The following is a 288358-nucleotide window of genomic DNA, read 5'->3' as shown; positions in this document are numbered from 1 at the left end:
AAAATAAAATAAAATAACACTAAAAGCTTTAGAAGGACACAGATTTATGTTGATGTTGGGATAGTCCAACATTCCAATTTCCAGTGCAAGGATAAAAAAACCCGGGGAAAAAGGGAGGGCAACCCCCCCATAACCTCCTCCACCAAATTGCTTTTCCTTACCAGTTTAGGTCAGCGTCAAGTAGGTCACAAGGATGTGTGTATCTTCAGAATAAAGTCTTTAATCGGCTGATGGATATGAAAAAATAAATTACAGTGGCAAAATGTAATAAACGTTAAAGGGAAAATGATGAGGGTAATATAACTACATTGATTTAACTAGGATGATATAGAGGAATTGTCTGGTTTATAGGTCTTTAGATGTCTATTAGCGGCTCGGTATTAAGGAATGGGGCTGTTCTCTTGATATACTTAAGGGCTGTGGGTAATTCCTATTTCACAGTCGGCTGCTTCAATTCGGCGAGTGCGACGCAGCCCCCGCGACCCCGTCCCGGGCTCAGCGGAGGGCGACGAGCACCAAACCGCTTGAGTATTTTGTATTTTGCAATGAAGCAGCTGGATTATTCAAACCCATCCGCTCCTCGGGGGCTGTGGTGGCATTTGTTTTAATAACTCCTTCCTTAAACTCACCTTGTTGTTTGGGGAAAAAGACCCTCGAGGTTTCAATGTCCAGGGTCCAAATGTTCTTTTTTTTTCCCCATATATCTGCATTTTCAGAGCGTTAAATGATTTTGTTACATGTGCCTGATTTCACCCCAGGGGTGGGGAATTGGTCCAGCTCTCCCTTTATTTCTCTTAATGAGCATTTAGTTACTCCAGCCTTAATGAAAATATAAAAATATGTTTCCAAAGTAGATAGGAAAACAGGGAAAAAGGAGCAAATTCACCTCCTGGCCCTGCCTGACCCACTGCAAATTGGTCCTTGTCCAGCTCTGGTGACCCATCCACCTGTATAATTTGGAAAACATATTTGTAATTGAGAAAATCCCAACAAAACACTGAATAAAAATATACATAAGGAGGGTTTGAACCCAAAATTGCCTCTTTTTTTCGCTTCCTCACAAGAGATAAACATTTCAAAAAGCATCAGGAACATGATGGAAAGTTGTTTTTCTTGATATTTCATAACATTTTCACCCGCAGCATTTTGGCTGCTTTCTTTTTTTTATGTCTTACGACTAAAAGAGGTTTTTATCGAAAATCTGTTTTTCAGGAACAAGAAAATCAATAAAAATATATCAGTTCGAGCCTTTGTTAAAGAACCGGGAAAGGTCCCCCTGTGCAAAAAAGGAAAACTAAACGTCTCGTTCAGATCAGATACTGAACTTCTGAATGTCTTGTTATGCGAGACGAATCCTGAGCTTAATGCAGATTATTTGTTGCATAAGGGTTTGTAAAAATGTCGGTGCTACCGCGCGCAAGTCACAAGCCGCATAAAAAAGGGCCCGAATCATCGAATAACTGGTTTGCAGTGATTTATTTGGCCAGTTCCAGCCATAACCAAATTCCTGAGGCTTTGATAATCTCTTTAGCATCGTCAGGTGGGGCTTTGCGTGTGACAGCTTTATCCGTTACCATTCTTTTTACTAACAAACATAGAAATAGGGATGCAGTGCCCCGGATCTGGCATTTTTTGAGCATCTCCTGCCCTCCAAGTCTCGATTTTTCCCGGCGCATGTATCAGACTCCTCAGGAGCCATTACAGGGAGAGATTCACTTTGCTTCAGTAAATCCAGCAACCATTAACCCCCCTGAGAATATATATTAATACATATATATATATAATTTTCACCGGCTCCAAGTCCCGCCAGGGCGCTGAAGGACAAACTTGACTTCTGTGTTTTTAACATATTAATCTCAACTGTTCTTTGCTTTCTCTTCCCAGGGATTTTCACATCTATTTCCTTCTTTTCTTCTTTTTTTCTGGACATATTCCAGGATGTGTTTGATATTGCTCCTACCGGATCAAAGCATCAAAGTGCACAAACTTCAGGGAAGTGTGGAAGGAGAGCAAAATCTATTTTCATCTCCAAATCACCCAGCATCTGACCTTCTCTCTCACTTGCAGCTCCCTCCTGGTGCTTGCACCTCACCTCTGGTGCTTGCATGTCACTCCTGACTCTTGCATCTCCCTCCTGGTCCTTGCATCTCACTCCTGGTGCTTGCATCTCTCTTTTGGTGCTTTCATCTCCCTCCTGACACTTGAATCTTGCTCCTGGCACTTACATCTCGCTCCTAGCATTTGCATCTCCCTCCTCAGGCTCGCATCTCCCTCCTCAGGCTTGCATCTCTCTCCTGGTTCTTGCATCTCTTCCCTGGCACTTGCATCTTGCTCCTGGCATTTGCATCTTGCTCCTGGTGTTTGCATCTCTCTCTTGGTGCTTGCATCTCACCATTGGTGTTTGCATCTCTCTCCTGACACCAACGTCTTGCTCTAGGTTCATGCATCTCTCTCTTGGCGCATGCAGCACACTTCTGACACTTGCACCTTACTCCTGGTGCCTGCATCTTCCTCCTGCTGCTTGAATCTCCCTCCTGGTGCTTACATCTCCCTTCTCGTGCTTGCACATCACCCATGGTGCTTGCATCTCATCATTGGTCTTTGCATCTCACCTCTGAGTGTGCATCTCGCTCCTGACACTTGCATCTTGCTCCTGAAGCTAAAGAATGAGGACCAACAAAAAATGGGGGAGAAAAAGAATCTCCCCGAAAACCTCTGCCATCAAAGACCTAGATGGAATGCAACATCTTGCAGAGCAAATATATAGTGTGGAGAGGAATAGCTACATGTAATGGGAAGTATATATAGGCAGAAAGAAAATTGTCAGCATCAAGCTGTTCTGGTGAAATACTTAAATATTTGTGAACACTAATGTTGCCTTTCTTAAAAACATCAAAAAAAAAAGGACACAAAGTGATGCTTCATGTCAAAAAACTTCTGGTCCAGGTTCCCAAGTTGGGATTTGGGGTCCAACACCCCCCCGGCTGGAAATGGAGCCAGTTTTTCTGCTCTAACCAAAGGCAAAAGTCCCCGCCTTGCTCTGCTCTCTGCCAGTTCACCCATCACCCCAGTTAAAGAGTATCCAGCGGATGAGAAAACCTCCCTGGTGTTAATCACAGTGGTGACAACCTGCGGCGTAATAGGGTCACATCCAGGCAGCAGAGTAACCCGCTCCTCCTGTCACCTCTCGCCAGCCCTTTCTCCCCAAATGACCTTTAATTAAGGGTCACTAAAGACTTCGATCCTGAGCCCGGGTTGATATCTGCAGCAGAAGGAACGGGCATGGAATTCTGCAGCGAGGAGAAGGAGCAAGAGGCTAAAAATGCTTCTCCATTAATGGACATTAATGGACATTAAAATGAAAATCCCTTCCTCTCCCGCCCAGGTCTTCTCCATCAGCTACGCATCCTTTCGGCACTGCCTGCCTTTCGATAAATAAAACATCAGGTGGACGGAGCTTGGGTCACATCCCAGCTTCCCCTTCCCTGTGCGCTCAGCTGCTTCCCAGGTGCTGACTAATCCATTCCTTATTAGTTCATAACGAGCGATGCCCATTAACGGCGGGGACGGCATCTCCCTCCGCTTTGTGCTGGGCCAAACACACCGGATGAATAAATAAGGTTGTGAGGAGGCGTCTCTATGGGACAGGGATGTGTCTGCCCCTTGTCCTGCTTTTGAGGACATGTCCAGATCTTCTTCTCTCCATGTTGCACCTTCAAACGTTGTGTCACGGTCAAAGATGCTGGGAAAATTGGGATTATGCCCCTTCACGGCCAAACAAAATTGGACCTATTGAGGGCAGCCTTGTATTGGAAGGTGACAAAGTCATGGTGACAGTTTTGTACTTCAGATAAGGATCATTGACCTCATTACGAGTGATGGAGATGAGGGAGGGAATGGCATATCTCATTATGGGGCATTAAGGACCTACCTGGAATAAAACCTCTGGACATCACAACGTCCTTGGTTGTGAAACGAGATGTGCAACCTCATGGAACATAACTCTCCATTTTCCATCTAGTGAGCAAGCCCAATGTGATTTCAAAAGCCACATATCAGTCTCAAAAATGTATTTAGTTAAGAAAAGAATGACAAAGATCCTACAGCATGGAGGAGAAGGCTGCACTGCAAGAGACTCCCCACCAGAAGGACGTGCAAACACCTTGGCCCCAAGGAAAATTCTAGAGGACCTCAAACCTCCTTAAAAATACATAAACTGAAGTAAAAAATCAGAAATCTGGAGAATCTGAGGGTATCAACAGCAGTAAGTGGACTGGAGCTGGTTGCTCCCAGGGATCACATGCTGGGAGACGCATCTTGGGGCTGGTGGCATCTGGGAGGGGAATATTGCAGGAGCTCCACGGGCTCATCAAGCACCAGCCGGAGCCTCTTGCCTCAAAGTGGTTGGAAAATTGAGTGAGCTTGAGAGAGAGACACGTCTGTGGTTGAACATCTCGGGCCTCTCGAACTGCCGAGCTGCCGGAGAAACAGATGGCTCCAGGTTAAATGTGAATTGCAAACCTAAAAAATAAAAATGGCGTTTGTGCCCTTCCCTGCACCTTCGTGATATATAAAGAGGCACGAAGCGGGTTTATTTCCTTCAGAGAAAAATTGTTCCGATTTTTTGTTGTTGTTGTTATTAGGTCTGGGAAATTTTTCTTGCATTCAAGAAGTAAAAAAAATAGCAGATTTTTGCCTGCTATGAGCTGGGGAGCTCAGCTGCTTTTTGGGGGTATTTCAGTGCTGCCAAGAGGCAAAACTTGGTTACAAAGCCAACCAACCCAACAAAAACTGAAACAAAACCCGAGGATGCAATGTGATTAATTGCATGAAACATTGAAATAATACAAACTAATACACAATGGGGATGCCAGGGTCCATTTTCTAGATGTGCAACATTTTTCAGAAGAGCAGGAGAGAGATGGGAGGATCTAACAGGCTCCTTCTCCACCCTGGCAAGCCCAAATTGGGGACCAAAGTGGGAAAACAGCTGCTTGCATCTCCCCGAGAGCTCCAAAACAATCACTTTTTAGAGAGGTGGCCATAAGGGCCCTTTCCTTCTTCAGTGGGGGATTATTAAGGTAATTAAGGTGGCATGTCAGAATAATTACCTCTCCAAACCAGGGAGCTTGCGCCTGGCTCCAATTCATCCTCCTGGAGTGGAATTAGCAGGGAAATCATTTGTGAAGGGCTATGTTTTTATTTGGGTTGGTGTCAAAGTAAAAAACATCCCTTTCAGCCCCATTTTCTTCTTCTTCCTGATTTTTGGGGGGCAGATTTATTCCCTGTGACTGTCACTTAAATGCCATATCCCAGTTATTGGCTTTAAATACAGGTGGGACAATTAAACAGAAGAATAAGATCATGGTTTCTTCATACAACGGGGTGTTTAAATATCTTTTGTTAACATAACGATCGCTATTCAGACAGAGACAAAAGAAGCTTCGTGGCTTTTTGGAAAATAAGTCTTGTACCTCTTTTTTTGTTTTTTAATGCCATATAGGGATAAAATATATTATTGATATGGAGACAAGGAGCAGCTGAAGGGTTTGCAGCTGAGGTTGTGCCTGCAGGTTCACAGCGAGGTGCTGGCTGGGGATGCTGCGAGGAAAAATCAGCATCGGCGCAAGAAAAGAGGTAAAACCCATCGTAGTTTCACCCAGATACTCAATTTCCTCTCACCATGGGTGAAACCGAGTGGTTTGGGTTGGTTTTGTCAATTAATTAAACTTCTGGTTCGCCTTTGAAAGAAAGGAAGGGGGGGAAAAAAGCCTTCTTAGGAGCTTTCAAAAATGTCGCAGCAAAATGTTTTGGCACTTGTGAAACAAAGGCTTTCACTTCAGAGGTACCGGGATGAAACATCGCAGCGTTTTTCAAAGGCTTCCTGCTCTTTAATTCTTTTTTAACCTGAAATTATGCATCTCATTAACATAATCCTGAATGCACACCGCTCTGGTCCTCCTTGAACATCATTTCCAGCAGATGCACAAAATGATTAAAAAAAAACGAAACAAAACCGTTCACAGTTTATTGACTTAAGGCCATAATTTTGCCCATATTCACACGTTATTTCTAACTCCTAATTCCCTGATAAATTAATTATATATATCAAATGATGATGGGTTATGCAAGACCATGAGAAACCCATCCTGGGTTCCCAAGATGACCTGACAGGAGCATCTTCCAGTCCTGGGAACGATGGGGCTGAGGTGGGAAAACACGCTCCTCAACAATGCTATAAATATAAATATGGGTGCCTGGCGCTTGCTTTATTGAGATAAATTCCAAAGCGGTTCTGCTGGCTTCATATAACACGATGGTGTTGTATGTTTACTTCTATCTGTCGCTGATATAAATACATATAGATAAGGTCCATCTCGGTTTGGGTGCATCCTCATCGCTGTATGTGCGTCACAATAAACTCTGCATCCCTCAAATGTCTTTATGTCCCAAATGAATGTCTATACCCACAGCTGGGTTCATTCCTTTGAATTTTGTATTCATGTCCATTTGATTTTGGATGTGGATCCTCCAGCTCGAGAAACTTCTGGGTCTCCATAAATCACCATTTCTTGGTGTGTGGAAAGGCAGGTTTGTGTGAAAATCCACGAGCCGAATAAAACGCTGCAGGCAGGGAAGGCCCTTCTCAGTTGGTCAAAACCACTTGGGGCTGGGTATAATTCCCTGGATTTAGTGAGAAATGTGTTGAAGAAGCTCTCCCAATATGAGCAAGAGTCTTGCTGTGCAAAAGGACTGATGCAAACTGGATGTCACTGGCATGGTGGTGGAACAATTGGAGATGGCACAGGGTGATGCTCATCCCTGCAAGTGTAGGAGTTTGCAGGGGGGTAGGCAGGTCACCAGGGGGGTACTTTGGGGTGGGAGTTTGTGCACACCGCTCTTATTTCTTTATTATTGTGGTGTTAAATAGCGTAATGGTCTCAGCTGGCTCCTTTGGGACCAGCCGAGGTGTTTGGGGAGAAGGGATGTGCCAACTCAATGTCGGTTATGAAATAAGCCGACGGCATCTCGTTAGCTGGAGAGCTGGGATCTCATTTTCACTCCAGGCTCTCCAGGCTGTAAACACAGCTCCCAGAGCCGTTTTCCATTCCGAGCAGCTCAAGTGTAAATGAGAATCAGGCCCTCCAGTGTAATTTATTTTCTTCCAAAGAGGAAAAAAAATCTCCTTGACTACCGGCAGTGAAGTGGATCAAGATGGTTTGGGGTCAACTTGAACCTCCTTGACACTGTGGTGGGTGATGGATCTCCTTCACTTGAGAGTGGAAATGTTGAAGCTCCTTTCCAAGGCAGAGGTAGTTTGCAAACTGAGCCACAACATCTGCAGAAGAGGGAAGATGCTTCCCCATCACACCAGTATTAGAGCAAAGAGACTTTCCCAGTTTCTCTCTAAGAAAAGATCTCTGAGAAGCCGATGCTCAAGGTCAAGGGACTCGTCTGGTCTTCACTCGGAGAAAAATGACATTGCAAAGACGTGCCCAGCAGACAGCGGATTCTGCTGCAATAATCTCCCTGAATTTTGTGCTCCGTTGCTCTGAAAGAGGACACAGTGTTTTGAGCAGAGGGAAATAAATCTGGGTGCACTTGTAGCTGCGTGTCCTGGCGTTGGATGGAAAGGTTCCCAGGAACCACAGTGGTGAAAAGGAGATGAACCCATCCATAGCATAAATACCTGGGGGTGGTATTAATGAGTGCAAAAAAGAGCAGGAGGAAAGAGTGATTTGGCTGTGATACACACCAAGATGTTCATCTTCTATTGAGTGGGTAATGAGGCTGTAACAAATTAATATCTGGGGCTGGAATGTGTTCAGATGAGGTGATGAGGACATGTCAATGCAGGTTTTGGAGAAGGGGCTTTCAACCCCCCACCAGAATCTTCAGAAACTCTTGGTAAGGTCACTCTGACCCTGCTAATGACAGTAATGAGGACACCCCTTTCCATGGAGCAAGCCCGTTCCCCTCGCAGAGATGTCCCAGCACCCGCTGACACCTGCTCGGTGTTGGGGACACCAAACCTGTCCCTGCCATCCCCGCTGCCGTCACTCTGTGTTGATGGAGCAATGGGATGAGACACTTGCTGATTCATCGCCTCTCCTGTCGATGCTGAATGAGCCTCTCAGGAGCTTCCCTGAGCACTTAATCAGTGAAGAGCTTGTCTGTGGCATCTTAAGGACTTCCCAGGTGAGACACATCCTCTGCTGAATAAAAAAGCGAGATAACATACAGGTGGGGGAAGGACAAGAGGTTTTTTTACACTGCAACTCTCAATACCTCGTTGCAGCCTTTTCCCATGATGAATGCATGGAGAGGTGATGCCAGATTTGGTGCACAACCTGTTTACTGACTTTTCATCTGTACAAGGTAAGACAGAGTCCTCCTTGCTACAGGGACCATGTAGGAAGAAGTTAAGTGACTTGGCAGGGGTTGCAATGAATCTAACTCTGATTTCCCTATAGAAGCCACCCCAATTATTAGGCTAAACTATCACCAAAGGGCTCTGACCTCGATATTCTTCCTTTACACCAAGGAGAAGGTGCTGGAGGAATCTGAAATTCAGATTTTTCTGCTATTGCTTGTGTACCAGCAGCTTGCAGAGCCCAGTGGAATCAGCACCCCCTGTTCTGGATGCTACATCCAGCACTTCAGTTATTATCATTGCTATTGTTATGGAATAAATCATTCCTTAAGCTTCCTTCTTTCATTGCAAATTGTCCATGAAACACTCACAATCTCTACAGAGAGACACCTGGGTTGACAGACTAAATCAGATCAGTAATCAAATCCAGATCCCATCTCCTGCTACCTAGGATGAGTTATTAGGAGCAGAAGGTGTTGAAGGAAAAGGCAAGAATCTCTGCAGGAGAAAAAAAGAAATGTACAGGAAAGGTTTCTTCTGCTTAGATCTCAACTAGAAAAATCTGGATATGTTATTTAGCCAATGATATTTACTTTTATTTCTAGATATTTGTGGTCTGGGGCTTTAAAATTGTCTGATGTCTGCAGCAACCAGACCTTGAGTCGGTGAGTTCCACTGCTTAACAACACAAACATAGAGAAGGAGCAGGGACAGGTAGGGCCAGCAAGGATGGAGCAGGAAGGCAGCTCCTTAGGTTACTCCTAAACCTGCACAAAAACTATTCGAAGTCATAATTTGTGCAAAAAAACCCAACGATCTATGGTTTGCAAAACTTATCCTGAATGACCTGTGTGCTCCATTTGGCACACTGGGATATCAAGGTGAAATTTGCCCTCAATCAACAAGATCTCCATGTCTTTTCATTGATTGTTGTTTTCCTGGAGATTTAAGTCTCTTTGCCCATATTTTCTGACAAAGGCATCGTTTTTTTCCCCGCTGGTGACGTCCCTGCCCAGCACATCCATGTCACCGGCTCCCACCCTGCTCCGCGCTGGGGTCCTTCACTGGTTGCTGTCTTTGGTAATTGGACTCCTGGTAGAGACAGGAGGAAACGGGGGCTGCAAACTTCACTTGCCCCTTCTCCTGGGAATTTTGGCCTCAAAAATCTGGACAAATTGTTTTTGCAGAGGCTGAGGATGGGGAGAGGGCAACGCATGTTGCCCCCCTGCAACTCCTTTTTAATTATTCAGTTGGGCTACAAACCAGCATTCTCTTCTTTATTGCTGAAGATTCAAGGCAAGATTTTGTAATATATATATATATATATATATATATATATTTAGTGTATTTTGTCCCATTCCCCAGGTGCTTTGCTTGGCAAAGCTGCCTGGGCTGGCAGCCCCTGCCTTCTTGCTGCTCCAAAAGGCAGAGAAAGCAAATGGGAAGAGGGATTTCATTTTATCCCATTTTAATAAAGCGACAGGGAAGGAGTTGGATGCCTCACGACATGCAGCAAAATCCAAAGGAGCTTGAAGCTCTGCGCTCTAGCCTCCTTTTCACATTTGTTTTTATACACGCCTGAGCATCAAAGCATCAGGAAAAGCTTCGAAAAGCCCTTTTGCTGCAAAAAATGTGGATCAGAAGTGGGGGAGATCGAGCACCCTGTTTCTTCTTGCACTCCGCATGGGTTTGATCCCTGCTCCTGTGCAAATATTTCCACCAGCTGGATCCGCGCTGCCTCCCACCACCTTCCCCACTCTGGCACTTGTGTCAAAATGGGATTTAAACTCCCCCATCCTTATCGCAGAGTGCTGACAGCTGACCAAAGCCTAAGGCTTATTCTTCCTCACTCTTGAAAAAGAAAAGCATGTCTACATATATATATATCTCCTTTTTTTCCAGCCGCTTTATCCTCTCCCATTCGCACTTGCTCATTCTTGGAGGTTTTTCTGCATTTCTTGGTGAGCAGCATGCATGTTTTAAACCACTGCAGCGGTGTCGCAGCTCGGTTTAGCAGGACTAAACCTCGCAGGTATGGGCTCTGGATTTAGCCCAGGGCTTTGCAGGCTCATTCCTGCACCCAGGCAAAAGCCCTGGCAGCTTCAGCCTTTCTCCAGCCTCTTCCCTATGCAACGTTCCCACCCACAGACTGGGTTTCGATCACCTTCATGTGCTGAAACTTGGGTGCAGGACCTGAATTAGTGTTCTCAGCATCGTTCGGGAGGCGCTTTGGGGTTGTTTCCAGGGCAAACCTGCTCAGTCTCTACAGAGAGGTATAGGTATAGATTGTATGGATATATAGATTATATGGATATAGATTATATGGATATGGATGTGAATGATGCGGATTTGGCTACAAATGTACATACAGATATAGATGATATGGCTATGGATGATATGGATATAGATGATAAGAATATATATATTGATATAAATATAGATGAAATGGATATGAATATGGCCTTTGATATAGATGTTATTGATATCAATATGAATGTGGGTATTGCTGTGGATGTAGATATAGACATAGGTATAGGTAAAAAGAAAGATATAAAAAGAAAGATATAAAGATAAATATATAGGTCTAGGCAAATATATAAAGATAAGGATAAAGATGATAAAGATAAAGATAGATAAAGATACAGACCTAAACCGAGATAGATGTAGATATAGATATAGATATCCAGACATGAAATTGTGAGAAACGCAAGTTATTTTGGGGCATTAGCACCAAGTTTGAGCAACTCAGACCCTGCTCAGTGCCATGTGGGGAGAAAAACGCATCCCCAAGCTGAGAGGTAAAGAGAAGGGGAGAAAAGTTGAGTCGTCCTGCTTGAAGCTCCTGCAGAAACCCCTGCTGGGACAAAAAGCATTTGTTACATTAATCGGTGCTGGAGATAGTACCGAACAAATGAAAGTTATTAAAGGGAGGGAGATGGATGGAGCTCAAGTCATCCGTTTGTTTTGCCAGCACCAAATTCGTTTCCAGAAAAAGCCCTTATCAATTCCCAGGGAATGGTTTGCCCTGTCAGCGCCGAGCGGGTGTTAATGTTCTTTACGGCTCCGTTCGAGCTGTGCAGTGACACCAATCTAAATAAGAGAAGAAGGAAGGCTTAATCAGCCTGTCACTGACCAGTTATTAACATTTTAGAACAAGGGCATTAAAGGAGAAAATTCGGAGAGGTCAATTTGTACTTCAGGAGAGAAGCCAAAGAGATAAGGAGGAAAAACCAGGAGGAGAAAAGCAGCATCTGCCAGACAGGGGTGGATGTGCCTGCTATTGGGGTACCCACAAAATGACTTACGGTCTGTGCAATTCAGCGGGGCCACATGCGATTGCTCTGCAAAGCCCTGTGGGATGAAAGCTGTGCGCTTCGATATGCTTTATCCCTTCCAACCCCTGATGATAAGCTGGGATTAGTCCTTCCACTCTATGATTACGTTTTGCCCACTCGCTTTGAAACGACACCACTCTGGCCCTTTTTTTTTTCCCCTGCAGCTTGTCCCACCAACCCGTAGGAAAACTGGTTGCCAGGCTCTGATTAAACTCTGCTCGCAGCAAAATCCCACCAGGATCCTAAATGACTTTATAGACGTGTCTCTCAGACTGCACCAAACCTCCTCCCTGCATCCCTCATCACCTCTAACATCCCCATAGGGAAAAAGTGCATACATGCATCTCCCATAAGAAATAAGCAGCTTTGCTTATTGGCTTCTGGCCATCGCTCCCCCGGGCAGCTGGATCTATAGAGAGACATCAGTTCGGGGCAGGGGATCAGCCAGGAATGCAGCATCGCTGCTCCTCATTAGGTTTATTCGCTTAGATGTGTTGCTGGGCCATTAAAGGAGCTGTGTGATCGCTGTCGGGCTGTTTGCAGGAGCAGCGAAGCAGCGGGAAAGGCAGCAGCCGTCCCTCAAATCATTTCTCCAGGGGGAATGGAAAGAGAGAGAAATAAAAAATTTAAAAAAATAGATATAAAATCTGCAGCAGATGAGTCAGAAGGGCCAACTTTTCTAGTGTATTTTTTTTTTTAAAGAGAGATTTGGTTTGTTTTGTTTTCAAGCTTGTTATTCACAGGGAATCTGGCTCTCTGGTGTCCAGACTCTGGCAGGGCTGGGGATGCTCTTTAGTGTGTTAGTTTAGGCTGGTGGTTAATGCAGGTCCCACCAAAATAAACACGGGGAGGGACACTCTGCTGGGGTTCAGTGCTTCTAGATGTAGTGTTTGCATCATGGAGTTGCCTTCAGTTCTGTTATACCACTAATAAATTAAAAAATACCCCTACATCCAGGGTGTGTGAAGGAGAGGAGTTAATTGTGATGGGTTTTTCTGCTGTGAAGGTGGCTGCAGCATCTAATCCCTCTGGTCCAGGCTTTAGCATCGCCTTGATATACCCAGAAGGGGTCTTGAGGATGCTAAATCCAAAGAAATTCATTGGAAGGGTGGTAAAAGTAACACTGAGCTTCCAGTCCCGGTTTTTGCTTCTCCAATGTCCCCTCTTGCAAGATGATTTTAATACCCAGTGTGCCACAGGGATATTTATTTGGTGACAGCTCGCGTTAAAGTCAGCTGGCTCAAATCCACTTGATAAATAAACTGATGCTGAAAGCTGGGCTCGCCACAATGTGCATGGGAGGAGAGCAGAGGAGATGGATGGATTTTATTATTGCTATTATTATTATTAATTGGGCAAATGGAAGGAAAAGCAACCCTTTCTCCTGGTCCAAAGGCCCAATTGCCAGGGCTGGATGGAAATGACAGAACTGGTTAATCGCTGTAAAGGGATTCTGGAAGCTGGGGAAATTTGGGATAATGGTACCCAGAGCATCCCTTGGATACAGGTTCCCCTGGGATGGAGCATCAGCTGACGAGTTGCTCAGGTTTTCTGCTGCTGCACACATGCTTTAGTCCCTTAAAACAAGAACAAATGATCCCCTTGGATTAAACAGGGCCATGGCAGTGAAGTTCATTTGAAAGCCATCACCATCAGCAGCATCCAAGTGCCCTGAGCCCACTGGGGCATGTCGGGGAGAGCCACGTTACCTCCTCAATCAGCATTAAATCCCTGCTCAGCCTGGCTGGTTTTGAAGATCTCCCGTCGAAAGGTCAAGAAAATTGACTGCTGGGGACAGTGAGGGACAGCACTGCTGGATGTGAACGCTCTCCGTTTTGGGAGGGATTTTCCTGATGCCCAAAAAGGGACAAACAAAACCCCGAGCATCGCCAAATCCAGCAAATCTGGAGTTTCCTCTAGAAAACAAAGTCTCTCTGAAAAGAAAGTGATGCTGAGCAACAGGAACATTGCACTGCCCAGAGCAAAAGCCTTTGTTTGGAGCAATTTCCTTTCTATATATCTTACGTATGATATTTTAGAGGAAATAGGACTTATTTGGATCCAAAAGCTGACACCATGCAGTCAACAGAAGCAGGAAAACAGCAACCAGACCCCCTATAACCTTCTACAGCAAACCAGCCACCCACCTGCCACCCGCTTCCCTCCACCACCATTAAAAAAAATCACAGCAATTCACTCCAGCGCCCCTGTTTTTACCAGGCAGCTGCATGATAACACGCTCGGCCCGTTAGCAGATTAGTTATATTGCACCCGGTGAAGCCATCAACCAGGCACTTATAGAATTAGGAACTGGCGTTTAATCGCTTTGCTGGTGGCTGAGTGTTATTAAATTCCCCTGAGTTCAGCAACTTTGTGGCCTGGGTTGTTTGGGTTTTTTTTTTTAACAAGGCTCAGAGTTTCATGGGTGTTCAAATCCAGAATTTCGTCCCACGCCTCCATCCCTGTGCTCCGAAGGAAAGCCAAAACTGAGCAGCTTCATTTAGAAATAGAGAAAAAAGCAGCAAGAGCACAGACTAGAAGAATATTAATATTTAATCACAGCAGGCCAGAGGTTGCTGAGGCAATCACTGTTAAATGTTATTGAAACAAAGCATTCATATTCCCACTGTAGGGGTAGCTTTGAGCTGTCTTTCTCCAGTCTGAGCTCAGGATTAGTGCCACGACTAAATCTTCCCACTAGGATTTTTCCTAATGGAAGGGTTTCCCAGAAAAAAAAAGAAGAGGGGTTCAAAGCTGCTTTTTGGCTTTGAGGAGATCTGGATTTCCAGCAAAAAGCAACAAATATGCTGGGGAAAAAGTAACAGCCCCATTTTTGGGGTCTGAGTGAACCAAGAAAGGTTTTCTTCATTTAGCTCCCCTACCAAACGCTCCTTCCACCTCCTCTTTTCACTTTCTCCCTACCAAATATCATCTTAAAAGAAAATATCATTAATTAAGTCATCCATGGCTCTGCTGGAATTTCACTCCTCCACTTCTTTTTGGTGGAAACCTGCCCACAATTGCTGAGCCTCAGGCCTTCGGAAGCCCCAAGGAGATGTTTTTGGAAGGAGCTTCAAGGGTTGGTATCACATCCCAACACCTTGAAACACTGCAAGGGGTTAAGCAGCTCCTCACCACCCGGTTTGACAGGTCATTAGCAGATTCGATATCTCACTTTACAGCAAAGTGGGATTTCTTCCCCGAGAATTAGTTCTTATTTTTCTCTCTTTTTGCCCGCACACAAGTCATTAGCCTGGCTCTCCAAATGAAGTGCTAACATTTCCCGTCACCTCCTGCTCCTCACTTCCCGCTATTCCTTAAAGCCACTGCAATCAAGACCATGAAAAGCTAATTAGTTAGGCTCCGATGTATCAAGAGCTCACGAGCCACTATGAAGAACCCAACACATCATTACCTGGCTTGTGAAATTTCTGCTTGAAGAGCGGATGGGAGGAAAGCAAAAACATTTCGTGGCCCAAGGTCTTTTTTTGTGCAGCGCAACCTTCACCTCGGTGCTCATGGCTGCGTCATCTCTAAATTCTCAAGGGCTTTATGACCAGGAGATGACACTTGTCTTTTTCCTGTTAACAAAGGGAAATATCAGGCGTAGGCTGGATCTTCCATTATAGACACATTGAGATGCTGGTTATGCTCCGGGTGATTTCATCATTCCTATGTGGTGTTGTTTTTTAATTTCCTTTGGAAAATCTCTTTGTAGATGAATGAGGAGGTGTTTTTTTCCTCCTTTTTGACTGAAAAACCCCCAAATCCTACAAAACACCCCCCTCTAAAAACCTCCCCCAAGCAGCTCTGCTCCAAGCCACCAGACTCAGCCAACCCTTCCCCTAAAGTTAAATCCAAGCATCTGCTTCCAAACACTAAATACAGAGCTCGCCTGCCCTCGGATTTTAGAACAGAACACTTGTCTCCATGGAAACCCACACTTTTGAATTTTTTTTTCCCTTTTTTTTCCTTTTTTTTTTTTTTTTTTTTTTTTTTAGTTCAGAAACCAGAGCATCAACGCATGGAGGAACCCAAGTGGGGAGGGAAGAGTGTCCGTTTGAGGTACCTCTTTGGGTGAAATTTGGAGCTCTCTCTTCGGTATCCCCTCCAGGTCATTCTTAAGGATGCCCCAGTGCCTGACATCCTTTGAGGCTTCATCTGATGGTCTCAGCCAGGATTTCTTTTTCCATAGATGCTTCCTCCTGCCCTCAGGAACCTGTGTTTCAGGGCTGCCATCTCAGTCACATACGACCTTAACATACACACACACACGTCTGGTTTCTAAAGCCTCTGTTTTGTAGGATAAAAGCTGCTGTATATTAATACCATTATCAATAGGTCATGGATATAGCTGGACTTTCTAATTATGCCTGACGACAGGCTAAATGACAGAAGCGAAGCTGAAGGTCAGCCACGGGAAAAAAAAATCAACAGCGGCTTCTGGCTCTTAAGAGGACAGATGGAAACCGCAAAAATGGGTTTAAAATGTTGGCGAGGCAGCCCTGACCTCTCTGTGCTGTGGTCGGACCCAAGTTTCACGGCTCTGCTCCGCCTCGCACAAAATGTTCTGGAGCGAGACGCATTTCTCTGATTTACGAAGTTTGCCACGGCCCTTTCCTGGCAAGGAATGTTTAGAGGTGAAAACGCTGGGTGAGATGTAGAGGTAAGTGGTATTTATAAGTACATATGCAGGGAGATGTTTACACGTGAGATACTCATGGGTAATTATAGATTGATACTTCAAGGCAGAGTAAATAGAGAGGTAAAGGCCCTTTGCTGGTATGTTACAAATAAATATTTAGATATAACTGAAGCACATAAGTATGTGTAAGTTATATGGAAGAGGTAAAGATTAGAATTTAGATGGAGCCCTTTCATAGGGAGGCGAGGCTGCACCATTAGCAGCACAGCCATAACTCAGCAACACAAGAGCAGCAGTATCAGATCAGCCCCCCGTCCATCAAACCTGGTGTCGGGTTTCCAAAAGCAGCTCCTGGCAGAGATGTGAGAAAAGAAGTGAAGGTCAGAGTAGTCTTTTTTTCTTTCTGATAAGGAGCCCTGATGCTTTTCCATCCCCCCTCCCTTGCACAAAACCCAGGACCGGAGCCATGTGATGCTCTTCCGGCTCCCTCCGACTCACTGCATCCCGAATCTCCCCTGCCAATTGCGGGGCAGCTCATGTTTGACAAAGTTCAGCCAAGCAACGAGCAGCCTGGAAGACCCTGAGATCCTGTAGAAATCCCCATCCAATTTATCAAGTCAAAAATTCAGCCAGGTGGGAACTGGCTGGGATGAAGCTCTGATGAAGGGAAGAGATTACGGCGGAGCCGGTTGCACAAATCACAGCTCTGACGCGGGGGAGAGGGGGCGAAGAGAAGTTTTTCCAGAGCTGGGCATAGAGATAAGAACCTTTTGTTGGTAAATAAAAATGCTGGGGAATCGCATGTCTGATCTCTGTCCATTCCCATCAGGCTCGCAGAAGCTGGGAGCGTTATTTCCAGGCTTTTCACCAAGAATACTAAAGGGCATTTGGAGAGGCGAGAACAAAGCTACAACTTTATTTGAGAGCAAAACAAAAGCAAACAAATGCATACCCAGAAGACTGAGCCTTGAAAAGAGAGAGATAGACTATTGAGCCACCAGCTGAAGCGGGTCTCGGACAGCTTGTGACTGCTAAAAAGTTTCCCGAAAGAGCAAAATGCTTTTCTCGGCTGTTTGTTTGTTTGTTTGCAGGGAGAAAACAAAATGAGAAGGTTGCTGATGCCTTGAGTAGTAAATGAAGACAAATATCCCCCAGCCGCAAAGATTGCCAGAGTGGGAAAAAGAAAACAACACTGTCTGAGCGACGCTTTTGGAGTCCTTGGGCTTATTTTCCAAAGATGAGCTCTTTCACCCCAAATCCCCAGGGGACGCTACACAAACTGAAGCTCTCAGCATGGCATGTTGGGCGCCCAGATCCTGCTCTGAGGATGTCAAGAGCCTCAGATCCCCCATGGTTTCACATCCTCCATATTTTGGAGAAAAAAAAACATGCAGTTTCTCACTTAACTTTGCTCTGTCTCCACCTCCAATATATTTGTTCCCATCCTGTTTTACCCTGAGGGTTTAAAGAGCCCTTTAGTATCTGATATTTTCTCCCTCTGAAGCTACTTAGATGTGGTAATCAAGTCACCTCTCTGTCTCCTTTTTAATAAATTAAGCAGATGGTGCAATTTAAAGCCTTTTTTTTTTTTTGGCCAACCCTGGAATTCTTTTTTTTTGGCTCTTTCCCATCCCTGGTTTTCCATCCATGGCAGAACTCAAATGAGGGCAGAGCCACCACCTCTCCATCCCCATCCTGTTGCTGTTCGCTCCCCGGGTATCAGGGTCAGAAAGCCTTGATCAACCTCAATGAGGTTTTATAGTTTCAAACCTCTCGCCGGTCAGACACTTCAGACAATGCAGCTCATTAAATGAAAAGCAAAACTTTAAATTTACTGCCGCCGTCAATGTATAAAGCCCTCAGGTTCCCGACAGCCGACATTATAACGTAATAGTATTTTTTTTTTTTTAAAGGCAAGAGATAATAATTAAAGATTGCATTATGAGCTAGCCCGGCATCACAAAAAAGACACAACTCCATCGTATTATACAGCATCAAAAATTAATTAGAAACGCATTAATCTCTAATCTAGGAAAATATTGCCGGATCTCTGGCCTGAAAATCACATCCCCCCATCTGCTGACTGACAGCCTGGCCCTTTGAAAGTCTCCCCGCATCATCCCTGCAAAGAAACCTCTGCGCAACTCTGTGCAATCAATGTGGCTTTGATTAGTAAGAGCTTCCAGACGCTGTGGCAGACGAGCTCCCACGCCGCCCGCTGCCCATCGCCTTTGTGTGCGCGCCGAGAGTTGTTTTAACAGCAGGTCCCGCTCCTGCTCCGCTGGCAAATCATTGCTGAAAAAGCTTTGGAGTGCGTATGAAAGTGTCGAAACTCGCATTGATCACTCAATGGGGTTGGGGAATGGAAGGGGAACGCGGGTGGGAGAGGCCGGGCTGGACATTGCGGGGATGCAGGTGAGATTTTTCCAGTAATATGCTGCTTTCTGCTTTGTTTAATTGAGCCACAGCAGGAGCAAAGTGGCTTTGGCATGGCACCGGTGATGCTTCCCACTTCACCCCATGCTTGCTGGGATTTGGGGACTCTGCTGAAGCTCCAGCTCTTGGGTTTATTTGATTTTCCAGACTCATCTCTTGGTTGCCACCACTGAGATGCTGAGCAGGGGTCTGGTCCATGAGCAAGATGTGGGTCCATGTGTCTCCTCTCCAGGAGACCTGAAGATGGATTTGTTGACTGGGAGGTGCTCAAGGATCACTGTGCTACGTGTATTTAATCTCAACAGTCAGTTATTGGAGCTTCGTGGACATCTGAAACAGTGCCTGGAGCATCACGCAGAGCAGCAAATCAAGGACATCATCATAATCAGAGTTTTAGCAATATTCTCTCTCATTTATAAAGGAACCACTAGATTTGAGAAGCCTTGAAAAATTTGCATTAGGGACAGGAGGGCTTGAGGTTGGGAGGATTTTGAACCCCTAAGGAGCAGTCTGGACCTCAGGCAACATCACCTCTCCCTCTTTCAGCCTTCCAGCTTCATTTAAAAAGCTGAATTCCCCTTAGGATCACATTTTATAGGGTCACCTGCCACCATCCTGAATTCACAACCCACTGACCAGTACTTATATTTCCCACAATAACCTGGAAGAAGCAAGGAAATGGTGGTTGCTCAGCATTTTTCATGCAAGAAAGACAAGAAGCTTTTGTGTAATTGGCTTTGCAGAAGTATTTACGTTATTCAAGTGAAAAGGGGCTCAAGAGGAAAGCAAAGGAAGTAGCCCGGGAGGGTAGGACCCCTGAGTGATGAGCCGGGAGATGTTATTCAGCAAAGAGAAATGCAAGGTAATGCGATGTGGGAAGATCGCTTAAACTATTGATGCACTGCAGTGGTTTCGGAATTAATTGTAGCCTGGCAGGAAAACACCCCGGCATCCTGCTGGAGAACCTGACGGAAGGATCTGCCATTAACCAAGCAGCAATTAGGAGGGGAAACAAATCATTAAGCTGCACTGAAACAGGGATGTAAAGTTTTAATGCTACTATGTTGGTCAGTTGGGCTAATTTGGTGGGGAGGTTGATTCTTTTCTTGTTCATCTTTGGAACTACCCACCCTAGGATACCCATAGGACATTGGTCCCCATCGTGCTGAGGTGGGATTGCCCATGGTTTGATGCAGACATGCTCAGTGCCTGCCAAAAAACAAGATAAATCTGAGGACCCGCAGGCTCGTTGCTGCCACCGAGACAGATGAGGTTGCTCGGATTCGGGCCCCGATGTGGCACGTCAGCTCCTGGAGCTTTATGGAGTCAGTGAGACTCCTTCCACCTCCCCCAGCCGAGGACAGGTGTGGTAGATTGAAAAGGCTTAAATTTGTGTCTGCAATTTGGGTATTGCATTTCTTAAACCACAGGGATCAGTTTGTTATATCTCGGGGAGATCAGCATGAATGTACACACATAAATACATATGAGAACTTCTGCATGTATACGGTTCCCTGTCCCTGCTTTAAAATATCCTGTCAGCCTCCCCTTGATCCTAATTGCTTCTACACATTGAGTTTATATCACAGACATAAATATGTATTTATAATCTCCGGGACATCCTCCTTGCTAGCTGATAAATTCAAAGATGCGTAGATCACCCTTTGGGTGTCACCTACTGTCACTTGACCTTTACGGAAGAATAAACTGCAGCTATTTCTCTGCTTCATTTTGCACATGCTGATGTTACTCCTCTGTAGTATTTGAGCACATGGTGGGTTTTGCCCACAGTTTATATCCTTCAGGATGCCAGGGAGTGGGTGGGAAGCCAGAGAGTGGGGCTGAGCGATGAGGGGCTGCTGAAAAAACATTTCGAAGGGTCGGAGGAACACATGGAGAATGATGCCGCTTCTGGGCAGCATCTCTGACAGGTCTTACAAAGGTGGGTTTGCAGGACTTGATTGAGAAAATCCTTCTTGATTCCATCCAGCATCCTTCAGGGCATTTATCCATCCCATTTCATCCCATTCCATCACATCCCATTCCATTGCATCCCATCCCATTTCATCTTATCCCATCCCCATCCACAAATTCCTTCCCTACTGTCCTGTTTTCTAGATCCCTGACAACCCTTTTATCCTGAAAATGCTGCCTTGGGTGGAGGGGACTCTGATTTTGGGGAGGAAAAGGGCGGCAGCAGTAGCATCTCATCCATCCATCCATCCATCCATCCATCCCTCCCTCCTTGTTTCCTTGGATCAAAGTAGACAAGGACAGAAAACCCAGTGCATGAAGCATTGTGGTGTTTGCCACAGCAGAATTTGCAGCTCGAGGTCTCACCCCGTACAGACGAGCCCAGTTCCTAGCGGGATCCATCCTCAATCAATAGCAGAGAGGCAAGAGGCCGGTTTACCGATACAGTCTGGATGCAAAAGCCGAAGGCAACCGAAATATTGACTGCGATGCTCCCAAAGCTCTGAGCAACTGCAGATTTACAGACCCCAGAAGCTGCCAGGTCCCAGCCCTCCCTGGCTGGAAAATGCTATAATTAGGGAGCTGCTGCACTCCAGTTCAGAATTTTTTCTTATTTAATGAGCCTGTGTGTCCGTGTGTGAATGTATTCACACGCCTCCCACTGTAATTACTCCTCAATCGTCCTAAACATGACATTGATACAATATTTAAAGCACGTGGCTGGTCCAGGATGGGCTGATGGGCAGTGCTGGAGCTGCAGCAACTGGATCCAGTTTGGCTGGAGACGCATTTTTGAGTTGCAAGCAGCTTTTGAAGGAATATACCTGATTTAAGGCCATTTTTATCTCATAATGTCTGCCCAGCGAAAGAGCTGTAGCCTTTAGCGTGCTCCATCTTTGCTGTATTTTCTTTCTGACTATGATGGCAAAGCAGATCTGGTGTGAATTTGGGGTTAGATCCCTGCAGAGCTTTGCCAACTTCTGCCAGCTGGTGGTTTGGCCCACCTTGGGTTTAATAATCTCTTTTGTATATCAGATTTTGTGACTAATTATTATCACCAAAAAAAAAAAAAAAATACACACGAGTCATAAAATGCAGCTGAATGAGAGTGATTTGATTTACAACTCTCTTCAAAATCTCTTGCTCGTTTCTGGTGACTTCTTCAGGAAAAAAAAGGGTTTGTCTTTATTGGCTGCGCTCGTTAAAGATCCTGGTGGGGGGAGAAATCCTGACATGAGTTATTGGGAAACTCAGGTGATGGAAGAGGGAGAGCAAAAGGAAAAGGTGTTTTTTTTTATTTCTCCCCTGCTGAAGACAGCAGGAATTGGGGAAGGATCGACTTCACGCTATCCATCAGGAAAAGACTTTCCATCAAAAAGTGAGTAAGAAAAATAGCACCTGGGAAAAAAAACGGCAAGGAGCTCAGCCCCGAACTCTCCTCAGAGGTCAATAAAGTCTTTTTGGGGATGTAGGCAAGTGGGTGGGGAAGGCAATAAGAAATCAAACGATATAAAAAGAGATGAGGGTGGAAGAAAAGAGGAACCCCCGGAGCGCTTGGGGAAGAGAGATGTTCTTCATGTGGGATGAAAGGCTGTGCCGGAGGGGGGGCAGGTTGGGAATGGGGGGGGATACATCGGGTTTGGTGGCTCTTTGAAGATTCATCTGGTCGCTCAGAGCTTGGAAAATGATGCTGTGGGTCTGATTCGGCCCTGGGAACAGGCAGCTTGGGGGGTTGCGATGGAAACGTCTGTACTTTAGCTCAAGGCTGGGCTCCGGTGGCACAGTGATGCACAGAAAGCCGTAAAAAGGGGGGGTCCAACCACCTATTTTTGCAAAAACCTCATCTCAGGTGCCCTACAAAGGATAGAGCTGGGATGGTTTGGGGCAAGAAAAGCTGTGGAACAGCAGAAACTGCTGCAAAGAGCCGACACGGCCCAGCAGGAACAGAAAAGCAGATTTTTTTCCCCAGGATCCCAGAGGAGAACTTGCAGAATTTGTTGCAAGCCAGGAAACCGTAGAAAAGTTGATGGAGTGAGGCTGAATTTGAAGGCGAGGATATGCCCTGCAAGGACAATGAGGTTTCTTACCAACTTTTTCCATCGCTCTGTTTTGTTCTGTGCTTTCTCCAGTTTAATCAGTGCCTGGGACTAATTGGCTTTGCTGTCACCCCGCGGTGCAGCAGGGACAACGCTCCCTGGAAGGACAGAGCTCAACCGCATCCAGACCCAACGTTTCACTCCTTTCAGGTCCCGTCGCCATCCGCACAAAACCAGCCACGGCATTTGCATTATGCAAATTTGGCATATGCAGATCAGTCCTTCCGAAAATAATATGCAATCAGGCAATTAACCATCGCCTTGTCTTTAACTTGCAGGTAGTCGCGACTCCTACAACTCTTAATTTTGGATTGCCCAGCTCTGCAACCTTAATAATTTCATTTTAACTCCCTGGTAGCTATTTTAAGATGGACTTTTCTCTTTGTTTTCCTACCCCAAGCTCCCCACCAGTTGCTTTTCCCTCCAGAGATGATGAAGGGCATGACAACAGAAACACTTTTTTCTCACAGCAGATAGTACAGCCATAAATTTCACTTATATCCAGTAAAACACAGGCATCCAATTAAACTCATAATCCTATAAACCTGCCAGCAATCAACCACACTTTTAAAAATCAAGACCGACAGGTGCTTTAAATCAATACATCCAGGTAACAACTCACAGTTTGTAGGATCTTCTGACACTGCTTTTTTTGCAGCTCCATCACTGAAAGAACAAATATTTCAGGTTGCTTTCATGTTTTTTCCCCTTTTTAGCTTCACCAAAGCAAATTCTTGAGTGGTGAGTGATGATGGGGGATTGAGGGGAATCGGGAGGAGTTGGGGTCTGGTGTAAAAAATCACAGTCAAAGCTTGAAACAACATCACATCCCATATTATGAGATATCACCGCTTCGAGGCTTCTCTCCGTTGGAGATGTCAGGGGGATGGATGGTTTGGGATATATTGTTATCATTGGGATTTTAATTTATGGTTTTAATTTATGACGTGCTTTCCGATAACAAGCTGGAGGCTCTGCCAATTTTGGAAACCTTTTCTATTGAGCACGGTACAAAGTGTTTGGCAATATGAAGGGACAGGGCGGGTGATGGATGCTGAGGAGCATCGTTGCCACCGGGAAAAGAGGAGTCATGGATTTTGTGGCCATTCGTCAGGTTATCATAGATAAATTGCTGGCTTTCTTCTGGTTTTGGGGAGATTTCACCCCAAATTGGTCCAACTTGCTGCCTCCCGATGGTGGAGTCTCCTTGGGGCTCTGAGGACCAGTGGCTGCTTGTGAGGAGTGCAGGAAAAGACAAAAATAAAAGGTTTTAGTGGAATATTCAGGCATTGAATTAAATTCCAAATGAATATGGTTCAGCAAACCCAGAGGGTTGAGAATCACAGCACCAGAGTTCATCTCCCACCCCAGCCACAGGTGCCAGCTTTTAGGAGATAAAAGAATGTATTATGGGTGAGAGGATGCATCAAGCGCCTTTTTGGCTCTGTCTCTATACGATGCACCTTGAACTTGCTTGGAATAGCTTGGAAATTATGTTTTCACCTTCATTTCTGAGGTTGCCTTGGCAAGGCTGGCAGGCAGGTAATTCCCATATTCTCCCTGCCCGCGCCTATGTTATATTTTGTGCTGTTTAGTGTTAAAAATGGTTGATTTTGCCAGATGGGAATCATGGAGAGCAGGAAAATGAGAGTCAGATGGATTTTTCCACCCCTAATGCTCCCAGGAGCAATACCTGAGCCAGCTGAAACCATGAACAACCTTCCAGCCACACCAGTAGCTTTGCTGGGAGTTTAAAAGCCATGCAGGGAAGTATTTTAAGCTTATTTAAGAGCCCTTTAAACAGCTTTATTGGGGCTATTTTTTTTGTATCCCTTCACCTCTAAAACCAGGTACTTCCATCACGAGAGTCCAAATGCAATAAGTGTGGCAGTAGTCATAAAAAAATCTTTTAGGCTGACCTGGAATAGCTTTCCTAGACCTCACAAAGTCCTGGCTTTAAAAAAGTGGATATTTAGACTTTCAGTTTGCCAGGAACAAGCTGCTTAACCACATGAGGAAACAGCACGTGCCCCAGCCCAATGGATGGCACATTCTCTTTTTTTTTTTTAATTCTTTTTAAAAGTCTTTTCCAGCAATAAACCGTAAACTTGAAATTAATGACCACTTTGTGGAGAGAAAATGTAGCCATTGACCTGGGACTGAACTTCAGCCATTCGAGACAAAGCATTTGCTACCATTCAAAAGGTTCATTTTCAGGAGCTGCGGAACAAAACCTTGATCTTCTGAATCCCAAATGTCGCTAATGCCATCAAGATGTTTCATCTCTCATCCTTGAAAGTTCATTTTGTGGGGAATGCTCAATATTTTTTCACTAATTTAATACCAAAAGGTGGCCAAAGAAACCTCCAGTACAAATTTCCTACGTGGCTACAGCTCTGAAATATTATTAAGTCAGTGGAATAAGGATCCAAGTGATACCCAAGTCAAGGATCCCTGGATCTTTATCCCAAAATCCACAATCTCAGCATCTCTCTGGTTATAGGAAAAAGCCATTTTCTCTTTTAACAGGTTATTGGCATCTGGTCAAAGCATCAGCCCAGTGTAGAGTACATGGGAAGTGACTCTCATATTCGTCCTTATTAAATACCGTATTAACAACGGACATCAAGAAGAAGATCCACCTCATCTGGTGCGTATAATCTGCTGCAGACCTGGAGTTAAGAGGGGAAAAATATAAATCTGTCATTTAAGGAGTCCTGTTTTCTCTCTTGGCTAATAGGGTTATTCAAAAATGCTTTAAATCAGAATCCCAAGGCCTGTTATTGGTTTTTAAATGAGGCTGGGCCTTTCTGGTGTGGCTTTTTTTGATCTTTCCGCTGGGTGTTGACTCCAAATCAGAGTCACAAACCTCTTTGGGGGTCATAGGCATCTCTGAGACAGAATGCTTGGAAAAAGTGCGGTTTTGGGGTCAGAAAAATCACTGATTATTCCATCTCAGAACCCAGGGCTGCAGGAAAAACATCTCAAGGTCTGGAGAGTTGGTTTTAGCGCAGCAGATTTTGGTGAAAATACTGAGCTGCTCCCATCAGTCCCAGGAGATGCACCCGGTAAAAAGAAAATATGCGGAAAAATTGGCAGGAGTGCAAAGAAAGGCCCAGAAATAACCCGCGGGCCAGAGAAAAAGCCTTAAAGTGGGAGACTTAAAGAGCTTCCCCTCTTTATCTTAACAAGAAGAAGAATGAGGGCAACTTGATTACAGCACACAAACACCTTCTCGGGGAGAAAATACTGGGCATGGCAGAACCTCTTTAATCCATTAGCCAAAGGCACGACAAGAAGGAAAAGCTGGGAGCAGAAGCCAAATCCATTCAAATTAAAGATTAGGCACTGGCTTTTTAAAAGCATTCTTATTTTTTTTTTTCTCATCAGCGTGAATGATTAACCATTAAGACAAATCATCAGTGAAACGGCGCATCCTCCTCTACCACTGCGGTGCTTTGTCGAGGCTCGATGGGGATCAGCAAAGGTGGAATATTGGGGTTGATTTCACTAGATTTGGGGGTGCTGTGCTTTGGCAGCTGGGATTTCTATACATTTACAAGGCAGGGGACGGCTGCAGATATTTCCAAGCCCTACCCAACTCCACGAGACGGCAAAGTTTGCCACATTGCAGCCTGCAGATGCATCTGATCCACCCTGCAGATAATGATAGAAAATTACAGTGTAATAAGATAATGGGATTTATTTATAGAATTTGCTTTCCAATCACGCCCACATGATATATGTATCCACACATACACATGCACATACACACAGCACTTTCTATGTATGTATATTAGCATAAGTGGTTGGCTTTGTGGAAGCAAAATGCCACCTGGGGGTTGTCGAAATGTTCCCAAGTGGTTCAATACCAAGCGGAGAAGGGTGCTGGCACATCACAAATAGTCCCCTCATCATCATAACAATGACACCATATTTCCATGACACTTTTAACTCAAAGCACTTGAAAAAATAAAAAGGAGGAAAAAAAAAAAAGTGAAATAAATGTAAACCGCCACACAAACCCCAGTGTGCGCAGAGATGAGAATTGAAATGCAATGACAGACTGAAGTGGAGACAAATCCCGTCTCCAATAGAAACAAGCCAAGGGAAATTTAAGGAGGCAGCACGTAATTAGCTGGGAATGGTCAGCTCAGCAGGACTCTTAACGAACTTTCTCCCCACAGGGCCGTGCTCGGTTTAAGAAAATTAAGGTTGGTGGGTCTCCAAAACCCAAACCGGCGTGAAGAAGCTCAGCAAGTGGAAATTGAGGATGATGAAGCACCAGAACAACTGAACTGAGGGTGAAGAGGTTGTTTTTAGTTTTCCCATGAGCATCACGAGGCTCTTAAAGCTTCAGGATTCGCAATCTTGGAGATTTCATCCTCCTGCTGTGAGGCCACTGGATTTTATTATTTCTTTCCCAATTCCTACAGCAGCCTGCACCCTGAAATCCAGCTACGGGGTGAGGAAAGAAGCTGTTAATTGAAAGGCGCTGACTTTTTGGGTGAAATACCCAATTTTAGGGGCAAAAGGCCATTTTCAGCACCAGATAATTTCTCAGTAAATGCATTTTCCCCATGTACTTCACTAAGATATCTACATACAGCGTCAGGACGGGATTATACCTGCCCATCCGTGGTGTCTCATTAACCAGGGGTGAGCATCCCTGCCCAGCATCCCAGACCCAGGGAGGAAGAAGATGCTAAAGCATCATCTGCAGAGAAGTGCAATTATTTTCCGAGGGCTGCTGCGCATCTCCACCGAGCCAGCTTCTCCGGGGAAGATCAAAGCCAACCTCTGATCAGGAGAGCCGAGCGAGATCTCTTCAATGGTGCAGGAGAACAGGGGAGGAATGAAAAAAATATAAAGAAAAAGGGGGATGGCTGGGAGCAAGGTGAAGGATTTTATTATTGGGGATGGATAAACCCTAAACAAACCCTGCTGTGGTTGGTGTCTCACCTCTAACGACTCCATCACGGCATGACTGGGTTTTCAGAGCCCACCAAGGAGCTTCTTGGTGCCAATGGGTGATGTAGGGCTGGCTGGACCACACTGAGCTCAGCTATTCCCTCGTCCTCCAGCATCCCCAGCCCATCTCATCTCAGCTTTGCCGCTGGGGTAACAGAAGCTTCAAGGGCTTTTTTTGGAAAAAAGGACCAAGAGGACCCAGCGCATCTTTTATAGATGCTGTTGCCTCCGGCAGAAAAGCCAAAGCAAACTCCAGTGCTTTGATTTTGGCACTTTTAAGCAGAAAGGAGAGAAAGATTCCCAAACCAGACCAAACCCTGCAGATAACTGAGCCGAAGTGGATGCTCGAGGATGTCCCACCATCGCATTCCCTCCTGCCAATCATCCAACAGCAATAAACTCATCAATGACAGCAATTTTGGGGCTTTTTCAAGGCCCCAGTGAAGGGAAGGGAGAAGGCGCGCGACTGGCAGAGGTTCCCTCTCCCTTCAAATTTAGTTTGTGCTCTATATTCAAATGGCAGTTTAATGAGCTTTTCCTAATTTCCAGCAACTTTATCACATCATTAAAGCATAGAGATGAATAATACATCTAGCGCCTGGATTAAGCTGAACTTCAGACCCAATGCAGCTTCAAACGGAGGAGGTAAGAGAAGCGGCTGGAGGACGAGGTCATTGCCTTAAAAATGAGGGAAATTGGGTAAAAAAACCTGATCTGGATCACATGACACTGCACCCAGTGCTGGGTCAGGTCTTGGCCGTATCAACCCGTTGCCAAAGAGGAGCACTGGTCGCATCTACATGGATGGATGGGCAGATGGAGGTTTCTGAGGTAGGATCTGTGTCAACAGCACCCAGGGGTGTCCTGCACCCCAAGGTGGCCTCAACACGGGCTCGGCACCCCAAGGAAAAAAACAATCTCATTTATTAAAGTGAAACATCATTTAAATCAGGAAGGGAAAGAAAAAAAAAAAAGCAAGCAAGAGGCCCAAACAAACCATCTTTAGTTCAAGATGCAAAGCGTATTCTCCTCAAGGGAAAAATAAGCAATTAATGCTGGAAAGATTCACAGATTTTGTTGTTTGGGGCTTTTTTATGAAAAAATTGTACTCATCAAAGCTGGTCTTTTGATATATATATTTTTCCCTGTTGTTTGTGGGCATTGGTATATTTTTCTCTTATTCTTTCTGATTGTTATATTTGAGATGGTGCTTACTGATGTGAAAAAAGCCATCTTGTGCTGCTGATAAGTCTGGAGGTAACTGCAGAGGTCAAGGAATGGATGGGGAAAGAGAAGAGGGGAAGGAAAAAGAAGTTTCAGCATCTCCAGCTCCATCCTCACTCCCTCCAAAACCTGCAGAAAAATCACATTGAGTGGCCCGGAATGGTTAATTAGATGGATTTTCCCCAGGGCCAGACTGGAGGGAGAAACGAAGGAAACAATTTAACTGTATTTCCTTGTTATCTGATCTCAGTCATTTTAATTTGTGCTCTCTTTGAGGTTTCTCCTTTTTTTCTTCTCCTGTCGTGTGTGTGTTCAGCTGAGTAATGGATGACATTGCAAGAAAACGGGAGGCTTTTTCTTGTCCGGCCCAATAACCACTTCCAAGGTCACACGTGATGGAGGGAGATGGCGCTTTCAAGGTGAGGCAGAGAGGAGGAGAGAAACTCTTCTCTTATCAGATCTTCATAAAATAAATGTGCTGCCTTATTCCCATCATGAGCCAAGAGCAGCCTCATCCTTTCCTATTCTTTCCCCCTACAATGATGGTAAAGCCGGTCCTAAGGGAACCGAAAATGTAATTTCTCGGTAAGAGGGCTCAGTCTTTAAGGAGAGGTTGAAGAAAATTGTGTTGGACACCCAGGGCAAAAAAAATAGCCAAAACCAACAACAGTGGCACCCTAAAGCTGGAGGAAAGTCCTTTACTCAGTTTGAGGGGTTTTTTCAATAGAATTTTGAAGGAGCAATTCGGTAAAATGGCTCTTAATTATGCCTGCCTTTGTTTGAGCAATTAAGGGGCCGTTGCACTTATGGGAGAGCCCAGACGGAGCCTGAATGAGGTCAAAGCAAAGCAAAGCGAAGCCACCTTAAGCTTCGCTTAATTGTCAAAGCAGTTAGCTGTTTGAAATTTGGCCTCTGGAGCTGCATTTATTTGCGAGCCCGAAGGGAGAGGTCTCTGCATCCTAAACCGTTCAGGGCAGCAAAAATAAGGATGTGAACAAACCTCTCAGAACCCAAGTGATGGCAGCAGCAGCTGCCCAGGAGGAATCGCAGCCCATGGAAGCCTCGCCGGCATCGGGACAACATCACAGTGCCAATGTGGAGCGAACCTGAGCCCTGCAGCTCTAATTAAAAGGGCCGCTGTAGCTAATGATCTGCCCAGCGCTAATTAACTTCAAAACGTGGCGGCTCAATACGCTTTCCGCTCCGCTGCTGGGTTCGTTGTTGTTCATGCATGCAAGGGTCAGCATTTTTCCCTAGACGTCCCTGGGATCATCTCCCAAGGAGGTATAACTAAATCTTTGCAAACCTTCAAGACATCTCCTCCTCCTTTTCCTCTCCCCTTGAATAATTTCTTTATTTTCTTTATTTAATTTGCCCAATTCTAGTTCCAAGGTTCAGGAATTGGTGACTTATAATAGAAGTGTCTTCTCAGCCATATTTCTAGCATCGCGCCAGCATGACGCTCACAAAAAGTTGAGGTAGGGATGATAATGTAAATTTAGCATAGGGAGGCAGCAAGGATGCTGCTGTGTCCTTCAGGAGTGGATTTTTCCTATTTTCTGCCCAAGATGGTTATGGATCCGTGCACCGAACCTCCCCCACACTGCTTGGTGAGGATGATTTTGGATGTGGGATGGGACACGGTCTTTGCATCCCAGCTTTGTGTTGAAAATCAGGTCTCCACGTTGGTGTCAAGTGGAAAAACCATCAGCTTTAAGAATCAGATTTGTTTGTTTGTTTGTTTTTAATGTGATTGCCTGGCATAGGTGAGAGGCTATTGCACAAGGGAGAAAAAGGTTTTCCAGCCCAAAATACTGACCTGTGGGGTCTTCATCCTTTGCTTTACTGGTCCAATCCCATCCTATCACCTCCTCCTTAGAGAAACATGGGATTATGGAAGCGTGACTGGCAACCAGCCTTTGCCATCTGCTCCGGCCTCTCATTACAGATTCCCAACCAACATATGTGACAATTAGATCTGTAAAAACATCTCGTTGATCATATGCGATTGGAGTGAGGGCATATGCTCTCTGCCCAATAAATCCCACGTCTGAGCTGGGTTAGCTCCTGAAGATGACGCCGAGGAAGAGGGTTGAGATGTTCTCCTCACTTATAGAAGAGAAATCCTGCTCTTCTAGAAGAGGAGGGAAATAAATGATGGTGAGTGAGGATGCTTGGAGATATCTTGGCCTTTATAAGGGGCTGAATCCTTTTAGAGATTAATTCCCTAAGGCAAAAAATGTGGCAAAAATCATCCTTGGAGAAAAAAAGGCACCTATCAATTCTCTCCATCTGCTCTTTGGAAGAATCACTCTCCTTGACATCTCATGATGCTCAATAGATTCCTCCCACCACACACCTGCAAAAATCCACCTTTTTCCCATATTTCCTCTGCCAGCCCTGGTCCTGCTCTCTGCAAAATTAAAAGCTCTCCTTTCCTCCTCCTTTGCCTTCCCTCTAATAATGACGATGGGGAGAGAACCCCATAAATAGCTCCTTGTGTTTCCCCAAATTGCCGTTTCATTACTATCACCTGGCTTTGTTGTAGCAATAAATTGGGCGTGCGGCATCTGCACATCAGCTCCTTTCAAGTGCTTTGATAAAGCAGGCCTCTGATACCATTATTTTTAGTTCTTTCCTGCCCGGAAAAGGGATGTGCCATGCTGGGGGAAAGCGATGCCGCGGCGCTGAAAGGCTTTGCTTAGTTAGTTTTGGTTTAAAAGTTTGAATCATCACATCCCTGGAAGATGTTCCTGGGGTGAATCCAAAACAAAGACTTTGCCAGGGATTTCTGCTTTTTAGCAGCTCACTGGAAAGAGAAACGCTGGAAATCCCAAGCCGATGGGTAAATACAGAGGCACGTTGGTATTTCAGGAAGAGATTTCCTTCTTTCCTGAAGATGAAAACATGGAAGAATGAATAGAATTGGTTATCTGCGATTTCAGTTTTTATGGAAATAGAGACAAGCCCCATGAAGGGGGAAACTGAGGCAAGGGGCTGTTTCTCCCCTGACCTATGCAGAGGATGAAGAGCCAGTGCTGTGCAAAGAGCTGCATCTTCCCATCCCGCGTGATGCTAAAGAAGTTTCAAAGCAACCCAAAATTGTTCCTTTTCAGGGTATAATCTGCATAACACGAAGAGGAGCCATGGATATATGGATGAAACACTGGACAATATTGTGCTCAACCAACTGCTGCTCCCTGGGCATCACATGCTGAAATAGGGGCAAGAATCCAAAAATTCTGTCTCTTCACCCTCATTCCACCCCTTTTTTCCTCTCCCTGTCCCTCAGCAAATGCCACCGTTAAATATCACACAAGGAAAAAGGCTGAAGGAAGAAAAACAAAGTCACTGGACTCCGAGACAGATCATGGCAACAGAGGAGATAAATCCTGAGAATACAGCCCACACGAGGAGAAAAAGACAAATACTGAAATAAATATGAAAAGAAGACAAATTTGGGCTACAGGGAGCGTGTGAGCCAGAGGAAATTGCACTAAAATAGACGAGGTTTCCTGGAGACAAAAGTAAAATTGGGAAAAATGAGATCTAAACTGAAGGGGGATAAATCACAAGAGCAGCAACGACTGAAAATTATTGGGAATGAAGCTTTCCCGGTAAGTGAGACATCCCCTGCAAGAGCGATCTGCTGCGAGCGACAAATCCAGCTGCAGTGTCAAGGACAGAGCTGGAGGGGGAGAGACTAATTCGTTGGGTGACCCTGACTCGGCTGCTTCTCCTAAAGGGACTTCTGCAGCCGCATCCCCAGGTGGTTTGGGCTTTAGTAATGTTTCCCCCCAACAAAGCAAATTTTTAGGGAGGAAAACTCTATGGAGCAGGTATTTTTGCACAGGGAAACGTGTCTCTAAAATATCAGAAACTCTTCATTTCCCCCCAAAAAACCATTTTCTTTGGGAAAGGCCTGCTCAGGTCACAGCTGCATTCTCTGAAGTTTGACCATGCAAATGGAGACAACGCTTTTCGGCAGAAAATTTTCCTTCTACAGCCTCTTCCCAAGGAAGAAACATCCCAAAATCTAAATTCACCCTAAAGCCACCAAATCCGCCATGGAGGGCCCAGCACTGGACCACAAGTGGCACCTGAACTCCAGCAGGATTTTAACCCTCAGGCTCAAATCTTGCTCCTTATCTAGATGACACCGCCCAGATAAATAGTCCCCATGATCCTAAACTGATATCGCAACATGCTTTATGTTTCCGTGTCGCACTGCAAACAAGGAAAGCTCTCCCCAGGCTGTAGGAAGGCAGCAGGGGATTGTTTTATTCTTCATCCGTGCCAGGCAAAGCTGTGGCGTGAAGCCTACAGCTTGTTGCAGGCTTGTTGTTTTGTTTCTCCCACATCTCCCCCACTTTGCTTTGGCAAGAAATGGAGTTTTCAGCTGGGAAGAGCCTGTGCCGTGCCAAACACACCCCCAAATTTCCACTGGGAAAGCAGAAACCTGCACACCAACGTGCTGAAACTTGGCAGCTCTGTTTTATGGAGGCTGGGCATTAAAAAGCCAATGGTTTCTATAGAGAAAATACTCTGTTTCCCACCAAAAATCAGCTTATTTCTTGCTCATAAACCCATTGTTCATTTGCAGCTCTTTGTGGCTGGCGCAAGGCTCTCAGTGCGGTTGGTGATGGAAATTCAAGGGGTTTTTGAAGGTGGGTTTGAAGCTGATCTAGATGGGGCCAACAGGGTCCCCTTGCTGTCCCCAAAGGCTCGGGGACAAGTTCATGGTCGGTGCGTTCCCCCCGCAGGCAGCACCGGGGTTGCATTTTCCCAAATCCCCCAAGATTTCTCCAGTGAATTTGCTCTGGACCTGAGCATGGAGGGGAAAATGCGTGAGTCAAATAAAGAAACACAAAAACCGGTTTCAAGGCTGAGCTCAGCTCATCCAGCAGGTCCCACTGATGCGCCCTTGTGTTTGCACATCCCACATCTGCTTCCTCGCATCCAGCTTTTTATTTGCCCATATTCCCCCTGCGCTCGTCGCTCTGCTGGCCTTTCCCCTCTCTCCCTCCCTCTGATTCATATAATTTGAAGTCCTGGCTGGGAGCTGATATTATGACACGTCCAGACTTCAAAATAAACCTCCCTCTTGATACCGGGTTATTTTATTGGGTGCATCAAGGCTGAAAACAACCTCATTCATCTTAAGAAATGTATTTTCCCATTTGCTGTATAAATACATACATGTTTCCTTGCATTATTCACCTAGGCACGGCAGATGGATGAGTAGCAACAACAGCACCACATTTTTATTTCTCATTCTGTAACAGAAAAGGCACCAGGGAGGTTTGTGGCAGGAGCTTGGCAGCGCAGAAAAATCATCTGGGGTAAAGGGTGGGGGGAAAATTGAATGGAGAGGGGATACCCCACTCCAAGCCAAAGTCCGCTGGGCATGGGGGCAAGTTCTGGTCTTCAGGGTCCTTATCCAGGTCAGAGAAATGGCCTGGAAACCCAGGAAATACATGTGGAGAGAAAGGTGAGGGACAGATGAAAAATAAGACAAGGAGGAAAAAAAACTATAGGTAGAGAAGAGGGAGGGATGACGAGAGAAGGGAAAAAAATGAATAATTGAACATCTGTTATAAACACTGTATAGACACAAAGGAAAAATGCCGATGTGAAAATGTAATTACTGGCTGTATCAATAACCTCAGCGCACAAAACAGTCTGCGCTGGGGTTATGTCCAAAACAAGCCGTAAGTCTTGTGAACGCTCAATTCAGAAGCGCCTTAGAAATCATCTGAGTTAAGGTCCAAGCGTCTTAATTCCCCTAAACCTCCATGATGATTTCATGAAATAATAAAGGGGAAATTTAGCCTGTTTTTTGCATCAGTTATGGGGCTCATACAGGACTCAGAGCCCTAATGGGGTTTAGTCATCATTCTACTGGTAGTGTAAATACCAGGTTTAGGGAAGGTGTCTATGGCCAACAGTGAACGCCAAAAGCCCCCATGGTCAATGTCCCAAAAGATCAACAACTCCAATATTCAAAAGTACCACTGGCCAACAGCCCCCATGGCCAACAGGCCAGGGTTTGCCAACATGGCTCGGGGATGTTCTTCATCACTACTCATGGAAGATGATTTCAAGTCATGCCTTGCCCTGACAAAGCAGAAAGTGCACCAAGAAAATTAAAAACCCACTTCCCTTCCTTTTGAGCCCAAGAAGACTTGAAGGCTACATCTGCTATTTGTAAATCACTGCGGGGGATACACAGAGGATTTCTCTTAATTGGACATCATCGCCAACTGTAATGAGTCCAAAATAAGACTCTCACTTCATTACCTTCCTGCGTGCATTTGGAGTTTCATCTCACTGCACCAATGACCCTTTCTTACCATGGGTAACACATGGGGTACAATGGGATACAGGTTTCTTAGTAACACCCTGAGTACCAGGGTAGGAAAATCCAGATTTTAACCCTAGAAATGTTGACCTGCCCCTTGTGCAGCCTGGGGGAGTCACTGGCCTTGCAAATTCATCATCTTCTGAATAACTCAACCCGGTGTGCAGGCATCCTGTGGTGGTCCCGCTTCCTTTAATCTCACCCATACCAAGATCCAACTGGGAGTATATCAGCCCCAGGCGGGTGTCTGTGCTCCTCCAACCTGTTGCAATGCTGCTCCATCCTTGCACCAGCCTCGCTTGTACCCAGGAGCCCCGATAAACCCACCAGAGATGCAGATTTAACATTATCGGGAGATGCAGGGCATGTTTAGCAGGAACTTGAAGGATCATAGCAAGAGGTCTGAATGTAATCCAGGCTGCAGCGGATAAGGAACTGAAAAGCCGCTGCTGCTGCTTCTTCTTACTTTCTTTTTTCTTTTTTTTTTTCTTCTTTTTTCATTGGTTCAAGATTGTAAAGAGGCTGAGAGAGAAGAAAGGGAAACACAGGGACCCAGTGATAACGGGTGATGGACGTGATGCCGTATCCTCGCCGAGAACACCAGAGATTGCAAAGCATTGAGAAATCAAACTGACAAGTGGGAACACAGGCTCAGCATAAGAAACGGCGGCTCGTTCAGAGCTCCTGCAGGCCTGGAGAGCTTTTTGCTTCTCCTCGCAATGGATTAGGTGGATGTTGGCGATAGATAATTTTGAACTCCTTCTGCAATGTGTTCTGGCTCGGCATATCCTCGGGGAGGACTGGAGCTGGAGAGACAAGCGCCCAGCGTGATGCTCACTCAGCTCTCATCAGTCCTGGAGAGATGTGGGAATTTTTGGCAGGTTTTGGAAGAGAAATAACCCCAAAGTCCAAGCTGCTCAGCCCCAGAAGCAGTAGGTTGCAATATAGCGAAGAAGTGCTCCCTCTCTGCTGCACTCACCCTCCGTGCCTCAGTTTCTCTCCCAACCCAAGGAAATATTGTTCCTGCATCCTGGGGTAAGGCAGTGGGTGAAGCTGAATGTCAGGAAGAGATAAGAGAGGTAAATCCCAACATTAAAAAAAAAGAGGTAAAAACCTCCCAGGATTAGGCAGGTGCAATGATACCCCAGGGGGAAAGCCACCCTGACAACAAAAAATATAAAATACAGTCCTCCTTCCTAATTATTTTGTGGTCCCATTAGCTCAGTTCCAACCCTTGCTCCCCAGGAATTTTTTTTAAGCCTTTCATTCCTTCTCCTTTCCCTGTATCACTTTCCCCTTGGATGAGTTGAACCACTTTCTGTGGTCCAGGGGATGCTCTGAGTGTGGATCAGAGTCAGAGGCCGCTTTGAAAATCCCCAGGGCAAAGGACGGGGCCGAAACAGGATGAGCCGCCATCCACTTAAAATTGGCTGAGAAATCTAGCAGCTTTGATGAAAAATACCTTCCTTTGCCTGTGACACTCCTGTCCGAGCGGCGTTTGGTGCCGAGCTGATAGCACAGCTTTCACCTGAAGTAGCAGCAAGAAAGAAACATGCTCGGATAGATATTGTGTGAACTGGGAGCAATTATAGAGTATGAGGAGTTTTTAATGTATAGGTTCAAATACAGCGGATGCTGGAAAGTGTCTGTAACCCAAACGAGAAATAAAGGTTGTGATGTGAAAGTTCCATCCGGATAAGGCCAAGCTAAATATTCCTGGGCCAAAAAGACAGGGTTGCAGTGAAAATAGAAATGTTTATAGACATTCCATAAGCACACACTCAACTTTACATCAAAACCCATGAGATTTCAGAGCGTCAACATATTTTGGGGTGTTTGTGCACATGATAAACATATTATTTGGTTTTAGCTGTTTTCTGCCTATTTTCTCCACTGCTTGAAAGAAATTGCTTCAAACCTCATAAGAGCAGAGTTGAAATATCTTTGAAATTTGATTAATAACGCCCTTTCCATATGGGATGCATACTAATTTGATCCCCACCTGTGCCACCCAGGCAGATATAGGTCAGGCTGCGATACTGATCTCCAATAAACCCTTGAGCACTGGGAGAAATCCAAAAACCTGAAAGAAAACGAACCTTGTGCCAATATGTAGGAAGGATAAACGAGATGACCTGTGTAATTACAGCCCTGTCGGCTTGACATCGATTTTGGGCAAAATAATGGGATGTCTGGTACGGGACTTGTTTAATAAGGAATTAAAGGGAATAACATAAAGGATGCCAATCAGCGGGAATTTATGGGGAATAAGTCTCGCCCAACTAAGTTGATATCTTTTTTTGATGAGGTTATAAATTTTGGCTGATAAAGGTGATGCTGGCGGTGTAATGTACTCACGCTCCTGCAAGGTTGGGTCCTGTGTGACATCTTGATTAAGAAACTGGGAGGGCAGAAATTAGGTGGATTAAAAACCGAAGAGTTTCAAAAGGTTCCTCTTCAAGTGGGAATCAACGGGGTCTTCTGCTCCCCACTGCCCACGAGGGCTGGATTCCTGCTATTTGACATTTTTATCAATGACCTGGAAGGAAACATCACATCGGCCCTGATAAAGTTTGCGGCTGACACAACGATCAGGGGAACGGCACAGGAAGAAGAGGAAAGGGCATCGATACAAGATGCATCTTAATAAAATCATTTGGCCAGCACCAGGGAAAAAAGGCTCTTCCCTTGGCAGTGGGGATGGGAGATGGGGCTGATAGGCAGACGGACAAGATTTAGAGGATGAAATGCAATGCTTTTCAGGCTGAAAAGCATATTTTCAAGCTTTCTTATATGAAAAGGTAGAAATTTTGGAGCAAAGCCCATTTGGTTCTCCCCGAGCAAGCCACGCAACACCCCTGCTCATTGTGCACCGGCTCCGCGATGCTCGCTTGACTTCAGCTCGTTTCTCCCCCACTTTGCGGGATTTCAAGGACTTGCAGCTCTCAGACCTCACTGCAAATCCCACAAGGCACCTGCCTGAGCCTTTGGGCTTCCAACTATATTAAAAACGTGGCCTGAAGTGACTTGCCTGGAGCCAGGCACCGAGATACTGATGCTGCTCAGCAGATCTCTGCTTTGTGTGGGCTTTGGGCGATGTGCAGGGAAGCTCAATGCTCCCTCCTTGCTCTCATTTGTCCCAGAATTGTGTCTTTTCCCCCAAAAAAACCCTCTTGCAAGCCTCAAGTAGCCACAGCCACTGTGATTTCGAAGCTGCCTTCTGCGATTTCTCCCAACGCCAAACACAGGCGACACTTCAGGGCACTTCATTGCTGGTTGGGTTTTTTTTTGGCGGCTCCTGCAAATCCAGTGCCCGAGAATAATGGACAAGCTTCAGCCGAGGGAATTTAATTCTGCTCCCACTCCTTGCGGATCAGAGCCCGTGTCAGCGGGGTGCTCTTACAACAAGAGACTTTATTACAGCTTATCCAGCACTTGGCAAGTTCTCAATCTGGAGAACCGGTTTGTACAACAGAGATTGCTGCTCCGCGTTGCATGCTAATAGACATCTATAGCCGCGCCTTGTACATATAGGGGAAAAGATGTTTTTAAACCCTGTGGTGGTGAAAAAGCACGCTGGAAAACTTTGTGGAGGTTTGAGGTCGGTTTGCACGGGAAGATCTGCATCAGGTACTGCGGTCTAGCTGGAATTATCGAGCTGAATAATTCCTTTTCATCCAGCTGCTGCCATCCATGAGAAAAAGAAAGAAGCAACTGCACCAGAGATGTACAAAATTCCTCAGGAAAGGCTTCCGGTCCCAGGTCCATAGAGCATCATCCAGCACTGCACTGGACCCACATAGAGACACAAACCCCTCTCTTTATTCATTTTTTTCCCTAGTATGAGCATTACGTTCACCTGCAGAAAAGCCCTGGGAGCAAATTGACCTGCGCAAAAAAAATGACTCACCTACCCAAACAGCTTGCAGCAGCTCTCAAATCTAGCCTCCCATGATTTTTTTCCTCTCATCTATAGTTTATACTTCCCTGCTGAGAATGAAACCCAGGAACCCTGTTTCCTGGGATCCTGCCTTGCCAAAATAGAGCATCTTCTCTTTTTTCTGCTCTGAGCAAGCATCAAACTCCCTTGAACTTCAGCAAATTCTCCTCCGGCCCGGCCGGGGAGGTAACGTGAGGATGCTCGACTTGTCACTGCGGATGCCACATGCCTCTCTCTCAGGATGTGGTATAATGAGCTGCTTCGTGGTCTCCCAAGGCAGAAATGTATTTATGGCTCAAGGGGAGATTTATATAGGGGTTTTTTTCTTTCAAATCTGTCAGCTAATAATAGTTGTGGCTGGGCCTGGGCTGGTGTGCAGGTATAAATCAGGGCTGTGCTCTCCACACCATCATTTTCCCCCATTTGGGAACCGAGGAGATAACGTCGTGTCCAAATATTTGCAGCAAAGAGAGGAGAAGGGTAAGAAAATACTCCAGCTGGGCTACCAAGGCTTAATATCTTATCTATATCCTGCACTTCCCTGCCGGGCGTGCACCTGGATCACCGTCTTGCAGACCAAAAATCGCTTTCCAAGGCAGGGATACCCCAGCAAGGGGAGGCTATTCCTACTTCAAATTATTCATTTTTACCCTGCCAAGTGACCTATATATCTTCGGCCTCAAGCAGCAAGCGAAGTTGATAAAACACCTCCCCTTGTCCCCTGGCATCACGCAGCCTTGAATAGTACAAATGCCCCAAAGACAATTTTTTTTCAAGCAAAATAGATGCGTATTATTTTTCTTTTGGTCCGTCGGGGTCTGAATAAAATAGCTAACAGGTTCCAGAGGGATGGTTCCTGTTAATTCCACTCATGATAAAGGTCTTTTAAAATGCCACTGATGCCTGAAGCGCTGATGAGTTTCCAGGTTTGCTAATTTGTGGACCGTGGGCTCCCAGCGGAGCCCATTAGGTGCCCTATAGATGGATGCACAGGCACAATATGCCAGTCAAAAATTGAAAAACATTACTAAGCAATCCTGTGCATTTCCCAGCTCCTGCAACAAGGCCAAGCGGGGGACGGGTTTCTGAAAACCACAGCAGATCAGCTCCTTGTTTTTTAGGCTTCGGGTCATGTTAATTGTTTTAATGTGGAGCTCAAAGCGTGATGCTGGGGAGGAAGAAGAGGGGGATGAACCAGCTACTTCATGCTGTGATGCATCTTGCATTTTCTTCACCCCTTGCACCCGAAACCTCATGCAACCCACTTTAAACTTGATTTCCTTCAAGCCACAGATTTGTGCAAGTCCATCTTGAGAGGTTCTCACTGTAATGTCACCGTGTCCACCTCATTTCTGCTCCGAGCTGCTTCATTTCTTCCTGCAAGCCCAGCCCGAGCTCGGTGGTGGACAGTGTAATTCAATAGGCTTGCAGATCTGTCTCGGGTCAATTTTAATTCTATTTAAAGGACAGTCAATAGAGCCATCTCAGGGGTTTTCTGAGATGGAATTTCATCTTGTGTTTAATATGCACTGAATGCACCGGCCAGGGAAAAAGTATTTCAGCGTCGATGAGACATAAAGGATGGGACGGGAAGCGCTTTGCAACCTTTCTCCTTTGCTATTTTAGGCTTTGTGAGACCTTTGTGAGCTGGTTCAGGGAGGAGATGGCATGAGAAGCACCCATGTGCTCTCCTGATGCTCGTGGAGACATGAATGAGCCCCTTCTTGAGCATCACCACCCAAAATCCCACCCTAACTCCAGATTTACACCACTATGAACGCACCCTTGGGGCCCGGGGGCAGGGGGGTGATATGCAACAAAAAGGAGATAATCCAAATTGCACGAGATGTGAGTACTGCTGCATGACCATTACAGCCCGCTCTACCTCCTTCTTCACCATAAAATAAGGGGCAATGTCTCTGAGAAGAGCTGGATATTGATAAAGAAAGAGGCTTGCAATGCTGATGCTCATCTCCAGCATTCCCTTAAGTGCAGGATGAGACGTTCAAGCACTAAGACACGGGCTTGATGCAACTTAATAAAAGGGGAAAATGATATCACCGCTGGAAAATAAAACAAAATACATGTAGGGAATTGGATTGCATCGCTTTACACACAGATCAATCCCAAAATTGCGTTGCACAAGCAAATGGGGGAGTTATCAGCATTCAAGGAAACCTTTGCTTGGATATTTCTGGGGGGGACAAACCCCATCATTCCAGATGGAAATATTTCCCACCAGAAAAAATGCCAGATTCACCCAATAAACCTGCTGCTGTAAGATAAACTATTAGTGATGCATTTAATGAGCATCCAAATGATAGACGTGGATTCATATCAAGGAATAAATCTGCTTGCCTCACACCAAGGCAACGGCAAACCAGAGGTTAAAATATCCCTCTGGATTTTGCAATATGATGGGGGGAGAACCCGCTCTCATGTTCTTTCAGCACGTCACGGGGTTCGTTCCCGTCGCGGGGAGCATCCAGCCGTCTGCTGCGGCTCCAAATGAAATCATCCGTTCCCTGTTGGAGATAATTAACGTATATCAGAGAGGAATTTAGCTGGAGTGGCTATTTCAGTAACATGCAGCGTTCTCCCCTAGTTTGGGTTTGTTTTCGAAATTGCACATAAAGTGCAACTGCGGCACATTTACTTTTCTATTATGCCTCCGAAATTAAGTTAGATGGCCCTAATAATAGCATTGCCTTTAAAATAACGTTGTGTTTAAAGAACAAACTCTCCAATGTCGCCGGCACAGCATATTTGTCTTGTGCTTAATTTCCACTTGCTGTTGTATTATTAGACATTAACATGATAGTTTTGTTTAATCTCTGGCTCCGTCGCCCATGACTGACTCCAAACCAATCACTCGCCCCCATTGATGAAAGTCCTAATTCATCCTCGTTAGTGCAATTAGGAGGAAATTGGATAACAGTGCCACTTCTCACAAAAGGTCTGGGAGAGGGTGAGTCTCTCCCCTGAGAGGTGAAGCCAACAGCAAGTTCTTGGCTGCAGGAGGATTAGCTGGTGACGAGGACAAAATGAATTGCGACTTTGCGATGTTTTGAAATGGAATATGATGGGGTTTGTTGCTCTTTTTCCCAGCACGGAGGTGGTAGGAGCCCACTCCTGAAACCTACTGAAGGTCATTGTCATTTCGAGGTTGTTTGGAGCACACCTACGCTAAGGATGAAAGAAAGGTGAAAATAATGTGATTTTTCTTTTTTTCTCCCAAAAAACTAAGTCTTCAACAGCTTTCAGGAAAGTGGCTGTAGTTTGGGGGGGTTTTATTATTATTTTTTGCAGCGTTTGCTCTTTGTGGGCATCTTTCTCCCAACCATGGACACGAGCACAGAAATGAGATTAAATTATCTTTAATTGTGATGCTGAAAATAATGTGCACGTTTGTCAAGCAGTTCCTCCAACCTCTTCCCCTCCTGGTGTGATTTTTTCAAAACTCTTATCTCCTTTCCACTGAGTTTCTGGGTTCAATGAACATCTCCACACCTAAAGCCACCTGCAGGCCCAGGGCTCGATTTGGGTGTTGCTTCCCATCCTGGTCAACGTGGGACCTGCAGCAAAATCCATGTGGGATCAGGAAATCTTGAGAATTTGCTGCCCCTCTGCAAAAATTACGCTGACAGGCCCTAGTTCTTGGAATATCAACTTTATATTACAGGTTTTTTTCATGAGATGAGGGAATTCAAGGCAACAAAGGAGGAATTATTGTGGCTCTCACCTCACCTGGGTTCTCACCTTCCTGTGTCTCACAAAGAGAATTAAGCTAAACCAGACAAACGAGCTTTTATTGCTTAATGAAGTTCATTCCTCATGGGTGCAACTAGAAAAGGTACAAAGGCTTTTATACCAGAGGCGATTAAATAACTCTGGTTTCTCACCTCTGAAAATAGGCGGCCAAAGGGGGATTTGATGGAGGTTTACAAACGGCGGATGGCACGGAGAGGCAAGAATGGAAATTCTCATTTCTGCAAGCGACTTCAGATTGAAGAGACACCGGTTAAAATCAGCAAGAGGTGAGTTTAAAGACAATGATCGGTTTAACTGCAGTACTGGTTTCCAAAGGAATTTGTGGCAATCCAAATTATAGATGGGGTGAAAGTGAAGGGTTGGATGAATGTGTGGAAAATGATCCATTCCATTATTAAATATGCAGATGCAGTCATGGCAGGAGTACTTATTTCTGTACTTTATTCAGAACAATTTTGAACGTACATTCCTCATTTTTTCTGCCATTGCCAGATCTGGTCCTTCCAGCAAGCCCACAGGGGAATATGTGTCAATACGCCAAGGGTTAAAAAACATATAGAGGTATATTTGGGTGATTAAACCCAGAGATTTCGGTATTTCCTGGTAGGGTTGGGGTATCTCCCAGGCTCTGTACTGGCTATATTGCTTATTTTCGGACTTTAGGATTTTGGCACCATCAACCCAGCCAGCCAAAGAAAACCCAACCAGTCCCCCATAGGATTTACAGATGTCCCCAGTTGGTACCATTGACTCTCAGTTCAATTCTCACCAAAAACTACAGTGAAAACAATAAAATTAGATTAGAATTTGTGTAGACAACCCCCCTCTGCTCCATCTCTGGCGATTCTCAAGCTTTTGTATAAATCAGGGTTTATTCACACATTCAGGTGGGCTCGTTATCCATGCAAACAGCCACAACAATAATCTTTTATCTTTCAACAAGGATTTCTTTGCACGCTTGGCAAAACATTAACATCCAGCTCCTTTTCGATGGGCTGGGGAGAAACAGGTTTGGACAGTGAAGGGTGGAAGGAAGAAAAATGTGGATAAATGCCTTGTTGTCATAGTCCTATTAACCTCCTCTGGGTCTAATCCTGTCTTTAATTGACTTTATTCTGATTATATTCTCAATAGGCGACGAGTGATGAGAAGGATACAGAGTGAGCTGGAATATATATGAGTGCACGAGTGTCTGCTTTTTGCAATAGCAAATGGAAGGAAAATCAAGTTAAGACTTCCAAATAAAAGGATAAAAAAAAGAGAAATCTCCCCCCAGAATGAAAGCTACTGTTTTAATAATTAAGAAGCTTTAAACTGGCTGTTTAATACAGATGGAAATACCATCTGCAAGTAATAGGGAGATGATTCTTGGTGCCTAATCAGCTGTCTTGGTGAAGCAACATCAGGCCGTGTCTGCAATCAGTGACGGAGCGGAGGCCGCGACGCCTTCGAGTGGCTCTTGGCGAGGGCTCCATAATTGCAAGAGTTTCCCCTGGTGCAGAGCGATAAATCAGGGATAATCATAACTCTTCCCCCAAATAATCCTCAGGTGGAGACGAGGGGAAGATGGTGCCAAAATGCGGTGCCTGGATCCAGGGGTCTACAAATACAATGAGTCTTACCCATGCGTCCACTTTGCCATAATATATTTTTATTAGTAGTACTCTCCTGTAAGATTTTAGATTTTTTAAAATCAATTTATTTCCTGACTGGTTCTTTTGCAAAGCAGCAGCTCGACAAGGCCCAATTCAAGGGTTCCTTGAGCTCCAGCATCTTCTCCACCCACTATTTCCATCCATCGGAAGTAAAGCCCCAAGAAATCCTACCCTGTTACCCCAAAAATAAGACCTGCCCCGAAAATAAGCCCTAGCATGATTTTTCAGGATTTTTGAGGGTGCTCAAAATATAAGGCCTGCTCCAAAAATAAGCCCTAGTTACAGTTCATGAAAGAAGTCAGTTTAAACATTGTCCAGGCAGCTATACATGTAAAAAAAGGCATCTTTTGGAGCAAAAATTAATATATTATTATTAATAATAATATACAATTATTTATTATTATTATTAATATACTATTTTCAGGGAAACAGGTTATCTGTGGGGTGCGGAATCTGTCAAACCACCCAACACCCGGCTGAGGAAAAAGCCAGCAAGCATGAAAAAATGTCATCAAAGTACCTTTCTGGTTTTTCCTATTTATTCATTCCTTTATTAGTCCTGATTTTTTTTCTTTTTGCCCAAAAATAAAAGAAAAAAAAATAGTGTGTGTAAGGTTATTTCAATGTTTTGAAGCGATTCTATTTACTCGGGAGATGAGAGGATTGATTTACAGCCAGGTGATGAATGCAGAGAGGGGCGGAGGGAAAGACCCGGAGCAGAGCAGCCGTGTTTGATTTCAGGGCTTTGAGGTGAATGTTAATGTGAGGAGCAACTCCAGGCCCTGGTCATCTCCAAAGGAAGGGCTGGGGATGGTTTTGCTGAAATTGGGGTAAGAAGTGAGGCGGGGGGGAAAGAAACAAAGCATCTTGCTGCCCAAGAGACCTTTTGTGAGAGCGTCTTGGGGAGAAATAATCAAGTTTTAGTGTTTTATAAAAAAGGTCGGTTTAAACATTGTCCAGGCAACTATACATGCAAAAATACATCTTTTGGAGCAAAAATTAATATATTATTATTACTAATAATATCAATTATTTCTTATTATTAATATACTGTTTTTGGGGAAACAGGTTATCTGTGGGGTGTGGATAACCTGTTTCCCCTTTGAGGCTGTGTGGGGGGGTATTTCCTCTTATATTTTTATTTATTATGCTTTAAGAAGCAATGGAGTACAGGAAGGAAATGTCATGGAAGTGAGTTTTTATTTGAAAACAAATACAAAGCAAAGGAAAATACAAACATTCAATTCAAAAGTTGATCCTTTAGTATGGTGAAAAGTTGCAAACAAACCTAAACCGCAATTTTTGGGGGGTAGTTTGCTTTCCAGGACACATATAGGACATTTTCTGGGAATCAGATCTACTCAAGAAACTTTGGTTGGGGTCTCTAGATCTTAAACTTCCCAGCCTCAGCATTGAGGTTAAACATCCCACTATATAAACCAAAGTTCCCAATATGACCATCTCTGCGATGGCAAATTTCACCCCAGTCAGCTAATGGAGCTGGAGTAGCTTATAAGGGAAAAATAAGTTGATGGAAGTGCTTAATCTGGGATGGATGAATTCTCCCAGCTTTACCTTTGAATAAATTGCTGTGCACACGTGTGTGTGCATGTCCCAGCTGCATCCCCCTGCTGAGCCTTTTTGTTTTTATGAGCTTTAGGTTTTGAAAGAGGCTCTTGGCAAAGGATGGGAAGAGACAAAGGGAGAAATGATCAAACCCAGCGGCTCCTGCCTCTTGTCTCCTCCGCTCGGCCCCTTTCGCAGCCCTGCGGAGGAACCCTGCTTTTATACAAAAGCTAAACACTGTCAGTGGGAGAGCAAAGCAGGATCGCTCTGAAATGCAAATGCCTTTTTTTGAGAGCAGCCAGCTTTGAAAACAGGGATCCTGCTGACTCATGTGTCGGAATTGAGGGAGAGAGCCCGTTCCTGCGCCCTCTCCATCTTCCTCTCCTCTTTAGCCATCATCTTCCTCTCCTCTTTATCCATCATCTTCCTCTCCTCTTTATCCATCATCTTCCTCTCCTCTTTATCCATCTTCCTCTCCTCTTTATCCAACTTTCTCTCCTCATACCAGGGATACAGATTAATATAATATAATTATAATATAATATAATATAATATAATATAATATAATATAATATAATATAATATAATATAATATAATATAATATAGGTCAAGTGGACCATACAGATGAAAACAGGGGACAGGATCTGCAGCCCAGCCTTGCAAAACCATCAGTTGCTCTTCCAGCAAGGAATAACACGATGCTGGCGTAGCGGAGGATTTAGTACGGATTTCAGGCTTGATAAATCACGTGGATTTGGAAGGGCAGCTCTTCAAACCTCTTTTCCTCCCCTTTCTCACCCACAGCATCTTAATTTTCCCTTTTTTCCTGGTCATTGCCCAGATCCGCAGCCTTTCACCTTATTTTAGGTCGGTTAAGGTCGAGCCTGCACCCAGCTCCAAGATCCAAGGAGGCGGAGAGCTCGCAGAGGGCAGAAGCCAAATCATTGGCTATTCCAGCATTTCTTTCTGCTTTTAAATCTCCTTTCTTATTATTTTCAAGAGCAAACTGTCAATTTTGGCAGCTGGTTTCCCAAGACCTGCTTTCCCAAGCCATGCTCAACCTTCAAGGGGAAAGGAGCTGCATGACTGTGACCCGAAACATTTGCAAATGTTTGTGAAAGATCTCTCTGTTTCTACGTGTGCACGGTCCATATTCTCCCCTCTAACTTTCGCAGCATCGCTTTATCCATTTCTCATTAATATAAACCAATAAACAGCGTGTCTCCAATCCAACGCAAAACTGTTTTTTCCTGAGCGATAAGCAGTTGATAGCAAAGCTGTATAAAGTCTCTGGTTCCTGATACGCACCCACAGACACCGCTCAGACTCACGTGGGTGAAACGTCCCCAAAATCTGAATCAATGTCACAGGGCGAGTGGCCCACATCTCCAATCACGCCCCAGACGAGCACCCTGCGATCTGAACTGCGCGTAGGTGGGGTACCTAAAATCAAATCACATCACAATAAGCAGAGCGATAATGGAAATACCGCGACTTGTAGTGATATTGCGCTCCAGGGGCACAAAGGAAATCCAGACTTCTTTTTCTTTTTTTTCCAATGCACTTCTGCTCTAATAACCACTTTTTTCTCCCCTCATCGCTTTTCATCTGCAAACAGCGGCGTGCGGCACCAGCAGCGGCTGGTCGAGGCTTCACCCGTCCCGCTCGTTATCCCCCATTCTGCACAAGGGGAGACGAGCAGGATTTACAGCGCCCAATTTCGCACAAGTGTTGCCCAAAAGTGAAATACCCGCCCGCGTCTGCTCTTGGAAAAGCCGCAGCTGCGCTGGGCCTAAGGCTGCGAAAGGAGAGACTTTATAGGGCCAAATAAAATGTTTTATTAGACCAACTGATCTAGCTGGAAGGAGCAGACAGGTTTTAGATACACAGACTCATTTTTCAGGCTTAGGTTGTCTCCATAAACCCCAGAGATGCGGGAGATGAACTAACACCACCCTGAAAAGCCTCCAAACCCCTGTCCAAATCCTTCTCTGGCACACCAAAAAATCTCCATCATGGGGCTTTTGCTGTTTTCCAACCCATTTTTCCCTTGCTTTGGAAACCCACCTTGCAGAAAATGATGCTGAAGGGCAGGTAAAGAGGGAATATTCTTTCCTTTTCTCCTTGTCTCATATATTAATTCCACTGAGGAATTCCCTCCGCCTTATTTATAACTGCGTCAGGCATATCAATAAGATCATTGTCTTTTTTCTTTTAAATAATAAAAAGGATTGATCCTGCTCATAATTTCTAATAATTGTAGTAACCTGATAATAATTTCCAGCAATTAAGCACAATACTAATTCACTCATTTACTGAGTAATGTCTTTATTTATGGGGGCTGCGCCGGAGCATAAATATCTTCCTCACTTTGTTGGCTAATGAAAATTTACGAAGTAGCTTTTTGTTGTGTTTTTTTTTTTTAAAAAAAAAGAAAAGTTTATTCATTTTACGCTATTCTATTCTTAGCAATCACGTGCAAACCAGGAGTAATTGCTTGACTTGGGGATGGTAATTAGAAAGTACTAAGTCATTGTTTTCCTCTTGCAAACGGATGGTTTGTTTAAGTGCGCATCTGCTCTCCCGGCATTAATTTAACTTGCCAGCCCCTCGTCTTCCGCCTGAGCACCCGGGGCCGCATCCTGATCGCTCCCAACAAGAGTTTTGCAGGGCTGGGGATGCACAGAGTGCGATTTGAGGTGTCCAAGCGGCTGCAGAATCGCTCGATTCATGTTGTTGAGAAACCCTCCGCCGGGTCTTGGCGGAGCGGATCCATCGGCACGCAGAGTGGGATTTGCCTCTGCTAATCAGAGTGGGAAAGCAACTTTCAATTTAAAACAAAAATAAAAATCCCATCACGAAGCAACCGGCTGTGAAATACTGAGCCGGTGTTGCAGCCTCGCAAACCTTCCGCTGCTTCTTTCCCTGCCAAGGAGGTGGGAGCTTCTCCTAAGATGGGGAAGAGGCATAAATGAAATAGAAATGGGAAGCATTAGTGATATTCATGTGCAGCCTGCTCCACTTGGGTTACTTGTGGAAAACTTAAGGAAAAAAACCATTTCTTTTCCAAAAGCAGCCAGAAAATATGTGGCTTTTTGCAGCGTTAGCCACAGGACTGGTGTATTACAGCTTTGCCAAGCCCATATCTGAGAGATGTCCATCCACATCTCCAACCGCAGCCCAACGAGGTGAATTGATGTGACTTAACGCACATTGTGCCTCACTTTCCCCATATGTAAACTGGCGTGAATGGTTCTACTCCCCTTTGCGAAGAGCATCAGGATGTCCTGGGGAAGGACCGGGCTCCCACATTGGGTTAAGAGGCGGTCGCTGTGGGGGATATTGGGCATCGCAGCGTCGTTTCAAGGCGGTCGCCACAATCTTTAAAAGCACCGAGCAATTTTTAAGTGCTTCTCCGAGAGCATTTACAGGGCCTGATTTACTGAGTGCTCAGAGCAGCCTGTTCTTGCTGGAAAACAAAGCCTGAGATGCAGCCGAGCATCTCCAAACACCAGCTTTGCGCTGGCTTAATCTCTGCCTTTCTGGTCTCCCATCTTTAAAAAGGGAAAATCCTTCCCTGTTTCATTCTGATGTGATAGCAAACTAGGGGGAAAATCCCCATCACGTGTTCCAGGATAAGGAATAAAACGCTGCAAACGAACCTGCAGGCTCATCCATCAGGTAAGGAGGGTTATCAGTGGTATTGGTATATAGTCTATACCTATAAAATACATATCTCAGACATGCCTAGCAGCCAGGGAGCCAAAGGAGGGGTCAAAACACCACTTAGGGGTCTTAATCATCTCCTTCTCATACCAAGGTTCAGCAGCTTTGTGCAGCACCTCCCAGGGCAAATTTTCATGGGGACCATTTGCATTTTCACATCCCTGTCTCTTTCCAAGCATCCCTTCCCTTCTGCATCACCTTGCTTTGAGATTACGTGGTTGGTTCTGTCTCCAAAACTGCAAAATTGCAATAGGATTGTACTTTAAGAAATAAATAAAATGCCTTTTCCAGCTCTCTTTAGCAGCGCTCCTGCTGGGTTTGGTGTTCCATGGGTGCGTAGGAGCCGGCGCGAGAGGAGAAGGCAGATCCAGGGCGCCTCGATAAATCCCTGCAGGGCTCCGGTCCAGCACGCCTGCTTCTCGGAGATAAAAAGAAAGCGCGGCTGGTCCGTGGCAGGAGCACCGGGCTAATCTCTCCATGTACCGGGGCTGTCACCGTGTCACCAGGAGCAGAGACGGGCCAGGGAGGGAGGAGGCTCCGAGCATCCCAAACCATTCGAGGGAGATCAGCCCCAACCATCTGCTTGGGGAAGGAGAGAGGACTTGCATTTATTCTACGCATGGAATTGGAAAGATTTATTTTATTATATTTTATTTTTTTAATTTCAGAGTGGAAAAATAATCCTGCAGACAAGCCCTGGGGTTTGGGGATGTTATTGAGGTGGTTTGAGATATATCTTAAGGTGCGATGCGGCTCTGGCCGGTCCCATGATGGGGATCTGGGAGGACAAAGAGGAAAATTGCAGATGCTGGAGGAAAATCACTCGATGAGCCAGAAAAAAAGGCAGCTGTAATGATATATAAGCAGCTTCAGAGGGAGAAAATACCGGGCAGGGAAAGAGAAGCAAAGTGCTGCTGCAGGACCAGACAAATTCACATCGGAATTTTAACAGGGAGGGTGATCAACCCTGGGAAGAAGTTACCGAGCAAAATGAGAAATGCTCCACCTCTTGATGTCTACGGATAAAAACGAGGTGATTTGGGGGAGGTTTTAGTTGAACTCGAAGCCCTGAGGTCCCCAAAGGAGACAGTTGAGCTGATGGGGGACATTTTCCCACCCTGTGAAAGGAACGTCTGCCAAAACAACAACAAAGTTCATTTACATTTGAGCGAAACTTTGCATTTCCTTCAACCTTAGCCCTTCTCATAAATTGTAAATGTGGCAGCAAAGACTTTTGGGGCTGAAAATAAAGACGCCAGCAAACTCCAGCGATGTCCCTGGAGGTGAAGGTCTGATGTTGTGATGTTGTCCCAAGTCTTATATCTCCTGAGACCATCTGGGGGGTAATTCATCCAGCCCAGAGCACCCAGATGGGCATGACAGTGGTCCCCAAAATTCACATTAATCTGTAATAAGCCCAGCTTGGTCCGCAGCCCCATCAAAGCCAGAGCTAGGTCAGGCTTTCTTCAAGCAGCAAAGAGCTAAGGGAGGGGAAAGAAACGCTCAGAAAAAAAAAAGCAAAAAGCCATTTGTCCCTTCGGCTTTATTCCGGCTGCCGAGCCGGAGCAGCTTGTAGCTCCAGAGAACTTTTAATAGAAATCTTCGGAATGAAATGGGCTACAGCTGTTTGCCTTGATAAATATATTTTATGCTACATGCCTCAGCCGCCATCTGTTTGCTGATATGAGCATTTCTCTGCTGCAGCAGCTGAAGAGAAGCCATCAAAGGGGATAGCGGGAGATGGGTTTTGTTGCAGGTAGGAGGGGAAGAGGTGAAGTGGCCCGTGCAATGGAGTTATTCCGGCGGCTTTAATGTGGCAAAGCCGTCAGGACAACAAGAGGGAGACGACGGGTGGGCCAGGAGTTGGGGTTTTGCAGGAGGAACCTGTTTTTTTCTGCTGAAGAAACGGTCTATATAATACTACAGGTCAAGAGTTGGGCTTCTGGAAGACATTTAGATATTTAGAGATGCTTAAGAGGAGTTGCAGAAGTTTTGGTGCTTAATGATAATTAAAAATTACCACGCTGCATGGGGAAATGCCACGAGGTGGTTTTAGGCACCTCAGTAAAAGAAGTGGTGGGACTTGGGCTCCAACCCTCGTCTCTCTTGATCAGCACCCAGGAAAACTCCCCTTCTACAAGAGAACCAGCCCCATAAACCACCCGCATTGGTGTAAAAGCCCAGTGACCATCATTTTGCTCTCACCCTAAGAGCATCATTTCTCCAGCAGAGACATCCAGCCCTCCCTGCTTCAGAGGGACCAAAACGCTCCCTGATTCACGGATATTCAGCGCTGGGGTGACCTCCAGACATGAGCCACGTTGTCGGCAATTCAGGTTTTGTTTTCCTATTTCCCCTCCTCTCTTATTAACACCCAGCCCCGACACCACGACACTTAGGTATATAATAGCTGGTTGTCACCGTCACCCGCATGCCTAGGTGACAGGCGCCCTAACCAGAACACAGCTTGTTATGATGATTATCACTATCATCACTATGATTATCAGATTATTTTCTGTTGCCTGGGTGGCTCAGCCAAGGTCAGGGGTGTGTAAACATATAGAAAAAGGGAGACCCATGTCCAGAGGGGACTTGTCATTAGGCAGATGGGTGACAAGGTCTGGATCGGGGCTGGAAAAATTTGTGTCCACCCTTTGCTATGTGTGCAAAACGCTCCTTTTTTTTTGCCCTGCATCTCTTTCTCCCTCTCCCACTCCTATTCTTCCACCCAGAAAGCTTCAAGCTCGCAGCACTTGAAAATTCAAGGGGATTCAATACAATGCAGGAGGTTTTGTATTTTCCTCCTCCTCCCTCATCTCCGGCATCTTTCATACAAAGTGTCTCCGAGCTGGGGGAGATAAAGGCTGAGAAAAACCTTTTTGCAGAGCTGGACATCTCAGTGGTTCAGAAAAAACGCCATAAAGCAGCGAGCAAGCAAGGAAGGTGATGGTTTCAGAGTGTGGGCTCCCCACAGATCCCAAATCAGGGCTGGAAAAAACAGGGGGTACCCCAGGAAAGGAGCCCCCGCTTCCCTTCAGCATCACCCAGAGCCCTGGATCTCAAGTCACCCATTTGCCTGCATCTCCTTGACCTCCTCCCTGCCTCCATCCTTCAAGCCATGCTGAGAATTTGAGATAAAAGGGACTATTTGATTATTCAGCATCCCACATTTTGGTCCCCAACCTTTGGACCACCGCAGAATCCCAGGTTTACTCATCTCTGTGCTGCTGCCACTGAATTTCGACCAATCCAGGAGCTTCCATCCATCAACTCACACTAAGAATTAGGGCTAAAAGAGATGACTTGATCACTCAGCATCCCACATTTTGGTCCACAACCTCTGGACCACCCCAGCGTCCTAGGTTTACCAACCCACGTGCTTCTACCACTGAATTTCAACTGATCCAGGAGCTTCTGCTGGTGGGAACTTGTGGATTTAGGAGCATTTCTGTCAGCGCACACTTACTCCCATGAGTGATTCCTTGCAGCAACGCCAGGCACTGAATCACTGGTCTGTGATCCTGTAAAATTAACGTGCCCCGTTATAAATAACTGCTCTCTAATGGGCTATCATGCGACGGCTTTTCGGCTCGTGCGAGGGAAAGTTTTAATGACTGTAATTGAAACGAGATGAAACCCATCAATGTTGGGCTTTCCGTGACCCACGCTAGGACAAAAACTATCATGCATCAGGGAAAAATTACCCCCCTTGGGACACATCAGGGATGATGAAGCCCATGTAGATCTGAACACGCTCTAGAAGTGCAACCAATATTTGATTTTTTTGCATGGTGTACACTCAGAATTTTCCCTTTTCCATTTAATTCCTTGTGGGGTGGGATGTGGTAGAGAAGCTGCCGGGTCTGGGAAGCACCGATGCGCAGAGGATGCTCAGAGCTGGACCACGGCCCAAGCTTTTCACTTAATATTGAAGAAGAAACACAAATTATCATGGCTGTGGGTAAAACAAGGTATGTTTTGCCCCAGCAAACTGATCGCAGCTAGGTTGTAATTTATTGTGTGTCCAGGTTGGTGTTTTGTTCTCTTGCTTCTTCTCCTCCCAAAACAAGACGCTTGGGCTCCTTGGGGCTGCAAACCCCCTGTGTCCACCCCTCAGATCACATCATAGCCCTTGGGGATGGGATAACAAGTCCCCGTGTGCATCTCGCGTGATTCTTGCACATAACAAAACATCTTCCCTCCCAAGACGAGGCGACAAATTAGAAGATGCCAAAGTGCCCCAAAAGCGCCGCTTTGCCCTTGTCAAAGATGCCGCTAATGAGGTGGCCGGGAAGGGCGGCACCGCTATGGGGTTTGGGTTTGTTCCTAAGAGGAAAAGAGAAGAAAATGGACTTTATTTTGTTGGGTTTTTTTTCAGTCCTAATAGGCGCCAGTGATTTTCCGGCACGCAGAGACATCCAGGGCGATGCTTCGCTCTCATTACCCGGGGAAGGCACAGCAGGGAGGCGAAGGGGAAGATCCTCGCACCGCGGTTTGAGTGGTTTCCACAGGATTTCTGCAGCAAAAAACACCCGGAGCACATTCATCAATTGCCCAGTGAGGCGCCTGTTGTGTTCTCGGGGAAACTGAGGTACAGGATGCTTCAACTTCTAGTCCTACAACCCAAATAGCAACTTTTGGGGGATGCAGAGCTTTGCAGCCTGGCCCCAAAACCTTGGTTTTTTAAAAGGAAATGCAATTTATTGTGGCTTCAGGTAAAATAAAGGGTTCCTTCCATCCCATTGGAATGAAATTCAGGTTGTTTTTTATCTATTAATTGAGGAGATGGATATTTTGGGGTGGTTTTTCCATGTGAAACTTCTCCTGGCACACAACATACTTCCTATGACGAAGATTTTGACTTCACTTGGGCAGCTTTAACTGTCTTTCAACTTGCAATTCATATTTTTCACTTTAAAAACTAGATATTAAAGTAGAGGCAAATGTTTCCAAAACCCACAAGGAAACAAGAAACCTGAAAACAGAAAAGAATCAAGTGGCTCAGGGCTATTGGAGTGAACTGGGTGGTTGGTCTGCAAGAAAACATCATTTTAATGTAGCACTCGCCGAGGAATTTTTAAAGGATTGGTTACCATCCCCTATCAGAGACAATGTTTTTATTCCGAAATTGCCAGCAAACCCAAAAAATTTCATTTTCCTCTCTCTCTATTTGTAAGTGAATATTCAGAGGGGTATTTGATAGCTGTAATTTACTCTTCAAGCTGTGTAATTAGCCACCTCAATCAAATGGCATCATTTCTATCTTTGCTCGAAGAATAAACCATTCCACTGCAAAACAAATGCCTTTTTTTTCCCCTGGATTTCAGCAAATCTCAGGAATGGGCTGAAAATTTCGCAGCCAGTTTTTTTGCTTTGTCCTGGGGTCCAAAAGCTTTTGGGGAGGCAACAAATAAAATAGAAATAAAGAAAATATGAGGCTGAATGTTGACTCACAGCTCTCGCTCATCCCCCATAGTAGCAACCAGCTTGGAGAGATGGGAGCAAGGATTTAACTAGATATTTAGTGAATATTTTTTCCCCAATATTGCAAATTTTGGGGCTTCACAGCATGGGAGAAGAAGGGGAAGGAGCTGCGTTCACCCGAAGGTTCTTTTTATTGCCAGCACAAAGATAATTTTTCAGTAATTTATTATTTCCTCTCTCTTTTCCAGCAGATAAAATGACCCTTATTTCCAACAGAGAAATCATTCCCCCACAAGGTCAGGAACCGCAAATCTCCGCTGTCCCATTTACATCCCCTTTATGCCCCGACTTGTCTTTTATATCTGGGTGTAAAACCCGGCTCAGCCCAACTTCTCTGCTCATCTCGGTTTAAATTTTAGGACGTAGCAAGACTTCGGTATGGGCACTATAATCCGGGCCTATTCTTTACCAGTCGCGCTTATCTAAAACCAGTCTCAAGAGATTAGGAGCCGCGAGCCGGAGTTACGGCCTCGGTGCAGTAAAATTGAAGGAAAAGAGGGAGATTGCCTTATAAAAACCACAAGGACTTTCAGCTTTCTTCTGTTTTTTATGCTGAAGTTGTTAAATTCAAGGCTGACTTTGGAGCTTCGGCTCGTTCCTGGCAGACTTGAGAGAAAGGAACTTTTTCATTCCATATTCTTCTTAGCATAACAATCCCTTGTTAACATAATAAGATTAATTTTTGTGCTGCAATCCACTTTCTCCGAGCCCTAATGAATATCGTTCCCTTGCCACATCTATAAGGTAGTGGGGTTTTTTTTGCATCGAAAGAAATAAATAAATGGAAATCTTGTAATCTTGAGATAAATATAACGGTGTGGAAGCTTCGCATTCTCCTCCAATCTGATTGCAGTAGCAGCAAAAGGACGTGGGCCTAATTAAAGTGCCAATCAAGCAAAAATGGGATTCATTGTTTTTATACAAATGCCGCATTTAACCCTTTGCGGTTTGTTCATTTTTGCGGGATTTTTATACACGCACCATTACTTTTCGCCAGCAAAAATAGACCAAGCCGGGTTTCAGCAAGAGCTTGTGGGGTGAAAAATTAAGAAGATAATAATATTACTAGGCGTATAACTGGCAAAGGGGACAGGGTCTGTCTGTGTCCAGCAGCCTCATCACAGACTCTAATTTGCATGTTTAATTTGCATGTTTAATTTGCATTTTCCCACAGGCTCCTCTCCTGGAGGCCACAGGAGGAGCTGCGGAGGTCCTGCCTGTGCTCCCAGTTCCATGGGACCTGGAAGAAGTCAGGATCAGATGGTGATTCTTAGCAAACACTAATGCATCCAGTCTTTATTATATTATTATCATCATTATCATCATGTTCAGACATGTGAATAACACCCTAATCCAGAGGTTTAATTGTTTTTGCAGTAGGTTGAGACAATCTGCCCACATCTGAATATCCGGGTCCATTGTGTTCTTGGGGAAACTAGGGCATGGGACATGCTGATGGTCCTACATCCCGAAAAGCAACTTTTTGGGGATGCAGAGCTGGCCCCCAAATCCTGATTTTTAAAAGGAAATACAAGTTATCGTGGCTCCAGGTAAAATAAAGGGTTATCGCCAGCTCGTGGGAGTGAAATTCAGGTTTTTGTTTATTTACTGATTGCTATTAATTACTATTTGTGCCCATCCGCGCACAAACATTGCAGCAGGTTCAACTCGGCTATTTTAATCTTGCAGCACAAGCAGCGGGACGGAAAAGCATTGAAGCAGCTGAAAGCAAAGCACGACATTAAAATAACTTGGCATTCAAAGACCTGCATGAAAAGCTGCATCAAAGCATCCCAGGGATGGTTGCAAGGACGATCTTGATTAATTAGGAAGGCCTAATGAGGCCTAACGATGGCACTTGGCTACTTTTGGAACTTTAATTTGTCCCCATTGCGGTGTGGCGCAACCCGCTGCGCCCAAAACTATGGGGACAAAGCAGAGTGAAACCATGGGGACAATTGGGGAAAACTCAAGTATTTTATTAGGATTTGTGTGCTGGACACACTCCTCCAGCCTTGGGGACACTTTTCAGGGGACACCAGTTTGGTGTAGAAAGCCAGGCTGCCTTGCTGTCCCCACCTGAAACCCAAACGACCCCAAAAACGCTTTTGTTTTTCAACTTTAAGCCGGGAAATCTCAGCGCTTCTCTCTTTTTTCCAGGCCCTGCCTCTCTCTGCCCATATTACTCCCAGAAAAAGAGCTTTATCAAGTGCCACAAGCTGAGATTTTTTGGCGGCTGTCCATCCCGCCGGGAGAAAAATAAAGGAGACAAGGAGAGAAAAGGAGAGACAAGGACCAAGAAAAGAAACAAGGAGATAAAATAAGAGCTCAGGCCTCTTGCTCGGCTTCCCTGGCCTAAGCCTGCGTTGTTCTCTCTGGGGGGAGATGTAGCACTTTTTGGCACTGAAAAAGAGTCTCGAATCTGTCCCCAAAATCTCAGAGGAACCTCAAAAGGCTTCACTGCATCCCACCGTCCCCAAGGATGCTCCTTGGCATGTCCACGACACCAAATTGGCCGTGTGGTCCCATGGTGTGTGCATCCCATTATTTAGGGGAATAATGCTCTTTCCTCCAGCCCGTTACCCAAATAATTGCCCACTATCCAGGTGATTTTGCTTTCTAATTAGGAGACAGCACACACCTTGCCTTGCAGGGGGGGAAACTGAGGCACGGTCGGATGAACTTCCCAGCAAGAGCAGGGAAAACCTCCCGTGTTTTTACAGCAGCGCTACGCGCAGCTTTCACTTGTCATATGTATTTTTAAATGACAAGGCAAAGATGTTATAAAGCCGGGGAACGCGTGCTTATTTCCCCCTCTCTCTCGCTCTTCCAGGCGCTTGGCTCAGCTTTGCAATGCACAAGAATGAAATCCATCGCAGTTGCTGTTGTCCTGCTGTTTAAAACTCCATTTTCTGTCAATATTGCTTCATTTTGATCAAGTTGCTTACATGTTTTATATTATTCTCTCTCTTTTTTTCTCTCCCCTCCCATTTTGCTGCAGCAGTTGAGAACATTTGGTTTCTTGCACTTCTCGGTAAATAGCCTGGAAGTAAGCGAGTCAAAGGCACGCGGAAAGTATTTGCTTTCATTGTTGTGATGTTTCACATCTATTGCACTTGTCAATGTGGAATACCAATAAAAGAAAAGAAAAAAAGGAAGAAAAATAAAGAGAAAGGTACCTGGTTTATCCTTAAATCGAGGGAGAGGTTTATCATCTGCTCTTCCCAGCTTCACGCAACGCTCTTTACTGTTAAATATTGCAAATTACACGGAGGGGTGCAATTGTGGTCAAGGTCTTGATGCAAAGGGACCCGATGTGGAGTTTCCACCTACAAACCTCCCCAAGGAGAAATCAACCTTAACATCCCGTTTCACTTGGCTCTGTGATTTTTTTTTCCTCAGCTTTTTAATTGCAATGATTCATTTCCCTCCGCAAAGCACGGCGGATTTAAATGAGATACCTGAGATGAGCGTTTAATAATCAGTTTGCACTCGCGTTGTTCTGTCTCCTGTAATAACGCCATCGTGCAGGTAAAGGAGAAATCATCTTGCAGGACAATACTGGGAGCTGCAACACTATTTCAGCTCCAGCAAGCCAAAATTATATCAGAACTTGATTTTTATATGTGCACAGTACAGTCCTTTAAATCAAATTTGACTACCAAAGTAGTCGAAGCCGCAGAGGTAATCAGTTAATAAAACTTTGCACTTACATGCTACTTCCATTCAAGGATTTAAAGCCCTTTGCAAAGGTCAGTATTGCAATGATGAGAATTTTCCAGCTGAAGTGTTTTCGCTGGGAAGGAGAAACAAATGAAATATATTCTCCTTCCCTGGAAGTTAAAAAAACATTCTGCTGGTTTTAATGCAGGCGAGGAACAGTATTCTTTATGAAAATTAAAAAAAAGAAGAAATTGCCATGAAAATGTTAACGGTGTTTTGAAGCTTCACTGGAAAGTTTCACTTGTGTAGCAGCCTTAACATCCATTAGTACCCCCGGTCTGTAAGCAAACAACGTTTTGCAGAATAAACTAAAACACGACAGGGAAAGTCTTGGCGTTATTTAGTAAACTTATTCCTGCTGAAACCTGACGTTGAGAGTTTTATTCAATGTGCATTTTAAATCAGCTCCGCTGACGGGAAAAATCCGCCACCTGCAAACTGGGGAGCCCCACAAATACCTTGGTAGCCACAAACATACTTGTGTAGCCGCCAAGGGTCAGAGTCGGTGTCACTTGTCCAAGGCGAGCTGGTGGCGCAGGGAAAACACAGCCCAGGAGTGTCACTTTTAGCCCTGCTTTAAAGTGCAGGAACATGATAATTTGCAAGCAACCGTCCGCACTTTGGCACCTTTTTCTCCCCAATGGGTTGACAGGTATGCAAACAGACAGGGATGGGAAGACCAGCGTGCACGGACAAAACGAGCTTGATTTCCTGAGGGATGCAAGCTAAAAAGAAATATATATATATAAAATCTTTATTTCTAGGGTGACTACCCCTCTGCAGAGAGCAAAGCGTGTGTGCGCCAAGCTCAGACACTTTATTAAACCTCAGTTCACTGCTGCTCCTAAGCCAGGTTTAACCCACCTGGCATCGGTTTAGCTTGGCAACACAAAAGGGTAATAATCCCCGCTTAGCTAAACCAGCACAGGCAGCCACAAAGCCGAGCTCCATCAAGGCAAGCAGGCACTCGCAGAAGCTCCCAGCACGGCACCAAGAGCTGTGGCAGCCCCCTTTGAAGTTCACCTTTCAGCGCAGCGGTAAGTAATTAGAGTCCACAGCTGTAATTACTTTCTAATGCTCGGGTTTATAATTGCGCTCAGCGGCCCTCCACTGCCCCTTTCGGACTCGAGAGATGGAGGTGAGGGAGTCTGTGGCCTCGGTGGCTGCGCAAAGCGTGACGGTAAGAGTTGTTTTCATTTATTTGTGTATTTTGAGCCCCTCTGTTTTGTCGCGAACATTTTGCTAGGTAAAAAAAAATAATAACTAAATGAATATTTGTTTATTAAGAACAATAAAAGCAAGCCTAAAACTCTCAGAAATGATGGGTAGAGAAAAGAAAAGGCCTTTTTCTGCCTTTTTTGTTGTGTGGGGGTCGCAGCAGCTTTTGCAAAATGTGCCCCCCGACCCCCCCAAGAAACTTTATTTTGGGGTTTTTTGGTGGATTTTCCCCCTCCCAGCTCCGTTGTTTGTTTGTTTGTTTGTTTTTGTTTGTTTTTTTTTTTTTTGGGGGGGGGGGTGAGGGGATGAGCCGCTGCTCCCCTGGGGGTGGGGCTGCTATGGGGGGCGCTGGACGAACCTTCCCCCCCATGACCTGTGCAAAGCGTAGGTTGTAAGGACGTAACTTAGCCCTGGGAGGGGGTGAGTAAGTTTTTGGGCCCCCTTGGCTGGACCTCGGGGTGATTCTTTGGCTGCTTCATCCCCCCCAAAAATCGTGCAGGTAGGTGAGGATTGTGCTGAGGGGCGGGCAGCGACCCCCCTCCAAATTTAGCCGTATATATGGGGGGGGGAGAAGCCACATAACTGCTTGATTCGTTGCTTTAATTACCTTGTTGGGGCAGGGAGCAGCACTGGAGGATGGTGTAAATTGGGGGGGGGCGGGGCTGTTAATTAAAGAAGCGATGTAGAAGCAGCGGAGCCCCTTTAATTTGCACCCCACACCGTGTGGCCAAGCGAGCGCTTGGCGGGGGGTGTGGGGGTGGGGTGGGTGGGGGTGCGCAAATGCCCCCCACCTTGCAAAAGGGGGGGCGTGTGCACAAATTCCTCCGACCTTGCAAAAAGGGGGGGGGGGTGCACAAACACCCCCACCTTGCAGAAACCGGGTGTCTCCCCCACCTTGCAAAAACCGCCTCCCCCACGCCGTGCATCCCATCCCGTCTTGTGGGGCTGAGCCATCCCCGGCTGCGCGCAAGTTACTCCCCCTGTAACCATCACTTTTCTTCTTCCCTCCCCTTTTTTCCTCTCTCTCTCTCTCTCCCCCCCTCCTCAAAAAGCCAGGCAGCGCCGCCGAGCTTCGCTCCGCCAGTCAAGGCAGCGCTGCCGGGGGAGGAGCTGGGGGGGCGGCGATGGAGCCGGGCGAGCGGAGCCGGCGGGCGGCGGCCGCTTGAACCCCCCCCCCCCATCTCCGGCATCCCCGGTAACGGAGCCCCCAGACCCCCCGGCGCCCGGAGCCCACCCTGAGGAATGAGCGCTTTCCAGGCAGACCTGCTCCTCCTCCTCCTCGGCGCCTTCCTCCTCAGCCACGGTAGGGACCCGGCACTTAGTTGGGGGGTGTTGCGTGTGATTTTTGCTCTTTGGGGAAGGTGGGGGGGAAGAAAAAGGGAGGATTGCAGAAGGTTTTTTTAATGCGTCTCTGCCGAGGCAGCTAGCTTTCTCCTTTTTTTTTTGAGAAAAATCTTTAGCATGCAAATGAGTTCTTTCTGCTCCAGCTCCGTTAATTAGATCGTGTTTGTGTGTAAACACGGGTTTGCTCAGCAACAGCACCTACCCCTCCCAGCCGGTACCGATGGAGGATGAATTTCGGTGCTTGGGGGCATGAAGCCTCTTTGGCTGGTGGGAGAACCCGCTGGCTGCACCCAGGAGCCTGCGGTTGTAAAGCCGGGGTAGGGAGCGATTTGCTCCGGGAGGGAGGGATGAGAGGAGAGTGGAAGAGTTGCTTTGAGTGCAGCCAGCACAGAGAACCCCTGTGGTGGCTTTTCTGGGGGTGTCACAGCCAGATCCCACCTCCCCAGCAGCGTGGGAGCTGGGGCAGGAGCGTGGGAATCAGCCTTGTAACTTTGCTACTTGCTTGTGTGCCCCCACAAATGAAAAAAAAAAAACAAAAAGATTGGGGGGGGGTGCATTTTGGGAAGCCGTGTTTGTCATGCTGCTGTATGCCTGGTCCATGGACTATGTGTCACCTGTGGAGGACGCTGAGCGACAACCAGACCCAAGCTTCGTGGACCTGCTGCCCGTCCCCTCGCGACGCCGGTGTCAAAGACCATCTGTGTCACGCCGCCCTGGTCCTGGAGCCGGCTTTTGTGAGGGTAGGGCTTGGGGTTGCTTTAAAACAAAAACCAAAAGAAGGAGGGAAAAAAAAACCACTCCCGAACCCACGCAGCTAGTCCATCTGTTGATTAAATGAAGGATAAAACTTTTGGAGAGAGTGGTACTTCTCAATGGGCAGCTGCTTTTTTGCGCAGCCAGACATTATTGCTGAGCATCCCCCACCATACGCTGCGTTTCCCCCTATTCCCTGAGCAGGGACGTTGCATTGAGAGGCAGCTGCGCTTCTGCTTGTCCTCAGCTCTGCTTTTCCTGGGCTCGGATGCGATACTGGGCTCCCACGCTGCCCTCCCTTCCCCTCTTTTTCCTCTTTCCCCTCTCTCTGCTTGTACTAATATTCCTTCAGGGAGAAAGCTGTGTTTGCATTTGCCTTTGCTCCTGCACAAAAGAAACCCACTGTGCCTTCCGTGTAGGTTTCTGGCTGAACAAATTCGAACTCTTGCTGGTGCAGCAGCCGGTCTGGGGATATACCAGCAAAATTTGGAAGCTGATCCTGTCCTTCTGCATCTCTCCCTGTTCCTATGAACCTCTTGACTTCCCGCAGGTCAAATGGCAGTTTGTAACCAAGATGAGTAAGTTTGTGTCTGAGATCCAATGGGGAATTGATTCCTTTTTTTCCCCCTCCTCCCTTTTGCAGCCATTATTTTTAATAAGGGCTAATGCACTTTTTTTAATAGCTCCTGCGTTAAAAGCTGCTGTATCCTGACCTCGGTTGATTTGTTTCCCTTGTCTGTACTGTCAGGAGCGTGCAGCTGGTACCTTGCTTATTCATGCTGGGTTACGAGGCAGAGAGATCGTGTCTTGCAGAGGGTTTTTGGCTCTTTTCTCCCGTCAGAAGAACCAAATGCATTTACATGGAGTTGCTGCTCACAGTACATGAGAAAAAGGGGCTGTCGACAGCATAGTAGCTTTCCTCTTTGGGGTGAAACTGTGTGAAGGATCCCTAATAGGATTTCATGCAAAGGATTCCTTAAACCACATGGTACTTTGGGGGGCATGTAAGAACTGAAGCTTGTTTTCCAGCACATGTTGTGTTTGCCTCCCCTTGAGCAGCTGCTGTGGTTGTCCTGATGTGTCCAGCTGTGGTGGCATTTGCTTTCCATATGCAAAGATGCTCCTAAGGACTGGTGGGCTGTGGGGTTGGGATGTGTATACCCAGAAAGCATCCATGCCTTGCTGTGGAGGGAGCTGGTGGGCCAAAACCCATGAGAAAAAACAGCTAAAAATCACTTGACCCTGCCTGTCAGGAGTTTTGGTGGCTGCTTTTTGTGGGCAAGGGACAGGCAGGGCTGTTGTTTCCTTGCCTGCAGCACCAAAAGTGCCTTGAAGGGATTTGCCATAATAAGGCGGGCAGGACTTATATTCCCCTGAGCCAAGGGCAGGAGGGATGGGAGGAACTGTGGTCTGGATATCATCTAGTTTTTTCAAAAAGCCTTGTGAAAAAGGCATTTTCCACCACTGGCTCTGTATGCCTCTGCCCTTGGGTTTGTATTTCATGGGCTTCTTTGTGGCATCCTGCTGGTTTCTTGCAAACTGTGCAGGCTGAAGCTGGGCGCTCCCAGCTGAGCTTGCAGGAGGAGCGAAGGTTTTTGGCTCCTTGGCTACACCTGGGTGTACACGGGCATTGCTCAGCCCAGGAGAAGCAGCATCTCTTTCTTGCAGCTGACTCCTGTGCTTCTCTTGAGTTGATCTCAGAAGAACAAATTGCCTTTCCCTTGAGCATCCTCTGCCTTTCACCCTTGCAAGCGGCTGAAACAACCTGTGCTTGCTCTTGCTGGAAGTCGATAGGTCTTGTTTCTTCCTCAGGGCTGTGTTTATGGGGCTTTTTTTCCCCCTGGCTTTACTTGTTCTTTCACCCACCTCCCCTGAAAGCTGTCAGGACCACAGTTTTGGTGGAAGGTGAGATCAAGTTGCAGCAGGATTTGCCTCATGCAGAGACTTGGATCTCTTGGTGGAAAGAAACTGATGCTGCCATGAAACTAGTGAATAGTTTACCCTTCCTTCCTCTGCTCCAGCAGCAGCCAAACTGGGAGAGGCTGGAAGCAACTGGGGAAAGAGCCTCAGCTGCAGGAAGAAGGACCACAGTTGTACCTACAACCACCACCTCCTCTTACTGCCCTGTACCAACCTAGATGAATTTGGCAGGATGTGAAATTTACCTTGGACGGGGAAGATTTGTGCCTGCCTGGGGCTCTCTTTCTAAAGTCGTGTTTGCTTTCCCTCAGGGTGATGAATACCAAGTTCTCTGGGTGTTGCAGGCGATGTTTTTCTCCTTCACAGTTCACTTGGTTCCTCCCTGGAAGCAAATGCTTTGCAATCTTCTGTCAGAGGGGTCTGTTATTAGCAGCAGTGGCTCAAATTCCCAGTTCCTTGTCATCAGCCCCCAGGTGAAAAAAGGGTAAAATTATGCTGGTTAAGAGAAATCAGGCCAATTCCACCCACCACTGCTGGCTAGGACTAGGAGATAAGGATTTTTAGCATCTTGGGGGTGGTTTTTAGGTGCTGTGAGGTATGTGTACAAGGGTTGGTGGCTTTGCTTGCTTCTTGGGAAGCCAGCGAATTGCATGTGGTGCTGCAAAAGGAGTGAGTGCTAATGGGCTTTGAAAATTAAGGCAAGGAAGAGTGCTCGCAGCAGAAGTCGCAATTAAAAGCGAGTAGAAGACAGTAAAGGTTTGGAGAGGTTTTGTGGGGGTGGGAGGTGCTGCTGGTGGAAAGGTGTGGGTTTGGTGGCACCACAGGAGTTCACAACTGGGAAACCAAAGTAAACCTCAAACTAGAGCTGGGAGCCCCCGGTCTGTGTTATCCTGGGGAAAAAAGTGCAGTATTGCCTCTTGCCATGTCTGATTTAATACAATTTAGAGCTCCCCATCTTGAGTCTGTACCTCCTGCAGTGAGATTTGCGGGAGGACCACAGATGACTTTGTTCAAACTGGCTTTTCTTGCAAGGTTTGAATGATTTGAGAAGAACAAGAGGGAGGTGCTGTGGGTTTGTTTTCTCAAGTGCACTTTGCCAGAGGGATGAAAGTGAGGAGAAACACCTGCCCTGATGCTACTACCAGATTACACAGAGATTCCTGGAGAGTTTGTGCACAGCACATCTGGGCCAGATGTTGATGGTTTCTCTGCTTTCCCATTGTTTTAGGGGAGGACACCAAATGGAGTAGAAATGCACACACAAATCCCTGACAGCTCCTGGACTCTCTGCAGTTAGACTGCACTGTTAGAATAAAAAGGCTCAATGCACTTCTTCCTTTTGTAGCCCTAAATAAAGGGGAGAGGCTGATGTGCCCCTTAGGTTGTGAATTGGCTGAGGATCAAGGTCTTTGAATAAACTATTTTCCTACCAGCGGCTGCAATGGAAAGCGTGGCTGGCTTCAAACCTCTGATTTAATGATTGGGTTTGCAAATTTGCATGGTTCTTCAGGCTTTCAGCTCCTCAGTGTGGTGCTGGCTGGAGGAGACTTCATGAAAACGCTGCTGGAGAAATGGGTTTACATCACTTCCAGGATCCTTCCAGTAGGATTAAACAGCTTTTTTTCTGCCTTATTTTAAAGCCCAGCAAATTTATAACCACAATTGATGAAGGCCCTGATCCAGCCTCTTTTTAGGAGCAATACAGGTCTTTGACTTCTTTGAGAGCTACCTCTGGCCAAAGGGAGACAGGGCAGCAGTGACGGTTTACAATCTTATTTTATAAATCAATAGGTAGTGAAACCAATTGGTGGTAAATCAAGTCTCTTATTTGCTGAGATTTAAGGTGGTTGACAGATCTGAGAGTCTGTTCTTAAGGCTGCCTGCCCTCCCTTTGGGGCTGGCGGTTGTCCCAGCTCTCACAGGGGGTGTGAATCCCTTACACACAGTATTAATTTCAAAGGTGCTAGGAGACGTGTGGGGTTTTCGTTTTGGCTGGGAAGAAGTGAAGTTTAAAGCCTGCACTGCTGTTTCTAGGCAAGGGTTGAATAGCAGAATCCTGATGCTGCTCAGGACTCCTGGGTTTCTATTCCTCTGCTCCACTGCGCCTCGAGAAACATCTATAATCCAAACCGCTGGAGGAGGGAAGAGGAAAATGCCCCTTTCTGAAGGGTGCATTGTGGTAGGACAGAGCAAACGCTTCGTTCTGGTCTTGGAAACCGCGGCCCGACAGATGTCCTGGTTCAATACGCCTTTTGAGCGCCGTCAAGGCTGTTTATTCATCGCCTGGTTGGCAAGAGCCATGCTCGAGTGTTTGCCTTTCCCTGGTGGCAGCAGCAGCCTCCAAAGCGGAGCAGGAGGAGCTGGAGGTCGCTTGGCTGCTACGTGGCTCTTCCTTTATTGAGTTGCATTAAACAGCTTAAAAAAATAAATCTAAATGTGCTTTGAGCGTACCTCTTAGCGAAGGGCCTCCTGCCTCTTTTAGCATCATCACATGCTAAGTAGGAGGTGGAACGCTCGTGTTGTTAAATTTGGATGCTAACTTCGGGATCTTCTCTTAATATGTTCATTCAACGCCCCCACTTGCAGCAAGAGCTTTTGGTCTGGTGCTTTTTGGGTTCTCAGAGTGGAGCAAGATGGGGTTTTTTTGAGGGCTTTGCCATAACTGTTGCTCATTAGCTGTTGACAGAAGCACATCGGACTTTCAACTAGGATAATAGATGCTGTCTTTTGTTTCCAATTACTTTGTGTTTGGTGGGATTGCTGTGCTGGTTTGTTGTCCGTGTGGTCAGATGGTGGCTAATTCGCCTCTTAAGTGCCAGTGAATTTATGTTCTTGGGTCCCTTGCTGGCGTTTTCAATATGACATGTGGCAAAGCTGTGGTGTGGATGCCCTACCTGGGTGTGCCAGGCTTTGGCTGGATGCTGCAGCACCTAAAGGCTTTTGGCTGCCTCTGTGGGAAGGGAAATACAGAGAGAGCTCAGTGATGTTTTTTTCAGGAGCTCGCTGCCCAGCGGGATGCGTGCTGCAGGCTGGGGGAGACTGGTTCTGTGATTCTGTAATTATAGACAAAATAAGCACCCATGAACTTTCTCAAACTTCCTCTTGGATGAAGGATCAAAGCTTTCTGCTGTGGGCCCAATATTACTTTTATTTTCCCCCAAGCAGAGAGTGAGTGGGAGAAGGCATTGGATTTACAGTCCCACCTTGCATTTTGGGCAGGTATTTACTCATTAACTTAATATTGCCTAACTCATTAAAAGATCAGAAATGAAGGGCCTGAATCCTCCTCAGGTTTTCCCTGTCTCCCCATAAGTGTAAATGAGTATTCAAGCTGTATGTTGCCAGTCAGTAAATGTCAATATTGGATAAGTGTTTCCTTCATATCACTGCAATTTAGCATAAGCTGCTTGGAAACAAATGTCTTCCATAAGCATGAGGTGTTTCAGTAAGTACACAGTCAACATTACTATGAGGATTAAATAAATGTCAGCCCCACTTGTGTGCTCAGCATCAAGTTCAGACAGCCCCAGCTGCATAATAGTGATGACAATGGGAGGGATTTTGTGAGTCTTTGTGGAGAATGTAGGATGGAAGGAGACACTTTGGGTGGATACCAAGGGGATGGGGATGCTCAGAGGGTGCAGATGCACCTTTCAGTGGTGTGGAGAGCAAGGGGTGCATGGACTATCCTCCAGAATAACAGGGCTGCTCTAGAGAGAGCCTTTTTTGGCACTAGCTGGCAACCCAAAGCCAAAAGCTTGATTTAACCAGTTGCTGGCTCAGTATGAGCATCCTTCTGAAGATCTGCCCAGGCCACCAGTGCTTGGCTGGACCTACCTCTGCTGTTTCCAGTGCAAACTGGGAGTTGCTTGGCTGCAATGGGCTTAGCACCCCTCACTTTGCATGTTCCCCGGTCACCCTGAGATGTCACCGGATGCTGCCTCGGTCCATGGAGGGCTCTGCAAGCAAAGAGAGAAAATCTGGGAGCGCGGTGGGGGGGCTGATCTGGATGTATTTCCATTTCCAGCCATGCAAAACTGCTGCTTTCTCCCCAGCTGGCAAGTAGTTGACTGTAGCCACTCGTTCCCAGCTGCACAAAAATAACTGTAGACAAAATCGTTAGCAGGCAGATGAGCCTTATCAGCTCCTCTAATGCCTGTCTCTGCTTCTGGTCTGTGTGGACTCGTTACCCTGCAGAGTGTGTATTTTAATGACTGGCCCTTGCTGTTCCAGGTGACTTGAGCAGAGCATCCCAGTCGTGTCCTAGCAGCCCTGGCGAGTAGTTGTGAAGGTTTTTGCAACTCGTTCCTAGAGCCGAGTCTAACCACGGCTCTCGCCTCGTTAGGCTACGCATTTACGGTGCTGAAGAAACAGCTTGCAGACACGTGGGGTGTCTTAATAATTCAGGCTAGAGGAAGGGGGTGCAGGGCAGGGAAGGAACACCAGAAACACCCGAGTATTTCAAATCTCAAATCAGGTCACCTCGCAGAAATAATGCAGCTTTTCTTCTCGCTTTTCCGCTTCAGCCTGGCGGTGGCAGCAGCAGCGCTCGCATGGAGCCGAGCAATCTGTGTAGGGCTCTTTTGTAGAGGTGCAAGGTACCTGCTGGGCTCCAGCTTCTCGGGGAGACTTGGGGTTCAGCACCCAAAGCCATTCCCCTCACTGTGCTGCAGAGAGGTTTTTGGAGGGATGGGGTAGGGAGGAGACTTGGGGGACCCCTCCTGAGGAGCAGTGGTCACCCCATTGTATGGCTGGACACATCTCCATGCAACGGGGCAGATCTCGAGATGACCCTGCCAAGGGGAACATAAATGCCATCAGCTCGCTCAAAAAGCAGTGAGGGTGAGGGTGTAGAAGGGGAATGTGGGGCTGTGTCTGACCCACTGCTTTTTGCCCCCTCCCTGGTGCTAAACTTATTTTTGCTGATGCCACACAAGGAGGTGATGAACCCCCCGTGGATGCAGCAGCAGGGATGGATGCTGTAGCTGGTCAGTGGTGCCTTTGTTTTATTTATCTTTCTTTTTCTGTCCTCTCTCGCAGGAGCTAATCCCTGGAGTCTGATTTACCACTCCTCTCTTCTCCTTCTGGCTGTGTCTTTAATAAGCTGGGAGTGACTGGGGCACTGTCTTGGCCCCCCTCCTGGCTCCCCCCCGTAAGTGCTGAAGAAACTGAAGCACCAGATGCTAAATTTAGGCACAGCTGTTTGGAGTGTTTTGTCCTCCTGATCACACAGTCTGACACTGTCTATGCTTATTCCTCATCTTGTCCAGAGACTGAAAAGGTTTAAGATATCAAAGCTCTGAGTTGGCTGTAAATTAACTCCTGTTTAAGCTGAAGCCTTGACTAGTAGATGGGAGATTTCTTGTGCTTTCCTTTATTTGCACTTATAAAAATGGAAATTACCCGGTAACCTCGAGAAAGGTGTCTTCCTTCTGTACTTGAGAGATGGTACTGCTGGTTTTTCCTTTGCTCATGAGCTTCCCCACCAGAAACCAAGGGACACATCTTCAGCCCTGCTGCCCCTCAGCCTTTTTATGTGCCTAAATCCAGTTCTCAGGTGCATCTTAAACAAGCTCAGCAGTCCAGCTCAATCTCTGCATGCCTGAAGCTGTCCTGATCCAGTACCATGTCCTGGATATTATGGAAGATTTAATGATTGCTTTTTCTCATGTTTTTTTCTCCTTTTCCTCTTGTGTGTGTGTGTCTAGCTCCCGCGGCAGCAACAGCTCCTTGAAGATTCCTCTTGCTCTGGTCATGCTTAAAATGATAATATTGGTTTAAGATAGACACTTGTGATAAACTAGCAAACACGATGCCCTTTGAAATTTTCAAGGCCCTCTTCTATCAAATGGGCTGGCTAGAAAGGCAACTGCTAGGGCACTCTGATTGCCACGCTTGGGATGCTAAACTCCTCCTATAATTCCATTTTCTTTGAAAGAGCTGACACCTCTCACCTTCCTCTCCTTCTCTGGGAGGTGCTGGCTGCATCAAGGGGGTACCAGCTACATTGCTCAGCGTATCTGTGCAATGTACTTCTTGTGTACTACCTGTCACCTCCCAAAATTTGCTGCCTTTTTTTTAAACCTTTTTGCAATGGCAGCAAACCAGCGCTAACCAGGTAAAGCAGGTTTTTCCTGGGGTTGAGTAGGAATGGAGGGAGGAAAGAGGGGGAGAGTGAAACTAATCAAGAAAAAGGAAAGGACCATATGCAGTTGTCAGATGGGTGATGTCCGTTAACAATTTCTTTACAGTGGTGGTTATGGACAGCTTCTCATCTAGCATAATGATTTTCTTTTTGCTGCAGCAGGTAGTTTCTGTCCATGGTTTGGCTTTCTTCCAAGTGTACTGGAGTTGCTGTCCTAGTAGAAGCATTTTGCTCAAAATCAAGGAGAAAAGCTGAAGTTCTGAAACTTGTTGTGGAGCAGGAAGCATCTGACAATTATGGATTGGAAATGTTGAACTGGACTTGCCAAAATACCATGTTTTGATATTTGCAGGTTTAACGTATAGTTCAGGAAGGGGTTTTTTTATGCACAAAGGATGGTGAGTACTGCTCTCCTCTGGATGAAGGGATGCTGGGAAGCTGGTTTAGAAACTATTGGAGTGTTGATTGCTGGTCATCCTTCTCTGGGGTTTGGAAGTGGGGTGCAGATCTCTTCTTGACTTTGATCTGGCAATTTGTCACAATGTATTTCATTCTAGGACAATTTTAACCTGATTTGTTTGTCCACAAAGTGTCTTGGGGTAGGTTCAATGCAATTGTGTTGTTTTCTAACACACGGCTGTTCTTTTGGTCTATTTGCGTCCTTTTCTTGCCCATTCTCCTGTACACCATGACGATTTCTCCTGTACACCATGTGCCTTACTTGCTCTTCTCTGAAAGCACCCTTAAAATTGGCTCATAGTTATTGGAAAATATGGAAAGATTATAAAGGTGCCAATGATGTTCATCTGGCCCTGGTGCATTGAGCAGGACCTAAGAGGCAATTGAAGAGACTGATGGGTAGTAATGGGTATAATAGTAATTTTTGTCCTGTGTTTTTAATAGTGATTGACGAGAAACGCAGCTGGAGCCCCCATGTGGAGGCTGAGGGATGCTGTTAAATTACAGAGGCTTCTTAATGAGCCCATGTAATAAAAATGAGGCATAATGAGCAAAGTATAATAGCACTATTATGCTTACGAGTGCTCTAGCAGAGGGCTGAGCAGGCAGCACCGGGATGTGCTGAGGGATGATGTCTCTGGGATGAAGGGCTTTCCTGGTTGGGATGGAGATGAGGAGGCCGGGGAATATTTGGGAGAATTGGGGAAATATTGGCTAGCCAGGTGCCATGCTTCCCTGTCATCCAATGGGAATGATGAGTAGATGGAGAACCAGAGATGGTTGATCTTCCATCCTTTTGGTTTTGTTTGTAAAAGGGGTTTTTTTGCTTTGTTTGTAAGGTTTGGGCAAATCTCTGCTCTGGTTTTTATCCACTTAATGTAACCTTGGGGAAGCCCATGTGAGCATCCTTGCTACGTAGGTTAAATTGCAAAGGGGTAAGACTTTGTGTCGGGAGGGTAAAGCAATGGGATTTTTTGGCAGCCTGGGTGTGCAGGGAATTGATAAATTAGCCAGATTGGGGCTGTTTTGGGGGTGGAGGTGGGAAGCGGATTAGCGTCTGCAGAACAGTTATGTCTCTGCTGCTGTTAAATGTAGTTAAACTTGAGTGACTTCTAATCTAATAATGAAAAGGAAGAGAAATAAGTGTTCTCAGTGATGCATGCCCCTCACTGTAACTACTAATTGAAAACAGATATTTACTTTTAAAATGAAAATGTAATACGATAAATGGCGGGTTGAGGATTTTGCGCACGTAGGAGGGAGAAATGAATGTGTGCAGCCTCCCGTCTGCTCTGCGCCCAACTGGGAGCAGGACCTCCCATGCTGTGGGACCAGTAAGCTGGAGAAAGTGCCTGAGGCTCATGTTAGAGCCGAGCTCAAAGCTTTGCTTTGCTAAAACGGGGTGCATGGAAGTTCTCTTCACTTCTTCCTCCTGTCCCCCGCAACCTGCCTGCAACAAGCAGCAGCCAGAGCCAGAGTCGCAGTGCTTTTTAAAGCAGTTTATAGGCAAAGCTCAGTGCTGCGTGACCGGTGGCCATTAAAGGATGCTCCCTGACAAAAGCATCCCCCCAGAGCACTGTAATCTTTGGAGGGAAGCAGCCTGGCCCCTAATCCCTTTGTGCAGAGTTCCTGCTTGTTTCTTCGTATGGGTGCGTTGATGCAATTTGCATTTTTTGCACTCTTGATCGTATGCATAGAATTCAAATTGAAAACAGGGGCTTGAATAGATTTGCATGCTGATGAGGTGATGGTTTTATTTATTTATTTGGAGCCTTCTCAAGCAGGCGGCAGGCTGCTGGAAAGCCACTTGTGCAGCTCTGGTGGTGTTTTTTCCCTGAGACTCACTTGTCCCCTGTGTGGTTGAAGCTGATGGTCTCTGCTCCGGCAGCTCTTGGCTCCATCCTTCCAAACCCTTGTGGAGGCAATTATGGAGATGGAAGGATAATTTCAGCCCAGCTTCTTAACTCACCAGAGATGCTTTTTTGTGGTTATACTGGTGCGAACTGGGTCTGCGTGTGGACCTGCCACATGATGAAGGGGAAATAGTACAGTGTTGGAGCTGGTTAGAGCTGACATGAGCTGTTTGATGCTGAATATTGGCAAAATAATGGGATTGTGCCCCTGTTCTCTCCATGACTTTGCAGCAGCGCTCAGAGCAAGTGTGGGTACCTGCTGCCCATGGTCCTCATCAGAACCTTCAGCACCGGGCTGTTACTTCTGCAGTTTTTTCAACCAACCTTGGGATGTTGCTTGTGGGCTTTGGCTGTCATGCCCGTCAATCCTGCTCTGCTGAGGACATCTTCCATCGGCGCTGCTGTGGTCCTCCTTGATGGGAGCCTTCCAGCCTTTTTCAAGGTCAGAAAGCTTGGGAATATCAAGCAAAGTGTCAGATAGAGAAGGGGGAAGCCAAGGGCCAGGAGGAAAAAAATGGTTCCCAAAATGCCGCACCATTGCTGGGGAGGAAGAAAAAGGCACCAAACCCCAGGTGTTTCGTTGAATTGCGGCTCCGTGTCCCTTCGCGTTCTCATCCCCTGCCCCAAATCTACAGCACATAGACCTGGCTTAGAGCTTAGTGCTCAGCCTGCCTGTGCCAGCTCTCCCTCCCCAGATGACTCCTGCTGCAGCTGAGTTCATTGCTGAACGACGGCCAAGCTGGGGCTTTGGAAATGGCAGCAGGAATTTGGGTCACATCGCGCTGCCCCGGGAGGGCGAGTTTCTCTCGGAGCAGTCTGGATTCCAGTTATTATTTTACGGGGGATGTTGGAGGTTGATAAGGGAGCTGTTCTGACTGCCGGTGGGGCTTATTTGGGGCTTATTGTATGCTCCAGTTTGTGTTTTAATATAGTCAAAGGTGACTTACAACTTTAATATTAATTTTAAAACTGATTGCTTGAGTGCTTTTTTTATCTATGTGAAACCAGATTAATCTCAGCCTTTCTTGATACTGCTGGTAGCTTTTCTTTCCCTGGCTTGGAGACACATGTGGTCTGTGTTGCACCAACAAAAGACAAGACGGGAAGATGTTTGTGTGGCGATAAATAATTGTCACGGGATCTGCTTTTCTTCCAGAGAAATCTCCGCTCTACAAGCTTGACAATGGCATCGGTGGGAGCTCTTGCTTTTGTAGCAGGTTCTCTTCCTCGGCTTGCGGAGCGGGGCTTTGCCAAACAATGTCCGGCTTTGTGCTTCCCATAGAAACCTCATTTTTGTCGTCATGTTTCTCCCCGGTTTTGCGGGCTCTCTGTAAATGCATCTCCTTCTGTGCCACTTTGTACTGCCAGAATTATAATTCCTTGTACTTGCTCTGCTGCTTGCAAGATGTTTTGTGCCCCAGATGACAACATTTTGTGGGATAAGAATGTGGCCTCGTGGCAGGGACAGTGTGGTGGGTCATGGGGAGCTGGAGTTCAGTCCTTGTCCTTCCTTGGGTGGTCATGACAGGCTGGAACATCCAACAGCTGCTGGAGCTTGGAGGTGCTTCTGCATGTAGGCACCCAATTTGGGATGTTTTAAGCCACCTTTAATACCAGGGTTTTGCCTGATACTTTAAATAGATGTCATGCCTTTTAAGATGACCAAAGTCGAGCCCCCAAAACAGAGTTGCTTTAGGTAAAACTCAGTTTTAATGCTAGGCTGCCCTTGGAAGTGGAAGCTGGTGCTCTCTGACACTTTCACAGGTAATAATCCCAGCCCTTGTGGTCCAGGTGAATCCCATTGTTTTGCTCTGGGATGCTCGGTGGCTGGTTGTGTTGCTGCAGATGCTCTGGGTTTAGGAGCAGCTTTGCTGGTCCTGCCAGTCTGTGGAGCATCAGTGGGTGCTTGGTCTTTGGAATGGGAAGAGAAGGATCAGTGTTGTGACTCTGGAGACCTGCGGTCACAAATCTTCATGTCTTGAGCATTGGCCAGCCTGTATAAGAGTGGCATGTGTTAAATTTACCCTAAATAATGGGTTTACAATGCGCTGTACTGGGAATATTGTTGGTACCTCAGTGAATGATTGATGGAATCTCATCCCTTAGGAATAAGTGCGTTTCAGAGCTTATTATTCCATGTGCAACATAACTACTTATATATAAATACGCTGCACTGGGAACTGAATAGACCTAGTGAATCTGACAGTGGCAGGTGAGGGAAACTGAGGCACAGAAGTCTGCAGCAGAGATCTGTGCTAGTTTGTATTACAGTCTGGGGGGGAAAACTGGTTTTCTTGCTAGAGCTACTCCATGTCTGTCTTTCCCCCATGTTGTATTTCAGCTTGGGGTGGGAAACCATCAGCTATTGTGTTGCCTCAGAAGCCAAACAATTTATTTTAAGACAGTGACAAGACCAAAGAGCCGTCGAAGGCAAGATTTGACACTGTGCAAGCGCACGCCAAACAGCAGCCGCATAAATCCCATTTGTTTTACATTTCGGAGCTTAATGAGACAGAAATCACATGGCAATTGTCATATGTGAAGGCAGAGATTGCTGGTTTGCATTTAACTAAAGCAACTGCCGTATGCGGCACCATCTCTGAAAGTGAGCCGTGATACCCGCTGGCTGCATCACTGCTGCGGTGGGGAATGAACTTTGTGTAGCTGCAAGGTGGTGTTTGCCACAACACTCAGCACATATTGCGTGTATAAAACCCCTGGCAGCAACACCAGGTTCTCTTGGAGGTCACCAGCCTTTTGTTCAAAGTACTTGAGTATCCCACCCTTCATGCAAGGACTTGAGGAATGCGGTAATTGAGTCCAGAAGCCAAATTTTTGCACAATTTCACTAGGATATGGGTATTATCCTTTAGGGTGATTTGTAGGAAGTTCTAAGGAGCATTGCTCTGGGACAGCTGAATGCGGTGGGTCCAGATGTGCCACTTACCACCAAGGGCTGGAAATGGTTCTGGAAATAATCTCAAGTCTCTATAAACCATCAAGCTTTCCTGTTGTGTTTTTTTTTCAGTATAAACCTATATCTGTTTAAAGTTAGTCAAACAATAGAAAGGTATTAATGTCAGAATGCATTATCTTGGGTAACTTGCTTCGTGTCTGCTAATTCATGTCTTAGCTTTCCAGATAATGTTCATAAATTGCTAAAGCAGTATTTTAATATTAACATAAGGTACAGTCCTTTTGGCAGCTGTTAGAGAAAGGGCTGTGTATAGAGCTCTCAATTATTTTTGTCCCGCACTCCTTGTCTGAACTGAATGCTGAAGAAATGCTGTATTGGCTTAACTGAAAACAAGACTGAAAATATTTGTTTCACGTCAAATAAAACATTTCATCTGATATGATACGTTCTTTGTTCAGACTTAAAATCCCTTTTTTTTAATAGTAAATTAACTTCAGGGATGTCTTGAGGGGGAGTGCGGGAAGTTAATGTTTCATGTAGAGGGGAAGATGTCTAAATAAACCACTTTCACTTTTGACACCCACTCCATTTCAGTCCGAACAGTTGAATGGGTTTGATGGGAGTTCATGAATAGTGTCACTTGACCCACATCTGCATGTTGGAAATACTGTGCTGAAGACACAGGGGGAAGAGCTAATGAGTCATTTTTCTAATGGGTATCTCGGTAGGTGAGAGAAGAACTGAAATTATGGATTTGAAGGAATAATGGGACTGTAGTTAGGTGACTAAATCTTACTCTTAATCATCCTGGGGGCGATGAAGAGGGGAAATTGTGAGTCGGATCATCCTGATCACATAAGTTGTGGGTGAAAATAGTATTTTGCAGCTATCCTAGAGCTCCTGGGGGAAGAGGGGGAACCAAACCCAAGCTGACAGTGGTCTTTTCTCATTGAGAGGTCTCCTGGATGGTGTTGATCATGTTCCACCAACGGTTACATCAAAAACATATTAAATGCCTTAAAGGTGAAGTGAGCAAAGGCTTGGAAAATAATTCAGGTGGGACGTCCCTACTGGTCCAGGTCTTCTCCTGAACAATGGATGTTTCTCTGGGTACGTCCGTTTGGATGTATCACCTTTCAGGCTTGCGCTTGGGGCACTGAGAAGGGTGCTATCTGTTCCGATGGAGTAATTGAGCAATCGCATTGTCCTGGACATAGCAACTAATGATTTTTTCTGTATGATAATGCGTCTTCATTACTCTAGGGAAGTCATTTGCTCCTGCAAAGACAGGCTGCTCATTCCTTTCATTGTGTGGGTTAAGAGGAAATAGACTAATGGCTTAATTAAAAGGTTCTGGAGAAAAATCTGTCTTAACTCTTTCATTTTTTTGTATTTAAAGAGTACCACAGGTAGGAAGATTACATATGAAGGCATGCCACAGCCTGGCCTTGTCTAGAAGAGCTATTTGGTACCATTGCATCAAGTGAGGGACACAAATGTCAGGTCTTCAATCCATCACCCATCTCTCCCATAAGCCATCTGTGCCCACTGGAGTAGACATGCACTGCACTTCTTTGTGGGAATTGCTGAGATTTATTCTGTGCAAAAAGGGGAGCGTTATTTAAATCTGCACATTTTGCAGGATGTGAAAGCAGCTCCATGTAATATACAGCTTTCCTCTCCGCTGGGACCGCTCTATTAACATCTTTCATTTGTGTAGTTGGATGCTTTGCAGTTCCTTTTAGCGGTGATAATCCAGCAAAGTCCTCTGTGTTGTTCACACTGCAATATTTATGGAGCCAGCCTTCCTTTTAATTTCCTTGCCGAGGTTGGCTATATGCAGAGATATAATATAAACGGTGGCTTTTGTCACACAATAGTTCAGGCTTTTCCCTTGGTGGGATGTAGGGCTTTTCAGTGACTTATTTGGAGCTGATTTGGTATCCTTTTGGAAAAGGAATAGAAAGGTGTGAGTGTGTCTGACAGCAATTGTGCTCTTGCGAAGACAAATAGTGGTGGAAAGCCCTTGTTTGGGAACCAGGTCAATGATTTTGAGCGGAGTCAACAGGGCCGGTGGGTCAGCTACTGGGATTTTTAGGATAGAGGGGACCTGCTTGTTTGTATCCTTCCATCCACCCCTTTTAACTAAGGAGTGAATGAGAAGAACTGTCTTGCAAATGAGCAGCATTCTATCTTCTTTACAAGCTGGGTTTTTGGGGTCCTACAGAGGGGAAGGGAGCCCTTCTCAGGTGATTTGTGCTTATGAGTGTTTCCATGCTGGGACTTGCCTTGTACCAGGGAGGAGAGCAGAAGGGAGCCTGGCAGAAGCCAACATGATGGGGCACATCCAAAACAGTGCTCCTGAGGCTGGTACTTTGGCTCGTTTAGGTGCTCAGCTTGGCACAGAGGCACTGGAGCACCCGGCGTGCACGTGCATCCCTGTCTTCTGCAGCTCTGATTCCTCCCAGCTTCTTTCTCTCCGTTTTGCACAATTAAATATTAAAGCCGGTAAACACTTCGGCTCGTCTGCGCAGCACTGTCAGCCCAATTATCCTCCTGCAGGGCTGTCATATTGTGCCAGTCGCTTCCCTGGGTGCTGGCAGCCTTTAGCCCACACGCCAGTCATGGCATCGAGGAAAGCTCCTGCTCTCCAGCCCTCTCTTCCCACCTCAGTCTGCAGCTTTTCTGTGCCTTGGGGTTACCTGTGTGAGACATTGGGCTGCCCACACCTTTTCAAAACAGCCACAAAGAGCTGTTTGTCCTTCTAAAGCTGTTTTGTGGGTTTTGACAGCAAAGTTTATCCTAAAAACATGTCAACACAGGTCAGACCTGTTGCACTATGAAGCTGTTTCTCACTCCCCAGAGCTACAGGATGGCAATTCTGCAGTTTGGTCCCACCAGGCTTGGGTGCTTTGTGTGGGTCTGCAACACCCAGGAAACCTTTGCTGCCTCCCTGTAGTAGTGAATGTGGATAATGATGGGATTTTGCTGCTTCCAAAGTATTGGAGTGAAGGCATTGGCTTCTCAACTTTAAAAGTGTGTTCTCCTCAGCCTCTGTCCCAATATCTTTTTGGTAACTTAAAACCCTTTTTGTATTCTTATACAGCCGATGAGATTTTGCTGCAACCAGTCAAGTAGAGCTAGTTTGTGTTTTGGTGTTGATTTTTTTTCAGTCTTTTCAGAACCTCGATATTCAGTGGAGTCCATTTCCAAGAGGGATGGGACAGCATGATTTCTACTGTGGTTTCGAAAGACGCTTTAAGTACTTGAACTCCTGCCATCACTGAGTTACAAGCCTGAGTCTGGCCTTGACTGTGCAGGTTGAATTTCTCGCTGTGATTTTCACGGTAGTGTGTATTAGCGGCCTGTCGTCTGCCAGACAGATGAGTGTTAACAGCTAATAGGGTTTCTCTTTTCACTCAGTGGTGATGTGCTGTCCCAGGCTTTGGCGTCTGAGATCGTCAGTGTGAATATTGCCATAAGAGCAAGAAGTCCTGTGCTGTGATAATCAGCATATGCAGAGTTTTGCCCCAGAACAAAATTCAGGTGGGAATTTTTTTCCCCCCATCTCCATTTAAAGTTATTACCTATTGGGATTGCCATCAGCTAGGCTCTCTTGTCACTCAGTATTTCCTTCCTGGATCGATAAATCTTGGTATTGATTTCAAAATAAGTTGGTATCTAGGAGCACAGTGGTGCTGGCTCCAGGAGGAGCTCAGGGCTCTGCTGCTGTTTGAGATCTGAATCTCAGTTCCCTGTGGGTTATATCTGCAGGTTGCCACTTCCATAGTCAGCTGTAGGATTGGTTTTGGTGTCTGTATCTCAAAACCAACTTCTCCCTCTGGAGAGGAGGAGACCAAAAGTGCTTTAGCTGAAGGGAACAGTGCTTTTGTGTTGCTGAATTTTGTTGTATCGCGGGTCAAGGGCTCCTATTTGCCTGTAGTGCCTGGGCTGCTTCTCGGCTGCATCTAATTTGTGTTTGTTTTAGAGCTGTTGAATAGACCAGTGGCTCTGGCCATCTTGTCCCTTTGCTCCCCAGCACCTTGTTTTCCAGCCCAAGGAGACCTCCTGGAAAGCTGGTTAATAATGCTGGAATCTCTCTAGGCTGGATGAACTTGTCCCTGTGGTGGCTTTTGTCCTATACGAGATATTTCATAAGGAGCTTTACTGTTTTATACCGGCACCAGATCTTTCAGGCTTAGCTGGCTTAGAAGCAGCTGAAGCATCAGGCAGGATCCCGTATGAAATCTGTTGGGAGTAATGAACCACAGATGACTCTGTTTTCCGAATCGATATCGAGCTGCTGTTTCTAGAAAGCTGCCAACCACACAAATGTGAGGTTAGGGATGGCAGAGTGTTTTCACGGGGGAGTCGGGAAAGCTGTTGGTGCTATCAAACGTCTCTGCTTTCCACCCAAGAGGCTTCTGTGTTTCTGTCTTGGGTGAAGTGTTTGTTCCTGTTTTCTTCCTCATTCCTTGTGCAGCTTAGTGCAGTTCATGCTTGCAGAGCTCTTCTCGGGTAAAGCATGCTTGAAAAGTGCAAAGTATTTATTATTATTTGCATAGCAGCCCCGACCTGCTGTGAAGAAGCAGCCCTTCAGCTCTGCTGAGTAAATATACCTTCATTAAAAAAACACCCTCTGCCTGTACTGTGTCGAACCACTCTGTCTCATGTTCATCTGCTTTTTCATGTGTAAAAGTCTTAGGAGTATTTGACTTTAATGAATTTTGAGCGTGCAAAGTGCCTGCCTGGACCAGCACAGTGCAACATCTTGACCCTGACAGTGCTGGTGACAGAGATGAACAGCATCCAGGCGGGCTGCTGAGAAGTTATTTGCTTTAAGGAGCACGTCTACACCCACTTTAGGAGTTGCCTTATATCTGGAAACCTGCAAGCTTGTGTTCCAGCTAAAGGACCAGTTCAAGGTGGTGTGGGGGTGAATTTTCAGCTTGGTTTCCTGGAAAGGTGTATGAATTGAGGCTGTTGTGGGGGCTCCTTGTTGGAAATGCTGTCGACCCAAGCCCTGCTCCTAGGCCATTGCACCCACACTTCAAAGCTGCTTTAGTCCTGTTAGTGCAAAGCTGTTCGGCTTGCAAATGGGATGCCAAGGTTTTCCATGCTCTCGGTGGCCCGTAAAATCTTCTTGAGCTTTACATGACGTTAAGGCTTGAAGAGTCGCTATTTAAAGCAGAGTGTTTTCACAAGTGCTTGAGGTTGGCTTAGTGCTGCTCTTGTTGCTGTTGATTTAAGCCTAGTTCAAACAAACTTTGCTTGCCACTCTGAAAATATTCCCTCCTCCCTCCCAGAGGAAGGCAGGCAGATAGCTGTATTAGAAGAATATTTGGGAACCTCTGGGGCTTTATAACACAGCAGGATACAACCATTTGCAGCCTGAGTGCTGGAGATGTGGAGGACAGAAAGCATTGGCCATGATCCTTTAGCTTTCCAGCCTTGGCAGATATGGTAAATCAGACGCCAGCCAATGCTGGGTGTTAAAGGGAGCAGTTATTTCTCCTTCATAATTCATTGGTCTGTGTACAGGTTCAAGTGGGAAACTGCTTTGTCTTCAGCATCTTGCTCAAAACAAGTTGCACATCTCAACAGATTTCCTTGATAAATTCCTGGAGCGTACCCTCATATTTCCTTCTTGGCATCTGACAAATGAGGGTTTTGTCTAGTGGTTCTTATTGACTTATTTGCTTTTAATGTAACTGTGTCACAAAGGACTAAGAACCTGGGCAGCAAGAGAATCTTGCTTGTCACTTTGGGGTCTCATCTTTAATTTAGGAACTGGGGTAAATTGCTGTGGTTCTTAATAGTGCTGGTTTCATCCGAGGTTTTGTGTTGTAGACGGAGAGTCTCGTGAAGCTTCCCAAAACCCCAAGAATATGCCAGGGATAGAGAATAAACAAAAGATGCTGTAGTGTCACTGAATAAAACTGAGAAAGTTGAAATCCATCCCCTCTGCATTTTGCTTCCCATGCAGTTGTTGGTCAGCAGAAGTCGTGAGGACTGTGCAGCCATGCATGCAGGTTCTTGGTCCTTCTACCCAAGATGAAGGATTTCTGCTGGCTTGCTAATTAATCTGCCAAGGATGGGATTTGCCAAAACACTTAAGAGCCAAAGTTCAGCTGGCTTGCAGTAGGATTAGAGCTCCTAAAGAGGCAAGGATCTTAAAAACCTGGTGTTACTGTCACCTCTGTCTTGGAGCAGGCAGTCGGGGTGTCTGTTAGAGTCATTTGGTCCATTTTCTTTTTATTTTGTCTTTTGATGCCCTAGTGACTTTCCTATTGAACCACCTTTAAGACAAGATGACTTTATTTGCTGGTACGGAGCACAGCAGTTGTCATCCTAGTGTCCTGCCATGTCTCTCACCAGTTTATAGCAGGTAGAGCAGAATTAAAACCTAGGAGGATTATAAGCAGCCAAGATGCAATTACTTAGGGAGAAATCCACTAGGATTTTGCTCAATACCACATCTTAAAAGGACTTCTGGGGCTTCTTAGCTGTCTGGAAGCTTTGGAATCTGCTAAGACTGTGCTTTGAGAAAAGTCTTAAGTCTGTGGTGCTGGGGAGGTGGGGAGAGAAACCCTCAAAAGGTGCAATTTCCTCTGGGCTACTGTGGGACAGTTGGAAGAAGAACCAAATAGTGCATTGGACCAGCTTTATCCAAAAGTATCCTTTCCAGATACCTCTTTCCCTGTCCTGTCTTCTTCCAGGACCTTCCCCAAGCATTTTGGCTGATTGCTAACCGTGTTGCTTTTTATCCTCCTCCCATCTGAGTGATGCTCCCTCCCCCAAGTCCCAGCACCATATGTCATTAAAATGCTTAGACATGTGGAAAAGGCCTTGACAGAGATTCAAGGAGACAAGGGAGATGCGGACAAGCAGAGACTTTGTCAGATGGAATGATTCTGACATTAGCGACGCTAACCTGAAGAGAAAGATACAGCTATAGGAGGGCGATGGATGGGCCGGGGGACGTGAAGTGACAGAGGCATGGGGATGAGGGACACTGAGACACAGAGGGAAAACCGGAGCAATTTCCAGTAGCAAACAAAGCGTAAACCAGCGGTGGGGATGGGGAGGACCTGAGCATCGTCTCGGTTTCACAGCGCAGGGCAGCCTGTGACCCTGCCTTGCATTGAGTTTGGGGATGTTTAGGTCTGAGACCAGCAGAGCAGATCTTGTTTTTTCCTTCTCCACCCTTTTCAAGCCGGGAGATTTTTTTGGGAGCCTTTTCTCCCCAGCTGTCCTCCCACAACCCTGTGAGTAAAGCTCAGCTTCCAACAATACCAGGTAGAAGGTGGAAAAATAAACCCTGTGAGCATTTTTAAGCTTTTTACCTTCATTTTTACCTTCTTGGCTGAGTCTGTCTCCATCTGTCACCTGCTGCTGTTTGCCCAGGTGCAGGATTCCCCCTGCTCTCTCCTATTTTCATTGGACTCTCCTTAAAAAGACAAGACAGCTCTGTTTTGCTGGTTTGCTATCATGCTTTGAAGGTATTTTTTGCCTGCAGAGAACACCTCTGAATTGCTTTGTGATGCTGTAAAGAAAACAAATGAAACCAAGCCTGCCCTGCTCCCAGTGATAGGAAGAATTGAAGCATCCACATAGGTGGCAAGCGTAAGATGCGTATGTGTATTTGATATTCAGGGCAGGAAACCGGTGGGGGGAAAAAACCCAGCAAAGAAATCATTGTGTTGTTAATGCAAATATGCTCATGGTTCAGAAACACCAAACAAATGAAACACTTGGAGCTGGGAGGGGAGAGAGGGGGAAAAAAAACAGGCAATTCCCAAACTACGTGCAGCCTGCAACAAAAAACACGGCTTCTCTTGTTTAAACAGACTTGGCGAGAAAGCGCCAAGAGGAACACCATCTGGAAGGGAGCGGAGCATCAGAATTCAGGTAAAGCAAGTCATTAGTGAACCAGGGAAGGCAACTGTATTGTAGAGGCTGCTCCTGCACACCCCTCCTCACTCTGTGTGCTGAGAGAGGTTATTTTTCTTTATTTACAAATAGCTGGAGGCTGGGAGTCTCCAGCCAGCGAGGATTCACCCTGTGCTCTTTGTGGAAGGGCTGGGAACCTCCTCTCCATGTCCATCACTTGTAAAATTGGTTAATGTTATCATGTTCTCTCGAGTGGTCGGATTACAGCATCTCTAAAGACGGGGCATTTCAACCAGCATCCAAATGCTGTAGTAGCCTCCTGTGCTTTATTTTCCTGACTTTTTTCACTTGTGTTCCATGAGGGGTGTGGTGATCTGCCTTTAAATGTAAGGGCAGATATTTGCTTTTGGCTGGGTGATGCTTTTATAGAGGCTGGGCAAAGGCAGCGTATATGGTTTTCTCTTGTACCTGGATATGATTACCAAAATTTTACAGTGTCTCCCTAATTTCTGTTCTGGTGGCTGTTTTTTCTCAGTGTATTTCTCCTCCTTGTCTCTCAGCACAGTGGTATTTCCCCACATGAGTCACTCTGCAGACAGCACATTATTTCTGCAAGTACCCTACATAGAACAAACTTTGAACTCTTAAGTATGAAGGGAAGCATTCTTAGGGGAGGCGAGCTCAATTTGTTTAACACTGTAATTCACTGTTAGAAATCTCTCTTTTGTCGCAGACAGAGTCATTGGATGCGTCAGCCTTTGATCTCAGCGGCTGATCTTCTGCATGTAAGAAATTTCAGTAACATTTTAAATTATGTGTCTAAGTTCCCCATTACTACCATGTTGTGCTTAGATTTAGGGAGACTGTCGAGTGGTAGATAAATACTGGATGAGGCGCTTTTTAAAATAGTTTTATTACGTGGGTATTTTTCTCTGAGATGCTCTTAGGAACTTGGATACTGCATTTCCTCCCCTGCCATTTAAAAACATGCTCCACAAGCATGAGTTTATTGTAGTCTGCCTGATTTGATAGATGTTGATAAATGATAGATCCTATAACTAGTGGCTTTGGGGCTGAGCATGCTTTGTGGTTGGATTTAGATTTGCTTCTTACTCTGCAATTAATTCCTTGGGTGACCCTGAGCGTGTTGCTTCATATGTCTTATTTTACTATATTATATATAAATTAAGTATCTCCATTTGGAAAGTCTAAATGAAATATCTTGATAGATGGGAGATCAACTAGTTATGTGCAACGGGTTGCAAAAATGGGGTTGCATTTCCCCCTCCGGTGCTGTGCTGTGTTCCACTGGAGTTAAATCCAGCCTTTTGCACTCATCTGTCAGGCTCCTGTGCTAAGGAGATTCACCTTGTTGCTTTTACACAGCTTCAGGTCCCTGTGCTTTGCTTAACGGGATTGTCTGGCCAGGAGACAGCTGGGGGAAAATTTAAAGATGTGCTTTTTCTGCCACCTGTGTTCTTGCTGGGAAAATCTATGGGAGCAAATCTCGCAGGGTGCAGGAGGCGAGTGCTTAGGAAACACAACTGAGACTTCTAAATCTCCTCTGGAAGCATCCACCTGAGTGCTAACCATGTTTTAAAACCAGGTTTTAAACCAAGAGGCTTGAACTGTGCACACATAAGCTTGAAAGGAGCTGGACCACCAAGATGAAGAAGTGATGCAGCTGTTGGGGCATTGAAGGAGAGGCTCCGGTTGGTTTGGCAACTCAGTGCCCAAAACCTCCAGTTTTGGGGTTTTCTTTGAGTTTTTGGCTCTCTTTTTTCTTTCTTGCACATGGTGACTGAACCCATTTAATAAACCACAACAGCAGCAGGAGGGACTGGTCTCCACTCCTTGACAATTCTGGTGTCATGGCAAGAGAAAGCTGACGTTTCTCCAGGGCTAACAGCCTGTAGCTATTGCTAATAGCATAATTTCCAAGCTGGCGTTCTCTTTTGAAATCCCATGAATGGGATAGGAAGGGTCAAATTTAGAGCTTTTTAGCTACTTGACCTCCCGCTTTTATTTTAAACAGGCTGTGCTTGTGTTTTGTTGGGAGAGTGTTACAGGAGCCCTGCGCCTGCACCACTAGTATCTCACAAATGGATTTATAGTCACAGCGATGCTGGTTACTCTTGTTTAACAGGTGGCTTAAGTCATCTCTGAATATGTTGACTTCAGTACAATGAAGTAAATGTATAAAAAGGTGGGTTGTTTTGTTAAAGATGAACCTGTGCTCTGAGCATGTGGTGTATTTTTTATCAGAGGAAGGTTGTAGCTTCTGTAGGCAGAGACATATGTAGAATGGAATAAAATTTCCTCGAGTGGGCGTTAAGAGCAAAGACACATTGATTGGAAGCAGTGAGGTCTGGTTGGCCACCTACCTGCCTGGGGCCTGTGGTTTTCCACTGGCCTTTGCCTTTTGCAGCACGGGCACATTGCTGCTCTTTGAAGTGCTCAGAGAGCTAAAGGAGGAGGGGAAAAAACCCAAGAAATAGGTGCAAAATTTTTTCTCCTATGGATTGTTGTTTGGTGTGTCTGGAAATGCCTCAAGGGGGGGAGCAAACCAGACCTAGGAGCTGGTTTTGGGGTGCGATGAACAACCTGTAAGCACAGATGCTCTTTAAAGTTCATTATGGACTCATTGTTATTCCTTGCAGCTAATGCAGGTGAATAGCTACTAGAGCTAGTAATACATCTAAGTGTATTTTCTGTATTTAAGTGCAGCTGCTGTGCTGTGTGAAGACAGTGCAGGTTAGCAGAGGTCCCTGTGAGGCATCGTAATGAAACATGGAACCTTTCACCCTCAGCCAAAGCTTCTGCAGATTGCAAATGGGGATTAAAATGGGCCCGGGGCCCTGTTCCTCATGGTGCAAAACACATGGTGAATTTTCCTCAAGCTGAATTGGAAAAAAAAACACACTTAGAAAACAAGTGTTATGGGGCAAAGGGGAAAGTCTAATGAAACTAACTGTGATTATGTTCCCCAAATTAAATCCAGAGCAGTTGGTTTGCAGAGAACTCTCTGGCCGTGGTTATTTTTTTATTCTTATTTAATAAAGCAGTCATGTAGTATCTGAAAGAATTGTGGAGACGGAGAATTGTTGGGAGGGGGGAGTGAAGGCAGGAGGAGATCAAAATGGGTTTGTCAGCGCAAAAATCACATAGCGCATGACAAGGAGACAGGGAGAAGCAGATCGCATGGGGGAAAATGAGACTGAGAAACAGCGAAGGTGTCAGAGCAGGTTTGTCGCCGATGGAGCCAACTGGAAGTGAAAGCGTCACGGAGAACTAGAGGCAGATCGAGACTGTCAGGGAGATTTAATTTGTCTGAGGACTGAAAACACTCAGGGCCCCGTTGTGATTGGAGCCGATAGCAGGGATGGGGATGCTGGAGGTACCCGATGAAGTGCCCAGATCTTGTGCAGCGCCATCGTTGTGATGTCCAAGGGGAGCGTTGGCCTCACCTGTGAAGATTTGTGCCCTCTGGATAGCTTGAGGGTCTTTCAGTGTATTTTCTGATGAACATTTGTTTGAATTCTCAAAGAAAAACATATCCATTGAACTGAGTAGTAGTTGGGAGAAATTGGTGGCACGTGAGGAACTGGTGGCCACCTCCATGTGGAGCTTGGTGCTGGGGGAGCGCTGTACCGCTTGCTGGCAAATTCCCTTTTAATATTCTTCCCAGATCCTTCTAACGCGACAGCCAGGGGATGCTGCTGTGCTTTATTGCCACCACGTTAATGAAAAGGCCATTGTAACCGAGCTTCTTCTTGTGACTTGAAGATGGATTTGCTCTTAAGGCGAGTAAAATGAGCCATCCTCATCCCGTGTGGAGATAAGAAATGGTGAAAGATGGCTGAGACCGGAGCATATTTTGCCAGGCGTCTGCCATTCTTCTGCCTGATGGCTTGTTGTTTAAAATCCCAAAGACAGTCTCTTCTTGTCAAGCAGTGCTATGGATGGTGCAGGTTGGGATTTTTTGAGAGCTGTGAGCACTGAGGACCGTATGGGGAAGAAGGAAAACCCTCTTTGCTCTTGTTTTAATACCATGGAGAGGAGCTTCAAAAAGATGCAGGGCAAGGATGCTGAGGCAGCATTTAAGCAAATGAAGGGTCGGTCGAGGAGGACTCAACGTTGTGTGTTTCCCAGGTTTCAGCAGAAGGTGGCAAGTCTGGGGTCACAGTGCAATCGAATACAGGGCAGAGAATCTGGAAGGAGTCAAAGTGGTGTCGAGCCCCATGGAGCTGTGTCTGCCAAGAGTTCAGCCCCTTAAGACTAAATGTAATGCATTTTTTTTCATTTTTGCACATTTCTGCTGCAGAAAAGCTGGTTTTTAAAAAAGTTGGGAGGGGAAAAAGTTTCCTATCTGCTTTAAATTAAAATAAATCCAGAGCAGAGAAGGCCTTTTGTAAGGTCTGCTGAGTTAATGGATTCGTAATGACTTTTAAAGCTTCACTTGGGTAAGAAATACTGTTCATTTTATAATTGCATATAAATATACTTTCTCATAATCCAGGACAGCATAGCAGAAAGAAATCTACTGGCTTAATTATAAATCTCTTTATTAGCTGGAACCTCGCTGGAATTAAAAAAAAAGCCACATATTGTTTTTATCTAAGAGGAAAAGCATGGGGAAAGGGGTTGGGCAGAGTGTCTTGGAAATGAGTTATGAGGAATTAAATGGGAAAGAAAACAACTGTGAGTGCTGAGGGTTGATGTGAGCGCTTCTCCCCATATCAACCTGCAGGCATTTGGCCTCCTACCCCGGCTTTCCTGGGCATTCACACCCAGCATGGAGGATCAATTCAATATCCAATCGGTGGCTTCTCAAACATGTATTTCTTTATCGTTTTGACCCACTGTGACCTGAGCTGAAGTGGATTTCTCTCATTAGCTCCCGGCCACATCATGTAGCTTTTAAAGTTGGCCTGGAGCAGAAATCCCAGATAGAGGAGTGTACAGTGACTCTGTGTGATGTTTGGGTACCTGGGGAGAGAAAAAGCAGATGCATATGTGGTTTTTTGGAAGCGGGATGCCACGCATGTTCTGTGTAAGGGATCCCCCACAAGCAAGGGGATGCTGGGGGTGACTGTTTGCTCTTGGAAGTGATGGAGGTGAAGTCTGGTCACTTGGGCAGATGCCAGCAGGGCAGAGCTCTGGCAGCAGAACCCATCTCCTGGGCTTGCTGTTTCAAGGCTGGAGGATTGGGCAAATAGCCCATCCATGGCGGGGCTGCAGGGGAACATGGCACCCAAACACTGCTTTTAAAAAGGCAAACTAATCAAATGCTTAAAGGTTGGGCAGCCGGTTTTGCACCTGATGGAGATGAAAGAGCAAACCTGGTGCTTTGCTTCTGCTGGCAATGACAGGTTGGCTGCAAAGCCATGGCTGTGCCAGGCAGCTGCTCCCGGCATCCACCTGCATGAAAAATGGGATGGGACCAGTCGCTGGGCATCTCCATAAATTATCCTTTTTGTGCTTGGGGAGCCCTGTCATCCTGCTGCTCTCCCCCAGCCAGGGGACTGGGAAGGATGGTGTTTCATGCAGCTTTTCCATAGACTGACTAAGCAACTCTTTACCACCTGCTTGTGGGCTGGTAAGTGTTGGGTTTTGCTCGTGCACCTTGTCTTGTTTAAAGGGCCATGAGCAAATCACACCAAGTCTCTTTTGGCTGTAGGAAGGCGTGGAGCTGCACGTCTGCATGGAAGTCCACTTGAGCACCTTCAGCTTGGTCACTGGTTGTTTCTCTCTAGTAGCCCCACATTTGTGTGGTTTTGTTTTTTTCCTCCCAGGCGTGTCCAATCCTTCCTTGAACCTGCACAAACTTTGCAACCAAGTGTCCCAAAAGCTACTCAGCTCAGTTGTGACTTCTTACATGTTTCCGTCAGCTATATCAGCTTGATTTTTTTCCTTGCAAAATATGAAATTCCCACCTGGGCTGGTCAATTTATGACTCCAGACTGTCCTTTTCCCCCTCTGACTGCATTTGGGAGCCAGATGTTTATGAGAACTTTAATCTGTGTGACCAAAGGGAAGCACAAGAGCCTCCTGGTCTTGCTCTTCTTCTGAATTTGGGTGCTGGTGTTCTCCAAGTTGTGTCTAAAGTGAAATACAACTGCAGAGTGTGAAATCTGAGGGGCTACAAGTAATTTCAGCTGAAAGAATATGTAAAACTCTGTGTGGTTATAATCCAGTTCTTTGGGAGGATTTAAAACCACCACCATGGCTGGGAAAATAACTTCCCTGTTTGTTTTCCTTTGTATGATGAGAGATCTGATGTTGATTTGTTCCTTCTTAGGGAAGCCCAGGAATCTCTTATCCAAGCTAAACAAATAATCCACAAACAGTTTTGGCTAGAGCTTCCCTGGCTCCTGTGTGCATTGGTGGAGGTGGGAGGGGAAGAGAGACCCCCAGCAAAACCAGAGAATTAAAAAACAAAGCAAAGCAGACAGGGCAGTAATTTGCTTTTAGATTGTTTTTAAAAGGAAATGGGGGAAAAAAAACTCTTCTCCCACCCTTCCTTCCAGACCATAGAATTAAATTTGTAACTATTAGCGAAACGTTTTGACCCAGACATCTCTTTTTCTTTCCCCTGTGCTCTTTCTCTGTGCTCAGAAGCCTCCCAAGTGCCAGCATGTTTCCGTGCAGGCGAGATGTGCGCAGCATCTAAACGATGTCATGTCAGCGCGGGGGAGAAAAATCCCCAGCCCGGGCCCTGCGGGTCAGCGCCGTTAATGCGCCGTGCCCTCCCCTGCGCCGCGGAGCGCGGTTCTGCTGATAACACTCCCTACCCTCTGTCTATTAAATCTCCTCCACCCTATAAGCAGCGCAGGGGTGGAGTTATTTATTTTTCCTGCTTTTCCCGTTTTGCAAGGACCATCCTGTGCTAACAGGTTACCCAGTCGCCACTTTTCACATTGCTGGAATTGGGAAATTTTGGTGCCGTTTCCTCATATTCTGAGTTTTTTCTTATCTCAGCCTTGGGGCTACCTGCTCTAGAGAGGAATGCATTGTTTCCTCTAGTTGCAACAGAAATTATTTCAGCCCTGTTGCTCATTAACCACGTTTGCACCAGCTTGCTCAGCAAGGAGGGAGAGAGGTCAGGCCACCAAAGCTGCTGTTGTGGGGGCTTTTTGTAGAAAACTGTGGGAGCCTCTTAGAAAAGAGGCCTTGGGGACTCATTATCTGCCGCCGATGTTGCAGGGAGTGAATTGGCCGTGGATCTGCTTTTAAATACAAGCAAGCCTGGCATTGTGGATCCCAGCGTGTCTTCTGCAGGTCACCGAGACCATGGGGTGCTCCAGGAGCAGGAGGGTGGGTGGCCACAGAGAACTTAAAGCTTTTTTTGGGTGTGAAAGGTTAAGAGCAGGAGAAGAGGCACCTCTTTATCCATATTTCCATATTAAGGACCCGCTGTTCCCTGGACAAAGAGCAGGATGACTGTGCAAGCAAGAGATTTGCACTGCAAGGGTAAGGATGTGTCTTAGAGTGATGGAGGGAGCTTGTGTCAGGCAGGAAGAGCAAAAGAGACAGGGGAAGGCAGCCAGATAGGCACCTTTAATCTTTCACATTAACTGGATCTTTTTGCCTGTGAATTTGGGGAAAGCAGCTGGCTCCTGTAGAGAGAAAAATAAAAAGGGATGATGGGAGATCTGTGATGCTGAGAGCGGATAATGCTTGTAGGGGAGAGCGTCAGAGTGGGGAGAAATCGCCGACATCTGCTCTGCCGCTCAGCCTTCACACTGATCCCTCCTCGAATCTGACAATCCGCTCCCCATAATCCTTAAATCCCAGTGATCTGCTGCAGCCGCCTGCCCCAACACTTCATCATCTCTGGGCAACCTGCCTGCCTGAGCTTTGCCCATCTCTGCAGCTGCCCTGATGACTTTCCCCACCTGGATAATGATGATATGGTTGTTGGCGATGGTCCTTTTTTAGTGGGCAATGCTGTGTTTTCCTTGGAGAAATGTCCGCCTCTGGAAATCCAGACTTTGCACCAAGCAAACCATAGGCTGATGCAGCACTGCTCAGTGATGAGCTGATTTTATATATATATATATAAAAAAATATATATAAATATATATATATATATTCCACAGTGTTTCTTCTGAAGGAAATTAGAGGTCTTTTGGGAGGAGGATAAGCTCCACTGTGTTTGCACTGAAACCCATTGGCATGTGGAATGTGCTGAGGTGCCACCTGCCATCTCTTTAGCACCTTGTCAGTGACTGAGATTGTACAGCCAAGAGAACTGGCTATTAGAAAATACTGGCTTTTTACATTATATGTAGGTTTCTTGGGTGTGATTTTTCTTAATGTTTTCTCCCGCTTTGTCCTCCCAAAGTTAGCTGACTTTGTGGTGTGTGACACACAAAATTGGAAAAATGTTCTGCAGAGAGGCCTCTTTTAAACCTTTCACGGCTACTGGAAACATGTCCCTGTGCCAAGGAAAGATGGCTGTGCTGTCTCTGGGAGCAAAACTGATGTTAATCCCCATTGCCATGGACAGGTTTACGTTTTTTTGGGGGTTGGCAGCAATTCTGCTGTGTTGGGGAAGCACATCGATGTAGCATGTCTTGTCCCTTATAAAAGTGTGATCTGGCATCAATGCAGACTTGGGATGATTGTTATATTGATGCTGTCCAGTGCAAAAGCGCTACTGAATCGCACCGGCTTGCCAGATGGAGCCAAGCGGGGGTTTGCTTTTTGTGGGACCATGTCCTAGCTGTTTGCTGGCATCCTCTTGCACATGCAGGATGATTTATTGCTGCAGCAAGAGCTGGGAAAAAAAACACACACCAGAGCTGATGGTCATTAACTCAGGGCATCCTGCACCACAGGTGTCCTGTAGATCCTTGGCTAGCAGGCTGACATCTAGGGATATGTCACTAATTACTCTAATTACTGTTGCCCGGAACTGCCAAGGTCGTCTCTCAGTTGTAGTTCCAGGCTTTGCTGTTCAGGCACAGCCCTGCCGGTTTAGTGGGAGTGATTTAAATGACACTCAAAAGGCTGGAGGTGGGTGGGATGGGGAGAGAGAGGAGAAAATATGGTCCACGTGTTGCAGAACCGCAATGCCAAAATCTGGCAGTTGTGTAATGACGCTCTCATGGTCTCCAACAGCTTTGTTGGGAAGGAATCAAGGGTCTAAAGAGACTTTAGAGCTGAGAATAACCGTGTTTATGCTTGTTGTTGGGCCCATGGATAGCAGGGCACGCTGCTTGGAGGTGTCTGAGGAACAGATAACTCTTGGAGGTTTTGAGGATCAACACCAGAATTTTTTGGCTGTCTGGTTTAGATAAATCACGTTGACAGATATTACCTTGTCTGTACTTCTCTGTGCAGCTTTGGCTGGGGGCTCTTGCCAAGTCTGGGGAAATGTGAGTCAACCTTGGTTAAGAAGAGCTGTGTGGAGTGGGATTATCTCATCCCCGCCAGTATTTCCACTTGAAAAGAGGAAAAGACAAGAGGTACCTTTTCCTCCCTCTTTCTTGCCAACAAAAAAATTAAGGCTTCTTCTCACTCTGTTGTAGCTGAATTAGCTTAATCCTTTTTTGTTTAGGTAACCTTCTCTTATTTTAAACCTACACCCAGCAAGCCCGTGTTCATTACTTATTAATTTACAGAGTGGTAAATTTCAAAGCTGTCATGATGCTGAAGTCATGTTTGCTTTAGTTATTCTGCATAATTAATTACAAAGTAATAATTTGTACATCATGATATTTTCATTCCAACATGAAAGCGAAGAGACTCGGAGCTGTAACAGCCTCGGGCAGGCGAAAAGACGGAGACTCGCGGATGTGTCTGTGCCAAGGGGAATCTCAATTCAGCCTCGGTGGCCGCAGCTTCTTGGGGTGATTTTTCGGAGCAATCTCCATCTCTCATGCCACTGTCGTTTTATCTCGGATGCTGAAAAATAGCTGTTGATTTGGATGGGAAGAAATGCCGCTGCCGGTGGAGCTCCACGGGGAGCAAACCCTATTATTTTATTGATTTGTGCTTTTGATGCTCTTTTTGTTTATAAACAAAAGGAGAAATAGATTGTGACTGAAACTGCTAAGGACTTGAGCCCTAAGATGCTGAATTCTTGTAGATAAACACGTCTCGAGGGATGGAGCAAGAGCTGTTTCCTCTTTGCACAAAGCCACGCTAAAGCTGAGCTTTACATGCAGTACTGCTCTTAGCCCAGGCTGAAGGTGCTCTTAGTCTTTCTCCCAACGTTGTTTTGGAAGGGGTTTGACCACATTTCCAAGCTCTTAGTCATGAAAATGAAAAACTTTCAAAGGACAGCCAAGAGGACCAGGCTCACCTGACCTACAGAGCTTGGGCTTTGGGTAGAACTTGAAGAGATCCCAGCAAAGCTCCCTGTAAGCTCAGTGGCATCGATTTCACTCCAGACATAATGAGCCTTAGCAGCTCTGTCAGTTGTACTGCTTTGATCTCCATTTTACTACCGGTTTCCTTAGCTCTCCAAAAAAGCTTCTGACTTTTGGTTTCCCAGCGGTTGATTCCTCTGCTTTTCAGTTATTCCTGAGACAAGTGTGCTGGTTTCTGAACTGTGTGTTCTATTTCTCCTACACCTCGAGGAAAGTCCTGGTTTTAGTCCCTAGTCCAGCTCCCCCTTTGCAGACCTGGATGTTTTCATGCCTCCCCGTGTCGATGCTGTTGATCAGTGAGGTCCCCGAGATGAAGTCACCTCAACAGCTTGGGCTCATGATACTCTGAAGCCCCTTCAGGCAACGTTGAAGGGAGAAGACTCAAAGGAGGACTCAATAATTAAAAATCCCTTCACCCTGGGTGCATGCTGCTGCCAAAATTCAAGTGTATAACTACCAAAACACCATGGACCGTCTGTTCTTTGTTTAATTGCCTGGCAAGTGGTGATCAGCAGGTCAGTTTGAAGTTGAACCTTCATGTGGGAAGCAGCCTTGAGTCCAGCGTCACCGTCCCACCTGCCAAATCTTCAGTGGACAGCAGGTCACTTGTGTTTTGTTGCCTGTAGGCAGAAGAACCAGCACTGGGCACCCTGAAGGAAGGGTAAGATCATCAATCCTACCACAGCCAAATCAATCCTTTGTTGTTGGAGTTTGCTCTGTCGCGAGTGTCACTTACCAATCCTATCGCAGGAAAAGAAAATTAAAATATCCCATCTGACAAGTCTAATTAATTTATTGCGATTGACGATGCCACGTGCAGTTGCAACAGCAAGCGGTGAGGGGGTGTTAACAGCGAGCATTGCGAGGTTTTCTCAACCGCTGTGCACTTCACGTCCTTCATCGTAGCCGGTTTTGACATCCCATTAGCAGCAAGTTGCATTGCTACCGGCACAGTGAAGGCTTTTCAGCCCTCTGGAAACAGGGCTGCAATTTTTATGAAGTCTGCCTATGTTTATTTGGTGAGAAAACAAAAAAACCCCTAACTTATTGAAAGCAAACAGCTTTCAGAAATTGAGTGGTGTAATGGTAAACTTATAATTTGGGAACGGTTGTAATATTTACCATTGCAAAGATCAATCTAGCTTTTGTGAGCTGGTTATTTTAGCCAGTCTGGAGAACTTATTTTAATCACTGGAAGCTAATCTCATTTCCAAGCCTGAAAATGGTCCCAAACATTGAAATTATATGTTAATGTAGAGAGATTGACAAAAGGAAGCTGGTTGTATTGACTTGGAATTAATGAAGCAATTCAGCGATGAACAATAATGCTGGCAGGAGGTGTTAAGGAGAATTGTTGCAGTTGTTAAATTTTGGCACAGAGAGGTCTTGTTGCTCTGAGGAGACGGTCAGATCACTGCAAAATGAACATTTCCTAGTAACTTTGGGGCTATTTAGCCAGCCTGAGTCATCGTACAAACAGTACAAGAGGAAACAGGAGAATATCGGTAGAGTTTATCCTATTTATCCACTCACTCTGTGATGCTTGGTGGTCAGCGGCGTGAGGGCTTGGAAGTCCCTGAACCGGGCTTTGATTCTTTGACCGGCGATCAAGAATCAGCCAAGAGCCACAAAGCGTAAAGCTTCGTGTCAGTAGAAAAGGCAAACTTGTTAAAAAATAGAGTTTCTGTTCCTTTGAATGAAATTCTCAGGACTGTACAGAAGATGCCGAGATGTGTTGTTGCTGTTAACATCTCGAGTCTTTGAACTCGTACATGCAATACTTGAGAGACCAATTTGAAGAAACCGAATTCAAGGCACAACAAAAATGCTTTAGAAGCAGCTTCCTGACAGTGATAAGCATGTGAAACAGTGAAGTCGTTGCCCAACAGATTTTGAAGTAGCTGCTGGTGAAACTGTTTCTTCCAGGGAAGCCAAAGTTGAAAGTTGAAGGATGTTTGCCAATTATTGGCTTGTTGATTGATGGCTTAGTAGGATGAATGAGACGTGAAAACATCAACCCTGGTTTTCTTGCGGAAAAAGGGAGATTCTGTGCATGGCTGCAAAAGCAGAGCGGGACCGTCGATGGTCTGTATCCCGCTGTAGTTTGATTTTATCCTGGAGCACTAAGTGTTAGCGATAGACCATTTTTTTTTTGAGGTAAAATATAGGGGTTTGAAATTACAGCCTTCTGTTTTGGTAGGTGGTTGAGGCTCCAAGAGAGGTGAGGGATATATTTTGGTAGGATATTAAATTTAGGTGGTTTGACCTGTCGTGAGTGTACTGCAAACAAAATGATTACGTTTTCCATCTCAAAGTAACTCAAATTGTGGACTTCTGTTTTCCCTTGCTATAAAAAGTAAAAATGCTGATGGTTGATAATGCTTCCATTTCATGACCTAAAGATATTCTCTGAATGTGGTTCAGCTTTGCAAAATGACTTCAAGCCATCTCTACCTTTGTTTAATTACAACCTCCCCACAGACCTGAGCTCTATGCAAAAACCGCTTTGGGGCAGCAGTGCTTTGAATTTCAGGCTGAAGCAAATTCAAAATCTCCATGTGGAAGTTTCTATCAGGGTCCTGATGCCTTTATCACTGTGCTGGACCTTGCAAATATCTTTACATTCCCTTGATATAGGGTGGCATTGTCACTTTTTAATGATGGAAAATAATCTGTAATTCAGGTAGGACTTGAGTTCAGAGCAGCTGTGTTCAAGCCTCAGTGTTTAACCACAAGAACATCCTTCCTCCCTAAAAATTAAGCTTATTTGGGATCAAATTGTTTATTTTTCTTCTCTATGGAAGTTTGCACATTTAAATAACAGTGAGGTACTGAAATGTTTTGGCCAAACCCCCAAATGTTGACATTCTCGGGGCATGTGTGTGTGGTTTTGGAGCTGCACACCTTCTGTACTTCTTGTATTGTACAAAGACAGTGTTACGTGGTTTTAGTGCCTGTATTTTTGGGTCAGACTTTGTGCTGGCCTCCAGAAAATCCCCTTTTCTTTGCAGTCCGCTTGCTCACAAATCAGCCCAGAGAGATGTTTTGCTCCCCCCAAGCTGAACCATCCTGGAGCTTTTTGTGTGTGTGTGATATTCAATACCCTGTTCTGAGCCTTTTCTTGCCTGTATTTTCAAGTACATAAGCACAATATTGTGCAGATGTCTCAGGCAGTGGAGAGGAGGTGAAGCCTTTAGGAGTCCTGGGGATAAAACAGAGCGGTTTATCAAAATATCTCACTCCCTGGCTAAACAGTTCAGGATTTTGCTGCCTCTTTGACAAAACCAAGTCCAACTTGTCACTGTTTTCATCTTGATGATTCTTTTTTTGGTGGAGAAAAAAAAAAGGTGCCTTTTTTTTAGTGGAAACTCTGCTTTTCAGTCAAAGCGCATTTTTTCAGCAGAAAATAGGAGGAAAATTGATTATTTCTATCAAAAACCTGCCTCTGCAGCTTTCTGTCCCCAAGGCTCTGGGCAGGGACATGGACATCAGATGATGAATGTCCCCGGCATCCAGTTTAAATAACTTTTTGTGTTGCTCTGAGACCAAAAAAAAAAGGGGGGGTGGAATAACTTTTGGGCTGCATGGGGTGAGCAGCTCAATTTGTAGGATAAGAATCCACCCATCTCTGCTTGCTGCTTAATTAGGTTGTCCAGAAGCTGAGATTAAAGACTTTGCCTTATTGGCTGAAGGAAAATAAAGAGGGTTTAACGTGACTTCAAACCGACCTTCAGCAGCATCTGTTAAACTGCCCCAAATCCCGCATGTGTGTTGAACCCCTGGCCCTGAAGCGTGGCAGTGAGTTAGTGCTTAGAGATTCCTCCTAGACATTTATTCCGAGCGTTCAAGTCGATGGCCGTGAACCCGACTGCTGGGGATGCTGCTTTTTGTGGTTTATTTTCTGTGTCTGGCTTAATCGGTTTGATAGACTGTCCATCACTTATTTTTATTTGTGTTTAGGAGAGGGGAAATGGACTCTGTTGGACAGCAGTGACAGAAAACAGTGGCTGGCTTGGACCTTGCAGCCTAAAATAAACTAAACCAAGGGGTTGTATAGAGCACAGGGTTTGTAAGAAGCAAAATAAAAAGGGTGTGAGGTGTTTTCTTGTCTCAGGCCAGTGTGTTCAATGCGGTTGTGCTAAGCAGGAAATTTGGCCTGTTTAGTGGTGTTTCTGGAAAAAACGTTCTGCAGGCAAACGCAAAGACACACAGAATTGTCCCCTAAGAGGAAAAAGCTCTTCTGGCTTGGCGTTTAGGCGAAGTGATACCATTTTTGGGTCAAACTGAGATTTCTGCTGCAGGCAAACCACCATCAACTGCAAAAGTGCCTGGTGGTCAGGCGGTGGGATGGCATCCTGGAGTGGACACCTAATAGGTTGATTCTGCTATTTCCTAAAGGCTGGCTTTAACATAAAGGCTTTTATTGTAAAGACCAAGGTTTGCTGTCTTTTTAAAAATATATATATTGGATTTTTAGAACAGAGTGTTTATAAATGGTTAAGTTAGAGCAGGGTGAACTGGTGGTTTCCTTTCTTGTGGTGATTTGCAGGCTACGGTCAGGGCAAGAGGAGAAAAGCCTCTTGTGTAGCACAGTAATAATACATAGGAAGCAAGTGTCTAGAGATGTTCAGCGTGTTATTGTGCTCCTTAAAATACATATGCCTTGAAGTCTGCCAGGCGTTTTGTTCTACAAAGCATATGGTTTAACAGATAAAATGATTTCTGACCTGGAGACCTGAACTGACAACTGTGGAGACAAACAAAAACCAGGATGGCTCCATCTGTCAGGCCCGTTTCGTCTCCATGCTGCTTACTGACATTTATGTGTTTGCGTCGGGGAAACTCTGCTTCAGTGCCCCTTTCTCTCCCTTCCCCAGCATCCACCTTGTGTCTTGGCTCAATCCGTGGGTTCAACTCTGGGCTTCTGGCCCTGACCTCTTCTTCAAAGGGCTTTGCCATCCCTATGGCTTGCTGCTTTAGAGGCTTCTTGCAAATCAAGTTATCGCCACCTCAAATCTTGATGTCAAAGCGTAATTTGTAGATGTCAGTCCAGCCGCATGTTCTGCTGGATAGCAAAAGCTATGGGTGCTGGCCCTTGTGCTCTGCTTCCTTTTCAGTTTGTCGTGGGTGTGTTTCTAAATCCTCAGTGGTTTGTTTGATAGGACTGTCTGGCTGTATACCCACTGAGTTTACATCAGAGTGATTCTCTAAAATCCACCATGTTTTGTGCAAGAATCAAGTAACCATTGCAGAGGCATTTGCTGGACTAATTACTTATCATGGTTGAATTCAGAGGCTGAATGATGGTTTAGAAAGCCCGCCTGGCCTCCTCTTGCAGATAAGTCATTTATCAACCCCTGTGTGGTCACTGCATTCAAGCTTGATTGCAATAGGGAGTGGTAGTGTCCAAAATTAGTGCCCAAAATTGCCCATTCATTCCCCTGGGAGAGAGCAATACTCCTTGGGACCTGCCTTCATGTGTCTGCAGCAGCTTGGGTTGTAATAGTGGTTTTACCTCTGGAGAACGAGGCTGGAAGGTCAGACAATGAGGTTGGAGCTGTCCCATGTACCTGTAGATACATGTGCATGTGCTTTCTTGGTGGAGATGTAGCTGGGGATGAACTTTTTCCATGTTGCCTCCTAGAATAAGCTTTGACTTCTTTCTTATCTCATTTATTCCCTCAATACCCCGATCTCCCTATGTACTTGCAGTGGTAGAACAGACGACGGCTTAGGAGAGGGGGATTATTTCTGCTTTTATCAGCAAATATATACCCGTGTAGTTATTTAAAGCTGAAACTAAAAAGCCAGTAGCATCTGAGCACTGAAGCTCTGCTAAGAAGTTCTAAGCAAACATTATTAGATATGACCTCTTATTTATGAAAGACTTTGCAAAGGAAAGTCTGTAACCCTGTTACTGCCTCAGCAAAAGACCTATTTTCCCCGTCATAATATCCCCGCCAGCAATCAGTCTGATTAGAGTTTAGGATGATGCAGTAAATAGATGAAAGCTCAATTTAACCAACGGCACAGAAGCAAATAATAATAAGTTGGGGCCTTTGGCCGTAAAAACACAGACATTTACCTTAAATGTTGACTTAAAGCATTTCAATTTTGTGCCAAATGAGCCTTGAAATGTAGCACCCAATGTAGTGTCCAACTAATAAAAATTGCCTTCAATATTATACTTTAGTGCTGGCAGCACATGACAGAAATTAAACATATCTTTCGAAGCTGGAGCTCCCTGGAAGTGATGCAATATCTGATTTTGTTGTTGTTTGTTTGTTTTGCGATCTCGGAGCAAACTGTGAATATTCACTGATGGCTCTCTGCTGTCACCTGGACTGTATGGCAGAGTGAAGTGTTGGTATCTTTCTGCCCCAACCTACGATTTTAGGTTGAAGGAGCAGGATAAAATAAAGGAGGAGTACAGATAGATAGAGCCAAGCAGCTGAAATCTCCATCTCTTTGCTTTGCTGAGCTTCCCGATTCATTAGCAGGCCTGATTATCCAGTTCCTTGGCTTTAATCTCTAATTAAACACTGCCGCAGACAGGGTGTTTGTGCCAAGCTGAACATAAGTGGCCTCTTCTTAATAAATGTGTAACTATCATCTCTGTACTGTTAACCAGAAAAATGTGAGAGGCTGAAGTTCTTGGAGGATGGTAATTGCCAAACAGACTTGTCTCCCCCACCTTTAGATGCACAGTAGATGATCGTCAGCCTTTTGGTACCTTTTAAATGGTAATTCCTTAAATCAAAAGCATAAAAAACAATAAAATAGAGGGCTCTGTATGTGTCTGTCAGGCAGCAAGGTGGTAATTAATCTGTCTGGAGAAGAGGTGTTATCTTTTGTCTGCAGCTCTCGGTGCTTCCTCTGTGTCCTTTTCCGTGGGGACTGAAGGATGCTTGGGATAATTATTTGGGGAAAGAAATCAGGATATGTGTTTGGGGGGGAGTAACAAACATATGTTCCCTTATTCTACTGGTTTATCAGCAAACACCTTTGGAATGGGTTAGGATCATATGATCTCTGGAAGGGCAGTACCAACTAAATGGCTCGAACCTGTTTGCAAAAGCACAGTGGATTGCACTTTTCCCCATGCATGCTCAGGTGTTTTCTTTAACCTCTTCTGCCTAAAATAAGAATAACAGCTTCTTTAGAGAAGAAGCATGAAGGGGACAAAGGTTTGCAGCTAGTGTATTGATATTTAATGCACAACACTGGGCTAAACCAGTGCTATGATTTTGCTTGTAAAATATGGAAATAGCTAGAAAGACTTTGGCCAAATCTTTGAAGGCTGAGGGATGCAGACAGATATGCATGTGCAGGTCAAGGTTCCATCCATAAGAAGCTGGGAAGGCTCTGCAGTGTGTACAGCTGTGCCTACCTATTCATGCTGGCTGTTTCCTTTGGTTTTTGGCTTTTGCCTCTTAACAACTGATTCCTTTTTGATAATCTGTAAAGCTGAGCAGAGCACAGGAGCAGACCCTCAGAGCAAGGGGCTGGGTGGCAAAAGGAGGATTTCAGCTGTGGACCAAACAGAACAGAGGAGATATTCCTCCCTCTTTCCTTCTTTAAATTCACGAGGGACTTTTCCTTCTCCGCACTCCAAGATCAGCTGCTGAGGCTGCAGCAGATGGAGATGCCGGCCCCGGTGCCGCAGGCATCGCTATAAATTCCCCGCGCCCTCGGAGGCTGATGCTGAGCGGTGGGCATCTCTTCCTGGCGCTCCAGGTCCTGCCTTTTGCTGCCTCCACCGCAAAATGTGACATTTCTTCTTTGGGGTTTGGACGGGGAAGGGCGATGCTCTGATTTCTTGGCTCTTGGGCTTCATAAAGTGTGGTCTTTTTTTAAAGGTAGACACGTGAGCCATCTCAAGCCTCCCCCCAGCACCACCTTTTTTTCCTTTCCCTGAGCAGATGTTAAGATCTTGCTTTTGTCAGCTTTCCTCCTGCTCAAAAAGAAGAAGAAGAATTTGAAAAGAATATTAAATTCAGGAAGGGTTGAGAGCAAGTTTTCCTATTGCACATCAGAGCCGCGTGTCCCACATTCCCCTCCTCGAGGCGGATCCTTTGCCTTGATTTCTCTTCTTTACCTTTTTCTTTTCTTCTGTCATGACTCCTGGAATAATTAGTTACTAGGAACCGTGTGTATGTGGCTTAAAAGGCATCTTTCATATCAGCAGTGTGGGTTCCCTTTGCCACAGCACTCTGCAGTGGCTCATTCCCTTGAAGATATGCAATCAATACTTCTCCTGAACCCACTGATATACTCGGTCATCACTTAAATATCATTACAGGAAAGATTTTGACGAGATCACTGCACATTATACTTTAAAGTTTGACTTTAAAAGAATGTCTGGGCTTTGCTAAAAGGCATTAGTAATGGGATTCTGTATCTTTGAGCTTAATTTATTCTGAAGAGAAAAAGGCCATTATCTTATATCTTTTTTTCCTATTTTCCTCCTCTTACCAAAAAAAAAAAAAAAAAAAGGAAAAAGCAGGCTTCTGAAGTCCTGTACTTATGGCAAAATCATTGTTTAATTACTTTTTTAACTCTTTGGAGGAACGGGAGGTGGGATCCAACTACATTTTGGTGCCATGTCTCCTGTTGCTCCACAATGCAGGGCTTGATGTTTTCCAACCCCTTCTGTACTTTACCTGGTTTAGCAAGTCCTGGGCTTATCTTTAGCAGGAAGCCTCGAGCCGTTTGTTACAGCATGTCGTAGCTTTGCTGTGGATGTGCCCCGACTAAGCCAGGAGGATGGACAGCAAAATTCTGTGTTTTCCCTGTGTTATCCAACAACTGCAGGGTGGAAACCTCCATCTGACAGACAAATCCTCATTTGCAGAGTTCTCATTAGCTTTGCTACAAATCAGGGTGGAGGTGAATGCTTGTCCAGGGATGTATTTTGTGTGCAGAGGTGGTTGGGAACAGTTGTCGGGTTAATGAGGATTTGATCAATAGTACCAGAGCAGAGAGCATCTGCACCTCCTGATATTAACACTCAGCAACTAACACTTGCTTTTTATGTGTTTAAAGCCTGTATTGTGCCTGTGCTTTGAAACTGAGCAAACCTCCTTGCCTTGGGTTTAACTCCACTTGAGGATAAGCCTGGCCTTGCATTAAACCATATAGAAACTCTTTGATTAGGCCAGAAACGTGACCCAAGCTCAGCTTTCAGCAGCAGACATTGTGGCATTGGTTTCTTTTATTTTGTTAGACATTAGAGACCTGGTGATGATGAAAATCAAATGAGCTTGTGCTGAGGTGTTTTGGGTGGTTTCTCACAGTTTTGGTCATAAGCAAGACTTAAACCTCAGTCTCCTGACTTAAACCTTGTTCTCCCAACTTAAACAAGCGTCGCCGGGCACCTGGAGTACAAACTTTAATTTGTGCCATTTGTACAGATTGATGTAAAGTCCTAATGAGAATCCAGTCTGGTGGTTAAAGCAGCATCAGATGCTTTTTAATCCCTTTGACTCAGTTTCTCCCTGCGGTAAAGCTGTATTAATGACACTTACCTGCTTCAATGCAGTTCTGAAGGTTAACTTATTTTTTTCCAAAGCACTTAGCAAACATTAAGCGTTCCATAAATCTCAAGTATTATTATCCACCAGATGCATTGTTTTGTGTAGTGTGGTCATATTGTCTGGATTTCTTTTTTTTACCTTTAAAAAAAATCAATCCATTAGAAAGAAGGGAAAAAAAAACCCAACCCGTAGCTCTTCTAGGAGACCAAACAGTTACGTAAAGAGCACAAAATGTCTTATCAACGATGAGGTAAATGGGGCCAATTGTGTGGCAGCTCCAGCCTCCAGTTATGGTTTTCATTGACCATACTGGGGAGTCGGGACTTGCTGGGACAGATCCTGCAATATGACGTTTTCCTACTTTATTTCCCCTTATTTCCGTGCACCATGTTGCCTCTGGTTGCCCTTGGTTATTAACGGGAATGGCTCGTGCGTCATTGGGGAAGAAAAAACCACATTTTTCTAGCAGAAGGCAGTATTATTTACACATCTATGCTGCCGTTATCTCTCTCAGGACAGGGCAATACAGCCCCGCGTTTTTGAGGGTACTGAATGCAACCACAGGGAATAAATCATCAGGGAGCAGCAGTGAAGAGCAGGGTTGCTCCTCCGGCTCTGGATGATGCTGTAATTTCCCCTATCAGGAACAGCAGGACAGGAGAGATAACTGAATGTTTTCTGTTGGGAGGGGCGGAACTGACAGAACCGCTGAGGTTTTATTTCTTGCCTGAGTGGCACCGTAATGGCAAGCATTGTGTTTTCCTCCATTTTTGTACTTGGAAAGCTAAGGTAGAGTAAGCAGGGACTTATTTTTATATTTTTTTAGCCTCTTCAAAGCCGTGAAAAGTGTCCCCTCCCCAGCTCCAAATCAATCACGACTCTGTCAGGATTATTGATCTACAGGCAGTGTGAAACCGCCGGCTCCCTACACCCCCAGGTTATTTGATTTTAGGGAGAAATTGTGAATTTTGCAGTAGGGCGAGGTAGCAAGAGGTGGGATGGTTGTAACCAGGGGCTGAGCCAAGTGAGTTGCATCTACCTTGACCTGCTCCTGTGTTTTCAACTATTGGGCTGAAACTGAGCAAACTTGTTTTATGCAAGCCTGTAAAATTGAAGATGAGATGGGAGGTGCTGATCCTGGGGGAACCAGCTCTTGCTGGTGGTGTCTGGGCTGGTGTTGATGGTTCATGTGTTGGGTCTTCCTTGGGGCACAGTCATGTCTGCTCCTGCTTTTTCACTAGAGAAAAAAGGGAGATGTGTGGTTGTCATGCCAGATTCTTGGGTTTCTCTGCTTGGGAAGCACTTGAATTCTGCTGTAGTGCACCCGTTTCCAAAATAATAGAAAAGCGGAGAAGCTCTATTGCTTTTCAGCAAGCCCAAAAATCAAGAGGATTTTAAATTCTGTTCACTAGTGGGTGGGATTGGTGTTTGCAGAAGTGCTTTGACATTCTCGTCAGATGGACCCAACAGAAGCGCAAAGTGTTGTTGTGAAGAGCCCAAGATGCATTTGTACCAAACTTCCCCCAAATCTGAAGTGGTTTCAAAGCTGATGGGCTCTGCCCTCCAGAAGAATGGTCCTTCCGAGGTGGCGCATCGCGGCGTGTGCCGCTCAACGGGATCTCTCTCCTGCAGAACACACTCTCATTGTCCCCACTGCGTTTTGGTATTTGTCATAAATCATGTGCTCTTATGAAAAAAAACCCAAACCATTTGCAAGATAAGTAAAGGAAAATGTAATCCCTGAGTGGAATGAAGGGTGCTTTGAAATGAATGGGGGGATAATCCTTTTGTTGTCTGTTACAAATGCACTTTATTTCTGCATTATCTGAGCATGAGAATAGGCTGTTCGCTCAGCCAACAAATCCACCGCAGCACCCTCTCCCTGATGCGGCAGACGGCAGAGAAACCTCTGAACTGCCTCGGGTCGGCCGCTTGTAAAAACCTTTTCTTTTGAATTGCAAAATCCTGCTGGCGTGATCATTTTGGCACTTGCAATGTGCAGAGTTTTGGCGTAAGTCACGCTCAGAGATGCAGGCTGAGGGTCACCAAGCAGTCCGAGGGATTTAGCCGTCTACCTGCTCTTGATTTTTCCATCAAGATGCATGGGGAAATTTGCTTTTAAAGATCACCAAGACCAATCTCTGGCCCAGGGATCTTGTAGTTGGGGTAGAATTGCTTCCTTCTTCTTTCTCAGTGTGTTTTGCTTTATCATGTTGCCAAATTCCTCATAGCAAGTTCAAGCCCGTTGACTGATGCGAGGAGACCTTCCAGCTTTTGCGGAGCGTGGGCTTTTTGACCCGTGTGGCCAGTGGCCAGGAGATCCATCTGACCACGCTGGCACAAACCAAAGCTCAGAGCTTCAAGACTAAGTGCTGCACAGCTTTGAAGGGCAGCAGCTATTTTCAGCTGATGTTAAAGTCCTTTAGTTACTGCGGGCATCGATTCTTGAGGTCTGTAAAATGAGTCACAGCATGGCTTCTCGTTTTGTTGTTTTGGTGTTTTTTGGGATTTTTTTTTTCTTTGAGTGACCTAAGTTCAGGAGATATGTCATGAGCTATATTTGTTCACTTTGATTTTATTGCCTGCCATACCCAGCCTCTAGCCAGCAATTCAAAAACTTCTTTATATTCTCCCTCCCTCCTGATTTGATGCATTTGCCATTGAGTTTCCATGAAGATGGAATGCAGATTTTGGTTTTAGTTTTGCTTTGAGGAAAGTCCTTGGAAGTAAAGTCTGTCCTGGCTTGAATTTTGTTGCACAGTTTGCAACCTGGGATAAATTTTTTCCCAGCTAAAATTCCAGCTGGAATGCTCGATGCTCCAAAGCAGGAGATATCATGGGGTCCCATTGGACCCCAGCTCTGCAGGGAAACTCACGGTTTTCCTTAATCAACAGGTCCAAGCCTGGACCTCCCGTCAGTCCCCATATGGATGATATCGGTCTTGGAATAACCCAGTTGCTTTTAGTAAACCAATTATAGCTGGTAGAATTTGTCTTTGCAGACATAGTAATTAGGGGAGAATAGGAAATTGATTAAAAAGCTAATTATAAAGGCCGTGGATGTTCTTTTCTACTCTTTAAATGAATTTACTTTTGTTAAATGCCACCTTTTTTCTGATTTATTCAGCTCTGGTGGCGGTGGGTGGGGAAACTGAGGGAAACAAAACATCGGCTCCTGCCGTGGCGCGATGCTGCGCTGCCTTCTAAGGAGATTATGGAATATATGATGGAAAAGACACAGGAACGGCACTAAGCTGACTGTAAGCCTGTTGTCTTCCAGCTTTTTCCATTAGGAAGCACAAAGGAAATTCAAGTTTTCTGCCTCCCGGAGCCTCACACCGTTCTAATCTAAAGCTAATCCCTTCGAACACGCGTGCCGTCCACCCTCGGAGCAGGTTTGTCGTGGGGTCTCGCTTGCTCGGGACCTACCGAGTGCCGCAATTAATCTGGGTCTTTAGGTGGCTCCTTCTAGACTCGGCAGCAATTTAAACCAAGTGGCCACTGGTAAATGGTAAAAACTACCCAGGGAAAACATGTGATGTTCTTCCCATGCATAGCAAATGCATTCATTAGCATCAAAGCTATTACGCCGAATAGCAAAACGACCTCACAGTCATTAGAAGCTGGGTATGTTATGACTTAAGTTTAGAAGGCCTTGCAGTACAATGTAAAACCTAATTAGTGTTACCTCTGCTAATTGCTGCGTATTCCTGAGGTGTATAAAAATAAATGCATGATTGATACCAAGAGCCACCAATGCTAAGGCTAGCACCCATTTTTACAGAGAAAGAGAAATTTACTGCGGTAATGAGTAGCAGTAATTTAGTTACCTTCATTGACACCTCGTTAATGCATCGCTTGTTATCTGCTTGAATGTAAAGAAGATTTTTGAATGTGGGTTGTGACTGTAGGCTTTGCTGATGTCTTTCCTAAGGCTGAATTGGGTCTGTGGTTAGAAAAAGCTGAGAGAGTTGGTGGGGAACTATTAGCAGTAATTAGTGGTGCTGGATTTGCCAAAAAGCTGGTCCAAGTACAAGACTGTGGCTGTGGATTTGGGGTCAGAACCTGTACCTGTGCTGCCAAAGTATAAGGAAAATATTTAAGTAAAATAAGTAAAACAAGTAAAACTTCACTGAGCCAAAGAAAATACTGAGGTTTTTATCCCCAAGGACCAATGTGTCCCTTCCCCAAAGCTGAAACTTTCATTCCTGGGGCTGAATATCTTGCTGTGACATCTCTATGAACAAGCTGAGCAGAAGTGATTGGTTGACCAAGGGATAATTAGTGTAGGAGGCTGAACTCTGTGGAGGCAACGGCTGTGTCTTCATGTATGCAGGTAATCAATTAGTGTTTTAATTAAAAGAACAATTTTGTCTTTATCCTGCCTTGCTGCTGAACAGTATGTGTAAAATAAGATAAGCTTGGATTCAGTGGCAATGGCGATATGTACCCGAATTGCTGACCTCTGAACGCTTTTGCTGCTCGGCTTTTGTTTCCCAGCTGCCTTAGGGTTTTTTAAGTTGTTTGTGGGTTTTTTTTTTTAAATATATGCTTTAGGAACCACTGAACTGCTGGTAATTAAAATGAGCCTTTGTTCCATGTGGTCTCCAGTCCTATGAAGTCATCATCAGAGCCAGGCAGTGATATTTTGATATTCTAGACTTTTTTTATATTTTTGGTGTTTGGAGGGGAGTTACAAAGCGGGGAAGGGACAGCAGGCCTGGCGGTTTTATCATCGCTCTTTTTAACGTGCGGTATCATGGGAGGCCTCTTAGATGTCTCCACGGTGGCTTCTGCGTGCTTCAAACACGTGTGCTGTTAAATGCAGAAACCAGCTCCTGAATTAATAAACGCGGCTTCAAAGGACCCTCCCGCCTTTCCCGAGCTGGAGATCTGAAGGCGATCTCGAAGTGGGTGACGTGCCTTTGAAAAATTATGCGGCGCAAACAATAAACCTCATTAAATGAAGTCAGGGAAAGCGGCACAGAAATCCAACGTGGAGGATGGACGTGGGGATTCAGGTTGGTGGTGGTGTAGGGAGGGTTTATCCAAGCAGGAAAGCATGAATATCCCATTAATATCTGTATATCTATTAAATTTTGATGCACCTCTATGGTGAAGAACACTCGGCTCCACCAGCACCATCTCCAAAGATGTCCCACCCTCCTGTTGGAGCCTCGACGCTTTGTCTGTTCTGAAATGAGGATTAATGAGTTCCTTGCATTTGATACTCATTTCAGATTTGCCATTTGGGTTCATTTGAAGCTAATTTTATTCTCCATGTCGCTGGCAATTTATGCGGCAAATGCAATTATTGGAGATGAACGCCTGCCACAGCTGAAGGCTACAAGTGCCACTTCCTCGGATGCACGAGGAGCAGAGAGCCGGGGAATCGGGATAGAGGGGGAGGAAGGGAAAAAAGAATATTAGAAAAATAATCTTTCCCCACAATGCTCTCAGAGCTGATACGCTACACCTTCATAAAAATGTAATTTAATTTTCCCAGTGCAGCAACGAAAAGGAGATCTAATTATCTACTTCTAAATTGCTTCCTTAATTTTTCAAAACACGCTTTTTGTTTGTGCCTTTTTTTTTTTCCTCCCTGAGCCCGGCTTAGAGGCGGCTGTGGAGCTCACCCCCGTATGGAGGTCAGCGATAAAGCCACCTGCAAACCTACTTCTTTTTGTGATAGCAGGTGTCGGAGCTCCTAAAGCACCACGTTGGCCTTTCTTCTGCAATAATGGTGCTTCTCCACAGATGACGTGCTCCAAGCGACTGTATAAGAGTCAGGGCCACGCAGATAATTTGGGAAGCAACCCCAGAGCTTGGCTGGGGACACACATCAAACTCACACGGATTATTTTCTGGGGGTTTTGCTGCCTCAAAGCTCTGTGGGTTTTGGCGTTTCTGGATGTCTCTCAGACCATCCTCGCCGTCTGCTGTGCATCAGTATCAAAGACCTTAATCCTCTGTAATGAAATTTCTGGCGTTTCCCAGAGATTCCCACAGGTGTTGCCTTTTAGGCTGTTTGTTTTCCTTGTACCTGGACAATACTTTCCATTAAGTCCCCAAAGAGCCAGTGCTTCTGCAGGAAGCTCTTGTAAAAATCATCAGCTGGTGTTAAAGCACAGAGAAGTGTTTGAAGAAGAAAAAGAGAGTCTTGTTTTTTTGATCATATTGCATAGTGCCCCTCGCCATGCTTCATGTGTTCTTCACAGGGATTTCCCTTAAGTTCAGCTAACAGCCTTGCCTTCTGAATTTAAAATGATGTGCACACACACCTTCTCTAATATTTATAGGATAAATGCTAAGCTGTACTTCAGTGATTATCATGAGTTTCTGAAAAACAGATTTGAGATGTTGGAGGTGACATGTCACCTTCAATTATTTACTGGCAACTCTTTTCAAAGTGCTGGCTACAATTTGTAGTGTTGAGGTGTGTTCAGAGCCTCATAAAGCAGCTCAGGCTTATGTTGTCTGTGTTTTGAGCCTTTTTTGCATTGTGTCCCACCATTAAACTCTCCCTCTGCGTGCTCGTTGTTGGGATGGGCAATAGGTTTTGCAGAGAAAATCATGAGTTTGTTTGTTTGTTTCTTCTTTCAGTGTTTGGGCTTTTAACCCAAAACTCTATTGGGTTTTAATTACCCCATTTTTTTTCCTCCAATTTTACTAGCAGCAAACCAGAGCTTTTAAGGTTACCTTGCATCTTACTGGCTTGGATGTGGCTGGTGCAGGGAGGGATGCACAAGCTCTAGGGTCAGAACTGGCCCTCACCATAGGGTCAGAATTGGCCCTCGCCACCCCTGTGCAGGTCAAGGACCACGGGGACTGAGCTGTCGGCGGCTCGGGAAGCTCATCTGCAGAGCCTGCCTGTTCAATAATGCTCTAATTAACTACTGCAAACTTCAGAGGACCCAGCTAACTATAATTGAGAGATCAACAGAGGCTGCAATGAAGTTAGATGTGCATACTAATTACTGAATTATCTAACACCTGCTTTTGAGAGCAGCACCGAAATATAAATACATTTTGCATTGTGAGACCCTTTGCTATAAGGAATGCAAGATCTTGCGTGAGCGAGAGATGAAGTGTCTTGTCAGACGGATCTTAGATTGCTTTTAGCGGCTGTAAGTCCTCGTTTGACAAATCTCTATCCTTTATTTTCACTCGGGGTATTGGGGCTGTCATATCACAGGCTCAACCTGCGAGGAGCCAATTAAACAGCATTCCAGGCGTTAAATCCGCCGCTCCCGAGGTGGTGGTGAGGATGACTATGGTGACATTCTTTGCGAGGCCCTGATGGGTTCTTTTGGCACCACAAGTTTTGTGTCACTGTTCAAATGACACTCGATTCGCTGCCACCTCCCAAAGCCTCTTGGCAGAGGGGAGGGGGGGGAAAAGACTAACAAAATATTAGGATTCATTTTTCAACTGCTAAAGCGACAAATATAAAGGTTAAATATCCTGGATGTTAGTGCTGTGGTCTGCTGAAGGTCTGTTGCCAATCATTCTTGGCAGGGGAAGAGAAACAAGTGAGAAGGGAGAAAAAGCTTTTTCTTCTTAGCCCTTTCTGCTTTTTTAAAAAAAATCCTTATCTGAGGTGCGATTTCCGCATCATCAGCTCAATCAGCCATCACCACCAGCCCTCCAAAGGCAATAATTTTCTGCTAAGCAATTTTGTCACCGTGTTGGAAGGAAAATTAAACCAACATTTCAGTGTTTTGTCCACCCTGGGACTAGCATGCAGCACAGTTCACCATCTCCCCTTCCAACAAGAGGTTATTAATTTTTCCCCTCTGCTGAGGATAAAGCCACTTACCACGGAAAATACTTGAGCTTTGCTATTTCCTCCTTTTTTCTTTTTTAATCCTATTTGCCCAAGTGTCATTAAACTCATTGGCTGTTTTGATGGTTTCAAGTAGTATTGATAAGACTTGTTGCAGAGCTGGTTGCATACTTTGGTATTGACAACTCAACCGTTGCAACCCTCCTGCAAGGCAAGAGCTCTTTTGAAACCTCCTGCTCTTGAAAAGATGCTTTTTAGTCATCATTGCCATCTACAAAGCCTTGAAACCCAAAACTCGTGAAGGCATTTGAGCCAAAGCCGGGCAGGGTGAACCTTTTTCTTGCACGGCTGCGTGTTTGCAGGATCAGCCTAAACAAAATGATGTTGACCTTTTGGCAAGACAGAGCTGACTTGCCTGTTGATGCCTCGTCCCTTCTCTCCATCGACCAACCTCGTGTGGCTCCACACAAGGCATCTTGAGTATTTGGGAGAAGGGAGTCATTAGAAATTCCTCTCTGACTTCTCTTATCAGAAGCAAACCTGGGATTATTGACTGCTTGTGATGCTAAACTTTGTGTGCTGGCCTCAGCCTCCTGCTTACTTTGAAAATCTTTTTGTAGCCACGGTTGCTGAGCAACTGTCAGCTATATTTCTGAGGTGCTCACTGCCTTCAAGATGTTGGAACCTGAATTCTGCCATTTTTCACTCCAAGATTACCGTTTTCCCCAGGCACTGGGCTTTGCGAAGACCAGGTAGCGTCCTCCTGATTTCATCCTTATCTCTGCTGGCTTTATTAGCGTGTTTTCACAAAGCTCTCTGCCCACTTACTGCGTTGATTATCTTGCTGGTTGGGCTTCAAGGGGATGCTTGGATCTCCTCCTTTGTCATTCCAGCACGTGCTTTGACACCTGACGCGGTGTTGAGTCTGTGAGAGCTGGAAATCCAGGTGTTGCCCCTTGTAACTAGTACAAGCGTTCCATTTATCATGTTTTTTTCTCGTTACTTGTGTTGTGTTGTCTCCTGCCTCCTGGACGATGGTCCTTGCAGGGAAGGGAGCTGCTCCAGGTTGTTTTTTGCAGCGGAAACCTGGTAGCATCTCTCGCAGTCCACGCAGAATTGAGAGGGCCGAGGGGAAATTAGAAGCCCATCAAACTTTGCCTACAGAAGTGCTTATTAACGGGCGCCCTACGTACATGGCCATGCATGGTTTATTTCATTTTAGCGCCGGCCTATTCCATTTGGGTTAATAAAAGAAATATCTGTTCTATTAGGTGCATTACAGTGACAAAGCACCGAGGGAGAGGGAAGCTGTGTGCTCGTCAGCCGCCCGAGCATCGCGCTGTCACTCGTGCCATCAAGCCTTCCCGCTTATTTGCAATTTTATTTTCCGATGTGATTGACATCTGGAGGCTCTGACATTCTCGGCACAAACATACAGCCTGTTATTATGCTTGCATTAACATTTTGATAAACACACAGTGCGGCATTGAAAAAGTAATTACATGTCATCACATCTCTGCCTCATCAAAGAAAACTTTGCTGTGTAATTGCTCCAAGATTTACCCAGGTACAATGCGCTGCTTCCAGTAACGGCTGCTTTCTGTTGAAGAGTTTACATTTACCTTTTAAGATGCACAATATCTTTTCCTCATGGGGCTTTCTTGGGCTAAAATAAACTTGGCGATATAATTTAGCTTTCCATAAATATGCTTGGATATTAGAGTGTGGTACTCTCTGCATAATAGTTATTTAATGCTCGATGTAAATATGCTGGGTATTATATGGGCTAAGCTATCAAGGTATGTTTTTGACGACTGGGAGAAATAGCACATTGTTACGTTGGTTTCTGCATTACCAGAAGGGCCTTTTTGCACTTATATTTATATCAGTACTTCTCACAATGACATCTAATTTTACAATAAAGTGAGCCTAGCTGAAGCGCCTCGCTGCAGATTCTAAAATATTGGCTATTTCCTCGCTTGTAAAGGACTTTTCTGATGTGTCTCTGAAAGAGGTATTATATGGAAGAATACAAATAATTCCAAGGGTATTTTTTTTTCTTCCCCTTTCCTTCAGAGCCAGGTAAGGAAGAGAAAACCTCATTGATGTTCAGTCAATAAATCTTTCAAGATAGACACTGAAAGACCTGAATAAAAGGTATAAGGAGGGAAAAAAGTGATGATAAAACAGGTGGAAGTGGTCGATGGGACAATTACTAGCCATGCCATGGTTTTGGGTTATTTTATTTAAGATGCTACGTGCTGGCCAAGTCACATCACTCCTTGCTGGGTAGCCTGGATAATATGAGCCCTTTTCTACTGCTGGCTCATGAGATTTTATTCCCTTTGCTCAAGTGGTGCTTGTCTGGACTCAGAATTACAATTCTAAGCTGTGTCCCTAGTTCTCGTGGGTAATGTGCTTAACCCTGATGTTTCCTGCTGGTGGGCCATGTGCTGAATATTCTGTCTGCTTTTAATTGTTATATTGAAAGCTTTTTTTTGTTTCCTGTGGCTACCGGGGAGATGTGAAGTCTTGTACGTTGCAACATGGTTGGTCTAATGCCTCTTCTGGAGTGGAGAGTAATTCTCAGTGTTGTTCATGAGAGGAGCTTTATGAGCAAATCCTTTGAGATGCCTTCTCCATCTAATTCTAGCAGCAAGGAATGGCCCTAACCATCCTTTTGTCTTATCTTCTATCCTCTGCCTTTCATCAGGGCTCCTGTTTCCAGAGGAAAATGTTTTACAGGAACAACAATTCCCTGTTTTCCCTGGGTTTGCTGCTGGTTCTAACAGAGGTGCTTGATCATCCTGAAAGAATCCAGCTCCTCCTGGGCTTGGGATCCCTAAAATGTGTCCCTTTTGGGAAAGGAAACTTTGTCCAGGAGATGCCACCACAACAGCAAAGCCTGTTGGTTGGGCTGATCATCATCGCTGACCTTGCTGGGGGATGATTTATAATAAGGAGCATTAAAGATGGACAGAATGGCACGTGTTCCCAAGTGTGTTTAATGGTTTGATAATGCGATGTTAGTGTCTATTAATCCTCTAAGGAGATTGGTATTAGCTCAGCTTTAGTGCTAGACTGAATAAGTATGCTAACAGGATGCACCCAGCCTTGCGCCTGGAACATCTGTATCCAACATCTGTATTATTATGATTATAGGCTTGTGGCCTATATACAGTATCTATGAAATTAGATCTGGTATTATGCCTTTAGTGCAGCTGGGATAGGTTAATTCCCTGGACTTGCTGCCAATGACAACCCTGGATGATGCTCGGGGACCCTGTCCTCTCCTATCAGAATTTATCTCGTTATTTATCCCAAAGAGTTATTGCAACTGGATCACAATTCCTATTTCTTTTCAGCCCTTTACCCATTTGCTTTTAGGACATTTCCATTTAAATGTGTGTTTTTGTAGAAGCTTTACAGGAAAACAAAATTGGACTGGGGGAAAAAAAAAAAAAGAGGAGAGTTTAAAATGCATTTTTCATGCTCTTTCATACTCTATTGATTTTGTTTTTCCTCATTTTTTCTTATAAAGAGAAGGTTTTCTGATACATTTTTCAGAAAGAAAGGAGTCAGCAGTTCTACCCTCCTAAAGCAATAGTTATTCACCCAGATTATAAACAGAATTTGTGAGGGAGGGCTATTTATATACATTTCCTTTTTCAATAAGATGAATATTGTGAATAAAGCAGGCAGCTCACAGACTGTGGCTCCCGAGCGGAGAGTTTGGTTGCCGATTTCTCTCCCTTTTCTGGGCTGGAGATGCTGGCCCATGGGCTTCACTTCGCCACGTCCCTACGTGAGCATCTTGTGGGCAAAAATCTGTTCTCTCTTGTCACAAGGCAAGACTTGGTGTTGTGTAAGCGCTGGATTGCTGCGGTTTGACAGTGTTCACCTCCAGAATTCCAGTTCTTGCTTTGAAATGGCTGTTTGCAAATGCTCTTTGTGTTGGTCTTTCTGAAAATGGGCAAAAATAAGTCAGACGTGCAGCATGTCAAAATTATTGAGAAGATTTGCTGTCACTGACTTGATTGTCTAATCTTGCAGATCTTTTTTCCAGTTAGGGACTATTTCTGAAATGTTGATAGGATTGGGGTTGTTTCTTCACATTTGTGAGCATGATTATTTTTGATACCTCAAAAAAACCCTCTTTCTAGCTGTATTTTGATGTAGACAACCATGTATCTTGGTTAAGCTCCTGGAGCTTGCGAGAAGCTGCCAATGATAGTCAATAATATGCCCTTTTATATCAAATCTGCCTTCTCGGTTTGCTGGAAAACAAATGGGGCCACATATACTAAATGACAAACTTTGGCTCGGAGGCTTAGCTCTTTTTTTTCTTTATTTTTTTCTTGTTTGTATGGCTCTGCAAAATTTGTGCCAAGCGGCTGTCAAGTCCCAGCCAAGGGAGGGACCGGCTTGCTCTGATGCTCCCACCACCAGCACTTGCAATTTGCAGAGGTTTGGGCAAACAATTTGAATTACATTTCTTATCCTGTGTTTTTCTTATTCCCTTACTGCTGCTATTATTACTATTAGTAATTATTATTAATAAAATATTGCAGTTATTATTATTTTTCTTGCTGCGTGCCTCTGGAATGTCATCCTTCTTGCTCTGAATCTCTGCAGTCTCTCCTTATTTACTGTAAATGAGCTTTGGCTTCTTGCTTAGGGATATTTCCTCCTCCCTCACTTCTGTGGACCAAAAATGTCCTTACCAGCTGTGGAAAGCTCCCCCCTTTTATTTTATCCTTGTTCCTTGCAATCTCATACAATGTAGCTTAATCAACCCACTGTCACTGGGGGAACTATGGGTTTAATTTCATTTCTATCTCCCCTTCCTTCTCTCTTGGTGCTGATCTCCAAGCTTTTATAGTAACTCGGAGTGAAGGGCATGGAGTCCCCCCATGGGAATATCTCTTTCCTTCGTCCCAATGGATTCATTAATAACAACATTATGTTATGATGTTTTCCCCTTGTATTCTCCTATAGATCATTTTTATTATGTAGATACAAACCCTTTGATATTGTAATTGTGAAGTACACGTTATGAAGACAAATGTGTTTGGCTTAATGAGAATGGATTGCCAATAAAAGCTGAAATAGAGGAAACCTTTTTTTTATTTATTTTATAGTGTTAACCCTCATAGAAAGCACTGTCAGACTGAGCATTCAGCAGAAAAGACCCTCAGATGCGAAGAGTATTTTTAGTCTGTTGATAAAGCGCTGACTTTCCGGAGCGTTGTAATGATCTGATTTAAAGAAAAGTAGTTGAGTAGTTATAAGGCTGGAAAATCAGGGCAAGGGTGGAGGTGGAGCTGGCCCATCCTGGCACCCTGCAGAACAGGAACTCTCTTCTGGAGAAACTGATGGATACCCCACCAGAACTGCATTTGCAGGTCTGTCCGGAGAGGGCAGATGATAAATCCCAGTTGGGGTTAGAAGGATGTACTGGAAACCAGTAAGCTTGGAGGTCCCGAAGCATGGGCTTGCTGCCTCTCTGCTCTTGTTGCCAAGGATTTCAGAGCTGGGCATGGATAAGAAGCATGACAGCAATATATTTTCCCCTAATTTGCATTGTCCCCAGTGCTGTCTGACTTTTTGGGCTTCCCCCTGTGGTGCCAGGAAGTATTTTGCCTTCCCAGGTCTGAAAAGCTTGCCCAACAAAAACATTTCCAGTATGGAACTGGGGAAGGGAGCAGCCCTGGTCCTCCTGCTTTGCAGATGGAAACAGAATTAAATTGGAGGAGGGACTCAAGATTTTGAAACTTGAATGTCTTGCACAATGCGGGGGAGAAATCATCAGGTGGAAGAGAGGGATCTCCATGCCCCGATCATTCCTGAATTTCCTAGATAAGGACTGTTTGTGCAGAAAAAGAAGGAACGTGTCTGGATAGGGGCACACGTCTCTGAGCCCGTCTCTGCTCTAACCTGTGGCTGCCCGAGCGAGATAAACTCGGCGGCACCAGCCGAGGGACCTGCCGGCTGAGCCGCCAGATGGAAGGAGCCCTCTTCCCATCTGACGTGAGTGCAGATTTAATCAGCTCACACTTCTTTTCCACCTGGCACAGACGCTGGGAAATGAATCTTGATTTGCGTCTCCCAACCCTCCCCGTAGACTCTCAACATCTTTGGGGTCTGGGTTTTTTGGTGGGTGTTTTTGTGACTTACCAGCAGTGATTGCAACCGAGCGCTCTGCCAGCTGTCACAGGGACGAGCCCGGTCCCTCCCTGGCTGTTACAAACAGATTCATGCTTCAGGTTTTGCTGGATGGTAAAACACGATGGCAAAGAGAAAATCGTCCAGTCTTGGTGGTCTTGGCTTTTCGTGGTTGGTTCCTGGGTCATTTCTATGCTCCCCATCTTTCTTTCCAGCTTTACAGAACCATTTAGGCTCAGCTTTGTTCAAGGTATTAGTAAAAGCAGAGCTGTTTCACGCTTGTAGGTGTTGCTGTTGCTCATGATTTTCTTAATATTTAATGTCTTGCATTCTTAAAACCCACCTCTTGGAGCTGATTATTGAATGTAAATCTGTTCTCAGTAAGCAAATGGGAGCAAAAAAAAAAAAAAGAAACAAACCACAAAGCTAAACCCAGATGCCTCAAGCACTACATTAAAGATTAAAAAGATTATTTCTTTTGTCTTTGAGGTGGGAAAATGAATGAAAGCCCCCATAAAGTTCTGTTGCAAGAGGCTCCTGCAAAGCTGTTGGCTGTTCTTGAGTAGGTTGACCAAGGTTCTGTGGCAAGCGTCTATTGTACGGATGGGGAAACTGAGGCACAAACCCCAGTTGGCCAAGGAGGAGAGAAGCCAAGTCCCATGTGCCTTTCTGTTAGGAAGTAGATTAGCCTAGTTCATGTTGACTCTATTGAATAAAATGCTAAAAAAATCAAAACAGAAAGCAAGGGTGAAGGGAAAGTCACTCCTTGACTGATACCTGAGGTATTTGTGCGCATCAGCAGAGCTGTCAGAGTTAAACCCCAAACACAACCCTTGGAGGCGAGTAAATTGAGATGTGAAAAGTATTTTATTAGTATTCTGCTATTGATTTCTTAATGGCTTTTCTTCCTGGAAACCAGGAAAATATTCAATCTGTAAGTTGCTTGGGGCAGGGGCTGTCTGCAGGGCAGCGGGGTCTGGTGGGGGAGACGCCCAAGGAGCAACATATAGAAAATTCTGCAAGTTTGGATTCAGTTTCCACCCTCTGTATGCTCTTTCTCACTTGCACGTTTCTATTATTTTAAGCTTTCAGCTCAGCAAGGGGAAAAAAAAAAAACCCAAATCGCTTTCTACCTGCAAATGATTATATAAAACACATCACTGCTGTAATGTGAGGTGAGGAATCTGGGATAATAAGAAAAAGCAGTAAGGAGGCTCATCAGTTTGCTTTGCCCACCCACAGGTGATATATTAGATACTGGTCTGTGCGGTTTTGGTTGATACACCGAGCAAGCAAGTTGCCTGGAAAGCTAAATAACCTTGTTTGATCTGCTCTTGACTTCTTATTCTTTCCTCTCTCCACCTTATTTTTTCTGAGGGGGGCTGTGTTATGTGAATTTCCTTGGCTTAATTTGCATTGCATTAGAGTAAAACATTTTAAATTTCTTCACAGCAGAAGTAAATCTGACAGACTTTATGAAGCCATTATACCTGCAGGTATTTTATACTTTTAAAATACATTCTTGTCAAGCTATCTTAATTATATTATTATATGTACTTTTGAACTCAGATCCACTCTTGGGTGATATATTACGCTTCTGACAGTGCACTCCTAAAAAGCTACAATTTATATCAAAGCTCCGTGGCTGAACAAAGATGTACCTATTATGGATTCAGGGGAAATTTATTAATTTACTGTTTTGGAACACTTATTCATTGACAAAGCTTCCCAGCTTTAAATTCCTAGCGGGTGGTTATTAAGTGCAGCGTTTGGGGCTGTTGGGATGGTGATGGAGAACACTGGAGAGCAGCTGTTGGCTGCGAGGGCTGGAGACTTTGCTTGGCTTTTACCCAGGGCCGTAATGTAGAATATTATCTCATTTCTGTATGTGTGTCCACGTTGTGATCCACTTCAGGTCATCAGCAACACTCCTAAGAGGACCCGCCCTGGCAAAAATGTCTTTAGCAAGTACTTAGGCAAAGCTGTTTGATGGTCGGAATTGATGGGAGTTAAGAACATGCGACTTAAGGGCTTTGCTGAGTCAAAAAATCTCGTTTGCAGGAGTGATTTTGCCCAGCAAACTCCGTTTATTTGCATGTCCCAAAGGCTGGGACATGGTGGTGCCCATGGAGTTGGTCACCCCTGTTACCAGGGGCAAAGACCTTGCTCTTTTTTTTTTTTTAAATCACTTGAAAAAGAGGTTGGTAGTAAATAATTATCAATTAGCTGTCTCCTTGATGAGGAGATAGCACGTTACTCTGAACTTCTGAAGCGCAACTGTTGGACTCAATGATCTTAAAGCTCTTTCCCAACCAAAATGATTCTATTTTACAATTCACAAGTGGTTTTGCTGCAAGGGGAAGCCACGTGCTCACCTTAAATGTTGAAAAACAGCCTATGGACCTGGAAGGGCTCAATTTCTTGCTGATGCCAGTGACCTGGAGGTGAAGGTCTTCTCCAACCTTCCTCTTCAAACTCTTCCCCAACTCAGTGTTAAAGTCGGAGACATATGGATCAGCCAGTAGTTCAACCACTCATTAAATTGCTGTCAACTCTTGTGGCTGGTGGGCTCCGATAGACAGGAGGTGGTTAGTGAAACGGTGAAGGAAACATCTGCCTCCCGTGTCCACGTTGGGTCTTGGCATCTCCACAAGAGCTGTTGGTGGAGATGCGATGAGCCAAGCACGTTGTTTTTTATTCCCATGAATCACCTCCTCCTCCAGCAACAGTTTTTTTTCCCACTTTTCCTCGTATTAAGGAGGTGACGAGAACTGGAGGAGAGCAGCGCCAGACTTTCTATTCTGAGCTAGCAATCGCTGAAATCCATTCAGAAAGTTTAATTGCTGTGAGTAAAACTCATAAATACCTCCGCAGCATAAAGCACAGTCAGGCAGACGATTTTCTCCTCTGCCTTTTGAGAATTCAAATGATTTTTTCCCCCCCTACATTGTTGTTTTAAAGGTTTGGAATAGCACTGATTTATTTATTTTATATTTTATATTTTTCCTCTTCAAACCCTGCACTTTCCTCCTAAAACATGCTCCATCCAGCCTCATTGTAAACGTCTCGCTATTGTCAGAAAAATCAGGTTGACTGCTTCATCTTTCAAAGCTAAAAATTAACTGACATTTCCAAGTGAAATGTCATTTTGCTCCAAATAAATAAATAAATCAAATGTTTTGACATTTTTAAAGCACTTTTCCCTTGCAAAAGGGAAAGAAGTTCTCTAAATGAAAATTGTGTCAAGACTGGCTTGTGTGTTGTGTTTTTTTTTCCTTCGGAGAAATTTTGACTTTTATGGATTTGTTTCTGTGAGAAGAAATTTAGTGGTTCACCCGCAGGGTTTGGGGATCCAACCACATGTTGAGGTGCTGCAGAAAGTCTTGGCTGATCAACACTGAATCCTTACACATGCCTGGCTGCATATATACTTCCATATGTAAAACGAGGGTTAAGACCAACATCTGAGCTAAAACTGGTCTCAACTTAGGCTTCTGCATGCGGTGGGGCTGGCAGATGCAAACCCAAGATGCTTGCTTGGAGAAATGGAGAATAACCACATCTGTGGCCATCTCTCTTGTTTTCATGTTAAGGAGTTAAACAGACGTGGGTAAATCACTGCAGGATGTTGTAAGTGATGTATGGTTGGGAAAGAGTCGCATATTTTTTTGCGACTGGAGGTTGTCCTGCCTCTTGTAACTTGGTGATGCAAAAAAAGCGACCCCTTGGCTGCTGTTGAGGTCGGCATAGGAAGATACAGTGAACTACAGACCAAAATCCAGCTGGGTGATGTTGCAAACTGCTCATTTTGAGGAATCACTTTAGGAATATCCGACCCATTTCTTCTGTGTCTGGTTTTTGTCTCCTGCCTTGTGTGTATCCTCCTTCCAGATGGGACTTTGAAGGTCCCTTAGCCAGGATTCAGATCATCTTGAGATCGGCTGAAGCCCAGACACAGCCCCCGGTGCAAAACCTGCTATTTTGGGAGGCGAACAAATTCCAGGGGCTATTGGTTTTCTGTCAGTGCCGTGAGCCGCTAAATGAGAGGTAGTCAATGACATAAGAGATGCCAGGTTGTATTTCCAGTAAGAGCCGGTGAAGCTGGGAAAATTGCTCATTAATGCTGTATTGATATTCATGTTACTATTGAAGAAGTCTGGAGTATTGGGTTTGTTTTTTTGGGGTAGGGGGGGGTGGGTGGTCTGTGCTCGTGTTAATGGGGCCAGGCTGGAAATAGGTTCTTTTATGCCCGGGCTGTGTCAGGCTCTCTAAATAGAGAATAGATCTGTTCTGTGGCTGAGGAAGAAAACAATAATGCAGGTCAAACTGTGCCAGCAGCGTTGGAGTACTCTCTTAAGCAAAATTTAAAGCAGATTGTTGTAAAACTATACAAAATGTTCATCTGCGGGTTTGGGGACTATTTAACCCTCGTGTTTGCTTTGGTGTTCTGTTTTTAGAGTCATTTGAATTTAAAATGCTCTATCAAAAGGAATTTTATTTCTAAAATGTCAGATTATTTTATTTCAGAAGCGCTGATGCCAAAATGTTTGGATTTTGAAAAAAAAAAACAAAGCAATCTCTGTTAGCTGTTTGGTGTTGACAGTCACAAACGTTGTGTGTGTTTGGGAATGTAGCATTTTCTTTAGGATCTCATGGGATGCGGATATAACTCGTCGTGCCTCGGTTTCCCTGGGCACTAAAGCAGGAACTGCGATGCCTTTTCCTGCTACAAGATGAATGACGTGAAGTCTCCGAGCTCTTTGTTCTCCTTGTTGCTGCACAGAGTGTTTGATCAGGGTAGGATTTGTGAAAGGGCGGGATGTAACATCCCCAGTGCTGAGCTTGACCCAAAACTCCTTGCTTAACCCTAAGCCGCTCCTTTTGGGCACCGTTTTAAGCTCAATACATTCCCTGGTCTCCTGCATTTAGTCCAATCCTTCTGTCTGCTGGGACTGGGTCTTTATAGAGCACTGGGCATCCCACACTTGTCAAGAAGCTTATCCTTGTTGTTCCTGGCATATAAAACCAGAATTGCTCTTCTCGCTTTACAGGTAGAGAACGTTTTCCCTGATGACATCTCCTTCCCAAGGCAGGAAGGCTTCCCAGTAAAGCTGAGCTTGCTTGAAAGGGCTGGGTAATCCCCTTTTTGCAAGACAAGAGATGGAAAGCTACTCGCAAATACCTTCCCATCCCTTTCCATGCAAAGAATGGGGACTAATTAATGTTTATAGGTGCTGAGATGATGAATGATGCTCTAGTCAAAGTTACGGCACTGCTGCTCCTAGGCCTAAGCAGAGCATCAGGTCACAGAAGCAATAACACTGCAGGATAAGGGTCTCCGTTGTTTTATGGTCCTTTTCATCGCCAGAAAGTTGGTTCAGTTGAAAGTTGATTAAACTTGCAGGGAAATACAGGAATTTATGCCAATCCTCCCAATCGCTTTGCAGCCACCATGTGAACTAAGGGTGATTTAAAATCAGGGGAAGGTTCCCTTGTACCTCACATAGGGTTGTTTGTTGTGGGTTGTTTTTGAATTGGGTTTTTGGGAGCATCCCTCTCTGCTTCTGCTCTGCTGGATCCCCACTGCCGAACAAGAGGAGGGCATGGGCCAAAGCTTGAGAGCATGGAGCTGATTATTCTAAATGAAAAGCATCTCTTCTCATTAAAGCTGAAAATTACGGTCCACGGATAACTCCGGTGGCGGTTCACAGAATCAATAAAAACCCCAGTTTGTTTTGAAAGCCGAGTTGCCGATGTGCCAAAATACATATTTTGCAAATTGCTTAATTTACATTTGAAAAGATCAAACCATATTTCTTGCGGAAGCTGAGATGTGGGGCAGGGGGAAGGCGACATGCGCACAGCAATTTGAATCTCCTGTTTGCTATCTTGCAAAATGCATAATCTGATGGAAGCTGATAGCAGTTGAGAAACTATTTTCTGGGTTTTTTTAAATAACAATATAGGGAGACTGATGGTCTAAGTTATGGGGTGTTTTTACTAATTCTGAAGCAGCCATAGCTGATTTTTTGAATCAATATTTCTAGGGTGTCTTCATTTGCAGCATCAGTCTTTTGGAGATGCGATGGTCATCAGTGCTCTTGGGGATGCTCATTACTCCTGTCTCAAGTTCTTTACTCTTTCCTAGAAATATTGATATTGGAAATGTTGGATATAAAAGCCTTTTTATGTAGGATATAAAACCCTTTCTTATTTTGATGAGGGTGAGGGCAGCTCCCGAGGATGTTTAGCAAGTCTGCTAAGCTCCTGCTGCAGCTCTGCTCCTCCATAAAAACCTGGAAATGTCCCCTTTTCCTTAGATTTTGTGATAATCTCCCTCCCAGGCTCCTGCTCCTTCCCAGTAGGTGCCCATGACATCCATGCGCTTTCCACCCTGTGCCTCCCCACCCAGGGACTTCTCCCTTTTCTTCACCAAACCCTCCCAACCCCCTTGAAAAAATCAAGATGTACGACTCCCACTTGAGGAGAACAGATTGGTTTCGATTGCTATTCATCTGTTATTTTAGAAAGTAAAATGAATAAAACTTATGCAGGTCACAGACATTAAAGAGCATTTTTATATCAGTTTGGGAGCACTTGTCAACTTTGATTTATTAAGTAAAGTTCCCCGACTGGCTACTAGTATGTGTTGTCAGTCTCTTGGTAATGGATAGACCTCACAGCTGAGTGCTCTGTGATTAGACTTCTCAACTATATATTTTTAAATAAAGGCATCGCATTTTCGGGTTTGCTCATTTCCCTCTCTTAGGCAATTTCATTCATCTTCCCTTGCCCTCCCTCTCACTGCTGTAAATTTGTTTTTGTTGCAAGCTATGAAGAAGGTAAATGGGACGCATCCTTAAGGCTTTTTTTTATTTTATGTTATTTTTCCCCCTCCCAATGTATCTTGATTGATTAAATGTCATGAGGGGGACAAAACTGGCTGAGCAGAAGCCATCTAAACATCTTTCCAGAGACACCCATTGCATATGCTGCTTTGTTTCTATAACCATATCAGCATTTTTATTGTCAAACTGCTCTTCCTTGGGGCTTAGGGGTGGAAATTCTGGTGGCGAAGGGCCAGGGGATTTGCTCTGAGCTGCTGTCACCAGCCACGTGTTGTGATCTTCTCTGGGTTGGCTACTGGTTCCATCATCCCTTCTTGGTACCAGTGAGAAGATGCTCTGCTACAAATTGGGTACCGGAGACTAACATCCCCCAGCTCGAACTTTAATTATGCTTCCATCAAGAACCAAGCTGGGACGAGGATGGGATTGTACCCCTAGGGGCTGAAGGAGCACTGGGGCTAATTCATTAGCGTGGAATTTAAATAACACAGGCGGGAGATCAGCAAGGACCTGTGGGAAATGGGTCTTGCAGATACTTCAGGAAGGGCAAAAACCCCAATGGCTTCCCCAGGATGTGAGGCTCAGACTGGTTTTGTTATCCAGCACCTTGGTCTCAGAACAAAACTCATATGTGCAGCCTGCAAAAATGCAGAATGCGCTGAAAAAAATATATGTATAGTTCATTGCACCAATTTCATAAGCCTTTTTGCTCTTGTATGACTCCAAAACTTGCCTTTGATTTAAAGGTTAAGATCTGACAAGCCAACCGACCTTAAAGATCTTTTTTTCCCCTCTCTCCTCTTTTCCTCCAAGTTTCTTTTAAAACCTTGAAATACGAGAACATCTGGATGGGCAGAGGGGGAAGCGAATCTTTTGGGAAGTGCTACTGTTGTTTAGGATACAGTGGTTGGATGAGGACTTGATTTTTCTGCATCACCTTCTGTTCCTTCCTGCAGCAAAATCCCTGCCCATTAAAAAGAGGATGAGGGACCCCATGGATGAAGAATAGATGAGGAAGAGGAGCTCGAAGAAAGGATAGTGCAGGGTTTGGAGCCACAGTTTTGGAAGGACAAGTGATGTGTCTGTGGTTACTTGATGCAATGGTTTATTGCAGGGTACTGGTCCCATCTCTAGAACTGGAGTGCACTCAGAAAATTATCTTCTGCAGTTCATTAAGTGTTTCTGCGTTGCCGTTTCGCAGCCTGAAATGGCATCAGTTGCTTTGCACGTTCCAGCACCGCTGCCATTATCTCCTAATAACACATGCATTAATTATTAAGCCAGCTTGCTTATTCTACACCTTCAAGTGATAACCCTGCTCTACGTGCTTGCTTAATATATGCAACCCCAGTGTGTTTTTAAATGGCTCATTAGGGGCGTTTTTAGCTGGTCCCCACTGACTGTTGTTTCTTAAGCTGCCGCAGTGACAGGAATTTCACAGGCAAATAAATGCAGGGGAATCACATGCTCATGGTGTTGTTGATGGTTTGCCATCAAGAAGACGTTGCAAGTTGGGTTTTTGTCCTCTGTGTGCCCGTGTCCAGCCTTTGAGCCCAGGGGGGTGTTCCTGGGCTATTAGGAGGAGTTAAAGACAGCAGAGAACGCAGAAAATATAATAATAGAAATTAAAACCACTATCTGGACCCCCAGCCCTCTTACCTCTCACACAACTCCTGCTGGAGCACCAGATGGGGCTTAATCAGGACTGTGGCGGTGCCGGAGGGTTATTATTAAGAGACATCTAGTTCTGGATGAGAGAAGATTATCCAGGGTTTATTTCCAGCTGATAACACTCAGCCCTTCCGTAACACCTTTTATCTGAGCATCTCAGAGCTCTTTACAGCCTTCGGTTAATTAAGCCTCACATTGCCCTCTGGTGTCGTGGGTGAGACAGGGGTGAAGCATCACCGAGGAGCAATTAGGAGCGATCGGGCTCTGGCGGGGAGATAAGATAGAGATGATCTCCTGGCTCTTCTTAAATATCTTATTTGCATGTTTATCTCCCCTGTGCAGAGAAAAGAGAACCCAGAGGTTGCCCAAAGTCCTTGCTTGTTGCCACACCAGCTAAAAGCTCCCCTTTTCGAGCCCCATGACGTGCTGGATGCAGAAGTATTATATATCAATAGTGCACGATGCTGGCTCTGCCCTTAAAGTCTCCCTTTTCTTGGTTTTCCATCCAGTTTCCTTCCTACAAACTCCATCTCGAAGTCTTCCTTTGGTAGAAAATAACAGCATCTCCAGAAAAAGAGGTTTTGCCGTCTGCTTCTGCAGGGCCAGACTTCTCAATGGCGATTTTCCCCTGAGAACATCTGGGCCTGAGGTTCCCTTCCCCTCCTTTTTTCTTTTCTGTTCTCTACGTTCCCCCAACTAAAAAATCAGGAAGCTCTAAAATCCTCTTTGAAGTAGCACTGTATGAAGAGGATTTATCCTTGTCCACTTAAATATTCATGACAGCTTGCATTTCTGTTCAAAAAGACACTTGTTTATTTAGATAAGATTTAATTTATTCATAATTTACCTAAATTTGCAGGAGCGTGCATGTACATTTTAGCTTATAAGCAGCGTAATACATAAAACATTATTGAGGCATGCAAATTACACAAATACAGCATTTGAAAACGCCGGTTTGTTTTAGGCAGATAACTAATTTCTTACCCTGAGTAGAGACAAAACCACAATCGCATGGGCTTGTTGCCTGGGATTCGGCGACTCTGAATTATGCTTCTCTTAATGGAAGAGACAGAGCTTTTTAGCAGAGCCCTGCTCTTTTTTTGAGCGTGAACCACAATAATGCTGAAGCCCTTTGCGATGTGTTCCCAGTCCTCTCCCCAAGGGCTCAATTCGGGTTTGCTTGAAACCTCTAAATTACTATTTTTTCCCCCAGGATTTGTAGCAGAGCATCTTCTCATTGGTACCCAGGATGGTGGTACTAGCAGCCAAGGATCTGGCACTGTTGGATCTACTCTTGCTGTGCATCCATCTCCTAATTTTTTCCCTAATTAATCTCCACATCCCTCAGGGTGATACGGCCACTTGTTGCTTTCCTTAGGGTAGCCCCAAAACACCCGATTTTACACTTCCAGGTAACAATTGCACAAATTAGTGTGTGCAGACTGTGCTGGGCCATAGGAACCAGGGTTGGCTTCCTCCCAAATCTTGACTCCCCATGTGCCATAAGCACAAGGGCTGGAGATGTTTTTTGGGGTTTTTTTGGGCTGTGCATTTGGCAGCTGGGTGACAGGCACTGACTTAGATGTTTGCAGCTGTATATATATATGAAATGTAGTGTATGTGCATATGAAACCTGTAGGAGGAGATATCTCAAGGACTTTGAACATCGTGTGTTCAGCTGCGTTAACCCATGATCTGTCTCCTTCACATGAGATTTTGCTTTCCCTTGCCAAGCTGTAAGTGTTTGAGCTCAAATTTCTGGGCTCATGGGCTTTATTTGTTCTGCAGGGAGGGGTGGATAAGGAGGGATGGGAACAGCAGAGCTGTTTGATGCTTTGTGTTTTTCCTACCTGAAATCATAGCCGACATTTTCAATAATTTCCAAAATTGAGGCTAATGTAGAAAATACATCTTACTTGGTTTTGCCTGCTGCAAAAATGACTTGTGAAGTAGGTCAGGACAGGGACGGGTGCTTTCAGTGGGTCATGAAAACACCTTTCTAACCTTGGAAAAAAATCTCTACGCTGTTTTGGTCTTGATGTTGAGTGCTTGATGCGCTGTGGGTGATCAGTAGGGTAGAAACTGGCTGGATCCACCTTGGGATTCCACCCCAGGAGACAATTTGTCCCTCGTGTCCCTTGTCCTCGCAGCCTCAAATAAACCAGAGCAGCATCTTCCTTTTCTCGGAGGGATCTGCTGGGTCATGGAGCGAGGGGGAGGAGGTGGCTGTGTCTGAATGTGGTCTGCATTTGCATTACAACAGCCTTTAATTACGGAGGCTTAATTACACGATCACAGTGCTATTTGTTTTATCTGCAGGGCCAAGCCCTCGCTGGGTGGACAGTGTTGGCTTAATGAGTCACTTGACTCAGGTGCTGCGGCGATGAGTGGTAGGAAAACCTAGGAGAAAATTAATGTAATACCTTGTCTCAAAGTAACGTGCGGCAAAAAAGGCTTGAGGACCCATGGAGCAGCAAGGAGAAATTGCAATATTAAATATTTCCTTATTAAAGGGGCTCTGCCTGTTGTGTGTGAGCCAAAATGAAATGGTGCAACAAGTCTGTGCATGCAGGACTTTATTAGTCTTTACTTAGTCTTTATTAGTCTTAACTTTCGCAAAGCTTAATTTAGTGTGAATGATTGTGTTATCTGAGCATGATCTTTCAATTTGTGTGTCTGTGTCTGCATAGAGGTATTCTTTATATTGGATTAATCACCCTATTGTCCTTTTTTTACTCGGCCTTGGCTGGTGTTTGTGCATAGATGGTATTTTTAGGTGGGAATATTGTGATGGAGTAGGTAGATTCCAAAGAGGTTTGTTCTCAGGTGGAGCTATAGAAATGCAAAGAAATTATGTATGTGGTGCTATGCTATTGGTAATGCCGTAGGGTAAAGAAAATCACACCTCAAAAATGAGTTCTGGGGAAAATATTGGCTTTACCCCTGATTTTGGAGGGAGCGCGTGTGGAGGAGAACGTGTGTGGATCGGAGCCTTCAGATCAAAACTTCAGGTTTCAAATTGTTTCACTGAAATAGCTCAAGTTCACATGCGTTTGAATGACGCGATGGCGCAGAACAGGGGGAAATGCAGTTTTTCTATGCGTGCCCACATATTAATAACATGGAGAGCTGAATATTTACTAACCGTCACCCAGCGTGGTGTATCGGAAAAGAACAACCTATCGATCGGGGTGAAAAATAAATAAATAAACAGAAACCTTCCCTCCCCGCCACCTGTAGATGTATTAGGGAGAAAATATTGAACTAGGCTCTCCTGGCTCCCTTGCAATTGATGCAATTTCTTTTCAATTTGTCAAACGTGGCGTTGGAGCAGCAATTGTTTTTGGTGATTTATTAGGAATTTTCTAAGCAGGGCACTCTGTCATTGCAGTGACTTCACTTGTGTCCCAGCAGATTTTTGTCTTTTTCAAGCTGTGAACCCAAGAAAGTGAGTTTTTCGTTATTTTCCCCCCTTCCAAGGAAAAAAAATCAATAGAAACGAAGCCAAAAAGGGAAATGGGGAAAAAGTAGCAAATCTACATATTTTAAACATGATGACAAGCTGGGCTGTTTCAATTGCCTCTGTGAATTGATTTAAAACATGTTGGTAGCATCTCTATTTCATTAACTGTCTTTCTCCTTCATTTCAGTCACTGGAGTCATTGCCTCTTATTACCTCCCAGGCTCATGATATCCATCCACGCGCTTATTTTGGTTATTACTCTCTGTATACAGAAAAATATAAGAGGCAATTTTGGGACAGAAGCAGCTCGAGAGGGATGTAGAGTGAAATAAAGAATGTGATTTCTATATGACACCCATGATATAAAGCCCTCAGGATCACGATCGCGTTAGCACCGGGTGTGAGTTTTGGGCAGAACCCGTGGGAAAAGGTTTGTGGTCTCAAATCTGGACCCGGCAACGACGCGTTTTCCCACCTGAATAACCAATAATGACCCCAAACTGAATTTTCTCCTGGGAATTAAGCAGTCTGATGTGTGCGTGGTATTTTTCAACCTGGCGTCAGGAGTTTGGGGAGCGCAACTTGGATTTTCACTGACCTCCCACTTTGAGATAGAGCTTGGGGAGCAGGAGGACCCATCTGTGTCCTTGGGGACACTAATGTCCCTCAGTATATGGGGCATATCGATGCTCCCCTTAAGTAACAGGTACGGTGTGAAAAGTTGAGCTTTTGGGGACGTCTTTCTCACAGCTCGAGCCATTTCCATCGCTTCTTTTCAGACTGCAGAACCCCCAGAGAGCTCTGGATTATTTTCACAGTTTCAGAAATACTGTAGCTTTTTTTTATTTCTTCCAGCAGAGTCATTAACTTGCTTACAGCACTTAAAAGAAAAAATGTGGTGCTTGGGAGACTTAGCTTCTGTTTGCTGTCTTTACCACCAACTAATTGGTTGGCTAACGAGCAAATATTTTTCCTCTGTTCCTCAATTTCCCAGCTTTTTGACTTGCAAGTGGGAAGAGGAGAAACTGCTGGTTGGCAGACAGCAAAGAGAAATAAGAATTTTGCTGGAGATGCGATGGCAGCTCTTGCTGCCCCCTTGTTTTGTGCCTTTCCTTTGCTTTTGCATCCTATAGGTCTGGTCGTATTCATCGTATAGACCTTCAAAGCCAGTGGGAAGGGATGGGGTGAAGGAACATGGTGTGACTAGTGATTACTGGTTGGAAATGGTCAGAACAACGTGTCCAGGAGACTTGCTAAGAGCACTTGGTTGATCCTGTTATCAGGGTAAGTGCAGTGGGAAGAGACCTGACTGCAGAAACAAGCGTCACCTTGATTTGAAGGTAGCGTTTTGTGGCTTTGAACTCTGAATTCCCCAGTTAGGCTTGGTTTAATTCAGAGCCATGCAAAGCAAGAGGATGCTGTTTGCCTTGTTAAAAAGCCATGTTGCTCCATGGGCACAATGAGATACACTAGTGGGCTTAATAAAGCGCGTTGCGAAGGCAGCGACTTATTGAAATCACGGGCATCCTGAGTGCCGGGAGGAGAACAGAGCGCTGACCTGACAAGCAAGAGCCAACCTCTTCAATGAATGGATCCATCACATAAGGACTTTCTTGCCGTAAACAGCAGAGCTCCATGAAAAAGGCGGCTGTGGACACGCGTTGCAAAGCCCTTGTCTATGGTTTGAAGCCTTTATTGGAGCTTCAGGGCTTGGGAGAAGCAGCTTTTCGTTCGGCGCTAAGGGCGCAACATCCAGGAGCACCAGGGTTTTAAATCATCCTCTGATATGAACCCAGCCTGGGAGCATCACTTTACCTCCTTTTTTTGCCCTTTTTTTCAGTATATTAAATTGTGGTGTGTGTTCAGGTCAGAAATACAGAGATGGTCTGGCAGGTGGTTGCAGCTTTTGGTGTCACGTAACTGCCCTCACACATGGTTTTGGGAGCAGCAGAGGTAGCGTGTTCTGTTGGCTTTTCCTCACTATCTCAATATACAGTTGCTTGATATATTTGGGATAGAATGATGTATCCATTAGTAGTTGCTCTTTATCCGAAGGGAACACCTAGATTTTGAGTCTGCAGGGGAAGCCCCTCGCATTAATTGCAAACACACCCCTCGCAGCGTCCGATTTCCAAGGCCATCACTTAGAAAGTCTAATGCTATTTACTGTAGTGTGTGTTGGATAATGGTATTTCTCAACACCTGTTATCATTTAAAATTTCGGAGCCATTCTCTCTTTTTTCTTTTGGTAACGGTGCCGCCTCGTCCTTGCCGGGTGGCAGGATGGGAAGTGACAATCTCCAGCCCAAACCCCCCAAAAATGTTATTAATGAAGATCCACAGCTGCTCCTGGGACTTGGCAACTGCCTGCAAAAGCTGGTGACAGGATTCATCTCGTGAAACGTCCCCGTGATAAATATCAAGTGGGAGTGATTAGCGGGAGGTGGTTAATTCATGAGCGGGTTTTGTGTGTTGGCTGGGGAATAATTTGGTTTCCAGTGGCAGCAGAATGAATTCTTTTTGCTCTCTCTCTCCCCTAAAGATGCTGAGGGTCCGAGTGCGTGAAGCAGCGACTGTTGCAGCTCCTCACCTCATTTACAAGCCGAGGCTGATCGGTCTGGAAAGGAAAAGGAGCCGGTGATGCCTGAAAAGCCAGGATGTGCTTAGGGAGGAGAGGGAAGGGTTAAAACCAGGCAGGGTTTTATCTTTTCTACAGGTGAAGGCGCAGTGATAGTTATTTTAGATAATCACCCTGCTCCATCTGGGCTGAAAAATTTGCTAATTGAGGCAGGACTCGTTTCCTGCGGGAGAAACAGGAACAGAAAACCCTGTTTGCAGGGCTTTAACTATCCCTCATTGCAAGGGTCAGGGGCAGATATCCCTTTGGAAATGACTGGTTTAGCTGAAATAATATCAACTATTTTCCTCCTATTTTCCTCCATCCCCAGCCCTTTCCATCCATACCGGCTTGGTAGGGGGAAGAGAATAGGGGGAAAAAAAACATTAAAATATCTATAATTTCCATGTCCAAAAGCTGCGTTTCGGCTCCCGAAGAGCAGGTGGCGCAGAACTGATGCCGCCTCTGACAGCTCGATGCCAACGGGGGGGTGGAAAAAACCCCTGTGTTTCCATTTCCAGCCCTGTCCCCCCGGGCAGAGCCGAGGAGTTCACGGCAAGGGGGGAGGAGAAAACAATTTGATCACGGGGGGGCCCTGGAGTCAGGCACACGGAGAAACTGCTCTGGTGGGGTTTTTCACTTGTCATCAGCGTCAAGTTGATTTTTATTTTTAGAGAAGTGATGATATTAAAAGGAAAAGGAGGGGGAAGCCAGTGAAGCACCTACAGGTATATGGTGCAGAGCCCCTGGCAGCTCTTCAGCTGGTCCTTCCTAAAATGCTCAGAGATTTTTAGAGCTAATTATACAAAAAGTGCACAGTGTGGGGGGGTGCAGGTGCAGAATTCAGCCTCGTGTAGCCATGCGTATGTAATGCATTAGCAGTATTTTTATATTTTCTAGCATTTTGGGGTGGGTTGTCACTGCCTGTGGCCAGCTGGAGGGATTTATAAGGAAGATTGAAGAAAATCCTGCAGCAGACAGAGCTGAGGGTCACCTGCCATCCAGACAGGTCCTGTCCTAACTCTTAACTGCTACAAACTGCTTGAACACCTAAAACCTGAAGTTTTTAATGTCTATTTCAAACCACTCCTCCCTTCTTAGCATCCTCTGTCCTCGCCCCCGTCACTCGAATAAACCTTTAATTGCTTTAAACCCATCCAAAATCACATTCTTTCAGATGCGTGGATAGACGTGAGCTGGTGTTTTGGGGGGACACGTCCCCTTTTTTGCAGGGCTGTCTCCAAACGCATCCTGCGGGGTTTTGAAACCTTTATTTCATCCACGCAGAGAAAGGAATGAAGGAAAACCTGTGGGCGGCAAACTGTTGCCTGCACAATTCCCTCCCTCCTTATCTACTTCTGCTTAAATTCTTCCTTCTTAATGATGGTTATATGTATATGATGTATATGACCATAATGTATATAGATATTTTTTTTTCTGGTGATCTGAATCACCCCAGCAAAGCTCACCCAAAATCAAGGCTGAAGCAGGATGAAAGTTCACTCCTTTCCATGCCAGAGAACATGAAAATGAGAGGATTCTCAAACTTTTCTGCTACTTTCCTTTTCTTCTGAGTGAAAGGTAGCGGCAAAACAATAAAATAAGGCTTCCAGCCCAGACTCCAGCTGCCAAGAGAATTATTAGGCTGTTTTTTCAGGCTAGTCTCAGTAAGAGCTTTTTATTTTCACATCCCAAGCTACGCAGGTGAGATGAGACGCTGATTTTTGATGGTGCTCAGGCAGGTCTGTCTTTTCCCTACAACAGAGAGCAGGTCGAGTCAGACGGTGCCGTCTCCTCTCACCAGGCAAAACAATGAATTTCCATCATTTTACTCCATGTGCAAACAAAACAAAAAAGTGTCTTTTGTTGCTGAGATGGTGCTGTTCTGGCACCGGCAGTGAGGTTGCACAGCGCCATCCTGACCCTGTGCTGGCAGAAATGCCAATGTGGTATAATGAAGAATCCTAACCGGGGGTGGGGGGGCAGAAATTAATGCTTACTTGCAAGCCTGCAGAGGTAGATAGAAGACACTTAAAACACTCACCATTAATATTATCCTCACGGGCTGCACTTTGTCAGGTGCTCCCAGTCCATCTGAGAGACGCCTGCCAATTGCAATTTACCTCTTCAAAGACTTCTAACGAGTTAATAAGGATTGATCTGCTTTCCACGAGATCACGCTGACTGTTCTTAATGAACCTGGGTGTTCTCAAGCCTTTCCTTCCCCTTAAAAATCAGGTTCCAAATAAATACTCTTCTCCCAGCTGGTTCTTCGTACAAATCCCCAGCATTAAGATTTTGATTGAAGGAGGCATCTCTCCAGTTTCTCTGATGGTCACCTGTGTTGGTTTTGGGAAGGGAGTTAAGCAAAACTCATACTTGGTTCTAGGTAAACATAGATTTAATTACAACTAAGTGTCTCATTGAGTGATGGCTTGAGAAAGTGGGTTCAGGCCTGATATTTCGGAAAGATACAAAAGATTTAGCTCCTAACCAGCTGAGAACAGCCAGACCTTGATTTTCTTCTGGAGAGGCTAAGCCCTGAATAGCAGAAATAAAGATGGGGAAGAGCATTTCAGGATAAGAAATGAAATAATTGACTTTTCCCTATTGCAACCTAGATAATCCACCCTACTGTGTGTAGCAACACCAGGAAAGAGATGTCAGAGTAATGGAGTCTTGGAGACAACACTGGTTCTTCTTGTAGAAATGTCCAAATACTTGAACTCTCTCCGTTCCCTGTCTTCCCCGTTTTTAAAGGAAATCCGTAAAACTCAAGTCCTGCTTTGTCCTTGCTTCGCTAAATCCCTCGTGTGCACATTACCATCTGGTCCCTAATGCTTTGTGTCAGTTTTAAGTTCCTCTAAGCTTTTATTGACCATTTCTTGTGTTATCTGCGCGCTCCCTAATTCCTCTTCTCCTCTCCCGGGGGATCTGATCCCCGACTCAGGCAAATCCTCATCCTCTTCATTTGTGAGCACAGATGCAAAAGTAAATATTGTAGGTGTCGGTGTCAGCTTCTTATCCTCTTCTGCCTCCGGTTTCCCCGTCACTCTTATCTACGCCGCATCCACTTATCTCCTGTGTATGTGTAATGGTTTTTTTTTTTCCTTTAGTGTTGTTGTAAAGCCAGGAGATTCTCCATCGTTAACTGTCTTTACTCCTTTAATTATATACTTGTGTGTTTACCTTCCCGAACCCGTGCCCCCTACTTCTAACGCATCCCTACTTCTAAGCAGGTGAGTTTTCTCTGTACGACGCTTTGATTAAAGGTAGGAACACGCCAAAATCTCACGGGTTGAAAACTCAAAACCTCAGACTGTTTGAAGCTGAACCCAAATTCCGCATCGAGTCGGCAGTTTTGTCTCTGCTTTGAATTCTGCCGTGACTGAGGGTGGTACACGTGTGAGATATAGGATATAACCCCTTGTCGTGATGGTCTGTATGAAATCCAGTGGGCTTTATGTCTGTGTGTCTTGATTTTCTTGTCTGCAAGATGGCAATATTAGTTCCTATAAAGATAAAAGGTTGTGTGGGTGAAAGCTACGGCAGAGGGCACCCCCTGGCAGAAGCAGGAGCTGAGCAGCCTTTCCCTTGTGATATTGTTTTGTGTGGATGTAGGAGTATTTTGGGAGAGCCTGTACCTCAAGTGCACATGTAGTTTAAGCCAGAGCATGAGCAGAAAACCCCCAAAATGTTTTGGAGCATCTTGTTCCTTGCAGAGCCGCAGCCCTCGGTGGACGGTCGGTGCTTCGTGCCAACTTCTGATCCACCCCCAACCTGACAATTTGTGGTCTGATCATCACCAGTGTTAGAACCTGGTGACGAATCGATTTATTTTTCACCTGCAAATGCCACAAAGTGGTGTTTATTACATAACAATTCCCATCAGGAACGTGTCTTGTGGGATGATGTACGGCAATACTAAACGCTGGCGTAGCGTGAGGGCTCTGCTTTTTTTGCAAGATGCAGCGGTTTGTAATTTCAGGATCGATATGATGACATGTTTTTCGAATTTTAATGAATAAACTACACTGGTGTTTGTTGTTTACCTGCTTTCTGATTTTTTAACAAGTGGCTCTAGTGATAATTACTGAAATTCTGCAGTCACAGAAGGAGGGGGGGAAACCTGGATCCTTCATAACTATCCAACTGGGCAATTATCTCCATACTGTATGTGCTGCTTTTCTATAAATGTTGAAATTCAGTAATTACTACCAGAGCCAGCCGTGACATTTCCAAAGCAGATACATAATAAATAGGGATGCCATGGAGTCATTAAAATTCAGATATCAAAACAGCTCTCCCTATTCTTCTTTCAATGAATCCATCGCTTTGTTTCATGAGGAATTCAGTTGCCAATTAAATACCTTTTCTTTTTCTTCTTCTTTTCTATTTTTTTCCCTTTTCTCTTTTTTTTCCTTTTACAAATGAATTCTGATCTCCATGAAAGGGACTGAGCTGACAGTCATGACAGTTGGCGCATTAGGAAAAGAAATGGGTGAGCTTAGTCGTTCGTAAGCCAGCATCTCACAGTTCAGGAAATGGTGAAGCTATACCCAAAATTTAGGGGGAAAGGACGTTTTCCCCAGCGATTCCCCTTCTCTCCTTCCAGCACCATTTTCCCTTCTCATCCTGTAAAGGAAAACATCTTTTAAGGTTGCAAATAACTTTGGGAAGCATTTTTTGCCCATCCTGCCAGGGCTCTGGTTTTGTCGCTGACAGGAATAGCTCAATTATTTCCCAAATATCTTTTCGTGCTGCGGTCTCGTAGCAATCGCTGGCATCTTGAGGTTGTGGGTTTTTTTAACAATGTTGTCTTGTTTACGGGTTTGACTCTGGGAAGACAGGATTTGATGCCTCCCAATCAGTCGCTAATGAAACGGAGGGATTGACAGTGCAGAATTGATCCTTCCTTTGTAATCCTGGAGCAGCGAGACGTGTTTGTTTCTCAATCTGTCAGCAGGTTGTATGTAAACCAGGTGTGATGAGGAACCCGTGCGCTGAAAACAAGGAGAACAGCAGTATCAGAAACCTCCCAAGGAAGGAAACCTGTAGGGTTTTTATGCCTCCGCTCTTCCCGTATCTGAGGGCTGCTCGTCTGTTGTTCCATGAACGTCTTTTAGAGACAGCAGGGTGAATTTGTTCGGAGAGAGGTAAATCCTGATCCTTCAGCGTGGGTGAGCACCACAAGCCTAAATAGTGAATATTAAGGGGTTTGGAGACGTCTGTGCTCCAAATGACCCGCAGTGTTTGTCTTTTGTAGCTTTACTCTGTGCTTTCTTGGTAGTTTGTCCCCAGCAAAGGTCACCCCACCCCTTGGACAACACCCTATTTCAGGCAGTTTATTTATTGCATCCTTCATCTAAAAAGTAATTCTGCTGAGATGGGAAGATTTCATTTTGCTTTTATACAATTTTAAGAAGCCTCAAGTCCATCCTTTGGTTATGACAACGTTGATTCCTCCTCTACCAATGCCTTCAATAAGGCGAGTTAGTCTGAGGTTTATTCTCAAGCCTGATGCACATGTGTGAAGGTGAATAGGAATTATATTCACTGCAAGGAGAGACGAGGCCCTTGTGTTGACTACATTATCATTTATACTAACAAAAAGAGCTTAAAATGTTAGCATATTCTTTTGAAAATGGAGCTTTGCATCCTATTAAGAGGAAGGCAACACAACCCGCGGCGCATTATATTTCCAAGCGCCTGTCAAGAAGCGCTTAGGGCTGTCGCCTGCTTACCGATCATCCCGCAACAGGAATAAATGGGGAATCGCTCCCCGTGTGCTGTGCCCTTAACCAGAAACAGGAGATGCCGTTTGATTAGAACACCAGCCAAACGCAAACCCTGGGTCAGCATTGGACAGAAACCTGGGGAACCGGGGGGTTCAGAGGGTGGCAAGTGTTTGCTCGCGAGGAAAATGGGAATATAAAGATGTCTTACAGCTCGGTTTTGGAGAGTGGAGGAATTTGGATGAGATTCCCCCAGCTTGCGGCACTGTGGATTTTGGCAGAGTCATTTCTAGCCTGGTTGGAATGGGAAGGAAAAACAGATTTGGTTTAACCTCTCCCATCTTGGACTCTGGTTTGGGGAAAGCACTGAAACATCAAGATTGTGTCTTGCTGGTACTAAATGGTTGGTTTAGGTGCAAAAAATCAAAGTTTGCAATATATAGCGTGTGGCTTTCTTGCAGGGACATCATGTGCTATTAATAAACTGGCCATGGGGATGGTGCCTCTCGTTCCTTAAAGCTGCTCGTCCATCCCCTGAGGAAGGCAGTAAGTTCTGCCTGCATCACTACAAACACAGTCTGTGTTTTTAAGGAAAAAAAATAAGAAAACAGCCTAAATCCCAATCAGAAAAACTCCAAAAGCCCTTCCCCAAGCAAGGTTTTTGGAGATAAGCTGCTGCTTGGCAATTTGCTAACATGAACTTGAGCAAACAGAGTAGGACTTGGACACACCGTTCCAGAGCTCCATCATGTATGAGCTGCAGGAAATCAGGGCAAGAAGTGACATGGGGCCAGCTTTGCTAACGGGCTGGCTGCATCTTCATTGGCATCTGTGTGTGTCTCCACGAGCGTGAGCAGGTGAAACAAAGACATCTTGCTGTGCTTTCTCATCAATAGCGGTGCATCCAAGATCCCACCGAGCACCGTTCCCTTCCCTGTTCACTTGGATTAATTTGGTCCTTCATCTCTATCGTCTCTGAATTTGTCTTGGTTTTGTTCTCCCCCTTGACGCAGAAGATTCTCCCCCTCATTTTAACCACCGTTTTGCTACAAAGCCCTACACAATCCAAGCAGCGAGACCAGCAGGAGATGATGTGTAAGCCACTGTGCTTTACAGAGCACAAAATCCAGCCGTGAATCCTCTTTGTGAGACTCCAGAAACCACCGTTAACACGCGTGTGCTGGCCAGAGAACCGGCAAAAGCTCTGCCGCTTTCAGGCCCTTCAAACCTGGCGATATCAGGAGGACACAAAGTCCTTCCAGCTTTAACACAGAGGAGAGAATAAAAGCTCAGCAACAGCAAAGTCCACTGGAAAGGTTTCTTTCTCATGTGCGCAGTAAGATAATATATGGAAATGAGGACAGCACTGAGTTGCTGTACGCTACAAGAACTTGTCGCTGCTCTCGCAGCACGTTCCCAGGATTTGCTCTGGCCAAAGTGGCGTGAATAGATTTATTTTGCATTGTTAGACTGTCAAGCCGCTGCAGAGCAACAGCTTCCAAATGATCGCTTCTCCAGCACGCTCAAGTTGTGAATTAAGGTGCTTTTAGTCCCCGGTGAACACGCGGGGTGGGTTGACAGCAGAAACCTTCCTGCCCTTCCCTCTCACTTCTCCCTGCGTATGGTCAGTGGTTCAGCATCAGCTCCCTCCTACCAAACCCGCTGGGGCTGTTATTAAGAACGATATCAATTTATTGCTAGCGGCAGAGCGTGTAATTGGGGACAAGAGGGAAGCGCTTTCTTGCTGATCCTTAATGTGATGTTAGCTGGGTGAGCTTGGGTTGGTCTGGAAGGAGTTTGGAGAAGGGGAGGTGGCCAAGACAAGGGGATGTGTCATGGTGGGACATCTTTCCTTTATGGGTCAACATCTTGTTTTCTGGAACTTTGACTCCTGTTGATGTCCTTGGTGCTGGAGATTTGAGTCTGTAGGTGTTGAGAGATGGCTGTGGGAGGTAATAACGGTGTCACTGTCCATAGCTGTAGGTGACACGGTGAAAATGTCCCATCCAAACGGTGTCCTGGGTAGTTCAGCCATATGGGCGCAGAGATAGCTCCTGGAAGAGCAGGAGCTCCTCTGGGATGTGGAGTGAAAGGGAAAGGCTTGAGAACTGGATCAGTGGAGTTGAAACTGGGAGGAGAACCCAGGCTTTCGTGTCATTGTTCTCCAGCTTTCCTCTGGTCCTAAAAACCTAAAAACAACGGCAGGTCCTCGGCGTTCATGGCTGAATTGCCTTTTATTTTTTCCCTTTGGCTCTTCTGAATATCTACAGAACTCGATTTCTTGTTGAGGTGGGTGTTGCACATGTGGGTCTGGTCTTTGTGCCTTTGTTTTTCCTGGATTAATACAATTATTGGGGTGGAGTAAAGTTTCACAGAGCCTGGTATTGCAGGCACTGGTTTGTGAATGTAGAGCGTTCAGGGTGGAAAGTTTTGCTATGATTTTCTTAATATTCCACGAGAGTTTGCGTCTGAATCAAGAAACTTCTTTGAAAAGGAAATAACCCCATAAATTATAGCAGGAAGGCAAAAGCAACACAAGATATTTTAGAAGTATTATTTACTGACCTTGACAGCTACTTGTGATGTTATTTAAACATTTGGGTTTGCAGGGTGGTGTTCTTATTTATTTATTTAATAAGCTGCCAGCTTACAAATTGCAGAACTTCTGCAAGCTCCTCTTATCTTCTGCAGAACCACTGAGATGGCAAAACATATTCTCTTTCTCAACAATTCAAGTCTATATTTGCATGAGGAAATTGGAAAGCAAGTTGTTTTTCTTCGTTTGCATGACAATACCCAGGGCGCAATACAATTCACCGTTTAATTTGCGGTAGTTACTGGGTGAGAAGAATGGGTCCAGCAGTTTGGCTCAGCTGATGCCACCGTCATTGTAATTAAAATTGATTTATACATAAGGGTGAAGAAATCTAAACTACCTGGTTATTCAGCATGTTGTGGACCTGCTGAGCACAATGGTTGGGGTCACCAAGTTCACTTCTCCTACCGGAGAGTTTTGCTGAATTAAGTTTTCAGGGTTGAGCTTCTAATTAGTCAAATATTTCCAAGTGGATGATGGTGGAAAATGATCAGACCCAAAATCAGAGGAGGCAGCAGCTGGACATTCACCAGCATTGTGCTTCCTTACTGGGCTTTATAGCCTAAAACTTCTATCCCAGGAGTGACTTAATCCTCAACTCATTGCATTAATTTGGCTCCAGCGACACATCTCTGCTGATGGTAGCTCAGGGCGGTTAATAAGCGCTTGATTGGATTGAGGAATCCCTTGAATTGCAGGGAAAATATCTGAAATGAAGCTCTGCTGCAAGGTGGCTCCTGCGGTTTGTTGGGATTTTGTGTCGTGCTGGTGCTACCGTGGGTGGTTTAGTGTCGCAGGTGGCGTCTAAAAGTGTGAGCTGTGAAGCTTGGATTCCCATAATTGTTGGTGGTTTTTTATTTTTAGTCAATGGAGAGAAACAGGCAACCTGAGCGGATGATTTGTCTTGGCTGAAAACAGGCATTTGAGGAGACTTGCCTGCTAAAAACGCTCATTTCTCTCTTTGTGACGGTAAAAGAAATCTCAGGTGACTGATTCATTCCTCAGTGTCCGACTTGAGATATCTGTCCCGCTTGCTTCAAACAACTTGGAAGCTTCTCAGCACTTTCTGAGTGTTCTAAGAGGAATTGAAATTCCTGCCTTTTGCTGGACGTCACGAGGTTAATCCTGGAGCTGGAAACAATCCGTTCCAAGTGAGACAGCGCAATGGTAATTACGACGCTGTAGAGACAACAAGGAGCATTTTGGACAACTGGTTTGGTCATGAAGGAGTTTTGAAAGGCAGATTTAGGCTGGTGCCAAATAGGCTTTGAAAATCCCACTATTTACTCTTCAGAATATGCAGCAGCAGAGATTTTTCTGAGTAATCCCTCCACTTCTTCAGCGCAAAGAAATATTAACGTCAGACAGCAATCTGACTTTGTAAAAGAATAAACAAAGGCCAGAAAGATTGAATAGTTGGAGCAAAGCGCGTAGCAAATGAAAATCCATTTCTCTTGCCCTCTCCAAGCACAGGCCAAGGTTGGACAGAGGCTGAAGTGTTGGACTTTGTAAAATACAGGTCAGCAAGGAGGAACGGGAGGGTATATGGTATATTCATACACATCCTTAATGACTGTCGTTACCTTGAGAGTGTTTTTCCCTTGTGTTCGAGCATCAGAGGTTTCGCAGATTGAAAGTTGTGTTTGGGGGGTGAAGCTCATGATGTGAAAGAGAAAAGATAGAGCAGCACAAGGATAAAAAGCTCCTTCTCCAACCATAGTGTAGCTGCTACCAATAGAAGGTGACTTCAAGACTTTGTTTTATAATGTTTAAGGATGTCAGAAAGTCTGGGGAGTCACGGCCGCCTCTGCCCCAGCCCAAAAAAGGGAGATCCCAATGGGGGGAAAAGCCAAAAGGTTTTGGCAAATCTGTATGTAACAACCAATATTTGCCATTTATGATATTTCAGGGGAGAGCTGACTTTTTATAAAGCATTTCTGAGCTTGGCCTCCCGTTATGCCTTTTTTATTATTTCTCTGCTGGTTATTAGGAGATATTCAAATATCGCAAACAAATGTCAGTCCGTAGAATATTCATGAAGTCTCCCGTTCGGGTTGGTCCCCCAAGCTGCTGCTGGCTGGAATACATCAAGCTAATGCTGATTGTGTATGTTTGGGGTTGAATGAAGATATTCCACTATAAATAAGCGCAAACCTGCTTTTCTAGTTTTGAGGCTGGGAACTGATGAGTCCCAGTGCCCAAGAGCTACTAGTGGGTATTTTTCTATGTGCTTGACCATCTCTTGGTATCAAGGGTGAGATTTATCTCCCCTAACTCTGGCCACCTTAAATCCCTGTCAAAATGTTTTATCTGGGCTCCCTGCTTTAGTGAAGAGCAGCAATTACAGCCCAAACCATGACAAAATGCCAACGTTTTGAAATGTTGTCAAAACATCCTTTAAAAAACAACCAAACAAAAAAAATCGCACCCAAACAAACCACTTCAGCTTGGTTACATTCTCAATATACGCAAAACATACTATGAATACACTAATTCCTGGTTACTTTTGAATAAACATTTATTTTCAGGAGCAGCCAGGGCAAGTTTCTGCTACAAAGTTGCCAGAAAAGGATGCGCCACTGCTTTGAAAATGACTCTGTGAACTCTTTCTAGTTTGGTGGAGCTGGAAACAGTTTTGCAAATAAGTTGCTTCAGACAAAATAATAACACAGAAAAAGGAAAAGTTTAGGGGTTGGCCTCTCTGGACTTTTATTGTTGCTTCTGAGTTTGGGTTATTTACGGTAATATACAGGTGAGAGAAATTAGAGAGCAAAATTCGTAAGGTGTTTCGGTCTGGCCATCGGAGATGGAATAAAACCCAGCGGGTGGCAGATGGAGCTTTCAAACAATTTCAGGTCAGAAAACAAGCGCTACCTTTAATAGGGATGCTGGTCAGTGCCAGGGGTTATGGCAGAGTCTTTGTTTTTGGCAAAGTTTCAGTGGAAACCAGATGTTTTGCTACCACCCCAGTATTGTAGATTAATAAAACATTAACGTGGAGAAACCCATGTGTGTTGTTGAGCCCAGAGGTTGAAACAGCAGATCACAGCGGTCCTGCAAACCTTGAAAATGTGTGGATCCACTCTCAGGATCATACATTTATTATAAGACATAATACATTTATAACAAGCAAACTTTGTGATCTGTTTCTATAGCAGCTGTTTACTTCTCGGTCACCATCTTTAGCGTGTGAGCTGCAGGGAGAAATAATTACATTTAATAGAAATGGTGGGTTCCCAGTGCAGATGTTCGGTGCTCCTGATGAGCAGAAACATCAGGCCCATAGAATAGTTGAGAAGGTTCTGTTCTCGGAGGTGTATTGTGCTATTACTCGGTGTTTTTGTCGGGTTGTCTGGAGACACCGTGCAGGTGTTGGGTGGGAAAGACGACGACTCAATGGAAAAGTAGGAAATCCTACCCTGTTTTAATAGATGCTAATTAAAGGCTTTAATCTCGCTTTGTTTGCTGAGCCTCCCAAAGAGGCACTAGGAGTGGTTGTGGGGAGAAAGGATGCTTTTGGCCACCCAAATTCCCAAGCGGAGACAGAAAGAACAAGAGATGCTTCGTCATCGGTTCTTGGGCCAGTGCACCGACTCAGAACAAAATACAGGAGACCTCAAACCTTGCTCCTAATTTTTCACTCCCCATTAAAATTGCTGCATAAGAGTATTTGAAAAAGTCATTGCCTCCTGTGACTGTTATCGCTTCATCTTTTTTTCCTCGTAATAAAAGCTGGGCATGAAAGTCACCGGCTGAAAACAAGCGTGTCCCGCGCTGCCGGTGTCTCGCAACAGTATTTTTTTTAAGATCGTAGCTCATAACCACAGGGAGAGGTCTCTGCGGAGGGAGTGAGAAGTAACTCTCTGTTTATAGCCATTTACCTTCAAACCGTAATCTATTTAAGAAGGAAAATTGCCACTTACACTTGCAAAGCAAATTGGCTTGTGCTCGGTAATAGCTTTCCAGCCTCTATCTAGGAAAGGTCATGCTGGAGACTTCTGCGCTCTGCAGAACTCAGATTTGATGGCCAGGAGGGAATTTGTGTGGCCCCCGAGCTGTAATTTCTTCCATATGTGAAGATTTCAGCAGCACCGTGCTCGGGCTTGCGAAGTTTCTCCATCCTTGTTACATCCTGGCCAGGATACAGACTTGCCCTTGGGGTCTCTTTGTTAGAACAAGACCCCCCCCCAACACAAAAACCCCCACTTTTTGCCAGAGACCCACTGGATGCGTTTTCCCCTTCCCTCCATCATCTTCCACTTTGCAGATGCATCAACCTGCTGCAAAAATAAGTGCCTGTGTTCCATTTTAACGTTATTAACCATCGCCTTGGCAACAAATATAGATGTTGTGTTTGCAATAGCACTGTTTCGCAGGTCCCCGAGGAGTCTTTACCCTTGAGTGCATTTAGTTGATAGCGAAACCAAAGTGGACGTAAAACGAGCAGCTTGGAAACAAGACAGTGGCCTTTTTTTACTCCAGTCCAGCTCCAGAGTGCAAATGATCAGGTTGGGTAATGTTGCTGACTGTCACCCTGCGTGTAAATCTCACCCGCTTGTCTGTCCTCAACGCTGTAAAACAAGCGGAGTTACCAACTCTAGGAAAAGCCATCATTGTGGCAAAGCCGGCAAAGTGATTATCTTTAAAACTTAATCAAAATAGCAGCAAAAAGGAATAATATAGCTGTTTGTCTGTAAGTATTCTCACCTTTATCAAAGCCTTTATCAGTTTTGGGGAGCAGCAGTAGGCTGGAGAACAGGTTTTGTTTCATAGAATCATGGAGCAGGGATGTTCAACGCCTTGGGAAAGAGATTAAAACACCCCTGAGAGCCATAAGGGGGTGAGGAGGATGCTCCAAACCAGGCCCTGGCAGATATAATCTTGAGAATGGGGACCAAAGGCTTCGATTTAACAGGAGTACTTGTGTTACTGTGTTAATTGAACAGGACCAACTTGCTTCCAGTGGTCCAGCAATTCAGCTCTGCTTGGATTTCTCCCCTGTTTCAACGCTGCTTTGCATCTTCTGAGTCCCTTGCTGAGTTTTATTCTTGTCCTTAAACCCCATGAAGCCAAAAGTGGCATTACCTCTTATTTCCCTTGCAACAATGCCCTGATTTCATCTTCCCATCTCGGCCCAAACAACACCCAAAGTGCATTTCCCACCGCGTGCACCAGCAAACCATGGGATGGCACCATGTTTTAGATGATTTCTTCATCAACCCATCATAAATAGTGCAATAAAAAGATCTGCCTGGGTTTTTTTGAGCCTGTAGTGTCATTAAATGTGAGGACGATCAGGCTGGATCAGAGCGCACCACGGTGGTCCCTGTAAATCGAGGAGATGCCCTCGTCACCGGCCAGAGGGACGAGTGTCACGCCAAAACTTTGCTAAAAGGACACCCGGGGCTCGTTATAGTGGAAGTAAAACTGGAAGGTCATAGGGGCACAGAGGGATGTTCTGGGGCTTAAGGAAGAAAAGAAGAAATAAAAGATATTGCGGTTGGTTTGTGTCTGTTTAGAGATTCTGGACACAACAGGCTCAGAGGGCAAACTTCTCACCGGAGACGTGTTCCTGCTACTCCAGCACAGCTGAATCTTAATCGAGATGATGTTTTTTCCCCCTGGCAGACCATCCCTATCTGCATTACTTCTTGCAAACAAACATCCAAATGAAACTTTTCCATTTATTTCAGTTGAACTTTCTTTTCTTGTTGTCTCGTGCCCTACGCTGTTGTATTTTTTGTTGTAGAGTGCAGGAATAAGAAACTCATGCTGAAATGGGAAGAAAGGGGATATATTTTATTTTCTTTACATGCAGAGAGAGGGGTGGCCGCTTTTTTCCACCTTGTTCTTGTGTTGTTGTTGCGTTTTGTTTTGTTTCTTTTTCTTATTTCTTTTCCATTAACAGCGAATCTCATCACCCCTTGTCAAGTCTGGTTGAAATTCACTGAGAAATTCAAAAGTACTTACGAGACACTGATTGATGTGCTAACAAGGCTGTCAAAACAACTTAAGAAAATGAGGCTAAAACTAAAGATAATAATTAGTGGAATAGATAAGAAGGAAAGAGGCTGGAAGGCTCTAGTAGGGATAATAAAGGCACCTGGAGTAGAGACTGTTAGAAAATGAGCTGAGATGTCTTGCGCTGAAAACTTTGAGCCAGACCTTCCTGAGGATGGTTAAAGGGGAAGGTGGCTTTATGTCAGACTTGTTGTTCCCCCACCGATTGATGATGTTCCCATCAAGGGATGAAGGAATAGAGAACAGCCGACGGCGATACAGGTTGTTACATCCCCTGCAAGCCGGTGGATCGGGGGTTTAGAGACACCCAGGGAGCATCGGTCTCATAGATCTTTGAGGTTAAAAGCAACCCTGTACACAGTGTACGGACAGCTGGAAAAAGGAAAAAAAAAAGGTGAAGTAGCAAAACTGAAATAAACACATTTTGGAATTAGGATGGAATAGCTGGGCTTGGTGTAGGAAGGTGCCAAAAACCAGGAGAGTCCTGGTTAGCGGCTCGGCTGTGCAGACAGGGGTCTGCACAGGCTGTTCCCCTGCAGCACTGATGGATTATTTTGATTTCTGGATGTAAAAGCTGAATTCTCAGTGAGGTTTTGGAGGGAAGGCTCCTCCTGTGCCTGTGGTGCTGGGCAGCCCTCGCCAGCAATGCAGGTAATGGGCGCGATGGACTCGACACCCGCGTTTATAAATATGTATCTACATACAGAGGAATCGCCTCAAACCGCTCAAAACACAATTATTTCATTTCCCTCCCCATCCAGACTGTTGTTGCTCAGGAATAAATTGCTGCTGATTTACAAGGGCAGGAACGGCAGCATGAAATGGGCTCAGTGAAGTGATTTTTGAATTTCCACTACAATTACTCTTCCCTTGAACCATATGATTCCCTTTTTCTCGCATGCACCAGCCAGGTCTTGGTTTTGTTTTGCTTGCTGATGCCCTGGGAGGTTTTTCCTGCCCTTCCTATGCTGTAAACCCGGGGCTGAGCGTGTGGAAACAAACCCGAGGTGCTAAATCGTGCTTTATTCGAGGCAGAGAAGGTAAATCCCCAAATCCCACCACACGGACACCGAGGGATGTTGATGCTCTCGCTTCGGTGGTGAAGTTGGGAGTTAAGACCCTGGATTTGTGTATATCTGTGTTTGTATAAAGCTGCAAACTACTGGGGAAATTCCTTCCCTTCTTGGTACCTCAATTTTCCTGCCGTTATGCTGGGTTTTGTGGTTTTCTCGAGCTCATTCAGCTGCCTCAGGGTCACATCTATAAATGGGCTAAAAATTCTCCTCTACCCACAGGAGCTCTGGAGCCCAAATCCACCCCCCTGGCCATTCCAGGACACTGTGTGTTTTGGATGGTGTTACTAATTCAGGGCTGTTTTCCCCAATCTTGCATTGTTTTATGGAAGGTACGTGCTGGGGATTCCAAAGTTATTAACAACAATCTGAGCTCTGCTAACGTAACGCTAATACAACGCCAGCTACGCCGAGCTCTAAATAGTCTAATAAATGTGAACATCTTGGGTAATGTGATTTATTATTGGCAGCATGAATAGGAAAATAATAAAACAATATAATGATTCTGCAAGAAAAATGAGGAGTTTTTTTATTATTATTCATACTTTGAAGCTTATTTACAAGGCAGGAATGAGGTCAGACTCTTAAACAGAGCCGCTGATGCCAGATCCTCAACTTGGAGATGTAATTCCCTTTCCCCCAAGTTCATTTGCGTGGGGAATTAGGCTCCCCAGTTTCATTAGCGCTAATAGACCTTGTCTGTTTCTAAGTGTTGCACCGCATTGGAGGCCTGAATTGATAACTGAAGGGGGAGCGATGGTTGGGGAGTGGGATTTGTTGGTTTAGCTCAGTAAGGTGGGAGCTCAGGCTTAGAGATGGGGTTTGGTGGGGCTGGGGAGAGCCAAAGGACGGGTATCTGAAATCCTTGAGATTATTTTGCTGAGGGGGAAACTGAGGCACAAAGGGTTGATGCAGCCAACCAGGGATGGTCCATCAGGATGCACAAGGTGTTTGTAGGGCAGTGACGTTTAAAATTATACCCCAAACATCCCCTTTTTCATTCCCTCCCAGTTGTCTTGGCTGTTTTCCTGTTTCTCTGGGTCTAAATGAACCCATCGCTTTCCCTCCAGTGCCTGGTGCATCCTGTAACTTCCCAAAAATGCTCCATCCTTCTTTTTATATTTTGCATTCCACTTCTTGCCCAACATGGCAACATTTAATAGAGACAGGGCTAAAGCATCACTTATTTACCTCTTTATTTTGCATCAGCCCAACTGCACCCAAGACCAATTGGATTTTTCATTACTGTGGCAGGTTACGATCCTTTTGTTACTTTTCCTGTAATTTTCATGTTTGCCTTTTACTATTTCTTATGAGATTGAAAGCTGCGGGTAAGAGGCTGGTTGCTTTTGCTCAGCGTGTTACAGAGGAACTACTTGAATTAGAATGAGGTACGAGGAGGTTTGAGAGATACTGGGCACAGATGATGGAGCTGAGCATGGGGAGGTTGTAGCACATGAAGCAATGTCCACAAAAACTGCATTTTTTAAGGCCCAGTGGTGCTAAATCTCTTCACCTTTATAATTCCAGCTCCTGCTGCCATCAACGTCTCCCTAAAGTCATTTCTTTTAGATGCTTCATGTAGAAATGGGTGTTTATAGGGAGCTATTTTTTCTGTTTATATATAAATGTAAATCTATACCTGTCGTCAGCTGGTATTAGAAAGAGCATAAAGCACATTTCTGGCTTCTGCATGTTCATCTTGGTTGGGATTGTGTATTATAGCAACAAAAATGGCCCAAACTCCAGCATTTCCTCTCCATGGGAGGGCATCACTACAGGTTCTGGTATCTATGGGATCTCATGGATGCTTTGGTAGCGAATATGTGTTACTGAGCATTTATGGCACTTTGCTTTCCTCCGTATGAGAAGGAAAAAAGAGCACTTTGGGTTTTTGTCTCAAATAACTTTTGCTGGAGACTGCCAGCTGCCCTGCAAAACAGGGCTTTGTGGAGCTCCCTTTTCTCAGAAAGTTAGATAATGCAACGATCTTATTTAAATGCCATTAAATGCTGCCGATGACACTCAGCTAAACCCCCCTCCTGTGGCGTTTCACGGGTGGTGGCACAGAACAGCATCTTACTTGGCTGGAGGGACCAAACCACGGAAGGATTAGGAAAATCTCCGCTATGGGACCCAGATATTGCATTTCAATGGAGTCGCCTTCATTAACTCTGTACTTTATAGTGCTCATCAGTCTTTTTCCCCTGCCAGAAAGCCTCAAATAGGCTGAGGAATGTTCAGGCCTCTCTTCGCAAGCAGTGGAGATAAGTGGATAATAAAACACACCTTGAAAATATTCGCCGTCCTGTTATTAGCCACTTTCTTATTATATTTGCATAGGAAATAATGCAGTTATAAAGCGGCGTGCCCTGTCTGGACACGATGGACTGACAATACAGAACTTGCAAAGACAGTCTTTCAGTAGTATTCTCACTGTTATTTGTTGATTGGCTCCGTTAATTGGTTGTTCGTAGGCTCAGCTACGGATTTCCATGCGCCGTTTAAATCCCTCCTCCCTCCCCACAGCCTCTTTTCCTGCTCCCACGAAACTTTGAAAACCACCATTTCAGCAGGAATGAGAGGAGACAGATCTGCAAAGGTACCTGCTCTCCTTTTGCAGAGAACAAAAGCTCCCTGGAATAGCAGCTGTTATTTATTCATCTCTCATCAGCAGATTTGACCTAATTTTGCTCTCCGTTCGCCTCTGTTTCAAACACCTGGTTGCGGCATTGCCAGCGGATCTGACTCCTTTACAGTGACTGGTTTTGTTTGATAGGGGAGAGACAGGCAGCTCCTAAGCTGCTGTAATTGTTGCAGGACACGCCACATCACTATTTAGCTTCAGGGAACCCTCCGAGAGGCTTTTACGGGGCGTTTCAAGAAGGTGGACTCAATTTCAATTTTGAAATCGCTTTGATATTGGGTTTATCTGTAGTAATATGTTGGTGTGCACGCCTCTTGCACATTATAACAGGTTTGCGGCACACATATGACCATCTGGTTAATGCATTGCCGGGTCTTATCAAGCTCAGGTAATGGGCACCCAAGTCGCTTGTCCCCTTCTCCATCAGCTCACGTGGTAGGAGCAATTTGACCCATCTCCAGCACTGCCCGAATGGATGTGGCTGCAGATTTTTCATGGCTTTCCATTTAAAACAGCCCGCATCTTCCCGGGGAGATGCGCCGACGAGAAATGCGGAGCCCCTAAATTCATTTTTCAATGCTGGCAAGCAAAGCCGGTGATTTATCTGCTGTCACTGCGGTCCCAGCAAACCTTCTCCACCAGGTGAGCGACGGAGGGAGGGCGGCACAGCAAACACAGAACACAACCAAGCCTTGTCAGATCTCCTCGCCTGGAGCTGACTTTTATTTCGAGCCCTGAAAGTAATTAACGGCACTGACTAGAAAAAAAAATAATACACCTTTCTCCCATGCAGTGTCTCAGATTTGTTGGTCAACTTTGCTCCCTGTCTCATGAGTTTTCATGCTGGTGGCTCCCCCCGTCGTCTCTGATTTATCGCCTTTGGAACAGGACCTTCATCCCCTGAACTGGTTTATGAGAGACCTTCGATGTCATTGACAAAGACCCATCACTACCTCACAATTTTCAGAAGTATTAATAGTGGGTCCTATTGGACTCTTTTGAGGTTCTCGTCCGTCTCCTCCTTGTCACAAATATTTCTGGTAAGGTTTTCAGCTATTTTAGTAGAGTTGTGTGCTGCGGAAGCATCTCTTTGGGAGCCATGTGATGACATAGTGAGGATCAGTAGGTAATAACCGTGTGCCACCTTATTTACGTGGGTCAGTGAACAGCTCTACGTGCCCTCAACCATGATATGGCATCAACCTGGGAAAGCAGCAGAGGCTTAAAAAAAGCTTGTGAGGCTTAAAAAAGTGGGGTTTACAGAAAGGAAGGGGAGGTTTAGGGTGTGACTATGTGCTTATCTGTTGTAACGTTGAATTATTAAGAGATCCACGGTGTTTGGAGGTCATGGCCTACGTACTGGACTTCAATATGAAAGGCTATTTTGACTTGGTCACCTATGCTGGAATTAAGGTCTGACATCCAGTGCCTGGGTGCTGCGGGTTGGTGTCTCCTGTTGGCTTAATTTTCTTAGAGTGATGCAGATGGACCAGCTAAATATCTAGCTGGAAAGCGCATTAATATCTAGCCACATCCAAATAAAACTAGAGATATTTGCTCCCATACCATTACCATTTTCTAATAAGGATGCAAAATATTGTTCCGCCTCCTGGGTCACTCTTTCTCCAGTCACATTGGATGGGAGCTGCATCTTCACTGGGTCATCCCTGGTCAACAGCTTAGCTGGGCAATCAATCAGAAGACTCGAGGTGCCATCAAATAGGGCTGGTAATTCTCTGTTTCTGCTGGGAATTATATGTGTGTGGTTGGCTTTTTTTCAACCAAAAATGGAAAGTAATCAGCCAGGTATAGTTTGAAGGAACCTCTGCTAGATGATTGAAGGTGGTGACCACGGGCTCTGGGTCAGATTTTACATTATTTTACCCGCATCACGTACCTAAATCCCCTCATTTTTTGTACTTTCAGATAGCTGAGTTGTTCTTGACCTCTTCCTTTGAATTCTCATGGTTCGTTACTGCTCGTCATTAAAGAGCCGCTGTGCTCTACACCAGAATCAATGCGGTTCAGACCTAGGTAAATGAATCCTGTAGATAGTCGATTATAAGCACTTTGGGACCCTTCTGCGTGTAAAGAAGTTATATAAATGCAAACAGTTATCTTGTCATTTAGACAGTGAGCTCAATAGACTCTTTACAAGTACCCAATAGGTATGGATAGTTATTCCTATTGAAAACCTTCCACCTGATGCTTGGTTTAATTATGCAAATTATTGCCAAAGCAAGTTCCTGTAGACCTTTCTTCCTCCTCGGTGGCAGCACAACCTGGAATCAGTTGTGCTATTACAGCTGAACACCTGTTGTTTGCCGTCATTACGTCTGCTGGGAGGGCAACGCGGTGGTGAAACCACACATCCATCATATTTGCCAGGATTTAATGAAAATTATACTTAGAAAACCTGATTTTCTTTGCTTTCCCCTTTTCTTGCTGTGTTGGGTGCAAAGCCTGCATGGCAGGTTTGGTTTCCAAAGCTGACTTTTGGGTCTTTATTACTTCAATCAGTGAAACATCGTGAACAACCCCGTGATTTCTGATCCCCTTTAACATAATGAAGCGTGTGAGGTACTTGTTAATTCATTAATGCTAAGATTGCTTTTATTAATGTTCTTAACGTGCCAACGATGAGGCTGGGACTCTGGGAGAGGGGCTTGTTTTCAGATAAAAGAAAGGTGATATTTTACTCCGAAAAGAAACACAAAACATGGCAAGACTCATGATAAATCATGTGCTCGACATCCCTGCCACCACAATGGAAATTAATGGGAGCCGCGAGGTGAAATTCCCCATCGCCTCTTGCAAATCTCAACTGGAGTTCGTGTTCTTGGAGCGTCGAGCCCTCGTTCTTGTGAAAAGGGGCCCTCCAGCAGGCTGTAAACTTTACGAGACGAGGGAACAAACCAGAGCTAAAATGGAAGTTTTTTGTCATAACCCAACGCAGCCACTCTGGGGGCTCGGCGGGGACCGTCGCCTGCAAAAGGCTTTGGAAAAAATAAAGCATTCGAGGCCTTAAGTCTCTTACAAAATACGCAGAGCTTGTTTGGAGTGAGGCAATAACCTCGGAGTTGCTCTCTTGTCTCTAATAAGCCAAATGTTCGAGGTGTTGGGTTGTAGCTCATCAAGAACAGAGCGCTGATGCACTGGCATCTATAAGAGTCCTTAATGAAGCATTAATTCATCCAGTGCTGCTGCCTCCTGGTTTTGTATAAGACAACGAGGGGTATATCTAGTCACAAGACCCTTTTTCTCCCTTTTTTTTTCTTTCAGGAAGGAACCTTCTTTGCAGTTAACGCATCGATGGCAGGTGCCAAATCTTCTGCTCAAATTTCCTAAAGCCTGAAGCTGCCATCAGGGCTCTGATCCAAAGTCACCCCAGCCCTCAAAAGCTGTGGAGATATGTGGAGTAACATCATATTTTCCTGTGGGCTTTTGGAGCCCTTTTTGGCCAGGCGGTACCAACAGACAAGGGCCAGGCCAAGCCGAGATAGCAGATTTTGTTCCCCCCCTCACTTTCCCCACTGAAAATAAGACTTTTTATTTTAGCATGAGCTTTTCAGCAGGAACTCTCTGCTTTCAGTCAACCATTCGAGCATATCAAAGAAAGAACATATTGCTAATTTTGGCCGAAATTCGATGGCGTATGTTCAAACCAAGCCTTCCTTGCTCTTGAGACCAACCAGCTCACAGCAAAACACTCACAGCAAAAAAGAAAATGTCGATGTAGTGAGATCCTCAGCATCTCGGTTGCTTTTTGCTGAGCTTTCTCGGGGAAGTGAATTTCCCAACTAGCCGTAAATGTTCATTCCTGTTCCCTGTTCATGAATTATCCAGCACTATCCTGGTGCCATGAAACACCCCAGAACTATCATTAATAGCTCAACCTGGAGAAAAATGCTTAAATTTAGAGCTGCAAAACCTTGTGCACTCATCCGATGCTTTGCCTGGAGCAAGTGGAGCAAGGACTTCTCCATAGTTTCTGCTGGGTGACCTTTGCCATGTCATTTTGCTTTTCTTCCCAGGCAGGATACAGATAAACATTTGTACCTAAAAACCAACAAGGGTTTCAACTCAAATATGAAGAATACAAAGAATTTGTAAGGTTTTTTGGGGAGCTTGATTTAGCATGCCTGGCTTGTTGTTCCCTCCTCGTGCTTTGCGCCGTCCCCGTTATCTGCACATCACAAATTGCACAGAAAACATACAGGTGGGGAAATAATCCTTTCACCAGCCCAGATGAGAAAAGCAGCTATAATTTTTAAAAAAATGATGCGTTTGGTTTCTAGTGTTGGTCTTTATTCCCCACCAGGCTGCAAAGACCAGGCCAATTAATCTGTTCCAGGTGGGAGTTGCTTTTAATATCATGTCGAAAGTCAACATAAGTTGGTTTGTTGTTTTTTTGGTTCTACCATCTGACTTGGTCCTCCTGCCCTCTTGCCTTCATTAGTGGGAGACAATAAAGAAAATCATGGTGTAGCCCTCTCAAGGCGACTGTATGGGAAGGGTTGTTTTATTTAAAAAATCAGAAGTAAATAACAGTGACCTGGCAATTACTGGAGTGTTGTTTATTCCGGCGCTAAATGCACAAACCTCTTAAACTGCAGGAACATGGAAACCTGTTATAAAGAAGATTAAAACCAGCTCGCCTTTGAAATATTATTATTATATTTTTTATTTTAAAGGTGATATACATGGGATTGTTTCTTCCTTACTGAGGCTTTGAACTCTCTATAGTGTCTTACATAGGGATGCTTGATCCGTGAAGGGACATACCCAGGCAATTAGTTTTCAAACCCTCTCTTGCTGCAGCCTCGGGTTGGAGTACACTGAACCGGCTCATATTCTTCAATTTCACAAAGGAATTAATGAATGGACAAACACAGCGCGATGGTGACTCAAGGTGGGGCGAGGAGCAGGCGCAGGGGTCGCATCTGCCCCTTGAATTTCCTTCGGCTGCGGGAGGCGAACCTTGGGAAATAATGAAGCGGAATTTATTCTGACTTAAGTACCTTTTTAATGCTTAAATGCATGAATTATCTTCCCGTTAATTGGGGGATTTGAAATATCAGTGAGCATATGCACAGTCTTACCTCGTGATTTTGATTTATTTTTTGCATAGGCAAAGGGTAGAGGCAGCAGAGCCCTTGCAGGGAAATGGGGGATGCAAAGCAATATGATGTTTCTTTTCCATCTTTCCTTTTAAAAGGAAACCAGCTGGCAAAGAGAGGGGATGAGACCACAGACACCAAAGGTTTCCATCCATGGTCCTTCCAGCGAACCTGTTGCTGGCATAAAAACCATAATCCCTCCACTTGGCTCAATTAGGCAGTTCCGCAGTCCATGTTTGGAGTTAATAGCGCAGCACTGAAAAGTACATTTATTTGTTTATTAAGAACCCGTTTCTCCCCGCTTTTGTGCAGATTAATAGCCGAACGGAGACCTTGAAAGGTTAAGTGCTGGCATCCAGGTTCATATTTTCTTGCTGTTTAAAAAGAAAAAATACCCAATTCGTCCAAGTCATGGCTTTTTTTGCAGCTAAAGCAGTTCCCCGGAAGAAGTTGTCATGCAGGCTCGTAGTTATGCAAATGCAATAGTTATTTCTGACGCCGGTAAATAATAGTTCTGTATGCGCCGACACTGTTTTCCTACCTTAGCGTGCGAGGTCTCGAGCCGTGATTTAGATGTTTGCAGCTTATTAGCATTTTTTGGACTGTGGCAAGCAATTTGTATGGTGTGTTTCCATCTTATTTTATGCAGACGGAAGGGGGAAAAAGGTGATTAGCGCTCTTTGGAAAGAAATATCTATTAAATTGCTGTTCTGATCAAGGTAAATCAAGCTATCGGTGTAACGATCTGGTGTCATCTGTGAGCCAATCATGCCCAAATCTACTTCACGTCAACAGGAAAATTAAGGCCTTGTGGTTTTGGTTTGTTGGGTGTGTTTTTTCATTCCCTTTCTGCGAGGGCGAGATCTTTTTCCTGCAAAATGTTTTATCCTTAACCAGGGAAAATAGGATCTAGCTTCTTTCATCAGGAGATCTGAATGCATGTCAGGGTGCTGAAGTAAGGCTTAGGAGAACAGCATCATGTCTCCGCCACGCTCAGATTAAATATAATCCTGAACAGATAAGCTTTGCTCAATGACACCCACACAGGTGAGGTGCAGGACAAAGAGCCGTGAAGTTTATGCTGTTTATTTGGTCCCTTTGCCAGGTGGCTTTGCTACCAGATGCTCTTTTATTCCAAGTTTTCCAGGGTTGCACGTGGTGGTGGTTGGAGTGAGCAGCCTGTGTATCGCTGGCCAGGACTTTCACACTTTGGCCATCCCCGAAATAGGTTTATCTAAGCTGTACTTAACAACCTGCAGTGACGGCCGCTCTGCAAAGCTATTATTTTTTTCTGATGTCTTTCCTAACGTTTTCTCGCTGCAATTTAAGCTCATTATTTCTTTTCCTATCTGCTGCAGACATGGAGAGTCGCTTTTTTCCCTCTTGCCGGTGGCTTTTCGTGTGTTTGAAGATTATTCCCGCGGCTCTCCCCACTCATCTTCTCCGCAGACAAAACAGCCCCGGCTTGCTCGCTAACTCCTCTTTGGTGGTGTTTCCTCCTCCCCGAGGCGTTGTCACCGCTGTCACCTGGCTGCTCATCCCCGTCTCCTTTTGTGCGCGGTGTCGCTGCTTTATCAGAGACGAGCAGAGTGCAAGGATTGCTTTGAGTCTCCTACACGTCCTGCTTGGCTGTGTGGACAGAAAAAGCCAAATCTTTGTGTCAGGGAAAAAGAGATTTAATCCATTTCTAGCTTGCATGAGAAAGCATCACGTGGAGAGGGGATGGTTGCGAGATTCTGCACTGGGAAAGACCTCTCGGGACACATCCACTCCTCTCCTCTTGCTTGTGTACTTACTGATGTTTGGACTATAGTTAATTAAATTCTCGGCCAGCATCACCCCGTGGTACTCTGGAGATGCTCTTCCACCACTTTGCCCTTGTCGCAGTTTAAATGTTCTTACAGTTTCCAGCCAAAATTCATTCACGTGGCGGGATGAATCCAACCGGGGCTACTGCACAAGCCCCAGAGCTTTGCTCAAAATAAAGGACGGGGTGATGTTAGTTAAATACAATGACTTTTGCATCCTATAGCTATATGATCGTGTTGATAAAGCTGAGTTGTTGCTCTGGCGTGGGCTCCTCTCCGGCTGCTAAGGAGCTCAGTGGTGGTTATTTGAGATGATATTTATTCACACAACGCAGCTGTCCTGTGAAGTTCAGCTCCCATCCTCCACCTTCATTCAAAACACCCCCCACCAGCTTTTTTTCTTCATATTTAGAGCTGCCGTGCCCCAACCTTGAGGCGTTTTGGTCAGTAAAGATGCCTGTTGAAGTCGTTGCCCTTGGTGCCTCAGCTGCCCAACACCCTTTTAATAATTATCCCTAATCTGACCGTTCGCTCCCGCCACAATTTTAAACATTGCTTCTTTTTCTGTGGCGCAGCTTTTAAATTTCCTCTCCCTACCAGAAACGATTGTTTATGTTGTAAATGCCACATTAGTCCCCGCAAAATGGAGATGAAATTGATTTTCATTTCAGAGATTTCACAGCTCGCCCCGGAACTTTTCTGCTTGATTGGCGGTGCTCAGAGAGGCTCCGAGAGAGTAAGGAAGGACATGTCAAATGTGGTATATACTAATACAAGAGTCTTGCTTGAAACAGAGATTCCTTCTGCTTTGCTTGCCTGTAATTTGCAGCCATCTCAAAGAGTTTGTGTCCTCGAGTCTTCCATCCTGGTCGCCTTTGGAATTGGTGGCTGTCCCTGAGCTTTTCAGGACTCATTATCCCACCAACAGGCAAGTCGTGAGGTCGAGGAGCTGCTTGGTGATTTCTTTGTTCTTGAGAACCTTGCTTGGATCAACCTTTCCCTTCTCAACTTCCAAACACTAGGATGTGAGCCCAAGTCTGCCTGTCCACATGGCAACCAGTTCTAGGTGATGCTTGGCTTGTACCGAACCCTTGCTCCTGGTTGTTCCACCTTCTAGGTGGCTAAGACTGGAGGAAAATTAGTGTTTTTCTTCTTTTTTTGGTGGTGGTGTGATGGAAACTCGTGTTCCCTTCCTGTTCTTGCAAAATCAGGAAAAACTTTGAGGAAAGTAAGTTTTCATGGGGTCTTCTTCATGCTAGATATCATACAGAGCTATCACAGCAGGCATCATACAGATGGAAACGTCAATCAGTCCTCATTTAGCTCATGTCACCAAGATGTCTTGGAAGGTCCTTGGTGGGGTGGAAGTGACCCACGTAGGGAGCAGAAGGACCGTGAAAAGGCTGCAAAGACACTTTTCCCTCTCATACATCAGCAAGACCGTGGCTGGTTTTGGGTGAGCTGGTCCTCACGCCACATGGAAGCTCCTTTCCATCTGCTCATGTAGCTCCTTCTCTTAATGGAGTGCTCGTGCTTAATCACTCAGAGCCCATGCATCAAAGTTAGGCTCGTCCTGCGAGCGAAATGCGTGTGCCCGTGGCGACATTGCGTTGAATCATTCCCGAGCAAACCCACAGGCTGAAATACATTTGCATCAACCATTTCTCACAGAATGCTACATAGAGAATCAGTTCATAAATAACCGGGCTTGAAAGTTCATAAACACCAGCGCCTGCTGAACAGTTTGCTGCCAATAATTCACTGTTGTGGGGTTTCATAGAGGGCAAAGCAGAAAAAAAAAGTAGAATTCTCCTCCCTATCACCTTATAAATGAATTAAAAGAATCTGGAGATTAATCCATCGTCTTCCCAGGGTGTATTTTTTGGAGCAGATTTTCTCAATTCCTGTGCAAATCCAAACTCCCCTTGGGCGATGGAGCAGGATACAGCGACGCACATGCGGGAGAATCGGAGATAAGTGGCGTGAAGACAATTTGCTTGGAGCGGGGAGGAAGATGCGCTCTGACAAGGATAGATGGAATGAGGTTGTCGCCAGCAAAAAAAGTCTCGAGGAATTGCCAGCCAAGTAGGGGAGAACCTTGGCTTGCAGAGAGCGTGGAAATCTCCTCTCGTTTTTTGGTTTTGAAGCCGTAGACGAGTGGGAGGGGGTAGAAACAAATCCAAAGGCGCTTTGTCAAGCCTGACATTCCTTTCGTATCCAAAAGCGGGTATTGATTTTGCACCCGTGACTGCTAGAAATGAGAATTTCTGGCGGTGGCCACGGCTGCCACTAGTCGCGTTTCTTATCTCTTTAAATACGATTACTGGCACTTCGTGGTTAAAATCCTAATGAACTCTGCCGGCCAAGTCAAGTCCAGCGTCTTGGGTGCGTTTGTCCACGAGATCAAATGAATCCTCTTGCATCCCTGGGCTACAGCTTTATTGACTGACTGCTAATTTTCTTGTCAGGATAATTCTTCCAATCAAGATTTAAAACAAACCGAGAAGGTGACTGAAGTACTGGAGATTAAAGTCCTAACACTTTTGGATTTGATTAAGAAACCTCGGAGCATGGGTGTTTATTTTAGAGGAAGTGGGATGGGGTCTGGGGACTTGATTTGGGTTTGGTGCAAAGATTCTCTTGGAGGGATTGGGTTGTTTGTTTAGAGCAAATCCCCCCTTCCATGCCGGCGTCTATTGCTCTGGAAGCAAAAAGAAAGGAAGAAATAGATTATTACCAGTGCATCAAGCTACAGGCGGCTGCTGGCTGCAATTTTCTTCAATTTCTTGCCATGAAAAGCAAGACCGTTCATTTTGTAAGTGCTGCTTTTGTGTGTGACCCGTATTTTGAACACTGATGGGGTCACCGCCTTCCTCCTCCCAACCTGTTGAACCAGAGAGTGTTTGAGATCTGCCCTAGATTGTATTTATCTCCAAGATTATTTAAAAAGCAAGGTAGCTATTACTAATAAGACAGTGTTCTTCTGGTGGGTTTTTGAGGCTTATTTTGATTTTTCTCCTCCCCTTTGGCAATGAAAGCCCTCGCCTGGCTCCACCTGAGCAAGAAAGTGCTTTTCTTCATGTCTTGTCCTTCAAAGCTGATTTAGACAGCGCGTAATCTTTCTCCATTCATCATCTCCTGACCCTTTATTTTTTATTTTCGTCCCCTGTTGGTTGCTATTAGACTGGCTAGCAAGCTGAAGATGTCGCAGCTTGTCAGGCAGCTTTGAAGCCGTCGTATTTGTGCATATGGATACGGGCAATTTCAGCTCTCGAGTCGCTTAATGACATATCTCATTCCTGGTTGATTGGAGGTTGAAACCAGTGCAGACAGAACCAGGTGAGATGCAGCAGCCCAGACTCATCTGTGCTCAGCAATTCTTGCCGTATTTCTTGAATTTTAGGGTCTTTTTTCCCCATCAGAAGTTTTTTTTTTTTTTTTACCCTTTAATCTCACTTTCTATTAAAAGTCTTCCCAGAGCTAATGTAATAAATTTAGATCCAAAGCCAGATGCATAGCAAAACTTTTGGCAGAGAATACTCTATCAGAAGACATTGCAAATGAAATATGCTTTCCCTTGGGGATTATTCTACAGTTTAATTTAATTTGATTTTTCAAATTAAATTAATTCAAATGGTTATGCAGTTTCCAGGGAAAACAGACTTCATTTGTGATGTTCTGCCACCAAATAGTTTTGCTCCTATCATATATCTTATATTGTTAACCAGGAATGATAAGTAGTGACAATGTAGGATTTTTTCATGCCCTTTGTTTTGCAGTTCCCATCCTAAAGGGAACAGAAACATTTCCTTGTGCAGGGGCCTATCTGTGCAGTTAGTTTTCCTTTGAAACCCTTTTTTTTTTTGGCTGAAAATGAGATTTTTGTCCAAACATAGTTTAAAAAAATGATGCTCTTGCTTTGAAAATGTTTGGGTTTGATGCAACTCTTCTTATTTCTTGATTTGCAGATGAGAAAATAATGATGCTTTCTTTGTAACTGATATTTTGACACGCCAGGCTTTACCACACAGGGAGGACAAATATCAGGAAATAAATAGAGACTGGGCCGGTTTGTTGCCAAAAGCTTTTGGGTTGGGGTATTCAGTTTTTCTGCAAAAAGGTGGGAAAATTGTATAGTTTCCAACCAGACGCAGCTTCAGCCGTACGGAGAATTTAGGTGGTCGGGTTGCACTTGGAGTGGGTTCGTTCTCTTTCCTCCTTAATCTACAGGAAAAAAAATTATGTGTTTTCATATATATATATAAAATGGGCGCCTTGAATGGTTCTGTTTCTGCTGCTGTGCCCCCATTGCGTGGGTTACTGATGCTGTAACAACCACACGATTCCTTTATCATCATCTTTTTCCCCTTGTGAAGCGACTGATTTATTTAGCGGGGTTTTTCTCCACCGGCTCTTGTTATGCAGAGTCATGGAGTAACTTGCACCCAACTCAGAAGTACATTAAGATGAGGTAAATCGGAGAAGCGTTTGCATCTAGAAATATATGTAAGCACTTTCCTCTCTGCTGACCTGTAGAAAAGCCATTATTCTCGACAGGGGGGAAAAATATTGGTATTATCACAAGAGATCTGGGGAGAGAACATAAAACCAGTTTCATTTTCCAGTCAACTGAGGTCTAATATTTCCTAGACAAGATGTTTAGATGTTTTAGAAAAAGGAGCAATGTTTATTTGTCTGAAGCGCCGTGCGCACAAAAGTTCTATATCGTGCTTGTGGCTTTTTTTCCATTATAAATGGTTTTGTAGGGAGAAATCTCTTTCTTATCCATCACAGTCGGTAGATTAAAGAAGTATAAATATTATCTAAAGAGAACGGAAGTGAGAAAATGGGAGACAAACGGGAAATTTGGATCCCTACTGCTGGGAAAGGCTGAGGACAGAGGGATTTATTGGGACAGGGATCGCAGTGTGATATAATATTTCTTCTCCAATATGTGTTTTGGGCCAATCCAAACCCATTTCATTGAAGCAAAGGAAGATGGGTCAAAACTTTTTTTTCCTTCTTTTTTTTTTCTTCCCCCGAAAGTATCTTGGATTTTGTTCAGAATATTTTTCAAGTCTAGCAAGGGATTGTTTCCTTCTTCTTGTTCTTGTTCTTCATCGTTGTTGTTGTCTTCTTTGTCTTTCCATGTGGCTAAATCCTGTGATGGAGGAACCATTTCAATGCAGCTTCAAGAGCCCTTTGGGGATAAGGCCCTTAGGATAGTTTAGGAGTTATTGATGGAATAACCTTTGGGGACCAAGTCTTGGCTTTCATGGAGTCGAGGGAGAAAGTGTTTAAATAACCCACATCCAGCCACAAACCACCACTAGTTGGGTGTTTCTCCTGTTGACCTCATTTCTCAAGCAGATTTTGGCTGGGTCTCTTTCTTTTTTAAATTTATTTATTTATTTATTGCCAAGAGGGCTCAAAAATTAAACAGAAAGCAGCCACGTAGTGGGCGTCATGGACCATCCCTGGTTGTATCCGGCCCACTTTGAGGTACCAAAATGCTGCTTTTCCTTCACCATCATCCATCTTATACATCCAAGGAAATCGGGGGTAGAAGGAGATGGATCAGGATGGCTGGAAATCTCTCCCTCATGTCCTTTTTTTTTTTTGCTTTTGTGCTCGTATTTATGAAAACATATTTTATTCCATGCCTTGGAATTCTGCCCCATCTGCCTTCCCTGGCATTAATCAATTGTGCCGTTTCCCCCGTAGCGTTCATTACCTCTTTAAAAATGAATGCGGAGAGAAAACACAATTAGATGCTTCTTTGGTTAAATAATACATAAAAAAACCCAGAACAATGGCTTTAAAAATAAGGAGAGAGTGAAGATCGCACAGTTTGAACTAATGATGGAAATTACCTCGGGTTAAGTTGGCTTTTAAATCAGAGGTTTGGGGGGATTTTGGTTTTTCCTTTTCTTTGCAGTGAATTATACAAACATAGAGGTCTGCTGGATGGGTGATTAGAGTTTTATTCTCTCTTCCCATCCACATTGAAAAATGAAATACTTCTATAATATTAAATCCGTCAAACTGATCAAAGTGCGGTGTCAGAAAATGTTGTGAACGCTTCTTCTCATCCTCAGTGACTGTGAACCAGGGACCTTCTCATGGCCCTTTCTGGACGTTCCCTCTGCCATGAGAATCTGTGCAAGAAATAAATCTGCATTTCTCCATTGAATTCCCATAGTAGGGACTTAGAAAGGGCACGTGAAACTTAAACCGTGGTGTCCTCGGCTTTGTGGTTTTGTCTCTGTAATCTGTCCTAAAACTGCCTGTCAAATATCGGGGTCAGGACTAGGGTGGATGTGACCAGAAAATGGGGTGATAAATGGAATTTTTACTTCTCTGCTTCAGCTTTATGAGGAAACGCTGGGAGATTTATTGGTATTTCACCTCCCCTTTTGTTTTCCTTTCTCGCTGGAGAACAGGAAAACCAAACAAACCAGAAACCCCAAATATTTGGTGATTGTTTGAGATGCTAACGCAACGTATGCAAACATTTGGAGAGGTGGCAGCCTGGGGCGCTGCAGGACAAATGCAAAGCGTGTCCAGATTTTTTGATTATTGTTCTTTTAAAGCTGTCCAAGAGACGCTGAGAGGGTTGGGGCTGCTAAGTCTGGAAAATAAAGAATGGTTGTAAATGCTGAACAGTTGCCTTCCGTTCAGAGCCATGAACAGATGAGAAGACATCAGCTTGGTTTTAGCAAGAAAGATTCATCTTGGCGATGAAATGGAAGGAAAAACCCCTTTTTGCTGGGGTGTCAGAGCATAGGAACAGGTAATTTGGGGTGTTATGGACTCTCCTTCATTAGTAGCTTTATTAGGAACAGCTTAAACAAATATCTCTTGGAGGTTGCTGATGTGTCCTTGATGTCTCCTTGAGTGCAGGATATAGAGTGGCCTGATGTCCCTTTTATTTCTATAAAGCTGCTTCTATTAGTTCTGCTGTGCCGCTCGACACGAAACTCCAGTTGTCTTCAGAGAAAAACACGTAGAAATAAAAGGACGTGGATTTCCATATGCTCGCGTATCGGGGAATTGTGGTATTTGCTCGAGCAGTAGCCGCTTATTTCTGTGGCTTCCATAAAACATGCACGAAGCTGCATGTTTAGCTTCATCTCGGGATGAACAGGTGGATTTTGCAAAGTTCTCCTACTGAGTCATTTTACTGTTTGGGCCTCGGTGTCCCCTCCTCTATGTGCGTTTGAGAGCAAAAGATGAAAATCTCTGCTCTTCCAGCTATTGATTATTTGGCTTTAGGAGCTCTTTGCACTAGCAACTAATCCTGGCGAGGGGAAGAAAGCGTTTTCCTTAGTCACACCAATGGGGAAACAGGTGTAAAAGGGATAAAGCCATTTTTTCAGAAGCAATTTAGAGCCTTCCTTCCCTGGCACAACCTCTGCATGCTCCGTTAACCCAGAGGAGGGTCTCAAACAACCCTTCAGAAACGCAACAAAGAGACCGGATTGCTGCAACTCCGCTGCTTACCAAATTAGAAACAATTTAAGGATTTAAGGATTAAGTACCATTAATTACTGCCCAACAAATGCTGAGCTACAATGGAGCACTTGTGGAAATGGAGAGAGAAGTTCTTCGTGAATACTAAACGGCTTCATTAATGCTCGGTGCAATTTCATTGACTGATAAATTAATTCGCTCGCTTGCTCCCAAGCATTACGGAGCGGGACCGCGGGCAGAGCGGGATGCTCCAGGGCAAGGTAAGGGGAGCCCTCACGTAAAGAAAAAGCGAGGAACTTGCTTTTCTGAGTGAGGAGAAACCCCAAATGCTGCTCTGCCTCATCTGGCAAACACTGGAGGTTTTAGAGGTCAGGACGAGAGCAGCGGGGTCAAGGTCATTATCATCCTCTTGCATCTGGAGATGATGCTACCCCCTCCTGCGGAGAATTCCGTTCTGCTGCCAAGGACGGACACCAACCCTGATTTGCTGCAATATTCCCTGTATTTCTGGTCTCTCCTTCCTTTTTGCTGCACCCTGAACCGATTCATGGATTTCCTTCAGTTTCTGCACTCAATGCCGGCTCCATGGCTCACGCTAGATGTTCTCCCCATTAGATGAATGAGCCTGGACCTCACATTCCCTTTCTCTAATGCTTACACTGAGCTCTTGCAAGATTTGGAGCATGCCAGGTGCTTCTAAAATCTGGGGGAGGCAGATCTTGTGTGGGAGCCTAGCAAAGCCCAGCTTAAAAACAGAGTCTGCTTTCCCAGCAGAGATTTCCCCCCAAAGAAGTGGAGCGGGAGGGAGGCAGCAGCATCCAGCCGGGATGTCTTGTGCCGAGTAATTTTAGTTTCTCCTCCAGCTTTCACGGCATGACAGCTGCCTGGGCAGAGCCTCCCGCCTCCCTTCGGTCTGTGTTACCTGGAGTTCACCATTGGTTTTCTGTCCCTCAAGACTTTTTAGCCTTCTGTTGCATTGCAGCCTTATTGATTGCTCACCCGGCTGTAGCCTGGAGCCTGGATTAGGTGTGAAGAAAGTGCTGGCCCCAGGAGGCTGGAGATACAGGGCAGGATGCTCTGAACTTCGTTTCTTTTAGCTCTTTTTTTCAGCTCTTCTCTGCATTGCCCTTTGGCTGCTTCCTGTGTCTTGCTCTTTGCGAGCGCATTTACGGTGACCGTAGAAGTCGTGTGGTTTTAACCCCTGCAAGATCTTGAGAGTACCAGGACTTATCCCTCACTATCACGAGACATTAGGACCTTTGTCTTGGCCAAGTGAGCCATTGAGTTATAATCCAAATACGCCAGATGTGCTTTGGCCAAGAGCGTTGGGTGTAAATTGGTTTAAGCAGAGGGTTGGAGGTGGATGTGGAGACTTGTGTCTGCTCTTCAAGGTCTTTGCTTTGCCTTGGCACAGTTAATGGTCCTACATGGCTCCTGGTCCAGCCCTGGTGGCTCAGGAATGAGATGATGAGGTGAGATGAGATGAGATGATGAGAAACTTGCATCCCCCGTACCTGCCCATGGAGACGTGCTCTAGATTGGCCATTAAAGACCGGAGCAAGAATAGCTAATTAACAACCCTAACGCTAGCTAGGTGCAGAGCCCAGACTGAGGTTTTTTGCATGTAATGAGCTGGTGTAAAAGCAGCCAGAGGGAGACATCGTCCGTGTTATCGGGCTGGTAAGTCCAGGCCATAGAGCTGCTCGTTCTTGAGTTCCATCTTCTGACGTGTCCCTGTAGCCAGAACAATCTGGTGACGCAGAACTGCTGCCTGACTTGAGGCCCAAAGCGAATTTCCTATGTTTTCCAACTCATCCTTGAGAGATGCATGGAGAACGATGCTTATTTTTCACATTTTCCCATCCCTTTGACTGTTGAGTACCCACCTTTGCCGGCACGGGGAGCCGCACGTCTGCCAACCAGCCTCTGCGTGTGGTTGGTACCGGCTCCCCATGCCAGCTTGGGAAGCATCTGTTTGCTGGTTTATTTATCCCCTCTGCAATCACCGCGGGAGGATAATCTCCGCGACATGCCACATCTCGTTTACAGCCGGCCCCTGAAAAGTTGGAAGCGCAAGTTGTCGGTTTGGGCAGACGTGGAGTCGCGCACGCTGGGGACAGAAAAGGGAGTTGGGGAAACGTATAAAATATTAAATGACATCGCGGCAAGACACAGACAGGGGTAGAACAATAATTAAAGTAAACGGCGCATCAAAAGCCTGGCTAAAACTCGCATTTAAATTGCAAGTTGATGCAGAAGCGGCTTGTGTAGCCGTGTATGAATGTGTTTCCAGGAACCTTTTAAGAATATTAATGATGATGGAAGCGGAACAGCAATGATTCAGACTTTATGGTATGTGACAATTCAGGAGGCCACCAGACTTGGCTGGTGGCATAAGGAACCTGCTGAGAGCTTGGATCTTGCCAGAGGAGCAGGTTTCTTTCCAGGGTTAATTCAGGAGAGGGTAATGCTGGAGGGAGTGAGATGGAGCATCTTCTCGTGCCAGCATTGCATAGAGTTTTCCTTCAACTTCATGATGGGACTGTGTCCTTATAAATTAAATGGCAGGAGCATCTGAGATTTTATGGCCAATCCTGCTTTCTGCATCCTCAGGCTTTGCCCTAATTAATTTTAAAAGACCCAGGTCAGGTTGTGAAAGAAATCAGTGTCAGATTTGTCTCGACTCCAGTGCTGGACACCTTTGGGCTATGGAGCAAACCTCTTAATTATTCCCTGTGCCATTTGCCCCTTGCCTGCCAGGGACTACAATAGTTCTGTCCTTGGGGAGGACAAATTCTCCTTCGTCCTGCTCATTCTGTGATTTACAGAGGATTTCCCCCCACCAGCCTCTGGGATTACCTAATAGAAGCAATTAAACAGCGTTGGGAAGTGACCCCCTGAAAAGTTCAGGTAGCAGCAGAAAAAATACGGGAATTAAGAAGCAAAGTGTGGAGTATTTTTCACTCGACTGTGTATTTTCATACATGGCTCTTTGGATACTTGGAGCCCGGGAGGCCCTTCCTGGGAGGTTTAACTTCCCAGAAGGTTCAATTTGCCAGAAGTTTAAGTTTCCAGATGTTCCGGTTTTCTCGTAATAGTAACAAACTCTTGTGTGCTGTAGCTCCTAAGCTGCTGTTTAAAGGAGAGCGTTAACCCTGGCTTTGCGTATGGGGAAACTGAGGCACAGCATGAGAACAATAAGCCTAAAGGGGACAAACCAAGGCAAGAAACACCCCGGGCAGCTGGGAAAACAGGAGAATAAATTTTTCCTATCTTAGCCAAATTCCTTGCCCCTTAATAGAGAAAAGCATAATTTTCTTTATTTAGTTTTATACATACTCAATTTTCTGGGGGTGTCTGTGTGGAAATCCAATATTCAATATTTCTCAAAGCGATCGTAAGTTTAACAAGGACAGGATTTCCCTTTTTTTCTCTCTTGCGAACAGTGTCTAAATGTCTCCGATCGGGATTTTCCCGGCATGCAGATGTTGTTTTGACCTAGATGCTTAAGCATTTGCTTACTGCCGAAGTTTTGCATTTAGAGGTCTTAAGAGTTTGTATCGCGGGCTGTCTGGAAAGCTCCGAAAGGGGAAAAAAAAAAACCACTGAGGGCAGCTCATGAGTTCTGAAGGAAAAGCGATTTGACGTTATTATGCCTCCGTTTATTGGCAGCCCGCAACGAGACGTAAAGAAATGTCAAAAAATCCCGTGTGCATGTTGGTTTGGTTCGGGAAAAAAATTGCTGTTTGCCTCTGCCCGCGGGCAACGAGTCGCTCTGCTAATGCAGAAGGCACTAAAATGACCCCTTTGTTTTTCCCATGATCGCTTCTGATAGCGTGTTCTGCCAGAGATATCATATCTTTGATGTCTCCGCGCTGATGTTAAGTCTCTCTTGAGTTCAGTAGCGTCTCCTTGAGATTAATCCTTGGTGGCATCCTCAGCACCAAGCTGTCCTAAGCCATACATCACGAGATGGCACAATAAATAACCCTTGGCCGGCTCCATTCTCCCCGTTCATTGCGGAGAGTTGAGTGCAAAGAACTTTCTATTTGGCGACCACTTGCTTGTATTCCAGGGGCTCGTTGACCAAACCGGGCACTTTTTACAGATGTACAGACGCCTTCTCTCTTCTTTTTTGGGGTGTGAAGCAGCATGTCAACCACAATTTGAAGAAGACCACAAAATGCACATGGGACTGACTTTCTGAGCCTTCTGCATCACCTTGCCCAGGGGGAAAAAAGGGATTTTTAAGGGAATACGTCTATTGGAGGTTGTGTTGCTGCACATGAACATCACCATTCATAGAGCCCTGGTTAATCTTGAAATATCTAATGTTCAGTAGGTCCTGGGAAACAAGGTCAAGTACATGCTCAGTCCTGGTCCTTGTGATGCTTGAATATGAGCTCTGGGAGATGCACCGGCCATCCGCTGTTGTCTGTGTGCTTTGGGGTGAAGAGGATGTTGCAAAATGGTTTTAGTTTCATTATTCTGGGGTCTGTGACCAGGGTTCCCCCAGGGTACCAGTCGCCACTCCCCTAGTGACCAAGGTGCTGTTTCCTCTTGTTTCTGCTATAATCTCATCTTTTAAAGCATAATTAAGGCTCAGAGCAGCACCACGCAGAGCCAAGAGGTACCTGGCCCAAAAAGCACCCACCGAATGGACGCAAAAAGTGATTTTTCTCTCAAAAGAAGAGGTGATGAGGGCACAATGCGAGGCTTTCTATCAAAAAATAAAGGGCTGTATGGGGTATGTTTGACTTAATACAGGCTGGGTCAAATTAGAGAAACCCCCTTCTTTTTATTTTTGTATTTTTTTCCCCCTGTTGGGAAAAAGGGTTTCAATTTTTTAAGTTCTGTCACAACAGGTTAGAATATTAGCAATCAATGGTTTGCTGCCATCCGTATTTGTTCCATTTGCAGCATTTACAATGGTGCTCCCCATTAATTATTTTGCTGCTGAAGTCCCTTCTAATTTCGGAATGTGGTTGTTTCTGAGGAAGATGGCTATTAAACATGCCACCCATCAGCGCGGGCTGGTGTTCAACCACGCCATTAAGTTCCGATGCGAAAAATAACTTTGCTGTTCGTAATCACCGCAAAGCGTTTTGAGCGGCGCGGTTTGGAATGAGAAATAAAGATGATGACAGGAACTGATTTCTTATTAGGATGCGGCGCGGGAGTTTATATAAATCAGGGAGGAAATAACAAGGTAACCCTTGGGTGGCCAAATCCGTGTGGTTGATGGGGAAAAAATAATTAAAAATTAAAAAAAAAGGTCTAGATGGAATGCAATGTTTTGCTCAAGTCCTGGACGAAACGTTCCCTCAGTCCAGAATGATACACCAACCCTTCCCAACCGCTATTATCTATTAATTTAGCGCTAATTAATTATTAAAAGGGTATTTGTGGAGATTTAACAAGTCTGCAGTTAAAAAAGAAGCAAAAAAACCCCCCAACCCGGCGGTGACAGGTGTTACACTCCAGTAATGAGGTTCTTAATAATCAATTGACATTTGTTTGACTTAGAATAACATTCTTATTAAATCTTAAATCAACTCCTTGCTTGAGACACTTAATTACATGGCGGTGATTTTTTTTTCCCGGCGCAATGGGAGTTCCCATCCTGTGTTTCCAGGTGCAAACGGAGCATGCTGTACTTAATAAATACGAAAGGCTCTTCTTGGTGACAACCAATGATAGGACAAGGGGTAATGGGTTCAAACTGGAACACAAGAAGTTCCACTTAAATTTAGAAGAAACTTCTCAGTGAGGGTGGCAGAGCCTGGCCCAGGCTGCCCAGGGGGGTTGTGGAGTCTCCTTCTCTGCAGACATTCCAACCCGCCTGGACACCTTCCTGTGTAACCTCATCTGGGTGTTCCTGCTCCATGGGGGGATTGCACTGGATGAGCTTTCCAGGGCCCTTCAACCCCTGACATTCTGGGATTCTGTGATTCTGTGAAAGGTGATGGCTATTCCACTTAAGGAAGGATTTCCCTGAACTCCCATCCACACCCACACTACTCACATTTAGCATGGGGAGAAGTTGCTGGAAACCCATAGGAAGGGAAAAAATAAAAATACCTCTGAGTAGCACCATTTTTGCCTTGGAAGGAAATGGGAGGCTGGGCAGCGACTGCTGCCTTTAATCGAAATTTAATTATTTCCCCTTTTAATGTGGCTTTTGAAAAGGAACCAAGGATCCCACTGGCTGCTCTTTTAGCAAACAACAACAGGAGGGGAAAAAAAAAACTAAGAAGAAAAAAGTAACCAACAGCAACAAACAATCTGTGCCATTAGAGGATCATTATTCCGATATTATTTATTTCAGACTTTTTGATACTTTCCAATGCTTGACTTCACAGGCTCATTTAGTTCCTTTCAACAGCTGCAATTTGCCAGGAGAAAATGGGATAAACATTATCAAGGGGGGGAGGAAAAAAATAACAGTGACTTAGTGACTTATAGGGAAAAAAGAAAAAAAAAATATATATATATATATGTCTATATATTTGCGAGACGCGTGGGTGTGTGGAGAGCAGTGTTGGCGGCTTACGAGCCACAGGGATGCGGATCTGGAGCTTTGAGCGGTGATTTTTTCAGCTGCTTTGCAAATGTTAAAGCACATTCCTGCATCTTGCCTGGGAAGATGGTGCTGGGCACAAATATTTTCCTCCATGTATTTGGAATTGTGCAGCCCTGGCATGGGTGGGATGGTGCTGGGGGGAAAAATAGCTGCAATCCCAATATCTCCAACCCAAAAGAAAATATTACTCATTAACCTGGTGTAAAAGATGCTCTTTTGTACCTGAGCAGCATCTCTCTATGGGGCAGGATGCTCAAGTGCATCAAGGTCAATGGGTCCCTGGTGAGGGAGTCAAGAGTTTAAAGATGTTTTTTTTATCAAAAAGAAGAGACCTGGGGTCTGTCCCAGCTTCAAATCAAGGGGGCGAACAAGCTGACATCTCTAGAAAGTCTTAAATAAATAAATAGCAAGAAATAAAGCTTGAATAAAGTGGTTTGGATGAAAAGCAAGTCCTTAAAAAGCCTGATCACAGGGCACGTTTTCATATTTGGAGTGGAGAGGCGGATGGGTCACGTCTGGGGTGCCCCGGCCTGAAATTCCTCCTGAAAGGGGAGCTAAAAAATCTGCAAATCACACTATTTATTGTCAAAAGGGCCGTGATATTGCAAAATAAGCCTTGATGTTGGGAAATGATTGAAATGCACAGAGATAATTTAAATTTAGTTACTTTGTTCCTACAGTACTTTCATGCTTGGTGCTTATATATATGAATGTATTTATCATGTATAGATTGATTTATTTTGTGGAGAGATGCTTTGAAAGGCTCTTTTGGGCAGAATGTGGCCTTTTTGGGGATGTTTCTGGATTTTATGGGTATTTCTGTGGGAAGGGGCCGGAGAAAACCGACCTGCACTCTTAGAGCATCTTCACCTGCTTCTTAATGGAAAATGGGGGGGATAAGTAAACGAAACCACATCAGAACTGCAAAAATAACCCTCCTGGACTCTCTACATTACACCTCGAAAGCTCCAATACTCCTGTGGGTGCTTTTTCTTGGCTGGTGGCTGCTATACAATGGCCAAATTTCCTGGGAATTAATTAAAAATAGGAGGTTTTCCTGAAGGAAAACCCACCAAAACACAAGCCTGAAAATAAACCAGCCCCCTCCACTTCTCTTACTTTGGCACTGTGGTGGAGCTTGTAGCCATTATATGGCTTTATTTTTCATTGTGAATAGAGTCGTAGCCGGTGTGGGAGCGGGATTTGCGCTCCCCAGAGCCTTGTCTTTGGGACGTGTGGTAGAAACATCCTTCAATCTTCAAAATAATCAAAAAGCCCCTGTCTGGCTGCAAGGCTGAGAGCCCGGCTGCCTTAACGAGCTGTAAAAACCTGCTGACGGACAGATGGAGCACTGTAATTATATGCGGGGAGGGGGAAACGCTCGCTGAAATTATTAATGTGGGCAGACAATTAGAGGCTTTTCCAGAAGATTACCCTCTCCCTCCCATCTGCGTCGCGCTGAGGAGGATTTTTGGCCCGAAATTATTGTCCTGCAGTTGTTCGACTCACCCTTGGGAAACGAGCCCTCAGGAGGGTGATTTGGGATGAGATTGGGCAATTTCAGGCTTTCTCCACGTGGCATTTTCAACCAGCAGGGCGGGCAGCAAAGGGAATGGCCAATTACAACCAATTTCAACCAAAATCATTCTTTTCATAGGATTGTTTGGGTCAGAAGGGACCTTCCAAGTCATCTATCCCACCCCCCTGCGGTGGTTGGGTTTTTATTTTCAATATTTGATGTACTGCGGAGTTAACTGGGATTTATTTTGGGTGGCTCGCACCTCTTTGTTTTTCTTTTTTTAAGAAAAAAACCAAACAAGTTAGCGCGTTTTATTTCAGCATTCAGGGGTTATTTCTCAACAGTTTATTTTTCACATTACAGTTGCTTCGTTTTGAAAACATTGCCACTGGCCATTTGTTGAGTTTTCTGAATTAGAGGGAAAAAAAATATAGATATGTCTGAAAACAGATCTGATGATTCATGAAGTCCAGCGTCAGCTTTGCTTTCGCTTGAAAAATGATAAATTGGGTGAAAACTTTCACCCAGCCAGGCGGGATGGCAGCAAACTGTTGGTGCGAGGGACTCGTCTTGCCTTTTTCCTCCTTATTTTATGGAGCAAAGGAGCTAAAATGCTGGGGTTTGGGGTGGGTTTTGCTGTTGGGAAGGTCTGAACATCTCTGCTTGTTTGTGTTCCTCCGTCGCATCCTCTTTTTCTGTCAAATCATCGAATATCAAGTTGGAAATGGAGCACAAGGATCATCTGGTCCAATTTTTCCTTGCTTTTTTGTTCTCCGTCTTCTTGGTTGGAAAAATAACATGCGTGGCCTTGTGAGCATCACTGCCTGCAAACCCCTGGGTGCAAAAAAACCCCATCGTTATGGAATCATAGAATAATTTGGGTTGCAAGGGACCTTGGTCATCTAGTCCAACCCCATCACTCTGTCTCTCACCAACCCCTGTCTCCCAACTGGTTTTCTGCCACTGTTTGCTTTGAACACTCATTTTTCTGCACTTGATCATTGAAGGGACACATGGGACAAAGCAGCAGATGATGCCCTCAGTGTTTTGGGGTTGAAAATGCAAAGTTGGGTGATGGAAAAGGGCCCAAAACCCCCTTGGCCTGCTCTGGTGTGGCCACTAGGTTTATTAGCATCATTTTGAGTTTGCGACACGACAATATACGTGATATTTTGAGGATGAAAACCAGCTGGGGAGGCTGTGACAAGGGATTTACCCACAAAGTTGCTACTTCCAGTTAGATAAATCCACGAGGATCTTTGCCCTTTTCTGAATAAATTTCCCCTCCCTTGCCCTCGATTCTACTCCATCCTCTTTTTTTCCCCATTTTCCTAATTCCACCTAAGTATTGCCAACTATTAGCCTCTACATCATCTCACATTATAAGCAGGAAAAGGAGAATTTATTGCAAGTCTTTAAATGGGGAGAGGGATTTTCTCCGAGAAAAACAATACAGCTCGCAGCCCAAGTTTGGAAGAAGTTTGACACAGCAGCTCAGAAGGCAGAGTATGAAACGATTTCTCCTCGCTCCCCTAATTTACAGCTCTGACAATATGATGCCGTTAGTGCGCATCTATCTTTGTGCATAAAGGGGGAAAGAAATCAAAATATATTAAAAAAACACTCTACATGCCTTTCAGCATTGACCAACCCGAGGAGACGCGAGTTATTCTTAAGAAACTCATGTATCTTCTTTATTTTGGCGTCGCCATAAATAAAATTATTTATCTCTCAAATCTAAATGCTCTGCACCTTTAGCAGGCAATAAATTCTTCTGCTGTCCCTTTATGTATTTATTTCTCGCTCCATCCTTCGCGGCTGAATATGAATCCGCAGCTTCACTCCTTGCTCGGGGCAGGGGGAGGATCCCGAAGGTTTTTCTGTCCTTTCCATGTGCGTTATCCCTGGGGAAGGGGCTGCCAGGGCCGTTCAATGTCCCCACACGATGGGTCAACCCTGACATTTCATCATTTGGGTATTAATTACCGCTCGGGGTGGGGGGATGACCCTGCTGATGCTGGGGATGCTCCTGAGCTGCCGTCAGCACTTTGCTCTTGCCTTGATGTCTTGAATCAAAAGGGTTGTTGGCTTGATGCATTGACAGCGAAGGGGCACAGGAAGCCAGGAACGCACACAAAAAGAAGACTAACCTCATAAACATTTCATCCCACCTTTATTTCTGCTTCTCTCTTCTCAGTGCTTCACCTGACACCATCAACTTTTGCTTTGCTTTGCTTTCCCACCTGGATTTAGAAAGGGAATAAAATAGTAACAATAACCATCATCTTGCAAATTAATGAGTGTTCTCGCAAGGGTGAAAATCGTAAAGGTTTTAATAGCGGCCTCGGAAGTGCCGTCTGTCTTGAATTATATGAATTATGATGGTATTACCAAGTGGGCTCATGGTCAAAGCAGGAGGTGCGGTGGCAGAAGGGACTCAGGCTCCTTGAGTGGGTTTACAAGACCTTGGGCAAAGTCAGCTCGAGGAGGGATGTACAACCTGGTGTTTTCTGGGCAGCACGATGAGGCTCAGGGATGGTTGACATAACCTTGAACCCGAATTTACAGTGTGTGACATGGTAGTTACTCTTTAGACTGGACTTTAGGCTGCAGGCTGGTGCCAACTGTTGCATAGGAGCTCTTTGTAGACTTGGCCTTCAAGCCCTTGGTTGGGTTTACAGGTAAAAGAGGTGGTGGAGGACTCAGAAAGCTGGATGAGGAGCAGTGCAAGCACTGCAAGAAGACATTGAGAGGTGCCCAGTTGTATATTTGGGGGAAAGGGTCCGAGATATTGCTTCAAGGTGGGACAAGGTGACGTTTCCACAGGAGACGCTCAGATCTGCACCAAGAGCAGGGTCCCCATATGGGTATCTCATCAACATCCTCCTGGTTTTAGCAGGTAAAATAATTCCAGCCTAATAGAATCCCACATTTTTCCCCATCTTTTGGTGGGAAGCTTTGTGCCCATGTCGTGGAACATCGAAAGGGGTTTTGTTTCAGAAATGTAGAAATCCAATAGCAACCAGTTTCTTCGCCTGGCTTTATTTTTTTTTAATTTAGAATCTTTATTTTTCAAAGCCTTCTCTCTTTTTCCCTACCCAAAAATAACCTGGCAGCGATGACATTTTAACAGGAAATTAAATGAAAACATTTGTTTTGAATTGACATTTTGACTTGAAATGTTGATTTGTTCTGGATTTTTCAACCAGAGAGCAGCGACACCACTGTTGTTGCAAATAAGAATAAAAGATTAGATTGGCTTGGAAAACAGCCGCGATTCTCGGGACGTGGGGGGGACATTTTGCTCTGGGGAGTCCCAAGGTAGTTTTGTTTTTTTCATGAAAAATCTAGAAATTTTCATAAGGGGGAATCAATGATTTCCATCCGTTCTCCGCTGTTAAGAGGATGATACTGTTGACGTGTTGAGGTTTTGCCTTCTTTAAATATCACTGGTATTTATTTTCATTACTTGCCCTTAATTGTGATGAAGCTGAAGTCTCTTCTGTGCCCTGATGGGGAATTTATCCCAAATAAAGCATCTCAAAGTGACCGTTTTCTTGGTCTGCAAACATCCTTTCATCTCTCTGGCGTCCCATCTGGCTGCCTGGCTGTTCCTCCACCGCTTCCTTGTGATCGCAGCCACCAACACCCATTAAACCAACATTTTCACAGACTTCGTTTGCATTTCAAACGAGACAAAGGCACCAAAACCCATAGGAATGGATAAATCTTTTTTCTTAAAAAAACAAACTTTGCTTTCCCAGTTCCTCCCTTTTCCTCACACGTGAAGAGATTATTAAACTTGCCCAATGGTAAAAATCTCAACCTTTCCCCACGCTCCTCCAATGGAAATAACGACCCTTGGGCCTTCACTTGGGTTTGATTTTCCTTTTTCAATGATGAATTTGTGCGATGTTGTCCTCTAATATCTGCTTGATGCGAAAGTGCTGAGACCTGCCAAAGAACCTTGATTTTTCCCTGGGAAAAATGGGAATTTTTTGGAGAAAAAGGGTTGGAGGGTTTGCTCTGTACCCACCAGAGGTGAAGGCAAAATGCATTTTAAGCTCTTCTAATGTTGCCTCTCCAAAACTCTTGTTATTAATCCTTTACCCCTTTACCAAAACTAAATATTCAAAAAGGCATTTTTCCCCCAAAAAAATGCCCTCTTGGCTGTTTCCACAGCCTTGAGCACCTCAGCAGGCATCTCCCAACACAGGAGCTCCTCCATTTTTTATATTTTTCCTCATTTATATTTTTCTGAACAAGTGAAAACATTTTGACTCCATCTTTCATACATAATGATGAGGGTGAGTTACCAAAATCCACACGTTTGCTTGAGTCGTTTTCATTTACTACTGTTTTAAATTATTTCCCAGCCTTGCAAATCTCCTCCTGACAGCCAGAGCCCAGGCAGGGAAAGCAAGAAAGGCAAAAAAACCCTACTAAGTGTTCATTTTTCACATAATATATTCCAATCCTGTTAGGTCGTGCTGGTGAAGGTAATATTTCTGGCATTCATTTAATGAAATTGACAGTGATGAATGGTTAATTATACAAATTACATTCTTATTAAATCCCCTGGAATCGCTGCCTTAGAAAGTCTTAGCTATGGACTTCTCGTGCTATATACGTATTTTTTTTTTCAGAGCATCTTTACTTCTGGCTGCTGCAAAACCGCCTTCCAAAAAACCTTGAAAAGCATTAAAAATCCTCTAGTTAAGTCAATTACTGCAGATAAGTTAATCTTAATGGGCTGCTTAAACCCCTGTCCTTGCATAAGTTTACTTTCCATCCCTCTGGAGGCGCTGGGGAGAGAAGTTTTCCAGCTCTCATCGTGACAAATGGATTAAGAGTAGATAAATGGGGACAGATGCTAAATTTCCATTGAAACCAGGGGGATTTGGCGGAATTTTCTCCCCGAACTTGGGCAGAAATTTCCCATTTTGGGGTGCGATGCCATAGGGAAATATGGGCTGGTTCTATTGCAGTACCAACCTCCCCACTAAAGTTTGATTCCTCTGAAAAGGGGGAAAAAAGACCCAGGAATGGACAAATCTCATTTTTCAAGAAAATTTTTTGGGAAGGGGAAGTGCTGGACAGTACCTTTCATCCTTGCCCTTTAACCTCGGCTTATTCCTGGGGTGTTAAACCCGATTCCCAGCCCTTCCACGTCCTCCCGCTGCAAACACACCACAGTAATTTTAATTGCCCGGCACGGGCCGAACTTGCAGATATTATCCAGGCCGTGTACGCTGGGGGAATAGATGTAATAAATAGACTATTAAGTTAAGCAAGTTTTCAGCTTCAGCAGCGAAAGTGCCCATCCATCTTGCGTGGCTTTCTGCATGCTTCATTACCGCATGTAACCGCGTCGAAAAAATATGCTTTATCCTTTCTAATTAGATGATAAGTTCCCTACGACAGACGTTGGTGCTGCCAAGCACCTGATGCGCGGAGTCGCCCGCTTCCAGCAGCTTCTAATGAAATTTATTACCCAGCCTCATATTAGACTAAGTTAACATCGCTTAATCTTCTTTCGTGACAGAGTTACCAGATCTATCGGCGGGGATTGAGGGAATGGGAAGGGAGGGAGATTTTCTGGGGGGGTGACGATTCCAAGACGTGATGCCGTCCCCATCCCCTTATTTCTGTTGATATCCCGAAGGAACGGAGCATCTTCTTGCGCCTTCTCTTCATTTTTATTTTATTATAACTAAACCGCAGGCTGGCTTTGCCCTGCTTAATGCAGATAACAGCAGCAGTTGATAATTAAGAAATGAGCCGTGACCTCTTTGGAGAGCATGGAGTGTTATTTGACACAGGCAGAGTATCACCAGGAATCAAAAATAACTTTCCTGGAATAATTCAGGCTGCAGAAAAGTGTCCGCCGGGTCTGAAAATGATCAGTGCATCACCGTTTGGTCACAGCATCTCTGTGCCCCACTCCAAAATGCTCCAGGTCTTTCAGCCAAAGGAAAACAAGAGGGTTTGTTTTCATCCACATTTTAATTCTCATTTTCAAGGGATGCTGGAGATGCGCAGGTTTTTCATGAACGATCAGCTTGATTCTCCCCATCTTCTTTGTCTCGATAGCAAAATGTTGAACCCCTGGCACCTGCTGGAGCCTCAAATAAGCCAAAGGCAGGAGAAACAATGGAGCTGCTGTCGCATCTCCCTTCTTTCCCCCAATAAGCTTCATAATCTCTGTCTAACTACCTATTTCACACACAGGAGGAGCAGGGGGAACTTTATGAGCTGGTTAGAGCAGGCAACTCCATCATCAGCCATGACTATTATTATAAAATATTCGGGAAGTTAACTCAATAAAAAAACTAATAATGAGAGGAACCATCTCTGCCTTTTGTTTATAGCTTCTTTAAGTGTATAAATGAGCGGGAGGTGATTAATGAGGGCGATCTGAGAGAGAAAGATTTGCATGCACAGGGCTTGAATTATTTCCTTATTGCATGTGCTTCCCAGTCCCTCTGTTTATTGTGCTGCTCGACGCTATTTAATACAGAATGAGTAAAGTTATGAGGTCCTATTTATTCCACCTGACATTGTCCCCTCCGCCAGCTCAGCCCCTGGGACAGATAGCGCATGCACAATGAATTCAGAAAATATATTAAAAAGCAATTATAAACTCCCTGCCTTCGGTGTCCTGGCCTTATTCTTCACTGAGAATTAGCATAATGTCTACAGGCTCTCTTGGAGTTATGGAAACACGAGGAGTCTCTATCTGATTCTCAAGAACTGATGGATTTAGGAGTTAAAGGTGCCAAAGATGCGTTTGTTTCCTCATCCTCCATGCCCTGGGAAATGTTACTGGTTCCAGTAGCACGTTCTCCCCATCACCAGCCACCCCAGGACATGGTGACAGCCTAAATTTTGCTGGCTCAGTGTGTGTTTCTTGCATTAAACAACATCCTTTGCTCTTCCCACCGTGGTGGCTCCGATATTAGAATTTCATTGCATTCTTGGGCTGCTTTCCCCACTGTCTTCTGGTTTATAGACTCCAAAAAGCTCTCCGAGGGGCAGGGAAGATATCGGGGCGAGCTGTTTTTTATAGGATGGGTAATTTTTCTTGCCTCTCAGACGTTGCAGGGTAAGATCCCATCTTGCGTGCCCAGGGCCCATGAGCTGCAGTGCCAAAATACGAACCCACTGGCTCAAAAACACCATTTACCTTGGTCAGTCCTGCAAGGGTGACAGCTGACAAATGGCCAGGAAAAAGGCCAAAAAAGTCCCATTTAGGGGCTTTTTGAAATTGCAACAGTGCCTTGGGTTGTTCAAGTGTAGTTTTTGATTGAAATAAGGGTGAAACTGGGGCTTTTCACCACTTCATAAATAGAAAAAAAAAAAGGGTGAAGCCACAACAAAATCAATGCAACTTTGCCAGGTCGTGCTGCAAAAACTTCCCACCTGTATATCGTGCTGTTTTATTATTAATGTCTTCTTTTACACATACTAATACAAATATATGTTGCGAATCTGAGGCAGCATTGAAGCAGCCGACGCTGTGCGTATCCATCTAATTACATCCAGTCTTATGGGTTTCATTCCAACTCCGCCATAATTCTCTCCCACAAACCTCACGCAGGATTTTTAACTCATTCCCGGCACAAAATGCTTCATCTCCATTAAAAATGAGGGCGTGCACAAATATACGAGCATTTCAGGAGGTACTTGAAGGTTTTCATAGCCTGTCTTTACCCAGAAACTGTTTATCAAGCATCTTAATACAGACCAATTTGTACACCTCAAAAACACATTTATTCTGTAAATTGTTTATAGAAAAACCAACAGAAGGAAATGGGCATTGCTGCTATTGAATTCATTAGTAGCAGACGGCCTGATTGCTTTTATTCCTTTTAACCTGTTGTATATTTTATTTGCTTGGAATATTCTATAGAACTCGGTGGTGCACTGAGCTGGACGGATTCTGCTCCTGGAGGGGGAGTTAAATCAGCCCCAAATGGAGAAGAATCAGGTGGTGTCGCCGCTTTTTTACTCTAATGCTGGTTTGGTTTGAATAGATAAGAGAAGATAGTGACAAATTATGTTGTTTATCTCCGAGCGGTTGCAGGAAAAACTATGATCCCTGGTAGCGCCGGTTGCCTTAAAACATGGAGCACAAGGCTTGTCATCACCTCTCCTGGTGACGGAATTAAGGTTTCTAGGGGGGATTTTTGTGCTTTTTCCCATGGGGAAACACATCTGGGAAAACATCAGCGTAAGGAGTCAGGGCTCCCTATAATTTTGGTTGGTATTAATCACTTATTCTGCTGCCTTGCACTGGGGAACCTAAGGAAGAGATGATAGTAACTGAGTCCCTGCGCTGGAAATAATCCAGAAACCCCCTTTTTTTAGGTAATTCTATAGGAACAGCCTACCTGTGCTCTGCATGCAAAGGAAGAGTTTTAAGGCGAGATCGATGACTTTGAGTCAAAGGGAGGTTTGTACCTTGGGGGCTCTCGAGCAAAGCACCTGCAAAGTCAATCAATCAATTACTCGCCTTTCTCCCCCTTTCACTGTACGCTTCTCTTTCATTTTCTTCTCCTTCGAGGCGTTAGGCTTGGATTTTGGAGCATGAATGAATAAAATATGTACAATCAGCTCCAAAACATTTTGTTTGCGATGTTGAAGGATGCGGGACAGGGGCGACATGTTCCTGGGCTGGTACCACAGGGTACCTGGAAATATCCTGATGCAAAAGAGGAGAGAGAGCACGAGGCCAGCGATGCTGTGAAACATAATCCTTTGCCCCAAAACAATGACCCTTCACCCCAACACATCCAAGGGACTTTCATTAGTGGAGATGGGGCTTTATTCTCCTAAGCTGCTTCCCTCAGCTGTTGAAACGCAATTTTCCTTGGAATGGGAGCTGCTTCACCACGGCCCTTTTAGCTTTTTTCTGCAATACACTCATATTTTCCCATTTTCGATGTAATGGAGGATAAATGATACAGGGAGAGGGTGCATTTTCACCAAGTAGGAAACAGCAGGACTCACATTCAAGGGGACGATGTTGGCCACAGGTTGATGTCGCAGACGCAAGTTTAATGTAACGGGGCTTTTGTGTTTGCCTGATCACACAGACTCTCGTATTAACTTTTATATTCATCCCTAAATACCAACTCATCTGCACGCACAGAGCCGTGCGTATCCACCGATATCCCTGCGCGCGTCCTTCACGAGACGCGTCTCTCGCTCCGGGCTCGGGCACCATTGTTTGCAACAACTTCGCAAACGAATTTTAAAAAGCAAGAGGAGAAAACAGCAGGAAACTTCAAAAAGAGAAAGGAAGGGAAGGGAGGCGGATGGGGGGGGGGGGGCTGGCATTTCTCAGCGAGTCAAAGTTTGTGTGCAAACAAACAAAACGTTTGCCAGCGCACGGAGGCGTTGAGCGCTTTGGCAGGACTCCCCGTGACCCAGTTTGAGAGCGGTAGCCAGCAGGAGGGTTGGGTTGGGTTTTTTTTTGAATAAAAATAAGTGGGGAAAGGAAAATAAAAAGAGAAGCAAGAGGAAACCTTGTTTGGGAGGGAGTTTTGACACAGGGAAAATATCTCCCTGGAGGGGTCTAATTCTCTCTTTTTTTCCCCCACTTCTATCACAAAAAGCATCCTCATCCCTGCCCAACCTGCCCCCCTCCAAGGTGAGTGTGTGTGCTTGTTATTCTGCCTGCAGCTGGCAAAAATACAGCTTTTCTTTCCCTTTCTTTTCCATTCTGATCCTGAAATGCTGCTGCAGGGGTCTGGAGCATTTGCTGGGGGTCTGGCTACAAGCAACACCCTAATTTCACAACCCCACCCAGCAGTGGAACAGCTGAAAGATGGAAACATGGTTATTTTTTGCCTCTATAACCCCTTTTCTTCACTCTTTGCGTTCTGGGGGTGGAGGGTGAAGAAAAAGGCTGGATCCACCCCAAAACTGCCGTCTCGTTTTCCATCGGGGAGACACAAAACTTTCTGCTGAGCTCGACTTCAAAGGCGAGCGTCGAGCCTTAAGATATTCGAGTAATTCGTGTACAGCTGCATTAGTCAGGGCTTCGCAATGTTTTATCCACTTGTCACGATTAGACATTATTATTGTTACTGAAAACAGAGATGGCTGAGAGATAATAATTCTTTATGAACCTCCTGTCACAATTAATGTAGGCTCCATACTTGCCCATTTACTGAGTTTTAAGCTAATCATTCCTTATATGTGTTTCGAGCCTTTAGTGAAGTACAAATAATTCGAACTAATTAGCTTATTAAAAGAAGGGAATGAAAACAAATGGCACATGAATGAATTGTGGGATTTTGCATGGAATTAATATCTCCCTAATACATGTGGATTTGGTAAATTCATTACGCATTCATAATCAGGCCCGATGAATCACCTAGCTAATTCAGGAGTAATTAGGCATGAACTACTGACACTTTATTTTTAAAGTGCAACCGAACAACTTGGCTTTTCCTCGGGACTCTATTATGGTCTCGGAGGTGTTGATGCAGAAGGAGAAGAGCTCGTTGGCCCCAATGGTTTTGGGGAGAGGATGCAGGGGACGCGGGTACCCAGGGAAACACAAAAACTGAACCTCTGCGGCAGATCCGTGACTCATCTGCCTCCAGGTGCCCGCTCGGTGTTTGCAGAGAAGATTATCCGGGGATTAATTGTAGAGGGAGAAGAGAAATGTAGATTAGTCATCCCTTGAGAGCAGACATAGATCAACAGCGTTTAGAATTACCTTTGGGTGTTGAACAGCCGCTGATCGCCAGAGTACCTGAACGCCCACCATGTAAAATCAACACTCTCGTTAATTATGAAAAATAATTCATGGCAGCCGATGTAAACCCACTCAAATCTCTGCATTCGTTCCGGGGGCAGCTCTAGCGCTCCTGCGCTCGTCCCGGGGCCAGCAAAATGTTTCTGTTTGTTGGGATTTTTTTTGTTGTTGTGTTTGTTTGTTTGTTTCCCCATTTCTTCCCACACCTTCTCCAAAAAAACAGGAACAAAATTCAGGGACCAGGTTCCATAAATGGAGATCTTCGGTTCTGCTTTCCAGGGCACCCCGCTGACAATTTAATCTTTCCTTCCCATGTGCCGACCGGCCTAAGAAAACAAAAATACAGTGGAAATCATATTCTATGCACGCCAAGAACTCGAGCTCGGGATTCCACAAGAAAAAGGGTTGGGACTGGTTTTTCTGGGTACTTGGGATGCCACGCACCAATCCGAAGCGCCGTGCAATCCCCAAGAATGAACAGCAGCAATTACTTAATACTTCATGGCGACGGAGTCTTGAAAATTAGCGCTGGAGTTCAGCGCTAATAAGACGCATAACACTCGGTTGAAGCCTGCGGAATTTTACATAGCAGAATCCGAGAGTAAATAAAATTACAATTTAAACAAAGGCAGATAATTTAATTATCTTGTAGGCGCAGTAGTAAAATTTGGAGTGATTGGGTAATCAATACACGATTACACAACGCAACGTGAGGTTGTTGGAAACAGGAACGTGGGTTTGACATAGGGAGTCGCTGAGTTTGGGGAGTTTATTCATTAAATTAACTACAAGAAAATTGGTCTTTTTTTGACCAAAACGAGGCCAGCGCGGCTTGGGCAGGGCTGTCCGGAGGAGCATCGTTAGCATGGAACCGGTATTTATTGCGACAGAGAGGAACCAAATGGGCTCAGAGGAAGCAACACCAGGTGCTTTTACCCTTCACTTTTGTGGGGTTTGACTTGCAACTTTTTTCTGCTTTGCCAATTAAACTGGATTTTCTGGAAATGAGTAAAATGAGGGAAATGGGCACTGGTTAAGGGAGTGAGAGAATTGCCACCTCTGAACGCGTGTATAAAACCCTCCCTGGTGCAGCTACTGGGACATGGATAGACAACGGTCTGTCCGTGCAAAACTGCCCAGAAACATCTAATGTCAACCTTCACAGTGAAAATTTTGCAGGATATTTAGAGCTCTCAAGTCCATCCTCTGCCTTGCATGCCCTTCCAGATTAGGGGGCAAGTCATCTTCTCTCTAATTGTTCCTTTGCATGCAGGCTCAAGATCTGTTTTCCATCCCCAACATCTTCCAGCAATGATGAGGAGGAGCCGCTTTTCAGGACCATCTCTTGACCCTTTTTTTACCTTTTGCACCCAGAGATTTCAACCCCTCACTCTCCCAAGCACCCCCCATATATGAGATGAGCAAGACAGAGTTTTTCCCACGTCTCCCCAATTAGCAATTTGCACAACGAGCGCTTCGCTGGCCGGAGATGCCGTCCCCACGCCAGTGCCGCGGGGGTCCGTGCCAAATTCCACCACCTGAGGATTTGGCTGCTGCAACAGAGCCAGTTGGGATTTGTGATGAGCAATCCCAGCGTGAAACACGCTCCTTCGGTTCCACACCAATGCCAATCTTCCCTTCCAGCCCATTGTATTCCACTAATTTAATTCCGTTCTGTACGTCAAATCGCATTACATATTCACACCAACGGAAGAGTTATTTTTTTCCTTTATTAATATTAAGACATTTATTTGTCATTTCTTAACGAAATTGAAAAGAAATCAAAACCTCATTTTCCGGAAAAGCGGCGTTCTTGGCATTGCATGTGCGACTGCAGCTGTCTCTCTGTCTGCACGTTTTTTTCTCCCATTTCCAAAAAGCTGGTTTTTGAATGTAAAAATCCATCCTCCATGGGGCACGAGCCCCAGTTCGGAGGGAGCAGTGAGGAGAACGTTAACGTGCAAACGTTGCTTTCTCATCCTGTGCCGCGGAGGTTTTCAGTGACAAGGGACGATGCTGGGATGCCAGGTGGAGCGGTGGGAGCGCTCAGGAGGGAATTCGGGTTGTCCCGTGAAAATCAAGTTGCAAATCAGGTTGTAAATGGGGTCATAAATCAGGTTGTAAATCAGGTTTCTCCCTCCTGCAGCTCATGACCGTGGCACTCTGTGTTGGCACAGAGACAAGATTCAAGTCCCACCTCTCAGGAGGACATGAGATCCTGTAGTTTATTTAATGATTTGTCAATATTACACTCCAGCCTGTAGGAAAAAGGGTTTGGAGCAGGCAGTAGGAGCATCGTGGTCCAGCAAGATGCGAGTTACAGGAGAACAGTGACCTCCTTGAACTTGTTTTACTGCGAGGAGCCCATGATGCTCAGTACCTAAAACATCCCTCGGTGACCTTGGTGGGAAGGAGACGACATCTCCAGCTGCTGTAAAACAATTTTAATGGTGCTTGGGGAGAGGATTATGATCTGAGCTGCCAAATGGCTGAGGAACTCTTGGATTTTGTGGACAATTACATTTTCCTGTAAAAGCAGCCGAGGAAACAGAGCGAGAAGTGGTGGCAGCCCAGAGCTGGGAGGGTTATTCCAGCTGCTTCCCTGGTGCTTTTTCACCTTTTGGCCAGGTAATATTATCCCTGACACCTCTGGTTTTCTCCCGCCTTTGCAGCTGAACTCAAGCAGGTTGTCATTTTGAGGGGTTTCATAAAATTTTTTAAGCACATTCATTCCACACCATGACCAGGTTGGAGCTCATCATGTTATAGAAGGCGCCGAGCTCCTCTTTCTACTCCGGCATGTGAGACTTGGGCGATTTAAGTTATTTCTTCCATTCTATTTTGAAGCTCTTTGAGGGCAGATTCTTTGGAGAATCAAAGTGTCTTTTTGCACTGATTTTTCTCCAACCTTCCTGCTCCACCAGATTTCATGTGCCAAGAAGGTGTCACAACTTGCCGCCTTGTTCCTGGTGCTCGGCAACTGGTATTCATTTTTCGGTCGGATGCTCCAATGCAGCGCAGTTCACCTGAGCTGCAAGAAAAACCAGCAGTTTTTGTAAAACCAAATATTTTCTAGAAGAAAGAGCAAAAAAAAATACTAATCCCACAGTTGTTTTCCTGCTGTATCAACATAACCTGATAGAAACCCATTGCTTTGATGAGGTCTGAGTGTTTCCTCTCTGGTTTATGGTATCATATGATTATAAAGTTGAAACAATAAAAGCAAATCAAAACCCTTTGATATCGTGAAAATGAAACATTTGGGGTTTGGCTGAAATGAAATATATTGCTGAAGCTGCATTGAAGCGCTTGGATTATAAGGATTGTTTTGTGGTGCTTTCGGAAAAAAAGCTTTACATTAGATTTAGGTGAATTTTAAAACAAACTGTGGTTTCAAACAAGAAAAAATAATCCTAGTGTTTTGCTTTGAGAAGGCAGAGACAAAACCTTCCTAATTTCCCATAGAAAAAGAGCGAGTATTTCCAATTAGAAGTGCTTCAAGCCAGTTGTCAACAATTTGGGGGCATTATCTGACTTCTCAGTTTTGAGCAAATGAGGTTTCTCACTGGAAGGAAGTCGCCCATCTGTAGGAGAGTGTCCTATATACAGCCCTAATAATGTTGGAATGAATAATTCATGCTCTTTATTACATATTTGGAGTGTGATATGCACACGGTTGCATCAAAAAAAAAGCATCTTCCATTAAAAAATCATCAGTTTTACTGTAGATTTTTAGGGCACTTGTGTGAGGTTTGAGGTTTGACTCCTGCCCAGCAAAGCAGCCTCCAAACTCGGCTTTTGTTAGTCCCGAGATTATCAATATCGTGTAACGCTCAGTTCATAGGTCAAGATGCAAGACCTTATTACAGATCAAGGATAAATCGCCTCTCTGGTGGCACGGAGCTTGACCTTCACAGACTTGAGAGTTCAATAATCACCCCTCTTTCATTCCACCTTAATTACCGCACGCAGGGGCGTTAACGCCGCCATGAAAGGTCCCAGTTCGTTTAGTCAGGACCTCCCTTTGCATCACCTCTTGGGAAGGACAAGTCAAAGTCTTTTTTCATGGTGTTTAAAACCAGGCTCTCGTTCATGTCTAGTCCCTCTTTTGGTTGTTTTTCATCCAAAGTCGGACCTGGGGCCTGCGAGATTACCTTGTTGAGCTGGGTTTTGGGGATGTGTTTGTATTTTTAAATGACTTCAAATAACAAAGCAGTGCGGCACCTTTTCAGTTTTTACTAAATTCTCCTCATTTCACGGGGGAAACATCTCTGGCCTTCATTACGAGTCAGAGCAGGTGACATAATTCTCCTTCTGCGCTTTCGAATCTATGAACACACAAACTTAATATTAGCAACACAGATACAAATAGCACTTTAACGCAGTATTTATCACGGCGCTTTCTTGGGAGAAAATCTATCAAAGCTTTAAATCTAAAACTCCCCCATTCTTCTTGAGCAACAAGATCAATTCATTAATATTTGGAAAGCTCTCAGCGTTATTAATCATCTGTTATTATTTTATTTATGTGCCTCTTAGTAAGAAAAAGTGGACAAACCAAGGCCAGGCTCACTGATTACATTTTTTAGTGTTGGGGAATGGGAGGGGAGAAGGGCGGGAACAATTTTATTGGGTGAAAAAGCATCTTCTGTGCTCGTGTTTGGGTGGCAGAGGCAATAAAAGGTGCTGCAAGTCATCTGAAGGCTGAGAAAAGTAGCAGGTTATCTTTATTGTGAATTCAGTTTGTATTTGTGGCCACAGCACAGATGATAATGAATTTATTTAGTATTCACATGGATGTCACAGCACCTTCTTTCCATAGGTGATGTGTCACTATACAAAAACACGTATATCACAGGGCGGCGGTTTGGGAGTTGAGCTTAGCCCAGGCTGGAGTGCACGGGCCAGAGAAGTTATTAAACCTCATTGCCCGTCAGGTAGGCAGGGAGGTCAACCCCTAAATGAATTTATCTCCTTCGCTAGGTCTATCTCATAACGTACCCATGGCTTGAAAATAAGTATGTAATTGACTGATCCAGACAGATGAGTTTTGGAAGAGGTGATTGATGTCAGCAATATATTTGAACGCGATCAGCCTGGCTGAGAATACTAATTTTACAGCCTTTAGCTGCTCAGATCTGCCACTGAAACACATAGTGGGTAAGTAGATCAGGTTGCTGGTGTTCAACCCCAACTGTCGCCTCAGGCTTCTACTTTTTTACACAGGATCGAGAGTTGCAAAGTCCATTGTGGTTTTTGGGCGCTTAAAGTCTAGATGCCTCCAAGCTTTTACCTTTAAGCTCACAAGTAGTTTGGCAGATCTTGGGAGGTTTAATCCGCCCCAAAATGTCAGGAACGTGCGAGGATTGTGCTAAATCAGGCCAGATGCAGGACACGGGTTGTCAATTGTTCCCATGAATCAGGGCTGGAAGCAACGATCTCTTGGTCTTTAGAGCTGCATCCAGCTTGGATCTCCAGTGGAGCGGATCAACCTCTGGTCCTCGGGTCCCAAAGTGGCTTCTTGGGGGGGATGGTGTCGTCACCAGGCTTGAGGAAGATCTGGGAAATCAAGGTGTGTCAACAAAAGCAAAACCTGGGGCTGGAAAGGGCTGAATGGCAATGGTAGGCTGGATAAATTGGAAAATCCATGTTTCACCACCCCCGTGCTTTTCATAATCGCGGCAATAACTCAGACAAAATTGTGGTTTTAGTTGCTTGGCTGCAAGACCAAAATGAAGTGCTGGTGATTCTTCACCTTGAGGAGCAGCGTAAAGGAGCCTTTTCCCTTTATATTTTCTGGATAATTAGATTAATGGTGCACTCGGGGTGAGTTTTAATGTATGAAGGCTATGTTAGATCACTGTAATTCGTCGCTTTACCAGCTAAAGTGCTGAGAGCCCGGAACGTGTGGGTAAGTTCGGGGCTACAGCCCGTCAGTCTTGAATAAAGCAGCAAAGGTCTCCAACAGCCATCGCTAGAAGATGCTACACAATCCCAAACTATCTGCACCTAACCAGGCTGGTGCTGCCTTCATCCCCTCTTTAACTCTTCCCTCTTTACACCTCGTCTTCCTCACTGGCAGGATATGAAAAAGCCACAGAAATCGAATCCCATTTAAAGGCATCCTCCAAGAGGATTTCCTTTAATTTTCTTTTTTTTTTTTTTTTTTAATCCTCCTTCCCCGTCTCTCCCCCTTGAAATGAAGTTTCTTACGCTGCTCATTAGATGATAAGTGAATATAGAAAAAAAACCCCTTTGAGCAAAGGTAATTCCTGGCGCGCGGGAAAGGGCCGCGGCGCCGGCTGCGCATTTGTGAATGCAAACGAGCCCGGGCGTCCCGTGGGGATGCTTTGTCGGGCCTTTTATCTCTAAAACCAAAGTTCAAACCCACTTCCCGAGTCAAGAACCATCAAATTATTCTGCTGAAAGGATTCTCAAATGCCGTCCGCGGATGGGGGGAGACCTTCATTTATCAGCCTCTGAACCGGTCCGTGCATGTGCGGGGGAAATGAAAGAGCCCCTCGTTATCAGGGTCCTATTCAGCTTCATGCTGCTCTCTTATAATTCATGGAATATATTATACTCCAACGTGGAAGGTCCTGGTAACTCAAACAGAAATCCATGATAATAATAATAATAATAATAATAATAATAATAATAATAATAATAATAATAATAACAACAACAACAACAACCCAGTGTACTTCTGGAGCCCGTTTCATCACCAGATCTCAAAGCGCTTTTGAGATGATTAACTAAGATGCATAGAAATCCTCCTGAAAATGGGAAGCCTTTAATGGGAAGTTTGCCTTTTTTGCGAATCCAGTGTGAGTTGGAACTTGAGGGTCGTCCCCTCAAATTGTCTGAGCATCAGGTCCCCGCAGCATGGGAACACCTGTATCTCCAATGAATTAGTGTGTTTGTGCATATAGGCTGTTGTGTTGCGGTGCCAACACAACCGTGGACATGGGCTAAGAGCCTGGCCACAATTTTCTGGTGTATTTTGGGGAGACTTTATCCAGGATCTGCCATTAAAAGACCTGTAGATGTGTGAGATTGGGGCATTTTTGTGTGATTTTGGAGTGGCTTATCTCTGGGCTGACCCTGAGCCACCATCCCTGTGCCCGGGGTTGAGTTTCCTTAGTTGAATGCACCACATCAGTGATAAACCCTTTACACAGGTTGCATGTTTCGGCTGGGATGTGCAGAGCGGTGGAGATACGCCAAAATCGGGATAAATAAAGCACACAGTGGGGAAGTGACACCAGAGGAGGAGAAATCCAAGTGGCGTTGTTGCCGACACATCTGTCCCAGTTTCTCCCACCGAGGAGAATCGACACCACATCGCCGATGCCTGCCTTGTTACGAGCCGCTCCGCCAAATATTGTGACCGTTACGGAGGTTTTGCGTTAATTGCAGCACCAATTAATAGTCTGGTTTATAGGCAGTGTGCTGGATGTTTGGGGAGTTTTTGTGTGTTTTGAATTTCGGCACTTTTCTAGTAGCTCTTCCTGCAAAGACAAATTGCTGCGGTGGTGTTCGAGAGCAGAACAGCTGTGTCTGTCGTCCTTTTGATGCCTATTTAGCCAAGTACCAGAGTGGCAAAGACCAATTCAGTTGTGATCAAAATTGTGTCGATGCAATGAATAAGCCCAGCACCTGAATACAATTCACTCGGAGCAGATGGAAACTTTCCCAAACTCTTCCACCATCTCCCAGCACTGCCCAAAGGTGGAAGACCCTATTTAATTAAGTAATGAGAATCAAACATGATTGCTACAAGCATCGGCTAATTAAAAGGAGGGAAACTGCAAATGAGAAGCACTGTGAATCCTGTAAAAATCAATCAAATTAGAGCAGCTCATCATCCCTTCAAATGGGCCTGGTCTTCTCTCTCCTTTTTGCTGCTTAACCCTTTGTACCACCAGATTTTCCACAGTGTTAGGGGGGGATGAGGGACACGTGATGGGGGAGAAAGCGGCATTTGGGATTCCAGAGGCACGTGGCCACCCCGGTGCTTTAATATTCAGACAAGCAGGTGCTCCCATGACTACTGGCAGGGCCCTTCTTCCTTTAAATCTTCACCAAAGAGTCCGACGGCAGCGCCCGCCAGAAGAGGAGGAAGAAAAATCCCCGCTTAATCAAAGAGAATATTAAAGCTGAGCTTTTTGTACAGCAACAGGCCTCGGATTGAGAAATCCCCTCCGTCGGCGCAGGGAAGAGCAAGGGAGAGGGAAGGAGATAAAAAGGCATCAGAGTTTTAATTAAAAAGCCGCATCTCGCCTTGAGTTGCGGCTTGTTTCCGGATCCCTACATTAAGCTTCACCCTTTAAATGCTCGTTATCAAAGATGTACAAATTCCGTTGACTCGGTGTGTGTGTTTGCTTGAAAAAAGCCCTGTTTTTCTGTGGGTTTGGGTGTGACAAACCAGTGGTTGGGCTCCAGCAGCAGAAGGAAGAAGCAAAAATCATCATATTGGGTAGGAAAATCATCTTGCTGTGAATATCCTTGGCCGTGCTGCCGGTGTTGCAAGGAGCTCCGTGCCTGATCCCTGCGAATGGTGGCAGAACAGGGTTTGGCTGCCACCACGGTCCCAAAACCCAATTCTGATAAGTGCCCTGGGACCTTTCGTGGCCGCCGGTCCATGCCTTGATTTCAATTAAAGTGCTAATGATCCCTTCCAAATTGGGCTGCATAGAAATGTGCTGGTTTCACCCCAAGGAAACCCGATGCGGTTAAGGATCCTGCATAAAAATATAATACCCCAAAATGTGGTTAAAAATCCCTCAGTCCCTGAATTTCCCCCTTTTTGGCTGCTTTTTGCAGGGATGCTGCGCTGGGGAGGGATACATGGCAGTTTGAGCCTCTTTCCACTGCTTTCCTCCTCATTCTAGGAGCCCATGTGGCTGCGGGGGTCAAAGCCACCATCACTTTTTAATCTTGAATTTAGGACCACGCTTTGTCCTTTTTCCCCCTTAAATAAACTCTTGGATGTACCGTCTTGCCAGGCTGCCCCAGTCCCTCCGCTGGGTCCCAGCGACAGCTGCTGGAAGCGTGTTGTCGCCCCCAACCGCCAGCCCTGACGAGATGCATTAATTAGGACATGATGTGCCATGATACAACGCGTCCAAAGCACAAGCAGAATTGGCAGTGTCACTCACGATGGGCAGAGCAATTTTAATTAAAGGGACGCGTGGGCTAACAGCAAGGTGTTGACAGTGGCCGCGCTTGCTCTGGTGGCTCTGTCAAGATTTGTAGTTGTTGTCCCCAGGCTGGTCCAGAGGGACCGTCCCTGCCCAGGAGCAAACTCCGACATCAGGTTTCTGCCTTCTGTCTTTCCTGAGGGAAGGACAAAGCCAGGACACTGGGCGACTGTAGATCTTGGTTTAGTGCTAGACTTAGCTTATGGTTGGACTCAAGGCTCTCTTCCTGCCAAAATGATTCTATGGCTTCGCCATCATCCAGACAAAGGTGTATCTTGTTTACGTTCAGCATCTCTTGAGGTTTGGCTCAGAACGGTGTCACTTCCATCCTCTGCCCGTGCCCAGATGGTATTTTCAGCTGCCCTTGGACCATCTGCCGTGATGGGAAGCTCTGCTGAGGGTTTGGGTGAGCTGGACGTGCCCAGGAGAGCTGCAGGGACTGCTCGCTGCTCCGTGCCGCGTGGTTTGGGGTGGGTCACCTCAGTACTCACAACCTCATCAAGATGGATGGGACTAGAAAAGCTTTTGGGGTGACTTAAGTAACATCTTCAGCAGATTATCTTCAGGGAAAGCTGCCTTAGCCTTGGAGCTCCTTTTCCTGAATTGAAGCCAGATTCTTTCTGGCTTTACACTAGAAACATCTTAATCTTTGGCGTAACTGCACACGAGTAAATTAGGCAAGAATCTGACTCCTTTTTTTGACGCAGCTGTGAAACCCTGGGTGTGGTACTGACACAAGATCTGTCTCCATGACTCCGGGTAGCAATGCGCTTCTGAATCGACAGAAATTATTTCCCAGTAGGCTCCAGACTGTACACGTGGGCCTAGTTAGGCAGGTGAATGGAATAACTCGCACATTGTTGTCGTACTATAATTGTCATTGCTCTATAAGGAGCTTCAGATGTATCTCAAGTGGAAGCAATAACCCTGGGTTTATAGGAATGTGGAAATATATACCCAGGCCTAATTCCATCCAAGGGCAGAGCCACCTCCCCCACGTACCACGGGCGTGATTGCTTTTTCCAGCTCCAAGGGAGCTTTTCTTGCACAAATGATACATATTCCCATATCCAGGCAAAAGAAAGACCCAAGTTTTTATGAGTCATCCAGGAGAAATCTCTCTGAGGTGTCTTCATGTGTCTAGTGTTGGCTCTTCAGTCCCCCAGCACTCAAGAAGGGGACGTAGTAATCAATATCATCCATGTCTATATACAAGTTAAGACCCCAGAAGAGACTCCTGGAGAACCTGTCCCATGTTTTACCCCTGGCTTCGGTGTCATCTGTCTCCTTCATCCCGCTTATCACCTCATCCTTTACCCAACCACAATCTGTTCCATGTCCTACAGATGTCCCCGTCCCCTCCCAATCCACTCCAGGATTCATGGACCATCTTCCATCAAACAAAAGTGGAATACAGTGGGAGCTGGGGGAACTTTCATTGCCAACAGATTTAAAAAATAAAAAAAATAAAGGACCCTTGTGGTTTGAGCCAGGAAATAAAATGTCGGGGGGAGAGAGAAAAAAGTGTTTCTCAACATAATGAAAATACAAATGGACAAGATAATTATCTTCATAAGGGCTTGGATCCATGACAATACATCTCATTTTATAAAGCCCATTAGAGTTGGAATTTTATGCAAAACACTAAAAGAAATCTAAAAATATAAGGCAATAGAGTCAAAGCAATGGAGATTATTAAAGGGGGAGGGTGTTATATTGGAGGCAATAAACCCTGGAAGAACCAGGAAAACAATGTTCTAGTAAAACAGTAATAAATGACTGTGGTTTAATCACTTGGTAAATAACTAAGATATTTCTGCAGGTTTTATAGTGTCACTAAAGAAAAATAATCCCAAACCCATGTACATTAAGGATTCAACCAAGCTGATTTTTCTGGAGACAGAATCTCAGAAGAGTGTCATTTTAGCAATTTACTTTTTTAAATAATAGTATATTATTTTCTGCATGGATCCACTTTTTCAACCTCTCCTGTGCTTTTAAGATATCATTTACCATTAGTTCGTTCTTTTCCCTTTCCCCACTCAGCGTACTCTTGAGTCTTTGAACACACAGAATTATATTATTCGGAGCAATCTTCCCCACCACAGCAAAAAGCAAACACTTAGGGAAACTCCTGGAGGGGCTCAATTTTAATAATGATCTTTCATGTGCTTGGACTCTAATTGCAAGATATTATATGGGTGGTTTAGAAAGTATAAGCACATTTTGCATGAGTTTCTCTTTACCTTTTAAAGAGCTGGAATCAAAAGGGTGGCTGTTCTTCCTCCTCCCCGCAAAGTTATGGTGCGTTCTGTTAAAATGAAATGCTTTAATTTAATATCCTTTCCTTCCTTCTGAGTCACTCTGAAGGAAACCCAGCTCTCCATTTAATTTTGAAGGAGGCAGGTTAAATGGGGGAGGAGGTACCTGAATCACGTGCAGCCCCATCCTCACCGGTCCTGGGCCAAAACCCCTTGTCCACAGCAGCAAATGCCTTGCTCGTGATCTGATGAGCTTTATTCTTGTTGAGAAATCACCCCAAGGTCACCCCAAGTCCTCTTGCAAAGCCAACAGGTTGGTTATTTGGCATAAACCAAGCAGCTTTTTTGCTGCAAACATCTCTTTTTGTGTAATGTGGAGCTAAATATACCCAACGTAACTACCACCCTGATGGTGCTTTGCTGAGATCGGTGTTGGGGGAGGCTCAGTTTAAGACCCAACCTGTGTTTGCACCAAACCCAAGTGTGATACAGCTCCTACGTGGCCCCACGGAAATTCACATCAGGCTAGAGGGGACAATATTTTGGTCTGTCCTCACGGGAGACCTGGTCCACATCTCCAGGAGATGGGGTCGACCTGCATCTCCTCATCAGTGGAGCCACCTTTCCCTATCGGGAAAAGCCCCGTCCCCTCGTACCTGCCTTCATCTGAAAATCCCCGCAGCCACATAGATAAAAGGGATAAACACCATCTTCCTAAGTTTTGGTCTCCTGCAGCTGCAGAGATAAAGCTTTAAAATATGACCCCTTGAAAGCTCAAGGCTTGGGAGGGAAATAGAAAGAAAACACTAAAATTTACTTGTTTTAGAAGTGCCTGTGATTTTTATTTATTTATATATATATTTTTTGAGCAAGTCCCTTGAGATGGGAGGCATAAATCATGGTTTTATTTGAATTAGGAAGAGCATCTCTGCCTACCTCCTAAGAGCCAGAGAGCAATGGACACTTAAAGCTCGTAAAGTCCCTTAAAATGTGCGTCTCCATCTAATAAAGTGCTGCTCAGAGTCCAGATCTGAGCGGCCCTTGCAGGAACCTGACCATTGCCTGAAGTCTCATCATCTTCCCTCTTTTTCTGAGCAGCTCCTCCATGTCCAGCACCAGGACACACTCTGTTTCCTGCGTGGGTCTTATTTTGAAAATAAAGCATCTCTGCCATAAATCAAAAACCAAAACCAAGTCTTAAAAACAAATTTAAAGTCCTGAACATAAGGCTTTAAAAAAATCAAACCTACTAGGTTTAGTCCCTAGACGGCAGGAAAGGGAAATATATATATATAAAGATTGAATTAAAATTCCAGGGAAGTCATCCAAAATAAATATGCAATATTTTCCTGCAAAAGACCATAATATTATTTTTATTTTTCGCTCCCAATGTGATCAGACTACTTTACATTTTAATAAATATGTAGTTCAGAAGGAGAAAACAGTATTGCTTTGATATGGCAAAGATTATTTGATCAAATAACGTATTAAAACTTCTCAGGACTGCATTACAGAGGGAAAACGTTTGCTTCTTTGCAGTATTCGTCTGTCTAATAGGCAATGATTGCAAACAAATAATTATACGCTGGAACAAATGGGCAAAAATTAAGGTTATCTGGCATGGAACAGCACAAAAAAAAATCCAGTATGATAACAATAAGGGAATAAAGTGTAGCGAAGTGTTTTGGAGATAATTGCATATCAATTGGCTGATTGCAGAGCGGGTGGAAAAAAAGAACAAATCTGTTCATTATTGGAATTGCTCTTTGCTTTTCCAGTTATGAGTGTGGGGCATGGGGTGAACCCGGCTCTTGAAATAACCTGGAGGAGCCGCCAGGTTTCCAGCTGCAACGGTGTCCCCAGAATTATTAAAATGACCTGCACTGGGTGACAGGGACAACTGATTTTCACTGCGGATGGTTGTGTGTGTTCGTACGAGGCTGTTGATGAAATCAAGGCTGGGAAGGGGAGGAATGACAACCCAGCAAATGCTCAGCGGGTACCTGGGCTGCTCATCACCCGGCAGAGGTGCCAAGAGCTGCATGAGAACGAAAGCAAGAAGAACATTGCTGATTTTAATGAGCTCACCTGTTGGTTGAGAGCCATGAACCAGTAGGAAGACGTGTCTCAATTTTGGGAGGGAGGAGAGAAAAAACCTCATGTGTTTTCTAAGGTCTGGTTCCTCCACTTTTTGCTGGTCCTGGAAGAAAATTCATCAGGTCTCGTCAAAAGGTACCGTGAAAATGGCATTGGCGGGTTTGACCGCGCTGACTTTCAACTCCTCAGCAAACCTGGAGCATCCTCATGGACTTCACTGTTGGACTGAGATTTATCCCACCGCAATTTTGCCACCCATCTGCCATCTGATCTGTCTGTGTCAAGGAGAAAGAGCCTGGACAAGCCCGTGAGACGTAGCCAGCTATTAAACAACTGAAATTATTCCATTATATGGAGCAAAGCCCATCCACAGCGTATTTATTCTGCCACCCGATGCTCATCTTCCCCCCTTTGGCAGATCGCGTGTGAACAGCCTTTCTCTGCACAGCACGGAGCGATTCTCAGTTCCCATTGCAGCCTGCCTTCCATAATCCACTTAGAATTTGCAGCTTTTTTCTTTTTCTTTCCTAAGCTTCCCTTTAAACTCTTGATGTAGCTCTTTTTCCATCTGTTCCTGCCTATGCATCTTTTTCTGCGCTCTGCCTAATGACTTACTCTCACCAGGAAGAGACTGTATATTAATATTATCATTATAATTCTTCTTTCCCCCACTTCAGATCTTGCGAGGAGCGTAATTGCTAAAGCAGATTTTCAGTTCCATCGTGATAACCCAGCAAGTTACGGGGGAGGTCAGACTATCACTTTGCTTGGTAGTTTCAATTTCCCGTCAGTGTTGCTTTCTGCAGGACCCCAATTGCACAGCGAAGGCAACTCCCACATTAGCGGATTCATTATTAATGTTCTTGTTCCTGACATTATTAAGTTAGTGCCTGGCTGTCCCAATTATGGGCTGAAATCCCGTTGTCCTTGGGGGCTTGTTTCCCATATAATTCCTCTTCCACTGGGTGCAGGTCCTTTATTTTTGGCTCATTCTGCACCCCAGAATTTCTCTTTTGCTTCAGTCCATATGTTCCCAGGGAGATAATTTTCCTCTGGCTCTTTCCCCAGAGGACCGGGGGACGTGGTTTACATGCAGATAATGCACCAGTTTGGCTGGGACGCTCAAAATTCATCCATCAACCCTCGACTTATTTCTACATGTTATCCCTCATCTGCTGAGTTCCATTTGGACCATCCTCCTCTTTTCCTTCTCTAACGTAGTTCCAGGGACTCAGGTGGATTAAGAGCTGGGGACCAAGAGACTTTCATTATTCACATCGTGCGCACCTGAAAATTGCATCACCTGCTGGCTTCCAAATTGAGTACATTAAATACAAACGCGTTAAACCTCCAAAATATGGAAATAACCAGGGAGGTCCTCAGATTTAAGATGTTGCTCAGCGCGGTCTCCCCATTTTAGAGACCAGTGAGTCCAGTTGTTGGTGCGGAGCCAGCGAGGGGATGGGGGATGCTGGTGGCAGCAGGGTGGAAGGAGACGAGCCAGATGGGGTCCGGGTGGAAGAGGAGATGTTGCTGTGTGGGATCCTGGTGAAAAGGAAGAGTTGGGCTGGATTAAAATGCTTAAAACCAGGCTTTATGCCCTGCCTGTCCGTTTGTTGTGGCAGCTTTTGTGTTGGGCATCAGCTGGGATGTGGGATGTTGCTGGGGGGGTTACGAGCTGTGCGGAGTCCTCGGCTGACCCTACACAGCGTAAGATGTTGGGCCGGGAACACAAAACACCCCTTTTTTGTCCCCTTGGGCACCGCATTAACTTCATACGTGCCTTATTCACCCCTCGTGAAAAATAGAGCTTGTTGCTCTGCACACAAAGAGGTTTTTGCGGCTCAGGAGTGCTCAACATTCTCCCTTTGGCCCTTCTCAGTACCTATGAAGTGTCCTCACCATCACTGAACAATTAAATTTTGACAATGGGAGGTTGTTACTCTTTTTTTAAGTGGTGAAACTGAGGCACAGCAAGGAAAAAAGCTCCTTGTCCAGGGTCAGGAGCCTCAGTAGAAGAGCACGGAGCAAAACCCAAGCATCTCGCATTCCCTGCATGGAAATCAGGTTGACCCAATTATCCCAACATTATTCACTCTGTTACTTTTAATGACATGCTGGTATCTCCCTGAAACACATATTTTTTCATTAAATACAGCAAAAATGTAGCAGGAGAGATGTTCAAACTGCCTTTGGATTGATGTAGCCCATTTCGCCGCTCGCTTGTGCTGGGTCTCTCCGTGCTCACAACTGAATTTCCCAACCAACGCGCGTGCAAACCCGCGTTAGATCCTTGCAAATATCCCTCATGCTGCAGCTTTCTCCAAACCGCACAGGTCAGGAAATGAATAAGGTGCAAATATTGAGTTTCACCTGGGAATTTAATTAACCAGGGTTTGATTTAGATAGTGGGTTTCCACTCGTGTGATTAGAAAAGCACTGCAGGATCTTCGGAGGGACCGATAGTCATCAAGGCTTTAAGATTTCATCTGGAGAGAGGAGCGCTGGAGAATTTAGCAAGAGGCACCTGCTGCTCAGGAGAGGAGAGAAGTTTCCAGCTCCTGTTTTAAGAAATAATAGTTAAACTCTGTCTTGTTGGAAAATCCCGTCTGCTTCTTGCTCGACCTCCACCACAGGGTACTTAAGAAAAGCAAAAAGGCACCTCTGCTTCTAAATAGACCCTTTTAGCCAAGGAAAAATCATCGTGTCCCCCGAATCCAGGTTTTCTCCTCATCTCCAGGTTTTTCCAGTCTTGGGTTTTGTTTTTGCTCCGTCGCCAGTCAAGCTGCCAAGTTTCGCCCCCATTAAAAGCCATCCCTTCCCATCCCGCGGCAGCGCCACCTCCCTCTCGCCCGTTAATTGAATACTATATTTTAATGCCAGGCTTGCTCTAAGCGATTGTAAACAGGGAGCCTTACATAAAACAGAGACCACAAACATAACATTTTATGGCTTAATACTAGCAATTAGAGAGTGGACAGGGGTATATTTTGGAGCATTTTTTGCTCCCTTCTCACCCTTCCTCCCCTTCACCATCACATCCCATCATGATTTACCCCCCGAGCGTCATCCCTTGTTGTAAAGAGGGGGAGATGTGCAGAAAAAAGGGCTGGGAGCCATATAGCGATTGATTCCCACCCGCACCTGAGCAATTGGGTCCTGCAGGATGCAGAGCAGCTTTTTGGGGTGATGCCAAGTGGCTGGGGGGGTTTGGCGCTGAGCACCCCAACCTTATTGCGCTGCGAGGTGTATAGAGGAGCCAGAGCCATCGCTCATCGCCTTAAACAAAGCGTAGTACAAGACAATTCAATTAAGGGCGAGCAGGAGTCAATAACGCGGCTCCGTTTGCACGACGCTTCCCCGGCCGGGGGAAATCAAAAAGGTTACGCTGGCGCCTTGTCGGCCAAGGGCTGCGAATCTGGGGTGGGAGAAAGGGATGCGGGAGAGAAAACCATCTCCTGGAGCATCCCTGGCAGTGATGAGGATGTTGGAGCTTGGGGTTCTCTGTAGCCACCTGCAGCCCAGGTCATCTCCTCGGATAAAACGAGGGAAAGGGGAAGATCTGAATGATGTTATTAATGAGGGAGAAGCAGGCAGAGGGTCAAAACTGAATTTGTGGTGAAGATAGGGAGGAGAGACAGCACCAGCGGGGTTTTCTGGAGAAATAGCTCCACATTTTTAGACAGCAGGCCTGGGGCAGATCCTTGCTGAGCCAATATTGTCCATCGGGACCCTCTTTAGAGCTTCCTGCTTTATTTGCATGGCCTTTGTGGATGCCACTTCTCTTAGAAAACCACTGCAAATACGCAAAAATCTTCTGATTTCATGTCTCCATCCTCTGCCCATCCTCGTATTCTCCTGCATCTCCCCTGAGCTTCGCCGTCGATTCCCCCTCCGATGTACTTGTAACGCTATTCCCGTGTTTCCCGGGGTTTGCTTGTGTTCAGCGAACACACCTTATCATTCCCGATTTGTCTTGCGTGAGCTATCACTGGATTAGCGAACTGGAAACCTCTCCGAGTTTTCTTTCAGAAGCCGGTCCCTCGGGAGCGCCGCTTTAGTAAGTGATTTTTTTCTGTTCTAACCCAAGGAATTGGATTCGCATCCGGTAGCCAAATTGAATTCACTCGGGCAAGTTAAGAGCCGTTTGATACAGTTTTAGATTAGGTGAAGGCAGCCGTAGATATTTCATATTCCGCACTAGGATGGGCTGGTGTCGCATTTATCGACTGCTCCCCCGTGATCCTGCCGCTGCAAATGGATGTCGCTAAACAGGGGAATGGATCCTGAATCTTACAGAAAGGTAACGGGAAGAAGACAGAACGATAGGCAATAGACAATAGACAATAGACAATGGCTCGGTGCTCCATAAAATGTCGGGGTGGTTGTGGGCACCCGGTGAGATCTTTTCCCCTTGGGTGAAGGGGTTTTTTTTGCATTTTTCCATTGGTTTGAGCTTTTTCCAAGATCCGTGCAGGACCGCATGGGACCTTTCGAGAAAATGATTGCTGTAAGTCGTCAGCATGGGACTGAGCATCGCTGCTGCGTTACCGTAGTAACGCGGCAGGGTTGGGATGTGCCGAGCGTACGTTGGCCTCCCCGTGCTCGCAGAGAGCCCAAGTGACCCGGTTTGTGTACGGTGAGGGAATTTGGTGCCAGCCGATGATACAGACACGGGTTTGAACAGCAGGACAAATGGGTTTCTCTGTTTTCTTAAGGCAAACCCATCCATAGTGGCGGTGACGCCTGAAATGCTCATGTGCGATCGCCATCTGCTCCTCGCTGGAACGAGCTCAAGAGCCACGTCCCCCGGGGCCGGAGCCCTTCTTCTGTGTCCTTGCAGGATTAAAAAAGAAACAAAAAGGAAAATAAATTGTTATTGCTGTTGTAGGGAGCAATAAGGGTCTGAGGTCTCTGGTGCAGCACCCATCAGTGCAGGAGAGCCCAGCGAAAAAGGACTTGGAAAACAAAAAGAAAAGCAAGTTGTATTTAGGATAAGCAAAAGCCCCTTTCCCCTTTTGAAAGATCCTGAGGCAAAGGACAGTCAAGGCCCATCAAATCCTTATTCACAGATCTTGCCCATACCAAGAGCATCACTCCAGTGATGTTTATCGCTTTTCTAAAGCTCCCGGAGTCGTGGCATGAAATGAGGAGCTCAGCTCCTCTTGCCTTTTGAGAGAAAATGCGGAAAACATAACCTTTATGTTCTGCAGAGCCAGGGAGCAAATAAAAAGGACACAGAAGTAGTTTGCTATTTATTTGTGTTTCTAAAAAAAAACCCTCACAGTTTCTTTATTTGAAAGTGCCTTTTTTTAGCTGCTTGCAGTGGAGATGTGTAAATAAAGACAGGATTTAGGCCTTTTTGTGCATCCTCTGCGCTGCTCCTTAAACTGCTGGAAATGAGGCAAATGAGAAGGAGGGGAAGAAAAAGACATGGAGCATAAGATGAGCCACAGGTCCCTCTCCTAGGGGGGCAGGGAACAGGCGCCAAGTAAGAATTGTTGACCTGAGCGCCGGTCTCGGGCAGAGAGAGCTCTTCAAAGCGGGCGACGGTGGAGGAGAGCTCTTCAGCTTCATGGCAGCAGCTCTGGAAACGGCGTTCGGTCTGAATTCCCACTCTGCGGTGACCGCAGAACGATTTTCAGGGCCATTCTGAGTGGCTTTGTCAGCCGGATTCCCTGGGAGTCATAGGGCTGGGGCTGTGACGTGGGCATCGAGAGATGTCTCCAGATGAGAGAGCAGGATGCAGGAGATGAAGTGACATTTAAACTCTCCTTTATCTGTCTTTTGTCAGTAGAAACCTTCCTCCTCCTCCTCTTCCTCCACCCATGTTCATCACCTAAACCGCCACAGTGAAATGTGGGGCTTCTTTGATGCTTTGCTGTGCCTCCCCTTCCCTGTGACATCTCCTCCCATGGGGCTTTCACATCTCATTTTTTTGGGCCATAAACCTGTTTCCCCCCATTTTTGCCATTTAAATGGCCACAGGACCAATGGGGAAAATGGACAAATCTTCTCATTTGAACCAGGGAAAAAGCATTCTCCCTGTTCACAGTCCCTCCAAAGTTTCCTCTGTCATCATTATTTGGTTTGTTTGTTTTGTTTTTTTTAACAAAACAAAACTACTTTTATTTCTTTATTTTGGTAAGAAATGAGCGCTACCCAGGTAGAAATGTTTTCGTTTGGAGGATTTTCTGACCTAAACATAGAAAACAAGAAAAAATAAGAGAAAGAAGCATGGAGGAAACCAAAGCTCAAATAACGCGGCGCTGCGAATCCCACTGAACTGGGGATTAAACATCGTTCCTTTTCAACCGTTTCCTCAGAGGACACCAGCCACTGCGAGCAGTTATGACAAATGTGTTTATATTGTTTGGAGGAAATCTTCTAGTCAGTATTGAAATATAATATCATGGGGCAGGATGGAGAGGGGAAGCTGAACATCCATCTGTCCCGAAAGCAAACGGCACACATTAGGATTTACGTGGATACAAGCGTATCAGGACTTATTGGACAGTAGCCGTAGGTCTTTAATTTAGGATATTTGATGGCTGTGTATCCAGCAGTGTAAATGCAAGGGAGGGCATTTCCCTGTTGGTCTCTGCGGAGACCGCGGCGATAAATTTGGGATGAAACATTGCGCTCATCACTGTGGTACCCTGAAGGGACGGCCGGGCGCCGAGATGGAGGATGATGAATGGGGGCACAGGCGGGAGCTGAGCCTGGCAGGAGCTTTGCTCCCTCCCAGAGCCGACCTGCACATGGAAGAAATAATAGTGTTGCTCCTCATTTTTTTTTCCAGGGCCCCAATTTCATGTAATTTTGAGGAGGAGGGAGGCTTTGGTGATGGCTCCGGCTGTCTCCCTAGGCCAGCTTCAGAGGAGGCTCATGTCATCTCCAACCTTTCAAGGAACCCACAAGGGCTTAATTAAAAGCGAAACTCGGGCACCGTTATTCAGATGAGAGCTGTCGGTTCCTCTGCTGACGGCAGCTCAAACTTGTCACTTTGCTCGTGCTGCGGATCTTGGCTGTTAAGGTAGGAAATTTCAGCCGAGAGACGAGCCCCCGGCTGGCGTGGGCTGAACCTTCCTGCCAAAACCCACCCGGCTGGGGTGACAGCGGCATCCCTGGCAGGGCAGGGAGCGATCAATCAAAAAAACTTCATTAAAAGCAGCATCGAAGGCAGCTTCTTGACAGAGAGGTGACGCAGACCTGCCTCCAATCACTGGCACTTCAGGGAGGAGAAAAACATCTGCATTTTCTAATCTCTGTTTTCAGCTCCGTTCTGGGCGTTTTCATGCATGCAAAGAGGGAAAAGTAGAATATTAACCGTTCTCTCCCATAATGACATAGAAAGGAACAACTATAGAGACAAATGGTTTGGGGGCGACTTGGGAGACCCAGAGGAATGTTCAGATAGAGAATGGCTTAAAAACAGTATGGAAAACACAGCGTAGTAATGCAGTAAATGTGATTCCCAGCAAAAATAGAAACCAGGTACTGAAAAAGGTCGGTATTCTTAAAATAAACAAAACCAGAAAACCAGGTACTGAAAGAGGGTAAAAAGATGCTTATTCCGGCATGTATGTCTATGTGCCACGTAAAGGGGGAGCTGCGAGTGTTGCGTAGGTGTGGAAATGGTGGCAAATTCTGGAACAGTGGGCAAAAGACGCTGAGCTAAGTGTAAAGTGATGGTGAAATTTAGACTGTCCAGGGGAGGAAATAAGAAAAAAAAACACCCCCCAAAAAACGAGGCCAGAACCTTCGTGAAAAAATTGCCATCCTTCAAAAAATGAGAGCGAGTGAGAGAAGAAAGGCCGAGAAAGAGATGAAACAGCTCAGGCAGAGAAAATAAAGGGAGGGTTTTATTTAGTTCTTCAAAGAGCTGAGACCTGCCAGAGGAGCTTTGGGGTAACTGATCTCCATTTTCTCAATTTTCCCAATTTTCCCAATGTTCCCCTTTCTAAGGACCCTGTCAACAATGGTGGGGGATACCCAAGGCTGGATGCCCCCAGCAGTCTGCAGAGAGGGGAAAGGGGCTTTATTGATTTTCATTTAATTGTTTTTCTCTCCAGCGTTTTTGTCATGGTGTTGTTTGTGTTGATTTTTGCCACCAGGGACAGAAGGTCCTGGAAAGTTCCCAGTGGGTGTGGGCTGCTCGTTAGACACAGGTGCCACTAATCAGCTAATTAGGGCCCTGAGGCAGCTCTTCTAGCCTCCTCCCCTGCCCTTCCCCTCTGTTTTGCTGAGGGAGATGTTGCTTGGTGTGGCTGTGGCTGCATTGGGGGTGATTTTGGGGGAAATTGAGGCAATTCAATGGGTGTCATGGCAAGGAAACAAGATGGTGGCTGTGGTGGGAAGCCTGGGGTCTGCATGATGGAGCACAGGTATCATTTTCCTTCTCTCCTGCAAAATACTGTGTGAAAATAGTCGCCATCCTCTGTCTAAAAGCACTTGAGGAAGGGTGTTAATGTGCATTTTGCTGCAAGAAGTGTGTGGTCCTTGTGGTTTCCACAGTCCTGAGCTGCAGTGGTTTGGGTGACGCTGCCCTGTGGTTTTGTTTCCTTGGGGGGTCACTGGCTGTGGAGGGTATTTTGGGGCTTGCTTGCCAGCTTCTAGAATGGAAATACCTGTTCCAACTAAGCTTCTTTTCTTATGGCTTGTTGAAGCTGCGGTGGAGTGGATTTAGTGTTGTTTTGGTTTGGTGGGGGGGGAGGGATTTGCTGCTGTGTTTTTCCTGAGGATTTGCTGTGTTGTTTGCCCTCAGCAGCACCTGGATTTGAAACGCCGTGTAGCAGCACAAAGGTGGGGTTTGGGTCGCTTCCAATGTTGGGTTATCTTGCAGGATCACAAGAGTTTGCTGCAATCACCTCTGTAATCTCTTAAAAACATCTGAGCTCTTGTCAAGCATCGTTGGAGCTGCTCTGGTTGCATCTCCCCTGCCCAGGCTGGTGACAATAAACTGGAAACCTTTCTTCACAATAGAATCTTATGAGGCTTGCTTGATACCCCTCTTTCCCTCTCTTCTTATACCCTAGTCTTCTCTTTTCCTGGGCTTTTGCAACTTGTGGGTGGTAATTACGTCCCTTATTGTTTTGCCATCAAGAAATAAATGGAAGGAAATCACAACCCAAAGCAGCAGCGCTGACCTTCATTTCAGGTTAGCAACGGTCTATAATCCAGCCCAAAATTTACCCAAGACCTTGCTGTTCTTGAGCTGGGCTTATCATGTGCTGTGATGTGGGGCAGGTGCTGGTCCTTGCAAGGCTGAGAGGGGAAGCACAAGTCCTACAAGAGCCATTTTCTGCAGGACAAGGTGTCTCTGTGACGAAGGGCTCAGGGTGGCTTTTTGGGGACACAGGGGGACAGCAGAATCTGCAACAGTATGTACCTGCTTCACTCTCATCGTGGCTTAGAGAGCAGGAAGGTATTGGGGCCCCCCTGAGGTCAGATACTTAAACTTCATTAAACCTGTTCACTCCAAGGCCGGGCAGAGCTGTGACACCGCATGTATCTCCCCAAAATGTCATCTTCCCCCTGTGTGAGTGGATAAATTTTTTCCCTAAGGCTTTCCCTCGGTCTCCCATAGCTTGGAACGATGGAAATCCGCTGCTGGGGTTGGCGGTACCAAGATAAACCTCAGCACATCTGTCTGTCCCCTCCAACCTCCTGGTTGATGCACACAGGTGTGTGTCACTGTCACACAGGTGAGGGGACATCTTGCTGCAGAAAAGGGGCTTCTCTGGGAGGATATTTAAGAAAAAATGGAGGTGAAAGACACTGTTTTGTATCTAAACTTGCATTCCTGGCCCTCTGCTGCCCCGACACAAGATGCAGGGCAAGAACTGGATTCTGGTGTCTTCATTCTTGTCTTGCTCTTCGCCTCCCACTTGCTGCCTTGTGTTTGAAAGGGGAGCGGGGGGAGAAAATAGACGGCAGTAAGAATTGTGTTCAGCTATTTTATTTAAGTCATAATCATTTCTAATCTAAATGTGCGGGAAGTGTATTACATGGCCTAATCAGTCACATATATTGTACTGCACTTTCAGTTTAGTGAAAAGTAAAAGCCATCTAGAAGGCAGGAATATGTTAAATGAGCATCTCTGAGGCTGTGCACTTTTTTTAAAGGATAGAACAGCCCTGGTACCTTGGCTTTGGTGGTTTAAATGAACAAATCCAAAGGGTAGGGATGCACGAGTGGTTTTTGGGGTGATGTGGGTGCCCTGATGTGCGGGAGGTGATGAGAGGGGTGGACACTATGATCCAGTTTCTGCGATTCCATCACGTTTGCTCCCTCCGTGTTCGCCACAAGCACCCTTATTTATTTCATCAGCTAAATGCTGAAAACAGACGCCTGCCTTCCATGAAGACATTTAATGATGATGATCATTGCTTCCTCTAACACGGCATCTTCCAGCGAGGGACGGTGCCAAAGCAGCGCGCAGCTGTTGACCGATGGGCGCCTGTCTGTTTCCTCCAGTATTTTAGGGTATTTTAGCTATTTTTGTGCCAGGGCTCCTTTGTTGTCGGGTGTTTTTTGCTGAGTTGCGGGAAGTTCTGAGGTGGAACGTGGCAGCTGTTTAATGGCGAGGCAGATGAGCTCGGGGAGCTCCTCTGTAGTGCTTTGGAATGCTTTGTGCATGCTGAGAATGTGGTTCTGCATCCTCTTGGAAGGAAAAAAAAAAGGATGCTGCTGCTCCTTCCCAGCTAAACTATGAGTAAATAACACAAATGAGGCTGCATGAGGAGCTTTGGGCAGAGCCAGGAGGAAAGAGGTTTGCTCTAGAGGTTTGTTTATGGCGTGGAAGCGTGATTTTCCTTTTCTTGAAATGGAAATACCAAGTTGAGCTTGAGAGGACACATACAGTGTGTCAGTGAGGCAGCGCACATACAGTGGGATAACCCGACCAGCAAAGCTGCTCAGACCTTGTATTTCCACATACCTGAATGTTCTCCCAAACTGCTCCATTGATCAAGAACTTGGCTTGAACAAGTTATTTCATTTTCGGCCGGTGGCTTCATCTGGAAGGTGGGAACAGGGTCATGTCCACCCATCCCGAGGTGTTTCGGGATGAACAGGCAAAGGCACTTGAGTCGTGCTGTTCCAAAAGGTGTCAGGAGACCTTTAAGCTGTCACCATCCTGTAGAAAACATACGTGGCTGTTAAATTTAAGTGTGGTGTGGCTTTCCCTCTGGGGAGCACTGTGCAGCTGCTGGGGGTTGGTGCGGTAACAATTAAGAATCTCAATATTGCTTTGATATCTGTTGAATGAAATGTTGACACAACACACCGGGTTACTCAGATTTGTTTTAACATGCAGTTTAGACTTAAAAAAAATAAATAGTATGAAATGAATTAGCAAATTATTTTGATTGCTTTGTTCGTCTTTCCAGCAAGAAAGCTATCCACCTGGAAAACATCGACTGGCTGCAAGCAGGAGCAGAATTTATCTCCTGAGATAAGTGGATCTGGGATAAAAGTCCTCTTTATGTTTTCATCTTAGCCGCAGAGGATGATATCCCTCTGTTCCGCTCTTTGTGCTGCAGATCAAATGTAAAGGAACTTTGCATAGGTGTGCCGATGCTTTTCAAGGAAAAGTTTCTTCCCCCAACCTTTTCCTCCCAGAGGCAGCACCTTGGGCTGGAGATGAGAGCGATATTTAACATTCCTTTCTCAATAATACCGACGTGACTCTGAATCCCAGCGCTGACTCTTACTCCGTTTTCTGTTCCACGCGCAGTCTCTCTGATCTATCTACCTCAGCCTTGTTTTATTCTTTTTTACCTTTTTTTTTCCTCCTTTCTTTCCCCATTTCTCTCACAAAGATGCTTTTGTGGAAGGAGCATCATTTCATTTCCCGAAGGTCCTGGGAGGGTGGCTGGCAGATCTCATACATGGGATGTTAAACGAATGCTCTCGGATCACCGTAAACCCCTATTTACACACAATAAACATGAGGATATAATATGTTATTGATTAGAACGCTGGCGTGTAATGCCCTTTGAAAGGCGGGCGGTGCCATCAGAAATCCTGCAGATCTTGCTTTTTGGCAATTCAGGGCAAGGCCGTTGTGCTCTATGTACTCCCTGGGCACGGGGGGAGAGGTTTGTGCATGGTTTTATCTGTTCTTGGGCTTTTTTATTGTTTAATTGGTTGATTTTTTTGTTGTTTAAACGGTGATCTAAGATGCTCGTCATCCGAGGTGCCTTATTGGCAACACTGGCCTGGTACTTGTGCTGCAGTGATGAACAACAACATTTTGATGGTTGCTGCACTTGTAGCTGATGATTTCTTCTCTTTCCCAACAGCTGGCACCATCCCTAATCTCCCAAGCAATACATAAAATTAATTCCTTCGGTTTATCTCTGCCTGAGGTCGCAGGAAAGTGAGGTCCCTGAGGCTTGACAGGCGACGGGAATGAGTTTTATTTGGTTTAAATGAGTTGAGACTTCAAACCTGAGTGGGTAATAGAGCAGCTCTCCTCCCCTTGTTCACTTTTGGGGGACCGCAGACCTTTCTGCCCTGGTCATCCAAATCTCAAGGTGCAGACACACCAACAGAAGGAATATCTTGGTGAAAACCACAGAACTTTAATCGGGCATGTGGGGAAATCTTCCCCCCACAAGTTGCCCCGACCACAGATCTGAACTGTTTGCTCACTCGTGTGAACTCTGCAGCGAAAACATATTAATGTTATCTTTTTTTTCCCCGCGGCTTTTTTTTTTTCCCCTCCAGGTATTTAATCTTAGTTTACAGATGAAATGTGCAGCGGAGAAAAAGATGCTCATCACACAGTTGCTGCACTCTGCTGCAGCCGCTGAAAAATGTATGACAATCTGTCCTGGGTTGGATGGGGCCGTGAGCAGCAAGATGTGAACGTCTTTGAAGGGGTGGCAGATAAACTCGGCACCGCAACATGGCACAACATCGAGTGTAGTCTCCTCTGTGAAGGTTGGGGCAAGAAAAGTCTGGTTTTGACTCAAATCTTCCATCGTTTGGCTCCAAGTGTCATCTGGGCAGCTTGGTCAACCATTTAACTCATTGGCTCTTCCCACTTATTTTTTGGCCAGGTATTGAGATGGTTGGTTGCTGTTTCGATGTCTTGGGTATGTTATCGTGGGTCTCTTCCCCAGCTGGCATGTGGCTTTATGTGGTGAAGCTCTGCCAGGATCCAGAGCAGAAGGTGAGGTCAGAAATGGGATTTCTCAGGCGCTCACAAAAACGTGTTTGATTGCGCAACTTTCTGAGCATGTCGCAACATCAAAGTGTCATGGAGGCAAAGTGGTTTGACTTCTGGCCTGTCTCAATCCTGTATTATTAGAATTACAGTTCAGAAGTACTCAAACTACAGCTCCCGTGATGAGTCTTAAATATATGATTTGTGCTTGGCTTTTTGCAATATTTCGCCCTGCAATTCTGCTTTCCCTCCAACACCAGCTGAATGTTGGAGCACATAAGAGCTTCATAAAGCATCTCTCCTGTGGCTGCGTTTGCATGTGTTTCTTCTGTTTTTTAACTGTTTTATAAAACCCCACACCTTGAAACACCAAAAGCTGCTGAGCAAGGAGACGCTCGTCAGCAGTGTGAGCAACACTCGCGTCTCCTGTGGCAATTAGCAAACCGAAGTGCAGGGTTGGCTCTCGTTCCAATTAAACCCTGGCAAGCTGGAATGTGAGATGCAATAACGAAGTGGGGAGTTTCGGAGCTGCCCTGCTCCCTGTTTGGAGGATACGGGAGTTTTAAGTTGTCTGGCTGAAGTGAAACCATCGAAAGTAATGGGCTTGGACGATCTCACCCCATTACTTTTAATGGGATGGAGAGAGCGTGTGCTGGGGGAAGCAGGGGAGCTGTTTTCACATATCGTTCAAGTTATGGCCGGTGTCCCCGGGCAGTAGAAACCGAGCTGCTTGCAATAAGTTATAGGGTTTGGTGTAATATGTGGAGGTGTGTAAAGGCAGATACTGGCATCGGCTGGGAGCTGGGGCTTAATTTGGGCAAGGTTTGTCATGAGGAGGGGGAACTGTGGAATATAAGAGCTCCCTGCGGCTTTAGCATGCCGGAGGGCACAAGCAGGGTGCTGAGTTCTTCCCTTATTCCCCTCTTCCCCCGTTTATCTTCTAAGCTCTTCCCTGTGATAATTGCATCTGTAGGACTGGAGGAATTATTGAATGTGGTGTGAACTCCTTGCCTTTTTTGGGGCATGGCCAGCAAAGCATTTGCAGTGTCGAGACCTGGCCAGCAGGACCAGTTGCAGAAATCATGAGTTTTCTGGTCGATCGCGAAACCAATAGTGCTCTAAAAAGGGAAACAGCAGACAAGAAAATATCGTAGAATTAAAGATTTAGGCTGCTGCAACGTGAGGTGTGGGTGCTCTGCGGCTCCCCTGGAATGGTGGGACTCAAACAGAAGTAGCAGCCGGTGGGGCTGGATTTGTTTCTCCAAAGGACCGGTCTGGACAGGGCAGCAATCAGCCTCCCACGGCCTGAAATTTGCCCACCCGCTTTCTTTTCCCGTCCTGCCGAGCGTGGCTGAAGCCAGCGCCTGCGAAGCTTCAATGCCTCAATCAGAGCAGCCTTTCTGCGGAAAGGGACAGAGATGGGGTGATTAGATAACCCCTGAAGTCTTGTGGCTTTCACCCTTCGCTGTCGTCGGTGCCTTGTTCATTGGCAGAGGGTAGGAACCAATTTTCCTGCTGTCCTCTCCGTGTTTTAATGGAAGGGGAAGAGTCAGAACTGCAGCAAATGCACCTCCAGCTGGGATTAATCTCAAATTGCAGCTCCCTTGGCTGAGTTACTCATCCGTAATGGTTTAGTAACACCACCATGAGATTGCTCAAGCGATTTATGTGCCTCAACTCTCATTCAAATTTCTGTGAGGTCTAAATAGTTCAGGAGGAAATCGGGGTTCACCTGTGGTTGAGGGTCCCACCAAGGTGACTTGTTCTTGTCACTGGTCTCCTGGTGGAGATGGTTGTATGGCGGGGTTCCCCATCTCTGACAGTCGTGTCATTTTCAGATGCACGAAGCGTCCATAGCTGATCCAAAGTGCCACAATAGACCTGACCTTAACAACGCCGGTGTTCTTTTTATTACTCTTTTCCTCTCCAACGTGTTCAGGTCCCGTCAGAGCACGTGGGGCCATCCCGGGCTCTTTGCAAAGCGTTCCCATCGCCGCCTTCTCCTGGTGGAGCAGTGGTGCTTCACACCAGTTCTGCTTTTGGAATGTCCTTAAGGAATCAAAACGTGTGGATCTTGGTCCTATCCGAGCTCTCATTAGCGCAAAATAGGAGTTGATTTATTATTACTAGCAGACTCTGTTTATACACAACCTTTTATTTGCTTTGCTTTCTAATAAGACAAACACACTGTGAAAGTTACGAGTTTTACAACTGGAAATACAGGAAAAACACTTTTTCCTGCAGGTGAGGTGTCATGGAATTGGCTGCCGAAAGACCTCAGCAAAACGTTTTGGATTATTTGGCTGGTATAAACACACATTTTTGCATCCAAAGGTACAAAAGCCGTTCATGCAAGAAGCTGCAAGTACTGAAAGCCTCTTCCCTTACTCTGGGGTAGATTATTTTTCCCTACAGCAGATCCTTCTGACTTCTTTATTTCAGGGGAAATTAAAAAGAAAAATCCGAAGAATGCCTGGATTTGAGGTTTATGAGGATTCTTCTGCACTTGCTGGATGCTCCTCAAATAGGCCGTGTTTGTTGGAGGTTCGGACTAATCCTCTGCTTTTAAGATTTTTATTTGGGCAATAAATGGATGATGAGGTGGTTCATGAGTACATAACACAATAAATGGGTTTATAAATGCAACTTTTCTGCAGAGCGCTATAGAATAAAACTCCAGCATTTAACACCGATCTCTGGTTCATTCATATTTGAAGCAATAATGTGCCCGTTTTCTCATCTGGGACCCCTCTCGGTTGTTTTTTAGTATATTTTTATAAATTAACCAGGCACAGATTTAATAATAACTTGCATTCGTGTAGCTTTTTTCATCTCTGAGGAACTTGAATTGCTCTGCGGACTTAACAGCGTAATATAGAAATGATGTGCCAAAGGATCCCTTTGCTCTTTGCTGAAATGTGGTGGTAATTTGGGTTATTTGGCAAATAATGTCGATGTTCCCCATCCTGAAAAGAGAAGTTCAGAACAAAGCTCACGAACGTAACATGCGACCGGAAAAGTATTTACGACAGCAAATTGCCACCTCTGTGGAAGAAAAACATGTTAATACAAAGTTTGGAAAATTTAATCTAAGAGACAAGCTGTTTCTGCTTCTCTTATAAGAGCTTAATTGGTATATAATAGCATAGTTAATTAAATACAAATCAATAGTTTAAAACAGCTAATTGATATTTAATATGTATGGGAAAATATAGCTTAGTTGCAATATAATTAACTCAATATTAAATAAGCAATGGAATTGCAATTAGGCCTTTACAATTATTAGAAAGTTTATCGTTCTTTAATAAACTTGCAATTAGGATGAGCTGAAAAATTATTAAACAGGTATTATTGAATTATTAAATGTTTATTATCATTCCTGGTGGGATACAGCTCCACAACAGTACACATTACAACTCCGATAATAAACCTTTATTATGGCTTTGCGGCTTTAGCCCTTTCTGCACCCGTTGATGAGAAACTTATTTCCCTCCCTGAGTTGTGGGTAGAGAAATTGCCTTGAAATTGGGTAAGAAAATCCCAAATGATGGGAGAAGTGAACAAAAAGGAGGAGGATTCCGTATTTTGGGCAGCGGAGGGAAATCTTTTTGTCTATGCTTAAAAAAATCCCTTTGTAGAAGACGCTGAGCTTCTTTCTTTGAATTGGCTTTTGCTTCGTTGTCGCTGGCTGCCCTTAATTGTGGTTTGTGCTTTGTCTAAGTGGGTTTTGGGCAGGTCTGGAGGTGGATTAACGCAGGCGCTTTTGAGTGAGTAGAAAACCACCATTCTGCCAGGTGTTTTCCAGACTTAAGCTCACACCTCAAAGTGCCTGGGACGATAAACTTCAACTATAACTCGTTGAGCTCTGCTGGAAAAAAATCAAATGCGATTGCAAGGAACTGGATGGGATTTGTTTTGGGTGATGGGAGACACGCATGGGTTAAAATATTCTGTTTTCAGTGATATCTCAGCCAAAACATTTAAATTCTGCATATCTGCTGAACTGTTTTAGCTCTAGGTAGCCACTAAAAGCCATGAAGTGGTGAGACGTCCTTAGGCAGAAGCGGCTTCTTGAAGTATTTCACCTTTTAAAGGCACTCTGAAGTATTTAAAGGCGCCTTCAGCTATGAAGATTTTTGCATGTTCTCGCAAATTTATGGTATGAATTATTATAAAGTGGTGTTCTTGTATAGCTGCTTTCATCGTGGGATATCAAAGTGGTTTATAAGCATTAATTATAGCATCCCTCAGGGGGGCGAATGGGAGACAGACACCCATACTGGTGTGTGCTGGTCCAGGCTCCAAATGGGTAATAACTCCGATTTAATCTGGATCCAGCCCACGTGGCTCAGCCCTGACTATCTTTAGTCTGAGTCTGGCGTTGAGCGGGGTGCACGTGTGGTTTTATTTTGGTTAGATGCCGATGTTCTGCCCGATGGGAGCTTTGGTTCAGGAGGTTCTTGATGGCGTTTGGGGATGGAGAACGTGATGGTCCCATCACACCAGGTCTATGTGTCCGGGAAAAGATCCACACATTCCAAATTAGTAAGAAGGGAATGCTGCCTTGCTCAGCTCTGCCTGTGCCACCTTGTGCGACGCTAATCTAATTGTGTTGTTTTAATTATGCTTTGATACCTTGGTGCTCGGCGAAGGCTCGATGAGAATCAATGTGGTTTTGCTGTCCTATCAATAAAGACACAAAGGCCTCTGGGCTGATTCGCAGGCTGTGTGTGAACTATCGGCAGGTTTGCAGCTGTCTGGCCATGTGCACCTGGGGTTTTTTTATTTCATAGGTGTCGTGCAACCTCTCATGGAAGCCCCGCTCAAAGTTCAGCAAGGTCTTATTGATTCTAGTTATTGTGCTAAACTTGTGCTAAACATGTTAAACATACTTCAGCTAAAACCAGCAGCCCTGGCAGCAGTCAGGGGTTTTAGAGGCATCCAGTCTGCAAGTCAACACTTTGTTTGGTGTATTTGCACGTGCGGGGATGGTAAATCATGTCACCTCTGTGCCGTGGAGCGAGAGGGCTGGTTCCCACATCAGCATCCGAGACAGGAGGTGGTTGGTGTTTAACTCTTCCTGTTAATTAGGACTCTGATTCAAGAAATGGCTGAGGATGCGGATGGTTGGTTCATCTGCCCTGATTTGTCTGATCTTTCGACATCTGAGTCACCGCCTCTTACGGCCCACGGGGGGCGCTGCAAACACCTCCAAAGTGTCCCGGGTAGGGGATGCAAGTTGCGTTCTGGAGATGCCGACTTTTCTTCAGGTGGCAATGTGGATTTAGGGGGGCAATGAAATCTCAGCTCACTCTAAGCATCTCAAGAAACTTGTTTTTGTCTGGGCGTTGACTTCAGTGGGACTTACATGGATTTATTTCGGACAGATGCCAATGTCCTCCTTGACGGGAGCCTTAGGATCAGGAACTGCTCTTGCAAGTCTTGTTTGTACCCTGAGTGTCCTAGTATCAAAAAGAAATCAGTTTTTTCTGCATTTAGGCTCTGATTCTTGCACTGCGCGCAAGAGGAGGATGCTAACCCCCCTGCAGCTACCAGTATCACGGAGGGGTAATGTGTATATACCCTGGTAAATCCGCATGTCTTCCCTGCACATCACCACGCTGTGGTGAGCAGCTCTCCTCTTCCTCCGGACGCAGCCCACATATGAAATTCAAACCCAAGTTTGCATCGCGGTGCTAAAAGCCGAGGCTGCTGGGCTTTATCCGAAGCTGTTACTGTGCCCTCAACCCTCTCACGGGCGGCACAACTTTGCGACGCTCCCAAGGGGAGTCTTTAGAGGGGGCTCTGAAGGGACCACGGCCACATCAAGCAAACATCAAAGGGTCTTTGATCAGCGGGGCTCTGCAGAGCGCACAACCCCCCGAGGAGCTCGGCAGGTCCGCACACAGGCAGCAGCGGGGACGTGGTACCTTCGTTTTTCTCCACTGCGACACAGGAGGATTTGTTTGAAGAACTCGAGTTCTTTGCCGCATGGGGAGAGCGCGCACGCACGCAGCCTACTTCTGGAAAAAGCCGCCTTCAGATCTCGCTGTGCCTGTTACCCGTGGTCAGAAAGCCCCATTAAGAAATCCAAATACCAAAGGCATGTGCCTCCTCGGACTCTGGCGCTTTAGAGGGTCACTTGCTTGTCACAAGGTGCCCCAAGCTGGACTTCTCTTCTCTTCTTTGCTCGCTGCAGCGTTCCCGTGTCCTCACTCTTGTCCCCAGCCCCGTCTCCTAACGTCGCTCTCTCTTCTCTTGCAGAACTGGGGCTCCCGGGAAGAGGATGCTGCCTAGTGCTGGGGTTCATGTACAAGGAGAAGTACCGCAGGATGACTGAAGGTGAGCGGATTCCCCACCTTCTATCCCTCTTTTCTCCTTAGTGATCTCATTGCAAAGTAGGAATGCGCCAGGTTCTTGTTCATACCAAGGAGAAAATACTGTTGTTTCTTTCATCTCTGAAACACCTTTGTAGGTGTGGATGTGGGAAGCCCCATGTGTGAAGCTGCAATAGAAGAACACAAGTTTATTAGTTTCATACATCCAAAATCCGTTGTTTTTTTTTCCTACGGAAAGGATTTGTCACATGGGAAGGTCTTCCAGCAATCGGTACATCTACTCATTTTATTCTAGTTGAGTGGTTTATGCATTTATAGTTGAGTGGTAGTGCCTCAGCCTGACACATCCGGAGAACCTGTTCTCAGTGTCTTTGCAGCTTGTTCCATTGCCTGTCAAACCCTTGCACTCTGCTGGAGATCTCGCTGAAATTTCCCTGTTTTATATTTCAGTCATCCCCCAAGTACTTTATGAGCATTGATTAATCCATAGAAATATCATAAATAATTATGAAGCGTAATAACTAAACAAAAACTATTTACGGTCAGAAGAACTGACATTTTTTCCTTCTGGTAGCTTCATTGCTTGGCTCCTTTTTCTGGAGCAAACCCTGGTGCAGCACCGTCTCAGGAAAAGATGAAATATCCAACAGGTCTGTGAGATGGGAGGGTCTTGAGAACGTGTCGACCTGTGAGGTTACTCTGGGAACCATGAACTCCATCCAGACGTGGATTTAGTCCTTGTTTTGGGTCTACGCTTGCAGGAAGCCTTGTCTTTACGAGAGTAAAAGCTGCGTTAGCCTTCACGGGGTAAAACTCTCTCATAGAGGCGAGTTTACGGCTCAAATATCAGTTAGAAGATCAAAGGTTTGTTCAGGCTCCCAGGAGCCCCGGTGCTGAGCTGATAACATGGGGAAAGTTCTTTGCAAGGCTTCACCTCATGCTTGTTAATTACCACATGCTTTTGAAACATTGATTAGAGCGTGTTTTTAACAGGAAGGGGCTGCCTCTTGGGAGAACGGGTGGCAAAGTCTCATCTGAGCAGCGTGAGAAGGTACAACCTCCATCTCGATACCTTCCTGCCCCTCGAGCCTCTTGGAGAAGGCTCCTGTGGTTGTGCTCAGGTGGGCAGGAGCACCCTGGGGATGCTCATGGGGTGTCTGAGGGTTTGCAGCACCCCAGGGATGCTCACAGTGTGTTCAAGAGCTGGCAGAACCCGTGGGCACAGCGGGACATCCCACCGATCCTCTAGGCTGGTTCACAGCAGCTCCTGAACCCTCACCATGGATTCTGAGCCCCCATCTGCCTCCAGAGTGAGCCCCTTTTTCAGGCAGAACGTGGCTTTTGTGTGGAGAGAACAAAGAGACATGAAAAGCCAAAAGTAAAAGCTTTTGTGTGAGAAAGGGAACAAAGTGTCCCTGCCTGACAATGTGCAGTTTCTGGCCCCCGCAGGCTGCAGGACCATTACGTTTAAACGTTACATTTAAAGGTACAATCTGCCAAAAAAGAAAACCCAAAAAAACAAAGCCGGGGAATTTCCATGGCTACAAAGACCACCTGGGACTTGTGTTTTCACTAGATGAAAATCAGAGACCTCCAACCTCCCGGAGTTTTGGTGGATTTGAGTGCGGATCCACACTGGATGACACACGAGCCCGGGGGGTTTCAAATGTCTGGTCATCCGCAGAGCTACAGCCAAAGAATTGCATCCCCAAAGCACCTGAGCCAGACTCTTTGGGCCACTTACCTTGGAGAGAGACACTTTCCCTTTTATATTTGTGCCAAGTGAGAGCTTTTCCTCTTTTTATTGTGCGGCGGTGCTAATGAATAGCCCTATTAATAATTACAGGGTAGCTGGAGGAACTGAAAGCAGAGGTAGGCAGTGGGGCAATGCGATAATTATGAGGTGTGGGGTCTCCGTCGTAGTGGAAATGGGTAGTTACAGGGATCATTAGAACCTTGCTGTCACTTAACAGAGACATCTTCGAAATGCACTCGTAGGTAGAGAAGCACGAGAGGACTTGTTGGCGTGGAGGAATCGCTTTTTGGTGGGATTTGGGGGTGCATATGGGCTGGGGAAAGGGGTTAACACTTCTCAAATGTAGCTACTGTAGGTTTATCCCTTTGCTGTGATTGACGATCGCCTCGTCCGCGTGCTGGGATCACCCGCTGTGAGTTGCGGGGTGAAATTAAGCCCGGTGACAGTTGCCGAGAGAGGAAGGGCCGTCTGGAATGACGGCCCCGCAATAAAGACGCTTCGGAGTTAATCCTCCGCCATCTGTCTTCATCCTGCTAATAACCTGCTCCACCCGATGCTGCTGCCTGTTTGTTACCGTTCAGAAATAGATACGTAATGGGGAGGAGGGTGCTGTTTGCTCACAAGGGGCTGGATTTCTCCTCAGATCAGCTCATCGGTGGGAGCCGCGGCTTGTGGGATGGACGTCCCGAGGTTTGTACCATGCACCAGAGGTGATGCTGGGCTTGTGATTTTGAAGTAAGATTTTTGGTGTCTATGAGGTGGGTCACTTGAGTTCCCCAAGAACAAGAATCTCGAACTAACCTGAAAATTTAGGCTTGTTTTTCTATTCCCTCTGCGGTGGCCAAAGGCCAAAAAATTCACCCACATACCTCAAAAATGGGAAACTCATTGAGGTTTTGTTTTTGTCTTCAGCATATCTCCAGCCTGCACATGGGTTTTGGTTCTGTGAGACATGGGGAGAGAATTGTGCTGGTTTTATGGCTTATAATTATCTCATGCCTGTCCTTAGAATAATTCTAGCTCCTCCATTATTAATAATTGGAATTCCAGTCCTTATCGTAGATCACAAAATGGAGAAGCAGCTCAACCCAGGGTTTGCATGACGTACCTTGGTCTAAATTGACTAATTGGTGAAATGGTGAAAATCATTAGTTTTCCCCCCATTCCTTGGTGCTGGAATTAGTGACATATTAGTGCAATTAGCCAGAGCTTCCATTTGAGGCTGCAATCATTTGGTTAGTAATTTAGAATAAATGTAAAAGCCCACTTGTGCTTCTGAGCAGATTATTTGTCCTGTTTAAAAGTATCTAATAGGGTGGCTGTCATCTAAGCAAGATACATTTAACCCATTTCAATTTGTTTCTCTTTTAATCTGCTATCTGTTTTCCTGGATCTTTTTTTAATAAAAACATAAAGAAGAAGTGGGCGAGGGAGACCAAAGAGAATAGAAGCGCTATAGATCTGGAGTTTATCATAAGCCGAAGTAACTTGGAAATCGAGGCTGTTAAACTGCAGAAAGCAATAAAAAGAAAACACTATTTGGAGATCGTTTAAAGGGCCGAGTGACTTGTCGATGAAAGGTTGCTCGATTCGTCTGCTGCTTAATAGCTTCTCAAAGGGAATGTGCAGCTCTGGCAAAACCGAAGGGTGCAGGGTTTCGGCTTTAAAACGTGTCCTAAATATTGAAGCCTTTGATAGGCTGAGCATCCTTCCTACAACAGGCTCTTCTTACCACCTGGAGAGAAACCAGCTGGGACTCTGCGATGGAGCCCCTGCTGTTTTTTGGGGGGAAAAAATGGCTTGTTCAGAGCAAAGCTGGCTGTGCTTTTGCTCCGAATGCCGCTCTGTGTGAACTCCTGCTGTGGTTCAAAGCAGGTTCAGCGAACGCTCCTTGACAAGAAAATGTCCTGTTAGTGCACGGCACCAAGATGCGGTGACGGATTCGTGCCCCCCGGTAGCAGCCCAGCGAGGCGGTTGCTGCCTCAGAATTGCTTGAATTTATGGGGATGCTTAATCTGGATCTTTCAAGTGGCTTTTACATCTGCAGCAGCAGAGGCTGAGCGTCAATCTTCCTTGGTCTTGAGGATAAATCTGAGCCAGAGCTCCTCTTATCCCTGTCAAAACTGACCTTGTTCCTCTACGAGGTACCAGCAACCTCTATGTTGCTGGAGAAGCTCAAACTTCACCTGATTCTCTGGCCCAATGTTGGAAGGGGTCTCTCAAACAACTTGAGCATTTTCTTGAGCATCCCAGTGTCTTCTTGAGCATCCCAGCATCTTCTCGCTGTTCGCCCTCCAAGGCTTTGCATCACTCTGCAACCTGAAAATGGGATTTCTGCCGAGCTTTTGCTCAAAGCTACAGGTTCCCTAGCACAAAATCTCCTTGGATCCACTGTAGCGGTGGGTCTGTTATTGTCTCATCTCCATAAATTCCCCATGGGATGCGGTGAGAACTTGGCATTGCCAGCTTTGCTGTCATCGCCCATAAAGGTGCTGTCTCCTCAGGGCTTGGAAGGTCTCCTCACCCCAAGCGTTGTCATCTGTTTCTTCCCACGAAGGCATAATTAGGATTGCTTAGGGATTGATATGGGATTGATATCTCCTATATAACCTACATTGAGCCTTTTATTCTTTATCTGCGGGAGGCGTTTGAGAAGGAAGATGGAACAAGCCCTGCAGAAGTTAGAGGTGTTGAGGTCTCCTGGATATTCATGCAATGCTTTTTGTGACTATTAGCTAAACAAGGCAGGGATGTGATTGAAACCTGAGCAAAAACTCCATCCAGGCAGGGTAGGAAACACCTCCCCGTCTTATTGCTACTCTCCCCCACTTTGGAGAGGGCAAAAAGAGGGGTTTTTATTGATGATGCTTCAGTTTTCTGCAGCGGTTTTGGAGCAGCTGAGCCACCCTGGCTATAAATCTGGTACCGAGCTCGCAAGTTTTATAGTAATAGTGTTGTTGTAGCAGTTAATGGTCCAAGGGTATAATTTTGTCTATTGATTGGAGCAGTGGTCCCCTGTGGAAAGCTATTTCTGCGTGGTCTTAAATGAACGAATACAATACTTCCCTGCTGACCAAGTACCAGCATAAGATAATTTGGGAGCTGCTTCTCTTGCTGATCAGCCATCAGGTGCATACGGGAGAACCTGGTAGAACAGGTAGAAACCACATACCGTCCTTTTTTGGGGATCTTAAGCATTAATAAACACGGATCAACATCTAGGGGTGTTTAGCATATCTTGGCTACTTTAGTATTGCCCCTGCACTCCTCATTAGGTCCTTGAGGGCATCTGAAATGGGATGTGTGCCTAAGGAATGCGGCAAGTGGTGGGGAAAAGCTCCAAAATACACCTGAAAAGGGCAGAGAGAAGGTAATTTAGCTGGTTTATTTTTCAAGCGGAGCACAAGTTAAAGGAGACATGAGGATTGTCTCTGAAGACTCTGCCTTTCTCATCTCTGCGCTGCCCTCACGTTTTGCCTTCCAGCCTGTTTATCTGTTGATAATATTTAATTTTCCCCTCTCTTCAGAGCTGTTTTTGCAGCCTAGGGGGTCTGTTATTTGGCTTTTCTCCCTTATTGGCAATAATTCCTTAGTCGACACAGGTCACCAGAGCAGAACCTGAACACACAGGTCTGGCTGTGCCATCAAATCACGTTCTGATGATGTTGTGGATCCTCCTGGCATGGACACCGTAGCGTGATTCTCTCTCAGCTTCTCAAATTATCTGGAAGCCATTGCTTCCAAGAGAGAGCCTGGGGCTTTACTATGCCATGAAAAAGCTTAAATAAATAGTTTCAAAGCTCTGTTCCCTGCTGGTTTCCCTGCACGTTGTCAGGTCACGTAATGTCATCGCCGCTCCCGGGTCCCAAGGTGGGAGATGCACCATTGCCATAAGAAAGGAGCTTCAAAACAGTGGTATTTCACAGCTATTGTGACAAATCGGAAGAAATGATGTGTTTCAGGCCAACAAAATGAACCCGCTCCCATTTCTCAGTGAAGCGGGACTTTGTTGGGTTTGACAGAAAGATACCACAAAATGCCCAGCAAAGTATCTCGCTGTTTTTTCTTAAACCCTTCTAACAATCCATTCTTATTGTAAAGAAATAGTGAAATACTGTTGTGTTGTATTGTTGTCCCGTTCTTTTTCTCCCCAAGCTATTTTCTGCGTCTTGGCCAAACCCTTCTATCTGTATTCCCTAAATACATCTGAACTCCATTAGCAGGTTGATGAAGACAGAAGGACCAGCCATGGCCAAAAACTTGAACAATAAGTAGGAACGTGAGTGAAATTCCCCTTGGCCAAGCAGCCAACGTGACGGTTATTTAGTACCCAGGGCCGCTGCTGTGATTCTTCACAAAGCCATGAACCTGAACTTCGCAATTACCTCCAGTGTGGCAGCAATCTCAGAGCTGATATATATAAATATATATATTCTTTTATGCCCAGTGTTTGCTCCCATAGGTATTTTCTCAATCTATAAATGTACTAATGGGGCTAATTTTAAAACACATCTAGAGATACAACTTCAGATGGGTTTTGCCCCCCCTCCCTTTAACAAAGATGAAGGTTTTATATAGATGAGGGAAAGAGAAGCGAAATGTTCAGTGACTAATGATCCTCATCAATATTCATGAGCGACGGTATGTATTTCGAGCTTTAAAATAAAGGAAGGAAGAAAGAGAGAAAGGAATTGACTTCTTTAGAAGCTAGATGAAATATTTAGGTTGACCTGGAGATAAGCACGCCAGCTCTTCATTGCCATCAGCTCAGACCAGCGTTCAATCGAGGAGCTTCCACAGAGGAGCTGAGTCACTGGTGGAGTTTTCTGGAGATGGAGGTACCAGCATGTTGGCAGCAGAATTTGCAGCCAAGGGTGAAATTTCATTTTTTCTTTTCCCCTTCCTGCCTCTATTTTCCACTCCCTGTCTTTGCTACAGCAGAAAATCATCCCAAGTGTACTTAAAGTTGAAATTTTAATCCATCGATACTTGAAAATAGACAGGGGGGGACCTTGGTCCTTCCCCATTTCATGCTTTTGTTAGCCGGGGTGAAAGCCTCTGCAGAGAAAACACCTGAAAATAAGGTTTTATTCAACCAAGGTGTACAGCAGTGATTGCGGGGGACTGAAAGACCATTAGCATCTTACCAGCTGGATTTAATTACCAGAAGAGCACGTCAGGTCTGGAAGAAAGTCTTTCCCCCAGCCTCCTCTTCTAAATCATTTTCTTTTCTCCTTGTGCACCTTGTCCTTGTCTCCCTCTGCTTCCGAGGCTGCTCCTTTTTAATTTCGGTGCCATCTCTTCCATCCTATGAGTGACAGGTGTCCCACACTCACCCTTGAGATCATCTTTGATCCGTGCCCTGATAGAAGGGCATGGTATTGACTTTGGCTTCGGCTTCATTAAGCGGCAGCCTCATTTGTCAACTTGTTTGTTCCAATAGCTGCTCGGGAGCCGGTGGGGAACCTGCAACCTCGCCGAGCTGCCATGTTGTTCCAAAATTAACTCCCTTTTTCAAGGGTTTGCAGGCAAGGTTGTTGTGGGTGTCCTTGTGCACTCATCTTCTTGTTAATCGGTGTCACGGAGGTTTGAAGTGAGGGTAGATCAGGTTGGTTCATGGACAGGAGACCTCTGGGTACATAAATCTGCAGTATTCCCAGCTGGAAATGCAGCCCGTTAAACAGAGGTTTGTTCTGAGGGGGCTCAGAGATGGTGTTTCAGACCCGTTTTCATGGTGAGATCCTTGCAGGGGCTTCTCTAGGGCTGGTTGCATCAAGATTACAAATAATGGAGATTAATTTCTCATGTCAGTTGTCATCAGGTAACGTGTCTGCCAGGGGTTTAATCAGATGGTTAGATGAGGTTAATCAAATAACTCAGACCCTTTTTTTTTCCTTTTGGGTGGTGAATAAGTCATGTTAAACAACTGAAACTCCAGATATTGGTGTTCCCAGGGTTTTTTTGGGGTTCGGAGCCTTGAGGGGCAGCTGGGTTGGTGGCAATGCAGGAGGGACATCTCTCCCTTTGCTTGGGTTCAGAGCAGAAGGAAAAGTGAAGCTGCTGAGGAACTTGCAGACCCATCTGACCTTGTGCAGGAGAAGATAAAGACAAAAAAGCCCAAATTTCACTCAATAGCTGGTGTCCCATTTCCTGGAGACCTTAACGCCTCCCTGTCATCGTAGGGAAGGGACTAATTATGCATTTTGATGGCTGGGAGGTGTGGAAGCATCAGCCTGGCTCTATGTTCCCCTCTTTATGCGACACATCTCAAAAAACAGAGGTGCTGAAACGTATTTTGACACTGGAGTGGTTAAAGCTGATTTTTGGTGCTGGGTACCACCGCAGGAAAGATGCTTCTCTTGCCGCAGGCGTTTTGCTTCGGCGGATCCCCAGGTAAATAAGGCATTGGTAATTCCGCAGCTTCACTGCGATGTGACCGGCACCGGAGCGACTTGTGTGTCCCTGCAGCCTGGGGAACATTGGAGCAAAGCTGGGGAGAACACGACAGGAATGGCCCAGGGATTAGAGAGCTGCTTGTAAGAGGAGGTGAATTTATGGAGTCTGGAGGAGGCTCAAGGGGAGACACGACCAGAGTCTATAAATACACACAGGGAGGAAATTATTCAGAAGGGAGGATAAGGAGCAAGCGCCAGAAGCAAAGGCAAGAAAAGTTTCCACTGGCAGGAGAACAACCTTCAGGAGATGGGGTCCCGCTGCTGCCGAGGCACCTCGTGCTCCTTTCGAAGCCTCAAAAAGGTGTGTTTTTTCTCTTTCTTACCCAGCTCTGCTTCATTTTGTGGTGCTGAGCCACCCCAGTGTGCCTTCTGGAGGTTTAATAAACCAGATTGAGATGCGTTTGGGCTTCTGGCTTGACAAGTCGTTCCCCTCGGACAGGAGCATTCGCTGGGTGACAAGGCTTTGAGTCCGTAGCCTTAGGGGCCACAACTCGTCACTCATCATCCCCCGATGAATAATACACGGGCCTGAATATCTGTCTGCATACATTTTCCTTTCCTAGTGGGGAATTTAATGTTCTTTTTGGGCCTCCTGCTCCTGAGATGAAGAGATGACTCCAAACCTGCAGCCCGTCGGTTCCAAACGTCATTAAGTTTCATTAGAACAAATAAACACTGCAATGACATTTATAAGTTACCAGAGAGCACAGAAACCGCAAATATGAAGCAGATAAACTGTATTTGATCTAAATAATTACTGCAGGCAATATCGAGCTTAGGCTGAGCTGGCAGCCGGGTGCCGAGTAATTTATAGGAGTCCGTAAGGCTCTGTGTTGCACGTTGCTGCTTAGAATTTATGGTGATGGTTACATGTCTCTCTCTAAAGCCCTAAACCAGTCATGTTCCTGCCTCACTGAAGGCTGGAAGCTTTTCCTCCAGTCAAAAATTGAATTGGGACTACTGGCTAAATGTGTGGCTTTTACTAATTTTGGGGCTTTTTCTATCCCCATTCCTCAGGATTTTAGCCCGAAAAGGGACCTGCATTTGAGATTTGCTTCTTCTCCAGCAATAAAGCAGAGAAGTCATTGCGTCTCAGCCACATCCAAGGGTGCGCATGGGCTGGTAAAGCCGTAAATATTGACTGAATTCATGTTCTCTCTTGTTTTTATTGGGTAAATCCCGGTTAAAAAAGCAGGTGCTGGTGGTTGCAGGTCACTGGTCTCTTCCATAATTGATAAATGTATTTTCTAAGCATTTATTTCCTCGGGTCTACCAGCGGTTTTCAGGGCAGAGGAGCTTTTATTAGGTCTTCATGAATGGAGGGAAAAGTCCACGAGTTTTTAAGTGTTTTCCTCGAATATCAGGGACGGCACATGCGTGATCTGTTGATCTCAGCATCTCCTACCTCCTTCTGTCTCTTCCCTGCCACTTTTTCTTTTAATGTGTATTTCATATGCTTAACTTCAGGCTGTTCTTAATTTGGTTTAACTCTAAATACAAATCTTGCATGTAAAAAAAGAAAAAAAAGGCGCACGTATTTACAATCATTTCCGCTTGGAAAAATCCAAACAAACAATAATTACAGCAGAAACCTGCTAATTCTCATTCCACTTTGTCTTTAGACTTGATAATATGTGCAACGCAACCTGAAGAAATCTCAACCCTACTCGGAGGTGGAAGCCAGGAGCGGAATCTTCGGTAGCTTTAGTGTTAAATATCTGCATTTTTCTCTTCTGTGATGAATCTTCATTTCAATTTCTCTCCATGACTCAAAGCATCACAGATTTTGCAAAAACAGAGGTTGCAAAGCGAGGATGGAAGCGCAACACAGTGCAACCCGGGGTGAGCTCTTTGGTCTAATTTTCCAGCCTGTAGCCTGTGCAACCTCCCGTCGCTGCTTGTCCTGGGAGCAGAGCCAACCTTGGAAATCTCCACATCGTTTGTGAAATGGATTACTCATCCTTCTTGTTTTCTTGCGGACGGGCGTCCCGTGTGCCCTCTAACTCGAAGATGAGCTGAGATTTACGGGACTGTATCTCCAAAGAACAGCCGTGAGCTGAGAACATGGGGTGGGGTTTAGGGGATAAGCCCGGATCAAATATAACCCAGGGGTCTGGGGGGAATCACCTGAGAGATTTCAGAAGGTCACAAGGGATAAAAACCCTTAAGGATTTAAAATCCCTGAGGATTTTATGCAGGAGACTTTGTGAGAGGCAGAATGTCGCGTATCAGCTGTTATTATAGAGGAAAAAGTTCCTTTTCCTCCATTGTGGATTAATTGGGTGGATTTAGGTCCTGGGAGCGTCTGTGCAGGATTCGTGCGGCTGAGGATGCGCCAACCCCTTTTGCAAGCGCTATGAATAGTCCATATCAGAAAAACATCCACAATTTCCACCAAAAAGCTGTTTTGGCTGGAGGTACCGAGCCCCTCGGTCTGGCTGCCTTGGAGCTGCGCCCCAACAAAAGAGCAAATGGTAATTTATTATCTCGGGAGCACCAGAAACAAAAGTGTTTCTTTGGAGTCATCAGCAATTTTCAGCTGGGGCTTCTGGGTGGATCGATGAGAGGAAACCTTCTCCGCTCCGGAGAGCAAAGCGTCTTCTGTTTTAAGCCAGGGATGCTGCTCAGCACCACATCCACTGCATTCACTTTGCTGCTTCTATTTCCAACCCTGGGAAAATCCTGTGTGCCCCAAAGTTGGTTGTTTGGGTATTTTTTTCCGGCTCTGTCAGCTCGTCTAATAGAAGATAATGCGGTTTCCTACAATCCCAGCTGTATCTGGGCAGCAGGTACCTGTGAGCTTGTTAAAGCAGAACAGTTGCGTCACAATATTCACTCCTTAAGGTCACTCGAATGCTGATTTTTGGGGACAGCTTATTTTCGATCCAATGCTATGGTACATTAGTTTATTTTCTATCGGTGCAACTACCCAGAACAGGCATTTAATCTCACAAGAGGTAATTCTGGAAGCCGGTTGCTAATAAATATCCCCCGGTAAGTGTATTCTTACACCTTTCCCAATCGGTAGCTAATAACGGAGCAGCCGATGACATTTAAGCCCTTTCTGCACGGCTGATCAAACTACTCGCGGCGACTTTGAAAGCAGCGCTGGGATTTCGCGCGGGTATCAAAGCCGGCGCAACGCTCGGTGGTTCAGATCTCTTGCCTGTGTGACTAATAGACAAAAAAAAAAGAATTCTGAAAGGTCTAATACCTTATTCAAAAATTTCCTCGTCTCCCTTTTGAAGCTCCTTAGTGGCCACAGCAGGATGATGATTTTTCTTCACTAAGTGGCATGATGGGAATATCTGACATCACTGCAGGATGAGCTCGGGCCTAAAGGTTATGCAAAGGCCGAGCTTAAACTCAGCTCTAGCTGTTGGGCCTGCACCTGGTATCATTTTGGCTTTGGTTTTACTTAAATTCAGCTTGGTCCCGCTCGGAAGCCGCGGGGTTGGCTGGGATTGATGGGAATGCCAGGCTTTGCATTTTGTGGTGCTACAAGGGGAAAGTGGTTCCTGTCTCTCTCAACGTTTGTGGGTGACAAGGTATGAGCTCGGGGACTTCGCTCTAAAACAGGGGATACGTCTGATGCTGGATCACACAATGAGAAGCTGATTCATGCCCTGACCAAAGGGTCTTGTGCTTGTATTTTTTGCTTTCTTTCAAATTGAATAATTCAGTGGTGTCAAGTGCACAGAAGCCACATGAGCCAGACTTATGCAGGCAAACTCAAAAAGGCCAAAGTGACATTTTTGTTCAAACTTTTTTTCCCCCCAAGGAAACAAAATAAAATAACGGAAAGCTTATGTAAGGGCTGAACTCAAGCTATTTTTGGTTTTCCTTCTGTGAAGCTGAAGGGAAGCTCAGGACGTGGCTCTGGCCATCACCAAAATTTGACCCTCCCATGGGGATGTTGCTCTGTATCTCCATACTGGGGACAGCATCACTGGTGTGATTCATCTGTCTGGGGAGCCCCAGAGCTTTTCCTTCTCTGAAGGTGCACGAAAATCTTGGTATTGTCCTTAAATCTTCCTGGGGACACTCACTGTCCCTTCCCTTTCTGCTCCACTGGGGAGATAATTAAGATGGAGGCAGGTACCGGAGCTCAGCCCCGCTCTCCCCGTTTGCTCCATGCTTCCCTGTGACTGACAATTCCGGAGAGCTTTGTAAATAATTTAACGCTTTTGTCTTGCTTGCTTTTCGCCAGCCATCTAAAAATCGATGCGGGCCCGTGTTTCTGAGCGTGATGGGCCTTACGCAAGGGCGCTCCTTGTCCTTGGCTCCGAGAAGAAGGACCTGTTTGAGAACCAGGCTGTTTGTCATGGGATCGATGGCTGAAGATGCTCTGGGTGATGCAGATACAAGCCCTGGTCTGTCGGGAAATCTCGGGCACACGGGCATCCTGTCCCAATGGTTCCATCTGCAGGTGTCATGTCATGAAAAACCAACCCTTGGATGATGTTCCACTCTTCAGAGGGACCCTTGTGGGCTGGGGGCATCACATAGAAACCCCTCGAGCATCCTTATCCCACACATCATGCTGGGTTGAGCAAAGGATTTAGCTCTTAAAATTGAGGGATGACAAAAACGTCCCACCTCTCTTCATCATTGGGCCTTTCATTTCCAAACAGGAACATTTTTATAAGGAGCTTCACAGTCTTTCTTCACCACTCCTCGACAAAAAAGGACTAATTCTTTTCATTACACAATGGCAATTCAAAGCTCAGCTTACATGAAAAAAGCCCCGGCGTCTCTATTTCTAATGAGTCATTGTTCCCTCTGCAAGTACCTCGCTTCTTGCTACAATACTCACTTCTCTTGGGTAATGAAAATTTAACTATCTGCTCTTCCCGCCTGCCTCTCCTTGCAGCGAGTTGCCTGCGAGGCAGGCGGGTTTTACACAGGAGGCCACGAGCTGGAAATAATTCCAACAAGAACTCATGCAAACAGATTTGGGTTCTTCAGAGAGCTCAGGAAGCCGCTCGCCGACTTCGGGCTGTGGCCATGGAAGGAGCTTTGAGGTCTCACCACGGCGCACACAACCTTGGCAACGGTGTCGTGTAGGTGCCTCCCGCTGCTTTCTCCGTTGTAAAATGGGAGTTTTGGTCCTTAGCACCATGCGTGCGTGTATTTGGGCTTCTCTGAAAAGGAACGTGACAGTGTCAGCGGCGTGATTTCCCTTGGAAGTCACAAACACAGCGGAGTCGCAGCCTTTGTTTGAAAGAACGGGGCAACATTATGGAGAAATAGTGAAAAGCAGGAGCCACAGGTGCAAAACCATTAAGGAAATACAAAGAGTTCTAAAGTGGTTCTATCTTCATTTTCTTTTCCTTAGACTTTTATGACACACAGGTTCCTGCCTGGGATTTTTTGAAAGCAGGGTTAGCGATATTGCTCACTTGCTAATTGCAGTCAGTCTTTTATTCTCCCATATCTACCCGATTAGAAATCCCCCCGGCTTTTGTTTCAGAGCATCTTCCCACAGCAAGACAGGAGTTCACGGAGCCAGAAAACAGGTCACGCAATGTCGATGGCGAAGCCGGCGACCGGGAGAAGATGATGCTCGGAGATCCAGAACCTTCTCCGACACCAAAGCCCTGTTTCCAACAGCCACTCAACCATCCGCGTTCAGCAGAAGGGCAGCTCGAGAGCACAGATGGGACTCCACTGTCATGCTGGAACGTGGCCAAGAGGCATGATTAGCATCTCATTTGCATATCCATTTGTTTTTTCAAAGGAAAAAAGAATCAACAGTGAACTCAGAGTCCTAATATTTACTTCTCCTTGGTGCGTCTCTTCTCCTGGGTGAACAGAAGATGCTCCTTGCCCAGACTCTTGGTTGGTCTGAACTCTGATCTCTGCAAGGATTTGGATTTGTTAAGCCAGGTTATAGCTAAAATTTGATATATTTTTTTTGGCTAATACCCTGTTGAGTTGGAAGGGGAGAGAACGGGAGACTTCTGGTTGACCCACAGCATCTTGTGTGATCGTTGGCTTGGAGTCAAACCACCACCCTGCTCTGAAACCAAAGCACCTTTTTGTAATAATATTGTAAACATTCATGGCAAAAATACCCAACTTGACGTGTTTCAGCTCATTTTCTTGTAGCTGAAACCGCATTTGCAAATCGCCCTCTCTTAGTCTCCTCATTTTCAGTTATTTTCTGTCAAATATCTCATCGCCCTTAAAACTTTGCGGCAAATTACTTGTGCTTTTGACATTAAGACATAAGACGGCTGAAAATCACAACGTGGACGAGCCTCTGATCTTCCAAACCCAGTTAAACCCAGTAAATCAGACTTTAAGCTGATTTGAGAGCTAGTTGAGCTCAGCCTTCAGTACTTCTTTTCTTTTTTTTTCCTTATGTGTGATTTAGGGAGAGATGAGCCAGGTAATGCTCTTAAGGACCTTACCCCCGTTTTTCTCTCCTTTGACCAGGTCTGAGCTGTTTGGAACTGAAAGGGAGCCTTGGACCAAAAAAAAACCCGACCCGTTTTAAGCTTAATGGACATTTTCAGAGGGCACGATCACCACTTTGTGCTTCTCCTTTCTCATTCCGCCCCTCGCGGCTCCCGGCTGACACCCTGATCATTCTCACCGATAAACCAATCTTTGGGGGTTATTGCCACATTCCTGCCTGGACAATTGACAAGATTACGGAGTGAGCCGCGAAAATATAAGTTAGCGCGTGGAAAATACATATGAAAAATCAACAACAAAGCAAAACGCTCACTTTTTCTGCTTGCTTTCCCAATTTTCTTTTTCATCTTTGTCACCTAACGTATATAAACCTGTAGAAATCCAGAAAGGATGGCTCTGCTTTTCTTTAGCTGGCTAAGAGCAAGTGTATAAGTTAAGCTAGACTAAATTAAATCAAGCGTTCACACGGGGAAGTACATTGGTTTAACTGCATGGGTTAAAAAATGATGGAGCTTTGTAGCTTTGCCCAACAGCTCATTCGGAAACAAGTTTAGTTGCAAGAACTTGTGTCCCCCCTAACCTTGGTTTAGGATTAATCACCAGTCAATGATGAAAATTGAGTGGATGTAAATTAGGATGGGATTGATTGAGAGTGGTTCGCAGGGAGACTGTCCTGGTTTAACAAATTGATTTTCAAGAGAAACTTTTTCTTCAGCCCGCTATAATTCTGTATATTGAGCTGACATTGAGCGGAGGAGTGTGGGCTCCGAATTCTGGACCTGAAATGCTTTCACTTGTTCTTTTGTTTTAACTATTCTCTTTACAAGCTCAGATATGAGGGGAGCGAAGGGGCAACGTTAGATCTGAACATCCCAGATTCTCATCTTGCCTGATTGAAAACTACAACGCTCATTTGGAAAGAAAAGATGTAATACTTGAATGTTTTTCAATCATGGTAAAGCCAAGGAAAATACTGGTAGCAAAAATGCTTTGGGAGAAAAGAAAACAGCAGCGGTAGGGTGTTTTCCTGGGGGTTTTGTAGCAGGTTTTTGACTGGGCATCCTGGTTCTCAATCAACATCCTCTTATATTTGCTGTAAAACAAAATATCGCCTCTTCCCAGAAGATTTTCTGTCTGTTCATCATGACGGCTAAAACACCAGCACCAGCATTTGGAATAAAATAGTCAGAGGAAGCGCCTGGCGCCTCTTGACTGTATCATTTTTTCAACCTGCGGAGGAAAATCGTTGCATCTTGAGCTGTCGCATCCTGTGGAAAAAACTCTTGAGAACCGAAGCCTGTTCTTTCTTTCTCCGTCCAGGTCAGGCGTCCTCGTTCACGCAGCAGCCGCAGGACCAGGTGGTGATCGCCGGCCAGCCCGTCACGCTGCTCTGCGCCATCCCCGAGTACAATGGCATCGTCCTCTGGATCAAAGACGGGCTGGCCCTCGGGGTGGGACGCGATCTCTCCAGTAAGTCTTGTCCCCTCGGCACAGAAAACCAGCCACAAGGTTGATTTTAAGAGTAACAAGTATGTTCGTTTCAACTGCAAAACCTTCCCTAAGCCTCCAAACTTGGAATAAGTAAGAAAACTTGGTTGGCTTGAAAGCAAACAGTTGTTTTCCCACAGGTGCTACCTTTGGAAAGCCCGGCTTTGGTTTGGGGTGGCCTTGAGAAACAAATGTCACGTTTCCAAAACACAGGCTGGGATGTTTTGTAATTATTGAAAGCATCTCTTTTGACTTCTCAAAAAAAAACCCAAACAAAACAACACCAAATAAAGTGTCTGTTTGCTTTGGATAAATGTGTTTATTGCAATTCACAAGTACTTGTGGCTTCCTTAAGTGGCACTTTTGACAAATTCTAGTTCGGTTATAAAATTCCCCAGAGTTCTCGTTACTTAATCCCACATTGTGTTTGAGGGTTTATTACAACTGTTGAAGACTCTGGAACAATAGTGGAGAAGTTACACAGTTTCTTTTATACGTTATATCAGAAAATACTAATTTTTTAGTGAAATATTTCACAGGACTAAGGGAGAGTGTTCACTTGAGAGCAAAAAACCCGGGAGGGCACTGAGCCCTTCCAGGAGCTGCAGCTCCTCTCTAAAGTGCTTTTTCTTTTCCTCTGTTTTTTTTAATAAGTATAATTACTCATTTCTCAGAGTTGCCTCAGCAAGTCATCCCCCCTTCAACTGTTTTTCAAAGCTCAGTGCCGCAACTTTTACATATATTAAAGAGCTGATTTTTCTGTATGAGACCCCGCGACGCAGTTGCGGAACAACAGCTCTGCTGAAGTACGGAGCTCGTTTGAACGACTTCTACAATTAATGGAGCAGGGGCTGCTTTTCAGAGAGAGGAACTGCCAGGATACCAGCTCAGCCAGTCATCTAATTAGCTAAATCCAAACAAACCCATCATTTGTATTTCTCGTGGTTCAGGAGAGCAAATCCTGCTGTTGATAGCATGGGAAGAAAACAAAACTTGGAGTGTGTGCCAGGCTGCCGGCGTTATGTGGAGCATTAATGACCTGGATGGGGTCATGGCAGCAGTCCTTCCGACTGCTGATTGGGGCTATCGCTGCCCCCAGACCTAAAAATTGACATATTCAGGGTTTTAAGACGTTAAAGAAATCGTGTGACAGGTCTCGGAGGAGCCACGGAGTTTCCTAATAGACGGGCTCATCCCTTTCCCTACGAATTCCAATTAGCACTCCTTTGGCAGTGCCTCCTTTTTGAACTCATGGGGTAAAAGCTACAGTCTCATTCCCCAAATTTGGAAGGTCTCTCATTTTGGGCTGGTTTTCTGCATCCCACAGGTTATCCGCGCTACCTGGTGGTAGGAGACCATCTGTCCGGAGAGCATCATTTGAAAATCCTGCGCGCTGATCTCCAAGATGACGCTGTCTACGAATGTCAGGCCATCCAGGCAGCCATCCGATCCCGACCTGCCCGGCTGACTGTTCTCGGTGAGTCCCATCTCCCCATCGTGTTGATGGTTATTTGCGCTTTATTTGTCCTTGTGATTGCACGCAGTGTTTTTTTTTGACACAAAGCTTTGTTGCCAAATGGAGAGAACTGGAAACAAATCCATCGTGAGAGCAGTGTGGGTGCATCTTGACCCTGCGAATGGTGTGAGTGGGAGATGATTAGTGAGCGCAGAGGTTCTGGGATGAGTAGCACAGGCACAAAATGTTTAATACTTCAGTTTTACAAATATACATGTTGATTCAAGGGCATACGTGCATAAATTTAAGGACACAAAGAGCGTCAGTGCCAACAGTGCAATGTGTGGCAGGACCAGCAGGACTTTACCCATTGAGAAAACGCTTGTTTTCATTCCATCGTCGCACTATCTATTATATTTTCATACATATATTTTATTATCTTGCATTTCTCAGTAATTAATCTTGCCCATAAGGAACACAGGAGGGTGTTGCGCGGGATTGCAAACAGGAGGTGGCTCACAACATCTTGTAAAGACCCTTTTTGGGTGGGAGATGGGAAATGAGCACAGGTTTTGTTGGCAAAATGGCTGTAAGATCCTATCAGGAGAGCTGGGAAAAGCCAGGTTTGCCGGTGAGACTTCCCAGAATGGATGTGGAAGTTAATGAAAATGGCATATTCTTGAAAAGCTTGAACGACGTCCAGTCCGTGTCACTCCCAGATACATCCTGATTATTCAACCCGCAAAGTTAAACTATTTCCATATTTAAGATGGTTTAAATTGAAGTTTGGATTTGTGTTTTCCTTGTTGTTTTTTTTTATCGTGGTTAATTTTTAGGGAAAACAATTGTTTAAAAAAAAAAAAGATCCAAACCAAGGGTTCTAGTGCTTTTAGTTCGATTGACTCTAATTAATCCGTAGCAGCCAAAACAAGTGAATTAAGGTACTAGTTCTGGTGGAAGGTTCACCTTATGGGAGTCCACACACCACCATGAAAATACATTCGGATTTCTGCTTTTTCATTCCCCCTGCATTTGTTTTTCTCTCTCCACAGCCCCACAAACCACCCTACCCCAAACTCCCACAACTGCCACCTCTTCCTTCCCCCGCCCCGAAAACAACATCGATTGTCTTTTGATTTTTCCTTCTGCTCCATCACCCCTTTGCCGCAGCTCAGAGCTCTGACATGTGCCCGTACATGAAAGAAGCCTGTAAATTAATGGAAAAGCAGAAAAAACGGCTGTCAGGGTGGTTTTTTCCTTGCTTACGGAAAACCTCTGCAGGCTGCTTTACCTTCCCCTCCTTCGCCCAGGCTCCCTCCTTCTGTTGCTAAAGCAGAATCTGTTGCTGGAGCCAGACAAAAGAAATAATGTTATTTAATTAGAGCTAAAGATCTCAAAACTAATTTAGTCCCAGGGCGCGCGGGTGGACGTCAGAGCTCCGAGCTGCTGCAAAGGCGTTGATTGAGCCGAGCGATGTTTTTATGGATCAAAAGGAAATCGTTATTATCTTTGGGGTTATGGAATGTGTTGAATAGATGGCACTTAGTGTTTATGTGAATCTACATGGTAGTTGCTAATTGGTACATTTACCTAAGATGTTCAGCAACTTATATTTGCAGCTTTCCTTTTAAGAAAATTAAAGTTATAGCGCGTTCCACTTGGACCCGATCGATAGGAAACGGTGTTTTGCAACCCATTGGTAGCGCATCTTTTATTTTAGATGAATTTCTGCAGATATTCTGGGGAAATGTAATGCCTGGCAGTGATACCCGCACCCTCGCAAAGGGGCTGGGAGGGTTTTAGCAGTCAGATTTTGATACCTGTTGGTGGTTTTTATGGCTTGGTGCTGCTTTCTCCATCCTTGCCAGCTTTTCCACTTTCTCGGTGCCGTGAAATCCCCTAACGCCTCCCAATTCAGTTTCCAACTGCTGTCATTCTTGTCTGACAACAGCTTTCTGGGGCTGATGCCTCCTACTTCCCCGCTCGGATGCAGAGCTACATAACATTTTAATGAAATATTTAAGCTTTTGTCACATTGTTTTCAAATCTACATGGTTAAATGGAGTGGAACAGATCATTCCATAGCCTTGGAAGTCCAAACACTCAAAGAGATGAGCTTATTAGTGTCATCAACATTAGGAGAAGTCTTTTATTTGTAGAATCTCGGGGACAAATGTTGCTCAGGAACCAGTATCTCATCCCAAAGTTTCTACAGTCAAAGGACGGCAGTGGTTTGGGAGAAAAACCCAAGCCAGGAAGCCACGGGAGGGCTATTTGCTACCTGGTACATCTTTAACGGCGAGGCTTCTTAATTTATGATCTGTTTAACTAAGCCAGGGTATTAATTAAATAACGTAAGAGCCTGATTAGGACTTGGAAGAAATTTAAAAATAAAATCAGGCAACGACCGAGCGAAATTGCAAAGCAAACACTTCAGCTGTAACCATGGGAGAGTTCCCTCCGGCCTTCCATCAAAGCCGGGAGCAGGGAGGGCAAATACAAGAGATTATGGAGCCGACAGATGCGCCTCATTAAAATATGCATCTGCCAGCCGCGTCATTTCGGGAGCCGGAGGGTTCGCTCGTGGATCCTTCTGCACCCACGGGAGAAACGATGGATTCGAGGCCCCGCCAGCCGAGCTGGGATTTGCAGCCGCGTTAATTAGCGTTGAGTTCCCACATCTCGGAGGCAGCCGAGCAAGGAGAAACTTTGAAGAGAGCGTCGGCTTCCCCGGGAGGAAAAAAAAAGGGAGGAGAAGAGAGGAGACCTGGTGATGATGATGGTGATCTGGCCGCAGCATTGTGAAGCCTCAACCCGCGGGACATGGAGCAGAATGGATGAGGATGGATGGGAACCATGTGGTTGATCTTCACCGGCGTCTTGGCAGGAACATCCCAAGCCTGTCTTGTGATGCCTTCACCCCTGCCCTGGACTGTCCCAGTAGATATGCTGGTGGGAACATGGTGACAACCACAAGGGGACAATGGGAGTGTGAGAATGGAGACAGAGAAGCTACTTAAGGTGAATAATTAACAGGCAATTAACTCATACATCCACCTTTTCTAGTCAAATTCCCCGTCTCCTCCCCCTCCATGGCCTGTTCTAATATTAACTCTGCCTGCGTGTGCGTCCCATTAGAAATAACGCCTTCTTAAATCAACATGAATTATTGAGCGTTACAGATTAAGTTAATTTGAAGGGAGAGCTCCTGTTTTTTAAGATGACATAAGCCAGGGACAGAGGAGCAGGGTCACCTCGGTGCCAAGTGTATTGGTGTTTAATCACAACCCTTTTCCTCTTTCTGTTTTATTTTTCATTTTATTCCAGTCCTCTTTCTGTCCAAGTCTCCCTTGCAGAGTTGAGTAAGCTATTTCCATTACCAAAATGACCGCTGGCAGCTTGAGACATCAGCATTTCCCAGCTTTCCTGCTCTTTTGATCAGAAAATAAAGAGGCTACAGCCTGGAAAAGGTCATTTTTCAATATTTGTTCGTAATGCTGAGCTGCAGTGAGAAAATGTGGACTAGGTGACGTTTCAAATCCAGCAACAGTTCCGCTTGGAACCACCTCAGGTATTTTTTTCCTACTTTTTGAACAGAATTCAATTCTCTGAATGGAAAATTCAGCCTAAACCAGAGTCAGGATGTCAATTCAAAACAACAACGAGAAAAAAGAAGTTATGAAAACATGATCATTTTCTTCCAGGCAGTCTCTTCTCCTTGAATAAGTTTGGGTCTCCATGAAGCCGTGTTTTCTGCTGGGAATCTTTCCTAGTGGCAAAACAGCAGCCGGGTCTACTGAGAGTGAAACGGAAACATCAAACAATTGAGCACAAATCCCAAATAACCTAAATATTTGATGTCACGTCTGAGCAACTTAAGTTTACAGCACTCTGAGCCGGCTCCATTGGATGGCACAGGGTGGACGGGTTTCCTTGGGGAGATTTTCCTGGGGTGGGAAAAGCATCTCAGAGGTGCTTTAGAAATTTGGGGTGAAAAGCAAATTCTGCCTCGTGCAGCTCAAAAAAAACCCCCGTGTTTTTATCGATCCCGTCAAAATTCACCCTTTTTGCTTTGTTCCTGCCCAGATGCCGGAGCCTAAAGGACCACAGAGCAAATTGGAAAAGACATGGTTAGAAATGATTAATGTTTGGGTGCTCGCGCCGATCTGCGATTCCTTGTCTCAACACGGGGAGGGCCTGACCCATGTTTTTATCAAACGCAAAGCGTTTGGCTTCTCGGCACAGAGTCCATGGGTCTGTACTGGACTGACAGATACAAAGCGCATCGGGTTGATACAAAGCTTTTCTGATTCTCTGTCATCCCTTTCCCCTCTTACTCTGCCCCTTGCGCAGGAGCCCTGAGCAACTATTCCCAGCTGCTGTGAATGTAGCTGAGATGTGAACGGCTGTGAAATGCCACGGGGATGCTTGTTGTGCATCCAAATCCCTCCATCCCACTGTCCCCATCGTTGCTTGTGCCACCTCCTGCTCTGGGCACAAACCTTTTTGCATCTTGCTCCCAAATCCTCCCCAGTTTGGGTAAAGCATCCAGGAGCCTTTGCTCCCTCTGCACCACATGAGCTTTTCCCTTTTGCATCATCTCCTGCATTCCTTTTGCATCATCTACTGCATCGAACTATTCTGATTATTATTCTTTTTGCCCTTATGGATCACTGACACCTTGTGTTCTGTGCTGCGTGAAACAACCCCACACATGTGCATTTCTCCTGTTTGTCAGTCAAGCCAAAACTCTCCTGTCTGCATCCGACCCACGCTCCTCAGAATCTGCATCACACGCAGCAGCTGCTTTTGTGCCTCTCACATATGGATGTGCTATAGGTTGAGGGATCCGTCCCTTGGGGGGGGTTCGATGGGTTGTTAGCAACCTGACACGAGCATTGGCTCCCTCTCCCCTTGTCAGCCGGCGGAGAAGAATGAGCCCCTTGGAGCGTGACATCGCCTGAGCGACAGCCCCCGCTTTCCTATCGATCCCCCTGATGACAAACGGAGCAGAGATGCTTTGGGAGAGGATGCGTCAAGTGGGATGTTCCCGTGTTTTCTTGGGGCTGAGGGCTTTGCCAGCCCTATCCTGGGTTGATTTTTCCATGTCTTGAATTCTTTCCTTTCCTTTAAGTGTTGTCCAGCCTTGAGTTGCTTCCCAGCGCAGCTCCCAGCATCTTCCCCCGGCCACGCTGGAGAAAGGGCCGGTGAATACTGCAACGAATCTCTCTCCTTGGTGCGAAGGTCCTGGGCTTTCCACATGGCATTTTAATTTTAAAGCATCTCTTGGTGTGTCTGATAGACAATAGCATCCCACCCGATGCTGGGACAGGGGTTGCTTTGCGGCTATGACTTGCCTTTTAGCTCAACTTGGGCTTCAAAACTACATAGCTACATTTTTATGATTGGCTTGCGGGTGTCCTTTGTAATTAATGAGCAGACAGCCTCCCCCATCCCTGGATATTAATCTCACGCTGAAGTAGATGTTGCGCAAATGGCCCTCTGGAAGGGGCTATTACTCTTTTTTTGATGTTAAAAGGTGCCTGGTTTGCTCAAATTAGGAGTTGGCCATGCAGATAACTCAAATTTGGGATGACCCATCCAAGATCCCCCTTTCCAGCTTCTACCAGCTCCCAGGAATTAGGCAGAGGTTTCATCCCCAGGGCACAAGTGCTTTTGGGTTCCTCTAATGTGGAGAGAGAAGGGGGGTTCATGGCAAATTATGGCTTGAACACCTTACGTTGAGTCTCCGTTACAGCGTGAAATGAGAAAGGAAAATGGAGCTAAATGGAAGTTCTGCCCTGAGCAGCAGGAGGCGGCAACTTAGGAGAGCCTGGGGAAAATGGGAAAAAAATAAAGAAAAAGAGAAGTAGTTCCTTTAAATACTGAAAAACCTTTGCAAACCACTGCTTGTAATGACCCGAGAAATAATTAATATTTCTCCTGTTGAAGCAGAAAGTGGAGTGAAAGCGTCTTGCTGGGTGTGAGTGAATTGCCATGGGGAGGAGCTGGCAGCCGGGTGGCTTTGCTGGAGATGGGGGAGGAAGGCTGGAATTTAGGGATAAAACCTGGGCTTTAGGGGTAAAATCTGGGCAGTCATGGCTGCGATGGGGACAACACCCAAGGGGTTTTCTGGGGCCAAGTGGAAATGCTTTAGAGTCAGAGTTTTGGACACAAGCATTGAAATTCTCCTTTAAATCATGTAGGAATCAAACTCTTCCCTGCAACCAAGTAGCTCATGGGGAATCCTCTTTCTGTCCGTATCTGGGGCCGATGCTGCAGGGATGATTGTTTGGGACAATCTGGGGAGCATCCGTGCCCCCAAAGCAGCTGTTTCATGTCCAGGTCATTGCTAGAAAGTCTGCAGAGATTTCACATGGTGGGTGAGAAGCGACTTTCAAATCACAGGCAGCGCTGAAAAATCACAAGGGGAAAATAAAAGTCTTCCGTGGTATCAACATTTAATTGTTAACAAAGACAAAAATAGCACCTCTCGCATCAGGTTGACCAGTTACCAGCTGCCCTGTTCTGTATTCGATTCCAACCAGTAGGTTTAAAAGATGCAGAAGGTGTTTAATGATAATAATTTACATTTATATAGTGCCTTGGATCCACTAGGATCACCAAGTGCTTTCTATATCTATGGATAAAAATATATCGGATAACAAGCGCTCCATCCATCACCAAATCACAGCCACCTCCCCGGTGAGGCAAGGAAAGAAACTGTGGCACTTGGGGTGCCACACAGTAATTTCGTCATAAAACCAGGTGATAAAACCACTTTAAAAAACAACAACGTCATAAAAAGGAGAGCCCTCGCTGTCATAAAAACAGAACAGGATGGGAAACTTGAAAGGCAGAAGGTTGTAAATAGGGATCGTTGTGGAAATCGAGATGTCGCAGAGATGCTCGGGGTTAGAAGGTGAGGAGCTTGGCTGAAAAATCCACCCCCCAAAAGGAGACCTGCAGTTGAGACCCTTCAGCAGCAGCATCTGAGCCGGGTCTGGGAGGCAGAGGAGGGCGAGGAAGGAAGAGAAATTGAGGCTCTTCGAGTTATTCATTCAAAATTCACAGGCGCAAAATCGCAGCCTGCACAGATTTGTTTCCTTTTTGGAAATTACAGGAAACTACAGGCGCCGGGGATTTATTCAAATAGCCACTTTAGATGATTAGGATGGCAGGAGGCTGAGCTTACACACGCAGACCCAATATAATCAGCCACCAGGCAGACCCGGGTGGAGAGAAGCTGAAGGAGCTCAGAAGGGACTAAACACGAGGATAAATCCAACCCCACCACCACGATGGGATGCAGGAGCATCCTATTACCTTCCCCTGGGCAGGTTTGGGGTGATAACAGAGAGCACAGAGCTCCCAGCCCCTTATAAATGAAGAAATAGGGAAAGTTTACACCTGCCTTGAATTCATTTAACAACAAAAAAAATAAGCCACGCACACGCGCAAAACCCTGAGCAGATATTGTTTTTAGAATTGGCCTGAGGGTCAGCAACAAAACATCTGACCCACCGAAGGGTGCAAATTGCGTAATAAAAATAGATTCAGCAATAGGAAATGAGAAGAAGGAGACTCACAGCTTTTTATCCAGAGAGCTGCTCGCTTTCCTTTTAAAATACTGCTCTGGAGTACCAGCGGTGCCGCGCACATCTCATCGTCCTCCTCCCCACGAGCGGCGGCGTCTCCCTCCTCCCCACGGATGGACGCCTTCCAGCCGCCCTCTTCGCGCATCGCTCAAGGTGTCGCAAAATGTTTGCACACAGGCGAGCAGCCCATCTGCCTCTGAGCCGGCAGCCAACATGCGGCTTCGCCACGTTTAAGCCGGGGAGCCACAGGAACGGGGCACCCGGAGCTTCTCTGCAGGGTTGGACACGAATACGGACCCTCCAGGGTCCTTATTTTGCCATAATTAAATCTTTAACCATGCAAGAGCCCTTCTTGCTACTCTTTTCCCCAGCTGCAAGGTCACAGAGGACTTCATGGGCCATCAAGCTCTTCTTGCTCATCCTGGCAAGCGAGAATTGTTGTAAAGCACCCGGGTGATGGACAAAGGTGGATGTGAACATCTTAAAAAGGAAGGAAACCTAAAAGATCAGGATTAGGAGGTCTTGAACAGGCTGACTTGCAAATAAAAGCAGCTCAGAAGCTTTGACACCTTGCTTGAGTAAAGGAGACATTCTGAAAACTTGTAGGCTCCTCTTGAATGTGGATAGCCATCAGCTGAACCCTCCATGGGGTTTTGGGGGTGAACTAGACCCTCATTTCCCCTTCCATGGGGTTTTTGGGGTCAACTAGACCCCTGCTTCCCCTTCTATGGGGATTTTGGGGTCAACTAGACCCCTGCTTCCCTCTCCACGGGGTTTTTGGGGTGACCTGGAACACATGTTGGCTGGACACAGATGCCACCGAGCTGCTCCGTGCTCTCCACCTTCCCTCTCTTTTTTTTTACAAGGGCTTTTCTCTTATCCACGAGTATTTTGTCCAACTTCACAAGGTTTTTAGCAGCGAGACTTTCACTAAGAGGCTGTTGATAAATCTGGAGGAGGCAGCACGAAGGCTTTAGTGCCGTGTTCTCTTCCTTTCCACTGGAAAAAGCAGCTTATCTGCTGCCGAGAATACAGGTTCTTCCTCCTTATCCGCCCTGAAATCTTATCTAAACTGGTTCAGGTGGCAGAGCTGAGAGAAGGAAATAATTAAGCAAGAGACGGGTGAAATGTTGACATTATTATTACTTAAATGGCCCAAACCTTTTACCTCATGTATTTTTTTTTTTTTAATTTTCCTTTTTTTGTTGTTGTTTTTACTGCTGGTGACACATAACAGGGGAGAAATTGGTTTTTTTCCAAGTTATCTCACCCATCCACACACACCCAACTCAACTCCCCCCCCTTATTCCCCCCAAATATAAATCTCCTTTAACTGGTTCTGTTGGCAAGACAGAGAAATAATTAAGGCGAAGGTGGCTGAAATGTTGATGTTATTACTGTAATGCAGCAGCCTGTTTAGTTTCTTTGCCGATGAAATGCAACCAGGGGAAAATCAGTTTTAAAGATTACCTCCCAGAGATGCAAATTGAGGAGTGGAAACCATGTAGTCAGGAAGAAATGGTCTCAAACTAGGAAACATTTCAAAGTCTCTGACAGTCTCTCAGGGGCTTTTAAGACCACAATTTACCTTTTGACTGCGTTCTATTTTCTCTGAAATCCTTTATTTCCTTCTTATTTATTGACTGGAGAGACAGCACAAAAACGAGAAAGCGATTCTCCAGTCGCTGGTCTTAAAAATCCGTAGAAGAAAATTATTCTCAAGAGGATGGGTTTTTTATTGTTGTTGGGCTATTTTTTTTTCTTCCCCATGTTTTTTAGCACTCTGTGTGAACCGGGGCTTAATTGAATCACTTTGCTGTAGAGAGGCCTCGGACTGGAAGGTATCAAGGTCAGCAGCATCTCGGAGCGAGAAGCCCTGATTAGAGAGGTGGGAACTGTGGTGATAACATGAGCACGTCCAAGGGGACGGGTCGGTCTCCATCCCCACGTAATTAATATATAGGCAGCCAGTGGCCAAATGGCAGCCATGGGCTCGGGCGGGGTTTGCTCTTGTTTTGGGGGTGGCAGTCGGGATTAAGAAAAGGTGCGCCTGTGGTGCTTGGATTAGCGTCGCACAGTTGGATTAACATTGTGATTTTGGATTAGCATTGTGATTTTGGATTAGCATTGTGATTTTTTTATGATTATCGTGCTCTTGGATTAGCATTGTGCTCTTGGGTTAGCACTGTGATTTTTGGATTAGCAGCATGATTTTGGATTAGCATCTCAATCTCAGTTTAGTATCTTGCTCTTGGATTAGCATCTCACTTTTGGGTTAGCATCTTGCCCTAGGATTAGCGTCACGATCTTGGTTTAGCATCTCACTCTTGGGTTAGCATCATGCTCCTGGATTAGTTTCACAGTCTTGGATTTGCATCTCTCTCTTGCGTTAGCATCTTGATCTTGGATTAACATCGCACTCTTGGTTTAGCATCTTGCTTTTGGATTAGCATCGCTCTCTTAGATTTGCATCTTGCTTCTGAGTTAGCATCTGTCTTGGATTAGCACCCTGCTTTTGGATTAGCATCATGCTCTTGGATTAGCATCTTGTTCTTGGGTTAGCATCTTGCTCTTGGATTTGCATCGTGATCTTTGGTTAACATCACAATCTTGGATTAGTATCTCACTCTTGAATTAACATCTCTTAGTTTAACCCCTCACTCTTGGTTTAGGGTCTCACTCTCAGGTTGGGATCACACTCTTGGATCAGCATCTCTCTCCCACAGCCTTGCATTGCAATTCCCACTGTTGACACACGCTCTCCTTCCTCCCATTCAAGCCTTGGGACAGCGGTTGAGTCACTTGCTCTCGGAGCCAAAGGCTACCAACCAACTGTCCCTCATCCACCCCTTCCCGGGTGTCTCGAAGGCCTCAAACTCCATCCTCACCCCCCTTCCAGCTGGTTTTAGCTGCCAGCTCCTGGTTTGGCCCAGCATCGCATCCCCTTGCCCTGTCCTGCTCCCTCTTGCCATTCCCCACCACACACGCATGTCGCACAGGTTTCTCTCTGCTGGTGTTTCTGTGTTTCTCTCCGGGAATGATACCAAGATGCACAGAAAAAAAAAAAAAAAAAAAAAAAGAAAAAAGAAATATAATCATAAAGAAGTCCCGCAGCGCTGGCCTAGTTAGACCGTACCCAGCTGTGAGCTGAGCCTGCTGCCCAAACGAGCCCCCTGGAGACAGCTCTGCTTGGGAGGAAATAACTAGATTAAAAAAATATCGCATCAGCTTAGGCTAATATGGGTCAGAATGGGTGCAGCCCAGTAATTAAAACTGAGATTGCAGAGATTAAATCCTTTTAGGCCATCCAGGCCGGCTTTGTTTAATTACTCCTCTCGGCGCTGCCTGCACAGAAAGAACTGTGTTAGGACATCGCTCCTCCATCAATAACATTGCACTTTTGTCAATATTTTTCTGCTTAACTTCTGAGGTTGCATCCACAAATATCAGGGCAGATGTGCAGCAAAGGGGTTACAGGCTGATAAAACCTTCCGTTCGATCCGGAGTGAGGATTTTCACGCCCAGGCTCCTCGGAGCTGCTCTGGTTGCTGCTCTGCCGCTTTTCCTGGCAAGACTCAGAGCAACTTTTGCTTCCTCGTGCTGTTCAAAGGTACCTTTGAGCGATGCAGAGGCAGCAAGAAGGCTGGAAGGGGAAAATTGCAAAGGTTTGAAAAGTTTCCCTTTTGGAACGAAGGATGTCGCTACAATCGAACTGAAAAAAAAGAGTGATTTGGGCAAGATCTCCATAGGAACAAAACCATTTCTTTCAAGGCCACCTGCCTTGAAAATTGCCACCCGGGGTGTGCGTGTCCCCATTTCCCCACCAGGACTTAGACACCTCCTGTGACAACATGGTGTCTTGGTGGCCAGGACCCCTGAGCTCTTTTCTGGACAGAGTTTTGGGGGTTTATGCCCGTTTGCACAACTCAAAAACTCAATCGGAGCCATTACTGCCCGCTTCCCAGCTTCCATGGCTCCTGTTTTTCCCGTTTCATCTAAAGCTTTTCTGATTTCCGCAGGCTCCGGAGATGGAGCATCCCTGGGGAGACGGAGCTTCCCTGGGGAAGTGAAAGGTCCCCTCATCCCTGTGCCAGGACCCCGCATCCCTCAGCGCATCCATCGCAAGATGCAAGAGCACCCTCTCCTGTCGCTGCTCTGCCTCACAGGTTTATTGGTCAAACTCCCTCGCTTCCCTAGAAACCAGCGCTGAGATTCTCCATCACCTACCAGGACGAGGACACGGGTGACCCATCACCCCTTGTCGTCACCCATGATGCTCCTGACATCAGCACTGAAGTTTTTTAGGAGAACCGGGGGAATATTTAACTAAAAAACGCAATTTCGATGAGAGGCCTGTTATAATTACTAATTAGCTCTGGTTATAATTATCTCTCTTTGCAGTCCCATACCTGCTGCAGAATAGCTCCGGTTCCTCCTCACAATTAACGCAGAAAGTCTTTTACGATCCACCGGGTGATTACATCGCAATCGCAGCCTCTGCTGGCTTATTAAAGGAGGGCCGCTATTTACGGAAGAACATTGTGATCAAATTAAGCTAAAATTAACCAGAGTAAATTAAGAATACCGGATTTTTTTTTCATTTGCTTCCCTTTTCCGCCACAGAAGTTGCCTCTGGGTTCATTCCTAATGCTCTGTGTTGATTGCAGTACTTGACAGGGCAAAAAAAAGATACAGAAAGCAGCAAAAACTCATTTATCTGTTTTGGCTCTGCTTGAAATCTGCATTTGCATCTCCCTCCTCCCACTCTTTTAATGCTGAGCCGCAAAACTACCAGGACAGACCCAAATCTCTGGCATTCGCAGCCCCACAAAGGTTTAATAAACTTGCTAAAGGTTCTGCTGGCGACTCTCTGCTCATCACACGCCTCCTGCTCCGGGAGCGATAGACAAGGAGCAGATTTCCCCCGGCGACGCTAAACTCAGCGCTTACTTGCACTTAAGTCGCGCCTTAATAAGCCCAAAGCCAGCGCTCAGCGTTAGGTAGAATTGTGCAACGAGGAATTCGCAGATTATTTTCAAAGTGATGGGCCAAACAAATAGTCATCAGAGGGTTTGAGGTTGTGGTTTTCATTTTTTGTTGTGGTGCGTTGGGTTTTTTTTGAATTAGTGGTGGGTTTTGTGGATTCTCGCTCTGCTTTTGCCAATTCAGAGGCTGAATCATCCTAAATAATAATCTTGCAGAGGGTGGTGGAGGTAATGAATAGTATCTCTGTCCTACGCCTTGGGGTAAATTATCTTTCCGGTTAAAATTCGTGAATTTTGACGGGCTTTGCAAATTGCGTCTTCTTAAGGATTTACCAACTTCTCCACCTTTCCTCGATCACCTCGTCCCTAATCCTGCACATCAAAGTCGTGCTGAACATCAGATCCCTTCTTGCGTCATTAGCATCTCCTAGTTTTGCTCTTAATCCGGGAACTCCACCCTAGTCCTGGTTTAACCCCACCCAGGATGAACCTCCATCCTGGCAGCTCCACTTACAACTTTTAAGTCCCAGTTAGGCCCTGGATGTGCAAAAATAGGGCATGTACTGCGACTGGTTGTACTGCGGTGGCTAAGGATGGTGTTAATTGAGATTAATTGCATACATGAGGTTCTTAAGGACACGGTTTAGTACTGGTGTTGTGTTAATGGTTGGAATCAATGATCTTGAGGGTCTTTTCCAACCAAAATTAATCAAAACACCGTCTGTGTTTGAGAGAGGAGGATGCAGGTCATACTTTAAATTGACTTTAGGAAGACGCTCACTTCAAGATGCGGTGGTTGGGATGAAAATTTTTGTGGTGAACAGATCAAAATGCTCCTTTTCCTCCTTAGTTTCAGTAGAAGAAGGTCCCACGAGGTCTTCAATAAGATTTTCGGTTTCTAAACTGATCTGTATTGTCCCAGGTGCCATGAAGGGTCCAAAAGAGGAGAGTCAGGAATTGGAACTTCACACAGCCCTGAATTTAACAAAAAGTTCCATTTTGGTGGAAAACTGGCCAGTTCTCCCCATCTGCGTCCCCTCAGTGAGGATGCTGGAGGGTGGGGAGCTCTCACCGCCTGTTTCTGAGCTGCCTCTGAAGCAGGAATTTCCTTGCTAATATAGTTTATATTTTGTTTTGGAGCCATAGGGATGTTTTCCACTGTGTCCTCCACATCTGATGGCTTCCCAATGCTCTTTGGGTCCCCAGAGCCCCCAAAACAGGACGTAAAGTGGCTGTACAGCACATTTATCTGTAGCAAAACCTGTGTTTTCTTGCAAAGACAGTCTCTCAGATGTCTCCTCACCTCCAGAGCAGAGATGAAAGGTGAATTTTTCATCTCTTACGGTGCTGGTGGTGGTTCAAGAGCCAGTCACAAAAGAGAAGATGATGCTCAGGTGGCCCCTCATCTCCTGCTTTATTTCCATCCCTCCTTGTCTCTGATACGAAGAAAAAGCCACAGAGATGCCCGGGGTCCACGCGATGCCACATCCTGTAATGAGAATCCAGGGCTGTCAGGTTGAACTGGTTTCAAAGCAAAGTCAAGATCTTAAACGTCTCCTCGATGCCCCCCAGCAAAAAATCCGCTTTCACAGAGGGGAGACACTTAAAAGACTCGCCATGGCGAGAGGGAGCCCGACCGAACCACGGGAGATTCACAACTTTTTGCACAGCGAGCAAAAGCGACAGGGAAATCAAAGCTCAGGGCTCCCTCCATCCCTTTCTTCAAAGGAAACCACCATTCTGACACCCGTAATAAGCTGTTTTCCCCCAATAAATATGACAGATGATGGTCCAAATTCAGTTCTTCTGAGCACCTGCGCCCAATCGCACCCACCTACCTCCCAATTTGCAATTTTGGATGGTGCCACAGCCCCGTCACAACCATCTTCGGAGGTCTGAGATGTCACTGTCCGGACCAAAAAAGCCCCCCAGAAACCACAGGATGGTTTAGTGCAAATAAATGACTTTATCTCCTTTGTGCTGTCTCTTTGCAGTTCCTCCAGATGATCCCGTCATTATGGGGGGCCCCATAATCAGCCTGAGAGCAGGAGACCCCCTCAACCTGACGTGCCACGCAGACAATGCCAAGCCGGCCGCCTCCATCGCCTGGATGCGCAAAGGAGAAGTCGTCAACGGAGCCACCTACTCCAAGGTGAGGCGGGATGGAGACACGTTGGGCTCTTTTGCTTAAAAAGGGGGTCCCAGGCCTGGAACTGCTCTTGATACAGCCCCAAAATATCTACAGAGGTGAGGCCCCCACCCCAACAACCTCCCTGATGGAGAGGATGGAGGATGCAGTCAAAAAACTACAAGTTGTTACCAAAATGCTCTGAATTTAGCTGTTTTTTTGTACCTTCTCATAGCTTATAATCGCCTGGCACACCCACTTCTCCCCCCAAAAACCCCACCTGGGTGCAATGTTGATATTGCATAGACCCAGCCTTGGCTGGAGCAGAATCTCCGGATCAAAAGTGGTCACAGTGACACACATCCCACCCAACAGCAATTTTCCGTAAAAAAAATCAGAGTTGTTGGCATTTTTTAAATTTAAACAGAAAAGCCTTTATTGGGTCATAAAAGACAACATCAAAGAGCAATCAACAGCGTACTCGGAACGGGTACCCACACATTCTCCTGTTTACAGATGCCTGACATCTGGTAAGTGCTGATGATTCGGTAACACTTGACATTTCTAATGGAAATTTCTCAAGAACAAAACAAGAGACGTAAAATGGGTCAGTTTGCAGCCATTTGTAACGCGAGCAAACTTCAAAGCCGAGAGTCAAAGGCATCCCTCTCGAAGCTCCTGAAAATGTTTTAATGAACATTTCACCCTCTGCTTCCACCCACCCTCGTTCCAGTAACATCCCAATAGAGACAAAAACCTCTGTATTTCCTCCTGCCTGTCACTTTGCAGAGCACATTGATACCTCTGCTGATGGGTGAGAGGGGGAATCACCCCATCTCCCCACACAAGAGGCAGCGCTAATTAAAACCAGGGAGAACTGACCTCTCCCTCTCTCCAGTCAAGTGGAATTAATTAAGACCCAAAGCCATTGACATGCAGTTGTTTATAACTTTTCCTGCTCACCCCAAGCCACCTTCTCCACTGCAAAATGCTCAGACCTGGCCCTGAGGAGCCAAAATCCTCCAGTATCCATCGCAGTGGTTATTACCTTTTCTCACCCCTATTTCTCCCCCGCAGACGCTTCTCCGCGACGGCAAGAGGGAGAGCATCATGAGCACCCTTTTCCTCGCACCCTCCGACATCGAGAACGGCGAGAGCATCGTCTGCCGCGCCACCAACAAAGCCGTTCCCGGCGGGAAGGAGACGTCGGTCACCATCGACATCCAACGTGAGTACACGGAGTCTCCATCACCGCCCCGGGGCTCCCCGCATGGGTCCGACTCCGGTCACGAGTGGGATACTGGGATGTGGGGGTTTCCCTTTACTGGGATCTACTGGCAGGGTGCAGTCAGAGGTAGATCTTGTCTCCCTTGAGCTCCCTGGGGCACCAGATGGACAGAAACCCCCACGGGGACATCTTTTGTGTCTCATGTCAATGATTTTGAGGAAAAGCAGCAGAAATAGCATCGCTGGACATGCCCCATGAAGATTTCTGGTACAGAAAGCATGTTTTCACTCTCATAAGCTGTTTTACGGCAAGTTTTTTGTATTACTCTCCACCGAGACAGCATGTTAGGCACCTGGTGGGTGGGAATTCTCCCTCTTGTAAAATAAAGCCAATGTCAATCGCCATCTGAAGGGGACAGGTGTGTGTTGAGAGCAATATCATTCCCCCTTTACCATAAATCCATGAAGAAAAATCTCCCTTCCTCAAAAATCCACATTTAACAGCTCTTTTCCCCACTCCCCTGCAAGAGCTGCTGCTCATCCCCGGCTTCATCCGCACACACAATCCCTGCAGCTGTATTTACCAACAATTTGCGAACGCGTGGTGTTCGATATTAGCACGCCAGCTGCTTTCCAGAGCCCAATTAAAACTGGCTGAACAAACTCAAGCATGGCAGAAAATACACCCATTTCAGACTTCCAGCTTTCACTGCAGGAAGATTAACAGGCTCTTGGGTCGCCAGGACAGCACCAGCCACATAAAATGAGATAATAACACGGGTTATTTCACAGTTACAATGAGATGCACGCGCGTCCTCGTGAACAACACGGAGCCAGAGACATCGTGTACAACACGGGGTGGGAGACGTGAGCCGCATCCTGGCAGAATCTGCGTTGAAAAAGGGAAAAACCCAATAAAAAACACCCGATTTCCACTCCGAGCCATTAAACACTCCACGCTGTGAAAGTAATAATAATAACGACCTATCCAGCCATTAGAAGTGTGTTGTTCTTAATGAGGATATCAGTTTCCTGGACCTGGATGGGTGATGGAGGGATGGGAAATGTCAAGATGGATTAACCAGCCTGCGGTGGGGTGGATTTTGTCCACACGCATGCTGAAGGTGCTGCCCACTCCATCGGGCTTCGTTCCCAACCACAAGGACTTTACGAAGAGCTCAAGGTATTTTTCTTGAGCAAAACTTATCTGTGCTGCTCATTTCTCCTGGGGAGCTGTCCTTGCTGCAATGATAAGGTAGGCTGCGTAGCCCTCTGCACCCTTATTCCAACATCTGGCAGGGAAACAGCACCTTTTGGGGATAAAAACTTAAGTGTTTTGTGCAAGAATAAGGAAGGAGGCAGCGATTGTTGGCTGCCGAGCTTCCCCAGCCTGGCACAACCCGCATCTCTCCACCGCGGCTCTTTGCACCCTGGCAAATGTTGCCCAGCTACACGGTTTGCAAAATAAACCCAGGGAAGCAAAAATAATCCCTCCCGGGAAGCAGCAACCTGGTAAATCACTGCCGCTTTCGTTTCCTTTTGCAACTCAAAAGAGCATCAAAAATGCTCCCGCTCGGCAAGGAAATGGTTTCTTTTCTACGCAGGGTGTGTGCGTGTGGTGGGAGAGAATATTCTCTTCTGGCTAATGCAGAGTTGAAGTTTGGCTCCCATCAATCTGCCAGTCTTACCATCGATTAAATAGCTGAGTCATAAAACCTTCCTATTCCAAAAAAAGTTTAAAAATGGCGGGGGGGGAAGGAATTAAAAAATAAACCAACCCAGAGCAGGGTCTGTAATGGAAACACTAAGCGACTCCAGCTGGAACATCTGTTCGATGTGATTTCCCTTCCACCAGCCACATCAAAGTCAACCTCCTGTGAGTTGTGCGCCGAACATCACAAGTGGGATTAAAATCATGTTTAATAGTTTGATACGCTATAAACTATTTATACTGCCAGAGTGCGGGGGCTCCGTGGAAACACACATCCTGGGATGGGGAGGAGCGGGGTTATTGCTTATCCAAAGCCATTTGCTCCAAACCTCTGCGCACACAGATGCAGTCGCTCATTTTTACACCTTTTTTTTTATGTGGCAAGAAGGGATTTGACTGCATCTGGATTTTATGCAGTCAGAAGAAGGTGCAGGGCCTGTGAACCGGGGTGATGAGCAAACCGAGGGTCTCCTGCTGCGTTTATCCTTGTAGCATTGGAGTGTTTGATTCCCTTTTGTAGTTCCTGACAGGCAGTGTGAAAGCCCAGGGCTGAAGAGGCATCTCAAGCTGCTTCTAGCTCCTCATTCCTCCTGTTTTGGGATTCAGAGGCTTGGGAAGGCAGCAGAGCACAGAGAGGGGTCAGCACCTGGCAGCGCAAGAGCCGGTAGAGCTCTCAGCCTGTGACCCCAGTGAACATTTCCCAAGGGATAATCTAAAATAGTGGGAGTTGAGGGGTTTGCTCAGGTGTCTTGGTGCCTGCACAGCTGGTGGGGAGGGAAGCTGGTCCCCTGTAGGGATTCTGGTCCCCCGGGATGATGGTTCCCTCAAGGGATGCTGGTTCCCTGGGATGATGCTGGTCCCCAGAGGGATGCTGGTCCCCCAGGATGCTGCTGGTCCCCTGGGATGCTGCTGGTACCCAGAGCGAGCTGCTTCCAGGGACACGAGGTACCCGGCCGTGCGAGCATTTGCACACACGCTCTCCTCCCGGCCACCTGTGGGCTGGCTCTAGCTGATTCCATCATTCAAATTAATTACAAGAAGCCAGGCAGGAATTATAATTGTAACCAAGTGGAATTACGTTCTGATGAGTTACAATTTGGGTCTTTTTTTTTCTTCCCATCTCTAAAATACCCCAAAATGCGCTCACACACACAAACCCACGCCATACGCGGCTACTGCAATATTAGAAACCCCAATCCCATTTGTGAAAGGCAAGATCAAAGCCTTTAATTCATTTCCTTTGCTCTTTTTTTTTTTTCCTTTTTTATTATTATTTTATTTTGAGTGCAGGAGGGAGCTGGGCTCATTTTAATACAAAGCGGCTCCTCTGGAAATCGCAGGCACAGCTACTAAACCATCAAACAATGGGGAAGCTACTAAAGAGAACTGTGATTCATACTTAACAAAGGAAGGTGATTAGCTGTTGTTGTCTAACAATAGGGACGTGTCAGGATGCCTGCAAATGAATTAGGAGCCCACTAAATATCTCTGGGCTGTTCTGTTAGGGAAGCTCATTTCTATTCCCAACTGCGCTCATCTTTATTGTCATTTGAGTTGCACATTTTAAAAACTGAGATTAGGGTAAATTGAAAATACCTATAATTTCCCCGTCATCATTTCCCCATCGAGGAGGCAGGTGGCTTTGCTGGCGACAAAGCGGGGCTCCGGTGGGGCATCATAAAATGGAGCAAATGGAGCATCATAAAATCATGAAATAATAGAATCATTTAGGTTGGAAAAGACCTTTAAGATCACCGAGTCCAACCATTAACCCAACACTGGCAAGTCCCCCTCTAAACCGTGTCCCTAAGGCACCAAACCATGTCCCTAAGGCACCAAACCCTATTCCTAAGGCACTAAACTATGTCCTTAAGGCACCAAACTGTGTCCCTAAGGCATTAACCCATTAACATCCCCTCTCAGACAACACGAAAAATCAAAATGACTCTGGATATTCTTATTCTCCACCTAAACATCACAACCTTTTCTCTTCTGGCTTTCTTTCATCTGTTCTCTCCTAAATTTTGTTTGTCACTAAAGCATTTAGATGCTTATTATGTAAAAAGAAGAGAAACTGAGCACCAATTGGAAAAGCTGAAGGGCCTATGACACCACTAAGGGCTTGGCACCGATGATTAAGCTGATGAAAGAGCAGAAATGCCACTTTCATGTTAGCAGATAGACAAAAGATCATCATTACCCAGCGCAATATTAAACGGGAGCTTTTCAAAGCAAGAGAGTTGATTTCCTGAAACAGGAACTGGTGCTGGCGTTAACGTTTTTGATGTGAAATGCTGCATCGAATGATTTGCGCGCCTCCTCTTTCTGCCTTATTTACTGACGTTCTCCAAGACGAGAGCAGCGTGCATGACACGAGCCTGTCTTACCAAGCCCTGAGCATCGTCTCACAGCCTCAAGGAGTCTCAAGGCTTTTGCCATGTTTTTATCATGACCAAATTTTCCTTTCTAGACTCAGAAAGTGCTTCCCAGCCTCAGAAGCTTCTGGGGGTCGCTCATGGGTTTTATCTCCTTCTCTTTGCAGATCCCCCCCTGGTGAACTTGTCGGTGGAGCCGCAGCCAGTCCTGGAGGACAACACCGTCAAATTCCACTGCTCGGCCAAGGCCAACCCTGCCGTCACCCAGTACAGGTAAGGCAGCTGTCCCACTTGCCAGCACCATGTGGCTCCATCTATCAAGAGCTTCTCGTGCTCCCCACCATGCAAAATTATCTCCTTCAGGTCACCCAAGAGCACTCGTAGAGTCAGAATGATTTTGGTTGGAAGAGACCCTCAAGGTCATCAAGTCCAACAACCATTAACCTGACTCCAGCACTAAATCGTGTCCCTAAGAACCTCATCTACGTGTCTGCTAAAAATCTCTAGGGATGGTGACTCCACCACTCCAGGGACGGTGACTCCACCACTTCCCTGGGCAGCTCCTGCTGCGGTTTCTGGTGACGTCTCTGTCACAACTTGGTGATGGTTCCAGCTCATCACCATGGCTAGAGATGCAATGGCTGGACCCTGATCCCCCAGAGCAGCAGAGACTTGCTCTGGCCTTATCCTTTTCCCAGCATCCCCTCCCCAATGGTCCCTGACGCTGCCCTTGCCTTGATGATGTTGTTTCACGGTGAGAGGCTCCAGTTGCCTCCACGTTAGGCCGTCTGCTGCATTTTTGCTGCGTGCAGCATGTCCTCGTTCAGAGATTCATTGGCGTTTGGAGTGGATTGAGAGTCCTGGCACCGAGCTGGCGGAGCCATCTGTTTGGGGACATAACGAGCAAAGCGTGCTGAGTGAAAAGTCTATTATGGGAAAATGCCTTTTTTTACATTTTTTTGCCTACCCTTTTATGATTTGAAAAATACAACTCCATTGCCATCTCTGTGTAACCCTTAAGCACCTGCCATGAGCATCTCTAAGCCCAGGAAAGTGGAGCAGAGCTCAGGCCAGAGCAGAAATCCCGGGGCTGGAGACATGGAGGGACATAGGGGATGGGCTCTCCTTGAGTAGGACGTTCTCCTTGAGTGGAACACTCTCCTTGAGTGCATAGGGTCATTGTTACCACTTGGGATCTTCAATCATTGCTCCAGTGAGCTCGGAGTGGGGTGTGGGGGCTGCCAGCATTAGGAAACACCCCTTTTCTCAAAGATTTATCGGTCTAAGCCAACAAGAATATGAGTATGGAAAACTGCCTTGAAGTTCTGAGCACACAGGCACGAGCGTGCAATCGGTTCTGGGTTTGCAGTTGATGATAATGGAGGAGGCACCTCTGGGGACAGGTCACCATGACCCGCCTCCTGTTGGGCTCGTACAGCTTAATTAGCACAATCGAGTTTGCTGGCAGGAGAGATTCCTTCCAGCACAACAAAGCAATAATTGCGTTCCTGGTTACACAGAAGAGTTATTAATTCGAGAAGTCAATTAATGTCAAAGATACAAATAGCCCTGGTTTTGTATTTACAGCTAGGAGGAAAATTAAGCAGGGGACTATCCAGGGAAGGCTACGTCCTTGATTTCATTTCCCTTCCAAAAGATCCCAAAGCTCTTCACTAAATACATAAAGGTGGCAGATTTTTGGTGCTTAAACTTGGAGTCCCCAGGACCGAGATACTTGGAGGTGTGAAAATGCAGAACACGAGCTCGGCGGCTGGTGAAAATGAACTTATTCTGCCTTAAAAACAAACAACAGAGAGGAAATCTGATTCTTTTTTGTGTCTCCTCAGGAGAGAACCACTCTAATACATCTCCTCTGGCTTCCCTCAACCTCACATAGAGATACCAGATCTTTGTCTTGTGCCGACATTCCTTTTTAATACCTCCCAATATGTTTGTCAGTAAATGGCCCTGAAGAGAAAGGAAAAAAAGTCTAATAAATCCCCTTTTCTGGGGGTGAATTCCCAGGAGACAAAAATCTCCTTCTGCCCCCACAGAGAACATGGCTTGGATGAAATCAAGGCAGTGGCTTTTTCCTTAAGAGGTTTTTTTTCATGCTCTTTTATATAATATATCACACACAGGTGGGTTTTAACATGAGGAAAACCTGGTTAGGGTGACCTGCTCCTGGAGACGGAGTGGAAAGCTACAGCCTGCACTGCATCTTTTGGGGGGATTTAATGACATTTTATCCAAAATCTTCAGGTTTCTGCAAAATGTTTGGCCTCGGTGAAATTTTCTAATGGGGGATCAAGCCAGAACCCCTTTGGATTTAAAATCTCGTGATGCTGGGGGGTGGACAGCGTGTTGGGTTTTTTGTATAGGGATTAATTAATCAAGGAAGTGGACAATTCTGGGATAGGGAAGGGTTAATTTGGGAATTTTCTGGCTTTTGCCACAAGCAAACAGGCACGAAAGGGAAAGGGAGGGCGAGTAATTAGCTGTCACCATCATTCCACCACCTGTGCCGACGGGTAAAATTAATGGATAGCAGCAGAAGTCGGGGTGATGTGAAGCGACTCACAACCAGGGCTCCTCTTTTCTCCCTTCAGATCTCTCTGTTTTCCAATCTTCTCCTGGCTTTTGATGTCTGTTGTGTGTCTGTGGGGTGCGTTCTTTTTTCTCCTCACTGTTATTATTTATCACTCGTGGTAAGAAAGAGAATCTTTAAAGCAACAGAAGAAAATGGGCAAGTTGAATATTGCAAGAGGCAGAGTCCCTCAGCCTTTCGGGCTCCTCAGGTGCTGATTATTGTGGGGGAGTTGGTACAGGCAGCACAATAATAATCCATATCTCACTCTCACCCTCAAGGCCCGCAGAGACCTTTGCAAATAATGTTATTTTTGTAAGCGCAGAGGTGTGGGGGGATATTTTGATTCTGGGGACCACTGCACTTGCAAAATAAAGCGTGGGACTGATGGACAAACAGACACCTGCCCAAATATCGGTGGAGATCTTCCTGGACCACATGTCCAGAGCTCAGAGCCAGCCCACAGCATCCCACCAGGAACATCATCTGTTTGTTTGCTCGGTGGGCTCTGGTCTATAGAAAAGACACTTCTCGTTGGGTAAACACCGTTTTATCTCTGAACCAACTGTCACTCATCAAATATTAATTCAAACTCAACTGCTTCTTAAAGAGGTGTTCTCTAAGGGTGATGGGGCTCAGATGCATCTGGTGGGACACAGTGTCCTCACCTTCCTCTGCCTTTGTGTGGGGGAAAATAAAAGCATGGGACTTGTTGATGCTGCAAAGGGGCAAACTGGAAAGAGACCCAGTTCCTCCATTTCTGTTATGTCCAGGTCTGTGGGTATTTTGGCTGCTGGTCTTGGGGGAGAAAGTGGCAGACTTGCTACATGACAAAGAGCTGGTAGATGGAAGGAAGAGTCTTGGGAATTGTTTCCTGCTGCCAGGACTGTCGGGTGGAAGGAGAAACCGGCCCAGGCACTGGGAACTGATGTCTCTCATCAGCCTCACTGGGTCAACCAGGCTTCTAGATGTGCACAACGTCTCCGTTCCCAGGTGAAAAACCAGGGGAAAAGGTGTATTTGAAGTTTAATGCCTCTTCCATTGAGCTACCAGCAGATATATTCACAGGTTAGGTTGCCAAGGCCTGAAGGGATGGTTGGATGATGGGAAGTGGATGCATATACTCGGGGCAATGCGTTTCTTTGGCAACTCTTTACAGATAAGCAGCAAATGATGCATTGTTGGGAAGCCAAGCCACAACAGTGGCCATTTTCGCTCTTCTGGCACTATAAAGTCTGGATATATTTCAATATGAAATTCCGATGCCTTTGAAAAACATCTCCTGGGAGTTGGTGTGTTTGCTGTGTTGCTTGTTTTCTTCTGCCCAGAAGAAAAGTGAACATCCCCCCTGCACCCCACATTCCCCAGAGCTTCTGACCGCTGAGGCCACCACCTCATGGGCACATATTTTGCTTTCTCCACCACAAAAAAGGCAATCTGCATTATTAAGCTCTTATTAAATGCTGAACACATCTCTGTTAATATTTAAAAGGGACAGTCAAGGGTTTGAAACAGACGGCGAAGCCAGTGACCACTGGCAAGGTGTGAAGTCCACAGTCACGCTGCCCATTGGGCTCAATGTCATGGTCACATAGGAAAAATAATGGGACAGCTCTGCTGGGGACAGCAAGGAGACCCAGGGTGGCACTGCAGACCCTTGGGTGTCCCTGCGGAGCAGGAGAGACGATGTGGGATCATCTGGTCCAGGCAAGAAGCATTTCAGCATCTTCAGGTGGAACCGTCACACTGGCTCTGCACCATTTCTTGGCACGCTCTGGACCTGTTTCCCCAAAACCAGCTCCATCCTTCAGTCCAGTGGGAAAGGGCCCTGCAGGCATTTCACAGCAGCGACGGCATAAATCTAATTTATAGACACAGCAAAACGGGGGCTGAAATGAATGCGAAGCACACGGAGGTCTTGAGTCATTGGCACGGTGACGTTTTTCTTCCTGGCTATATCTCTGTTTTCCTGCCCAGGTTTGTCTTTGTAGTTTCCTCCCAGACAACTGGACCTTTGCTCTGAAGTGAAAATGAAAGCTGGCAGAAGAAAAAAAGAAAATATATATAAATATATATATATATATATATATGACGGGAAATGAATTCTTCAGATCTCCTTTGTGATGCATCAGCCCCATCTGCCAGCGAGCGCAGCGGCGGCTGGAGAGGGAAAGACAGGCTCTAAAAATAAAATACAAAATAAAATATTAGGCAGAAATATCCCTGGGATGCTGGCGGACTCCACCAAGATACATGAGGCCGGGAAGGTGACAGGGAAGGCGCATCCTTGGCTCCCCGAGCCACATCTCCTCTCCCATTTGCAAAGGAACGCGGCGGCTTCTCCAGCCGAATTTAACCACCTTTAATCGGAGTTATTCCAAACCACACTCGCCGCTTCCTTCACGCGCTCCCGCAGGACGATGGGCTGATTTCACAGAACGAAAAGCCTCAAGCAAATCTTGTCACACAAGAAAATTGATTTTTCAAAACTGACTTTTACAAGATTACTGGTGAGTTTGGGGTTTTTTGGGGTTTTTTCCACCCCCTTGTCTTTTTTCTCTATCGTTCCCTTCCAGTCTCATGAGGTGGCTTCAGATCTAAGGAAATTAGAGATGCTGTGACTAAACTGAAAATGTAAAAAGAGGGAGAAAAAATGAAAAGAAATGACACCCAGCACTCAGCACTCAGCACCTCCTCCCCTGCTGCCTCTGAAGGATACGGCCGCCTGCGTTCGTATTTGGGAAGTTCTAGAGATGCCTCCATCACTTCTTGGTCATCCATTCCTTGGTGATCCTAAGCTGGATCGCAGGGGCTTTATCTTTCTCTTTTTATTTTCCTTTGTGAAAGAAATAAGAGAGTTTCCTCCTGCTGCTCGATTCAGAGACATCTCAATGTCTTTTGTTAAAAAATATTCAGAGAGGGGAAATGTTGCCTTGAAGTCATTTCAGACGGCTTAAAATATGCTAAGCTTTTGTGTTACTGCAATATAAATAATGAATCCTCTTACGGCTTCCAAGTTGAGCAAGATGTTGATTTAAGAACACTCATCTCCGTTTGTGCAGAACATGGCGAGGGACACGCGTGGTATGAAGGATGAGGCCGGAAAGACCCCCAAAAAAGGGGACTGTTTGGTCTCATCCAGCATCAGATCATGGAGAAACTCCATTAATTTCAGCTCTTGACATTGTCCTTGGGTTTGTGCTCCCGTCCAAACTCTCCAGAAGCCACTGGCAAATATTAAAGTGAAGGAAGAACATGAGCTGTTGGCTCTGGATTCGAATCAAGCGACGCTTATTGCTCAGCTCGGCTTTTCTATTGAAGCATGTAATTAAGGACTTAAATCTTTTTACTTTTGGAGAGTTCTCATTTTTTAAATACTGTTTCTTGCTGGTTTATACAGAAGTCGATAGATAATCACAAATCAGTCTGTTGTACCAGTGTGCAGTCACATTTTCTCATATTATTGATTATTTTCTTTATTTTGTCATATCATACGATTATTTTCTCATAGCGTGGCTGAGAACAGCGTTGTTACAGGATGGTCTAAGGGGATCAAGAGGCTTGGCCAAGAATAGTGACTTGACCACATAACATGTGGTCCCGGCTCTGAGATCCCCCTGACAGCAAATTTCTAATGCTGATGAGGTGCTGCTCTTCTTTATCTCCCTTTAGCACCATTTTTTTCCTTGCAAATCCCATGGAATTGCACGGTGAGGTGTAAAGTTGTAAGTACCACAAGCACGGGTGATGTTTTATAAGGTGAAAAATAAGCTGGGGACTCCAAGCTCAGCCAGGACTAAGGGGTGACTCACATGTCCAAAATTTCCCCAGGATATGCAATTTTGGCAGCTGGCTGTCATAGCCTGCTTCTTCAGCCCTGCCTGAATGCTTTCCAACCACCTCTGCACCTAGAAAAATCAAGAATTTAATACTCATAATTTAACTTGGGGTGGAAAAGTGCAGTTTTCATATGATCCCATGGCTCTGGGGCTGAGTTTTATGGAGGGGAGATGAGTTATGGCAAAAGGAGTGTGTTTGTGAAAGGTGAGGGGAAGAAAAGCATCCGTCATGGCAAGAGAAGCACCAAAAAAAGGGCTAATGGGGACAGGGCGGATGCACAATCTCCTGGGAAGGGAAGGAAGAGGATGGGGATTTTGATTATCTGTGTTACACCATTGACTATTTGTGTTATGTCATTGATTATCTGCATTACATCATCAATTATCTGCATTGCTCCATTGATTTTCAGCGTTACACCATTGATTATCTGCATTACACCATGATTATCTGCATTACACCATTGGTTATCTGTGTTACGCCATTGATTATCTACATGGCTCATCAGCCGCCTTTAACCATTTCCAACAGTTGATCAGTCAAGTCGTTGACAAGTTAACAGCTTTGTTTACTTCTTCCCCTTCGCTTCTGCGGCCAATTTGTTCTGATCCCCATGCTAAGAGAAAGGGTATTTGGATTGTTTTCTTGCCAAAATGACACGGCTTTAATTGTGTCTTTTGGGAGAGAGAAACATTCTCATCTTGGTTTCTCCAGGCACAGAATTGGCCTTGGGGTGTTCGTGCCCGTCTCCGGAGAGCTGAACTCTGCTTCCACATCTTTCAGGTGGGATCTGGGGAGCCCTAAGAAGCCCCTCAGTGTTTTTTTCCCACTCTTGGGACCTGCTGATGCAGAGGAGGAGGCACAAAACCCATGCACCTCTGTCAACAGCTGCAGTTTGATGAGCAATCAGGCTCCTCGCCGGCCTCCCGCCTTGGCAGGAGGAGCAATGCCAGAGCTGAGATGAGACGGGAAATCAAACCAGAGGTTTCTTCTGCATGGCAAGGTGTTATTATGATCATCAAAACCCCAAAGTGTTTAAAAACAGTCAAATCCCATGTATTGTGGCAAGCGCAATCAGACACTCAAGCCTGAACTCTTGAAATTCAGGAAAAGGTTGTAATATTTCTCACTGATTTTTGTTTCTGGAAAAGGCGACATGAAAAAAAAATAGGCGGGGAAGTGTAGCAAAGTCGGCTCAGAAGATTTTCCTTGAGTACAGTTGGTACCATCATCTTTGCTCCCTGCGCCATAAGGAAGGATGCTCAGCGCTTTGCTCAGGGCTCTACCCTCCCGAACTTAATTAAACCCCACTCTGCAAGGCCCAGCTTTGTAATTTAGATGGCGGTGAGATTACCCAGCTGATAAATGAAGCCAGCAAAGGGAGTGGGACCGAGGAACGATGCAGGACCCACATGTCTTCATTAGGAAGGGAGCTGGCAGGAGGAGAGGGACAACCCCATAGATCACCATTATGGAAATTTACTCCTAATAAAGACATAATTTGTACCATGCATCACGCCAGAGCCGTGCGGGAGTGTTGGTGACACCGCTCAGGCCATGTTGCTCCTTTAATCATTTCAAGGGTGATGTTCAGCAAAGGTGGAGCTGCCACCATGAGCCACCCGCTATCCTTGCCCATCTTGGACCTTGCCCATCGTCCTTGAAGGACCATCCTTGCCCATCTTGGACCTCACCCATTGTCCTTGAAGGACCATCCTTGCCCATCTTGGGCCTTGCCCGTTGTCCTTAAAGGACCATCCTTGCCTGTCTTGGACCGTGCCCATTGTCCATGAAGGACCATCCTTCTCCATCATCGTCCCATGGAGGGTGACAGGGTGACACTCCCATGGAGACGGCTCTCGTTACAGCACTTCAATTCCCAATTGAAGATACCGCTGGCAATAAAGCAACAAAACCCATTCTCTGAGTGATTTCTCACAATTAATAGCCATTCCCAGGAATGAAACGTTAATTAATTCATTCCATCAGCCGCGCATTTATTTAAGGTATTTGTGGGTGTTCTCACTACTTTTATTAAGCAATTAAAATGCGTCCAAGAAAATATTTATCTGTTTTAAGCTGTTCTTAGTAAACACAATTTATATGGCAAGCAAGTGCTTTATTTCGCCTTGTTTAATTAAAAATTACGATACACGCTGCTTCCCCGGGTTGCAGCCAATCTGCTGGGAGTTCTGGTTCAAGGAACACGTGTGGCAAAAAGCAACTCCTTAGAAAGAATCTGCATAGCCAGAACTATGGATTTAAGCCCCGCCTCCCGTTCAAAGGACACAGTACAGATGTGGGGGTTTTTATTCTTTAATTATTGTTTTTTTGCTGCTGTCTCTAGTAATTCCTTTGAAGGTGGGATTGAAATATTGGTTGAAATCTGTCTTTCTCCATCACCCCAACTGATTCAATTTCCAGAAGATACTGAATTGGGAGGCACTGGGCATTGCCCCCAGTGAAAAACAGCAATAAAAAGCAGGTTAGAAATATGAAGAAGGAAATAACAAAATATAACTCAACCTGGAAGAGAAGAAATACCCATGTGGGAAAAGAGGTGAGACATTAGGAAGAAATCCCAAAGAGCTAATGCAGCGCATGGGGCTGCTGGAGCATCTTCCATGTCTTCTCAGCTCCGTTTTATTCAGATTCTGTTTATAAATAATTACAGGAAGGTTAATAGGTGAGTAAGACGTGTTGTGGACTTGTCAAAAACAACCCTGAGAAGCTTTACAAGATGGTTATCAAGCTGCCATTATTAAAAAACAATTTGACATTATAAAAGATCTATACTGCTCGGCCAGCCACATCGATTTAGCAGCATTAAAGCCCTAGAAAACTGGAGTGAGAACCTTGATCTGATTCTGTTTGCGACACATCACACAGGGAAAAACAGGTTTTGTGGAAGTGATGGGTTTGGTACAAATACATACATGTTGGGGTGTTTTTTCCCAAACTCAAACAACTCCTGGGAACCTTTTTTTACTTTCTTTTGCAACATCTGGGAGGATCTTGAGCTCAAATGCACCTCTGGACATTTCTCAGTCTGGTTTTGGAGCCCTGGTGCTCACAAATCACTTTAATTCTCATCTTTCTCCAAAACCACCACCCCGAGCATCCACAGCTTGTCCCAGTGCCTAATGGGACAAATCCATCTCCCAGCACCCACATCTATCCACACCCAACATCCCACCCCAACCAGAGGAGGGAGCCCCAAGACAATTTACCCATCAGTTGTTTTGGGGAGGATTATTATGATTGTTTTTTCCCAGGCTGTGTTTTCTTTCCCTTCCCCGCGCAGAGCGGTTGGAGTTTCGCTCCTCCCGACAGCATCTCCCATCTTTCCCACCCGCTTCGGAACGGCGGTTGCCAGCTGGTGCCCCGTTAGGTCACGTTTGCTTGTTGTTTGGCAAATAGCGGCTTAATTCAAGTGCTGAGTTGACAGCTTGTTCTCTGAGACAATTTGCGAGCGGCGGCGGCGCAAATGCCAGCTTGGCTTTTCAGGGTGATGTTATTTCAGCTGCCTCAAAGGGATAAAGTTCTCTTGGACTGGAAAAAAAATAGAAGAAGAGGGTGAAAATGGGGTAAAGCTGGAAAGGTTTTTAGCAGTTTCGATGTGGAGGCATGAGTGAAGTTGATTGGCAAGGGGCTGCTGTGTCCTTGCACCGTGGTTCCCCACCCACCTCTCATCCGATGCTCTTTCTCCTCCAACAGGTGGGCAAAAAAAGGCCAAGTGATCAAAGAAGCCTCTGGTGACTTCTACGAAACCATTGTGGACCACACTTTCTTCTTTGAACCAGTCTCCTGCGAAGTCACCAACGCACTGGGCAGCACAAACATCAGCAGGACTGTGGACGTCTACTGTAAGTAACCCGTCAGCTTGAACCTGGCTTTCCAGGGCTCAGCAGGACCAACAGAGCCGCTGAAAATTAATGGGAAGGGGACACGGCTCGATGTGACATGTCCAGGGTGACCAAGAGCCAGTGGGCTCACTTGCATCTCCAGCTTTGTGTGGTGGGACCCATTAATTCCTCCTGAATAATGTGGGACCCATGATTTCCTCCTGATAAATGTGGTTGGACCCATGATTTCCTCCTGGTTGATATGGTGGGACCCATGATTTCCTCCTGCTTGATGTGGTGGGACCCATGATTTCCCCCATGGTTTCACTCATGCTGGTGGTCCCTGGGGTTATTCTGGGGCTGCGGGAGAGTCTCAGGCTCTTTATTTGGAGTTCCTACATAGCCGTGACCCACAAAAGGTCCATCAAGACCTACCACTGCTTCTTCTGACACGGTGACCTCTTTGGTTTGATGGTTCTGGTTGCCACAGCCCGTCACCGGGAGTAACGCCGGTCTCCTCTCTGCAGTTGGGCCCCGGATGGCGACAGAACCACAGTCCCTCCTCGTTGACCTGGGCTCTGATGCCGTCTTCAACTGCGCCTGGACCGGGAACCCGTCCCTCACCATCGTCTGGATGAAGCGAGGCTCAGGCGTGGTAAGAACTGGCATATTTGGGATATGAAACATTGCGTGAAGCTCCTCATTTGGGAGCCTGGATCCAGCCCAGTGGCCTTCTCCATGTCCCTTTTGTCCTGAAGAGCGTTAAGGAGCTTTGCAAATATTAATCTCAGCTCAGTCAGCCCGGGGAGGTACAAGATCTGCTTTGCAGACAGGAGAGCTCAGCAAAGCCACGCTAAGGAGCTCAAGGAGGGTTGAGGCATTAAAATCACCCAGAAGACACACCCAGATCTGGGGTTGAAAAGAATCTTTCAGCTTTGTCTGTCCTAAAGGCTGATTTACCCAGCTCAAGACTGGGTTTTATCCAGAGCTGGGCTCAGAGGAGCGAGATGGACAGACTGAGCCTCCTCACATCACCCCCACTTTCGGAGCACTTTCTGCCTCCCCAGAAGGAAACAAATCAGAGACAGACAAGAGTGCAAGGCCAAGTAAACACAAATATTTTCATGGAAATCTTTGTAGTTGGTGCTAAAACTGTGGATTTAAATGGGATCTGACACTTGCTGTCTCTGCCTTGTGCCAGGTTAGGGGTGAAAATCCCATCTTTCTTGCTACAGGGGACTCAAAGCCCTGGGGGACAGAGGGACAACTGGGAGGAATTAACCCCCAGCCACACGTTTCCAGCACCAAAACGTGTTGCTCCAAAAGCCACCATTTATTTTAGACCCGCCACGTTTTATTTTCTCGATACAGCCTCAGCCCAATCCTTCTGCTCCAGCGATTTTCCAAGTTGGGGCTTGCCAAAAGCAGCTGGGATTTCCCTGGCTGTCCAGACACAATTTCCAGCTCTCCATGTTGATCTCCCACCATTTCTGGGTTTGAAATCCACAGGATTTACATTTCCAAAACACTTTGTCATTTTTTTCCTTGGGTTCCTACACCACGTATGACTTGGGCTCACCCGCTTCATTTTCTCTGGGCTGCCCTGAAGCTTGTGGCTCACGTCTCTTATTTTCCTTATACTTTTTCCCCCTGAAACAAATCTCCTTCCTCTCTTGCAGGTCCTGAGCAATGAGAACAAGCTGACCCTGAAGTCCGTCCGCCAGGAGGATGCCGGGAAATACGTCTGCCGAGCCGTGGTGCCGCGCGTCGGCGCCGGGGAGCGGGAGGTGACGCTCACCGTCAACGGTACCTCTTCATTTCCTCCCATTCCTCTCACTCACATCGCTAAATTATCCCCTCGGATACTTGCTTTCCAAGCAAATCCCACCCACAGCTGGATTAGGGAGGGTCCTACCCTGCAAGAAATACAAATAGATCAGGTTTTGCATTTGTTTTCCTGGCGGTGCATGGGTTAAGGCAAAAAGAAAATACATTATCTAAGACCTGCTTGGTTCCTTATTATCAACAGGGGTTTATTGAGTAGCTGGGAGCTGGCATCTTTAAATCTTTAATAGATTTATCTTGCAAAAAGCCTCGCAAGGTCGGAGAGCGCTGTTGTCTCTTGTTGTACAGGCGGAGAGCTGGGAATTGAGCCTGGAGCCAGGACCAGCAGCTTAATCACTCTCAGTCAGGATACCAGTGCTATATATACATATATATTTATATATATATATAAAAATATAAATATATATATATACCAGTGCTATATAGCTCCTCCTATATGCCTATAGAGCTCTTTGGGGATCAAGATGTGACCCAGACTTTCACCCTCACCCAGGAGCACCCCAGGCCCCCAGAGCTTAATGATGATGCAGCCACAGCAGCAATTAAGGAATTTCAGCCTCAATATGGAAAGAAAAAACTCCAGGCAAGGCTGCGAATTGTATAAATCAAGCATTAATTTTGCATTGTCCCTCACCCGGGTGACAAACTGGCTTGCTGTCATAAATAAGTTGAGAAGCGGCTCAAGCGTTAATTTTGAAGGCGGGTGACGCTGGCAAGGGAAGCCAAGGGCAGCGCAACAGGGGGATGGAAACCCAACCACTCCCTTGACTTGGGCTGCTGGGTTTTAATTACAATTAAACGAGCTGGCGGAAAACAAAGCAACGAATTAGCGCAAAGAAGCTGAGCAGGTGCCGAGCTTTTCGCCTCGCAGAGCAAATCGGTGGTGAGACAATTGTCTTGGTGTGACCAGGTGCCTTTCTCTGTGGGCTGGGGTTCATCACAATGAGGAGATGACATTCTTGGGGACATGGTTTAGTGCCAGTGTTGGGTTAACAGTTGGACTGGTTGATCTTAAGGATCTTTTCCAACCAAAATTATGATTTTATGATTCAATAAGCAAGCCCAGCCTGCCATAGAACTGGGCTTAGTCTGGAGAACAACATGGTGTCCCCTCAACTCATGCCCATTGAGAGCTTCACCAAACGCATCCCCACCACTGCTGGTGGACCTTGGGATGGTCCTTTGCATAAAAAAACGGGCAAAGTTTCTCAAACTTCTTCAGGAAGCAAAGAGTTAAACCAAATTCTCACTCCAAACCATTCCCAACGCCACGAGGGCTTTGGAGGAAAGGTCTGGATGGAGACATTGAGTCCATTCTTCCATTCCTCCAGGGCTCCTGAGTCAACGAGCCACCTTCTCTTTTGTGTCGGCCACCAGGACCGCGCAAATAAAATTGGTACCGGTGCTCTAAAAATAACCGCGACCAATAACTCCATCATTTATATCCATAGCAACGTCGTTTAAAGCCTTTTTTTCCTGCCCGTGGGCTGTGTCACGCCAAGATCATACGGAGCCAGAGCCTGGTGGAGAATCAAAGAGGCTGTAACTTGGTGCTGTTATTTCTGGGCATGTTCATCTCACAAATGGTCTTTTAGTCGTCAGCTGTTATCATGATGATAAGCCCTCAACTCGGAACTCCTCAAGCAATAATAAAACTCAAAGCCATTGGCATTCGTGTCATTTAAAATCCGCTCTCCTTGGGGAAAATGAGCCTTTTAATGATTATTAAGCCATTTTTCTCGAGCCGTCACCCAGTCTTGGAGAGCCTCCAGGATTTATAAGTGACATACAACTGCTAAAATAGAAAGAAGATGGGGTTTATTATTATTATTATTATTATTTAGACCTGGCCTACAGATCCTATCAGTGCTCTTGGCTTTGGGTTCATCGGGGCAGGAGGATAACGCACCACATGTTTCCTTAGCCAAGAAGCTTAGAAGAACGTATTTTTTGGTCCATTTTTGTGAGCTCCGTCAATAAATGGGCAATTTGGATGAGAATCAGTCAGGAACACCCGGACTGATCATTTCTCCTCACTTCACCCCAAATCCCTTAGACTTAGAGGAATGCCTCAAAATGGGCAAAATTTCTCCAGTCCACAAAGGACGGATCGATGGGAGGATGAGAAAACTCTCCCATTCCGACCATCCCAGAGACCAGGGCTCAGGACCCAACTGCACTTGTCCCCAGCAGAATATGCTTTAATTAAAGAGGTGAATAATGAGCAATTATGATGCCAGATTTTGGGGTGATCCTGGGGCAGGGGGGGAGGTTAATTAAGAAATCTGAGAGATTGCAGAAGAGGAACACAAGGGGGCTGGAATCTCTCATTGCTTCTGGAGCAAATATCCCTTGGAGGCCAAGTTCACTGAGGAGAGTCCTGCGGGTTGATTTAGTCACCATCCAATGCCAAAAATGGGGAGACGCTGGTGCTTTTGGGGGGGGCTTTGCAGCAAAGGAGCAAAAAGCAAAGCTGTAGGAGCTCGTCCTCCATCCCTGCCCCTCAAAGAGAGACCCCAATGTCCCTTGGTGTCTCTGTCACCCGTGTGAGATGCCAACCTCCCTCTCCTCGCTTTGCAGGGCCACCCATCATCTCCAGCACCCAGACGCAACATGCCCTCCACGGCCAAAAAGGGCAGATCAAGTGCTTCATCCGCAGCACCCCGCCGCCCGACCGAATCGTGAGTAGCACCCATGGGGCACATAATGGGCATCTTGTGCAATTTCGGGCGCCCAGTGTGGGGCAGACCTTTCCCTGGGTTGACCCCTCGCTTTCTCGGCAGGCTTGGTCCTGGAAGGAGAACGTCCTGGAGTCGGGGACCTCCGGGCGCTACACGGTGGAGACGGTGAGCACGGACGAGGGCGTCATCTCCACGTTGACCATCAGCAACATCGTGCGTGCCGATTTCCAAACCATTTACAACTGCACCGCTTGGAACAGCTTCGGCTCCGACACCGAGATCATCCGGCTCAAAGAACAAGGTGGGCAGCAGGAACCGGGGAGATGCTGCGAGAGGGTCAGAAAAAGCAATTTTGGGATGGAAAATGGAAATTAGGAAGGATGGTGAGGATTCTCCGACCGTGATAGATGCATCCTTGGGGTGCCAGGTCTTGGCAGAGGGTTGGGACATGGGACGAGCACTGCAAAGTCTCAGTTTGAGATGGTATCGCCCCATTTCTGCCTGTTCTGCTGAAACTGGAGGATCATTTCAAACCTCAGAGACACAGGAACAACCTCTCCTACCAAATCCCGCTGCTCCGCAGCGTCGGGAGCGAGCGGTAGGGAGGTTTTTTGGGCTGGTGACAACGTGTTTTACCCACCCAGGGGATGACCAGGGGGTTTCCACTCAATGGCAAGGGAGGGAGATGGATTTGTGAGAAACTCGTAGCTCCTGGAGAGCCTCCAGGTCTCTCTGATTTTATTAAATGCCAGGGCAGGCAGGTGGATTGTTCTCATTAAGCCATGATTTATAGGCAGAGGCTGCGGTCCAGATTAAATCAGAGCTAAATGAACCCCTTAAAAATTAGCCTTGGGCTCCTTCCAACGCAAACAAGAGCCAGGGGTTCGTTCCAGGTCGGCTGCCAGGCGGCCGGGAGCGCTTGGTGACAAACCCGTGTCCCCACGGAAGGTGACACGGCATCCAAGTCGGTTACTGGCTCCAAGCATCCCTGCGAGGGAATGCGAGGGGACATCCCTGCCCCTGGGCAGGGGGACACCGTCGGGTGGCTGGGGACACTGTAGGGCGGCTGAGGATGCCGTAGGGTGGCAGGTGACGTCCCCTTCATGGGGACACCCCCGCGCTTGGCAGACGTGTGCGCTTGGGCTGTTGCGAGGCTGTGGACACTTGCTTTATTTTCAAACAGGTACGGAAATGAAATCAGGAGCTGGTATTCAAGCAGGTACGGAAAACAAAACCAATACTAACAAAATCCTGAGCTGATGGGTGAATGTGAATTTGTCCCCAGCCGTTTGTCACAGCCGAGGACCCGGCGGCCTCCTCCTGGCCCGGCAGGGCAGGCAGCACCTTAAAAAGCTGCAAAAAAAAGACCACAAAAAAGGGGAAAAATAAATTACAAAAAGGAGGGAGCAGTAGAAGTTTCCAGGGTCATTCGCAGACATCCGCTTGGCTCGGCATCCGCGGTGTTTTGGGGGATCTGGGGGTCGATGCTGCGGGATGCAGCGCCCTCGCGCCTTCCTCATCCTCTGTGCCAGAGCCGAGGCCAAACCGCTCCTCGGCACCAGGTCCCTGGCACCAGCGCCTTGATTTTTGTCCATCCCAGCCCTTTTCCCTGCATGAATCTCCATCGCCTTCGTCCCCATCACCACCTGCTCCTGTCTCCTCACCCTTTCACTCTCTATTCCCAAAAAACAGCCCACAACACGTCACCCAGAGAAGAAAAATCCCAATTTCTTCTTGCTGGCGTGTTGGAAGATGCTGGATTTAGGGTGACGTGGCTAGAACCAGCTCCAGCACCTACTGCCCAAGCTCCAGCTTGAGCTTAATCACTCAAGGCGATTAATTTGCCTTTTCACCCATGGAATTTGTTTTTTCGGATCTACCAGTGCCACATGGGTCTGGTGACAAGTGGCACATCAAGGGACCAGCCGGAAAATTCCTAAAGCTGGAAAACATCAGCATAAACCACAGAGCAAATCGCTCGAAACAACAATCTAAACCAGGCTTAAAGGCTCTTTTTAGGTCAGAAGAGGCTGAGCTCACCCCACACCATTTATTTGCCACCAGGCAGGACCCACATGGGTCACAGGGTGACACGAAGTCACTCGCGTGTCCCCATGGTCCAACATTCGTGTCCCCCATCCGAACAGGTGGGGAGGGAAGACGAGCACCTCTCCACACCCGTTTTTCCTGAAATTCCATTTGCAAGACAGGAGAAAACACCCAAATCTGTGCAAATAAATCAGATTTGCTGGCCGAGCCGCCCTCCAAAATCCCAAATGCAAAATTATTGTAATCAAAAGGGCACAAACACAGAATTCCTGCTCCATCCCTCCCTCTCATCAATGCCATTTCTCTCAGTAATATTAACTCACCACCTTTTGGTGCTTTTCATCCTTTAATTACTCAGTCATCAACAGGGTGCTAACGAGGGCGGTTGCTCTGCTGGCTCCTGGGGGGAAACTGAGGCACAGAGCGATCGGGGGCACTGGGGGTTGTCCCCAAACATCCCCCCAATAGCCAGGGGTGGGTTCTTTGTGGGGGAAAACCTCTTTTCTGACCTTAATCCCGGCTTAACGTTGGTTGTTGTTCCTCCCGCAGAGGCCGTGCCCATGGCCGTGATCATCGGGGTGGCCGTGGGGGCTGGTGTGGCCGTCCTGGTGCTCATGGCCACCATCGTCGCCTTCTGCTGCGCCCGCTCCCAGCGGAGTAAGTGTCACCACCCCCTCCCGCCCCAACCAGGTCCCTTCGGGGCTAAAATTTGGGGTTCCAGGGCGTATAAACTAGAGGTTGAATTTCAGTGCGGGGATTCGCTCTTTGGCCACCACTCGGAGGAACCGTGATGTCCAGGAGGGAGAAAAACCTTCACGGGGCTTAAAAACCCTCCTCCTTGTCCACCCGTTGGTTTAATACCCTTTTCTCTCTCTCTCTCTCTCTCTATATATATATATATTTCCAGGTGGGAGATCGCAATGGTTTGGTGCAGGACACGGGGGGGGTGAAGTCAGGGAGCACAAATTGAAGTGATTTTAGAGATGCAGGTAGAGAGGGAGGTGGCATCAAATTGCCTCATTGAATAGACGCTGGGAAATGAAAAGAGAATTATTGGCAAAATAAAATGGAAGGAGAAAAAAAAGGGGATTATCTGGGGGAAAAAGCTGGACTTGCCCTTCTAGGACTGGACATCCCATGATGCTGGAGCTGCGTGATTCAACCGGGTTTAGAGATAAACCCGGCCCAGGCTTTGCTAGACTGAGATTGGAGGGCACCGCAGTTCCTTTGGCTGGAGGTAGATGTGAAAAAACAGCAATTTAAGGTGATTTTGGGTTTGGGAGGCAAGAGCCAGCACGGGCACTTAAGCCCGGCTTAAAAGCTGGGACTTTTTAGAGCTCACATCCTTCTTTTGCTTTTTCAGCTGGGATTTGCATGGCCATTTCTGCTCCTTTTTTGGTTTAATTTTGGCTCGCACGACTTGTTCAGATCAGGCCTGACACCTTGAGGGGACACAGAGAGTCGCTCCCGAAGTATTCTCGATGATTTTATCACCCCCAAAGCTTTTGCTACGTCTTTCTTCATTTTGAGGGGGTTTTTCCATCCGCAGCTGAACCCCAAAGCTGGGGAAGGATTTTCTTGGGGACTGGGGAATAGCTGCAACATCCCTCACGAGAAATACAAAGGCATTAAAACACGGAGCATCCACGCGGCGACGCCAACATCACCCCCATGTTTCTCGGACGCCCTTGATGAGCCGGGCTTAATTTTGCTGAGGATGCTCCAGCATTTGTTTCTCTGCTAATTGACTTTGTCTTTAATTTGGGGCGCAGATCTCAAGGGGGTGGTGTCGGCCAAGAACGACATCCGCGTGGAGATCGTGCACAAGGAGCCAGTGGCCGGCAGGGAGCCGGACGAGCATCCCACCATCAAGCAGCTCATGGTAAGAATTCCCCTTCCCTCCAGGTAACAAAACCCACGGTATTTGGTTCCATAACCCCCTCTGGAGATGCTCTTCCAAAAAAACTTGCTCTTGAGAAGCCATAAGTTGAATTTTAGGTGCAAAAAATAACGTATGTGGGTGTAAGTTGGCGACACCTGTGGCTGGAATAATAATGATGATAATAATAATAACCTGGGGGTGTCACCGTCCTGTGCACAAAGGACACAGACAGGGCAAGATGTGATGATCCAGATCATGGAAAATCCCCAGAAAATCCCCAAAACATTCAATTGGAGCCCAGCCGCTCCTCTCAGCACCATTCCCCACATCTCAGCCCCAATTTGGTTTTGCTGGTGACAAAAGGAAGGAAAAAAAATGGCAAAGAAAAGGTGAGCGGCCGTAAAAAGTGACAATATAAGGACTTCTTTAGGTGATTTTTTTAGAGACAGGTTTCGCAGGAAGGCGCTGAGCACTTTTCAATACAGATGGAAATGATGCAGGCAAATAAATGACGATATTTATTTGATAAAAACCTCTCCCAGAAGGGAAATCCCAGCGGTTTTTTGGGTGGTGCGAAGAGGCAGAGCGAAAAAAAAACAACTTCTTATTTACCCTGAATTTAATCCCCAGTGACGCTTGTGTTTATCAATAGAAATCAATGGCTGTTAAGGGATTTTTGGGGGTGTTTTTTTTCCCCTAGAGAAACTCAGGTGCGTTAATTTATCTCATTTACCAGCTGTATCAAAGGCTTGTGGGAGATGAACCCAAATTGCTGGAGGGTGAATTTCTACAAACATTTAAAAAGAGAGGGGGGGATTTAAAAAGGCAGAAAAGTTGGGTAATAAAAGGGGATTTTGGTGCTGTAATCCCTGTGTGAAAAATATGGGAGAATGTAAAAAGGCTGAGAAACCGGTTGATAATTGATCTCCTTCTGCACAGCCCCACCTTGCTGCAGGAAGGGTAATTAAAGTTCAGTTCAGGATGGAAAGGAAGATGAAATAATTCACTTTGGCCTTTTTAGTCCTAAAAAGGGGGGGAAATACAGTTTTTAACCCGGGAAATGATGCGGCTTTTGGGCGGCCACTCGTCTCTGACACCACCCGCCAGGACGGCCTTGGGCATGTCCCTTAATGTGGCTGGTGGGTGATATCTCTGGGTGGCCGGGGAGGTGGGAACAGAGCACTGGGGAGGGGACAGGGGGTGACAGCGGTGCTGCCACACACACCCCCCCCCCGCCGTGTCCTTTGGCAGCTGGAGCGGGGGGAGTTCCCGCAGGACTCGGTGCTGAAGCAGCTTGAGGTGCTCAAGGAGGAGGAGAAGGAGTTTCAGAACCTGAAGGTGAGATGGACCTTGGGGACACGGCCCCAAACCCCCCCAGTCTGTCCCCAAGCCTGGGAGGGGGCTCGAAGCCACACCAGGTCTCCTTCTGTCCCAATCTGGGGGGTAAATGTCACCCAAGTCCCCTTTTCTTCAATTTGGGGGGGGGTGTGACACCCATGTCCCCTTCTGGCCGCAATTTGGGGGGATGTCACCCATGTCCCCCTAAAGCCCCAGTTTCGGAGGGGTGTAAGTGGCACCCACGTCTCCCTCTGCTTTGATTTAGGGGTCCAAGGGGTGCCCATGTCCCCTTCTACCCCAATTTGGGGGAGCAACCATCCCCCGTATCCCCTTCTGCCCAAATTTTAGTGGGGGGGTAACTATCCCAAATGTCCCTTTCTGCCCCAATTTGGAGGCACAAGATCTGCTGCCAGGAGGGGTTGGCAACATCCTCACCCATCAGCAAGCGGGTGCCCCACACATCGGGGTACACATAGCGGGTGGGCACCCCCAAAACCTTATGTCCCCCAACACCCACTTTTACCCCCTCGCCAGGACCCCACCAACGGCTACTACAGCGTCAACACCTTCAAGGAGCATCACTCCACCCCCAGCATCTCGCTGTCGGGCGTCCCGGGGGGGGGTGACCTGCGGGCCGGCGGTGTCCCCAAGCAGCGCGTCCCCACCGGGATGTCCTTCACCAACATCTACAGCACGCTGAGCGGGCAGAGCCGCCTCTTCGACTACGGGCAGCGGCTGGTGCTGGGGGTGGGCAGCAGCTCCATCGAGCTGTGCGAGCGCGAGTTCCAGCGCGGCTCCATGAGCGACAGCAGCTCCTTCCTGGACACGCAGTGTGACAGCAGCGTCAGCAGCGGTGGCGGCGGCAAGCAGGACGCCTACGTCCCCTTCGACAAGGCCAGCAAAGCCTCCGCGTCCTCCTCGCATCACTCCCAGTCGTCGTCCCAAAATTCCGACCCCAGCCGGCCGCTCCAGAGGAGGATGCAGACGCACGTTTGAGTGTCCCCAGCGGCTCTGGGGGTGCTCAGGGACACTTGGGACCCTCCGGGTTTGCTTGGACCCTCTAGGGACACTTGGGATTTTCTGGGGACACTCAGGATCCTCTGAAGATGTTTGGGACCCTCCAGGGACACGTGGACCCTCTGGGGATTCTTGGGACATTCTGGATCCTCCAGGGGCGTTCGTGACCCTCTGGGGACGCTCCGGACCCTCCGGGGATACTTGGACCCTTTGGGACACTCAGGAGCCTCCAGGGACACTTGGGCTCCTCCACGGATCCTCTGGGGACCCTTGGGATCCTCCGGGGACACTTGGGACCCTGCAGGGTTATTCTGGATCCTCTGGCGACACTTGGGTCCCTTTAGAGATCCCCAAGACCCTTTGGGGACACTCAAGACCCTCTGGGGCTGCTCAGGTCCCTTTGGGGACAATTGGGACTCTCCAGGGATGCCTGGGAACTTCTGGGGACACTTGGGATCCTCTGGGGACACTCCCAGCAGAGGGAAGAGGCCAGAGCCAGTTCATCTCCCTCCCCGATTCGCTAAGCACAACCCCCCCGGGGTCACGCTGAGCCCTGGGGATGTGTTCCCCTGTCCCCTCCACAGGACTGGGGGCACACACACACCGTGTCCCCTCCATGGGTTTGGGGACATCCATGAGTGTCCCCCCCACCAGCTGCTCGCCGCCCCCTCCCCCGCGTCTTGGTGTTCGCTGTCCATAATTAGAGGCCATTTTGGGGGATCCCCACACATGGGATGGGATGGGGGGACACGGGTGACACAGGGACACCCCACCTTGCCCCAACGCTGTAGCAGTCAATACAAAGAGGTTGTTTCTCGTGGCACAGGTTGGGGACACCAGTGTCACCTTGTGGGCATGAGGGTCAGGGGGTCCCCACCTTGAGGACATGGGCTGATGACAAAGGGAGACTGAGGCGCAAAAGGTAAGGGCCAGCGCTGGGGACACAGGGGACCTTTATTGGGTGTCCCCCCGACAGGGGACCCTGCACCCTGCGGGGGGACACCCCCATTCCCTGGAGCCAAGCACCCCCCGTCCCCTCACCCACGGCCACTTGTCCCCAAGGGGGATGGAGGCTCCATGATAAATAAGCTTTTAAATTAATTAAATTAATGCCCCCCCAGCAAAGGGTCCCCAAGGTCACCCCAGCACTAAGACCTGGTAAAAAAGAACATTTAAAAAATAAGGGGGGGAATTAAATATCTGGGGAGGAGGAGGCAAGATGGGGGATCTTGGGACCCCCAAAATCAGCCCCTGTGTGGGGCCCTCGTCTAAATCTGAGGGGATTAAGGGAACCCCCCTGCCCGCCCCCCCAGGCCGGCTGGGAGGGACCCCCCCAACCCCAAAATCCCCCCCACCAAGGTCCTGGGGAGTGTCAGTGTGTCGGTAGCAAAAGGCGCGGCAGGCGTGGGGGGCTCCCTGCGCCCCCCCAAAGAGCCGTCCCCAACACCGGAGGGACCTGTGGGCCAGCACAGCCCCCCCCAGCCCTGTCCCCAGGGGGTGATGAGGACATGGTGTCCCCCCCTCAGTGGTGGAGTCGTCGTCCCCGCAGTGGCCTCAGAAGTAGGTGAGGTTCTTGAGCAGCCCCAGCTCCAGCATCCGCTTGATGGCCATGGCCTCGTGGGATACGTTGTGCTCCGACGCCTGGGAACAGGAGGGGACAATGGGGACAGAAGGTGACATCAAGGACAGGAAAGGGGGTTGGACATATTTTCCTCCTCCCAACTCCCCGCCTTGGCCAACCCATCGTGTTGGGTCGACCCACGGGGAGAACATCCCACTCAGCGTCACCAGGACACTCCTGGGGACAAAACTGGGGATGACAGGGATAAAACTGAGGGTGACAAGGACAAAAAGGGGGGGTGGCACTCACGGCCATGGACTTGAGCGTGATCTGTTCGTAGTAGTGGATGGTTTGCTTCTTGTTGGCCAAGTCGGGGTAGCCGAAGCCAGCGATGTGCACCAGGTCGCAGAGATGCAGCGCCAGGGTGATGGCCAACAGCCCTGTGGTGGGTTTCTGGGTTGGGGACAACACCTGTCACCTCCCCTGTCCCTTGGGAGGGCGGGGCGGGGACACACCAACTCCCCTTCTGTACCTGTTTGACCTTCCGTGGCTGCTTCATGGGCAGGTTGAGCAGCTTGGCCGCCGTCACCTCCATGAAATAGGGGTTGAGGACGCGCACGCGCTGCGGGTTGGCGTCCCAGATCAGCGGCGGCTGTTTCCAAAACCCTTTGCGAACCTGCCAGGGGACATCACAGGTCATCTCCATCCTTGGGGGGTTAGGATGAGGTTTAGACTCAGTTTTACCCCCCCTCACCCTTTTTTTGTCGTTGAGGATTGCCTCCAGCCACTGGAAATCCGCAGGTTTGAAGGGCACCAGCACCAGCAGCGTCTCTGGGTTGTTTTCCCTCCGGGGGTTAAAATGAGCCGATTCGGGGTAAAAAAGCCTCATGGTGGTTTTGGAACCCACGTCCTGCTCGTAACCGTGGACCGGGGCGTTGTTTAACCTTGGGGACGGGACACGGGGACGTGGCAGCGGCAGCAATGGTGGCGGCGGGGAGGGGTGGGACGCGGGGACGTACCTGATGACGATGTCGTAGGCATCAATGGTCTCGCCCATGGAGCTGTTGCGCAGCCGGTGGCCATTTCCGACCACTGCACACCTGCGGCACTTCAGCCTGCCGGAGAAAAGCCCCGGCTTAGCAAGACCTGTCCTAAACCCAGCCGGGTTTAACCCCCGAAGGTGGGGTTTTAACCCTCAAGGCGAGGTTTCAACCTTGCAACCACCACCCCTGGGTTAAACCAGGTCATCTCCAGAGCTCATCTCCAACCACAACCATTTTGCGATTCTGCGATTTGGCCAAATTTGGGGCCCAAAATTAGCAAATCTCCCCCCGCCTCAAATTAAAAAAAAAAAAGCGGAAAAATGTCCCCAAACACCCCCCTGGTGTCACCTCTGGATGCTCTCGGGCACGGAGTAGTGGGTGATGGACAACAAGCGCAGGAGAACGTCTTCTGCAAAGCAAAGGTGGGGAGAAGCTGAGTTTCTGGGTGCTGCCCCGTCTCGTGCTCTTAATCATCAGAGATAATCCTCAACAGGGGTTTAATAAAGCCCGACACACCCAAAGTGTCTTTACAGGGACCACACACCCACCCGGGGCAGGTAGATACACATTGTGAAGTCTAAAAATAAAGCGAACGTGGCAAGGAGGGGAAAAAATTAAACATTTGCCCCCGAAAAATCAACCTGCGTGTATTTGGAAGTTAAAATCTCCCAGGTGGGGGGGCGGCGGGATGGACAGACAGACAGACGAACGTGCCACCGGGACTCACCGCTGCCTTTGGTGCCGTAGGGCAGCTCGTAGAGCGACGGCGTCTTCACCCAAAAATAATCCTTGAGCTGCAAGAAGAGCGGCTGCTCCCGGCTGTAGCTGCCGAGGACAAAGGGCCAGTGACACGGGGACAAGGAGAGGTGACACAAAGGGGTGACATGGGGGGTGTCCTCCCTCCGCATTCCCCCCTCCTTTCCAAATACTCACTTGGCGATGAGCTGCACCGCTTTCTTTTCCACCTCCCCGAGGGGACACGTTGTCTTGTTTTCTTGCGCAGGGAAGTAAAAGCTGTAAGAGAAGAGGTGAAATAAATTAAAATATGTGACGCCGGCTCCTCTGTGTGTCCGCAAAGCTCTGGGGGAGGTTTACGCCGGATTTAAGCTCAGTTTGTTGCTGGGCTTGCAGCCTGGCATCGGAAGGTGTTTCTCTTTCCCTGCTCACAGCACCCGCCGCCTTTCCCTTTCTCCCCAGCTCAAAAAAACACCAGAATTTGCCTCAAATCCCCACAGAGCCCAACCTCACCTCCTTAAAACCAGAATTAAAAGCCACTCACAGCTGCGTGTACCCATCTTCCCGGTAGATTGCGTACCAAACCGCCACCAGGAACAGCGCCAGAACCCCGAGGATCTTCCCTCCTGCACAGGGGGAGAGAAAAGGCAGGGTTGAGGGGGTGGAAAAATCCAGTTTTGGGGTTGGAAAGTCCAATTTAGGGGATGCAAGATTGCAGAAAGTCCCTTTTTCCAGGTTTCCATCCTGGTTTTGTACCCCAAAAACCACCCGCCCCGAATGCTCCAAGCTGCATCGACCCCAAAAGTTGAATTTCTCAAAGGAAATTCCCCCCGTTCCCGCTCAGAAAGAGGGAAACGGGATTTTATTCTCCTGTCCTGTGGGACTCACGAGACTTGTTGATCATTTTTCTGGGCGGGAGGAGGATCAGGCGAGGGCCGGAGGTCTCATTGTGGCCGCCGGTCGGCTGCGAAGATGAAAAAAGGGAAAAATGAATCATCAAATGAGGTCAAAATCCAGCAGAGTGACCCCAAAACCCCATCCCAGGGGGTGCAAAGGTTCCTTGAGGGATTTACTCCTAATTAAATTCACATTTCTCTGCCCCACAGCCACCAAAAATTTGATTCATATGGAGTTTTCTAACACCAGGCGAGCGGTTGAGGTTCCTAAGGACCCTCCAGCCAAAATTCCAAAGGAAAAGAAAAGGATTAAAGAGGAAAATACACATATTAAAGAGGAATAAACAAGCCTCCAGTGGGGGTTTCATCTGCAAAACCCAACCTTTTAAGTCCAGCCTAAGCTCAAGCGTTTGCCTGGCACCAGCCACCGTGGGGATGGAGCCAAAAGTGGAAAAATTCACTTACCGGCCAGGATAAAAGCTTTTGGGAAATGCGTGAAGTTTTGAATCCTGCTCTAAGCCCAGCTCAGAGTTAGGCTGGGCTTTGCAATGGTGTAACTGAGCTGCTCCCCACTCCGTCTCGAAGAAAAAAAATGAGGGTGGGGAGGGTGTGAGATACTTGGCCAAGTACAAGGTGCACACCTGGGAGTAGGTAATTCTATTTTTAAGGGATTAATCACAGTCTTTGCGGGGGGAGGACACGGATCTCAGCACCTGACAAAGTAGCTTTTGGGGCAAAATACAGTAAAAAAGAGGAGAAAGGGGACAAAAAACAGTCCCAGGAGAGCCAGGCTCTTCCCTTAGGCATCATCGGCTGCTGGGATTGACAGGGCAGGGAGGGTAATTAATTAAAAAGGGTGATTAAAAGCGAATTAATGGCAATTAAAATGTGTTAAAAGCAACAGGACACAGAACAAAGAAAGCTGTGTCTGACGGCGAAAAAGAGGGATAGAGATGGATGGGGGGGGTCTCGCTGCTTTATATGTTACATTTACACAAAGATAATAAAATGATTCTAGATGATTCTAGCACCAAATCCACCCCCCCCGCCCCAACTCTCTTTCAGTGCCAAATCACCCCACACCAGGAAAACCCGCTCTCGCCCCCCCCGTTTGCTTTTGCGTACCAGCCTTTGGCAAAAAAGTATAACTTTTTATAGGTTCAGTGATGCTTTCCCAGGCTTGCGAACACAAGTTGTGCGGCCTCGACACAAACCGGATCTAACTAAGCCAGAGTGAAGGCTCTCGGGAGAAAACCAGCGCTGGCTGGGGAAGCGTTTGGAAATGTGGAGCGAAAAAGAACAAGCCCAGGTGGCCCTGAGGCACTGCCAGAGCAAATTCAACTCGCCCTGTCCCCAAATACAGTATCCGTGGTACCCAAATACAGCACCCTTGTCCCCAAACACAGCATCTCTGGTACCCAAATGTGGCATCCCTGTCCTTTAATACAGCATCCCTGGTCTCCTACAGCATCCCTGTCCCAAAATGTGGCATCTCTGGTGCCCTGCAGCATCCTCATCCCCAAATACAGCATTCCTGGTCCCCTGCCCCATCCCTGTTCCCAAATACAGTGTCCCTTGTCCCCGAATACAGCATCCCTATCCCCAAATACAGCATCTCTGGACCCCTACAGCACCCCTGTCCCTAAATACAGCATCGTCGTCCCCAAATATGGCATCACTGTCCCCGAATATGGCATCTCTGGTCCCCTGGAGCATCACTGGTACTCAAATACAACATCCCCGTCCCCAAATACAACATCCTTGTCCCTAAATGCAACATCCCTGGTCCCCTGGAGCATCCTTGTCCCCTACAGTATCCCTGGTACTCAAATGCAGCATCCCTGTCCGCAAATACAGCATCCCTGTTCCCAAATACAGCATCCCTCGTCCCCTCCAGCATCCCTGTCCCCAAATACAGCATCCCTGGTACCCAAGTGTGGCATCCCTGTCCCCAAACAGAGCAGCCCTGGTCCCCTGCAACATCCCTGCCCCCAAATCCAGCATCCCCGTCCCCAAACGCCCCCCAGACAGCGGGTTCGCCCCAGGCCGCCACCTCCCGCTTCAAACCCCGCAGCTGCTGGGGGGAAATTCCCGGGCAGATCCCGCTCCCCACGCCGGGAACGGCATCTGAAAAACCCCCTTTCTTTGATGTGTGAACATCACAACCTCCAAAGCTCCCCCAGGCAGGATATTATCACTGAATAAATAATTTCAACCCCTTAAACCCCCTTCCCCAAGTCACGTCGACCCAAAAAGTGCCAGCCAAGCCGCTCCCAAGCCCACGTTTAGGCCAAAAAATAAATATATTTAAAGCAGTGGAACAAGCATCTCCAACGGTTCACCCCCCAAAAAATACATTTTTAACCAGAGCTGAGCTGGATGTGGAGGGATCCCCCAATTTATAACCCTGGGATGTCCCAATGCTGCAATTTGGGGGGAAAAAGGGATTTATTTTTCCCAAAAAGCAGCAAATTGCAAGAGCGCAACCCCATGGGTGCGGGGTTGCTACAACACAGCACGGGGAGAAATAATCCAGCTTCATGGCATCAAGCTGCATTTATCCTATTTTTAAGAGTCACTTGAAAGGAATCTTAATTACCTCTGCCGGTTCCTGAGCCCGCGGTATCCTCAGTGCACAATAATCCGGCCAAAGATTTATGATAAAAGAGAAAGAAATGATAATAAAGCAGCCCTGGTTGGCGAGTGAGCCCCAAGACAACACGTCCCGGTGACAAGGCTGCAGTTTGGGTGGTGGCGAATAAACAAGTATTTCCATGGGAGTGCATCCCTAAAATAAACACGGGCCCATCCCGCGGGTTGTATATTATGATTATATTATATTCTAGAGGTTTAACCGCTCTTTTCCTATCGCAAATAAAGAAAATAAAGGCCATTTCTTGCCGGATGTGGGCAGGACGAGGGTGATGATTATACACCCCGCATTTTCGTTTAATCCCCCGCCCCAAAATAAGCAGCAGGAAGGGGAAGGTGACAAGATTTAAAAAAATCAGTATTTGCACCCAAAACCCAAGTGATGTGCAGATTTAAGCGCAGCTTTCCGGGGGAAAAATGGGATTTTGAGCCCCAGGGCTGAGTTATCCCATAAGCAGCTCTTGTCTTGGTGGCTTTGGGTTCCAAAAGTCCCTTTTTTGGGGTCCCCAAAGTCTCCTACCCCTTCACCGTCCCCTCGGAGAGGCTCAAAGCACCACCTTAAACCCTGCCCTGAGGTTTCGCTGCCGTTTCCTCCTGTTTTGCACCAGCAGAACTCCAGAAATAACCCCACCCCTTGTCCCCAGAACCTTGGAGCGGGGACAAGATTTATCCCCCTGCTCGCGCGTCCCCATGGCTCTTTTCTCCCAAATTAACAGCCACACGGGTAGGGGATATCCAGAAAATAACCCGATTTACACCCGCGGCATCAGGAGGGGGACACGCGTCTCGAGGGGACGATTCCAGGATGCTGGTGGCACCAGGGAGGTGACAATTCGCAGCTACTTACGGTCCGTCCTCGGGGTCCCGGCAGGAGCTCGGCGGGGTCGACGGCGCCGTCCTCGGGTCCCCTGGTGAAGAAAATCAAGCAGAAGAACATCCTTAGGGCTTCACGCCGACCTCCCGAGGATCCGGCGGATCCCCAGCGATCCCCAAATGTCCCCGGGGCGTCCTCATGTGTGACACGGGACGTGTGACCTCCCCGCAAAGCCACCGACCTCCTCCGGCACCACCCAGAGCTCTCGGGTGTTTTAAGGAGGAGGTGCCAATGGTTTTTTGGCTTTTTTCCACCAAAATCCACCCCCCGGGTTTTAACTCACTTGGATTTTTAGGAAGGAAGCGCCGGCTTTTCCCAAGCTGGCCTGCCGTCCTGTTCCCAAATCCTGTGCCTTTTCCCCAAAAACTGCCCAAATTCCACTTATTTTCCCCCAAAAACTGTCTGAATTCCACATCCTCGTGGAAAATCCTTATGATTTGGGGGGAGAAAAAGCCCCCGCAACACACAAAACCCCTCCTGCCATGCAGCCACCTCTCAAAGCAAAAACCTCTTTCCTGGCGCACACAGCTGAGCTGCATCCAGCTTAATTACCGCGGCTCATTAGCAGCAAGGCGGGGCCCAGGGGATAACCAGCCCAGCCAGGTGAAGCTCCAGTTTGGAGCTGGTTTTGTTCTTTGTTCTTCTTTGACATTTTGGGGGGAGGTGGGGGGGAAAACAGCCAAACCGGTTGCGTTTGGGACTAAAAAACTTCACCTTCTTGCAGCCAGCGAAGCATCCGACAAGGAGATTTTTTATTTAATGAATTATCAGAGCCTCTAACGAGGTTAAACTCTCCTGATTAAGCATTTTGTGGTGTAGAAGCAAAGAAATGATGGGGATGCTTGGGGGGACAAAGGGATTTGTCCTCAGCCTAAATCAGGGCGGCGCGATCCCTTTAAACCTAAACTCTCGCCTAAAGCTGGTCTTACCAGCTCCATGGGAGGAGCCGGATCATTTGCACCACAAGAAAATAACACCCTGTGCCCCAGCATCCTCAGGAAAAAAAACACCCTAAACAAACTGAATTTTGCTGCTTTTCCTCCCCGCGTTCTGTGCCTCAGTTTCCCCTCCTGCTGATGAGCATTAAAATAACAACTTCCTAAGTCCAGGCCTTGCGCTCTGCCCACTCTCCTATCCAGGACCATCGGAGCTTGGGCTGGAACGAAATAAAACCTGATGGCTCCATCCCGTCCCTTATTAAAGATTAAATCCTTTTGGGGAAGAATCCACGGAAGAGACCCCCATCGATTAATCGGTTATTAAATATATTTGACCGTTCGACATAAAAACAAAACCATTTCATAAACCTCTCTTTCTAATAAACGCCCTGGAATGGCAGGAAAAGCAAAACCGCCGAGCCGGATTAACCAAAGTGGACCTAAAAATAAACCGGTGGTATTTAAGGATGAGCCTCCCACGAGAAAAACCTCCCTAAAAAGAGATAAAACCATGAGAAATTGCCGCTGTTTTCCAGGGGGGTGTTCAGCATCGCAGGTCGGACCGAGACAAAAACCCTATTTTGGGTTTATTTCTTAGCAAAACGCCGCCTTTCCGAGAGAAGAGCATCCCCAGGCATAAAGCCAGAGCTTTAGGCCAGCCAGGCAAATGAATAATTAAGACTTAAAGCTGGATTTGCATAATACAGGTAACGTGTCAATTTAACTTGTAGATTTAGGGGGAATTAAGCAGCGAATTTGTTAATTACGGAGCAAAGGGAGCCTGGGAAGCCGATGCTGAAGGACCAGGATGCTAAAGCTGAATTTTATGGGGGATGCAGCGCTGGGGCCGGTTTTAGCCCCCAAAACCCTTGCGTTCCCCTTTATTTTTAGTCCAAAACCTCTATTTTTATTCCCAAAATCCTCTTTTTTTTATCCCCAAAGGCCCCTCCGGTTCCTCCAGCCTTAGTCTCAGCTGTAACCCCGCAGCGTCGCGTTTAAGCCCAAAATCCCTTCGCTCATGCGGGGGATGTGGCGGAGACCCCAAACCCCAAATTCCAGCCTGGTTTATATATATAAATATCTATTTTTTTAAAGAAAAACAGGAAATTAAAAAAATATTGCTAAAAACACACATTGGAAACATCATAAGCAGCTCAAAACCTGACGTGGGATCCGAATCGCGGCCCCAGCTCACACCAAGGCTCACAGGGCGAGTTGGTAACTCGGGTTTAAAAATAATACGTTAAAGCTCGGCTTAGTCAGCGCAACCAGATCGCGGGACTAAGGATCCGGCCGGGGAAAAAAAATGCCGGCAAGAGACATTTTGGAAAGGGGGGAAGAGCATCTGGAAGCGATCGGAGGCGCCGGAGCCTCTCCCGGGCGCGGCGGGGAATTCCAACGGCGTGAGCTCAGGTTCTGATTTAAATAAAAAGGAATAAAAACAACCCCAAAAGTTCAGCTTACATGTATTTTTTAAATCGCAAATATCAAAGGAAATAAGCCGGCTAAGCCGCTCGGGCCTACCCAGCTTAGTGATTTAGCTCGGTCGTGATTCGTGAGAATAAACGCCCCGGTAGCTCACGTGCTGAGTAACATCAAAATAAAGCCGAAAATACGCGACACCGTGTTGACATTACCTCGACAGTTCACCCGTCATTAATATAAATCACCTGTCTGAGCGCTCAAGACGTCCCCAGCGTCGCGAAAAACCCGCGCCCCGGCTTCATTTGTGATTATTTCGCCATCCCGGCGCCTAAAAATGGTGTAAAAGCCGACCGGGCGCGCTCCCGCTCCGCTGCTCCCGCTGCAAATCCTGCTCGCTTTCCTCCGAAAAGAAACCCCAACCTTCCAGCCCAACCCGGGTCACATGCGAGGGGTCAGCAGCTGGAAACGCAAAACATTAGCAAGAACTTGGCTTTGCTTTTCTTTTCTGTTTTTTTTTTTTTCCTCCCAAGAAGCCGCAGGATTTTCCAAGAAAAAGCTCGAGGAAAATGAGGCAAAAAGCACCAAAAAAAGAGCAGGAGAAGTTGCGAAGAGCAGCGTGAAAACCTCGGCTGGTGGTTTGAAGCACAGGGATGCCCCAAACTGGGAAAATCCCAGCTTGGCAACTTAGTCCTGAGTTTAAACCAGGGTTTAAATGATGTTTTCACTTCTTAAATCCTCACTGGAGGTGCAAGCAGCGATTTAATACCGATAATTAAGCGCAGGGTTAGGAGGAGTCCAGCAAAGCGTCCATGAGCGCCTAACGATGCAGGAGCTCGTTAGAGGCGAGACAGGTCGTTAGACGGGATGGGTTCAACCTTACTTTAAAAAATCATCATTAAGAATAAAAAATCCCAACAAAAGATAGAAATAAAGCAGCTTTCTGACCATGGGATGGTGGGGGGTGAACTGGGGGGGGTTAAGCTTGAGTCCCCCCCACCTCTAAATTGCATAAGCTTGGCTTACATGGGGGGTCTAAATCACACCCCCCAGCCCCAAATTTACACCCCCCATGCAAACCTGCCTGTTCTCCCCCTGCCCAGAAAAAGGCGAAACACCAGAGTTTTTGCTCAAACATCCCCATTTTGCTCAAGCCCCCAATTTCCTCAACCCCCCCATTTTGCTGAACCCCCCCTGCATTTTGCACAACTCCCCCTATTTTACACAACCCCCCCAATTTTGCTAATCCCCCTTCTTTTCCTCAAAACCCCCCATTTTGCACAACCCCCCCAATTTCACTCAAACCCCCTTATTTCCCTCAACCCCTCCAATACTCCTCAACCCCCCCGATTTTGCTCAGCTCCCCCTATTTTACTCAATCCCCCAATTCTGCTCAAACTCCCCTAATTTTCTCACCCCCCCATTTTGCTCAAACCCCCTTATTTTCCTCACCCCCCATAATTTTGCTCACATCCCCCCGTATTCCTCAACCCCCCCTTTTTGCTCAAACCCCCCCCAATTTCACTCAACCCCCCCTAATTTCCTCAACCCCATTTTGCTAAACTCCCCCATTTTCCTCAGCCCCCCTATTTTGCTAACCCCCCTATTTTCCTCAAACCCCCCCTATTTTGCTAACCCCCCCATTTTCCTCACCCCCCCCCAATTTCCTCAACCCCCCCATTTTGCTGAACCCCCTATTTCCCTCAAGCCCCCCATTTCCCTGACCCCCCCATTCTCCTCAAGCCCCCCCGTTCTCCTCACCCCCCTCCATTTTCCCCCCCCCGCCCCGTTCTGCTCCCTCCCCGGTTCACATACACACACACAGGGGGGGTCCCTTTGTGTGTCCCCCCGACTTTGGGGACAGTCCCGGACTCACCATGGGCGGCGCAGGGGGGACCCACGATCGTGCGGGCGCTGAGCGGCGGGGGGGGGGGCGGCGGCGCCTGCGCACAGAGCGAGGGGAGGGACCACCATGGGACCACCCTCTGCCATTGTCACCCCCCTGCTATTGTCACCCCCCTGGTCCTGTCACCCCCCTGGCATTGCCATCCCCCACCCGGCCCCACCGCGGCGGTGACAAACGCGACGCTCCCGCTCAAATCACAGCGCCCTCCCCTGGGAATTTAACCCCCCCACGTTTTGGAATCAACTCGGGGGGCAAAGGGTCCCCCCCCAACAGGGGGTGTCATTGTCACCGAGTGTCACTGTCACCCCCGCACAGGGGCTCCGCTGAAAGGCTTGGCTTCAAATCCTCAATAATGGATATTTTTTAAAGAAAAGTAAATTTGGGGTATTACATTTTAAAAATCATCAATATTCAGCAACATTTTTAAACATCATTATTGGGTATTTTTTTAATTATCAATATTGGGTGAGGTGTTTTTTTTTTAAATCATGAATATTGGCTTTTTTTCTTTCTTAAAAACATCAATATTGGATATTTTTTAAAATCATCAATATTGGGGTTTTTTTTTTTTTTTAAATCATCAATATTGGGGTTGGTTTTTTTCCTTAAAATCACCAACATTTCGGGGGTTTTTTTTACAATTATCAGATATTTTATTTCTTAAAATCATCAATATGGGGTGTTTTCCTTCCTTAAAATCATCAGTATTGACTTATTTCCTTAAAATCATCACTATTGGGGTAATCATCATCGCTAATTATACTCATCACTAATGACTCCACCCAACCCGAATATTTCATTTAGACAAGGAGAAATTGACAGTTTGATTAATTCTGGGGAAAATTTGCAACAAAAATTCATTAAGACGCTTCAAAAATTCACAGCGACGAGCTCAACGCAGAGATATTAGGAAATT

At 45.9% G+C, this 288358-nt stretch overlaps 2 protein-coding genes across 6 annotated transcripts; one reads left to right on the top strand and one right to left on the bottom strand.

Annotated features, from left to right (window-relative positions):
• Positions 1–61742: 61742 nt before the first annotated feature.
• On the top strand, positions 61743–275394 carry KIRREL3 (kirre like nephrin family adhesion molecule 3; the record flags this gene model as incomplete). Its single annotated transcript, XM_082070305.1, has 17 exons — positions 61743–61803; positions 216659–216736; positions 232687–232836; positions 234182–234331; positions 248888–249045; positions 250099–250249; positions 254502–254607; positions 264476–264624; positions 265131–265258; positions 266283–266409; positions 269029–269129; positions 269232–269430; positions 270313–270348; positions 271728–271835; positions 272951–273060; positions 274312–274398; positions 274933–275394. The coding sequence occupies 17 exons, from the start codon at positions 61743–61745 to the stop codon at positions 275392–275394; spliced, it is 2361 nt and encodes a 786-aa protein (XP_081926431.1).
• Positions 275395–276747: 1353 nt separating this feature from the next.
• Positions 276748–287449, bottom strand: ST3GAL4 (ST3 beta-galactoside alpha-2,3-sialyltransferase 4). Of its 5 annotated transcripts, none has more exons than XM_082070294.1 (12): positions 287413–287449; positions 283150–283210; positions 279643–279718; positions 279299–279380; positions 278953–279033; positions 278747–278844; positions 278368–278428; positions 277996–278091; positions 277731–277920; positions 277509–277652; positions 277286–277429; positions 276748–277056 (listed from the first exon to the last, which is right to left on the bottom strand). In XM_082070294.1, the coding sequence occupies exons 3-12, from the start codon at positions 279656–279658 to the stop codon at positions 276970–276972; spliced, it is 999 nt and encodes a 332-aa protein (XP_081926420.1). In that variant the 5' UTR covers positions 279659–279718; positions 283150–283210; positions 287413–287449; the 3' UTR covers positions 276748–276969. The 5 variants fall into 5 exon arrangements, with proteins under 5 accessions (XP_081926420.1, XP_081926422.1, XP_081926419.1 ...); XM_082070296.1 differs by lacking the exon at positions 287413–287449 and adding an exon at positions 285785–285851; XM_082070293.1 differs by lacking the exon at positions 287413–287449 and adding an exon at positions 285579–285596.
• Between the last annotated feature and the right edge of the window lie 909 nt (positions 287450–288358).

This window comes from Streptopelia decaocto (assembly GCF_964273445.1).
Source record: "Streptopelia decaocto genome assembly, chromosome: 21".
In the NCBI taxonomy this organism is placed as follows: Eukaryota; Metazoa; Chordata; class Aves; order Columbiformes; family Columbidae; genus Streptopelia; species Streptopelia decaocto.
Note: the sequence above shows the minus strand (reverse complement) of the source record. Positions and strands in the feature narration are given on the sequence as shown.

Bases quoted from the DNA above. Each gene is read 5' to 3' on its own strand.
- ST3GAL4 (XM_082070292.1), bottom strand. From the start codon at position 282,426: ATGGAAATACTTGTTTATTCGCCACCACCCAAACTGCAGCCTTGTCAC. The intron at 279,034-279,298 runs GTGAGTGGCTTT...CTTCTCTTACAG, and splicing joins GAAGATGGGTACACGCAGCT to CTTTTACTTCCCTGCGCAAG. The intron at 277,430-277,508 runs GTACAGAAGGGG...TCCCCAACCCAG, and splicing joins AGCCACGGAAGGTCAAACAG to AAACCCACCACAGGGCTGTT.